Genomic DNA, 234,449 nt, shown 5'->3' on the forward strand with positions numbered 1-234,449 from the left:
AAAAGAAAAGGAGAAAGAGGGAGGGAAAGGAGGGAGAGTAGTAGGGAGGAAATAAAAGAAGGGAGGGGAAGGAAATAGAGGAGAAGGGAGAGAGTGAGGGAAGGGAAGGGAAGGGGAAGGCAAAAGGGGAAGACAGAGAGAGAGGAGAGGAGAGGAGAGGAGGAGAGAAGAAGAAGAAGAAGAAGAAGAAGAAGAAGAAGAAGAAGAAGAAGAAGAAGAAGAAGAAGAAGAGAAGAAGAAGAAGAAGAAGAGAAGAGAGAGAGAGAGAGAGAGAGAGAGAGAGAGAGAGAGAGAGAGAGAGAGTTTCTAAGCAGCCTCTTTGGTTTATAGTAAAACCTTTCCAAGGGAAGGCTTTGCTTGAGAGCCCTGAACAGCTAATATCTATTTGCTTTTCCTCCCCAACCAAGCTGTCAACACATCCAGAAGCCTCCAGCAGAGCCTCAGGCACCAACTCACCTCCCCTGGTGGAGAGAGAGAAGGAACAGTCTTGCCTATTTTGAGCTGAATTTTCTTTTCCTTTCTTGGGGGGAGGGGTGACCTAGAATTCATAGGCTCATAGATCCAAAACTGCAAGGGACCTCAGATGCCTTCTATTCCAACTTCCTCATTTTCCAGAGGAGGAAAACTGCCCCACAGAAGCAAGTGACTTGCCCAAGGCCACATATATACAGTGTCAGAGGGTAGGATTTGAACCCAGATCCTTTGATGCCCAAACTGGAAGATTATCCACTGTGCCATTTAGGGAGTAGCAGTTTGCAGATGAGGAGAAACCTCTGGCCTTGGAGTCAGGAGGACAAGTTCAGCTCTAGCGTCTGGCACTTATTAGCTTCATGACCCTGGACAAGTCATTTTCTGTCTCTGAGCCTCCGTTTCTTATATGGAAAATGGGGATAATGTTTGTACAGCAAGGGTTCTTAACTTTTTCTCCATCTTATATCCCTCTGGCAGTCTGGGAAAGCCTATGGATTCCTTCCAAAGAAAAATGTTTTTAAATGCATAAAATAAGAGAGGAGAGGAGAGAAGGGAGAAGAGAAAATGCGGAAAGAAAGAGGAAGAGAGAGGAGAGAAGACGCATTATCAGTATCTTCAAATGTCTGAAGGGCTGCCATGGAGAATAGGATTTAGCCCTGCTTAGCCCTAAAGGTAAAACTGGGACCAATGAGAGAAAGTTTCCAAGAGGAAGATTTCAGCTCAGTATAAGGAAGAGATGTCTAGCAGTCAACAACATCCACCCAACAGAACAGGCTTCCTTCTGAGGTGATGAGCTCCCAGTCCCTGATGGCATTCCAGACCAGGTTGAGTGACACACCCTTCCTCTTCCCCAATCAGGGAGGTCCACAAAGGATAGAAGGTAGGACTAGCTGTCTTCTGAGGTCTCCCCCAGCTCCAAGATTACATGGTTCCTAGACCAAAAATTCAGACTAGTACCAATTCAGGAGTTGAGGGAATCCATTTGCCACTAGCTAATAATGGTCGTGGTGATGATGATGATGATAATTTCATTTGTAAAGTGCTTTAAGGTTTGCAGATCACTTTACAAATATTTCATTTGATCCTCACAATAACCCCAAGAGGGAAGTGTTAATATCATCCCCAGTTTAGAGATAAGGAAACAGAGGCAGGCAGAGGTTAAGTGACATATCTGGAATCACACTGTTAATAAGTGCTTGAAGCAAGATCTGAATTCAGATGCCTGCCTTAGAAGTGTTACAATGGATAGAACATGGGGCTTACTGTTATGACCCTGGGCAAGTCACTTAATCTCAGTTTGCCTCAGTTTCCTCATCTGTAAAATGGAGATAATAGCACCTACCTCGAAGGGTCATTGTTGGGTTCAAATGAAATAATCGTTATAAAGTGCTTGGCACAGTGACTGGCACACAGTAGGTACCATATAAATTTTATTATTGTTGTTGTTATTATTATTATTATTATTATTATTATTATTATTATTATTATTATTCCTGATTCTAGGCCAGCACTCTGTCCCTGGTACCACCTAGCTTCCTCTAGTTAATGGCTGATACCTTTATAATGGTTCATACATTTCATCACATTTCGCCCTTAAAGGAACCTGGTGATGTAATTAATAGAGTTATTTCTATCATATAGATGATAATTATAATACCATCAATATATGGAAGGCCATTCAATCCAACTCCCTTCTTTTGAGAGGTAAGGAAAGAAGGGTTAGGTGACATATCTTTAGTCACACAGTGAGTGTCAGAGGTGAGATCCAAACACAAGTCTTCCTGAATACAAATCCAGCACTCTCTCTCTATCATGTTCCTATAATTCACAGGACTTAAAAGTGGAGAGAACCTTAGAGATCACTTAGTTCAGCCCCTCATTTGCTTGAAGAAGAGATACTTTCCAGGGCCAGGGAGAGGTCATAACATGCCTGTGAGAAACAAAGCCAGGATTTGGCCTCTGGTCCTTCTCCTCCAAACTCAGGGCTTTCATTATGCCAAAGGATTCTGAAATGGAAGTAGAATGTAAGCAGTAATAATAACAGCCCTGGGGGCTCCAACCTGTTGGGTTCTATATACAAGCCTCCTCCTTAACCCTCCATTCCCTGCTTATAAACCTTAAGAGATGCTTTAAAGAGCTTCTGTGAAGTATCATCGGATTGGACCTTCAGCTTGCTCCTCCCCAAGGCTCAGGGACACCACTAGGAAATCCTGAAAGCTGGTCTGCAAGACCTTCTTTCCTCTTTTGAACATCTCCCTACCCCAGGCATCTAGATCTCTTCTGTTGCCCTTCCTATGAGGTATCTGACTAATTCTCACTATGAGGTGAGTGACTTACTAGGAAAAAGGAGATGGGGTAAGCATTTAAAAAGAAGAATTAGGAGAAGGCAATGATTAATCCAAATAAATGATTACTTAATGGTGCATTTTTAAGACATGGTTTCATAGGATCCTAGAGGTTGAGTGGGAAAGGAGTTCAGGGGTCACGTGGTCCACCATGCCATTTTACGTATCAGGGATAGGCTGAGCGTGTTGACTGTTGGGATATCACTCTACCGAAGAGTAAACCATGGCTTGGCTCTCTGGGACTTCTCTATGCATGACACTCACTCTTCCAGGCTTCATAGTTGAGATTTTTTAAAACCTTAAAATAAGCTGAACCATAGTGGACATTGTCCAGCCTTTATTTCTCTTTATTTTTAAGTTACTTAATAAATTTTTCTTCCCCATAATTAAGGCAAGAGGTAACAGAGCCCTTGAGTGGGGGAGGAGCAAGATTTAAATGATCACTATGTGGCTGTGAACATGCATACCAGTTTTGACTGCGACCCCTACATTAATTTGAGCTTTGAAGTAGACAACAGGGAGACTTAGGCCAAAAATATCAGAATTATCCAGTGTCTTCTCTTCATCTCTCCCTCCCCACCTGGCCATTCCCCCTCAATCACTGGATAAAATGCACCAACTATTGAAATAGAATGAGTACATAGCATCACAATGCTCCCCACAACACTGGCACACTCCTGGACCCAGCCATGCCTAAGACCCAGGAAGTAACCATTTCTACTCTTCAATCCTGGAACACTCTGCATGGGTATTGCTTTTGTTTGCCAGCCCACAAAGCCTATGCTGTCCCATTCTGTGCCCCCAAACTACATATACCCACCTCCTCCTTCCTCACTTCTTCCTTAAGCCATGAGGAAGTTGCCCCAGAAAATGGATAGATGTCAAGTCTTACCAAGGCTTTATTTCAAGAAACTATGACTTTGCACAGTGACCTTGGTGTAGACAGCATTGTCCCTTGAAGAAATTAAAAGGTAATGCTGTGGAAATTCTCATCTATGGGGACTTTTAGCTTGACCCTGGATCCTCTTGCTGGTTTCAGAGGTAGAATGGAAAGAGCACTAGCTCTCAATTCAGAAGACCTGATTTCACATCTGACCTCTGATACTGCCTATGTGACCATGGTCAAGCCACTTAACTCATAAGCTTCAGTTTTCTTATCTGTAAAATAATGAATGTTGAACTAGACATTTTCTGAGATTTCTTCCATCTCTAGATGTATAATCCTTTGATCTAGCTAGGTTCAAATCCCAGTAAAAATGTATAAATGTATACATTTAGGAAATCACTTGACCTCAGTTTCTCCATCTGTAAAATGCAATGATTGGACTAGATTGTTTCTAAGTTCTCTTCTAGCTCTAATTCTATGATACTAAAATTCTTCATGACTGGAAGAACCATTCAAAGTCTGTTTCTAAGCCTGGCATTTTAAGAGTATCATATTCCACAATGTTCATAGCAATATTGGAGAAGACTGAGAAGGTTTAATCTATTCCTTGATGATGGGAAGTGAAGTGATGTCATAGGAGTCCAGGTGGGGTGGATCTCTTCTGTGGTCTGTCTTCTGACCCCAAGTCCCATCTAATCTGTCTGCAAGAAGTGACTTCTTGAAGACCACACTTGGTCAACTCCTAAATCCCTCTCTAGTTATCCTGATAACACAAAGGAAATTGCATGAAGGCCACTTAGATGCTACCACAATTCTAGAATAACTTAAAGATTAAATTCTTGGCTTCTTGTGAGAGCCATATTTCTTTATCCATCTGTTACTGTTCTGAATTTTACCTGCTCACAAATAACTACCCAAAAAGTCAAAGGAAAGAATGACAGCATCATTTAGGGGAGAAAGATATAGGGTCAGGGACAAATCCCTCACTTGGACCTTTCCAGTGACATAACTTTTCTTTGACATTCTGGAGAGATTGAATGATACAGTTTGCATCTGTTCAGAAAAGAAGAAATGTTCTGTTGTATTAGCTGAATTACTCATAGCTGGAAGGTTTTAAATGTTATCTAATCCAACTACCTCATTTTACAGATGAGGAAACTGAGACATGGGGAAATGAAACTTCATCTTTTTTTTTTCTATTAAGATGGACATCTACCATAATCAATGCCTAAGTAGGATAATTGTACTTTCTGATTTAAAGAGTGAATCTTAGATACTATCCCTCATGTTGTTAGGTTGCCTGGAAAAATTAGAGGGAAATATGAAAACCCATCTCTTAGATAGCCCTAGAAGTCCTTCCCCTTTAAGGCACAGGGTGTAAATACACCATTATTCTTATACCCATCTCCAGGACCATGAAAGGTGAACCATGAATAATTCTTTAGGCACCATCATTTCTCCTCATCCCCTAGAAGCAAAGACATGGGGCTTTATAGAAGCAAAGAGTCCCAGGTTGGAAAAGCACCTCTGAGCCATTACTCATACCCAAATAAGACGCCTTACTACCATGACTCGGCCAAATGGCCACCCAGTGTTATTTGAACACTTTCAGTGACAGAGATTCCACTGCCTCCTGAAGTGGGCCATTCCACTATTGGGCAGCTCAATAACATGGTAAGAATCTGCTATTAAGCCTAGATATGCCTCTCTGCAGCTTCCATACCCAGTCCTCAGGGGGCTAACAATCTACTGTAGCAGTTCACATAGAGGGCATCCCTTACATACAAGCAGCATTCCCCAAATGAAGTCTCATTGCAAAGGAAATGTGTGTGCATTTTTGGTGTAAATATAGGTGTTTGTCTGTCTATGCGTGTATACATATATGTGTGTACATATACATGCGTGTATATATATATACACACACACATACAAATCTAAATATGTGCATATTTTAAATAAACACTAAGCAACCGCTCTAATATATACATACATACATACATATATGTGTGTGTGTGTGTGTGTGTGTGTGTGTGTGTGTGTGTGTGTGTGTGTATGGGTGGGGGGTGGGCAGAGAGAGAGTTTATCAGTGAAGGGAGATCCTGATGAGAAACTAAGTATCGATGAAGATTGGCATTTTCTCTGTAACTTATAACCTTTTAGAGAAATGTCTGGGTACACTGAGAGGTCAATTGACTTGTCTAGGGCCACATAGCCAGTATGGGTCAGAAGCAGGCCTCGAACATGAATCCTCCTGACTCCAAGGTATGGACCGCAACCACTAAATAACATCACCTCTTGTACTTACATGCATACATATGTGTACATACATATATAATTCCTTTTCAGCAGGAGATAGAGCAAATATTTAGGAATGACCTATAGACAGAATAGTCTAATAGACTGCAAACCTGTGGAGAGTAACGTGTACAAGTACAGAAATTTAGGCTCCTATAGCTAGCCCTAGACCAGGCTTCCTGTCTTGTCTAGCCCTCCACCAGGAAACTGGAGCTGATGTAGGTGTCTTGCCACCATCTGCCTGGCTACTGTGTGCACACGTCCCTCAGCCCCCTCTTTCTTATCTGTGAACAGTCATCAAAGCAATGCTTCCATTGCTTCTGGAAAGGGCATGACAATTGACTTCCCTATGCCTCCACTCACCCCAGTGACTTCCTGGACCAAAACTCCCTTCTCTGGCCACCATTTCCCTGATTGTGTTGTCTCCTGATCTTTGAACATAAATGCCTTTGAGGCCAGAAAGTGTCTCACCTTTGAGTCTGTGGCCCCAGCCACTAGCATGGTGTTTGGTACATAAGGGGTACTACATAAATGCTTTTTAATTCATTCATTCAAGAAGCTTACATTCTATTGGGTAGAATATATCTTGTACATAAACAGAGTGTCTCCAAAATCAGTGCAGTTTTAAGCTATTACTCAAAACTTCATTAACACTTTTTGAAACCCTGTATGACTATACAATACACGCACATATGTATATGTGTGCATATGTGTATATGTGCATATATAAACATATATGTGTCTGTCTGTATAAAACCAAAATAAATACAAAGGTAATTGGAGGGCTTCAATTACAAAGAAATTAGAGTCACTGATGGCTGGGGAGATCAAGAAAATTCTCATGTAGAAAGAAGGTGGTGTTTGAGCTGAACCTTGAAGAAAATGAGGAGTTCTAAGCAGTGAAGATGAGGAGATTGAACAGCCTGTACAAGGTATGGATGGATGTAGGAGAGTCAGGGGCATGTGAGGAGTGGCAAGGGGGCCAGTTTGGCTGGGCCAGAGAGTGCATTGAGGGAAATCAGGTCTTGTTTGTATGTAGTTGTTTGTATGTTATCTTCTCCATTAGACTGTGAGCTCCTTGAGGGCAGGGACTGTCTTTTGTTCATACTCCTTGTACTTAGCACAGTGCCTGGCACATAGTAAGTGTTTAATAAATGTTCATTGATTAACTGACTGATATATATAAGGCTGGAAAGATAGGTTACAAGTAGATAGTACTAGGTTTTAAATGCCTAGCAAGATTTTTATTCTAGAGGTAATAAGGATCCACATTGGTGTTTATAAAATGGAGGGGGGGGTGACCTTATCAGGCCTACACTTAAGAGATTCAGCTGTGTGGAGGATAGACTGGAGAGGGAAGAAGGTGGAGGCAAGTAGACCAATTAGGAGGCTATTGCAGTATTCCAGTGAAAGGTGGTGAGGCCCTGAACTATGTTGGTGCCTATGAGTGGAGAGAAAGGGAGAGATGCAAAAGATGTGAAGGTAGAATGGACAGGATTTGGCAACTGCTTGGAAATATGAGGTGAGAGTAAGGAATCCAAAATGATGCATATAGTGAATGCGGGTGACTAGAAGAATGGCGATTCTCTCAACAGAAATAGGGAAATTCCAAAGAGAAGGGGATGTGGGAGGAAGATAATGAGTTCTATTTTGGGCCTGTTGAGTTTGAGATGCCTGGATGGCCAGTTAAAATGTCCAATAAGCAGTTGGTGATGTGGGACTAGAGCCCAGAGAGAGACTAGGAGGGTGTCGCCTGTATAAAGATGATTACTGAGCCCATGAGAGCTGATGATATCACCAAGTGAAAAGGGTGTAGAGAGAATAGGAGAGGGCCCAACACAGAGCATTGGGGAACATCTACAGGTAGGGGAAGAAATATAGATGATGGTCCAGCCAGAGATACTGAGGAGTGGTCAGGGAAATAGATAACTAAGAGAAGGTAGTGATGGTAACTCAGAGAGGAGAGAGGAGAGCATCCAGGAGGAAAAGGTGGTCCCTATGTGAAATCATCTCAATAGAAGAAAGATGGATGGATGGATGGATAGGGAGGGGAGAGGGAGAGAGAGAGAGAGCAATGGAAGGGTGGATAGATGGAGAAACAGACAGAGCTGGACATGACTGAATGACAACAACAAAAGAACTGTCATTTATATGATCTCATTTGATCCTCAAAACAGCTCTGTCAGGCAGGTGCTACAGGTATTACTATCTTGATTTTACAGGTCTGGAAACTGAGGCAGAATGACATAGAAGACTGTCCACAGAATCAAAAAAGATCTAGGTTAAAGGCTTGCTTCTGTGTATACTATATACTGGCTGAGTGTGACAATGGTCAAATCATTAAATGGTCAGCTTTCTGAAGAGCTTTAGGTTACTGACCTGTTGCTGATTTGTGTATCTGTATTTTCTACAGTTTTGAAATCAACACTGAGCATAAGCTAGGTTTCTTATATTTCAGACATGACAATAAAATGTGTCTTATATTTAGACTTTTGAGTCAGAAGACCTGCATCTGAATTCCAGTTGTGCTACTTAATGACTAGACAAGCTTCTTCCCCTCTCTGGGCCTCAACTTCCTCATCTATTTGACAAGCCAGGAAGAGAAGAGTTGAACTAACAATATTAGCTGTATGACCCTGGGCCATTCACTTAATCTCTTAGTGCTCTAAGACTACAAACCGCAGTAAAGGTGCCAACCTGCATTGGTTGAGGGAGTCTGCTCACCTAGGAGGTTCTTATACCAGTAGTTCTCAATCTTTTTGGCCTCAGGACCCCTTTACACTCTTACAAATTTTTGAGGCACCCCCCCCCATGAGCTTTTGTCTATGTGAGTTATCTCTATCAGTATATACTGCATTAGAAGTTTAAATGTCTTACTGAATTGTAAAAATAGTTTTAACCTCACATACATCCCTGAAAGGGTCTTGGGGACCTTTTGGGGACCAGGCTTTGAGAACTGCTGCCCTATAGTAAGGAAATCACAGGTCCTTTCTCTGCGTCCCACTCTGCTTGGTACATATAGACAAAGGTGAAATCGAGTCTGTTCCGGAGTTTACTATCTAGGCTATAGAATTATGTATTTAGAGCTAAAGGGACGTTTGAGGCCATCTGGTCCAATTCACTCATTTTACAGATGAGGAAATGAGGCTCAGAGCGGTTGAGTGACTTGCCCAAGGTCACACATCTAATTAGTGGCAGAGCTGGGATTTCACACCAATTTGTCATCTAACCACTTTCCACGACAGGATTTTCCAAGGCCAGGCACTGCTCCTGACAATTTAGGAAAAGGCGAGACAGTCACTCCCCAACCCCACCCCACGCCACACACATACACACCTCCGGATCCTCAACCCAGCTCGCTCCCACACAGGCAAGGGCCCGGTCCGCGCGCGGCCCACCCCTTAGCCAGCTCGTGAGCGTTCCAGACTGAGCTCAGCCCGCATAGCGCCCGCGTTCCCTATGCTGCGGAGTCCTGCTCCCGCCCCCACCGCTGCTGCTGCCACCTCCCCTCGGGCTTCCCCCGCCCGCAGCAGTCCGAAGGAGGACAGGCTCTGGGCTCGCCTTTACCCGCTGCGCTGCTCGCTCTGAGCACTCTCCTTGCCTCCCAGAGACCCCGGGGTGGGACCGGGCACTCACCGAAAGGCTCCTGGCTGCGAACTTGGAATCCAGACGGACAGAGAGCGGAGTGCCCTCCGCACTCCTGGATCCCTCTCCAGGAGTTCCCCCAGATCCCACCTGCCGTGCCCCTGCCCAGGAGCAGCTGTCTCCCCCTCCCCGACTCCCTCCCGAGAGTACCACCAGGCAGCTACGGAGTCACCCAGACGCAGCCAGAAGACAGCAGGCTACCAAGGAGAGAAAAGTTCTGGTTGAGTGGTGTAAGCCTCCCACATCTCCCCAGAAGGCTCGGGGGGAGGGGTGAAAAGAAAGGACCCCGCTCCATCTGCCACCTTGGACTTGGATTGGCACCGAGGGACACAGGGCACCGGTAGAGCAGGCTTTCGAGAATGGGCATGAGCCTGGGATGCCTATCTCCTAGGAGGGTCCGAGACTCAGGGCTGCCTCTTTGCTAGGTTAGTTTTCATAATCTGAGAATACTCTGGTGAGGTGCAGCTAGGCTGTGGGCTCTGGGGATGGAGAAGGAGCTTGGGAAATCTATCCTGCCCCAATCATGACGCTAATGTTTCCTACCTGTATGTACGACCCTAGCCAAGAAACTTCGCTGCTCTGGCTCTGGATTTCATCTATAAAAGGACCCTTCCTGCTTTGCTATGAGCATAATATCCCTTGGGAGAGTTTCCTCTTCTGTAAAATGAAAGGGTTGAACTAGAGGTCTCTGTAGCCGCTTCTAACTCTAGATCTAGGATTCTGTGATATGGAGATGATTTGGACTATTTTTTAACATCAGCATGGGCACTACCCCTCCTCTCCATTCCTGGCATTTGGGATTTGGGTTTTTTGAGTCATAAGACTGTCTGCTGTCCTGTTAGTCTACACTCCCTGCCTCCCTTTCTCACTGAGTTTTTTGAGTAGTTGTTTGCCTCTTCTTCTATGGTTTGTCCAATTTTAATTTCTCCCTTCCTTATTCAGAATTTCGGTCATGGGGAAATCTGAAAGCCAAATGGGTATTGTGGAGAAATCGACCAGATCCAGGAAGAAGCCCTGGAGTGTCTTAGAGCTGGGACTGTTAGTGCTACTGCTTCTCATGACCTGTTCGTTGGTCACACTGGTGATCCTCTACATGGAAGTCAAGGGTAAGTGATGAAGTGGGGGTTGGCCCTGATGTGTTCCCCCCATCCCAGGTCCATCAGAAAGACTTGGCTCTCCATGGCCCCTTAGAAGAGCTAACTTGGCAGTGGATGGACAGTCTACCCTGTTGACTTCCCCTGAAGTATTACATGCAGAGCTGGACTGGGGTGCTTTGCACACCAGGATGTTTTTCATGAGCCCCACTGTTTTATACACACCCTAAGGCATGGAGGGGGTATAGAGTCAGCACTGATGAATTGGGGTTTGGGGTGGTATCATCAGCTGCACCCACTGCAAAAGGCAGAGCTTCAACTATGGAGAGAGCAAAAGAGGCTTCCTTCTGTCATCCCACTCAGCCTTCAGAGGTAGGATAAGGAATGTAGCCCAGGGCAGCTAAGCCATCAGGTTGGGTTGGGGCTAGTCTGGAAGATTCTGGGAAACAAGCACATGAAGTAGGGGGAAGAGCAAAGAGCTTAATTGGGAACAGTATAGGTGGTAGCCAGGGAAGGCTGACTTGAGGGACCCAGCCAGCAAACACTCACAGCCACCCAGATGCTTGACTGAAAAGCCTGTGAAGCATGCCTGCTTTTTGCTTTGTCCATGACAATCCCAAGAACATTCTCCCTCTGATAAATAAAGAAGTCTCTTCTCACAGGGATTTCTTAGGGATTTCTCTTCCTGGGCTCCTGGCTCCAATTTTCCATCTATCTGAATGCTTCTGAATTTGTTAAGAAGCAGGAACTGTGAATACTAAACCTTATGTCTCAAAGGATCATAAGCCAGGACTGGTCCCTGCTTCCAGCTCTCTTTTGTCAATGTATGCTTTCCCTGGGGCTTGCCCCTCAGCATTCCCTGTTGACTTTCCCAGGCTTCCAGATATTCACTGGTAAAGAGCCATGGAATGAGCTCTGGATTTGAAGTCAAAAGACCCGGGCTCAAATCAGATATTCAACTAGCTGTGTGACTCTGGGCAAATCACTTAACCAGTCTGAGCCTCAGCCTTCTCTTGCATAAAATAGGGATCCTGATATCACCTACTACACAGGGTTTTAGTAAGGATTAGATGAGATGATCCATCTTAAAGAGTTAGTTATATATCATCTATTAGTAGTATGAATCTGGGCTCTGCCTCTCATGACCTGTGTGACCTTGGGCAAGTCACTGTAAGAAGAGCTTGTATTTAGTCAGCTCTTTTAGACCTGCAAAACACTTTACATATGGTTGATTCTCACAATGATCCCACTAGGTGGTTGCTATGATCTCCATCTTATAGAGGGGGAAACTGAGGCATGGAGAGGGAAACTGAGGCAGCTAGATGGTACAGTGGATAGAGCACTGAACCTGGAGTTAGGAAAGCCTAAGTTCAAATCCCACTTCTAATACTTCCTAGAATGCTGTGCTTGGAGTTGGGAAGACCTGAGTTCAAATCCTGCCTCAAAACTTCTAACTAAGTGACCCCAAGCAAATCAGTTTTCTTTGGCCCTCAGTTTCCCCATTTATAAAATGAGGGAATTGGATTCCATGACCTCTGAGGTTTTTTCTAGCTTTCACTGCTATGAATCTCCCAACTGTGGATTCTTAGCAGTCCCTGTTTTCCATCTGGACAGCAAAACCCCTGAATTATTACAAGGGCCCAGGATTACATGCCTGAGTATTTGACATTCATAACATCTTCTGAGCGGACATCCAGAACATTTCTTGTCTCTATGTCTGTTACCCTGGGAGATGTCAACTCAATGGCTTAACACTAAGGTGAGGTTTCAGCTTTGAAGACAGGTACATTAAAAAATAATTTGTCATAGTGGAAAAATAAAGCCTTGTTTTGGTAGATCTGGGAGGAAGAAATGACCAAACTGGGAGCTATCATGTACGGGGAGCCTGCTGTCTTGCTATCACTGTATTAAACACCTTCTCATCCAGCCCTCACAAAGTGCGGTGCAAATCTCTCTGATGAATATGTTTTTATTGGTACAGCTCTGGAGTGTCAGCTGGACCGAACCGATCTCTAACCTGTGCATGGCTGGAGCTGAACAGAGCAGGCGAGAGTCAGGAGGGTCAGGAATCAAACAAAAGTTTAATTTCAAAGTGAGGCACAAGAATTGGAAACATGGGCCTGGGCCCTGCTCCTAATAGGGGGACCTGCTCTGGTATGGCTAAACCTTAATACATGTCTTATACCAATGACTACACAGTGAGCCATAGCCCTGACAATGAGGAGTAATACCAACAATGAAATAAGTTTGATTCATGGCAGGGCTTCATGACTGGAGCATGGGTACTTGTCTGAGCTGGTGCTGGTCAAAGTAATACAATAATTATGTGATTTTGCCAAAGGATGAGTGCAAAGGATTGTTGTTATGCCAAGCTCAGGGCACAGCTTTCTTGCTGGGTCTTAGCTCTAGAAAACAGAGTGTTTCCTAATATCTTGATAGGATTTAGAAGGCTTGGGTTCCAATCTCACCTCTGATGCTTACTAAGTGGGTGAATCACTTTACCTCAGTTTCCTTATTTGTAAAATGAAGGAATTGGTCTACATGCCTCTGAGGTCCCTTCTTGCTCCAAATCTATGACAGTCTGATCTTTTTTCCGGCTTGAACTCATATCTCCTGACTGAATTATGCACTCCATGAAGGATCTTTTAAATAGCTTACTGTGTTTTATTTTCATTTTGGTATAGTTGTGAAAGAATGCTGGATTTCTCATCAGAGGACCAGAGTTCAAACCCCAGCTCTGACACTTCCTACTAGTTGGACAATGGACAAGTTTCTAGACCTCAGTTTCCTCATCTAGACAATGGAGCTAGACTATGGCCATGGCTTAAAGGGAGTAGGTGGCATGTGATGACTGCTTTCAAGTAGGTGAAATGACGTTATGTAAAAAGAGGTTCGATGAGGCTTGTCCACTTGGCCTCAGAGAACAGAACCAGGAGCAGAGTGAAGGAAGGTTCAGAGAGGCAGTCTTCTTCTCTGCTGGAGTCCCAGGCTGTACTCCACAAGAGTCTTGTAAGTGTTCATGTTATGTCTGCCCAGTTGCCCCCAACAAAGTGTAAGCTCCTTGAGGGCAAAGGTTATTTTTTTCATTTCATCTTTATATTCCTAGCAGCTAGTATAGTGCCACATAGTAGAGGCTTAATAAATGCTCATTGCATTGTATGATAATCATGAAGATCACACAACCTGAGAGCTGGAAAGGATAGCAGAGGCCATTCATTCCAAACCTTACCTAACCTAGAATCCATTCTACAATGTATCCGAGAAATGATCCTACAGCAAACAGTTCTGAAGGAATCTAGCAATAAATATTTCTTAAATTCCTACTGTGTGCCAGGCATGGGACAGCAAGGTAGTGAATAGAACACCAGGCCTGGAGTCAGGAAGATCCAAATTCAAATCCAGCCTCAGACACTTACTAGCTATGTGACCCTGGGCAAGTCACTTAACCCCTATTTGCCTCAGTTCCTCACCTGTAAAATGGGGACACAATGGAAAAGAAAATGGCCAATCACTCCAGCATCTTTGCCAAGAAAACCTCACAGACAAGTCCATGGGGTCAAAAAGAGTAGGACATAACTGAACAATAAATGTTCCAGGCAGTTCGAGAAGAGCTGGAGTGAGTGATATCATTAGTAACTCAACAGAGAAGGAGTTCTGATTCACTCCTGTATGGCACAATGGAACAGGTTATAAGTGTTGGAGTCAGAAGGCCTGGATTAGAATCCTAGCTCCACCATTTACTAGCTATGTGCCCTGAAGCAAATCATCTCCCTCCATCTCCCATCTTGTAAAATGAGGGCATTTGAGTAAATGGACTTAAAAGTGTCTTCTAGCTCTGAATCTTCAAATCCTTCCTTGCAGCAAGCATTTAGTGTAATAGGCAATTTAATTCAGTAAGCATTTATTTCTTAAGCACCTACTATATATGAGGCAAGAGACAGTATGGCATGGTGGATAGACAACCTGCCAGGAAACCAGGAAGCCCTGGTTTCATCTCCAGCCTTTGACACATCCTGGCTAATCATTTAACCCTTCAGTGCTCCGGTGGCTTTAGTGAAGGAAGTTTGCTCATCTGGGAGTTTTCTGTGCCAATGAAACCCCAAGTCCAGATGATACCCTTGCTCCAAGGTGTAGGCACCATTCTCAATACTAGAAATACAGACAAAAGCAAGAAGCTTACATTCTTCCAAGTTCACAAACCCAATCTGAAGTCTTCCTCAGTTTGCCCCACATCTCAGGAAGCACATGCCAGCTGGGTTGGTTTCTGACTCTGCCCAACTGGGGCTTAAATGGAGGGAAATGATGTCTCCATTTCAGAGTTATCAGAGAAAGGAGATAGGTAAGAATCTTTCTCTCTCAACATCTTTTGATAGGGTGGGAGATGCACATATAAGCTTCTGTGTCTCCAAAGGAGGCTTCTTGCTTTCCCTCCTGAGTGACGCATGAGATCCGCCCCACCCCTGGCTTGATAGAAATGCATCCTGCTGGGAAGGTACTATCTAAGCAGAAAGTGGAATGACAGGTAGCAAGCTCCTCGTCATTGGAGGTATCCTAGCAAGACTTGAATGCACCGCTTGTTTTTGACTTTGAGTAGGTAGGCCATGATCTGGGGTGGGGGGCCTGCAGCCGCAAGGCTACACATGGCCCTCTAGGTCCTCAGGTGCAGCCTTTTGACTGAGGACAAGTTTTACAGAACAATTTGGTCTATGAAGTTTGGATTCAGTCAAAGAGATGCACTTGAGGACCTAGAGGGCCACATGTGGTCTTAAGGACTCAGGTTCTTTACCCCTCTAGAAGTCTCTAGGGTCCCTTCCAGCTCTGAGGTTCTATAACCTCAGCAGACCCTTATTTAGGGACAGACAGCTCTGATCTATCTACCCATTAAGACATTTTAGTAGTAGAAGCCTCCAAATGGTAGTACTCTCTACTGCCATAAATATTTAGCAGCCAGAAGCTCAGCTCCTGAGCCAGCCAGACAAGAGGAGGAATAGGATATTTAAGGGAAACAAGTCAGATGCTCAAGCTGGGAATCCCTTTAGAATGTTGTGTGTTTATTATGGTCAGGCCTTGGAATAATTCATGGGTCAAGCATAAAGCTTCCTGAGGCATAGGATGTGTGCCACCACTGCTGTTGGGGGTTGCCAGCCTAGTGGTAAAGGAGTTGACATCCAGTTGGCAAGACTATCTTAGGTTAATCCTCTCATTTTCATTGCCAACCCAAAGAATGAGTAGGCATATCAGGAAGGGAATCTCTAAGCTCCCTTGCCTGCTGCTGAACAGTTTGCTTGGAACATTGTTGAAATAATTCCTGGCCAGGTAGGAGCTTGTCTAAATTCCCCAGAGGTTTGTTCCATCGTTGGAATTTTATTGTTCTGTGACTCAAACATTTCCACAGAGCAGAGACTGGATAAACGTTTTCCCCAACAAGGAGGAGTAGCTTACTGGACAAAGAACAAGCCATGGGGCCATGGAGATCAGGACAGACTTCTCATACAAGGTGATCCTTGAGCTGAGCCTGGGGTTCCAAGAGGGAGGGGTTCCAAGCTAGAGGTTCCAAAAGTGAGAAGTGAAAAAGGAGAGAATTCCTGGTAAGGGGGCACAGCTTTTGCAAAGACTTGGAGGTGGTAGATGGAATATCTTGTATAGAAAATAACAAGTAAAGCAGTTTGGTAGGAACATAATGTGCCTGAAGTGGAGTAATGTGCAATCATCCTGGCAAATTAGAATGGAAGCAGCTTAAAGGGGTTTGTGTTTTATTCTAAAAGCAATAGGGAGTTACTGAAGCTTCTTGAGCAAAGGAATGATATGGTCAAACCTGAGTTTTAAGCATATCCATTTGGCAGCTGTGTAGAAGACAGATTAGAAAGGAAAGAGGCTCCAGGCACAGAAACCAGTTAGGGGGTTCTTGCAGTAATCCAGGCCACAGGGGATCAGCCCCTGCTCTAGGCTGTTTGTGGTGGTAGTGGAGAGAAGGAGTGAGAACTATGAATTTATCAATAGAGTAACAAGCATTTATTAAACACCTACTGTATGCCTGGTGCTGTGCTAGGCACTGGGAAGGCAGAACCTCAAATGAAACCATTCCTGCCCTCTAGGAGTTTCCATTCCTTCAGTGGAGACAACATGTCCATAAATATATACTCATTTATCTTTGTGTTTGTGTGAATACTATAGAATCTTCATATCTATATGTATGTGTGCGTGTTTACATATGTGCATATACAGGTGCACATATACATATGTGTGCATATATGCATATGCACATGTGGTATCTCAAAAGTCTTAGAGGCATTTTCTGTTATTAAAGGCTTTTAAAAAGCACTAATATTTTTGGGATACTGTATATACACACATATGCATATGTGTATATGTGTATATATATGAATGCATATGTGTGTGCATATATACACATATATGCATGTACACATATACATCATGTGTATGACATGTTTGCACACCACGTGTGCATGCATATGTGGACATACATATGTATATATATATATATGTCTATACAAGTGTATGTATATACACATGGAGATCCAAGGGGTTGTGATGAATGGGAAAATACTCAGGCTCAGGAATCAACATATAGAGAGAGCACCAGGAAACTGCCATTTGCCAGTTTTTTCCTCAAACCCAGGTCTTTTCATGGTAGCTCTGAGTGTTCTGACCCTGACACCTCCAGCCTCCTCCATTCCCTCCTCCCCCAGGCCTTCAGGCTGTGGTTCTTGAGCTTTGCCCATTTTCCTGCCTCCAGGGAATACAAACAAACAAGGAAAACAACAACAACAAAAATTAACACAAGCCAGTAACATTTGACTGAGTCTTTATTTTTTTATCTGAGAAGAAACCCTGCTATTCATACCTTCCTTCCTGCTCCCATTAGACTGTGAGCTCCTGGAGGCCAGGGACTATCTTTTGCCCGGAGCTTAGAACAGTGCCTGACACATAGTAGGTATTTAATAACTGCTAGTTAACCAACTGTCTGCCCCACCCCACCACCCTACCCAAGCAGAATTGTATTACATAAGAATTCTTCAATTCTCTGCCTTTCCTCAGGTCTCCACTACTTTTTGTGTTCTTTTTCATTTTTGTCACATATTACACATTTGAAAATTTTACATTTGTTTCATAGCAATGCAATAATTTAAAAATACAAATGATATGCCCTTTAAATCTTGAGTATTTAATAAATTCATTCCTAATAATAATAATATTAATATCAGTCCTGCCCCATTCAGGCACTAAATAAGGGTCTTAAGAAGTATCTATTAATGGCTTGCCATCCAGTATGCTGGGTGCTGAGGAGACAGAAAGAAAAATGAAACAACCCCTGTCCTCCTTGAACTTAGATCCTCTAGGGTAAAACAAGAGGTACCACATGGGTGTCTATGTGTGTATGCACACACATAGAAACATACACTCATATGTATACACATATGCATATGTACATCTATATGCATGTATGTATGTATACCCATACACACAATGAATGTAAATAAATTATGTACAGTAAGTACAGATGGTCCCTGTGCTCTCTCTCCCAGAGAGTTATTCTCCGAGTTTTTGTTTGTTTGTTTGTTTGTTTTTGTTTTTTGCTTACTGATTAGTGAAGGTCCATGTCTTGTTTAGAGGAGTTCTCAGCCTCCTGGGGTAGAAAGGATTGGGAGCAGAGAACCCTTGCTTAAGAGTCTGGGGATTATGCAGAGATCCCTGTCAGTCCAACCCTGGAGAGCTCACTCCTCAGGATGCCTTTGGTAATTGGCCATCACAATTCCCCAAAGCCTTCAAACTCAGCTGCCAATGAGCTGAACTGGCTGAGAAAAGACTGCTGTCCCCCGAGAGCTGTCATGAAAACCAAAGGCAGGGGCAGGCCAGCAAGGATTTGCAGACCAGGGAAATCATGGTGAGAAATGAAATGTCTGTGAGCTAAGAAAGGGAGCCTTCCCCTGAAAGCTAATGGATCACAGCTATCCCTCCATGGGCTTGGTCTTCTGACGGATCTGACAGGTCATCCAGACCAACCTAAATGAGAACCCCTCATCTGCAATATCTCTAGCAAGTGGTCATCCAGCTTCTTGAAGACCCCAGAAGGGGGAAACCCATTCTCTCGAGGGAACCCATTCCACTTTGGGGAATGGGAAGAAAATCATCTGAAGGGATGGCAAGAGAACCGTATGAGCCTAGATCTAGAGATGGAAGAGTCCTTCAAGGTCATCTTGATCTACCCTCTCATTTTACAATGATTGGAACTGGAGCTTAATGGTGGTATTTCTGGGTCAAAGGATATGCTCAGTTCAGTGACAGTGAAAGACATATATCTCAAGTAATGTTTGATTTACAAAAGTTTTCTTTTAGTATGATGCAATGGAAAGATTGCTAAACTTGATCATGAAACCTGAGTCCAAATCTCAGCTTTGTCACTTACTTCGTGTAACCTTGGACAAGGTACTTTGCCTCTCTAGACCTCAGTTTCCCCACCTGTAAAATGAGGGGGTTAGACCAGATGGGCTTTAAGTTGTTTTTTTTCCAGCCCTAGGTGGTCATGATCCAATAATCCTAGTTACATAAAGCTTTCCAGAAAGTGTTTGAGAGAGGTCAGGGAAGGGTAGTGAGAAGGAAATAAGCATTTATTAAGCACCTACTATGTGCCAAGCTTTGTGTTACAGATTTTTACAAATATTATCTCATTTGATCTTCACAACAACCATGGGAGGTAGGTGCTGCTATTATCCCCATTTTATAGATGGGGATAACTGAGGCAGGCAGAGGTGAAGTGATTTGTCCAAGGTCTCACAATTAGGAAGTGTCTGAGATGGTATTTGAACTCAGATCTTGCTGACTCCAAGTAAGACACTATCCATTGCACAATCTAGCTGCCTTAGCCAAGTAGCGTAAGTGCAGTGGTTGGGGACCTAGGAACTTTATTCCACTGGCATGCTGTTCTTGGGCTCTGTTGGTTACCCACAGCTGGGGAAAGGCAGTTTGGGTAAATTGTGGTATTTGATCTCTTATCTAATGCCACTCTTATCCACACTGGAGCCAAATGGGACTACTCTCTGACCTCCAGATGTGGCATCATGCTTTCCCGCCTCTGCTCAGACCCTTCCCTAGCTCTGGAATGTCCTCCCTACCTCTACCTTCTCACCTCTTTGCTTTCAAGCCATCCATTAAAGACCAACCGAAACGGCATGTCCTCCAGGGACCCTTCCCTGATTCACCAGTTAGTAATAATTTTCATGCTAACACCTGATGTAGCATTTTTAAATCACTCATCATATACCTGTCTTGTAATAGCAAATATTCTAGTCATTTGTGCTAATGACTCATAGACAAAATAACACATATCAAGTGTTTTGCAAACCTAAAAGCTCTCCATAAATGCCACATGTTATCAATTAATTAAACAAGAATGTATTAAGACCTACTTGGTAGACCAGAAACTGTGCCAGATACTAAGAATATAGAGCCAGAAAAGAAACCACAGACCCAGCCCTAAAGATTATTTAATTCTATCAGGAGAGACAACATGCACAGGCTTATGCCCCAGACAAGTGCATTGTCAAGGGTTGCCCTGTTACATAAGCTTATGTAAAAATATCCAAAATAAATACAAAGTAATGTGTTGGGATGGGAGAGGTGTAAGCAGCTGTAGAGGCAATCAGGGAAGACATTATGTAGCTTATAAAGTCACATGTACTAAACCACTTTACTGCCACCTTGCAAGTCTAAAGGTTGTTTCTAGTTCTAAATGACGAAAATGTATATGAAACTGTTGTGAGGAAACCAGCCCTGCCCAGAACTTCGGGTAATTCTGAGTGGCCCACGGTGGTTGGGGGTAGCAAAGTTTTATGCCCAGAAAGACAAAATAATCTGAAATCCTTGATAGATGCCTCAATCTAAGGTAAAAAGACCCTACCCCCCCCAACCCCTTTGAATCTACCAATCATAAATAAACTAGACAAGGATGAATACAGTAGTCAAAAGAATCCTGGCTCAGATTCTTACAATCTAGCCAATACCTCAGTAATATTCAGATTCCTTACGAGTCTGGCCAATATGGTGGATGTTCTAATAAACCTTGTCTTTGGCTGAAAGAAGGCTTGGGTTGAATTAATTTGGACAAGACCCACATGTTGTGATTTTGGGGTCCCAGCACCCCTAAACCTCTAAAGCTCAATAGCAGGAGTTTGATGGGAAAACAAAAAAAAAGGATCTGAAATATGGGAGGAGAAACATGGCCCTTGTCAGGGAGCTGGAAAGTGGAAGAATGCCACACCAAGGTGGAAGAGAAGGGAAGACTCTTTCCTGAAGAGGAGAAAGAACTTGATGTTTTGAGGAGAAAGTAATGGTTTCTCAAACCTGCAAAGACTTACATGAACTGATGCAAGGTGAAGCAGACAGAACCAGGAGAATGTTGTACACAGTAACAGCAATATTGTACTATGAAGACCTGTGTATGACTTAGCTATTCTTAGCAATATAATGATACAAGACAATCCCAAAAGACCAATGATGAAGCATACTATCTGTCTCCAGAGAAAGAACTGATATTGATTGAACATAGACTGAAGCATGCTATTTTTCACTTTCTTTCTTTCATTCTTTTTCTTTTATTTGAGTTGTCTTCTACAAAATGACTAATATGGAAATATTTTACACAATTACACATCTATAACCTATATTATTGCTTACTGTCTCAGGAAGGGAAAAGGGGAAGGGAGGGAGGGAGGGATTGAATTTGGAACTCAAAACAAAAAAAAATGTTAAATTGTTTTAACATGTAATTGGGGGAAATAAATATATACACATATAAATATACATTTATACATGCATATATACAAAATTAGGTGATTAGGGAAAAAAAGTAAAAAAATAATTCTTCTCACTTTTTTTTTATGGAGTTCAACTAGAAACAGTCCTGGGACAGACAAATCAATATCTCGCAATTATTCTTTTATATTTTATGTTCTGTGGATTTGCACGGGTGAGTAAAATCACTGCTTTCTTTTAATCACTGGATAAAATCATTGAAATGTAAGCTTATCTTCTGCGGGTTCACTGGAAGTATATTCAGGGTAACTCCAAGAGCAGACAAGATGATAGGGATGATACTTATATAAAGGTCTTCTTGTTCCCACATGATTTTCATTTCTCCTTCTAGGTCTCTATATTTTCTGAGCTTTTCATTCCATGTAGATTGGAGGTTATGAGTATTGGGTATAGTGAAAACAGGAACTGTCTTTTACCTTTCTTTGTATCCCCAGCATTTAACACAGTGCCTGGAACATAATAGGTGCTTAATCAATGTTTATTGATTGATTGGTTGTTCTAAAAGTGTAATAGATCAATGTTACGTCTGGATGATGATGGACAACAGTTTTGACCATGATTATGCTCTGCTTAAAATACAGTTTATTTGTTGAATTCTCAAAGATGTTTTCAGGTTTATATTTGTAGTATGGGGGGTTGTCAACTGTTGACTTATGACAGTGAGCTTCTGGTGTATGGTTTTAGGTACCTGACTGGGTCTTTCTAGGTATCTGATAGATACAAAATTTCTCAATCTGCAGGGTTATATTACACAGTTATCACCATTTTACCTCACTGTCTTCATCTATGAATAAATCTAGGGTCCTGTAACCTTTCTGGGGTCAGTAATCTGATCCAAAGTGACTGTTATAAATCTTTCCATTTCTATAAAAATATCCTCTTGACTCAGCCATTTGTTTGATGTATCTTTAGGGACATATTTTTAATAGGTTCATGTGGCTGATTCCCTTTTGATTCCATACTTTTTTTATATCTTAGCCTTTTCATGTTTTTGGTCCAGCAATAAATGACTTTGGGTTAAATTCTCCAAATTTCTATTATTAGCTTTTACTATTGCTCAAGGAAGGTAGGTTTTTGTAGTTTTTTTTTTAATTTATTTTCCATATGCTCTGAGAATGTCTCTCAATCTTCATTCTCCTTTTTTGCTAAGCCAAAGATAATTTTTATAGCTGCCTTAAAATAATGGGTCATATAGTTTGCTAATATTGTGTAAGTTTTTGTTAGAATACTTTCCAAGTTTTTGGAGTCCACATTGCAAGTGCAAAATTATAAATTGAATGTTATCATGTAGGCATTAGTGACTTTAAATGTATCGTTCACATTGAGCTTCAATTACAGGATGTCAATAAGTCTTTTAACATATTTAGTCATAGCTTGCCCATTGATAGGTTTCATGTGTATGGCCTGAAGGTGACCAAAATATTTGTAAGTCTTGCCTTCTTTCGTTGTTTCAGTTGGACCTCTGGAGTCAAGCACAGAGCCTGTAGTCCCTATCTTTCCTTGGTGTGCATCAAGAATTTTACACTTACCCATTTTGATATCATTGGAGGACAAATGCTTTTTCAGGGGGAGCTGAATAGTTCTATTATATACCTAAAGTGATTAATAAAATGTTTTGGTTTGATTCCCACTTTAATTTGAAAGCCATTCTTAATTTTCTTTAGGAGAAATGATCATGGATTTAAGGTGAGGAAAAACCGTAATTGGCATAGAATTTTTCCTTGCAAAATGCCCCATTTTAATATAAATTTTCTTGTCATTATTGGGTTGGCAGAATGTTTTTAAATTTTATCTTATGGACATGTATCATTCTCAGTACACTTGGGTTTATTTTATGTATTTGCAGTGCCTGAATAAATCATGAGTCAGGGGCTTTGTGATTAAAAAAAAAAGACAATATAGATGTTACACTACTTTCAGGCAACTTGTTTAGTAATTTTCTGTTGTTGTTAATGAACCAATCATTAAAGTTTTATTAAGCACCTAGTATGTGCCAACCACCATGATAGGAGCTTAGAAGAGACAGCATGCAAGCAAATATGTAGAAAGCAAGCATTATACGGGTTAAATAGGAAATAATTAGGAGAAGGAAGGCACTAGAATTGAGAGGAGTTAGGGAAGACTTCCAGCAGAAGATGAGATCTTAGTTGGAATTTAAAGGAAGCCAGAGAGGTCACTAGTTGGAGTGGAGGAATAGCATACCAGGCACGGAAGACAACCAGAAAGACTCCCTGGAGCCAGGAGATGGAGTATCTTGTTTGTGGAATAGCCAGAGGCTAGTGTCAGTGCATCAAAGAGTACCTGTTCAGGACTAAGGTGTAAGAAAATTTGTCCTGTCTCATACCATGCAGTTCCCTGTAGTATCTGGGAAGCCAAAGTCCTTATTATTTTTAAGTCTGTTTTTCAATAGGGTAGCTCACCAGCCCTGAATTTAGAGGTCACCTGTGAAAACTGACCGGGAGGTGGGACAGCCCCAGAGAAAGCTGTCCATGGATAGTGGGATCTAAATTCTTCAAACCTGGAGATTAGCTAAGTCTTCTGTTTTTCCCTAGGGAAGCCAGTGCTGTTCTTTCCCATTTCATTCTATATCCCAAGAGAAGAGAAGACTCTTGTAAGAAGAGATTTCAAAGGTAGCCCTTTTCTTGCCTGTTATAAGCATAGTCCAAGTAAGCTTGCCTTACATTTACCAAGCAGTAGATGTCTGTGTGAGTATCGTGGCCATGAACACTAACTTCTCTTAACCACCATTAATGCTACCAGAGTTTACAAACCCCATAATACCCCTGGTTGCCATGGAAATTGACTAAGGAGCAGGATTTTAAAATAACCAAAAAAAAAAAGCTGGGTGGTGTCCTGTATATAATAATCTTAAGTTAGAGAGAGAAGTCAGATCCATCCTCTAAGGCCTTTATTGAATACCTTTCTTGCGTGTAAGCTTGAGCTAAGCTCTGTTGGGAAGACAGGAAGGATAGAAGAGACCTTGACTCCCTTTAAGGAGCTTAGGGAGTGATTGGGAAGACAAGATAAAGAATAAGAAGCAGCTCAAAAATGTGACCAATATCAAAAAATATTTATTGACCACCTACTGGGTGCAAGCCATGGTACTTCCCAGTGGAAAAGAGAAGATTAAGACATAGATCATGTTTTCTAATCCATTTGGGAGAGGCAGGACATGCATCCCTACAACAATACAAAGCAACCTATATTAAATGTCAGGTGAGGGAGGTACAAACAGTAAATGTTCTGAGAGCTCAGAAGAAGAAGAGGTCACTTTGGATGGAGTCCATCTCAGAAGGTTTCACTGGGGAGGAATGGCTTTGATAGTATAATTTAGGGGATACATTGATTTGGGCTTTGGGTGAGAAGAAAGGTCAACATTGCCAACTCCACTGATGCCACTTGACCCTTTTCCAGGCTTGCTCCTAAATTGACATGTCCAGCAACTAACAGGTATGATGGAGGTGGGAAAGTCCCTTGTCACTGACTTCATCTACCCCTTTCATTTTACTGAATGAAGCTAATTTGACCCAGATCTGGGTCCCCTTCAAATTATTCCAGGGGCTCCACTCAGCAAGATTTCAAAGTGCTCGAGTGAGAAGGTTCTTTACAACTCTCATGGAGGTCCTTAGTTACCATGTAAGTTCCCAACATGGGCACAAAACTGAAAAGGCAGCAGGTGAGACTGAAGTAGCTGCTAATCTTTATCATGTTCCTCACAAACAAACAAAATTGTACTGCCTGTGGACTGTTTAACCTTCACTATAAGAACTCTAAGACTTTAGAGCATAGAGTGACCAATGTGGGCCTCATGGAAAAGCTTTGGTGGGGGAGAGACCAAAACAATAACTAAGGCAAGGCAACAGGGGCTTTCACCTATGTTGCTGAAATTTAGAGGAGGCAGTGACAGTACTGTTGATCCTCAAACGGCATAGGAACAACTGAGATTTATGCCTTGTTGGCAAGAATAGGTAAGATAATAAACTACTAGAAGATACCTGCCTGGTCCCCTGGCCTCAGGGGCTATATGTACCCCGGGTGAGCTCCTCCCTTGGTGTGGGCACAGATATTATTCATTCTGGCTCTAGCTGGACCTTACAGGATGTGTAAGAAAAGAGGGGAGAGAAATCCCAAAAGGGGAAGGCACAGCCTAATAAAAGGCAAAATTCCAGGCTTCAGACAAGTAGAGAGGCAGGTGGAGTGGATCCTGGAGTTTGGGAACACACTCTGCTGAAGCCCCGTAAGCCCAGACTGTCCTGACTGGCTTCTGTTTCTCCTCTTAAACCTTTCCAAAGCAAAATCAGTTGGCATTGTCCCCTGGGCAGGACTGTTGGTCTCTATATGGAGTCCTCCCTGGGGTCTGGTGAACCATGATAGTGCCCAGGTTGCCACCCTCAATGCCCTTGGTGGCCTGGCACCATCAGCAAAGCAAAGGATAGGGGCTCTTAAGAGAAGGAATTTGTAGTTCTAAAGACCTGCGTTCAAATCCCAGCTCTGACACTTACTAGCTATGTGACCCTGGGCAAGTCACTTCACATCTCTGTGACTCTACTTCCTCATCTGTAAAAAGAGGAGATTGGACTAGATGACCTCAGAGGTTCCTTCCAGCTTGAAATCCATGATTCTTTCCTTACCCTCCTCCCCCTCAGGCTGCTCTTTGCTAACATCTTTGTCCCTCCCCAGGAGAACATCCTGTTTCCATATGTTTATTTTTTTTTTCCTATTTGCCTCTTACAGACCCCCGACTTGCTACCAGTTTTGGAGAAATTTGTGTCCACCCTGGCTGTGTAATAGCAGGTAAGTAAAATGTTCCCTCTGTCTCCCTAAAAAAGGTATTTAAACTGAGCCTGGCTCATGCCTGCAGAATCAGCCATACAGAACAAATCACTGTGAATTTCAATGGCGAGTGTACCTCCACCCCTCCAATGTAGCCACATTCTACTGGCCCCTGCTCTTAGAAGAGGTTTCAACCTAAGCATGCTTTACCATCCATTTCACTTAAGGATGAAACCAGAGCTTGACAGGAGGGTAATTGGCTGCTGCGCTGACAAAGTTCCTGGGCTGTGTGTCTGGTTGCCTTGGCCCTCACACAGACTCCTATAACTTGATCTCTCCAGACCCAGCTCAACGCTTTCCTCATCATCTCTAACCTGGAATACCACATCAACTTATTGATCGGCCTCCATATCTCAGGTCTCTACTCTCTCCAATCCGTCTTCCACATAGCTGCCAAAGCGCAGGTCTAAATATTTCATCCCTGTGTTCTAAAAACTCCATTGCCTCCAGGATCAAATGGGAACTCGTGTATTTGACATTTAGAGCCCTTCACCACCCGACCCCAACCTAACTTTCCAGCCTTGTTATATATGACTCCCCTTATGATGTAGCCAACCTGTCCTTTGGATGTTCCATATGTGCAGATGCTTCATATTCCCAATCATGCCTTTGCTAAAACTATCTCCCATGCCTCAGATGCTCTCCCTTCTCACCTCAGTTTCCTCTAAAATTCAATTTAAGCATCACTTTCTACATGAGATCTTCTCAGCTGCTGGTGCTGTCCCCCAAAATGAGTCAAGCCTACAAACATTACTAAGTGCCTAGTATATGCCAGGCACTATTGATTTTGTACGCTTTTATATATGCATGTGATTTTCCCCAGCACAATATAGGCTTTTTGGATGAATGTATGAATGACTGAATAAATGAATGAATGAGCAAATGAATTAAGGAAAACTCTCGCACACAACAGATACTTAATAAGTGTTTATTGATTGACTGGTTGATGGCAGAAAAAGTTTAGGAACTGACTGGCCCAGTATTTTGGTATCTAATAATGCTTAAGTAATCTTCCCTCTTTGGGAAGGTTCAAAGGATGGGGATAGGAGAAAACAAAACAAACAAAATAAAAAATTAAAAAAGAAACATAAAGGATATCTTTTAATAGTGGAAAGATGAATGACAAAACAGTCAAAGTCTGACCAGAAAAAAAATATATACACATACACACATAAACATATACACACACATATTATATATAATATAGACATGTATTTCTCTACATACGTATATATTCCACATTTGTAGGATTTTATAATAGATTGAGAGTTGAAATAGACCCTAGTGGCCATCTAGCCTCATCTTCTCAATTCACAAAAAAGGAAACTGAGGCTCTGAAAGTTCCACAGACTTGCCCAGGGTCACACAGTTAATAAGTATTAAAGACAGAGTTTGTCCCAACCTGACCCACTCCCGGTTCCAGGTGCAGTCGTCCAACCATAAAGCAATGCCCCACTCTACCACCTGTATTTCTCCTTTATATTATCTTATGAGAATCTTCCTGAATGGTTTTCCTCCCCAGCAGCCACTGGGATCAGGCCTGCTTCCTGACTAGGGCATTGCAAGGCCATTGTTCCAAGTGAAAATCCTCATTATTCTGGATGAGAGATGGAGACAGAGAAAGTGATACTCTGTTCTTGTCACTGCTTAAGTAAACACTCGTTAATCGACTCACTTACTGATTCATTGATTGGGGCTGGTGTTAGATGTGGACTGAGACAAAAACACTTCCTGAAATCTTTGATATAGGTTATTAAAAGTTTGTCTTCAAATCTAGCTCCCTCCACACTCAACTTAAGTGGGAAAATTATTGAACTTCCCTTAGCCTTGGTGCCCTCATCTGTAAAATGGGGAGAACATACTTTACAGAAGTGTTGTGAGACTCAAATAAGATAATGTGTGTAAAGCACTTTGTAAATCTTGGAAGCACGTTAGAAATGATAGCTACTATTAATAAGGATAAAAGTGTTTTCTACTTAACCTAGAAAGTTTGGTTGATTTCAATGTTTTCTTCCATGAATGTTCAATTAACCAAAAAAAAAAAAGGGGGGGGCCTCGTGGTACACACTGTGCCCAATCATTCACCCACCTCACACATTCCTTGTCCCTAGTCACTGCCCAGGACAAAAGGCGGGGGTGGGGAGGAATGCCCCTACCAAGGGCAAGTTCCTTTTGACCTGGTCATCTCTTGTGTTTGGATGCCAGTTATTGTTGTTGTTGTTGCTATTATTCATCCCTCATTCTCGAAGAGGACCATGACATCAGGGAGGTGATGCCATGACTTGCAAGTGAATTGGATTTAAGTGAGGGAGGGCTGTGCAAAGTCACCAGCTTCACTTTCTCCTCTGGAACCATCTGGGTCCAGTGGCAAGATATAGATCAGTTGGGGTAGGAGTCAAAACCCTTCTGGGACTCCGTCTTGGATTCCAGGATCCCCATCATCTCAAATATCTGACATTGTGGTGGCCAGCTTCTAGGATCATCCAGAACATGGACCCCACCAGCGAGCCTTGTAATGACTTTTACCAGTATGCCTGCGGGGGCTGGCTCAACCGCCATGTGATTCCTGAGAGCAGCTCCCGATACAGCATCTTCGATAAGCTGCGGGATGAACTGGAAATCATACTCAAAGGTGAGCAGCAGAAGGGGTTGTTCTGGTCAGGAGTCACAGTTTGGGCCAGTGGTGGGGAATCTGTGGCCTTCTAGATCCTTGGGTGCAGCCTATTGACTGAGTCCAAGTTTTACAGAGCAAATCCTTTTATTAAAGGGATTTGTTCTGAGAAGATTGGATTCAGTCAAAGAGCCTCACTTGAGGACCTAGAGGACCACATGTGGCCTTGAGGCTGCAGATTCCCCACCCCTAGTTTGGGTTCATGGTATTGGGTAGCCCCATGGCAAGCAGTGACTTTATGTTGGATAGTGTAGATAATTTCTCATAGGTCTAAAGTTGGAAGGGGTCTTGGGAGGCATCCAATTTTCTCATGTTACAGTTGAGGAGACAGAGGCCCAGACAGATGAAATTAATTACCCAAAGTCATGCAGCTAGTTAGTGGCACAGATGGGTTTTGGATCCGGGCCATCTGACTCCCAATGCAGCTCTCTTTTTCCACCATACTTTGTTAGCCCACACATAATAACTATGGTATGCTAGTGGTAACACTCCTTTTCCCATGCTACCATTTTCAGGCCACAGTAATTCAGCATAACAAAGGTACTTATGCCAAAGTTTTGGCAAGATGATGCAATCTGCAGGTATAAACTTGGTGTCAATTTATCAAGAAATCTCATACCCGCTGTATGAGAGGTATTCCCAGAATTCAGGTGGCCTCAGACTTTCAGATTCGTAGCTACAGACCTGGAAAGCCCCTCAGAAGCTGTCCAGTACAACTTTATAATTCAAGAAATAAAGAAACTAAGTCTTAAAGAAATTAAATGATTTATCTAATGTCCCACAGAGAGGAAGTGTCAGAGGCAGATCCTCTGTATTTAAATCCCACACTCTTTGCACTGAGTCTCATTAAGAAAAGCAATCTTAATTGGATTTGAGGTCAGTTGACCTGGGTTTGAATCTCAGTTCTGTTAGAGCTGTGTGACCATGGCCAGACCATTAATTTGCTCCCTGAGCCCCAGTTTCTTCATTTTTAAAATGGCGGTGTTGGATTCAATGATCTCTAAGTCTCTAATACTTTTAACTCATAAGATCTGATAAAAATAAAGATTGGGTTATAGCCACCTTCAGTTCCCCACAGCTGAGAGAAAGAAGATTTTAGAAGGCAAGCAGATGCCCCTTCCCATACCACAAGTGAATCTAGCTGTCACCCCACGCACTCTGCCCTCACAATGCCAGCAGACTAGACTGGTTTGCTGCTCAGGCAGGTTTCTAATGTGTCCATTAGCTGGGATCTGGACTCGGCTGGAAGGGTAGGTTTTATTTTTAGCTTATTGATACCTCTGTTCCTACAATATTTCTTTATTTCTTAATAGATCACTCCCCACTTCCCTACCCAAGAAGGCATTTCTTGTAATAAAAAAGGGAAAAAAAGAAAGAGACTCCAAAAGTTAGTTCAGCAAAACCAATAGATCAGTTGATTCTAACAGTATGTATACAACATTCTACACCTACAATCCCCAACTTGTGCAAAGAATGGAGGGAGGTGCATTTTCTGGATGAGGGGCTTTACCCTCTCCCAGCCTTTATCTCTCTTGCCTTCCTGAGGTCAAGGAATAACCCATTCCTGACTCTGCTCTCCACCACAGGCAGAAATGACCAGGGTTCTCTGTTGTCTCCTCCTAAGGCCCCCATCCAGCTGTGCTCTCCCCTCTGCCCCAGGTGTGCTGGAGACCCCTAGAGAGGGAGACCGGAATGCCATCCAGAAAGCAAAGATGCTCTATAGTTCCTGCATGAATGAAAGTAAGTGATGTCTGGCTTTACTGTGCTTTGGGTTTGGGATTACCCTAAGCTAAGCTATGTAGGGCTGGGGAAGAAACTGGGGGGGGGGCCTAGGTAAGAGGGACAGCCAACAACATCTGGACTGGCATGGCATCCAGAAGCCAACATTATGGTACAAGCTAGATCCAGGCTACCTCTTCTTACCCCATCAGCTCCCTATGGTTAGCTCTGCTAGTACCTGGGACTCTACAAGGCATTGGGGGTTGGGCACTGGAGGTTGAAGGTTGGGAAAAGCTAGAGTGAGAGGCTGTGACCCTGGACAGCAGCCCCCATTACTCTCACACACTACAGCAAGGGCACCAGACACAGCCACTGAGGAGCTAAGGCCAAATGTGACTATATCTAAGTGAGTCTGGAGACTTCACTTCAGGAGAAGCTTGGGATAAGGGGAAAGGAGACCAGACTGGGAGTACAGAGAGCCAGGTTTGAGCCTTAGCTATGCGATCATGCACTGGCTCCATTTTCTTCTATAATATGAGGTCAATTATACTGCCTATCTCTTGAAGTCATTGTGAGGATCAAATGAGCTTATGTAAAGTTCTTTATAAACCTCAATGCCCGTGGAAATGGCCCTAGCAAGGTTTATCTTTGGCAATTATGGAGTTAGCCAGATGAAAGTGGAACCCAGGAAAACAGTGAGTGTATGCAAGGCAGGAAGGGGCAGGAAGGGGGAAAGGGGAGAAGAGTTTAGGGCTGTCTCTCTTTCTGTGTCAGTGTCTTTGTATTGCTCTATGTCTACATTGTATTCATGTATGTTTCTGTGTGTCTACTCTGTGGTTTATGTTACATTTCTATGTGTCTGGGCTATGTGTCAGTGTGTCACTATGTTGTATGTTTATGTTTTACGTGTTTTACATGTGCCCTTGTTGTTTCAAACTCATTTTATCTATGCCAGAGGTGGGGAACCTGCAGCCTCTAGGCCACATATGGCCTTCTAGGTCCTTGGGTGCAGCCTTCTGACTGAGTCCAAGTTTTACAGAACAAATCCTTTTATTTAGGGGATTTGTTTTGTGAAGTTTGGATTCAGTCAAAGGGCCACACTTGAGGACCAGACTCCCCACCCCTGATCGGTGCCATACTGTGTGTTTCTCTTTGACTGTATTGTATGTTTCTGTGCTGGATGTCATGTGTTTCTATGATAGTATTGTGTGTTTCTATGTTGTGTTGTGTGGATTTCTAAAAGCTCAGTGGCTCCCTGTTACCTCTAGAGTCAAATAGAAAATCCTTTGTTTGACTTTTAAAGCTCCAAATAACCTGGCCCCTTCTGACTTTTCTAATCTTCTCTTCCATGGTCTCTACCCTCCAACTAGACTGGCTATACTGCCTGCCTCCTATTCCTTGACACCATCTCCCACCCATGTGCCTTTGCATTGACTGTCTCCCAAGCCTGGAATGCCCTCCCTCTTCGCCTTTGCCTCCTAGAATCCCTGGTTTCCTTCAAGACTCAGTTCAAAAACCTCTCTGTGCAAGGTGCCTTTCTGATGTCCCCAGAACTTGAGCCTTCCTCTCTAAGGCAACCTTCCATCCCCTCCATATGTACCTTATATATACTCGTCATTTCCATGTTGTCTCCCCCACTAGACTGTGAGCTCCTTGAGGGCAGGCACTATGGTTTTTCCCATCTTTGTACTCACAATACTTGATCCAGCGCCTGGCAAACAATTAATAAATGTTTGTAGATTGATTCATTGATTGTGTTTTTCTATGACTATTTTATGCCTGCTTCTGTGTTGGGTTGCATATATTTCTAGAACTATTGTGTGTTGGGGTATGTTTGTAGTCTTTTTATAGCATATCTATCTATAACTTATTTTGCACGGTATGTGTTATATGGAAATAAGTTATTATTTGTTAAGTACCTACTATATTCTAGGCACTGTATTAAGCCCTTTACAAATGTTATTTCATTTGATTCTGTGTGTCTCTATGCATCTGTGGCACGTCCACACCTGTTGGGTATTCCCGTTATTTGTGTTTCGCAACCTGTATGCCCTTCTTGGCATGTTCGTGTTTCTGTGCACGTGTTCATGGAGTGTGATTGTATGTGTGTGGTATGAACTTGAATCATTCGTGTTTCTGGATGAGTTCCCTTAGAGTTCCTGGGGCACTTGGATGTTATCTCCATTTCCCGTTTCAGATCTGATCGAATTACGGGACTCTCAGCCTCTGTTAAAGATCTTAGAAATTGTGGGAGATTGGCCAGTGGCTACTGACAACTGGAAGGAAGTCAGAGGTATGTGAACCCCTCATCTGCTCGCCCTCTCACCAGCAGCATCCTTCCCTGTGACATCCTCCCCAGCTGGCCTCCGGGACTGAGGAAGAACCCTGGCTAAGAATGGAGATTTGAAGGGAAAAAGGAATGATCCTGTTAGACCTGAAACAGTGACCAACATTGATCCTTCCTAAAGTAAAAGGAGAGCGTGTGGATCAGTGAAAGAGCATCACATTAGAATTAGAGGCTTTGGGTTCCAGTCCTCACTTCTCTCTAGTCCTCAATTTTGTCATCTATGAAATGGGAAGAATAATATTTGCACAACCTATTTCCCAGGGATTCCATAAGGATAAAATAAGATAATGTATGTAAAGTGATTTGTAAGAGCCAACAAGTGCTAGAAGTGTAGAAGAATATTCCCCAAAGAATAAGACAGCATCAGAATTTGTCTGTGGTCTGCCTCTCTCTGCACATCCTTATTCCTCCACAGCCAGAAAGCTACTCTCAGGACTTGGACTCAGATAAAGGCAGCCGAGATGAAGCTTCTCCCACTTCTATCCTCAGCTAGGGAGGGATAGTAGGGCTCCCAGGGAGTGTTGGTATAGCCTATTGTCCAGGACACACGTCCTGTCTCCATCAAAATGATGGAGATTTTCAAGGTCCCTTCAGCCCCTGACTGGTAAAGGGGAATGAACCCTAGTCGCTAAATCTGTATTCTAGTTCCCTCATTAGCTGGAGGCAAAAGGCCAAAACCAAACCAAACCACTTTTGTATGCATTCTTTCTCTGCTTTAGAGGGAAAGTGGGAGCATAAAGTGTGCTTAGAATAAGTAAAAGTGAAAAGCCTAAGAAGGAAAGGTGTTAAACATACAAGGTTATTGATAATCGGTAGGTCTTGAGTTCTTTTGATTCTTCCCATATAAAGGGCCCTAAATAGAGAATCAGAAACTCTAGTATCTAGTCCTGGTTCTTCCATCGTCAGATCTTGAGCAAGTTACTTTCTGTAGCTTGGGCAAGGTATTGACCCCCAGATCTTCCCTGGCTCACTCTGTCTCTCTGTCTCTCTCTCTCCCCGCCTCCTTCTGCCCTCCCCCCACTCCTCTCTTTTTCCTCTCCCTCTCTTTCTCCTCCTCTCCCTTTTCTCCTCTCCCTCTCCCTCTCTACCTGGGCTGATGCTGCTTGCTCACCCCTTCTACATGCATTTTGGCAAGTGAGAGTGCCCCCCAAGAGAGTTGGATTACAAGCTACTGCTATCTCAGAATCCTAGGGTGACTCATGGGTAACTTCTCACTGACACCATAGCTCATGAGCTGTGATGTGTTTCCCATTAATAAATTGGCTGATTAGTCTTCACCAAAACATTTACTAAAAGTGCAAAGCAAGTACATAATATATCTAAAACATTCCACCTGCAAACTTTCATTCCAGTCTCCCACTGATGTACACATTGGCTATGGAGAGAGAGTGAGCACACACCTAAAACCCCGAGTAATAAAGCAAAATATATGTGGAACACATGTTGCCAAGTCAACTCACAGCTCTAGAATTGCAAGCTTTGTTGTCTTCTTTCTATCTCAGGAACTGTCCGTAAAAGTTCTTTGATGAATATCACTTCAGTGCTGACCAGATGCTTTCACCGCTGAGTTAAGCTGAGCTGATCCATGCTGGGCTTGACTTTTTTTTAGCAATAACAATTCAGAGAAATATCTTCGATGGCCTCCTCTTCTCTTTCCTATTCCTCTCCATGACAAATCATAATAAAGGGTAGAATACATTCCCTTTACTCCTCAGCTGTCAGGTACAACCAAGAGCAGACTATATAAAGAGCAGAGTATAGTTTCTTTAGCCCTCGTTTTGTTTTTGTTTTTCTTTAGCAGCAAGTAGCAATAGAGAGAACCCCAGCCCTTCACTAACCAACTAGCTTACTCCATGAATCCCAATAGTCAGAAAGAGTTATGGCCTCTCTTTAACCCAGTTCTTTTTTTTCTTTTATTAATTTATTTTGATTTATCAATAATCACTTCCATAAGCTTTTGAGTTTTAAATTTTTCTCCCCCTCCCTCCCCACCTCCCTTCCCAAAATGGCATGCAATCTGATATAGGCTATACATTACATTCCTATTAAACATATTTTCACATTAGTGATGTTGTAAGGAAGAATTAGAACCAGTAGGAGGAACCACCAGAAAGAGGAAACAAAACACAACAGAAGAAAAAAAAATAGCAAAGAGTATGCTTTTATCTGCATTCCAACTCCATAGTTCTTTCTTTGGGTATGGATAGCATTTTCTGTCACTAGGCCTTTGGAGATGTCTTAGATGCTTGTATTGCTGAGAAGGGTAAAGTCTATCAATATTAGTCATCGCACAACGTGACAGTTACTTTGTACAATGTTCTCCTGGTTCTGCTCATTTCACTCTGCATCACTTCGTACAGGTCTTTCCAGGTTTTTCTGAAGTCTACCTGTTCATCATTTCTTATAGCACCATAGTATTCCATCACAACCATATACCACGACTTGTTCAACCATTCCCCAATTGATGGGCATCCCCTCAATTTCCAATTCTTTGCCACCACACAAAGAGCTGCTATAAATATTTTTGTACATGTGGGTCCTTCTCCCATTTGTATAATCTCTTTGGGGTATAGCCTTAGATGTGCTATTGCTGGGTCAAAGGTACGGACATTTTTATAGCCCTCTGGGCATAGTTTAATGCAGTTCTGAAATCTATTCTTTCCCTTCTTTCTAATTTTCTTTGTTCAATATCTGGGTCCTCCCCAAGAACAACCCCACCATAGCTATGATTCTAACTACACTCTTATCTTCTCTCTCTATTCAGGTAAATTTTATTTTCCCCATACTATTAGACTGGTCCTGGCATCCATATTTCCCCAGTTATTCACTGTATGTTCTCCATTTGTTCAATTCTTCATATGAAAATCACAGAAGAGGACTGTTCTTTCTGTTGGCTCCAATGTCCTACACCTTGTCATATGTCTATAAGCAACTACTGTTTCAGAATTTAACTGGTAACTGCTTCTCATAGAACCTTGATGCAGACCTATACCCCATAAAAATGAACTGTTGAAGCAGAGTTAATTCAACAGATTTTTTTTCTAGCACAAAGATATTCTTTTAGACAAGTGAAGTGTTAAGAATCATTACCCTTTTCTAAGCTTCAATTTACCAGTCTTTAAAATGAATTATCTCTAAGGCAGAGGCTCTTATACAGAGGTCCATGGATAGATTTCAGGGGGTCTGTGAAATTGAATGAGGAAAAAATGAAGTCTTTACTTGAATATAATTGGTTTCCTCTATGATTCTATGCATTTAAAAACACAATTCTGAGAAGGGTCCATAGTTCTTCGCTAGACTACAAAGCTGTCCAATATTGCGAAAAATGTTAAGCCTGTGCTCCCAGTTCTGACATTTTAAAGTCTAAAATCTCTTCCAGCTAGGAAATTCTCTGCCCTACGGTCCCTTCCAGCCCTGACATTCTAAATTCTAAAGGTCCTTTCAACTCTGATTTTTCTATGCTCTCAAGTCCCAGCCCTGACATTTTGTCCCCAGGTCTAATATCCTGTATCCTAAAGTCTCTCCCACCTCTGACATTCTCTGTTCTAAGTTCTCCCAGGTCTAACATTCTATGTTTTAAAGTTCTTCCCAATTCTGACATTCTCTGCTCTAAGCACTGTCCCAGCTCCAACATTCTTTAAGGTTCTTCCTAGGTCTAACATTCTAGGTTCTAAGGTCCCTCCCAGCTCTGACATCCTATGCTCTAAGGTCCTTCCCAGCTCTAACATTCTATGAATTCAAATTCCTAGAACCCTACTGGGTCATGGAAGAGAAGCTGTCAATGATGAACACCCAGTTCAACAAACGGCTCCTTATCGACATGTTTGTTTGGAATGACGACCGAGACTCCAGAAGCCACATCATCTATGTAAGTAATACACCTGGTCCCCCAGCTCAGGTAAGAGTGAAAGACACCTACCTAGCTGTGGGCAGTGGGGTACCCTACCACAGGAGCTGAACTCAACCTCTTGCCAATCAGTTTAGGGACCTGGCCTCCCAAAGAAATGCCCAACCTATGATCTGATGGAGATATTAGACAAGAGGGAGCCGATTGGAGGACACAGACCCGAATCTCTGATGGTCCATCTGAATGTGGGCTCAAAATACCAGCTATTGTTACCTGGGAAAGAATTATTCTTTTTCTGAGTCTGCTCTTGGGCATGGGGAAATGATCTTCTTGCAAGCAGCCATGTGCCAGATTCAGAGCTGGTAATGGCCCCTTTCCTTTAATTAGGAAATAGATGTGTTTTAGAGTTGAATCTTCTATTCCCTAATCTGTTTCTGATTTCCAACATGCATTACATAAGTTAGCCCTCAGAAGTATATAGTTTGAACTATATTTAAACTATAAAAAATTATGAGTCACAAGAAACCAAACATGTTTTTATTTACTAAAGTCCATCAAGGCAATTAGTAGTGGCAACAGAAACCTAAAGAGAAACTCATTTCACTGGTTTGCTAATAGTTTTCCCCTGCATGGGGGAAATGGATAGAGAATCTAGCATTTATATAGAACTTCAAGGTTTGCAAAGCACAGTATATCCATGTTATCTCATTCAGACTTGAAGTCAGAAGGACCTTAGTTCAAATCTAGCCTCAGACATTTACTAGCTTCATGACCCTGGGCAAGGAACTTAACCGCTATCTGCCTCAGTTTCTTCATCTGTAAAATGGAGTTAGCAATAACACCTACATCTCAGGGTTATTTTGAGGGCTAAATACATATATGGAGTTTTGCAAGCCTTAAAAGGACTTGTTATAATTTACTACTACTACTACTACTATTACTACTACTACTACTACTACTACTACTACTACTACTACTACTACTACTACTACTACTACTACTACACCATCCTGAACTCTTGACCAAAAGCAAGCCATCCCTTCATTGATTAGGTCATTGCTCAGAATAGATGTGCTAGAGAGGGTTGCCCCCTAATAACTTCATCTTGGGGTAGTAGAGGGGCTGAGCTCAGTATTCCTCTCCCCTCTGCCCTCTTACTCTGTGATCAGCTGTGGGGGTAGGGTGGGGTTGCAGTTTTGCTTCTCCCTGCCCTTTCCCCTTCACATCTCATTTTGTATTTGTTCTGCAGATTGACCAGCCATCACTGGGCATGCCTTCCAAAGACTATTACTTCAACAGTGGCAACTACCAGAGGGTCAGTGCATCCTTTCATGGAGGGATCCCTGGGTGGGATGCATGTAGATGTTAAGAGGGTGGTCCTCCCCCTACACACACACACACACACACACACACACACACACACCTCCCCTCCCAGCTGCCAGTGCTCCACACAAAGAAGCCCTCAGTCCAATTGTGGAATAGGGACCTTCTGCATCCAACCCTTTCTCCTCCTTCAAACCTGTCCCAGCCTCCCAAGGCAATTCCTGTCATGTGACCCATTCCTCTCCTTGCTCATCTGTGGAAATATGAGAATAACTAGGAGACTACCCTATTCATAAGAAGAATGCCCTTTAAAAAAGGAGATCAGTGCATTAGTGGATTTGAATACCGTGATATAAAGTGAACTTTCAGTCCCTGGCTGAGGATTGCTGTTCAAAGGGTTTCCTTACCAGCTGAAAAGTGGGACTAGGTGACCTCTCTGAGTTTTATTTCTTCCTCTACTGAAAACAAAAACTTTGGAGTAGATGGTATCTAAAGGTCTTTCATGATAAGGTAGTAAGATATAATGGAAAGCCCCTGAATTTAAAGTCAGAGGACCTGGGTTTGAATCTTTTCCACTTACCAGTGGTGTGACCTAGACAAGTCATTTTACTTTCTCTGGATCTCATTTTCCTCATCTATAAAATGAGAGAATAGGAACCAGAGGATTTCAAAAGTCCCTTCTAGCTCGTCAAAGACACCCCCCCTCTCCTAACTGTCATTTTCTGAATACTTGGGGCAGGGTGGAATTCAAAGAGTCCTGGAGTCAGTCAGACCCTGACTTCTAATCCTGGCTATGCTCCTTAAAAGCACTGTGCCTTTGGCCCAGTCCCCTCCCTTCTCTGACACTCAGCTTCTTCCTCTGTAAAATGAGCAGGTTGGGAAACATGATATCTTAAGGTCTTCCAGCTTTAAATCCTGGGATCTCCTTAAGTGGTCTTTCAGGGTCTCTATGCTTCCTCAGGCTGGTAGACTTTTGTGCCCCTGGGGTGAGGTGCAAGAAAACAGACCTGGACATTAGGAGGGACTGGGCGTTTCTGTCTGAGTGTCTCTGCCCCTCTACTCCTGTCTCTCTCCTGACCTGTGTTTGTCTCCCCTCTGCCCCAGGTCAGGGAGGAATATCTCCAGTTCATGATCAGCATAGCTAAGATGATTCGGGCAGATCTGAACTTCACCAAAGATGATGAGTTTGTGGAGAATGAAATGTTGCTGGTGATGAAATTTGAAACTGAAATTGCCAATGTGAGTAATAATATAAAGGCCTGGGAGAGCAAACAGCTTTTGCTAAGTATCCTCTGTGGGTTAGACACTGTTGTAGCCCACAGGGAGATGAAAATACAAACTCGTGTCTAGTGGAGGAGATGGCAGACAAACATCTATGTGCACACAAGCTATAGATAGGTTAAATTGGGGGTAGCCTCAGAGGGAATTAAGCAGATCGGGAAAAGTCTTGGTAGGAGGCAGGACTTCAGCTGAGACTTGAAGGAGGCCAAGGAAGCCAGGAGGTAGAGATGAGGAGGAAGAATGTTCTAGGCATGGGAGACAGCCAGGAGAAATGTTTGGGTGGGATCTGGCTTTGGTAGTAGAGAAAACAGAGTTCATGAGAGATGGTTGAAAAATATTATAGGATCACAGATCTGGGTTGGAAGTCAGGATTTGTTATCGACTACTAGTATGACCTTGGGCAGGTCACTTCTTTGGACCTCATTTTATTCATCTGTAAAATAAGGGGATTGGGCTAGATGACATCTAAGGTCCCTTCCAGTTCTACTTGGATTCTTGATCAAGAGCTAGAAGGAGCTCAGTGGTCATCTGGTCTAACCCCTTCATTTCACAGATGAGAAAACTGGTGTTGCCTACCCAAGGTCACTTATGCAGTGTCAGAGGTGAAATTTGAATCCAGAACCTCTTACTCCAGAGTCAGTGTTCTCCCCACTATTATTAGTACACTTTTTCCCCAGGACTGTCATTTGGCATTTGTTAGTGGCCAGAGTTTAATCAACCAATAAGCATTTATCAATCACCTTCTCTGTGCCAGGTCCTATGCCTGACTTAAATTTCCCCAAGGATCATGGGATTACTTGGGGGGAGCAAAGAGAAGCCATGGAGATTTTGACCTGTGCTTCTTGGGTATGTAGATCTGGACAGTTTTAGGGGTTGCTCCCACGAGTGGTGACTCATCTTTCTATCTTCCCTCTAGGCCACTTTAGCTCAAGAGGAAAGGCATGATATCACTCTCCTCTATCACAGAATGAACATATCACAGCTCCAGAGTACCTTTTCATTCAAGGTAATTTTACAGCTTTCTCAGTTTCTCATCTGTCTGTCTATCTGAGGCTTTGTCTGACTGGAGATGGTGTTTGCCAGACTTACACCAATAACAAAACACAACAAAACAAAAACAAAAAACCACCACCTTCAGGTGGAGGACAGAAGGCTCATTGTATATAATTCCATCAATTCATCATGTATTTATTGAGCACCCACTGTGTCCTTTTGGCTCGTTCTTTTCCCTATCTCTCTTCAGTCTGGCTTTTGACCTTATCATTCAATTGAAACTGCTTTCTCTAAAGTTACTGATGATCTCTTAATTGCCAAATCCAAGGGCCTTTTCTCAATCCTCATCCTTCTTGACCTCTCTGGAGCCTTTGAGATCATTGATCACCCTCTTTCCCTTGATATTCTCTTTTCTTTTTGTTTTCATGGCACCCCTGGTTCTGTTACCAGTCTGACCTCTCTTCAGTCTCCTTTGCTGAAATCTTGACCCATGAACTGTAGACATCCCCCAGGGCTCTATCCTGGACCCTCTTCTCTTCTCCCTCTATACTATTTCACTTGGTGATCTCATGAGCTCCCATGAATTCAACCATCATCTCTGTGAAGATGATTCTAAGATTTATAAGTCTAGCCCTCACTTCATTCCTGACCTCCAGTCTCACATCTCCAAATGCTTACTGAACATTTCAACCTGGATATCTGTCTCTTTGTCTGATCATGGATGGAGCAGACTGGACCAGGGTCAGACAGAAGGTAGAAAGACAGAGCAGCTGAAAGGCCTGTCTCATAGAAATCTTTAACTCAGCAAGTCCAAAACTGAACTCACTATCTCTCCTCTCTTCCTGTGAAGGATACTACCATTTTCTCACTCACCCAGGCTCCTCACTCTCACCCCACTCTCATCTCATCAGGCTCTTCCAGGTCTCTTGATTCTACTTCTTCAATATCTCTCCAATACCTCTCCTCCTTGGATGCTGCCACTACCTTGGTGCAGACCCTCATCACCTCACAACCGGACTAAGTGCGATAGCTGCTGGTGGGTTTGCCTGCCACAAGTCTCTCTCCAGATCTTCTCTACTCAATAAATTCCAGGAACTACCTATTGCCTACAGGATCAAATATAAAATCCTTTATTTGACCTTCACCACCTAGCCCCTTCCTACATTTTTGGTCTTCTCTGATGCTTGCCTTCTGGCACAAGATACCATCTCCCAACTCCATGCCTTTTGAGGCTATCCCCATTCCTGGAATTCTCTCCCTCCTTGTCCTGTTCTCCTAACTTCCCTGGTTTCCTTCAAATCTAAGCTAAAGCCCTGCCCCCACCTCTGTAAGAAACCATTCCCAGTTCTCCTTAATCTTAGCCTCTTCCCTCTGAGATTGCCCCTCAATGTAGCTGGTATCTTTCTTGTTCATATATAGTTGTTCCCATGATGTCTCCCCCACTGGACTGTAAGCATCTTGAAGGCAAGGGCTATTTTTGCTTTGCTTTTGTATCCCGAGTACTTAAGCCAGTGCCTGGAACACAGTAGGTACTTAAAAAATTATTTTTGAGTTAACATATGAAGCACTCTGTCAAATGCTAGGGATACTGAGATGGACCATTCAGAGTTCCTGCCCTCCTGGAGATTGCATTCTACTGGAATGTAACATTAGCATCTGTTATTACACATTCATACCCAATAGATTGGGTATGAGGGCAGAGAGTGGTCCAGTTTTGTCTTTGTATTCCCAGTACCTAACACAGAACCTGGCACATAGCAGGTACTTCATTCACTGATTGCAGCATAGAGCTGGAATGGGATTTTCATTTTGCAGAGGAAGAAAGTCAGATCCATAGAAGGGAAGGAACTTGTTCAAGGTCAACAATTCAGCAACATTCATTAAGTGTCTTCTGTATAGGACACCATGATGTAACCCTCATCACCCACCATCTGGACGATTATATCAGTCTTCTCCGTGGACTCCCAAGTTCCAGTCTCTTGCTCCCTCTTCCACTCAGCTTCCAAAGTGACTTTCCTAAAATGCAGGTCTGAACATGCCATGCCCATACTGTATCAGCTCCTGTGGTTAACCATTACCTTTAGGACCAAATATAAAGTCCCTGTTTGGCATTTAAAGCCCTTTACTACTTGGTCCCTTCCTATCTCTCCAGCCTTCTTATGCTTTACTCCCTACTATGCTTACTATCTTTCACCTTCACTAGCATAATTGCTATTCTTCCCATCAAATACTCAATTTCCCACCTCTAAGCCTTTGAACTAGAATATTCTCCTTCCTCATATCTGACTCCCAGCTTCCCTAGCCTCCTTCAGAAGGTGGCTTAATGAAACAGACTGCTAGGCCTGGAATCAGGAACACCTTATTAGTGGTGAGGGCTGGGGCAGGTCACTTAACCACTATGTGCCTCAGTTTCCTCAGGGTTGTTGTGAAGATAAAATAAGGTGATATCTGTAAAGCTTAAAATGTCATATAAAATACTTGTTATTGTTATTCAAGATTGCCCTCAAATCTTGCCTTCTACAAGAGGGCTTTCCCAATCCCCTTTACCCCCCAGTCCCTTCTCTCTGAGGTGATCTTCCATTTTTACTACTTAGTTGTTGTTGTTCAGTTGTTTCAGTCATATCTGACTCTTCATGACGCCATTTGGGGTTTTCCTGGCAAAGCTACCAGAGTGGTTTGCCATTTCCTTCTCCAGCTAATTTTAAGGTAACTGAGGCAAACAGGGTGAAGTGACTTGCCCAGGGACACGTAGCTAGTTAGTGTCTGAGTCCAGGTTTGAACTCAGGAAGATAAGTCTTCCTGACTCCACGCTCACTGCACCACCTACCTGCTTCACTACTTGATAGGTTGTATGTAATTAGTTATTTCCATCATGTTTCCTCTGTTGTTCATCCTTTGCTCCCAAAGAAGACCAATAACATCAGGAGGGTGATGGCTTGATGTGCAAGTGAATTGGATTTAAGTGAGGCAGGGCTGTGCAAAGTCACCAACCTCACTCTCTCCTCCAGAGCCCTCTGGGTCCACTGGTCAGATATAGATCAGGATGGCTGGAGGTGGCCTTAGATGCCTTTTTAAGATGTCTTTAACAGGTCTCAGTTGGACTGAGGCAATATGCATTCAGTGATTAAGGCTAGGTAAGGAAGGAGGCAGAGAATGGCCTCTAGTAAAAAAAAAAAAATCTGTCTGGGAAGGGAAGACCCTCAAGGTTTTTGGCCAACAGAAACAATTGCTGTTTACATTCACTCTGAGCCAATCAAGGCCCAAACAATGACCAAGTGAGACTTGGCTGGACCTATTGTTGGCCAATCCAGGAGAGTTTAATCAATTAATCAATGAAGATTAATTCACCCTCTAATCAGGTGTCTGTGGCAGAGAAAGTTTACATTTTTGCTCTGGATTATGGAGTAGCTTGGCACCTGCAATGTCTTTCAATCTTTGGGCTTGTCAAAGGAGATATTTGTAAAAGTGCTTAGCACAGTGCCTGGCATATAACAGGTAATTAATAAATGCTTATTCTCATCCCTTCCCTTGTCTTATCTCCCAGCCCCCAGTTTCTTTCCTTTCAAGAGTGCTGTTACCAGTGGGATGCTATGGAGCCCTCATGTGGAGGCCTCCTGTGAAGCAATGTCTATCACCCTTCTCCCCGATGATCTGTGACAGTGGGGTTATATATCATCTCCTTCAGGCTCCCAGCTTTAGCAGTCACTGAGAAGTCTGCAGCACCTGAAAGTTAGCAAGGTGATAGGGCTCCACATTTGAGAAGACCTGGGTTCAAATCCCACCTCAGAAATTTCCTGTGTGATCCTGGGCAAGTCACGACCTTTGTGTGCCTCAGTTTCCTCATCTATAAAATGAAGGAATTGGAATTAATGGACTGTAAGGCCCCTTTGAGCTATAGATCTATGTTTCTCAATAAAATATCTCATTTTCTTCTAAAGAGAGTGCGACATAACGTGTGTTCAGAGAGATAGATAGAATGCCAGGTGGGGAATGAGGGAGAAAAAGAAGAAAGCCACACACTGTGAATCAGAAACATCCTCAGGGAGGGAATGTTACCTGAGCTGAGCCTAATAGGAAGAAGAGAGGATTTTGAAAGGCAGAGATGGTTAGACAGCTCCCCACATGGTGGTACATTCCAGCCAGAGGGCATGGCCTGGACAGTTCTTCATGAGGAAAGGACAGATGTGACTGGACCTGTGCATTAGTCCTCTAATTCCAATGTTCTTTCCATTACATCGTACCAGGTCAGTCCGCCTTTCTCACAGAACTTCAATTGGACTGTCTTTATATAAATTGTCATGTCCTCAGTCAACATTAACATCCTGGAGAATGAGGAGGTGGTGGTGTATGGCGTTCCTTACCTCCAGAATCTTCAAGAAATCATCAGCAAGTATCCAGCCAGGTGAGCCTGGCACCCTCAGCAACGTAACTGTGATGGCTTTGAACTTTTGTCTTAATCAGACTTAGCCTCCCTTGGTATTTTCCCCCTCCTTCTGTGGTATCCTCTCCACCCTACTTTTCAAGCATCCAGTGCCCCAGATTTCCAACACCAACATTTCCATCAAAACCTGCTCCCAGGAAAAGATCCAATGTGTTCATTCACACTGAAGTGTAAATGACTGATAAGGCTTAATGTACTATCCCTCCCAGAAAGTAGTTGCATTTCTACCTATGAAAAAGCCTGATTTCTTTTAGTGAAATTTCAGGTGGGAAAAGAGACCTGGGGGAAGGAAAAGAATCTCTTCTTAAGATGTCTAAACCACATCCCCCTTCTCAATTGCCTATTCCTCTCTTGTGTAAGGCTTATCATCCCCAATTAGAAAGTCTTTTTATCGGGCAGTGAGGAACCAGAAGACCTTGTCTCCAACCCCATTTCTAACCCTTCCAACTTCCAGCCTCATTCCTGATCCCTCCCTGGGCACTAATGTGGGACTCTGTTCATCTGTTCCCAGAACCATCCAAAACTACCTGGTGTGGCGCCTGGTGCAAGATCAAATTAGTAACCTGAGTAATCGATTCAAGGAAGCTCGAGTTAGCTATCGCAAGGTGAGTCACCAATGTGCCTGGGGAATGGAACAAAGGACTCTCGAGTCTGCTAGATTGCCATTGCCACACCACCTTCCTCTTGGGGAACGACCCTATCTTTTTTCTCTTATACATTTAATTACATCAGGGTGAGGAACTCCTGGTGTGGAAGCACCCCCCCCCACCTTGGCACATATTGGCAGTTTTTCTGTAACTAATAATCTCAAAAAATTTCCTAATTCTTCTAAGGTCGTATAGCTAGTGTATGTCAGAAGAAGGACTGGAACCCCTGTCTTCTTAACTCCAAGGCCAGTCCATTCTCCATTATCCCTCACTAACATCCAGAATAGTCTAGTACATTTGAAAGAGAGCTAGACTTAGAACCACAGGATCTGAGTTAAAACTCTGGCTCTGGCATTCCTGTGTGATCTTAGGCAGATCACTTCCCATTCTCAGCCTCATGTCTAAAATGTGATGATCTCAAAATTGATCCTCCTCACCTTGTGAAAATACCCATCCCCAGAGAGGGGAAAGGACCAGGGACTCACTCTTTCCAAGATTGTACAGGGAGTGAGAGTGGGCCAGTTTTGAACCTGAGCCTCAATTGTAATATCTGGACCAAATATGCGATCTCGTCCTAGCTCGAGGTATTAAATTGGAGGGGGAGGGTGCAGCAGAGATGTCTCCTGGACTCTGTGCCTCTTCCCTCATGGAGGGACTTGGATAAATTTCCTAAACAGGCTCCTTTCCCAAAGTTTCTACTGATGTGTTAGAGAAAATGGATTTGTTTGCCCCCATATGTGTGAACATAAGTATGGGCTGTGTCCAAATATAAAGACTGCGTAGCTTTAACCTTGTATAGTTCATCATTGAGTCCCACCCCTCTCAAGTTGTCTTCTCCCCTCCCACCCTGCTCCATCAAATATAGGTCAACAGGCCACACATCTAGCTACTCCTCCAATCCCTTTGTGATGATTAAAAAGGTTAGAGAGGCACAGTTTCTGGGTAATTTAATCCTTTTATTAATAAGGCCAGAATGTTTATTAATAAAAGAATGGTCATTTGGCTATCTCTCTTAGACGAAAGACCCTTAATGGTGGTAGACTCACAGTTCACATGTCCTTCAAATAGTAGGTATTCCTGAGGGGTGTCAGTCAACTCTGGTTAACACAATGGGAAGTGGACTATATTAAAATGAGGGTCTTGGGGTATGTGACTTGATCAAAGAGACATCAATTTCCATATCATCTTTCTTCATAAAAGGGAGAATCAGGGCTTCCCCAAACCTGTCTGAGAAAACACAGTGAGCAGGATGAGACCCATTAGCCCAAACTTAGACTTTCTAGAATAATCTGTCTGACTAGATCTTGGCCTGGGGAAATCTCTCTTAAAGATTTACCCACTGGTTAGTTTCTGAATGAGGAAGTAGGAAAGGGGAAAAACCTTTGTCCTGATTCAATAATTAATTATTAGATACAAGAGAGAAATATTCATTTCTCCCACTTGCAAAACCTATCATAGGAAAGAGGGATTAGCTGTATTATCTTTGTTGGGTTCCAGAGTGGTATCAAGAAGGAGGCTTGGTGTCCAGAAAAATGTCCTGACAATGAGAGTTGTCCCAAAGTAAAACAGATGACTTCAGGACGTAGTAGTTCCCTCCTCCCTTGAGATTTTCAAGTAGAAGCTAGAGGACCACACACTGAGGAGATTGTAGAGGACAGGTAGGTAGCACAGTGGATAGAGAATTGGGCCTGAAATCAGAAAGACCTGAGTTCAAAGCCAGCCTCAGATACTAGCTGTGGAACCCTGGGCAAGTCACTAAACCTATTAATTTGTTTCCTCATCTGTTAAATGGGGATAATACTAGTTACCTACTTCTTAGGGTTGTTTTAAGGATCAGATGAGATGATAATTATAAAGCAATTAGCACAGAGCCAGGCACAAAGCACTACATAAATGTTAGCTATTATTATTTTGGAATGGATTTTCATTCAGATATAGGTTGGATTCTGTCCCTTCTGGAGGTCCTTTCCAACTCTAGGGTTCTATGATTCGAGGCCATTTAGTGACAGCTAGGACTCAGCTTGAGACTTTTGTTGTTCAGTCGTTTTCAGTTATATTCAGCTCTTCATGATCCTGTTTGGGGTTTTGTTGGCAAAGATGCTGGAATGGTTTGCCATTTCCTTCTCCACTCACTTTACAGATGGGGAAACTGAGGCAAATAGAGTTAAGTGACTTGCCCTGGGTCACACTGCTAGGAAGTGTCTGAGGCCGGGTTAGACCTCATGACAATGAGTCTTCCTGATGTCAAGGCCAGTGCTCTATCCACTGCAAGTACTCAAAGAGAGGAAGGATTATCATTAGGTGGGCATGTCATGACTAGAGCTCCTATTTGGATATGGGGTTGGACTAGATAGCTGATGAATCCCCTTCCACCTCTGAGATTCTATGTTATCTAGAATTACAGGGCCATCCATTGACCTAGAACTGGAAGGAGACTCTGAGACCATCTAGTCCTCATTTTACATAGGAGACTCCAGATAAGTGAAATTACTCTCCTGAGATCACCATATGGACCAGACTACTTCTTACCTGCGTAACCTTGAACAAATAATCACTTACCCTCTTTAACCAATCTGTAAGTTGAGAGGACAACTAGACGGCCTTTGAGGTGGCTTCTAACTCTAAAGCCTCTGACCTCTGACATCTCTTCCAACTACGAGATTCTGTGATTCGTTGTGGTTTGTTTCCCCAAGTAGGCCATGTGACCTTTGGGAATAGAAATGATGTTCATTTTCTCATTTGGTCCTAGGACCATATGTAGAGCAGGTGAATGAGTAAAGGAGTGAATGAGGGAAAGTATAAATAGACGCATATATGAATGAATGAGTGACTATGTAAATGAATATATGATTTGGGTGGATAAGGGAGGGCAGGAGGGAGCAAACACTGTATGTATCTCTCTCCCCAGGCTCTGTACGGGACTTCACTAGAGGATGTACAGTGGCGGGAATGTGTGCGCTATGTCAACAGCAACATGGAGAGTGCAGTGGGTGCCCTCTACGTGAAACAATCATTTGCTGGTGAGAGTAAGAGGATGGTAGGTAAAGCACTGCTCCTGGTCTTCCTGTGCCACTCCTGAACTCCATCCATTCCAGCATCATGGTCCAGCTGCCTCAGACTCATTACCTTCCACACCATAGAAACCTGAGGACCAGAGAACTCTACTGGGAAGAGGGAGCCGTGTCATTCCAAACCCTGAGAGTCCAGCTCTGACTCTTCTCCACAGTGGGTTGTGTATTCTTCATCTCTTAATCTTGTTCCAATGCCTTCTTCTAAGAGGTCAAGCCAGCCTGTCCCGTTAAACATAATGCAATGTTTATTCATTGTTGATGAATAAGTTCGTAGCAAAAAAAAAAAAAAGAGTGAAAACTTACTACTGGGTGGTCTTTGTCACAATCCTATTGTCCTTATTTCACAGATGAGGGAAACTGAAGTAAAGTGATGTGCTTTGAGTAAGTGACAGGACCCAACTGCCAAACCATGTTGTCTCCTAGAGAAGGCTCCTTCTTCTTCTCCAGCCCTAAATCAAGGAGCCCAGAGTGAATTAGAGTGGGGTCAAGTGCACAGCTTATCCAGGGAGTGATTTTAGCTGTTTTTTGGGGAGATACAGGCCAAGGGTATTCCCTGCATTTGCCAAACTAGCTTGTGCTGGTCCCAGGGTCCCAGGATTCGGAGCTGGAAGGGACTTGAGCAATGATCTCTCTGATTTTCTTTTCTTTCTTTTCTGGAGGCAATCAGTGTTAAGTGACTTGCCCAAGGTCACACAACTAGGAAGTGTCTGAGGTTGGGTTTGAACTCAGGTCCTCCTGACTCAAGGACCAGTGTTATATCCAGCGTGCCACCTAGCTGCCCCTCAACCCATTGATTTTCTAGAAGCAGAGAGTGAGGCCCGAAAAGGAGAAATAACTAGCTGGGTGATAGAGTGGATAGAGCACTGAGTATGGAATCTGAAAGAGCTGAGTTCAAACCCAGCCTCAGACATTTACTAGTGATTAGATTATCCTGGACATATATGTATGCCTCAGTGTCCTCATCTGTAAAATGGGGATAATAATAGTACCTACCTCTCAGGGTTATTGTGAGGATCAAATGAGACAGTATTTGGAAAGCATTTAGCGACTAACACATTGTTCAATTGTTCAGTCATGGACGACTCTTTGTGACCCCACTTGGGGTTTTCTTGACAAAGATTCTGAAGTAGTTTGCTATTTCTCCAGCTCATTTGACAGATGAGGAACTGAGGCAAACAGCATTGAGTGACTTGTCTAGGGTCACACAGCTAGTAAGTGTCTGAGTCCAGATTTGAACTGAGGTCTTCCTGACTCCAGATCCAACATTTTATCTACCGCCCCACCTAGCTGCTCCTGCCTAGCACATAATAAGAGCTTAATAATCCCCCATCCCTCACCTAGGGTAGTAAGGAGCTAGAATTCCAACTCTATTGATGCCAAATTCAAGGTTCTTTTTATACGATCACCTGTAATGTGAGGTATAGCAAGATTCTCTCCATACCAGCATGAGCTTTGCTTAGGCAGTAGATTCCAGCATGGTCAGAGCCCTGCTCTCTGGCTGACCTCATGGCTTCCAGCAGAACACCCACCTGTCTCCCCCTCAAAAAGTACAGAAAGTATAACTTGCCCTGGGCAAGTGTTCTCAGCTCTGGGGCAAAGTGACCTTAAAAGAAAAGGTGTTTAAGTGAACAGAGATGAAGCCCCTTCAAATGCTGAGATTCTGCAAACACATTCTAGGCATGAGGGGTGGAGGGTAAGGGCTCAGCTCTGGGTCAGGTGGGAATTTTACTTAACCTTTTCTTTTCAGGTCAGTGATCTCATCCAAAAAGTACGTGAGGTGTTTATTGAGACCCTTAGTGAGTTACAGTGGATGGATGAACTGTCCAAGAAGAAGGCTCAGGAGAAGGTCAGTGAGAGCTTTGTGTGTTGATGCATTTGGGGCCCTTGTTACCTGGAGTAGGAGTCACAAATTTATCCCACACTTTGGAAATTTGGAAAGTGCACCTTTTTTGTGTACAGTCCCTGTTTTAGCCAAACTTAGACTTTTCTACTCAAAGTGGGAGATTATAAACCCTGACATTTCCATTTTCCTCACATTGATGGTAAAATTGTTATCTTAGGTAATTATCACATTGGGAGATTTTTAACCCATTTTATAGAATTGATAATTCTGCCTGCCAGATAATAGTGGGTACTTGGAGCCAGAAATATCTGGATTCAAATCTAAAAATTGCTAGCACTGGTTTATCAAAGCCAGCAAGGGAGTGTGATCTACATCAGCAAAGCAAAATGAGTCCCTCCAGTCTTCTGAAACACAAACCCTTTCCGTATTCACATATATAGAAAATGAAATAATGGTTCAGGAAATGGAAAAGACTTGCAGGAATCTGAGCCCAGGTCCTGTTTGCCCAAGTTCAGTGTTCTTTCAACTCTGTGCCCCTCTACCTTCTTTCTCTCTTGCAGGCCACAGCCATCAGAGAGCAGATCGGCTACCCAGACTACATTTTAGAAGAGCAAAATGACAAACTTGATGACGAATATTACCAGGTGAGGCCATTAGCCCCAACAGTTACTCATTGATTTCATTTTCTACAATAATGCTAGTCAGGATGGCAAAGAACTGGAAACAATGTGATTGCCCATTATGAAAGACTGATTGAATAGTCTGGTGGAGGGAGGGATATGATGGAATACCACCCTTGTCCTAGAAGGGGTCTCCATATTTGGCCCAAGGATCACCCAGAACTGAAGGTTCAAAATAATCAATCCATTTAATAAAAACATGATCAAATATTCCCTAGGTAAAAGCAATTCCCAAAGGGGTACAAAAAAAAAAAAGGAATTCTTAAGAAGATAAGAGCTCCAGGCTTGAGTTAACTCCTCAGATCCAACCAGGATCCTTGGACTCATGACAATGGTGTAGACAAAAATTATCAATATGAGAGATTCAGAGAAGCCAAGGAAGAGTGATCTGAACTGACGGGGACTGGAGTCCACAGAATCAGACCTAAAATAATTACAGGAATGGAAATGAACATCACACTTAAGGGAGATGGAATTCCGGATAGCTGAGTACCAATCTTAGCACCAGAAGACAGAGAATAGAGAACGGAACATTGCTCTCACATCTCAGCAGAGACGTTGAGGGAAAATGGGAACAAGCCTAAAAAGGGGTGGCATGCTACAAACACTAGCAGGCGAGGTCACTCAGTGGGTTGTTTTCACTTAATTTTCCGTTGTCATAAGGGAGACTTCAAAACTGTGGAAGAAGGTGGCTTAGCAATACCAGATCTCAAACTGTATTATAAAAAGGCAGTAATTATCAAAACAGTCTACTACTGGCTAGGAAACAGAGTGGTGAATCAGTGAAGTAGACTAGGTACAAGTTACATTATAGTAAATGCGCATAGTAATCTACTATGTGATAAAACCAAAGGTCCAAGCCTTTGGAACAAAAACTCATTATTTGACAAAAACTGCTGGGAAAAGTGGAAAACAATATGGCAGAAACTAGGTATAGACCAACATCTCACACCATATACCAAGATAAGGTCAAAATAGGTACATGATTTACACATAAAGTGTGATAGCATAAGTAAATTAAGAGAACATGGAATAGTTTATCTTTCAGATTTGTGGATAATTAAGGACCAAACAAGATATAGAGAGCATTATAAAATGTAAAATAGATAATTCTGATTATACAGAATTAAAAAGGTTTTGCATAAATAAAAACAATGCAACCAAAATTTTAAAGAAAGCAGAAAAGTGAGGGATTTTTTTTTGTAACAAGTATCTCTGATAAAGGCCTTATTTCTCAAATACATAGAGAGCTAAGTCAAATTTATAAATTTACAAGTCATTCCTTAACTGCTAAATGGTCAAAGGATATGAACAGGCAATTTTTAGACAAAGAAATCAAAGCTATCTCTAGTCATATAAAAAATGCTCTAAATCACTGATCAGAGAAATGCAAATTGAAACAATTCTGAGGTACCACCTCACACCTATCAGTGGCTAATATGACAAAAAGGAAAATGTTGGATGTCGGCGGGGATGTGGAAAAACTGGGACAGTAATGTGTTGTTGGAGTTGTAAACTGATCCAACCATTCTAGAGAACAATTTGAAACTATGCACAAAGGTCAGTAAAATTGAATACCTTTTGATCCAGCAATGCCATTGTTAGGTCTACATCCCAAAAACATTTAAATAAGGGGGGAAAGGACCTATTTGTACAAAAATGTTTATAGCAGTTCTTTTTGTGGTGGCTAAGAATTGAAAATCAAAGGGATGTCCATCAATTGGGGAATATTACTGTGTATAAGAAATGACAAGAAGGATGATTTCAGAAAAACCTGGAAATACTTACATGAACTGATGCATAGGGAAGTGAGCAGAACCAGGAGAACATTGTACACAGTAATAAAAATATTGTTCAATGAAGAATAGTGAGGGGGGGCGGAGCCAAGATGGCAAGTGAAAGCAGTGACTTGCTTGAGCTCTCCCCCAAACCCCTGCAAATACTCATAAAAAAATGGCTCTAAACAAATTCTGAAGCAGCAGAACTCACAAAAAGACAGAGTGAAACAAATTTCCAGCCCAAGACAACCTGGATGATTGATCAGAAAGGTGTATTGGGGAGGGCTGGGAGCTCAGCGCAGCACGGCGTGGGCGCACAGGCTGCAGCGAACCTGAAACAGGCCTCAGAGGATGGAATCGTGGGCAGCTGTGGAGGTTTCCAGACTCCTCAATCCACGAATGCCAAAGACAACTTAGAAGGTCAGTGGGAAAAGTCTGTTTCTGTCGGTGCTGAGACAGGAAGGTGGGGTTTCAGCTCCATTCCCCAAGAGCATGGCCCTGGGGGGGGGCAGCTGCTTCCCGAGCTTCCAGCCCACAGACTGAAGGGGAATCCAGTGGCTGATCAGAGAGGGACTGCAGGGATCTCTTTGCCAGTGCTGAGGCAGGAATCTCTTGCTTTGCCCTGTTTGGATCTGGGTCACAGTTCTGGGCGGCGTGCTGGGTGAGGAGGATGCTGGCGTGGTAGCTTGTAGTGGCTGTGGAGAGGAACCCTTCCTCACAGTTACAGGACAGAAAGGAATACTTGTGGTCACAGGCCAGGAAAGGAGTAAACACCTCACCCCTTATCATACCACCTTGGAAGAACTGAAAATTTACAGGTCCCTACAAGTATCTCTGAAAACAGCTGTACAAACCCCTGAAGCTTGGGACAGTACATTCTCCACATTGGAAGCAGACTCTTACCTTAACAAAGAGTTTAAAACTCAAGTAATTGGCTGGGATCATGAGCAAGCAGCGCAAAAGAGTCAGACCATAGAATCTTACTTTGGTGAAAAAGAAGATCAAAATATACAACCAGAAGAAGACAACAAAGTCAAAGCTCCTACATCCAAAGCCTCCAAGAAAAATATGAATCAGTCCCAGGCCTTGGAAGAGCTCAAAAGGGATTTTGAGAAGCAAGTAAGGGAAGTAGAGGAAAAACTGAGAGTGATGCAAGAAAATCACACAAAAAAGTCAACAGCCTGCTAAAGGAGACCCAAAAAAATACTGAAGAAAATAACACCTTAAAAAATAGCCTAACCCAAATGGCAAAAGAGGCCCAAAAAGCCAATGAGGAGAAGAATGCCCTAAAAAGAAAATTGGCCAAATGGAAAAGGAAGTCCAAAAGCTTACTGAAGAAAATACTTCCTTAAAAATTAGAATAGAGCAATTGGAAGATAGTGACTTTATGAGAAATCATGACACAGTAGAACAAATCCAAAAGAATGAAAAATTAGAAAACAATGTAAAATATCTCATTGGAAAAACAACTGACCTGGAAAATAGATCCAGGAGAGAGAATTTAAAAATTATTGAACTATCTGAAAGCCATGATCAAAAAAAGAGCCTAGACATCACCTTTCAAGAAATTATCAAGGGAAAAAAAAAGAATTGTGAATGACTTAGCCATTCTCAGAAATATAGTGATTCAAGACAGTCCCAAAGGATTAACAATGAAGCATACTGTCTGCCTCCAGAGAAAGATCTGATATTATTTAAATACAAACTGAAGCATGCTATTTCTCACTTTTTTTTTCTTTTGAGTCTTCTTGTACAAAATTGTTAATATGGTAATGTTTTAACTAATTGTGCATGTACAACCTATATTTGATTTACCATCTCAGGGAGAGGAAGGAGGGATGGAATTTGGAACTCAAAGCTTTAAATAAAAATGTTTTTTTTTAATTGAGGAAAAATCATAAAAAAATAAGGGAGACTCCAGTGCTAGGGACAGCCACTGGTAAAAACAGAAATATCCAAAAAATCTTTTATTTGTTTGTTTATTTATGTATCAATAAATTATTTCAGCAGGAAGGTGTAGGAACAGCTTTTTTCTTCATGCTCACTGATTTTCTAAAAAAAAAAAAAAGAACTTCATCCTCTGGATTATTAACATTTCCTTTCCTTAGCTAAACTTCAAAGAGGACATGTTCTTTGAGAATACATTGGAGAACCTTAAGTCCAATGCACAGAAAAGCCTGAAGAAACTGAGGGAGAAGGTGGACCAGGATGTGTGAGTATAGTGGCAGCTGAAAGAGAGATCCCTCTTAGGCAGACATGATTAACAATAAAAACAACAGCACATATTTCTACAGCACTTCAAGGTTTGCAAAATGCTTAATTTGATCCTCACAGCAACCCTGAGAGGTAGGTGCTGCTACTATCCCCATTTTACAAATGAGGAAACTGAAATTCAGAGATGTTAAGAGACTTGCCCAAGGTCACAAAACTAGTAAGTCTCTAGACAGTATTTGAACTTGGGTTTTCTTGACTCTATCCACCGCACCACCTAGCTGTCTAAGCACTCTGATTTGCCACCTTAAATCATCAAGCCTTTTATATTTTTTTTGGAGGCAATTGAGGTTAAGTGACTTGCCCAGGGTCACACAGCTAGTAAGTGTCAAGTGTTTTGTCTGAGGCCAGATTTGAACTCAGGTCCTCCTGACTTCAGGGCCGGTGCTCTATTCACTGTGCCACCTAGCTGCCCCTCATCAAGACTTTAAAAAAAAAATGTGCACACATAGATGAAAACCTTTCGCAAAAGCACTTTTTTCTTGCCTTTTTAAAAAGAATTGACCTTTTTCCTTGATGACTCAGGGTTATCATGATGAGAGGCAATGTGGAACAGTGGAAACAGCCATGGATTTATAGTCTGAGGACCTAGGTTCAGATCCTGGTTCTGCTGTTTTACCTGTGTGAGCTTCAGCAAATCACTTCTCTCGGATTTCAGTTTCCCCATCTGGCAAATGAGTAACTATAATGAAAGTCATGGCTTAGAGAAAGAGCACTATCCTGGAATACAAAAGATCTGGCTCCGATCCTCACTGGCTTTGTGACCTTGGAAAAGTCATATGACTTCTGAGCCTCAGTTTCCTCAGATGTAAAATGAGTGAGTTGGACTAAATAACTTCTATGACCCCTTCCATCTCTAGATCTTGTAAATCAAAGAAGGCTTCCTGGGTACCGGAGGCAGGCCTTAAAGGATATTTAAGTGGGTGGAGATGAAGTCCCTTCCAACATGGAGATTCTAAGGGTGCATTCCAAGGCATGGGAGGGGGAAACAGTGTCCAGCTAGAATGTACAGAGCCAGATGGGAGAAGACATGATAACAGTGTGGAATGGCAGTTTAGCTTTAATATGGAGCAGATTTAGAACTGAAAGCATCCTTGAAACCATCTTATCCAACCCCCATAAATAACAGCCATGGAAACTGAAGATCAGAGAAGGGTCATGGGTTAGTAAATAACAAAGCTGGCATATGAACCCTGGTTGTCCCACTCAAAGTCCCACATGCTTTCCACTGTACTTGGCAGACCCTTTCAGATACTTTTTTGTATTATCAGTATTGTCATGAAGTATGAATTTGAAGGCAGGGGACCTGTATTCAAATCATCCCAACTCTGCCACTGACTATCCATGTGACCTCAGATAAGTGACTTAAACTCTCTAGTCCTCAGTTTCTTCACTAGTAAAGTGAAAGGGCTGGAATAGATGGTACTTTCTAGCTCTAAATCTACGCTCCTGTGATAACCTCGAAGTACTTTATCTTGCAACATTCGTATCATTCATATTAAAATAAAATGACACAGCCCTTGTGGTCAGAGAAAGGATAAAGAAAAGCAGTCAGCCTGCCTGAGATGAGGCATTTCCCATGAACCTTCCAAAACAATAACTTTTGTCTTTGTTGTTCAGTTGTTTCAGTCACAGCTAACTCTCTGTGACCCCATTTGGGGCTCTCTTGGCAGAGATACTGGAACGGTTTGCCATTTCCTTCTCCAGTTCATTTCACAGATAAGGAAACTGAGGCAAAGTTAAGTGACTTGCCCACAGTCACCCAGCTAGTAAGTGTCCGAGGCTGGATTTGAACTCAGGAAGATGAGTTTTCTTAACCTCAGGCCTGGCGCTCTATGCACTATGGCGTCATCTAGCTGCCTGAAAACAATCATATTAATATCCCAAATAATAAAAGCTTGTATGTCTAGATCTCTTTTAGCCCCATACAGCAACCCTGAGAACTGGGTACTCTTGGTGTCATTACACCCATTTTATAGAAGAGGAAACTTGGAGGGGAGAGTTGAAGTGATTTGCCAAAGTGTGCACAGAACCCATCCCTGATGCTAGTCCAGACTGCCTTTACATGCAGCTCTTAGTCATCTGGAGCTCAGCCACAGGCACCTAATGTAATCTCTGGTCTCTGTCTTCTTTTTCAGCTGGATCATTGGGGCCGCCGTAGTCAATGCCTTTTACTCTCCAAATCGAAACCAGATTGGTAAGTGATGCAGTCCCTCCCTTCCTGGCCTCTGCTGAAATCCATCCCTCTCCTTCCCACCCCTCCTCATTTGGTGGCCACCCCCACCCCTCCTAGCCTGAGTGTGAGGAAGGGAGGAAGGCCTTAGGCACCTAGAGGAAGTGCCAGCAGGGTCACCAAAAGGCATTTAGTCCAATCTCTGTTTTATAGATGAGGACACTGAGGACCGTGAATCTTTGATTTAGGACTGGAAGGGACCTTAGAGGTATCTCTTTAATCTAGTCCTCTGCCCCCCTTTCCTCCCATCTTATAGCTCCTCCAGAATCCATAATCTGAGAGTTAAAAGAGACCCCAGCAGCCATCCAGTCCACCCCACACTCAAATGGAATCCCCACTATAACATTTCCAGCAAGCGATTGCCCAATCTTTGAAGACCTCCAAGAAGGGATCACCCAGGGGCAGCTAGGTGGTACAGTGGATACAGCACCAGCCCTGGAGTCAGGAGGACCTGAGTTCAAATCCAGCCTTGGACACATAACATTCATTAGCTGCCTGACTCTGGGAAGTCATTTAACTTCAATTGTGTCACAAAAAAAAAAAGAAAAGAAAAGAAGGAAGAAGAAGGGCTCATACATTCCCTCCCAAGGGAGTCCTTCTACTTTGGAGCAGCTCTGATAGAGTTTTTTTTTTCTGACATAAAACTTATGGGGAAACTGAGGCCCAAAAAAAGAAAATAATTTGCCTAAGGTCATACAGGGAGCCAGGTGCAGTCAGGATTTGAACCCAGATCCTCCCACTCCAAACCCAGAATTCTTTCTACTGCCTTTTTATGTAGGTTTAGCCCCCAAAGGGTCAACCTCAAATGAGGGTGAGAAGCTGATTTGGGAAATGAGAGAAAGATATGTATATGAAAATAGAAGTGAGGGGCTCCCCCAACAGATGCGAAAAAATTATTGAGAGTCTACTGGGCTTGGAAGGGTTCAAGGGACACCTGCTCAAAAAAAGTGGCCTTTACACTCCCCTAGATGACTGCTGAGGCCTCATTCGGATCTTTGAGGCATTGTGCAGTCCTCCATGGGAGGCTTGGTGACCAGATTCTCACCCCTGCAGCTTGGTGATAAATGACGTCACTTCAGCTGAGAGTCATGGTTATTGAACTGGAAGTCAAGAAGACCTGGGTTCATTTCTGCAGACACTTTTCTCTGAGCCTCAGTTTCCTCATCTATGAAATGGGGCTCATAACCTGTCCTTGTATCTGCTTTGTGCATAGCTGTTTTCATGTGGATCTCCCCCATTTGACTGTGCACTTCCTGACAGTAGTTTGTTTTTGCCTTTCTTTGCATCCCCAGTGCTTAACACAGTCCCTGGCACATAGCAGGTGCTTAAAAAATGCTCCTTGGCAGACTGACGGACAAAATCCATGAGCCTCTAACCCTGTGGTTTCATCCTAAGCTGTGTGCAATCCAAAAGGACAAGGCAATGTGCCCACAATGCCATATAATGGAAAGAGCCTTGGCTTTGGATTCAGAGGACCTGGATTCAAATCCAGCCTCTGACACTTACTAGCTATGTGACCTTAGGCGATTCACTTCCACTTTCTGGGCCTCAGCTTCCTATCTGCAAAATAAGAGGTTGGACTGAATGGCCTCTGAGGTCCCTTCCAGCTGTAGTCCTGTGAGCCTGTGAACCCTTGTTTCTTCTGCAGTGTTTCCTGCTGGGATCTTGCAGCCCCCCTTCTTCAGCAAGCAGCAGCTTCAGGCCTTGAACTTTGGGGGGATCGGGATGGTGATTGGCCATGAGATCACCCATGGGTTTGACGACAATGGTGAGTAGGATTCTCCTCCACTCCTCATTCCTCTCACACACACCTTGGGGCCAGTCCCTAGAGGTAGAGATTGATCATAATATTCAAAGCTTCAGTGCTGAGGACCTAGGCCAGGATAAGAAACAAAGGGAGACAGAGACGCAATACCATGGCATCTGGCCTCAAAGACCACTGAGCCTGGTTGAGGAGATAGGACACTGACGTGTGCAAAGCTCAGTGATGACGTGAGAGCTGGGTCCTGCTGCGTGGTGCCAAGAGGGGAAGGGCAGCATAGAAGGAAGCGTTTGGGCTTGGAATCAGGAGAAAATCTGGTTTGAGCCTTTACCACATGCTAGTCATGTGACATTGGGCAAGTCCCATAAAGCCTGAGCCATAGAGACCCTCAGAAGCCACTTCTGTCCAACCTGCATCTAAACAAAACTCCCCTCCATAACACGCCTGACAAGTGACCAACCGGACTCTGTTTAAAGACCCTCATAGAGGGGGACACCACTACCTCAGGAGGCCACCCATCCCATTTGGGACAGCAGCCCATCTGGGCTTGTTTTTCATCTGTAAAAGGAGGCGCTGAGACTAGACAATGTCCAAGGTCCCACCCACTCTATAGCCAAGATCCTAAAAGCAGAAAGCATGGATGTGTCCAGCCCCTGAAGGGGACTACTTAGAAGGTAAACATTTATTTGGAAATACAGGCTTGGGATTCACCGAGTACTTATTAATCAAGAGGAAGAAGGGTATGGTAGATAGAGAGAGACTTTGGAATCAGGAAAACCTGGGTTCAAATCATGTCTGCCACACATGGGCTGTGTGACCTTGGGCAGGTCCTTTATCTCTTCATGCCCTAAGGCAACCTTCAGTTGTAGAGTACTTTGGGAGCCACCATTTTCACCTCGTACCAATAAGTTGGTACATGTACCAATAAAATCACAAGTTCAGTCTCCCCACCAAAATTACCAGACACTGGGGATACAAAGTTGAAAATGAATCAATTCCTCACTCGGAGGAGCTTAAAATCAATCAGTAAACATTTATTAAGCACCTACTGTGTGCCAGGCACTGTACCAAGCACTGGGGATACAAATACAAAAAAAAAAAAGAAAATCAGTCTCTCCCCTCAAGGAACTTATAGTTTAATGGTGGATGCAACAAGAGGGGAGAGGAAGGGAGCAGGGAAAGGCGCCCTACACAGGGGCAGGGTGGCAAAGTCAGAGGTTTCCCAGAGTAATGCAGCCACATGAGAAACATGGAGGCATCCTGAGCTAAGCTCCCTCCTTCAATGGAGTTTCGGGGTTTATGGCTCCACCCTCCAATCAATGTGCTACAGAATGCAACATGAGAGATAATTAAATAGAAATTGTGAAGGAGAGAGAACACTGACAGCTGGGGATCAGAAATGTCGTAAGAGGTGACTCTGATCTGAGCCTTGAAAGAAGTTAGGGGTACTATCAGGTGGAGGTGAAAAGGGAATGCATTGCAGACATACAGTATAGCTTGAGCAAGGATATAGAGGTGGGAGGTGAAATGTCAATTTTAGGGAGCAACTAGTTAGCCAGTGTGGCTAGGGCAGCATGCTACTATAGAAGATGTGGCTATGAAGTCATAAGAGGGTTTTGGACCAAAGATTTCAAATTGGCAAGTGTCCCCAGGTGGGCTGGGTGATGGCTTTGGTAAGAGAACAGTCAGTGCTTACAAATGTTCATCATGGGTCCTGATGTACCATGCTATCAGAATCACTCATTGTATTTGCCAAGAAGAGTGAAACAAAATCAGTACCCATGCGCCTTCCTTCTCTGGAATGCTTGGTGCCCATGTTAAATCATCATTCAGTTGTGTCCGACTCTCAGTGACCCCATCTGAGGTTTTCTTGGCAAAGATACAAAAGCGGTTTGCCATTTCCTTCTACAGCTCATTTTACAGATGAGGAAACTGAAGCAAGCAGAGTTAAGTGTCTTGCCCAGGGTCACACAACTAGTAAGTGTCTGTAGCCAGATTTGAACTCAGGAAGATGAGTCTACCTGATTCCAAGCCCGGTGCTCTATGCACTATGGCACCCATATGCACTCTCAGATGATCCAGAGTCCCAATCTGTGCAGTGTTGTGACGTTGAGCAGCCATGGACAGAAACAGGGCAGGGTTTATGTTTTAGGGATGTATTGGCATCCCTGGTAATTCTAGAACCAGTGCTGTCCTCCCCTGGGTAGTCCCCTTCCCTCCTCTCCCCCAGGCAGGAACTTTGACAAAGATGGAAACATGTTGGACTGGTGGAGTAACTTCTCATCCCAGCACTTCAAGGAACAGACAAAGTGCATGGTGTACCAGTATAGCAACTACTCCTGGGACCTGGCCGGCGGTCAGCATGTAAGTGACATGAACCCAAGTTCAGCCACTACCTTGCTAGGCAGAGCATCAAATCCTCAGAGGAACCTAGGGAAATAAAAGACTGGGGGTCAAGGGGTTGGGATGGACAGGCCTGCTGCACCATTCATTTAATAAACCAACCAACAAGAATTTGTAAAGCACCTACTATGTGCCAGGCACTATATTAGTTCCCTGTCCTTAAGAAGTTACATCCCATGTGGAAATATGTTTAATGTGCTTTCCTTATTGGGGAGGGGGGAAGGAAGGGAAGGAGGCAGAAAAATTTGGAACTCAAAATTTTACAAAAATGAATGTTGAAAACTATCTTTACATGTAATTGGAAAAATAAAATCAAATTCTAAAACTATTTAAAAATAAAAATAAACAAAAGATAAAAAAATAAATAATTTTCCCAGCTCCCCCTCCCCCAATAAAAATAGTTTGAAACTCTTTAAAAAAAGAAGTTACATTCTAATGGGGGAGGGGAATGACAGCAAGTGTGGATACAAGTGTATACAAGATACATCAAAAGAGATACAAAGTAGCTCTAGAGAGGACTTGATTCCATGATGGCTGAATGCCAGGCCCTGCAGTAGAAAACCAGATAAAGTAGAAGATGCTTTGAGGAAAGAAAGAGCAGGGATGAGGTAAGGAATCAGGAAAGACTTTCTGTAGGAGAAGGCGACTGAGCTGAGCCTTTGAGGAAGCTCAGATTATGAAAGGGGGAGGGAAGAGCATTCCAGGCATGAGGCACTGCCAGGGTAAAGCAGGCAGATGTCAGGGAACAGTATAGAACGATGATGAAGGGGAGTAGTTTGAAATTTCTTCTTCCCACAGTCCTGCTTTCCCTTTCTCATACTCACAGGTGAGTGGGATTGGCACGCTAGGAGAAAACATCGCAGATAATGGAGGCATTCGGCAAGCTTATAAGGTAAGCTGGATTTCATTCCTTCTTTCAGCACCTATTGAGTGCCTATTGTATACAATACAGGGCCCTGTGCCAGGCTATATTGTGAAGTTATTTCCTGATTGTTTGAAGGACTGGAGGATAGACAGAAGGATCTTGGGATTTAGAACAGAAATGAATTGCAGAAATTATGTAGTCTAATCCCCTTATTTTACACATGGGGAAACTGAGGCAGAGAGGTGAAATGATTTGTCCGAGGATCTCAGCTAGCAAAGATTAGAGTCATAACTCAAATGAGGGTCCTCTGACTCTAAACCCAGTGCTCATTCCCCTGCAGGACAAGGCATTTATAAGATCATAGATCTAGAGTCAGAAAGGACCTTAGAAGCCTCATTTAACAGGTGAGTAAACTGAGGCCCACAGGAGCAGTAAGCAGCAAAGCCAGGATTTGAACCCAGACCCTCAGACTCCTAATCTGTTACTAATCCATGCTGCTTCCTCTGTTTACTTGGGTCTGCCCTTTAGCTGAAGAGACCTTCCATTTGCAAGGTTTTGTCTGTGGTGCCTCAAAACTTGGAAACCAAAACAAGGATGCCCATGGCTATCTCATGGAACAATGAATAAAACACAGGGACTGAAGTCGGAAAGATCTGAGTTCAAATCCAGACTCAGACAATTATTAGTTGTGTGAGACACTTAACCTCTATCAGCCTCAATTTCCCCATCTGTAAAATGGGCATAAGAATAACTCCTACCTCATAGGGTTGTTGCAACAGTCAAATGAAATACCAATTGTAAAGCATTTAGCGCACAGTGCCTGGCACATAGTAGGCACTATATAAATGGTAACTATTGTTATTATTATTATTATCATTATTGTTATTATCTATAAAATAGGGGTAAGAACAGCTCCTACCTCTCAGGGTAGTTGCAAGGATAAAGGAGACAAAAAGTATACAGGGCCCAGCACACAATTGGTGCTATATACAAATATTTCTATGGTGCTATATAACTATTGTGCCCATGCCAGCCTGGGTTGGCCCCACTACAGAAAAATATTTTGCCAGGACAGGCTCTCACACATTCTGGGTAACACAGGCCTTGTCTGTCTGTCTGTCCTGTCCTTAGGCTTACATAAAGTGGGTGGAACAAGAAGGCCAAGAACCCAAATTACCAGGACTGAATCTTACCCATGAACAGCTTTTCTTCATCAACTTTGCCCAGGTGGGATCTTCCAGCCTATTACCTGGATGGGGAGGGAGCTCCTCAGCCTCTCTGTCTTGCCCATCCTCACTTCCCTAGGTCAAAGGGACTGTTTTCTTCATTTCAGGCAACTTCCACATAGGCTGAGCCACAACTAGGGCAGGGTGGAGGGGGCTTCTCCCCAGGGGGATAAAATATAGAGGGGTCTGACTCCTATACAACATTCCTCCCACAGTATTGCACCAACAAAGCTTAGCACCTAATTAGCAATAAAAATGCTAAAAGAAGAAACAAGCAGATGGTGAACTTCCTTCCCAATACCCTGTACCCCTCCTTCCTTGGCCTTCTCCCCAACAGAGGCCTTATAGTGTGCCCCAAGGTCCCCATTGTCCTCTCAGCTGAATGTTCCTAAGTACCAAGATTGCTAGTTACCACTCTCTACATGGACCTTTACAGAATATCCTTCACCCAGGAAAGATATAATCCTCATCTGTTCAATCAGCGGGCATTAACTGGGCAGTACTGTGGGTCCAGGTCCTGCTGAAATGAAAACAATTCTTTGTATAAAGACTGAGAGATTGAGGGGTAGAAGGGATCTAGAGGTGTCTGATTTTTATAGATGTGTAGACTGAGGCCCAGAGAGAGAAAGTAGGTGACGGGTGGGATTTGAACTCAGGTCCTCTGACTGCTTTGCAACATTTGGCCAGCCATATTTGTAATAGGTATTTTAACTTCTCTGCCTACTAGCTCCTATAATCTTCATGATAGTTTTACCTCGAAGGCAGAGTAGTATTTAATTTATCCCTACTTGACAGATGAGGAAATTAAGGCCCATTGACTTTGCCTAAGGTCACTTGGCCACTGAGTCACAGCATCCCACAATTTAAGAACAGACCCCTGCCACCATCTAGTCTGACTGACATCATGCTTGAAAGGAATACCTACCATATAACATACCCAAGGAGTGATCACTCAGCCTCTGTTTAAAGACCTCCAAACAGGGTGTCCCACAACCTCTTGGGGCAGCCCCTTCCACTTAGGGATGGCCTTGGTTGTTAGGATGTCTTTCCTCTTGAAAACAGACAGCAGGCTCTGTCCCAAGTCTAATCTTCAGGCTAAAGAGGCCGGATTCGTTCAACCAGTTCTGACAAAACATGGAATTAAGTGGTTTCTGGCTCTTTTCAATGTTCAGTTTCAGAACGTCTCTCCACCCCCATCCCAGTCCCCAATCCCCATTCCCTATATACACAGTGGCTAAATTAGTGAGGTCTGATGATGGGAGGTTTGGAGAATGGCAAGGGGCTGGATTAGGGTTAGTTCTGTGAAAGCAAAGTCCATTCTGAACCATAGCTATCAATGGGGTATCTAGATGGGCCCACTGTATTCTGTCATTAGGGATGTATGAGCTGCTGCCCAGGGCTCTGTGATAATACACACTCTTTTCCCACAGGTTTGGTGTGGGTCCTACAGACCGGAATATGCCAGCCAGTCCATAAAGACAGACGTCCACAGTCCTCTGAAGTACAGGTAAGCAGAGCACTCTGAACCTACTGCTGAGGCCAAGGAAGCCAAATCTCTGAATGTCCCCAGATGCTGGGACTTTTAAAGTATACCCCATTCCAAAGAAACCCCACTTATAAACTGGCCCTTCCTCTTTCCTGAACCAGGCTGACTTTAAATGGGGTATACCTGGATGGATGCATATGGGGAGGCTGCTCCTGAAACCGCTCTCATGATTGGAACAGGGGAGTCAGAAGGAGGTGGGGAAGCAGGGAGTTAACTTACCAGCAGAGCTGGAACCAACAGAACTCTGGGCCAGGGTGCTGAATTTAAAGTTCTTTCAAATTTAAGGGGCATTTATTTTAGAGAGTAATAACAATACTTGCAGCCTCTCCAGCAACTTAAATCCAGTAGGGCTCAGCAATAGCCTAACAAGAATAATTAAAAGATGATGGAGCTGGCATGCCCTGGGTGGAGTTTGTGGTATGTACCCGAGTATAAACATTTCTAGCTATTATTCTACTTACCAGGGAGGCACCCACTCTTCCGGATTTTCTTTTTTAGGCAATTGGGGTTAAGTGACTTGCCCAGGGTCACACAGCTAGTAAGTGTCAAGTGTTTGGTCTGAGGCCGGATTTGAACTCAGGTCCTCCTGACTTCAGGGCCAGTGCTCTCTACCCACTGTGCCACCTAGCTGCCCCAGGAGGCACCCACTCTTCATCTGCCTCACCCTATATGCTGTTGGCATGCATGCAGAATGCCATAGGCTCCCTCAACTCATAGCTTTTTTCCTCCCCCATGAAGCTTTCTACCCTAGATCTAGGTGTAGCCTTAGTTCAATGAGGGAAGGAAGGAGAATTGTCTGAGTCTACATGAGTATATTTATTTCCCCCAGAGAAAACTTGCATGCCCTTGTCCTACTCTGTCACCAATATTCCCAAGGGACCCCCTTCACTATAGTCAGGCCCAAACTCTGGACCCGGGCTTCTTCACCTGGGGCCCACACACCCCCAAGGGGTCCAGGGATGAGTTTTAGGGGTCCATGACTTTGACTTTGGTGTTGCTAGTCAGTCATGTCTGACTCTTCAAGACCAGGGACCATAGCACGCCAGGCCCTTCTATTCTTCACTGTCTCTCAAAGTCTGTCCAGGTTCATGGTTGCTATTTCTATGAAAAAAAGAAGTAGTATCTTTATGTTCACTAACCTTTCATTTCTTTGTAATTCTCTGTATTTTTATGTATTTAAAAACATGATTCTGAGCAAGGCTCTCTAGGCTTCCCCAGATTATCAGAGGGGTCCATGCTACCCAAAAAGTGAAGAACACCTGCTCTAAACCTTGCCCCCCCATCAAACAGCCTGGCTGAGCCCAGCCCTCAGATCCAGTCAGGTGAGCTTTCCTCAGAGAGCAAACTAATTTACCTGCAATGGTGACCCTTCTAAGATGCCCCTTATACAAATCAGGAACTGAAGAGGGCGATTCAGCCTCCTCACAGAGCCAGCAGAAAACTGACAGGGCCAGGAAAGACCTTGAGATTTCCCTGATACGGCACCACCTAATTACACAGCCCTGTTTAGCATGTGGCCTGGGAGGGAGCTTAGAGTCTGTTAAAACAGTTCCCTTTTCATAGGGAAACAATGAGTCATCCAATGACCAGACACTGAGCTATTGGCAGAGCTGGCACAAGGACCCTTGATAATAATGATAATTGAGGTAGGAATTGGACCTGCAATTTCACTGGCATTGGGAACTCCTGGGAGAGGAAACTCCTTCTATTGATGCAGGTCAGCATCTACTCTGCATCTTTTTGTGTGTGTGTGTGTGACACAATTGGGGTTAAGTGATTTGTCCAGAGTCATGCAGCTAGTGAGTGTTATGTGTCTGAGGCTGGATTTGAACTCAGGTTCTCCCGACTCCAGAGCTGGCATTCTATCTACTGCGCCACCTAGCTGTGCCCTCCTCTACATCTTATCGTCTTACAATCTTGCCAAGAGCACTGAGAGGTTATAAAGTGAGTATGTGTCAGAAAAAGGACTCGACGCTAGTATTCCAGGCTTCTAGCTCTTTACCTACTGGGCTACACTGTCACCATTCTCTCTATTATAACAACAACTAACATTTTTATACACATATATAATATATTGTATTATGTATCATATCAAATTATATATTATGGCATATATAATATGATATGATATATGATAATATGTCATATTAGGGCAACTGGTCGGCAAAGTAGATAGAGTGCCAGGCCTGGAGTCAGGAGGACTTGAGTTCAAATCTGGATTGTGAAGTTAGACGAGTCACTTAACCCAGTCTGCCTCAGTTTCCTCATCTGTAAAATGAGCTGGAGAAGGAAATGCCAAAGCACTCCAGTATCTTTGCCAAGAAAAACCCTAATGGGGTCATGGAGAGTTGAATACAACAGAAATGACTGAACAACGACAAATAATAATAATAATTGATATGTAATATACACATATAATGCACATATATTATAAGCATGCATAATTATATAGTGTACATTATATATCACATAACATATAAAATAATAATATATAGCATATATTATATGTAAAATTATAATGATATGTAATTATAATATAGTGCTATATGTATACATTATATGAATACATTGTGTTCATATCGTGCATTATATATGTGTGCTATATATTCTATATTACAAATGTATAGTATCTGCACATACATTATGTCTCAGTTTCCTCATCAGCAGAATGAAGATAGCATCATCTACCTCACAAGGTTGTTGTGAGGAGCTAGCAAAAGAACATCTGTAAAATGCTAGCTCTTGATGTTATCTTGTCCTCACAGGAGCATTGTGAGGTAGGTGCTACTGCTCCTCCCATTTCACAGGCAGGAAAACTGAGGCTGGGGAGTGACTTGTCCAGGGCCACAGATGTGGTGTTTGAGGCAGGATTCAAACTCAGGTCTTCCTAACTACCAAGGGCAGAGCTCTGCCCATTCTGATACCTGGCTGCTGCTATCACCACAACCCAAGACTCCTCCTATCTCCCAATCCAGACTTGTTTCCTAAGTCACATTTCTAAGATGCTAGAGTTGTATGTGTCCCCCTTCGTGGTGGTTTACTGAGCTGACGATTTGCTGCTGTTGTTCAGTCATGTCTGACTCTCCATGACCCCATTTGGGCTTTTCTTGGCAGAGATGCTGGAATGGTTTGCCATTTCCTTCTCCAGTTCATTTTACAGATGAGGAAACTGAGGCAAACAGGGTGAAGTGACTTGCCCAGGGTCACACAGCTAGAAAGTGTCTGAAGTTGGATTGGAACTCGGGTCTTCCTGTCTCTAAGCCCAGCACTATATTCCTTGTACCACATAGCCGCCCACTGAGCTAGCAAACATCTGTAACTGTTTTTATGCCTCCTCTCACTTGTGTTCCTCAGGGTGATGGGGTCCTTGCAAAACTTTGAAGCCTTCTCAGAAGCCTTCCATTGCCACACCGGAACAGTAATGCACCCCGAGGAGAAATGCAGAGTGTGGTAGCCGGACCAAGCCCAAATCCTTGGCTTCAACCCCACAGTCGGTCCCAAGCAGTCTGGCTTTGAGGGCTGGGCCCCTCCTTCAGGCCTGTCATGCGCCCAGTGTTTTCTCTGCTTCTGCCCCAGCTATTGTCTCTGCCCAGAGGCAAATATAGAAATGGAGATGCCAGCGGTTCTCGGCCACTTGTCAGCCTGAGACTGGGCAGCTCTTTTGGGGGGGAAATGACTGTTTCAAATGACATCTTGACTGTTATTAAACCACCTGGTTCTTTAAGAAATACATGTATATTTGTCAGTCAGGACCCTCAATACATGAGTTCTGGAGTCTGAATGGAAGATGACCCAGTTGAGGTGTTTCATTAAATGTAATCCAACCACATCTTCTAGCTGCTACCGCGTTACCTCTTCCTGGCTAGCCCAAAGGGTTTGCTTTTTGGTGTAAAAATTTGTAATCCTGTGTCTACTTTCCCAAGCACCTGGTATGTGTTAAATGTCTGAGCATTTCAGAGTCAAGCAAAATAAACCTACTTGAAGCCCACTTTGCCTTGTATGGGGTTGTTATTTTTATCCTCTGGGTTTTAAAAGTTAGCTTTTATTAACATATCTGAACTGATATGAAGTAAAGTGAGCAGAACCAGGATAACATCATACACATTAGCAATATTGTACAATGAAGAACTAGGCATCACTTGGCTTGTCTTAGCAATGCAATGATTCAAGGCAATCGCGAAAGACTCATGATGAAACATGCTCTCTGCCTCCAGAGAGAACTGAATACAAACTGAAATGTGTTTTTCTTCATTCCTCCTTTCTTTGTTTCTTTCTCTGTCTATCTCTTTCTTCCTTTTCTTTCTTCCTTCCTTTCTTTCTTCCCTTCTTATCTTCCTTCCTTTCCTTCTTCCTTCCTTCCTTTCTCTCTCTCTTCCTTCCTTCCTCTCTCTCTTCCTTCCTTCCTTCCTTCCTTCCTTCCTTCCTTCCTTCCTTCCTTCCTTCCTTTCTTCCTTCCTTCCTTCCTTCCTTCCTTCCTTCCTTCCTTCCTTCCTTCCTTTCTCTTCCTACACAAAATAACTAATATGGAATGTTTTACACGATTGCACATGTATAACCTGTATCAGATTGCTTACCATCTCAGACAGGAGGGGAGGAGGGAGGGAGGGATGAAATTTGGAATCAAAACTTTAAAAAAAAATAATGAATGTTAAAAATTGTTTTTATATGAAATTAGAGAGAAAGGTAGCTCTTGTTAGACAGAATAACTAGCATTTATACAGCACTTTAAGGTTAACAGAGCACTTCATATCATTTGGTTTGATCCTTACAACAATCCATGACCCAGGTGCTATTATCATCCCCACTTTACAGATGAGGAATAGAGGTCAAGTGACTTGCCCAGGGTCACACAGCTAATCTATGTCGGAGGCAGGATTTGAACTCAGGTCTTCCTGACTCAAGGCCCAGCTCTCTATCCACTGCACCCAATAAGCCCATGAAAAGTGGTGGCCAAGACCCTTAGCAGACTAGTAAGTGGCTCAGACAGAATTTGAGTTGAGATCTTCCCAACTCTAAGTCCAATGCTCTCCACTGAGCCACCCCTGTATTCAAACCTCCTCCACCCTCTTCCTTTGATTCTAAATCAATCATTCTTTGCAGTGCTCCTTGCCGCCAGTCTCTTGGAGATGCCAGGGATTGAATCCAGGGCCTTCCATCTGCAAAACGCTTGATCTACCAGTGATTTACACTGGCTAGTTCAGGCTAGAGTTAGCTAGGTCAGGACTGGGACAAAGGTCCTAGATAAACTCTCAAACTCTACCTTTCTCCAACTATCTGGGATAGCAGACAATAAATAATCATATTTACAGACAGAATGGACTTCAGGGATAGGATAATCCAAGCCCTTTATTTTATGGAGGCAGAAATTGAGGCACAGAGAGGATTTTTACCCAAATCTTCCAGACTAGATAAGTTCTGTTGTCAGTACAACTCTGAGAAGTACCAGGGGCAGAATCCCCACCCCATACCTCCAGTCTCCTTGGGAGGAGGGAGGAATTCCTCGACTGAGCTCCAGAGTGGTGATCTCAGAGCTGAGTCACAAACCGTTTTTCACACCTTAGTGGGCCACAATCTCCACATGAGTTAATAGTGTGGTGTGGCAGCTGAGAAAGTAAATTCAATCTTGGCCTACCTTGAAAGGTATGGCTTCAAGGAATAAAGAGGTAACAGCCCTAATGTATTGTGCCCTGGTCAGACCACATCTCAGGTATTGTACTAATCCTGGGTTGTTACTGCTTAGCAAGGCAATTGATAAGCAAAGTGCCTGCCTTATACTGTTTATCTGTACAGTCTTGTCCAACTTTTCATGACTCCATCTACTAGAGCACTCCAGGCCCTTCTGTCCTCCCCTGTCACCTGAAGTCTGTCCAAGCCCATGTCCATTGCTTCCACGACACTATCTATCCACCTCATCTTCTGCCATCTTCTTTTGCCTTCAATCTTTCCCAACTTCAGTCTTTTCCAATGAGTCCCCATCTTCTCATTATGTGGCCAAAGTATTTAAGCTTCAGCTTCAGTATTTGTCCTTCCAATGAATGGTCAGAGTTGATTTCTCTAAGTATTGACTTATTTGATCTCCTTGCTGTGCAAGGGGCTCTCAAAAGTCTTCTCTGATCATATGAACTGATGTAAAATGAATCGAGCAGAACTGAGAGAACGCTGTATGCAGCAACAGCAATGCTGTGTAATGATTGTGGAGGAAGTTCTGATTTTTGTAATAACCAATATGACACGTGTGATGAATTTTCAGAACTGCCTTTTCCAGCTTGTGAGTCAGACTCACAGTCCGGCTTGGACTGATCAATTAAACTTGGACAAGGCTCACAGTCCCTGGCATCCTTCTGCCTGCTTACCTGAAATGAAGAGAATCAAAGGCTGTAGAACCTGTTCCCGTCACAGAACTCTGGTCCTGTCATCCACCAAGTAATGACCCCCAAGGACTCCAGCAATATTGCTCCCACAGGACTCCAGAATTGCTGTGTTGTCTTCTATTTCTGGGTTTGTTGTGGGAAACCACTCTGGCCCTGGGTGCAATTGTTTGTAATCCACCTTCCTCCTTCCCTTCCCGCTTGTGATTTAGATATATAATCTCTTTCTTCACTTCAGCAAGGTGGAATTCTGATCTGGAGAATTCCTGATTTGCAAATTTGTTCCTCATAATGAAACTACTCAATTAAAAACTACCTGATCACTGGCACTTTGTCTCTGGCCTGCTGTTTCATCATTTTCAGGTTAGAGACTGGTTCAGTAAAATCCTGTTAACCTGATCAACTGTGAATGATTCAACAATACAATGATCTAAGATAAATTCCAAAAGACTCATGATGATGAAATTGCTATCCACCTCCAGAGAAAGAACTGATGGATCTGAATTCAGATTCAAGCATATTACTTTCTTTTTTTAATTTATTTTGATTTATCAACAATCACTTCCCTAAGCTTTTGAGTTTTAAATTTTTTCTCCCTCTCCCTTCCCCCTTCCCTTCCCAACAGGGCTCACAATCTGATATAGGCTATACATATACATTTCTATTAAACATATTTTTACACTAGTGATGTTGTAAGGAAGAATTAGAACCAATAGAAGGAACCATCAAAAAGAGGAAACAAAACAAAACAGAAGAAAAAACATAACAACAGTGTGTGAAGCATATTATTTTTTACTTTTGGTATTTTTTTTGTATTTTTACCCACTTTGGGTCTGTATATTCTTTCACAGCCTGGCTAATATGGTCATGTGTTTCGCACAATTGAATGTGGGGAAAAAATACAAGATTTAGAGAAAAGTCTTCTCTAGCACCACGATTCAAAAGTGTCAATTTGGCAGTGTCCAGCTTTCCTTACAGTTCAACTCACACAGCCACTGGAAAAACCATAGCTTTGACTCTCTGCTTTTTATTTATTCTCTGGTTTCATTTCTAGAAGATGTTGTAGGTCTTCATAGAACTGATCAGCTTCGGCCTCTTCTGCATCAGTGGGTGGAGCATAGACATGTATTACTGTGATGCTAAACAGTTTGTCTTGGATTTGAGCCAGATGTCACTGGGTCATTTTTGAGATTATACCCATTGCTGCTTTTCTCACTCTCTTATTGACCATGAGGCTGCTCCATTTCTTCTAAGGGATTGCCCACATCGTCCATGTTGTGATCACCTGCATTGAATGCATCCATTCCCACCCACTTGAGCTCACTGACACCTTGTTTAGACTTTCCATCTCCTGTTTGACCACAGACAGCTTCTCTTGGTTCACAGATCTTACATTCTGGCTTCCTGTGCAATATTGATCTTTACAGCATCTTTACACATCTGCAGCTGAGCTTCCTTTTATTTTTCTTCCTGGTCTGGAGTATAGTAGGAGCTTAATCAGTGTTTGTTCAATGAATCAATGAACTAGAGGCTATTCAGAGGAAGATACCTGGTATGATGAAAGGCTTTGAGTTCTTACCATATAATAAGAATACCTAGCATTTTTAGAGTGCTTTAAAGTTTGTAAAACACATTACAAACATTAACTAGTTTGATCCTCACAAGATGACCCTTTGAGGTAGGTGCTATTATTATCTTTATTTTACTGATGAAGCAACTGAGAATGAGAGAGGTTAAGGGATTTGCCCAGAATCATACAGCTAGTGAGTGTCTGAGGAAGGATTTGAACCCAAGTCTTCTACCCCTGTTTTGCCTGCTGCCTCATTACTGAAAATGGAGGTAATGGGGGTGGAGGCGGGGGGAATTAGAAGATTTGAGTGCTGAGAAAATCACTTCCTCTTTCTCCATCTTAGATTCCTCATGTGTAAAATGGGCAGGAGAGTATAGGGGTCGGACTGGCTGGTCTTTAATGTCTTTTAGGGGGGAGGAAGGAGCTCTTAGATTACCCCCCCTCCCAAAGTTGGAGGTGACCTTAGAGCTAAGTGACTGAGTAGGCACAGACTTTCTTTCTACACCATCCCAGGGGAGATTGAAAACTTCTGGCGAGATTTGCCATATAGAGGAAACAGATGGGCAAGGTGGGAAGGAAGGAGAATGGTCTTTGAAATTTTCTCCCTTCCCGTTCAAATCAAACAAGCTTTCAGAGTGAACAACACCAGCACAGGATCTCACGTCAACCATACAAAACCACAGCAATTACAGGAAGAACTAGAAGAAAGCTCAGGACCCCTCTCTTCACTGGGAGTCTCTGGGCTTTGAGAAGCTGCTGGGTTAGTGCGGAAATGCAGGATCAAAAAACACAAGGCCCCGCCTCTGACTCTTACTTGGAGGCAACCTCTCCAAACCTCTTTTTTCTCATCTGCAAAATGGGGGCAGTCAAAAAGGCACTCCATATTCTGACTCCAGGAATGTTCCCTGACTGTCTTCTATGCCTGGAACACTCTCTCTCCTCAGCACCACCTCCTGGCTTCCTTCAAATCCCAGCTAAAATCTCACCTTCTACGGGAAACCTTTCCACATCCTCCTTGATTTTAGCACCTCCACTGATACTATAAGCAAACTAGAAGAGCAAGGAATAGTTTACCTGTCAGATCTGTGGAGAAGAGAAGAATTTATGACCAAATGAGATAGAGAACATTATGAAATGCAAAATGGACAATTTTGATTACATTAAATTGAGAAGGTTTTGCACAAATAAAGCCAATGCATCCAAGATTAAGGGGGAAGCAGAAAACTGGGAAAGAATTTTTACAACCAGTATCTCTGATAAAGGCCTCATTTCTAAAATATATAGAGAACCGAGTCAAATTTATAAGAATACAAGTCATTCCCCAATTGATAAATGATCAAAGGATATGAACAGGCAGTTCTCAGAGGAAGAAACTAAAGCTATCTATAGTCATATGAAAAAAATGTTCTAAATCACTATTAATTAGAGAAATGCAAATCAAAACAACTCTGAGGTACCACATCACACCTATCAGATTGGCTAACATGACAAAACAGGACGATAGATGTTGGAGAAGATGTGGGAAAATTGGAACATTGATGCATTGTTGGTGGAGTTGTGAACTGATCCAACCATTCTGGAGAGCAATTTGGAACTATACCCAAAGGGCTATAAAATTGCACATCCCTTTGACCCATCAATACCACTTCTAGATCTGAATCCCAAAGAGATCATAAAAATGAGAAAAGGACCCACATGTATAAAAATATTTATAGTAGCCCTTTCTGTGGTGGCAAAGAATTGGAAATCAAGGGAATGCTCATCAATTGAAGAATGGCTGAAGAAGTTGTGGTATATGAATGTAATGAAATACTATTGTGCTATAAGAAATGATAAGCAAACGGACTTCAGAAAAACCTGGAAAGATGTGTATGAAGTGATGCAGAGTGAAATGAGCAGAACCAGGAGAACATTGTACACAGTAAGAGCCACATTGTGTGATGACTGACTTTGATAGACTTGGCTCTTCACAGCAATGCAAGAATCTAAGACAACTCCAAAAGACTCACGATGGAAATTGCTATCCACATCCTGAGGAAGAACTTTGGAGTCCAAATGCAGATCGATGCATACTATTTGCTCTCCTTTTCTTTCGTTGTTTTGTTTTATTGCTTCATTCTTGTGGTTCCTCTCGTTAGTTCTAATTGTTCCTTACATCATGACTAATGGTCAAATGTACTTAATATGAACGTATAAGTACAGCCTACATCAGATTGTATGCTGTCTTGGGGCAGCAGAGAGGGGGAGAAAATTTAAAACTCAAAATCCTTTGGAAGTGAATGTTTAAAACTAAAAATAAATTAATTAATTATCAAAAAAAAAAGAATAGAAACATTGGGAGTCAATGGGATACCTAGGGTAAAATTCCTTTTCTGAAGCTGACTGCTCTACTTTGGGCAGCGTCGTTTACTTCTTTGAGTCTCTTTGGGCTTCCTTCTCTGTAAAAGGAGAGGGCTGAACTAAAGGGGCTTTGAGGATCCTTCCTAGTCCCAGTTTTTGAGATAACATCTCAAAAAAAGTATTTTCTAAATCTTAAGGGCAAGCAACCCAGGCTCCCCTTCCATTCTATCAGCCCAAGTGGCCAAGACCTTTAGCAAGCCATGGAGGAACACATAGAGGAGCTCCAACCACCTGGATGACCTACAGACCCCCAAACCATAGAGAACTGTGATTATGTTTCGGGAGGCTGGCAGGAGTGGTGGGCCAGTCAAACAGCAAACTCCGTGCCTCCTGCAGCTGTGCAGAGGTCCATGCAAGGAGTTATAGCTCAGCCCTTCACATATATTTTATAAAAATTTTGTTGTTGTTGAGGTAGTCAAGTGAAAAGGATGAATAGAGATACATCTCTTTATCAAGATTACGGAGGTATGTTTTGTTATTGGCTCTGGGAAACCAAGATGGGTGATTTCAATCACTAAGAATTCAGCTACTTTTTTTTAACGTTATTTTCATCTACATTATTGTAGTCATTGTGTATATTATCTGGGTGCCTTAGAGAAAGCAGACATGCTACCTTGTCCTTTGGTTATAATCTGATACTCCTAGGATACAAATGTGGCATTCCTTCCTGGATTTTGCCCAACTCTTACTTGAATTGGTAAGCCAGGTCCTGAGAGGGTGGCTGATTAATATTCCCCTTGAGTTTCTGGTGGTAAACCTGAGAGTCTCTGGGCTTTTTCTAGTACTGTTGCTCACAAGCCCCCACCAGCTTCCAATTTGTTATCATTCATAGATAATTAGCTTTTAGGATATTTATGAAGCAGGTAAGAAAAGAACAGCTGTTATGGGAATATTTCCCCCAAAACTGGGAGCAGGGGAGGCTATTTTTCCTATAATAGACACAAAGTCCCTGGAGAGAGGAGGATCTGTTCCCTACGTCAATGAGAATTCTAGATCTTTTGACCTTTTGCAGTTTATAAGGTCATCACCTGATCATTGAGGGGAGAGAGGAAATCGGCAGTATAGTGGTTGTAGAGATAACTCCTCCCTTCCCTTAAAGGCAATTCCTTCTCTAGAGCCCTGCTGCATCACCTGCTGTAATGCATTCTCTCCCCCAGAAGTAGGTTTGATTCTTTTGAGTGAGATAATATTTGTTAAGCATTTGGCACAGTTCCTGGCATATGCATACGTACATACATACACACATGTATGTGTGTATGTATATACACACGTCTGTGTGTTGTATATAATATATATATACATATATATATATATATATATATATATATATATATATATACACACACACACACACACACATACTTGTTTCATCCATTGAATTACAAGGCATTACCTGCCCAGCATCACCTACTGTTTTACAATGACCCAAAGCTCGTATGATCCTTTCAAACTGATTACACGTTTGGTTATACCTAGGTTACTTTTAAATGTTTGGTGCCTAGGACTTCTGTGACTACATTAATTAGGGGTCCCATATATCTATGGTACAAGAAACACTTAAAATCAGTCTTTTCTAGAATATAGGAAAGCAGCGTGATGTAATAGAAATCATATCGGATTTGCAGTCAGAGAAATGGGTTTGAATCCCCAGTGCACTATTTGATGCCTATGTGCCCTTGGGTAATAAGAGTAATCAGCGTAATTAGCATTTATATAGGGCTCACTATATGCCATCGACTAGGTCCTAGGCACTTTACAATTATTTTCTCATTAGATCTGCACAACACTAGAAGGTAGGTGCTGTGATTATCCCCATTTTACAGTGGAGGAAACTGAAGCAAACAGAGATTAAGTGACTTGCCCAAGGTTGCACAGTTAGTAAGTGTCTGAGGCTGGATTTGAACCCAGGTCTTCCTGACTACAGACCCTGTGCTCTGTGCACTGTGGTGCCACTTGGCTGCCCTGCAATGGGGAGGATACTATACTTATAATCAGAAGAGATGAGATCAAATCCCTTGGATTCAAATTTGAAATTTAACAATGCTTTTATTAACCACCTACTATAGCCACTGGGGATACAAAGGCAAAACAAATACATGGCTTACTATGTGCCAAGCACTGTGTTAATGTTAGGGAATATAAATAGAAAAATGAGCCAGTCCCTGCTCTCAGGGAGCATGACACATATGGGAAAGATCAGTTATGGGACAGATAGAAAAGTCTAGATTTTGTCAGAAAGTTCTAAAAACAAGGCAAAGATTGGCAGAGAAGTCCATGATGCACATTTGAATTCATTCAACTCTTCAAACAAACCAGGAACAGCAGTACTGCCTTTGTATAAAACTGTGGCATCTAATTAGGAATCTAATCCTATTCTCATTCTTTCTCATCATGAGAAAAAAGATGAGTTTTCAAGTAAAGTTCTTGAATAAAACAAAGTCAGTGATATCATGACAGTCAAGGCCCAGCTGCCCTTAAGGTTCAACAGTAGGTAAGGCCCAGTAGGTTGGGAATCATAGTGGAGCTGACGAGGCTTGGTGGTTCTGATCCATTGGCAGGTCAGATGGAAAGGTTCAAGGGAATGGATTGTAGTTGGTTACTGCCTGCTCATCCACATAAGCATCCACGCCATCATCAAGGCACCTGAGAATGGGATTTGGACTTTTGTACCAAAATTTAAAGTATAGGGATGATGGCCTCCTGGCCCTGGGTGAAGTGCACCCAGTGAAGTCTGGTATTTGTTGGGTAGTTGGCCAATCTAATAAAAAAAGAGGCATTAAAGGATCATGGATGGGAGGGATGGAGGGGGATAAGAAAACTGTTTATGTTCATCTGTCAAACTAATTGCTATAAATTCAGAGGAGACAAAAATCTAAGAAAGAAACCAGTAGGAAAACCCATGGCTTCAAATGGCTAGATGTAAATTCTCAAAGTCTGTGCTCTGAACGAAAGGAATGAGATTTCCTAATGAAAGTGGGCAAATACAACCCCGTGCCTATTGCTATATAGAGAGAGGATTAATGAGGCAATGTCTCAAGAAACGGGAGGAAAGGGGCAGCTAGGTGGTGCAGTGAATAGAACACTGGCCCTGAAGTCAGAAGGACCTGAGTTCAAATCTGGCTTCAGACCAAACACTTGACACTTACTAGCTGTGTGACCCTGGGAAAATCACTTAACCCCAATTGCAAAAAAAAAAAAGTTTATGGAAGTGATTGTTGATAATTCAAAATAAATTAATAAAAGAAAACAAATTTCTTGGGACAGCTAGGTGGTACAGTGGATACAGCTCTGGGCTTGAGGTCAGGAGGACCTGAGTTCAATTCTGGCCTCAGACCAAACACTTGACACTTACTAGCTGTGTAACCCTGGGCAAGTCACATAACCCTGACTGTCATATATATGTGTGTGTGTGTGTGTGTGTGTGTGTGTGTGTGTGTATAATTTCTTATAATTCTGTTTAGAGCTGTAAATAGGAATTCTAGCATTTGGGACAAATTTGTTTTTGATGTGTAAGGTATGAGTACATGGTTGAGGTAAGACTGGAAGCAAAAGTTGTGACAGCTAAGAAGGTTGAGAAACTGGGAGAGCAGGGAGTACAAATGGGGCAGAAAAACCTATAAACCAGATACTGAACTTTTGGGGGAGGGGCAGTGACCTGGATGTCCAGTGAAGATAGCCCCAAGTCTTTGGGTAGGATGGCCGGAATTTTAATGAAGGGGACTACAAAATTGAAAATTGACTTTAATTCTATTTTTAAAACTTAGTCCAGCTGGCATAGGTTAATACTCCCACACAGAGCATGAGTATAAACTCCTTACCCTTGTAAGGGTATATCTACATTCTAGAGAAACTTGACTAAGATCAAGCTTTTATCTAGTAACTATGTACAAAAGTCTCGCAGGTCTCAATTCTGCTATTTTTGTCTGGTAAATCCCCTGCTGGGTATTCAAGTTGATTCAATCAAAGATGTTGCAGACTGCTAATCCTATCACATAAAGATTACTCCCAAGGAAGAAGTAACATAACTGGAGGATATGACATAACTCTTAACCCACCTCCTCAATAAAATATCTACCAACTGAGATTGTCGTTCCTTTGCCAGGGGAGATCTAAATGCTGTATGTCAGGCCAATCAGGAGGAAAACACACCTGTGTTTAAATGAACCAGTCAGGGGCAGCTAGGTGTCACAGTAGACCAAGCTCTGGTCTTAGAGTCAGGAGGACCTGAGTTCAAATCCAGCCTCAGACACTTGACACTTACTAGCTGTGTGACCCTGGAGAAGTCACTTAACCCTGATTGCCTCACTAAGAAAAAAAAAAAAGATCCTGTCTGCTCTCACTCTGGGCCTTTGGTCATTGAGAAAGACCATTGATACAACTTATTTGTTATTGCTACCCTAACTAATAAACTGATCATGCTGAGATCCCTGGCTTTGCTGAACTGGCCAGGACCCCTTTTTTAAAAAAAACAACAACTATATGTGTGTCACTGTTAAGAAACCATTACTGTGCTCTGAGGAAAATCATTCTTCAGTTTGCCACAGTGTCATTTTACTTACCACTAGAGTTTCTATTCAGTGAAGGTGACAGAGGGAAGGGATGAAAGTGGTGGTGAGAAGCGTGCCAGCTCCTCTGCTTGTCCATGTGCGTGCTAGGGAATGTAGGATCCTTGAGGGCAGAAAATGTTCCATTATTTCCAGTCATAAACCTTCTAGTCCGCATGTCTCCATGTTTTGCCTTGAGATTTTAGAAGTCAACCAGCAAGCATTTATTAAGCACCTGTTGTGTACAAGGCATCTGCTAGATGCAAAAAAGACAAAATTGAGATAGTCCCTATCCTCAAGGAACTTACATTCAAATGAGGGAGACAACATGTATAGGAGGAACACCTTTATGTGGGGTGGTCTGATTCAGACCTGCATAGTGTGTCCACCCGTGTTCACTCCTAGTTGTCTTATTCACCCCAATCTGCCTTCACACTGATAGGTTCGGATTCCCAGAGAAGGTCCAACATTACATACAACTCAAATTCAGTGTCCAAACCACAGGTAGTGGGTATAGGAATATGTGCTCGCCACCCTGAACTCCCACCTCACTTGCCCCTGTAGCTTTTGAGCCCCCACTGGTGTGCTTCCCATATATATGAAAGAAGCTATTCACAATGCTGGCAGTGTTAACTCATGGCAAAAAGATCTGTCACCCAGCAGACAACTTCCTAGGGCTGTCTGTCATCACAAGGCTAGGCTTTGGGGAACTGGCCCATTCTGTTGCCTGCATTGTACTGGAAGTTTTCATCGTAACAGAATCCACCAGAACTAGTACTCTACCTACATCCCACCCAAGGAGCCCAAGGCCACCTAGGTGGCAAATTAAGGGAGTCAGGACTTTATGGAGCTTCTGTGACCTTTGCTATCTAGCCTGTCTTTTTCAACCGATTGTCCCATTCCCCACTCTCTCACTAATTTTGGGGCTCTCTCTGCTGGTCACTTCACTTCTGCTTACACATACACACTCATGTTTGGCCAAAACAAGTCCCTTGATCCAAACATGCCACTTTGCTATTGTTCTATATCTCTTCTCACTTTTGTGGCTGAACTCCTTGAGAAGGCTATCTATAATAAATATCTTCACTTCCTTCTTTCCTTTCTGAGGCAATTAGTGTTAAGTGACTTTCCCAAGGTCACATAGCTAGTAAGTGTCTAAGGTCACATTTGACTTCAGGTCCTCCTGACTCCAAGGCTGGTGCTCTATCCACTGCGCCACCCAGCTGCCCCCCTTCTAACTTTCTTCATAACTCTCTGGGCTTCTGACTTCATTCAACTGAAACTACTTTCTCTAAATTTACCAGTGATCTTTAAACTGCCAACTCTCATGGCTGTTTCTCAATCCTCATCTTTCTTGACTTCTCTGAAGACTTTGACATTGTCAATCACCCTCTTCTCTTTGGTAGTCTCTGTAGGTTTTGTGACACTCCTCTCCTAGTTCTCCTCCTTCCTATATGGCTACTCCTTCTTGATGTCCTTTGATGGATTTTGTCAGTTGAGAGTTCTTGTTCAATCATTTTTGCATTTCTGTCTGGCTCTTCATGATCCCATTTGGGGTGTTCTTGACAAAGATACTGGGGTGCTTTGCCATTTCCTTCTCCAGCTCATTTTACAGATGAAGTAACTGAGGCAAACAGAGTGAAGTGACTTGCCCAGGGTCACACAGATAGGAAGTATCTGAGGCAGATTTGAGCTCATCCTGTTTAAAATCAATGACTGCGAAATTTGACGGGCATTATTTCATTTATTTAAAATATTAACAGAACTAACTTTGGGACATAGCAGCATATACAAACAAGTTTCCACATCAAAGGAAATGGCACTACAACCTAAAAGCATGTTAGACAATGCTGTCAAAATAATTAATGCTAGAAAATCAAAATTTTCTAAGTTTCAATTGTTCACCACTTTATATAGAGATATGAGTAGTAAGCACATGATGCTTCTAACATACAGATATTAGGGGGCAGTATATTACTCATCTATTTGAATGGATCAAATAATTGTCTTCTTTTGGCAGGGACTCACCCAAGCTCTCCCAATTCCCCTCCAAACAACTCTAAAATAACACATATGTATGTATATATATATATATATATATATATATATATATGTGTGTGTGTGTGTGTGTGTGTGTGTGTGTGTGTGTGCATATACATATAAATACATACATATATGTGCATGTATGCATGTATATATCCATATCTAGCTATCTCTCTACCCTTATGCACATGCTCCCCTTGAGCTAAAGAAGCACATTTTTAAGTTTCTGATTATCACCAGCTTGTTCCCTCCTTTACAAATTCATTCTTATGTGCACATTTGTAGGTTACGGCCACATCCCGTGTACCTTCCAGAGAGCACTTTGTTTTCCCCTTCTACCCATTTGCATTGTTTTTATTTTCACTGTCAGTATCTTCAAAGACCTTGGTTAAAGACCAAAATGAGCGCTCGGGAGCAGAAAACCGTCAGGCTGAGATCCACAGAGATGGTAAAGAATTGATGGTAAGAATCTAGGTCTGGGGGCAGCTGAGCAGGGACTGCCTGCTCTCAGTCACCCTCTCCCTCTTCGCCCCCTATCCAAGGGAGAGGGGGAAGGGATGTGAGAAATAAAAGAGTCGAGTTTCCACATAAGTAGATAGACAGAAATGAGCACGGTTATAAAAGACAGCAAACAAAACCACTTTAAGGCCAATCGATCAGGAAATAGCAGGTGGGTGATTAAGAAATCACAAATGAGGGGCCCCAACCAGTTCTGCAAGCAAATTAGGTCTAACTTCTTTTTTGTTGTTGTTGTTTTCTTGTTTTCATTTTTGTTTTTGTTTTTAGGTGTAACTTCTCCAGACAAGAAGGGAGTAACAACAATTCTAGGTACAAAATGGAGTGGGGATCACATGTAAGTAAAATATAAGGACAGGGCACGTATGGAAGATGTAACCCAGAAGGATCAGGGCCAATCCTGATCCAGAAGGGAGGAGTTAGGCAATTACTAACTATAAAGCTTGCTCTGGCTTCTGTGCCAGCGCGCGCTCTCGTTGAGATCGGCCAACACGGGGAACATACTCTGCTTGATGGTAAGAATCCCGGTCTCTGTCCCCCTACCCCGATTCACCCCCACCCCCAAGGGAAAGGGAGGAGGAACTGCTATAGCCTCGGCTCCAGAAGTCAGGGAGGACTATTCAGAGGAAGATCCCGAGCCAGCTGGGAAGCCTCTCCACGTTTTCCTCCCTGATTCTCACTCTCTTTTCCCAGCTCCCTCCTCCTCCCCTCACCCAGTCTTTCTCTTCCATTCCCCTTTCCCTATTCCCTGACACCCGGTGCCCCCTCCCCTCATTCCGTCCTCCCCAGTCCCCTCCCACCCTCTCCCTGTTCCTAAACTGGACACAAAAGGAATCCAAAGTCCAGATTCTTTCCTCTTGAATTTAGTGATAGGCAGAGGGGGAGAAGACTAGAGGGGTGGTGGAGGAAATTAGAAGCCTGTCTAAGGAGAGTGAGATGCTGTGTGGTAGGGAGAGGACAGGACGGGATCTCTGAGGCGAGGGAGGCCAACAGGTTCCTACAGTTGTTGCTAAGTCATTTTTCAGTCGTGTCTGAGTCTCCGTGATCCCATGTGGAGTTTTCTTAGCAGAGATACTAGAGTGGTTTGCTATTTCCCTTTCCAGCTCATTTCACAGATGAGGAAACTGAGGCAAACAGAGTGAATTGACTTGCCAAGGGTCACATCTAGGAAGTGTCTGAGATTTGAACTCAGGTCTTCATGACTCCAGGTCTGGCACTCTATCCACTGAACCACTTGGCATTTTATCCGTGAGGGAACTGAGGCCAGGAAAAGCTAAGGTGTTTTAGGTGGAACACTTTTGATAAGCAGCGAAGCCAAATGAGGCAATAATTCCCCTTTAGAGCCCTCGGACAGGGTTTTTTCACTTCCCTTCATCTCTCCATGGCCTCTCAGATTCTGATCAGGCTTGGGGGAGACAGTCCGACAACATCACTTGGAGACGGGAAGAGTGGATGGAGTCAGGAAGACCTGAATTTGAATCCTGCCTCACCCATTTACTAGGTTAATCTTCCAACCTTGATTTCCCTTCCTTCACAGAATAGTAACACTCAAATGAAAAGTGTGTAAAGTTCTCTGGAAATCCTTAAAGTGCCACATTAAGTGCGAATTAATCGTGATTAACATTACGTCATATCTGCATCCATGCCCCTCTCTCCTACACCCTCCCTCTCTTCCCCCCAGCCTTCCCAGGTTGGTGCTTTTTAAAGTTACAGACTGGTTAGAATCTCTCTTAGAGATTAGATCACAAGATCACAGGTCTAGAGCTGGAAGGGATCTTTGAGGCCATCAAGTCCAATCTCATTTTATAGATGAGGAAACTGAGACCAAGAAGGGTTAAAGGACTTGTCCAGGGCAGCACAATGAGTAAGTGCCTGAAGCAGGATTCTAACTCAAATCTTCTGGCTCCCATTCCTGTGCTTTCTGCAGTATATCCTGCTGTCTCTCAACATCCTCATTTTACAGATGGGGAAAATGAGGCCCCAAGAGTGTAAGTGGCTAGCCTAAGGTCAGCTAGCCAGTGAGTGACAAGGTCAAGATTAGAACCCAGTTTTCCTGATGCCCTGGACCATGCTTTCTCCCTTGCCCTCATTACCCCCTTCTTTCCTTCCCAAGATGTTCACCATCATTACGACGCAGCTCATGTCCTTCAAGGAAGCAGTGCAGTGTGGGATGGGACAGTACAATGTAGATGGAGTGTGCTGTTACCCTTGCCATGCAGGTAAGTCAGAGAGTTTCTTTCTCCAGAACAGATCACTGTCTTACTCTGGTAAATGCCTGCCTGTCCTAGGCTCTCTTTCTTCCTTCATATATCCATTTGAATTATAGTACCACAGAATCTCAGAGTTTAGAGGAGTCATGGAGGGCATCTCAGAGCTAGAAGGACCATGGGGGGCATCTCAGAGGGATCATGGGGGGCATGTCAGAGCTCAGAGGGGCCATGGAGGACATCTCGCCCAATCTCTTTCCCAGCATAGGAATCTCTTCTTGAATACTCACTACCTTATTTTTTTTTTACAATATTCACTATCTTTTGTTTATGGTTAAAGAGGAAGTTAATTATAAATAAGGGGGACAAGAATACAAAGGAAGTCCATTCTTCTAAGTAAAATAAATCACGTTTACAGAAGGTGTATGGATACTACATAATATTAATTTTTGTTTTGTTCTTCTTATTGGATGTGATACCCAGTACAAAGATTCCAGAATCTGTACCTAGAATATAAACTACATAACAGTAGCTGGGCTTACTTCTACACCAATCTCTAGCCACCTTTAGGAAGAGGAGTAGTGCCCCCACTGTTGAACACTCATTGCCTCATACCCTACACATCCCAGTGATTCTGAAACCCTCTAATTCATCATCCAAACCCTATTCTCCATACTCTCCCCTCTGGTTCCTTATTCTCATCCCTTTAACCCCCCACCCCAAAAAAGCACCACTCTTCCCTTCCACTGTGCCCCTTGGCATGCCTATTCTATAAGGCAACAAACTTCTCTTCATCCTAAATATTTTCCTCACCAACTTCATTCATCTACTAGCTTTTACTGAAGCCCACTTCCCCTCTAATGACACAGCCTCACCAACTGCCCTTCCTCGTATTGCTGTATCTTCACTTATTTATGTTATGCAACATCAATTGGACTCTCACCTGAGCAAGGTCAGGGAGTTGGAATACATACTCCCAATTGCTACATTCAAGTTCTCTCCCTTCCTCCATCGCTCAATAATTTTTCCTCCTTTGAAGTTCATGCAATTTATTTCTATCACCCAATTACAATCCTGGAAGCTGTTGTCTACAGACCTCCAGGTAACTTCCTTTCCTTCCTCAGTGAGTTCAATACTTGTCTCAAAATGTTTCTCCCTTTCTCATCTCTTGCCCCCATACTAGTAGAATTCAGCATACATATTGACTTATCCTCATACACGCTTGCCACCCAGTTCCCCAAACTACTCATTTCTCATGAGCTACTCCTCCACAGAAATTCAGCCATACACAAAGATGGTCATACCTTTGATCTTGCCGTCACCCCAAAATGTACAACCTTCTAGTTCAAGAATTCTGAAATCCTCTTATCTGCCTATAACCTATTTTCCACTTTCTCTCCTTATCAAGCCCTACCCTTCATCTGTACTGTGATATCCAGCTCTCAGCCTCTCAATTGTCTCCCAGATCATCTCCCTAGAACTAGCCACTCTATTTTCTTTTTGCCATCTTGACCCCTTGGTAAAAACAATTCAACTCTACACTGTCCTCTACTCTTGAATCCCTAGCCCCTTTATTAGCTTTCTACTTGTGCTCTGCCAAGCTTAAGCCTTGGATCACTGCCATCATTCACTGCCTTCATTCCTACGCATGTGCTGCTGAGCAAAAATAGAGAAAATTATACAACTCTCCTGACTGTCTCCACTCCAGAATTATGTTAAACAACATTAATTGGAACCTGACTCATGGTAGGCAATCCTACTCTGCTGCCTTTATCAACTCATTATCTCACTCTGCACTGTGGCTTTTCTAAATCTCTTCATCCCTCCTCAAGCCTCCCATAGCTCCCTCTCCCCTCACCCTCTCAGCTGAGAACCTTGCTTCATCATTTATTGAAAAAATTGAGCTCATTCATCATAAGTTCCTTCTTCTCTTCCCTTCCTCATCTCATATCACTCATATACCTTCTGCTACTATCTCCTTCTCCAAAACTCTCACATGATGCCTTACTCCCTACCAAGGCTAACCCCTTTACCTATTCAAGTGATCCCATTCCTTTCTATCTCCACCAATATATTGTCCCTTCTGTTATCCTCACTCTATCTTTTTTTTAATCTTTCCCTTCTACTGACTCCTTCTATACTGCCTACCCATATCCTTTCCATTCTCAAAAAAACCCCATTTGATCTTTCCATCTCTGCTATCATATACACATACATATATACACACACTTATGTACACACACATATAATATACATACACATATGCTGTATTGATATATATATAATATATTCATAATACATATTTATAAATATATATGAAATAGATGATAGGTAGATAGATATAGATATCTATCTTTTTAGATATCTGTATCTATCTATCTATATATTTATATCTTCTAATTTTTGTAGCCACACTCCTTGAGAAGGTCATGTACAATAGAAGCCTTTACTATTTCTTCTCTTACTCTCTTCTCAAGCCATTATGATCTGGCCTAAATCCTAAATATTCCATTGAAATTGTTCTCTCCAAAGTTACTAATGATCTCTTAGTTGTAAAATCAAATGGTCTTTTCCCAGTCTCCATTCTCCTTGACTTCTCTACAGCCTTTAACATATTGATTACCCTGTCCTTCTGGATACTCTCTCTTCTCTAGGTTTTCTGGACATTACTCACTCCCGGTTCTCTTCCAACCTATCTGAACACTCCTCAGGCTCCTTTACTGGATCTTCATTTAAAATATGCCCTGAAGTGCAATAGGTATCCACCAAGGTTCTGTCCTGGGTCCTCTTCTCTCCTCCCTCTGTACTGTTTCACTTGGTGCTCGTATCAGCTCCCATGGATTCAATTACCATCTCTAATCTGGCAATCCTCAAATCTACAAATCCTACCCAAACATCTCTGCCTTGACCTAAATTTACTGCATGTCAGAGTGGGACAGGATCTTAGGAACCAGATTAACTCCTGGATCTCCCCTTCACTACCTATGTGACCTGGAGCCAGTCACTTAGTTTCCACATCTATAAAACAAGAGCATAGGACTAGGTGACTTCTAACTTTCTGTGTTCTGAAGTTGTCTTCCTATAAATGAATCTTATGTTCTGAAGTCCCTCCCATCTCTGATATTCAAGATTCTGAGGTCCTTCCCAACTCTGACATTTTGTATTCTAAGCTTTATCTCCCATCTCTAAATCCTATGTTTTTAGATCTCTCTTATCTCTGACATTCTATGTCCTTGAGCTCTTTTTAATTCTGACATTCTGCATTGTTGTTCTGAAGTCCCTTTCAGTTTGGACACACTGGGTTCTAATGCTCTGAGGGTTGGGATATGGATATGTACCATCCTAATTTTCATAGTAAGCCATAGTAAACCCCCTAAATTTCATAGATGGCCTTGGTAGTTTTCTGGGTCTGGGTTTGGGTGTGCATATGGTGGTGTCAAGATGGTACTGGGGGGAGAGTGGGGCTGCAGGGAGGTGTCCTGTGCCTTGTTCTTGATGCTGACTCTTTGATACTATTAGGTTATAAAGTTAATGGGACATGCAGTATAATGACAGGCACCACATGTGTGCCTTGTGATCCCGGGACCTACACAGCACACCAGAATGGCCTGAAGAAATGTTTCCAGTGTAAAGGTTGTGATTCCGGTAAGAAGTACTTCAGGGGCCTTGGGGTCACTTAGATCCTGGATCTTACCCAAAGCCTACTCTTTCCTGGACTCTGACCTAAGCCCTCTAGTTTCCCTGGAAAGGAGGATTAGGGTCCAGAGAAACTCATCAATCTTGGACCTATGCAGACAAGATGGTGTGGGGGAAATCGACAGCCTACAGAGCAGGAGCTGGACCAGATTAGGAAGAGAGGCTGTGAGAGTGCTGTTCTGGTAGGTGAGAGACCTGGGTTCTATTCCAGGCTTTTCCTTATGTGACCTTGGACAATCATGTCCATTCTTTGGACCTCAATTTGCCCATCTATAACATGAGGGGCTTGGACTAGTTCCTAAGGTTCTAGGGCATAGTATTTCCCACCAAGGAAACACAAGATAGTTTATTCACACTCTCTCACACAACCCTAGGGCATAGACTATCTAAGCTGGAAGAGATCTCAGAACTAAGTCCTTAAAATGCCTAGGATTCTGAAGGGGGCAATCAGCAAAGGTGGTCCTTAGGAACTTGGGAAAGAGGTTGAGTTAGTCCCTAGAGCCCTACCAGCTCCTTAAATATTGCTGTCTACACTTTCCTGATCCCTAGCCATTGGAGTAGGAGGATTGTCTCAAGATCTGTGTTTCCACCTGACTCCCAAAACCTCTTCCTTTAACCCCCAGATAGGCTTGTCCTCCCCAGCCATGCTCTGGTATTTCCAATTACCTCTCCATCTCTCTGCTCTCTTCTGGTAATTCCCCTGCCCTCAGTTGCCTGCCAGGTAGGAATTACGCTAAGCAATTAATTCATACTAGATTGTGGGTGACTGCTGATCTTGCCTTTTCCAAGGGTATTTAAAAAGTAGGTTCTTGTTCACTTAAAGGAATGAATTTCTAAAGATGAATTTTCACCACAGTGATGGAGGATGGTTTTCAAGAACAAAGGACATCCCCTCCCCATGATCCCACCCCACTTTACCCCTGAAGTTCAGGTGGGGCAGGGCTACATCAAGCTGGAGAAGGGGGTGTGTATCCCTGTTGGTGGGGGATGGCAGAGAGGGAAGGCAGGTGAATGCTGGGTGGTGGAGCTGGCCCTGCTACCCAGCTCATCTACTTTGGCCCTTCATATTCTGGAACTTGGACTTCCCAATTTAAATAGACTATTTTGTATAACTAGGAAATATGCTTAAACATGTCAGATCTCTTGACAGTGTAGAGTGCTGGGGATTCTCCTTGTTCTTGCTCCCCCATTTCCCCTTTTCTTCCCCTCCCTCAGGGACTGTGACCTGCTCCCCTCAGGGTCTCTCCCTTCTCTAGCCCCTGTAGAAGGGATCACAAGATAACAGATCCAGAGTTGAGAAGGACTATACAGGTCATCTTATCCATTTCCTTCATCATACTGAAGAAATTGACCCAAAAAGTAGTTGCCTATCCAAACTCATAAGGCACTAAATAAAACAGTGAGGATTTGAACTCAGGTCCCATGACTGCAAATTAAGAACTTGCTCACAGCTTTTCATCTTTTCCTCCTCCAGTCTCACACATATTCCTTTTTAGAGTTTGAAAAGGTTATCACTCCCAGTATTGACACCAGGTGATGGACCCGGAAGAGTCCTAGATGAGAAGTCAGAGACCTGGGTTGAAATCCAGCTCTGCCATCTGCCTGATGTTCTGCCAGCCAGTCAAGAAATATTCATTAAGCGCCTACTATGTGTCAAGCACTAAAGGCTAAGTGCTGGGGATACCAGGAAAGACCCTGGAGAAGCTCACATGGGGAAGACACCATGAAACAACTCTTACAAACATGACATAGGCAGGACAAAGTGGAGATAATCTCAGAAGGAAGGCACTAGCCTTAAGGGAAATCAGGAAAAAAAGGAAAACAGGAAAACCATTCTGGACTTGCATTTGTTTATCTTTAAAGTGAGAGGGTTAGCTGCAATAACAAAGCAGGTTCCTTTCAGCTCTAAATCTATTCTTTACCCGTTTGACTAGGAGACTCAGGCTTTGGTAGCCAAGTGGTACACTAGATAGAGTGTTGGGTCTGGAGTCAGGAAGACCCGAGTTCAAGTGTGACCTCAGATACTTCTAACTTTATGACCTGGGGTATCACTCGCTAACCCTCAGTCTGCCTCAGTTATCTCAACTGTAAAATGGGAACAATAACAGCATCTACCTTTCATGGTTGTTTTAGAGATCAAATAAGATCATACCTGTAAAGCACTTAGCACAGTGCCTGGCATCATTTAGTGATGCTTTTTCCCTTCCCCCTCTCCCATTCTTCTTGCTACCTCTCACTGACTCTGTGTGATCTTGAGAAAGTCCTTTTCCCAACCTGTTCCTTAGTACACATACAGTGGGTGCAGGTAACAACCCTTGCCCTCCTGGAGAGGTTGGTAGACTGGCCTGAGATTGTGATGAACACAGAGCTAAGACAAAACCTGGTGGTTTGGCATAGCCAGGCAATCACATAGGCTGTGAGAATACAACTCAGAAATTTGAGTCTGTAGTGCTGGAGTCAGCCTCCTGCTCACAGAAGGGTCAGTAGCTGGCCCCCACTTTCCTGAGCCCACATATCCTGTAGCTAACCACAGAAGCTCCGTTCCTGCTTCAGCCCTGTAATACAATTCATTTGCACCTTCATTCTTCCTGAACAGGTCCTCCTGACCCCCTTGTGTGGCCTCTCGGCCTCTGGAAATCCTTAGGGGTTCAGACTGTGCAGAGGAATTAGACTCCCCCTGGGGTCCTCAGCTAGCTGTGGGGTGGGCTGAGGCTGGGGGTAGAGATACCCAGGACTGTCCTCAGTCACAGCTGCATCTCACAGGAAGCCACCTTCCTCTGCAGGGGTTCCCCTCTTGCCTAGGGCAGGTCATCAGAGAATAGGAGGGGCAAAGCCTGCATTGGAGGTACCACTTTCTCTGCTCCCTCCCACCTGCTACTTCTGCTTCTGCTGGCTTTGTTAGACCAGGGATAACAGCTTCCCCAAATTTTGAGGATGGCCTTGGGGAACCATTCACTATTCCCTCTTCTAGCTTCAGAACTCAGCTCTGTGCAACTCAGAGACAGGCCTGGCTGGAGAGCGTCTCTCCCAAGCCCACCTCTCTACACCACACCTTACCTACCCTTAGTCCCCAGCATACACGCTCATCCCAGGATCCCTTGACTCTATTTCCCCAAGAAATTTGGATTCATAGGGTCATGGGATTGATAAACTGAGAGGGCACTTGGAAATTATCTTACCTCAGTCTTTTTCTGCTTCTGTGACTGGGGGCAAGTTACTTCCCTGGCCTTCAGGTCTTCAATTATAAAAGGAAGAGGTTGGACTCATTGGTACCCAAAGCTCTTTCTAGTTCTACATCCTAAGATCTAGGTCAACCACTTCCTTCTGCAGAGGAGATTAAGGCCAAGTCAGTAAGTCATCAAACATTTATTAAGTTTCTACTATATGCCAGTCACTAGGCTAAGTGCTGAGAAGGAAGGAAGGAAGCAGGAAGGAAGAGAAGAGAAAAGAAGAGAAGAGAAGAAGAAAAGGAAGGAAAGAAGAAAGAGGAGTGAAGAAATGATTATTTATTAAGGGCCTACTATGTGCCAGGCACTATGCTAAGTGCTGGGGCTACATAAAAAGGCAAAAGACGCCGCATCTTCCCTAAGAAAAAGTAACACTTGAGATTTTACAGGCAGAATGTTGTCTCCTTGAGGGCAGGAGCAGTTCTGTCTTTGTCCTTGTAGCCCATCCTCAGCATAATGCTTTGTACTTTGTCTCTTCTTTTTCTTTTTAGAAGCTGATGGTGGGGGCACCAGGCCTGTGCTTTTACTTGCCCAGGGAAGAATATTCCTTCCATAAGGTGCCCATTATCTACAACACATAGTCTTAGAGGGGCCTAGAGTGACCTGTCCAGCATCCCTCAGCAACAAAGGATCTGGGGCAGTATTTGAGCCCAAAGCTGGGTGGGCTACCTCAGGGTACTCCCTCCTTGGACCTTTCCCAGCAAATGCTTTTGTTCTTTCTTTCAGAATCTGGCTTCCGGACCAAATGGGAACGTTCATCTACATTGAACACGTTGTGTGGCTGCTCTCCAGGGTATTTCTGCACCAACATAAAAGATGATGACTGTGAGAGGTGTATGGCTCACAGAGTCTGCACCCCTGGCCAATACATTAAGTCTACAGGTTAGCCTGCTCCATCTCCATCATCCACGCAGGCACCCAGAAATACTGCTGCTTCAGGCTGCTACCCTGGAAACCTGAGAAATGCCTAGCCCTCCCTCAGCTCAGGCTGCCCCCCAGGATGTAGTTGTGGTACAGTGAGAAGATGGCTGGATCTGGTGTGAGAGGGCTTGGGTCCAAAACTCAGCTTTGCCCTCACTGTCTATGTGATCCTGAGGTTCCTTGACCTCTCTGGCCCTTGCTTTCCTCATCTGTAAAATGAGGGGGTTGGATGATATGACCTCTGAGGTCTCTTCCAGATGGAAATTTATGAGTTCATGATCACAAAGTCCAGTTTCAGGTCCCCTGTCTTCTCTACTTGGACCTCAGACAGCGTGGGGCAAATGTGGAATTAGGCAGAGCTAGCAAAAGTCAACCAAGCCTCTCCACTAGTGTCCTCCTCCAATGTGCTTTGGTGGCACAAATGTCTCCAATCAAAAGATTCAAATTTTTGTTTTGTCTTTTTAAATGAAATATTTTTTTAAATTGACAAGAATTTATTTTCTCTTCTTCTCACCTTTCCTCCCTTACCAGAAGAGAAAAACAAAAACAAAAACAAAAACCCTTATAGCAAATTTTATGTGTGGTCAAACAAAGCACATTCATGCATTGGCCATGCCCAAAGAGAATACATGTCTCCATGGGTGCCTTGAGTCCTTTACCTTTCCATGAGGAGGTGGGTGGCATGTTTAAACATGAGTCTTCTGGAAGTGTAGTTGGTTATTCCATTGGTCTGAGTTCTGGAGTCTTTCTAAGTTGTTTGATTTTACAATATTATTGTTACTATATAAATTGTTCCCCTGGTTCTGCTCACTTCACTCTACATCAGTTCATACAAGTTTTTTCATGTTTCACTGAAATCATCCATTTCATCATTTCTTATGGCACAATAGTATTCCCTTACATTCCTGTTCCATAAATTGTTCAGCCGTTCCCCAATTGGTGGACATAGTCTTAGCTTCTAATTTTTTGTCTACAGAGAAATGTAAGCTCTAAATATTTTGCCATATATAGGTCCTTTCCCTCTTTCTTTGATCTCTTTGCAGGCATAAGATCAGAATTGGCATCAGTGGGCAAAAGGGATGCACAGCATAATAACTTTTGGGGTATAGCTTCAAATTATTTTTCAGAATGTGTGGACCAAGTCATAGCTCCACCCACAGTACATCAGCCTGTTTTCCCACAGTCCCTCCAGCATTTGCCATTTTCTTGTTTGTCAGTCTCCTCATCTGATGGGTATGAGGTGGAACCTCAGAGCTACTTTAATTTACACTCCTGAAATTATTAGAGATTTAGAGCATTTAAAAAAAACATGGCTATTGATAGCTTTGAATTTTTTCCTTTGAAAACTCCTTACTCCTACTCTTTGACCATTTATCATTTGGAGAATGGCTCTTATTCTTATACATTTTAATCAGTTCTATAGACAGCTCGGAAATGAGACTTTTATCAGAGAAATTTGGTGCAAAGATTTCCCACCCCACCCCTCCCCAGCTACTTGCTTCGTTTCTAATTTTAGCTGTATTGGTTTTGTTTCTACAAGATCTCTTAAATTTTATATGATTAAAGCTGTCCATTTTGTCCTCTGTGATCACCCCTCTCCCGTGTTTAGTCAGAACCTCTTCCCCTGTCCACAGATATGATTGGCAATTTGTTCATTGCTTCTCTTCTTAGTTCACGATGTTCCCCGGGTTCTTGAAGGTGACCCCCAAAGAATTCCAATTCTGGCTAATATTGCTGCACTGGAGGCTTCTAAAATAAGACCAGGGCTCTGGTTTTCTGGAGGTCTGTTTCTGAGGACCTGCCTAGTTTAGTACAGAGGGACTCAGCCCCATATGGGCTTCAGGGGATGGATGTTTCAGATACAACTCTGAAAGGCAGTCTGCTAAAATAGAAGGGGATCCCAATCTGCACTTGTAAGGAGAGGAACCAAGCTGCCCAAAGTGAAGATCCTTTCAATATTGAAAGAGTAACCTAACTGGCCTTGGAGTCAGGAGTACGTGAGTTCAAATCCAGTCTCAGACACATGTCACTTACTAGCTGTGTGACCCTGGGCAAGTCACTTAACCCCGATTGCCTCACCAAAAAGCAAAAAAAAAAAAAAGAGTAACCTATGTGGTCAAGTAGGTCATGTACTTGACCTTTCTAGGCCACAGTTTTCTCTCCTGTAAAATGAAACAGTAAGAGTCAATGAACTCTAAGGTCCCGTCTACCTCTGAAGCCACCATCCTGTAAGTGGGCAAAATCATTTGTATGGTTTCAGATAACTAAAATAATCATAAGTAAACAAGCATTTTCATAGTACCTACAGCATGCCAGATACTGTGCTAAGTGTTTTACAAATATTACCTAGAAAGTAGGTGCTATCATTAGCCCCCTTTTATAGTAGGGGAAACAGGTAAACAGAGGTTAAGTGACTTTCCAGGACTATATAGCTGGTAAGTGTCTGAAGCTGGATTAAAGCTAAAATCTTCCTGCCTCCAGGCCCAGCACTCTGTCCTCACCACCGAGCTGCTATACCTCATTCTCAATCTCCAGCTTCTTTGTAGAAGTAGGGACTGTGGGTATGGAACATTACTCATAATGTTAAACTTTTTTGATATATTGATCAGTTTCCTGAACTGTTTTTTACTTTACTTTTTTAAGATTCTTCATTCTAAGAGTTGACTCTCTGGGTAAGATAAGGCCATGAGGGGTCAGTTGGAGTCAGCCTGAATTACTCTACAAAGACCTGGTTTTAAAATTTTCAGTATGAGCACTGGAATTTCAAAAGTGGGGAAACAGTATAGATCGGGCTTAATTTATTGCTTTGTTAATTGCTTAGTTGTACTTTGTGTTCCTTCCCTGCACAGACCCCAAAGAATTAGCCTTTAAACATTATCTAGTAAGGGGAAATAAACATTGGGTAATGTAGATGATGCAGAAACAATAGATAGATAGATAGATAGATAGATAGATAGATATAGATAGATAGATAGATAGATAGATTAGATATAGATATAGATATAGATATAGATATAGATATAGATAGATATAGACATATAGATTTTTTTTAAATTTCTTGCTACAGGCCTGGGGAGCATTTCATAGAGTTGTTCATAATAATCTTTGCTCTGACACAGAGCTTCCAGGGAAGGTACTAACCAATCTAGGGACACTGTCCTAGCCACCATGTTTTGCTCTAATCCTATTGCTATGCTCAGCACCAAATCTCCCATGTCTCCTCCTCTTTCAGGCACAGAGAGAAACAACAACATCTGTGAAGAGTGCCAGGCAGGGGCATTTTCCCCCAATGGGACCCTTACACAGTGTCTGCCGTGAACCAAGTAAGTATATCACACTCTCTGGGACTCGGTGGTTCATTCTTTTTGCTTGTTCATTTACAGTGTTTTAAACAAAAATTCTGACCTTAACAAACATTAAATGAAACAAGTATTTCCATATACAAAGCAAAACAGAAAAAAAAAGAAAGAAATGACCACAAGGGGTGGGAGTGGGGCGCACATAAATGTTTATCAACTGGATCTCTTAAAAATAAATATACCCAGACACATTTTTAAGTTTATTCTGAATCAGCAACATTTTCTTCATCATTTTCTTAAGTCTAGATACTCAATGAAATAACAAATCAAGCCCTCATTTGCAGTATTTGCCAATTTCAGAGGCATGAGTCTCACCCTGAAATGTAACAATTGGCTTATGGATTGAGCTGATTCCAGCACACCTCTGAATGTGCAGCAAACTACAGATCTCTATTCCATACAGCTTGCATTTCCTCTTAGGCATAAAACAAATTCAACATGCAGCTTTCAAAGCTGTTCTGCTTGTCTACTCTTCCTTCTGGTCTCCTTTCTGCTGAGTAGCTGTCACTGTTATGGCTTTTCCCTTAAAATGAACTAAAATCTGCCTTTCTATGTCTTCTCTCCATCACTCCAGGTTCTACCCTCTGGGGCCAAGCTGAGTGATTTTGCTTCTCTTCCACTTAACATCCTTCTAAATACTCAAGACAACCTTTGGGCCCCTTAAAGCCAAAACCCCTCAGTAGCTCCTCACATGCATGGTTTGGAGCCTTGGTTGCCCCAGTACCATGGAAAAGGCTTTGGAGTCAAGAGAATCTAGACTGAGACATCCTCCTATCCTTGGGCCAGTGAGATAATATTTAAAAGAGCTGGCCCATGGGAGATGCTATATAAATACTAGCAGCTGTTATCAGTCATTTGAACTCTCTGTGCCCGGTTTCCCTCATCTATATATGAGAGGCCCCCTGAAGTCCCTTCCAGCCCAGAATCTATGAGCCTATTGCGCCCTCTTGTGGAACCTCTTTCATTGGGGCAGCCAGTCAATATCATCTTCACACACTGTTCACATTATGGGAAGCTTCGCTAACGGAGAAGATGTTCACTCTTCAGGGTCATTGTATTTGGAGGACCCTGACGTTGTGAGTTACTTTAGATTTGTGAACTGTCTCAATGTCATTTTGCTCTCTCTTTTTGGCCCAGAGATATAAGCATCAAAATGTTCTAAGATTTGATGACCCTGTAGGTCCCTCTCCTTCCAAAAATCTTGTAGCTATTGAACTCATGGGAGATGTTGGGAGGGGAAAACAAAGAGAAAAATTATTCTTGATGATTTGCAGCAGCATCTGACTCTGACATAGAATTGGAGTTGGCCTCGCTTGCATCTATTGTCATAGGATTATGGCAATCACATGAATTATTATCTGATCCCATTTCCTTCCCAGGAAGGTATTAGGACCTGGGTTCAGATCCTGCTTTGGATGTTTGCTTCCTTTGTGACCACAGATAAATCACTTTTGTTCTTTAAACCTGTTTCATCATTGTAATAAGTAGAGGATTGGAATAGGTTGCTTCTGATGTCCATTTCAATAATAAATAGAGACATCTAGGTGGCATAGTAGATAGAGTGCCAGGTGTGGAGTCAAGAAGACTCATGTTCCTGAGTTCAAATCTGGCCTCAGATGTTTACTAGCTGGTGACCTCAGGCAAACCACTTAACCTTGTTGGCCTCAGTTTCTTCATCTGTAAAATGAGCTGGAGAAAGAAATGGAACACCACTCCAGTGTCTTTGCCAAGAAAACCTCAGATGGGGCCATGAAAAGTCAGCCATGATCAAAATGACTAAAGAACAATAATATTATTAAATTAATAATAAAATGAAAATAATAATTGAAATGGACAAGGAGAGGGGGGCATAATCAGGATAGAACTAAATCTATCTGCTCCATTAAATATTATTAGTTTAGGGAATATGATTAGGTTCAATCCAACTTCTGACCACTTTGTCCCTTTGAGGAGGAAGGGGAACCCCAGTAAAAATGATATTAATGTAGTGTTAGAGATTCCAAGTAGAGAGACAAAGAGAGAGAGAAAGGGAGAGAGAGAGAGGGAGGGGGGGAGGGAGAGAGAGAGAGAAACCTCTGCATGGAGCTAAGGCCCACCTGTGGTATGGGCTGTCATGTGGCTCAAAGGGAGGAAGACTAGAGATCTCTAGCCTTTTCTCCCATCTGCCCTTTTCCAAGGAAGATTTTAATTCCTGCAAGAGCAGGGGCAGGAAGTTGAACCAGAGGTCACCTTGTTCTTCTCAGAGAGATGGGGTATTCTTATAACTATCTGTTCCTTTAAATGTTATTAGTCTAGGCAGGATATGATCAAGTTCAATATAATTTCTGATTACTTTGTTTTTGGAGGAGGAAGGGGAAGCCTCAAGCTCTCTCTCCAAAGCTTGACCCTCTTCCCCACCTAATACCAATTCCACAATGAACACACCTCACAGAAAGCAAAGATACCCACTTATCGAAGTTGTAGCAAAAGGGAGACCAAAGGACATATATGTAGGAGAATATACACCAGGTAATACAGAGTGAAGGAGCTTTCCTATCGGGAGTGGATGACCTGGCTTGACCAAGACAGGGTTCTAGATCTCACCCAAAGGCAAACTCCTCCCAGTCTCTAGTGTAGCAAGCTGGGGGGGGGGAGGACATGATGGAGGCTGCTGGCTCATCTCAGGGGTTCCCAGAGTCTTTCCTTCAGCAACCTGAATTGGGGTTGACCTCTTACATGTTCCCTCTTGAAATTGGAAGCCAGAAGCAATTTGATGCTTGAAGAGTCCCCCCAAAAGACTTGAAACTGAGGAGTCCTGGACAGGATTGATCAAGGCTGGAATACTCCCACCAACTCTGTCCAGCCAACTCCTGCAGGACAGGGCATTCATCTCCACCATAAGGCAAGAGTCTTATACCAATGGGCATTGGGACAGGAGCTACAGTAACAGCAATAGCAATAGCTAACATTTACACAGCACTTTCTAGGTGCTGTCTCCTTTGAGCCTCAGAACAACACTGGGCAGTGTTATTATGAGCCTTATTTCATAGATGAGGAAACTGAGGCAAACAGGGGTTAAGTGCCTTGCTCAAGGTCACACAGCTAGGAAATGTCTAAACTAAGATGTGAATTCTCATGTTCCAGACTCTAGGTCCAGCACTCTGTCCACTGGTGTCCACTGGACCACCTAGCTATCTCTGGCTCTATGATCTTTTTGAGTTGATTTTTAAGCCTATTTATAACACATTGATTCCATTCAGCCTTATTTTCCATCTTACTGTTAGCTCAGGCGGTGGGGTATACAGGGCTTGCCTTGGAGTCAGGAAGCCTCAAGTTCTGTCTCCTAGACATGGTAAACTTTGTCTCACAGGCAGGTCACAGCCTCTCAGTGGCCTAGCCAGCAATCTAAGGCTCTCAATCCCTGACAATTCCTGCATCAGGGAAAGGCATTTCTACAACAGGGAATTCCCCACACTGATGAAATTGTAGTTCTGGGCCCCTCAGAAAAAGAGAGGGAGAGAGAGGAAAAAAAACCCAACAACTTTGTGTTATGGTTCTAATTTGTTTAAATCTTTTTGAACCCTGTCTCTGGGCACACTGGCTTTCCAGCCAGTCTAACGTGTGTGCCTTCCCTCTGGGCTTTGTGTTGTTTACAAGCTGGAAAGGTGTGCACTGCTGTCTTTACCTACTTCTCTCCCTCTAGTTAGGATACTCTGCCTCTCTTTCTGTAAGCCTCTTTGTCTGCTGAGTTGCGTGGCTGACTGCAACTGGGGGAGAGATTGGATCACTCAGTTTTGCTGGGCTGATGGGAATGAATTCATATTCAATGACACCTATCCTCATCTGTCTTCCTAGTTGTACTTCCCAGGGTTTATTTGAAGAAAAGCCAGGCACTGAAACCATGGACGCATTGTGCTCAATGCAGAGTAACCCTCCACTCGGATTTATTGGTACCAACAACATCATTGTCATCTCCTTCACCATTTGAATACTATTTGTTAGAAGGAAAAAGAACTGAGACAGAGGTAAACAGAGACATATAGAGGGTGGAGAGGTGAGGACTTTACTCTAGGACATTGACCAAAATTGGAGTCCTTTAGGGCTAGAGAAACAATAGCTCTCAGTACGTAAATCATACATTCATTCAGCGCAGCTAGGGAAATGCCAGCTGGGAGGCAGAGGAGTGCTTCCCCCTGTCTCCCTCCTTCCTCCTTCCTCCCCCCACCCTTCCCCACTTAACTGAGGGCAGGCTTGACCCAGGTTCAGTCTATGGTCCTTGCCCCCAGACACAGACATTCCCAGTTATATTTCTGCTGCTAATCACTAACCCTTAAATTCACACAAAGCCAATCTAAGTGAGATTTCTTATCACCACAACTTTGTGAAGTGAACATGGAAAACATTCCTTTCTCCAAAGGGAGGTAATGATTGTCAGCAGAGATAGATATATCATATATAAGTAGATAGATAGATAGATAGATAGATAGATAGATAGATAGATAGATAGATAGATAGATAGATAGATAGTTGCTTGGCTGGATAAAAAGTTGAATGGATGGACTGAAAGATTGAAAGATGCTGGATAAAATGCTAGATAGATGGAAGAGATAGATGGAAGAATTTGACTCAGAAATCTCACTATTAGGTCTGTTTCCCAAGGTGATCAGAGGAAAAGGAAAAGAACCTGTATGTCCTAAAATATTCATAGCAGATCTCCTTGTGGTGGCAAAGAAATGGAAAATGAGGGGATGTCAATCAACTGGGGAGTGGCTGAACAAATTGTGGTACATGATTGTGATGGCATACCACTGTGCTGTAAGAAAGGATAAGCTGATTGATTTTAGAAAAACATGGAAAGACTTACATGAATAATGAAAACTGAAGTGGCCAGAATGAGGGGAATATTGTATCTAGTAGCAATAAATACAAGTAAATATATACGAGTAAACAATTGTATTTATATATACATATATATACTTGTATATATATATATATACACAAAAATACAAGTAAACAATAAAAACAAGTAAAATAAGTGTAAATGACTTAGTCGTTCTGAGTATTATGAATACTCAAATCAACCATAAAGAACCTATGAAGGAAGATGCTATCTACCACCAGAGAAAGAAGTGATGAATTGTTGTGTGTGTGTGTGTGTGTGTGTGTGTGTGTGTGTGATATATATGTGAATCTGTGTCAAATGGTGGCCTTCTCTAGTACAGGGTAGGGAGGACAGAGGGAGACAGTTTAGAACTTAAAATGTAACAAAAATTAAATTAAATTTAAAAGATAGATGGAAGGAAGGATGGCTAGATAGATGACAGAGAAAATGATGGATAGAAGAATGCTTGAATGAAAACAGGGTGGGTAATGGAGGGAAAACAGAGTAGGTCTTGTGTGATCCTGATTGTAGCTCCAAGGTATTTAAGTTATTTTTTTTTCTTGCCACTTGTAATATTTTCTCCTCAACCTGGGAGCTTTGAAATTTGGCTATGATATTTCTGTAAGTTTTCATCCTGGGATTTCTTTTGGGTAATGAGCAGTGGATTTTTTCTATTTCTACTTTACCTTCTTATTCTAAAACTTTGGGGTAATTCTTTTTCTGATCATAACTTTCAGGTAGTCCAACAATTCTCACCTTGTCTCTCCTCAATCTGTTCTTTAGTTGTTGTTGCTTTTGTTGTTTTTAATGGGAATTGTCACTTTATTGGCAGAAAACAGCAATAGGATGAAATCTGGGGTTTGTGAGCGCCAGACTTGAATGCCCTGGATCAGGCATTTAAGGTGAGAGTTAACCCTAACCCTTTGCTCTACATGCCTGAGAGTCTCAGGAGATTGAGCAAAGAGTCACAGGGTCCTAGATTTCAAGCTGGAAGAACCATTAGGGGTCACGTAGTCCAATCTCTTCTTTTGTAGCACAAGAAACAGGTTCAGAGAGGGGCACTGGCTTTTGATTTAAAGGAAGAAGGTGCTCTTCTCTCCACTGCCCCACTCTGCCCCCGCCCCAGTTCATGGCCCTGCCTCTCCAATCCAAGGTTCTTCCGCCCAACCCAAGGCTCTGCATCCCTAGACCAAGGCTCTACACCCCAACCCAAGGCTCTGCACCCCCAGTCCAAAGCCCTGTCTTCCCCAGGCCAAGGCCCTGCTCCCCAGAGCAAGGACAGGTGGGAGGTCCTTGGCAACCTACATGTCATCTTCAATGACCAGGCAGTAAAAGTCAATGCCAGCCCCATAGGTATGATATCCCAGGTCAGAGACATCAAGCTCATTCCACTGGGTTTCCCCACCAGAAGCCTTAAGGCTTGGCAGCTCAGGGACTGGGCTCATGCATGGAAGGGGCAGGTCTTTAAAGATGGGTCCCCTGACACCCAGGTCTCCTTTGGGGTCAGAGTCAGGGTCTGGGTCTGGACCAGGCCAGCCCTCCAAGAAGCCACCAGGGAAGGTTAATGTGGGATCCTTGTCCTCCTGTAGCTGAGTCTGGGGGAGTCACTCACCAGGGCCCTGTAGTGCATCTTTTGCAGCAGGGCTAGATGCAATTACTTCCAAAAAGTGGAGGAAGTCATCATGGAGCCTGGCCTCCACAGCAGCAGGGTCACAACATGTCGGTGCTGCCGAAGCAGGCAGAGAACAGGGTGTAAGGGATCATGGGTCTCACTCTCAAATGTGATGAAGATCAGCATTCAGGACAATTTGAGGAGCCTCCACAGGCCTTCCCTGAATTTGTGTCTGCCCCAGGGAGGCATCTGAGAGAACCACAATAAGACATTGGCATCAGCTGAGGTTCATGATCAGCTTTACAGAGGGCTCTGAGTTGGGGAGGACATCTCTGTCATCCAGGAAAAGATCGCAGCCATGCCAATTCTCCAGCTGTGGTTTCAGGATGAAGTTCACAAACCTCCCATCTTCTGGAGAGCTGGTGTAAGAGATGTAGGCATCATAGAGCTTCCCATCTGAGAATGAGAGGGAAAGAGGAAGGGAGGGAGAGAAGGAGGAAGGAAGGAAGGGAAGGAAGGAAGGAAGGGAGGCAGACTACCTGTGGGACCCCAGGCAAGTCACTTCACCCCAATTGCTTCACCAAAAGAAAAAAAAAGAGGAAGGGAGGGAGGGAAGGAAGGAAGGGAAGAGGGAAGGGAGAAAGGGAGGAAGGAAGGGAGGGTTTCAATCTATCCTTTAGATCAGTTGTTTTCCTAATGGGATGTTTCTCATTCTGTACTATTTTTTCATTCTTTTGATTTTGTTTATTTCTTGGTGTCTTATATGCCATTAGCTTCACCTTTCCCAACTCTGGCTTTCAGTGGCTCATTTTCTTCTTTAAGTTTTTGGACTTCTTTTTCCAATTAGTTGACTTTCTTTTTTCATATTTTTTTTTAAATTTTCTTGGATTGCTCTCATTTTTCTCCTGTTTTTTCTCAATCTCTCTAATTTGGTCTTTGAAGTCTTTCTTAAGTTCTTCTAAGACGTCTTTTGGCTCTAGTCCTAGGGTGTAGGGAATGGTGCTTCATCTTACAAATTTAAATAGTTAACTAACGGTTTTTATTTTCACTTTCATTATCTTTGGAGACCTTAGTCAAAGCACAAAACAAGATAAATGTGCTTTCTAGAGCTGAGGACCACCAGACTGAAATCTGCAAAGATGATGAACAGAGGCTGCTTGCTGGTAAGAATCTGGGGGCAGCTAGACAGGGACTGTCAGCTCTCTGTCCCCCTACCCCAACCCACTCACCACCAAGGAGAGGGGGGAGAAACTGCTGTAGCTTTGATTCCAGAAGTCAGGGAGAAGGATTCAAAGGAAGATATCAAGTCATCTGGGGATCCTCTCCCCATTTTCCTCCCTAATTCCCACTCTAACTCTCTTCCAGCTCCCTCCTCCTCCCCTCACCCAGTCTTTCTCTTCCGTTCCCCTCTCCCTAATTCCCTGACACCTGGTGCCCCCTCCCCTCATTCCCCTCCCCAGTCCCCTCCCACCCTCTCCATGCCCCTAAACTGAGCACAAAAAGAATTCAAAGTCCATATTCTTTTCCTCTTGAATTTAGTGACAGGCAGAGGGGGAGAAGACTAGAGGGGTGGTGGAGGAAATAAGAAGCCTGTCTAAGGAGAGTGAGATGCTGTGTGGTAGGGAGAGGACAGGACGGGATCTCTGAGGTGAGGGAGGGCAACTTCCTACAGTTGTTGTTAAGTCATTTTTCAGTCGAGTCTGACTCTTCATGGCCCCATTTGGGGTTTTCTTAACAAAGAGACTGGAGTGCTTTCCCATTTCCTTTTCCAGCTCATCTTACAGATGAGTAAACTGAGGCAACCAGGGTTAAGTGACTTGCCCAGGGTCACACAGCTAGGAAGTATCTGAGACTGTCTTTGAACTCAGGTTTTTTTGACTCCAGGCCTGGCACTCTATTTACTATGCCACCTCTCCGCCTGCCTGACACACAGTAGGTGTTTAATAAATGCTTGCTGACTTTTCCTTAGCTCTCTGAGAATGAGCTTTCTTATCCCCAAAGTAAAGGGGTCAGATTAGAAATTAGGGGTTCTTACCTGTTTTTTAGGGGGGCAGGCATGGATTTCTTTGTCAGTTCTATAAGGACTATGACTCCTTGCCAAACTAAGTTTTTAAATGCATAAAATAAAAGAAAACCAACTTTTATTAACTGCCTAGTTTGTGCCAAGCACTGTGCCTTTAAGTACTTTATCTTAACTCATATTCATTGTGGCCCTTAGGCCCCTCCTTTCCCCACTCCCTTAGAGATAAACATGTGTTAGAAGTTTTAGGTGGAGCACATTTGATAAGCAGCCAGGCCAACTGAGGCAATAATTCCCCTGTAGAGCCCTCCAGTAGAGTCTTCTCCTCTCTTCACTTCTCCATTGTCTCTCTGGTTCTTATCAGGTTTGTGGGAGGCAATCCTACAACATCACTTGGAGAGGGAGAGAGTGGATGGAGTCAGGAAGACCTGAATTTGAATCCTGCCTCACACATTTACCAGGTTAACCTTCCAACCTTGGTTTCCCTACCTGTAGAATGGCTATAGTAACAGTACAGAGTACTATTGATGAAAAGTGTGAAAAGTTCTCTGGAAACCTTTGAAGTGCTAAATTAAGTGTGAATTAGTCATGGTTAAAATTACATAGCATTAGCATCCATGTCCCTCTCTCCTAATGCCCTCCCTCCCCTCCCCCCACCCTTCCCAGGTTGGTGCTTTTTAAAGTTACAGACTGGTTAGACTCTCTTAGAGATTAGATCACAGGATCCTAGGTCTAGAGCTGGAAGGGCTCTCTGAGGCCTTCAATCTCCTCATTTTACAATTCAGGAAACTGAGAGCAACAAAGGTTAAATGACTTATCCAGGGCAGCACAGTAAGGGCCTGAGGCAGGATTCTAACTCAAATCTTCTGGCTCCCATTCCTGTGCTTTCTCCAGTACATCCTGTTGTCTCTCCACCCCCTCATTTTACAGATAGGGAAACTGAGGCCCCAAGAGGGTAAGTGGCTAGCCCACAGTCCTCTAGCCAGTGAGTGACAAGGTCAAGATTAGAACCCAGTTTTCCTGACACCCTGGACTACACTCTCTCCCTCACCCTCATTACCTCCTTCTTTCCTTTCCCAAGATATTCAGCATCATTACAACTCAGCTCATGCCCTTCAAGGAGGCACTGGAGTGTATGATGGGAGAGTATAAGGTAAATGGGCAATGCTGCCCCACCTGCCATCCAGGTAAGTCAGAAAGTTTCCTTCTCTAGGACAAATCACTCTCTTTCTCTGGTAAATGACTGCCTCTTCCAGGTTCTCTTCCTTGCTTTATGTAACCATTCAAATTCCAGAATCATAGAATCTCAGAGCTCAGAGGGACAATGGAGGGCATCTCAGAGCTCAGAGGGACCATGGAGGGCATCTCAGAGCTCAGAGGGAAGGTGAAAGGCATCTCAGAGGTTAGAGGGAAGGTGAAAGGCATCTCAGAGCTCAGAGGGGCCATGGAGGGCATCTCAGAGCTCAGAGGGAACGTGGAGGGCATCTAGGAGCTTAGCAGAAAGATGGAGGGGCATCTAGCCTGATCTTTTCCCCAACATAAGAATCTCTTCTTGAATACTTTAGGAATGGGGTACTTACTACCTTATAAGGCAGCTGTTCTTATTGATGGAAAGGACAAATTTATTCAGTCAGTAGGCTTTCATTGAATGCCTCTTGCATGCAGAGTTTAGAGTTAGCTGTGGTCTAAGGCTATAAAGGGTTTAATGCAGGACTGTCTGGACCAGAAGGAGGACAGTTGGGTGGTCATTGAGGTAAGAGAGGAATAAGGGAGAAGTCCCCCAGGGCACATCTCTCATTTCCTCTGCCTTCTCCATGGAGTTCAGAGCCAGGTGGGACTTAGGACACTTATTCAGCAAATGCTGATGGTGGAGAGACTTGTTACCTTTGTCTAGATCCCTGATTCCATTCACCTCATCACAATTCCCTATTCCTGGCCCTTAGACCCTTTATGCCATTCCCTCATCTGTGCATTTGTCTGCATAATGAGGGGCCCCTTATGTCTGGAATGCCCTCCTTACCTCAGCCTTGTGGAACTCTTGAATGCCTTCAACAGACAGCTCAGATACCACCTCTCCAGAAGATCTTTTCTGATTCTCTCTCATTTTTTTAAATAGTATTTATTTATTTTTAACATTAATTTTTAAAAAGTTTTGAGTCCCCAATTCTCTCCCTCAGCCCTTCCCCCACCCATTGAGAAGGGACACAATATGATATCAATTATACGTGTGAAGTCACGCAAAAAAAGTTCCATATTAGTCATATTGCAAAAAAAAAGCAAGAAAAAGAAAATGAAAAAAATACATACTTCATTTTCCACTAAAAATTCATCTGATTTTCTTTTTCTCTGTCTCTTCTCCCTCCTTCTCTCTGCCTCCTCTTTCTGTCTCTCCTTGTCTCTGCCTCTGTATCCTCTCCTCTCCTCTTCCCCACCCCAAATCACTCTATGTATTTGGTGTGAATTTGTATTGATTTATGTCTGTGCATATTATATTCCTCTGGTAGAATGTAATCTCCTTGAGGGCAGAGACTGTTTCTGGTTTGGTTTGGTTTTGTTTTGTTTTTGTCTTTTTATTCCCAAAGCCAATCTGGCGCCTTGAAGATTTGTTGTTATTCACTCTTGTGAGACTCTTCATAATTCCATCTGGGGTTTTCATGGCAAAGATGTTGGTTGGAGCAGTTTGCCATTTTCTCCTCCATCTCATTTTAACCAGTAAAGAAACTGAGGAAAGCAGGATTAAGTGACTTGTCCAGGGTTACACAGCTGAAAAGCATCTCAGGCCATATTTTAATTCAGGTCTTCCAGACTCCAGGCCTGGCACTCTACCCACTGCACCACCTAGCTGCTCAGATTAAGCCTTGCAGATAGAGAATGCTTAAGAAGTTTTTTGTTTCATTGCCTGCTGAGTCCTTGGGAACATTATTCTGGATAACTCCATGTACGTAAACTCTAAAGCAAACAAACTTGGGTTCTGCATCTTGTACCTCCACCTTCACCCCACTAAAAACCCACCCTCCCCCACCTTGTGTTTTCCCTGGTCCCCCATGGCAGTGACCATCGAGGCCAGCTTAGATGGGGCCTAAGATTCCGGACCTGCCTTGGCCTAAATTTACTGCACTTCTGCATGGGATGAGATCTTAGGGACCGGCTTGACTGCTGGATCTCCTCCTCACTACCTGTGTGACCTGGGGCCAGTCACTTAGTTTCCACATCTGTAAAGCAAGAGCATAGGACTAGGTGACTTCTAACATCCTAACAGGATAAGGGAGGGAGCTATAGAGGAGAGGGAGACAGAATGGGTCAAAGGAGTGTACAAAAGGATATTAAGATTTAGGAGAATGGGAGGATAAAGGAGGGATTGCTAGAGTGGAGGTAGGTTAAGTAATAGGAGACTAAGAGAGCAGGTAGAAGTAAAGTAGAGAGGTTAGGAGAGATAGGAAAAATAAAGAGATGTGCACAGGCAGAAAAACAAAGATTAGGAGTAGAATCTCTTAGAGAAAGTATATGTTTATATATGTGTATATTTATATTCGTATTTATGTGTATATATGTATAGATTTATGTATATATCAATACCTATATATAAACATATCCATGCTCAATTACGGCCTTGAGGTGGCAGGTAAGGGAAAAAGGACAAAGTAAAAAGTATACAGCAGAGAAGAAAAGAAAACTTACGAGGATGCAAAGAAAAGATAGACAGCTTTCAATATAACACATAGCATTTAATATATAGGCTTTCTGGAAATGAAAACTTAGAGCTATATATTTTGAATCCTCTCCTATGTTCTTCTGTGCACATGACTTTTTTTGGTGCTTTTAATTTTAGAACCTGTGTTTTTTAAAAATTTTAGAACATATGTTCTTTATGGTGTTATTGGTTATTTTTTGTTGTTTTTTGTTATTATTGTTTATTATTGTCTTATTATTTAGAACATGGTATCTAAGATTGCCATCCCGACTCTGAATCTCATTTTTTTGAGGTCCCACCAAGCTTTGACATTCTATGCTCTCAGTTCCTTCCTAATTCTGATGCTATCTGTTCTAAGAGCCCTCTCGCCTCTAAAATTCTGTGTTCTAAGATTGTCCTTCCAATCTGAATCCTATGTACTGAAGTCCCTCCCAGCTTTGACATTCTACGTTCTAGAGTTGTTTTTAATGCTGACATCCTAAGTGCTTGTTCTGAGGTCCCTTTCACTTTTGACACACTGGATTCTAAGACTCTGAGGATTGGGATACAGATGTGTACCATCCTAATTTTCATACTAAACCACCCTAAGTTTCACAGGTGGCCTTAGTAGATTCCTGTGTCTGGGCTTGGGTGTGCATATGGTGGTGTCAGGGTAGCACGGAGGGGAGAGTGGGCCTGGAGGGGAGTGGTTTCTTCAGGGAAGTATCCTCTGCCTTGTTCTTGATGCTGACGCTTTAATACCATTAGGTTACAGAGTTCATGAGACATGCAGTCTAATGACAGGCACCACATGTGTGCCTTGCGATCCCGGGACCTACACAGCACACCGGAGTGGCCTGAAGGACTGTCTCCAGTGTAAAGTCTGTGACCCTGGTAAGGAGAGCTTCAGAGGCCTTGGGGTCAGCTAGGATCCTGGATCTAATCCAAAGCCTGCCTGCTCCAGTGTTCTGAACTGAGCCCTCTATAGTTCCCTGGAAAGAGGAGCTGGGTTCAGAGAAAGTCATCTGTCTTGGACCTACCCAGACAAGATGGGGTGAGGGGAAGTCAATAGCCTAGAGAGCAGGAGTTGGACCATATTAAGAAGAGAGGCAGTGAGAGTGCTGTGCTGATAGGTGGGAAACCTGGGTTCCATTTCAGGTTTTTCCTTGTGTGGCCTCGGACAATCATGTTCATTCTTTGGACCTCAATTTGCCTATCTATAACATGAGGGGCTTGCACTAGTTCCTAAGGTTCTAGGGCATGGTATTTCCCACCTAGGAAACACAAGATAGTTTATTCACACTCTCTCACACGACCCCAAAATACAGACGATCCAAGCTGGAAGAGACCTCAGAACACAGCCCTTAAAATGTCTAGGATTCCAAAGGGGGCTATCAGCAGAGATGACCTTAGGAACCTGTGAAAGAGGTTGATTTAATCTCTAGAGCCCTGCCAACACCTTAAATGTTCCCGTCTACATCCTTCTGACCCCTAGCCATTGGAGTAGGAGGATTGTCTCATGACCTGGTGCTTCCTCCTGGCTGCTCAAAACCTCTCCCTACAACCCCCAGGTAGGCTTGTCCTCCCCAGCCATGCTCTAGCATTTCTAATTACCTCCCCATCTCTCCACTCTCTTCTGATGATTCCCCTGCCCTCAGTTGCCTGCCAGGTAGGAATTATGCTAAGCAATTAATTCACACTAGATTGTGGATGACTGCTGATGTTGCCCTTTTCCAGGGTATTTAAAAAGTAGGTTCTTGTTCACTTACAGGCATGAATTTCTAAAGATGAATTTTCACCACAGTGATGGAGGATGGTTTTCAAGAACAAAGGACATCCCCTCCCCATGATCCCACCCCACTTTACCCCTGAAGTTCAGGTGGGGCAGGGCTACATCAAGCTGGAGAAGGGGGTGTGTATCCCTGTTGGTGGGGGGATGGCAGAGAGGGAAGGCAGGTGAATGCTGGGTGGTGGAGCTGGCCCTGCTGCCCAACTCATCTACTTTGGCCCTTAATATTCTGGAACTTTGACTTCTCTATTTTAATGGGCTGTTTTGTATAACTGGGAAATGTGCTTAATCATGTCAAATCTCTTGACAATGTAAAGTCCTGGGGACTCTCCTTGTTCTTGCTCCCCCATTTGCCTTTTTCTTCTCCCCCCAGGAACTATGACCTTCTCCCCTCAGGATCTTTCCCCTCCCTAGCCCTATGGAAGGGATCATAAGATAACAGATCCAGAGTTGGGAAGGACCATACAGGTTGTCTCCTTCAGTACCCTCATTTTACTGAAGAAACCAACCCCAGAGAAGTTGTGACATGTCCAAAGTCACAAGGCAGTGAATCGGAGAGTCAGGATTTGAACTCAGGTCCCATGACTGCAAGTTAAGTGCTTGTCATAGCTTTTCATCTTTCCCTCCTCCAGTCTCAGACACATCCCTTTTTAGAGTTTAAAATGGTTTTCTTCCTCATTATTGATACCAAGTAATGTACCCAGAAGAGTCCTAGATGAGAAGTCAGAGACTCTGGATTCAAATCCTAGCTCTGCCATTTACTATCTGTATGATGTTGAGCAAGTCAGTCAAGAAATATTCATTAAGCACCTATTATATGTCAAGCACTGAGCTAAGTCCTGGGGATACCAAGAAAGACCCTGAAGAAGCTCACAGTCTATTGGGGAGACACCATGAAACAGGTGTACAAACATGAGATAGGCAGGGCAAAGTGGAGATAATATCACAGGGAAGGCACTAGCCTTAAGGGAAATCAGGAAAAGGTAACTAACCTTTCTGGGCTTCCATTTGCTTATCTTTGAAATGATAGTAACAAATCAGGTTCCTCCCAGCTCTGAGTCAATTGTCTATCCATTTGGCTAGGAGACAGGCTCAGGTAGCCAAGTGGTACAGTGGGTTGAGTGTTGCAGTCAGGAAGACCTGGGTTCAAGTGTGATCTCAGACACTTCTAACTTTGTGACCTTGGTCATCACTTACCCTCAGTCTGCCTCAGTTACCTCAACTGTTAAATGGGGACAATAACAGCATTTAATTCTCAGGGTTGTTATAAAGATCAACTGAGATAATTGTAAAGCACTTAGCACAGTGCCTGGCACATGGTGGGTATGCACTAAATCAATACTTGTTCCCTTCCACCTTCTCCTTTCTTCTTGCCACCTCTCAGTGACTCTGCATGACCTTAAGAAAGTCCTTTGCCCAACCTGGTCCTCAGTGGCTGTATCTGTACGATGTACAATGTACAATGAGTGCCCCCCTGGAGGGGTTGTTAGATTGGCCTGAGATTGTGATGAACCCAGAGCTAAGGCAAAATCTGGCTGTTTGGCATATCCAGGCAAACACGTAGGCTGAAGTGGCCTAGAGTGAGCTGTCCAGGGTCCCTCACTGCCCAGGATCTAGGGCAACATCTGAGCCTAAAGCTGGGTGGGCTACCGCAGGGTGCTCCCTCCCTGGACCTTTCTCAACAGAGGCTAGGCAATCTTGGGTTGGGAGTGGGAGAGAAGGGATTCTTGTTTACAAGTGAGTCAAACTAGAAGGCTCTGAGATTTGCTGCTGCCCTGCAGGACCTTCTAGTCTAGGTGAGGATGAAAGATGCATTCAGCACTCATGGTGCCATCTCTTACCCTCCATATCCAATCTATATTCAAGGCTTGTAGAATTCACCTTTTGCGGCATCCCCTGATTGTCTCCCTTCTCTTCTCTGACACTGCATCCTCCCTGCTGCAGATCCTCTTCACCTCACACTTGGGTTATTTCAATAGATGCTCTGTCCTCACCTCCACCTCATGGCTTCCCTGGCTTCCTTCAAATCCTAGCTAAAAGTCCACCTCCTACAGGAAGCCAACCCCCTTCCCCCTTAGGTCTAGAATCTTCCCTCTCTTGATCATCTCCAGTTTATCCTGTATAGATCTTGTTTGTACATACATGTTTGCATGCTGTCATCCCCATAGACTGTGACCTCCTTGGGAACAGGGACTGGCTTTTGCCTTTCTTTGTAATATATGCCCAGAAGATAATAGGTCCTGAATAAATATTGACTGACTGACTTAATATCTCCTTCTTCTCTTTGTTCTTTCTTTCAGCATTTGGCTTGGTGACCAGAAGGGAATGTTCACCTATATCCAACACAGTGTGTGGCTGCTCTCCAGGGTATTTCTGCACCAACATGAAAGATGATGACTGTGAGATGTGTGTGGCTCACCGAGTCTGCACTCCTGGCCAATACGTGAAATCTAGAGGTTAGCCTGCCCCATCTCCATCCACCCAGGCAGCCAGAAGTATTCCTGCTCCAGGCTGCTGCTCTGGAAACCTGAGAAATGCCCAGCCCTCCCTCAGCTCAGGATGCCTCCCTAGAGTCAGGTGTGATACAGTGGGAAGATGGTTGTATCTGGTGTGAGAGGGCTTGGGTCCAAAACTCAGCTTTAGCCCTCACTGTCGCTGTGATCCTGAGGTTATACAACCTTTCTGGCCCTCAGTTTCCTCATCTGTAAAATGAAAAGGTTAGACAATATGACCTCTGAGGTCTCTTCCTGATGGAAATTTATGAGTCCATGACCATGAAGTGTGGTTTCAGGTCCCCTGTCTTATCTACATGGACCTCAGACAGCCTGGGGCAAATGTGGAATTAGGCAGAGCTGAAAAAAGTCAACCAAGGCCTCCCCAGTGGTGTCATCTTCCAATGTGCTTTGGTGGCACAAATGATTCTGAATCTTTATTTGTTTTCCTTTTAAATGAAATACTTTTTTAATTGACAAAAACCTGTCTTCTCTCCTTCTCACCTTTCCTCCCTAACTGGATAAGAAAAAGAAAAAGAAAAACCTTCATAGCAAATTTATGTGTAGTCAAACAAAGCACATTCATGCATTGACCATTTCCAAACAGAGTATATGTTTCCATTGGTGCCTTGAGTCCTTTACTTTTCCATGAGGAAATGGGTAGCATGTTTAAACATGAGTCCTCTGGAATTATAACTGGTCATTCCATTAATCTGAGTTCTGAAGTCTTTTCTAAGTTGTTTGGCTTTACAATGTTATTGTTACTGTATAATCCATTCCCCCTGGCTCTGCTCATTTCACTCTACATCAGTTCATACAAGTTTTCCCATGTTTCACTGAAATCATCCATTTCATCATTTCTTATGGCAAAATATTATTTCCTTACATTCATGCTCCATAATTTGCTCACGCAGTAGTGGTGTCAGTGGGCCAAATGCACACTTTTTTTATTTTATTAATTAATTTTGATTTATCTAGAATCACTTCCATAAGCTTTTGAGTTTAAAATTCCCCCCCTTCCTCCCCACGACCCTCCCCAAGACAGTGCACAATCTGATATAGGTTATACATTTACATTCCTATTAAACATATTTTCACATTACTGGTGTTGTAAGTAAAAATTAAAACCAATAAGAGGAACCATCAGAAAGAGGAAACAAAACTCAACAGATGAGAAAAAAATAGCAATTCAACTTTGATAGTTCTTTCTTCGGATGTGGATAGCATTTTCCATCACAAGGCCTCTGGAGATGTCTTAGATCCTTGTATTGCTGGGAAAGGTTAAGTTTATCAATATTAGTCATCAGACAACATGGCTGTTATTGTGTACAACGTTCTCTTGGTTCTGCTCATTTCACTCAGCATCAGGTCTTTCCAGGTTTTTCTGAAGTCTGCCTGTTCATCATTTGTTATAGTACAATAATATTCCATTACATTCATATACCACAACTTGCTCAGCCATTCCCCAATTGATGGGCAGGGGGGATGCACATCTTAACAACTATTGAGGTGTAGTTCCAAAGAACTTTTCAGAATGTCTAGACCAAGTCACAGCTCCACCAACAGTATATCAATATGCCTGTTTTCCCATAGTCCCTCCAGCCTTTGCCATTTTCCCTTTTTGTTAGTCTTCTCAATCTGATGGATATGAAGTGGAACCATGGAGTTACTTTAATTTGTATTTCTCTAATTATTAGAGATTTAGAACACTTAAAAATAAGGATGTGGATAACTTGGATTTCTTCCTTTGAAAACTGCTTATTCCTGTCCTTTGACGATTTATCATTTGGAGAATGGCTCTTATTCTTATACATTTGAATCAATTCTGTATATATTTCGGAAACAAGACTTTTATCAGTGAAACTTGCTGCAAAGATTTCCAACCCCATCCTCTTTCCCAGTTACCTGTTTCCCTTCTGATTTTAGGTATGTTAGTTTTGTTTGTGCAAACTCTTTTAAATTTTATATAACTGAAATTGTCCATTTTATCCTCTGTGATCATCTCTCTCTCTCTTATTTTGTCATAAACTCTTCCCATATTTGTAGATCTGATAGGTAACTTCTTCATTGCTCCTTTTCCTAGTTTATGATGTGCCCCTGGGTTCTTAAAGGTGATCCCCAAAGAGTTCAAGTTCTGGCAAATGCTGCTGTGTTGGAGGCTTCTAAAATAGGACCAGGGGTCTGGTTTTCTGGAGGTCTGTTTCTGAGGACTTGCCTAGTTAAGTACAGACGGACTCAGCTCCTATAGGCCTCAGGGGATGGATGTTTCAGATATAACTGTGAAAGGCCATCTGCTAAAATTGAGGGGGAAAGAGAGGAGATTCTGGGAAGATGGCAGTGTAGGTCAGAAAATTCCAAGTTCTCTAGATTTCCCCCCACAAACAAGACAAAATATCACCTCAGGGTGAATGTGGAGCAGTAAAAATATACAAGAGTTAGAGCAGAACAGTGGTCCTCTTGGGACAACTGAGAGAAGATCCAAAGAAAATTCCCAGGAGATTTGGTTCCTGTGAAGTATAACCACCTCCAATCTAGTTCCACTGAAACAGCAAGCAGTGTGTCCTGGGGCTAGCTGGATTGGGAGGCAGCCTGGGCCCCAACCACTGAAATTTTCACTTCCTAGACAGTGTGGGGAGTCAAGCATCCAAGCAGGGGAAGATGGAGGAAATTTCTGCAGATAAGGGACAGCAGGCCCACCTGCGCTGCTGGGGCCCTGGGGGAAAAGGAACCAGCACATGCTGGATGAATGCAAAAGCAGTGGGGCAGGGGCATTGCTGGCTGTAGACACTTATAGACAGGCAAAGTTCTTGGTCTGGTTCCAGGCCAGAGGGGAGAACTGAAGGAGGTCTTGAGGCCAGAGATACCATCCTTCATGCCTCATGACCAGAGGTGATTGTAATAATAAGCTTCTATAAATTATAAATAAATAAATAAAGGAGAAAGACCCCAACTATAGAAAGTCACTATGGGAATAGAGAAGACCAGGGTTCATCTTCAGAGGAGGATACTGAAGCAAAAACAAAAAAGGCCTTCCTACCCAAAAGAATAACATCAAATGGTTACCTGCCAAAAAAGAATTTGTAGAAGAACTTCATAAACGCTTTAAAAATCAAATGAAAGAGATTGAGGAAAAAAAATTTTAATAAGAACAATTCAAGAAAAACAAGATTATGAAAAGGAAGTCAACCAATAGGAAAAGGAGATCCAGAATCTTTTTTTTATTAATTTATTCTGATTTATCAGCAATCACTTCCATACGCTTTTGAGTTAAAATTTTTTCTCCCCCTTCCTCCCCCCCCCAAACCTCCCCAAGACAGTGCACAATCTCATATAGGCTTTACATTTACATTCCTATTAAACATATTTTCACATTAGTGGTATTGTAAGTAAAAATTAAAACCAATAAGAGGAACCATCAGAAACATGAAACAAAACTCAACAGAAGGTAAAAATAAGTGAGAGCGATTCGACTTCCATAGTTCTTTCTTTGGGTGTGGACAGCATTTTCCATCCCGAGGCCTCTAGAGATGTCTTAGATCCTTGTAATGCATAGAAGGGTTCAGTTTAACAATATTAGTCATCACATAACGTGGCTGTTATTATGTACAAAGTCCTCTTGGTTCTGCTCACTTCACTCAGCATCAGGCCATATAAGTCTTTCCAGGTTTTTCTGAAGTCAGCCTGTTCATCATTTCTTATAGCACGATAGTATTCCATTACATTCATATACCACAACTTGCTCAGCCATTCCCCAATTGATGGGCATTCTCTCAATTTCCAATTCTTTGCCACCACAAAAAGAGCTGCTAGGAATATTTTTGTACATGTGGGTCCTTTTCCCATTTGTTTGATCTCTTTGGGACATAGGCCTAGAAGTGCTATTGCTGGGTCAAAGGGTATGCACATTTTTGTAGCCCTTTGGGCATAGTTCCAAATTGTTCTCCAAAATGGTTGGATCATTTCACAACTCCACCAACAATGTATTAGTGTTCCAATTTTCCCACATCTTCTCCAACATTTATCATTTTCCTGTTTTGTCATGTTGGCCAATCTGATAGGTGTGATGGTACCTCAGAGTTGTTTTGATTTGCATTTCTCTAATCAATGATTTAGAGCATTTTTTCATATGACTATAGATGGCTTTAATTTCTTCATCTGAGAACTGTCTGTTCATATCCTTTGACCATTTATCAATTGGGGAATGGCTTGTGTTCTTATAAATTTGTCTTAATTCTCTATATATTTTAGAAATGAGGCCTTTATCAGAGAGACTGGTTGTAAAAATTCTTTCCCAATTTTCTACCTTCCTTCTAATCTTAGTTGCATTGGCTTTGTTTGTGCAAAAACTTTTCAATTTAATGTAATCAAAATTATCCATTTTGCTTTTCATAATGTTCTCTATCTCCTGTTTGGTCATGAATTCTTCTGTTCTCCATAGATCTGATAGGTAAACTATTCCTTGTTCTCCCAGTTTACTTATGGTATCAGCCTTTATATCTAAGTCATGAACCCATTTTGACTTTATTTTGGTATATGGTGTGAGATTTGGGTCTATGCCTAGTTTCTGCCATACTCTTTTCCAGTTTTCCCAGCAGTTTTTTTCAAAGAGTGGGTTCTTATCCCAGAAGCTGGGGTCTTTGGGTTTATCAAATAATAGATTACTATAGTCATTGACTACTGTGTCTTGCATATTTAACCTATTCCACTGATCCACCTCCCTATTTCTTAGCCAGTACCAAGCAGTTTTGATGATTGCTGCTTTATAATACAATTTAAGATCTGGAATTGCTAGGCCACCTTCCCCTGCATTTCTTTTCATTAGTTCCTTTGATATTCTGGACCTTTTGTTTTTCCAAATGAATCTTGTTATTATTTTTTCTAACTCTATAAAATAATTTTTTGGTAGTTTGATTGGTATGGCACTGAATAAGTAAATTAGCTTAGGTAGGATTGTCATTTTTATTATATTAGCTCGGCCTACCCATGAGCAACTGATGTTTTTCCAATTATTTAGATCTGATTTTATTTGTGTGAAAAGTGTTTTGTAATTGTGTTCATAGAGTTCCTGGGTTTGTTTCAGGAGGTAGACTCCTAAATATTTTATAATGTCTACAGTAAGTTTAAATGGGATTTCTCTTTCTATCTCTTGCTGTTGGGCTTTGTTGGTAATATATAGAAATGCTGATGATTTATGTGGGTTTATTTTATAGCCTGCAACTTTGCTAAAGTTGTTTATTATTTCAAGTAGTTTTTTACTTGATTCTCTAGGATTCTCTAAGTATATCATCATGTCATCTGCAAAGAGTGATAGCTTTGTTTCTTCTTTGCCTATTCTAATGCCTTCAATTTCTTTTTCTTCTCTTATTGCTAAAGCTAAGTTTCCAGTACAATATTGAATAACAGTGGTGATAATGGACATCCTTGTTTCACCCCGATCTTATTGGAAATGCTTCTAGCCTGTCCCCATTACATATAATGCTTGCTGAAGGTTTTAGATATTGCTATTTATTATTTTAAGGAAGACTCCATTTATACCTATGCTTTCTAGTGTTTTTAATAGGAATGGGTGTTGTATTTTATCAAAAGCTTTTTCTGCATCTATTGAGATGATCATGTGGTTTCTGTTGGTTTTGTGTTGATATGCTCAATGATGCTGATAGTTTTCCTAATATTGAACCAACCCTGCATTCCTGGTATAAATCCTACCTGGTCATAGTGTATTATTCTTGTGATAAGTTGCTGCAATCTATTTGCTAGTATTTTGTTTAAAATTTTTGCATCTATATTCATTAGAGAAATTGGTCTATAATTTTCTTTCTCTATTTTGACTCTTCCTGGTTTAGGTATCAACACCATATTTGTATCATAAAAAGAATTTGGTAAGACTCCTTCTTCACCTATTTTCCCAAATAGTCTATATAGTATTGGAATTAATTGTTCTTTAAATGTTTGATAGAATTCGCATGTAAATCCATCTGGCCCTGGAGATTTTTTCCTAGGGAGTTCATCAATGGCTTGTTCAATTTCTTTTTCTGAGATGGGGTTATTTAAGTATTTTACTTCCTCTTCAGTTAATCTGGGCAATTTATATTTTTGTAAATATGTATCCATTTCACTAAGATTGTCAAATTTGTTGGCATATAGTTGGGCAAAATAATTCCTAATTATTGTTTTAATTTCCTCTTCCTTGGTGGTAGCTTCCCTTTTCATTCTTGATACTAGTAATTTGGTTTTCTTCTTTCTTTTTTTTAATTAAATTAACCAAAGGTTTATCTATTTTATTGGTTTTTTCATAAAACCAGCTCTTAGTTTTATTTATTAGTTCAATAGTTTTCTTAATTTCAATTTTATTAATTTTTCCTTTTCAATATTTCTAATTTGGTGTTTAGTTGAGGATTTTTAATTTGTTCTTTTTCTAGTTTTTTTAGTTGTATGCCCAATTCATTAATCTCCTCTTTTTCTATTTTATTTATGTAAGCATTTAGAGATATAAAACTTCCCCTAAGAACTGCTTTCGCTGCATCCCATAGGTTTTGGTATGTTGTCTCATTATTGTCATTCTCTTGAATGAAATTATTGATTGTTTCTATGATTTGTTGTTTGACCCAATCATTTTTTAGGATTAGATTATTTAGTTTCCAATTATTTTTTAGTCTATCTTTCCATGGCCCTTTATTACATATAATTTTTATTGCATCATGATCTGAAAAGGATGCATTTAATATTTCTGCCTTTCTGCATTGGATTGTGAGGTTTTTATGCCCTAGTACACAATTTTTGTGTATGTGCCATGTACTGCCGAGAAAAAAGTATATTCCTTTCTATCCCCATTCAGTTTTCTCCAGAGGTCTATCATACCTAACTTTTCTAATGTTCTATTCACCTCCTTAACTTCTTTCTTGTTTGTTTTGTGGTTAGACTTATCTAGTGACAAGAGGGGGAGGTTCAGGTCCCCCACTAGTATAGTTTTGCTGTCTATTTCTTCCTGTAACTCCCTGAACTTCTCCTGTAAGAATTTGGATGCTATACCATTTGGTGCATATATGTTTAGTAATGATATTACTTCATTGTCTATGGTGCCTTTTAGCAGGATGTAGTTTCCTTCCTTATCTCTTTTGATTAGATCTATTTTTGCTTTTGCTTTGTCTGAGATCAGGATTGCTACCCCTGCTTTTTTTACTTCAGCTGATGCATAATATATTCTGCTCCAGCCTTTTACCTTTACCCTGTATGTGTCACTCTTTTTCAAATGTGTTTCCTGTAAACAACATATTGTAGGATTATGGTTTTTAATCCATTCTGCAATCCATTTCCGTTTTATGGGAGAGTTCATCCCATTCACATTCACAGTTATGATTACTATCTGTGTCTTTTTCTCCATCCTTTTCCCCCATTTATGCTTTTCTTTCTCCTTTTTCCTTTCCCCCTTCACTAGTGTTTTGCTTTTGACCACCGCCTCCTTCAGTCCCTCCTCCCCTTTTATTATCCCTTTCCCTTTTCTTCCCTTTACTCTTACTGTCTTCTCCCTTCTTCCCCCTCCCTTTTCTTTCCCCCCTCCCTTTTCTTTCCCCTTTTCCCTCCTACTGCCTATAGGGCAAGTTAGATTTCTATACCTAACTGATTATGTTATGCCCTTCTTGAGCCAAATCTGATGAGAGTAAGGTTCAAACAATGCTCCCCCACTTCTTTCCTTCTGCTGAAATAGGATTTTTTTTTCTTTTCCTGTAATGTAATTTACCCTTGTCTGCCTCCTCCTTGTCTTTCTTCCTTTCCTTTTTGTTCTACTACTTTTCTAAGATCAGATTGAACCCACTTGATTAGATTTTTTTTATCATTACATCAAAGTCAACTAATATCCACCCTCTTTATGTATACTCCTTTAACAAGGTGTAATAACAATACAGTTCTCAAGGGTTGCAAGTCTCATATTCCCTTGTAGGGGTTTAAACAGCCCCCCCCTTATTAACAACATATTGTATCCTTCTGTCCCATTTACCTTTTTAAGTCCTTCTTGAGTCCTGTACTTGAAGATCAAATTTTTTGTTGAGCTCTGGTCTTTTTATCAGGAAAGTTTGGAAGTCTCCTATTTCGTTGAATATCCACCTCCTCCCTTGAAAAATGATGCTCATTTTTGCTGGGTAATTGATCCTTGGCTGCATTCCAAGCTCCTTTGCCTTATGGAATATCATGTTCCACCCTGGTCTTTTAATGTAGAAGCTGCAAGGTCCTGTGTAATCCTGACTGTGGTTCCATGATATTTAAATTGTTTCTTTCTGGCTGCTTGCAGCACCTTCTCTTTCATCTGGTAATTTTGGAATTTTGCTATTATATTCTTGGCTTGTCAATTTGGGATCTCTTTCAGGTGGTGATCGGTGGATTCTTTCTATGGTTATTTTCCCTTCTGGTTCTAGGACTTCGGGCAGTTTTCCTTTATGATTTCCTGAAAGATACTGTCCAGGCTCTTTTTTTCATCATGATTTTCAGGTAGTCCAATAATTTTTAAATTGTCTCTCCTGAGTCGATTTTCCAGGTGGTTGTTTTACTGATGAGGTATTTTACATTTTCATCTATTTTTTCATTTTTTTGTTTCTGTTTGACTGATTCTTGCTCTCTCATAGAGACATTAGTTTCCATTTGTCCAATTCTAGTTTTTAACAGATTGTTTTCTTCTGTTAGTTTTTGTACTTCCTTCTTCAACTGGCCAATTGTGTTTTTTAGGGACTTGTTTTCTTCAGTGTACTCTTCTGTTAGTTTTTGTACTTCCTTCTTCAACTGGCCAATTGTGTTTTTTAGGGACTTGTTTTCTTCAGTGTACTCTTCTGTTAGTTTTTGTCCTTCCTTCTTCAATTGGCCAATTGTGTTTTTTAGGGACTTGTTTTCTTCAGTGTATTTTTTTTCCAATTGGCCAATTGTATTTTTGAAGGACTCTTTTACCTCTCTCATTTGACTATTAAAATCCTTCTTGAGCTCTTCTAAGAAGGCTTTTTGGGCTTCAGACCAGTTCATATTCCCTTTTGTTGTTGCAGATGTGGGTTTGTTGACAATGTTGTCCTCTTCAGAATTTCTGTCTTGATCTTCACTCTTCTCATAATATGAATCTATGGTACGTTTCTTTTTACTCATGGTGTTTCTTTATTCCCTGGCCTTTAAAGAGATTGAGCTCTCCTGCTGGGGAACAGAGGGTACTGACCCAAGCTTCTTGTGTTGGGAGCCTAGGTCTTGGTCACTGGCTTTTGCTGGGGCCTCTTATGCTGGAATTGGAGGCTGTAGGTTTCTGGCAGCTTACCTTGTGTTGGGCTGGAATCAGCAAGGCTGGAACTTTCAGGCAATTCTAGGTTGCCTGCTTTTCCTTTCCTTTAGCTTTCTTCAGCTCCTTTTAGATGGTGCTGCAGGTGTTTATCTGCCTGGGGCCCCCTGCAGTGTTGTCTCCCTCCTTTCTGCTAATGCACTGGGAGATTCCTTCAAGGTAGAGTGCTGAGGCTCCTGGTGGTTTTCAGAGCTGGTTTCCACTGGTTCCCTCTGCCCTCACTGAGGCACACAGAGGTCCAGGTGTTGGTGTTTGCCTGTTCTACCACCTCGGCTTCAGGATTTCTTCACAATTGGAGGCTGCAGGGCCTACAGCTCACCTGGTGTTGGGTTGGAATCAGCAAGGCCAGGGCTTTAGGAAGCCTTTAGGTTGTTTTCTTCACCTCCTTTCAGATGAATGCCACAGGGTACTTATCTTCCTGGGGCCCCTTGTAGTTCTGCCTCCCTTATTTTTGGTGAGGCACTGGGAGACCCGTTTGCTGGGCTGCTGAACTTCTGCTGCCCGTCTTTCTTCTAGTTCAGGTGTTCCAGGGTTTTTTTCTGGGGTGATATTTTCTGGGTTTTCAGAGATTGATAGGGGAGAGTGAGAACAACTACCTTTTCACTCCGCCATCTTGGCTCCCAGAAGCAGAAGTCCAAGATCCAGAATCTTAAGGAAGAAAATGACTCCTTAAAAATTAGAGTTGGGCAAGGGGAAATTAGCAGACGTATAAGAGACCAAGATAGTAATTGGGTAGTTCAAAAGAAAGAATGGAGTAGACCTGAGTATGATGTGATTCTAAAAAGTAAAACCATTTGGGAAAGGTAAAAAGAGTAATTGTCTTATACAAATGAGGTGCTACAGGAAGAACTGACACAGAGGTTTAGATGGGGGAGGAGGGCTGGTAGTTCTGGAACCCTACTCTCATCAGGAATGGGTTTAAAAGGTAACAATACATACATATCTAGAAGGGTATAAAATTTTTCTGATTCAGAAAGGAATAAAGGGATAAGGGGATATGGAAGGGGAGAAGATAAGAGGGGGGTTTTTAAAAGGAACCCTACTCACATCAGATCTGGGTTAAAGAGAGAGCAATTTATACACTTAGAAGGGAATAAAAGTCTTCTAAACTTATAAATAAATAAGAGAGTGAGGGAGTAGGAAAAGGGAAGGTTATAGAAGGGTGTCTAGATTAATTGGCATGGGATAAAGAAGGAATAACATGTTTGAAAGGCTATAAAAGTCTTCTAAATTCAGATAGAAACAAGAAGGTAAGGGGAAAGGTGGGAGAAGGAAGGATAAAGGAGGGCTATTTGCCAGGGGATTAGGTTAATTAATGAGAGGGCAAGGTATTAGATTACAGAAGTCAGGAGGGATAGTAAATAAGAGATACACACAAATATAAAATAAAGATCAAAGAATTTATTAGGAAAAAAAAGCAAGGCGTAGTAATCATGATCTCAAAGTTAAAGCTAAAATAGATTTAATCAAAAGAAAACAATAGGAAATTATAATATATCTAAGCCATATTAATCAATATTGTTTTAGACTATTTAAAATAACTAGACAGTATAAGGTTGGAATATTGTTGTGGTATAGGAAATGATGAGTTGGTGGACTTGGAAAAATATGGAAAGAGTTGGACTTATGAAGGAATATGTTATGCACCCTCAGAGAAACAGAGGATTAACAAGTATAGTACACCTTACATAAATGCACATGAATGTATGTGTCTGTATATGAGTATGGTTATCGACATCTAAGTATATGTATGGGTAAGTGTATGTATGTAAACACACACATATATATGTATGTATAAATACATATGTGTATATATGTGTGCATATATATGTATGTGTGTATATACATAGACATATGTGTGTGTGCTTAATTGTAGCCTTCTCAGCAAAGGGGGGAGAGGAAGGGGAAGGAAATAAAGTAAAAATGCACAGCACAGAACAAAAGAAAATTTATAAGGAAGAAAAGAAAAGATGGATAGCACCCAACACAATGTGTACTATTTATTACATAGGCTTTCTTGAAATGGAAATTGATTGTTGTGTAATTTGAATCCTCTCTTACGTTCTGCTGTGCACATGACAATGCTTTTTTTTTTCTTTTCTCATTTTGTATCTAAGTTTATAATATGTTTCTTTTTCTTATTGTGCATTTAAGTTTTAGTACTTAAGTTTAAAATAAATGAATAAAACCATAAAATAAAATAGAAAGGGATCATAACCTGCATGCACTCACGGAGAGAGGACCTAACGGCCCAAAATGAAGATCTTTCAAATATTCAAGAAGTAACCTGTGGGGCCAACTAAGCAGTTTCCTCTCCTGTAAAATGTAGCAGTAGAACTCAGTGATCTCTAAGGTCCCTTCTACCTCCAAAGCCATGATCCTATAAGCAGGCAAAATCATTCGTGTGGTTTCAGATAACCTAAATGGTAATAAGTAAACACGCATTTACATAGCACCTACTATGTGCCAGGCACTGTGCTAAGTGCTTTGCAAATGTTATTTCATTTGATTCTTACAACAGCCCTAGGAAATAGGTGCTATCATTATCCCCTATTTAGTTGCGCAGAGAAGTTCATCAGTATCATATACCAATTCCATGATGGCATGCTTTCCTGGGTTCTGCGTAATAGACGATGCTCTTGTGCTTTCCCAGTCACCAGCAGAGTGAAGCGGGGCTGTGTGCTTGCTCCCACGCTTTTTAGCATGATGTGTTCAACAGCGTTGTCAAAGAACTTCAGCTAGGATGAAAATAGCATCAATATCACACACTGATGGTAAATTATTTAACTTGAAAAGACTATAAGCCAAGACTAAGGTGGAGGGAGAGTTGGTATGTGACTTTTTGTTTACAGATGATTGTGCACTTAATGTGGGCTCTGAAGCTGAGATGCACCAAAATATGGATCAATTCTCTGCTGCTAGTGCTAATTTTGATCTAACAATTAACACCAAGAAGGCACAGGTTTTCCACCAGCCAGCACCACACCATCCAAATGTAGAACAGCAAATAGAGAAATATTGAATGCTGTAGATAAGTTCACTTATGTTGGCAGTATACTCTCCAGGGATATGAACATAGATGGTGAGGTTGATGCAAATATTGCCAGAGCTAGCTCAGTGTTTGGGAGGCTCTGAAGGAGAATGTGAGAGAGAAGAGGTATTAGACTGACTACCAAACTGAACACCTAAACAGTCATTGTGCTGACCTCAATGTTGTATGCCTGTGAAGCCTGGACAGTATACCAGCGCCATGCCAGGAAACTGAATCACTTCCATTTGAATTGTCTTAGGAGGATTCTGAAAATTACCTTGCAGGATAAGATACCAGACACTGAGGTCTTTTCTCAAATTAAACTGCCAAGCACTGAAACTCTACTGCAGACAGCCCAACTCTCCAGTAATAGGCTGGCCATGTTGTTCAAATTCCAAATATACCTTTACCTAAAATACTGTTTTACATAGAACTCACACAAGGCAAGTGCTCATATGGAGGTTAGAAGAAGCAATACAAGGACATTCTCAGGGTCTCTCTGAAGGACTTTGGAATTGATTGTATGATATAGCAAAGGACTTCCCAGCACAGCATGCCCACGTCAAAAGCACTGAGCTCCATGAATGAAGCAGAATTTTAGTAGCTCAAAAGAAAGGTGAGATGAACAAATTTAGTGACATCTCCACTATGGTTGTCCACATGGACTGTTGTAGAGCCTTCTGAGTTCCTGTTGGTCTGATCAGCCACACTGTACCTTGACCCCAACAGAGTGGTGTCATTTTGGTCTTCTTCAAGAACAAAAGACAACAGGGCAGCTAGGTGATGCAGTAGATAGAGCACCAGCCCTGAAGTCAGGAGGTCCTGAGTTCAAATCTGGCCTCAGGACAAACACTTGACACTTACTAGCTGTGTGGTCCTGGGCAAGTCACTTAACCCAAATTGCCTAAAAGAAAAAGAAAATTAAAAATTTAAGAACAAAGGACAACAGCAAACCAACCATACTTCATCCTGAATCTCCAGTTTCTTTGTAGAAGTGGGGGGCTAGGGGTATGGAACACTACACATGTTTCACTTTTTTTCATAGGTTGATTAGCTTCCTGAACTGTTTTCTCTTTTTTAAAAGATTCTCAGTTGTAAGAGATGGCTCTCTGGGTGAGATAAGGCCATAAGGGGTACACTAGAGCCAGCCTGAACTGCTCCCCCAAGAGCGGATTGTTAAATTTTCAATGTGAGCATTGGCACTTCAGAAATGGGGAAACAGTATAAATCAGGGCTTAATTTATTGTTTTGTTAATTGCTTAGATTTAAGAAAATGATGGGGGAAATGTTAGTTTTCCATCCGTTAAATATAAAAATCATAAAAACATGCCCTGTATTCCTCTTTTCTCCCCCAGAGAGCTGGTTGTTAAATATTTACTAGTAAGGGAAAAGAAACATTGGGTAATGTAGGTGATATAAAAACAGAGTATATATTCTTAAATAAATTTCTTGCCACAGGTCTGGGGAGTATTTCATAGAGTTGTTCGTAACACTCTTTCCTCTGACACAGAGCTTCCAGGGAAGGGACCAACCAATCCAGGGACACTGTCCTAGCTGCCATGTTTTGTTCCAATTCTGTGCTATTCTTGGCACCAAATCTCCCATATTTCCTCCTCTTTCAGGCACAGAGAGAAACAACACCATCTGTGAAGAGTGCCAGGCAGGGACATTTTCCCCCAATGGGACTCTTGACCAGTGTCTGCCATGGACCAAGTAGGTATATAATGCTCTCTGGGACTTAGTGGTTCGCTCTTTTTGCTTGTTCATTTATAGTGTTTTAAACAAAAATTCTGACCTTAACAAACACCAAGCAAAGCAAGTGTTTCCACACACAAAGCAGAACAAAAAAAAAAAAAGAACAAGAACAAGAAGAAATATCCACAGGGTATTCAGATAAATGTTTCACAACTGGATCTCTGAAACATAAATATACACAAGACACACTTTTCAGTTTATTCATCATCAACAACATTTTCTTTGTCATTTTCTTAAGTCTAGACACTCAACAAAAAAACAAATCAAGCCTTCATTTATAATATTTGCCAGTATCTGAGGCATGAGTCTCACCCTGAAATTTAACAATGGGCTTATGGATCGAGCCAATTCCAGTACGCCTCTGAATGTACAGCAGACTATACAGCTTGCATTTCCTCTTAGACATAAAAGAAATTCAACATCTAGCTTTCAAAGCTGTTCTCCTTGTCTACACTTCCTTCTGGTCTTCCTTCTGTTGGACAGCTCCCATTATTATGATTTTGCCCTTAAACTGAACTAAAATCTGCCTTTCTGTGTCTTCTCTCCATCACTCCAGTTTCTACCCTCTGGGGCCAAGCAGAGTGAGTTTACTTCTGTTCCACTCAACATCTCTTTAAATACTTGAGACAACCTTTGGGCCTCTCCAAGCCATCCTTCAATAGCTCCTCACAGTCATGGTTTGGAGCCCTGGTTGCCCCAGTACCATGGAAAGGGCTTTGGAGTCAAGAGAATCTGGGTTAAGATACCATGGGGGCTACCCACCTGTCCTTGGGCCAGTGAGATAATATTTTTAAAAGCGTTGGAGATGCTACATAAATGCTAGCTACTATTATCAATAATTTGAACTCTCTGTGGCAGGTTTTCCTCATCTATAAATGAAGTCCCTTCCAGCACAGAAGCTATGAGCCTATTGCGCCCTCTTGTGGAAGCTCTCCAGATAACTGAGGAACTTCCCAAAATTGGGTCTTGAACTCAACTCTTCAGATGTGGGCTGACCAGGACAGTGTCCATGGGACAAGTACTGCAGTAGCTCTTTTATTCTAAACTTACCAATGTAGTCTAAGGCTAAGCTACTATGGCTGATTTTCTAATTGTGCTGCTGATTTACTTCTCCAAACCTCATCATTATAATTAGAGGATTGGATTAGGTTGCTTCTGATGTGCATTTTAACAACAATAACAATAATAATAAGCAGCTGGGTGGCACAGTAGATAGGAGTGCCAGGCTTGGAATCAGGAAGACTCATCTTCCTGAGTACAAATCTGGCCTGAGACATTTACTAGCTGTGTGCCCCTGGGAAAATCACTTCACCCTGTTTGCCTCAGTTTCCTCATCTGCAAAATGAGCTGGAGAAAGAAATGGCAAACTACTCCAGGATCTCTGTCAAGAAAACCCCAAATGGGGGCCATGAAGAGTCAGACACGAGTGAAACGCTAAACAGCAATATTAATAAATTAATAATACAATAACAATTGAAATGGACATGGGAGGAGCAGGGCGTAACCAGGATAGAACTAATTCTATCTGCTCCCTTAAATATTATTCGTTTAGGAAATGTGATTAGTTTCAATCCAACTTCTAACCATTTCCTCATTTGGGGGAAGAAGGGGAACCCTAGTAATAATGATATTAATGTAGTGTTAGAGATCCCAAGGGGAGAGAGAGAGGGAGAGAAAGAGAGAGACTGACTGAGAAACCTCTACATGAAGGTAAAGCCCACTTGTGATGTGGGCTGTCATGTGGCTCAAAAGAAGGCTAGGCTCCTCTAGCCTTTTCTCCCATCTGCCTTTTCCAAGGAAGATTTTAATCCCTGCCAGAGCAGGAGCAAGAAGTTAGGGTCGGAGGCTACTTTGTTCTTCTCAGAGAGATGGGGTACCAGGCTAAAATTATAACTATCTCTTCCTTTAAATATTGTTAGTCTGAGATATGACCAGATTTAATATGATTTATGATTGCTTTGTCTGTTTTGGAGGAGGAAGGGAAACCCCAAGTCTCTCTCCAAAGCTTGACCCCCTTCCCACCTAATACCACATCTACAATGAACACAGAAAGCAAAGATACATACTTATCTAAATTGTAGCAAAAGGGAGACCAGAGAAGATAAACACAGGAGAATATATACCAGACAATAAACAGCGATGGAGGACCAAACAAGTGGTGCAATCGATACAGCACTGGCCCTGGACTCAGGAGGACCTGAGTTCAAATCCAGCCTCAGACACTTGACACTTACTAACTGTGTGACCCTGGGCAAGTCACTTAATTAACCCCATTGCCTAGCCAAAATTAAATAAATAAATAAATAAAGAGTTAAGGAGCTTTACTACTGGGAGCAGATAACTCAACTTGACCAAGAGAGAGTTCTAGATCTCACCCAAAGGCAAACTCGCTGAAATCTCAAGGGCAGCAAGCTGGGGGTGAGGACGTGATGGAGGCTGCTGGCTCCTCTCATGGGTTCCCAGAGTCTTTCCTTCAGCAACCTGAATTGGGATTGGCCTCTTCCATCTTCTCTCTTGAAGTTGGAAGCCAGAAGCAATTTGATGCTTGAAGAGCTCCCTCAAAATACTTGAAGTTGAGGAGTCCTGGAAAGGATTGATCAAGGTTGGAGTCCTCCCACCAACTCTGCCCAGCCAGCTCCTGCAGGGCAGGGCACTCATCTTCACCAATGAGGAGAGCATCTCATACCAATCGACATCGAGACAGGACCTAAAATTACAACAACAATAATAGCTAACTTTTACATAGCACTTTCTAGGTATTATCTTATTTGATCCTCAAAACAACACTAGGAAGTATGTGCTATTATTAGCCTCATTTTACAGATGAGGAAACTGAGGCAAACTAAGATTAAGTGACTTGTTCAAGGTCACACAGCTAGGAAATGTCTAAACTATGATCTGAACTCCCATGTTCCAGACTCTAGGTCCAGCACTCTGTCCACAGGTGCCCGCTGGACACTTAGCTATCTCTGGCTCTATGATCTTTTTTAGTTGATTTTTAAAAGCCTAATTGTAAGACATTGATTCCATTCAGTCTTATTATTTTCCATGTTACTGTTAGCTCAGGCAGTGGAGGATACAGGGCTTGCCTTAGAGTCCAAAATCCTCAAGTTCTGTCTCCTAGACATAGTAAGCTTTGTCTAAAAGGCAGGTCACATGGTCAAAGGATATGAACAGACAGTTCTCAGATGAAGAAATTAAAGCCATCTCTAGTCATATGAAAAAATGCTCTAAATTATTATTGATTAGAGAAATGCAAATCAAAACAACTCAAAGGTACCACATCACACCTATCAGATTGGCCGACATGACAAAACAGGAAAATGATAAATGTTGGAGAAGATGTGGGAAAATTGGAACACTAATACATTGTTGGTGGAGTTGTGAACTGATCCAACCATTTTGGAGAGCAATTTGGAACTATGCCCACAGGGCCAGAAAAATGTGCATACCCATTGACCCACCAATAGCACTTCTAGGGCTATATCCCAAAGAGATCATACAAATGGGAAAAGGACTCACATGTACAAAAATATTCATAGCAGCCCTTTTTGTGGTGGCAAAGAATTGGAAATTGAGAGGATGCCCATCAATTGGGGAATGGCTGAGTTGTGGTATATGAATGTAATGGAATGCTATTGTGCTATAAGAAATGACGGACAGGCTGACTTCAGGAAAACCTGGAAAGACATGGATGAACTGATGCTGAGTGAAGTGAACAGAACCAAGAGAACATTGTACAAAATAACAGCCATGTTGTGTGATGACTAATACTGATCAACTTAACTCTTCCCAGAAATACAAGACATCTCCAGAGGCCTCGTGATGGAAAATGCTATCCACATCCAAAGAAAGAACTATGGAAGTTGAATTACTAGGTTTTTTTTCCTCTTCTGTTGAGCTTTGTTTCCTCTTTCTGATGGTTCCTCCTATTGGTTTTAATTTCTACTTACAACATCATGAATGTAAAAATATGTTTAATGGGAATGTAAATGTATAGCCTATATCAGATTGTGCACCATCTTGGGGAGGGTGGTGGGGAGGAAGGGGGAGAAAAATTTTAAACTCAAAAGTATATGGAAATGATTATTGATAAATCAAAATTTAAAAAAAAAAAGAATGTAAGCTCCATGTGGACAGGGACCATTTTTTTGTCTTTCTTTTCCTCTCCAGCACCTGGCACATAGTAATGGATTAATTACTTGATATTGTTGTTGATGAAGATAAATGATAACAATGATGTTGATGATAATGTTAGTAATGACAAGACAGGCCTTTACCTTTACAGGAAGTTTTCGGTCAATAAAGGAGATTTTCCATTTCCAAATAGATAGATAGATAAACAGAGAGAGAGAGAGAGAGAGAGAGGAGAGAGAGAGAGAGAGAGAGAGAGAGAGAGAGAGATAAATGGCAGGTCATAGCCTCTCAGTGCCCTAACCAACAATCTAAGGCTCTCAGTTCCTGACAATTCCTGCATCAGGGGAAGGCATTTCTCCATCAAGGAATTCCCCCCACTGATGAAATTGCATTTCTGGGCCCCTCAAAAACAAGGAAAAAAAACCAACAACATCATCTGGTGGTTCTAATTTGTCTAAATCTTTTTGGACCCTGCCTCTGGGCATGCTGGCTTTCCAGCCAATCCCACATGTGTGCCCTCCCTCCTGACTTTGTGTGCTGTCTACAAACTAGAGAGATGTGCACTGCTGTCTACCTACTTCTCTCCCTGTAGTTGGGATATTCTGCCTCTCCTTCTGTAAGCTTCTCTGGCTACTGCGTTGCCTGGCTGACTGTAAGTGGGGGAGGATGTGGATCACTCAGTTTTGCTGGACTGATGGGAGTAAATTCATGTTTGATGACATGTGTCTTCATCTGTCTTCCTAGTTGTACTACCCAGGGTTCATTTGAAGAAAAGCCAGGCACCAACACCACAGATGCATTGTGCTCACCAAAGAGTAATCTTCAACTCACACTTATTGGTATTCTCTTCATCATCATCATCGCTGTCATTGCCTTCATCGCCTTCATCATTTTGGTGGTGACGTTAGTTAGAAAAACAACTGAGAAACAGGTAAGCAGAGACATAAAGAGGGTGGAACAGTAGGGATTTTGCCCCAGGACATTGGATTTAGAGGGCTCTGACCAAAATCGGAGTCCTTCAGGGCTTTAGAACCAACATTATCCAGAACTTGGGCAAGCATGCCATCATAAAATTGACATACAATGCTGATGAACTTCTCCAGGCAACCAACTTTTGACATAATTTTCCATAAGCCTTCACAACTGACAGTATCAGAGGCCTTGGTCAGATCTACAAATGTTGTGTACAGACCTCTGTTCTGCTCCTGGTATTTCCCCTAGAGCAAACACCATATCGACCACTCCTTGGCTTTTTCTGAAGCCACACTGGCTCTCATGTAGATGACCATCTTCCAAGTGAAGGATCAGTCTATCAAGGAGGACTCTGGCAAGAATCTTGCCAGCAATGACTAAGAGAGACCCCCTTGTGATTGTCACAGAACAATCTATTTCCTTTACATTCGTAGAGATGGACCATGGAGGCATCCTTGAACTCCTGGGAGATAACCTCCTCTTGCCATATAACCTGGAAAATTTCAGTCAGCTTTTGTATGAGCAATGGACCCCCCCCCACCTTGTAAATCTCAGCTGGAATAGAATCAGCACCAGATGCTTTGCCATAGGAAAGGAGCCTAATGGCATTCAGAACCTCTTCTTCAGTTGGAACTTCAGCTGGGGAGATTGACTTCTACCTGAGGTTGGTCAATGGCTTCAGCATTGATTGATGATGGTCTGTTGAGGCCATTGTGGAAGTGTTCAGCCCATCTCTCCAGGATCATGTCTTTATCACTACTCAATGTGGCTCCACCAGCACTGAGTAGTTGAGATGCACCATAGGTCTTTGGTCCATAAATTGTCTTCATGGCATCATAAAAACACTTTGGATTGTTACTATCAGCATAAAACTGAATTTCATCTGCCTTCTTACTGAGCCAAGAATCGCACATCTCTCTAAGCTCTCCTTGTACTTTACTTTTGATTGAAATAAATGCTGCCTTCTTAGAGATGGATGCACTACCCTGCTGGTAAATCCTGTGGAGTTCTTGTTTTTTATATTTAGCAGCCCTTGTGCATTCCCAGTCACCAATGGAGTGAAACAAGTCTGTGTGCTTGCTCCCATGCTTTTTATTTGTTTTTTGTTTGTTTGTTCGTTTTTTGCTTTTAGGCAACTGGGGTTAAGTGACTTGCCCAGGGTCACACAGCTAGTAAGTGTCAAGTGTTTGGTCTGAGGCCGGATTTGAACTCAAGTCCTCCTGACTTCAGGGCCAGTGCTCTATCCACTGCACCACCTAGCTGCCCCAACTCCCATGCTTTTTAGCATGATGTTTTCAGCCATGTTGTCAAGTGCTTTCAATGAGGAAGAACATGGCAACAAGGTCAGCTACCGTGCTGATGGTAAATTCTTCAACCTGAAAAGGCTACCAGCCAAGACCAAAATGGAAGGAGTGCATGATTTCCTGTTTACAGATGATTGTGCACTCAATGTGGCCCCTGAATCTGAGATGCAACAAAGTATGGATCAATTCTCTGCTGCTTGTGCTAATTCTGACCTAACAATAAACACCAAGAAAACACACGTTCTCCTTCAGCCAGCACCACACCATCCATATGTGGAACCATTGGTTATAGCAAACGGAGAAGTTTTGAATGCTGTGGATAAATTCACTTACCTTGGTAGTATTTCCAGGGATGTACACATTGATAATGAGGTTGATGCATGCATTTTCAGAGCTAGCTCAGTGTTCGGGAGGCTCCTAAAGAAAGTGTGGGAGAGAAGAGGTTTTAGAATGACTACCAAACTGAAGGCCTACAGAGCCAGTGTGCTGACTTCAATGTCGTATGCCTATGAAACCTGTAGTCTACCAATGCCATACCAGAAAACTGAATCACTTCCATTTGAATTGTCTTAGGAAGATTCTGAAGATCACCTGGCAGGATAAGATATCAGACACTGAGGTCCTTTCTTGAACTAAACTGCCAAGCATTCAAACTCTGCTTCAGAAAGCCCAACTCCAATGGGCTGGCCACGTTGTTGTTAGAATGCAAAACATACACTTGACAAAAAGATTATTTTATGGAGAACTCACACAGGGCAAGTATTTACATGGTGGTCAGAAGAAACGATACAAAGACACTCTCAAGCTCTCTCTTAAGAACTTTGGAATTGATTGTGTGACATGGGAGACACCGTCACAGGACCACTCAGCATGGCAAGCCCACATCAGAGAAGGTGCTGTGCTCTATAAGCAAAGCAGAATTGTAACAGCTCAAAGGAAACACAGAATGAGCAAATTTAGAGAATCCACCCCAAAAGTTCACATTGATTATTTGTGCCCAACCTGTAGTAGAGCATGCCAAACTTGTTTTGGTCTGATCATTCATAGTCAGACACACCATCCCTTGATCCCAACATTTTGGTCCTTTTCCAGAACAAAGACAACAACCAAGAAATAGCAGATCTCAGTACCTAAATCATACATTCATTCAGTGAATCTAGGGAAATGCCAGCTGGAAAGAGAAGGAGTGCTTCCCCCTGTTCCCCTCCTTCCTCCTTTCTCCTCCCCACCCTTCCCCATTTAACTGAGGGTACACTTGACCCAGGTTCAGTCTGTGGTACTTGCCCCCAGGCATAGACATTCCTAGTTATATTTCTGCTGCTAATCACTAACCCTTAAATTCACACAAAGCCAGTCTAAATGAGATTTCTTATCATCTCAACTTTGTGAAGCGAACTTGGAAAATAGTCTTTTCTCCAAAGGGAGGTAATGATTGTCAGTAGAGATAGATATATAATAGATAAGTAGATAAATAGATAAGTAGATAAATAGATAGATAGATAGATAGATAGATAGATAGATAGATAGATGGATAGAAAGATGGATGGATGGATTGAAAGATGCTATATAGAAAGGCTAGATAGATGGAAGAATGTGACCCAGAAATATCATTATTAGGTTTGTTTCCCAAGGTGATCAGGGAAAAAGGAAAAGAACCTACCTGTTCTAAAATATCCATAGCAGATCTTTTCGTGGTGGCAAAAAATTGGAAATTGGTGGAATGCCCATGAACTGGGGAATGGCTGAACAAGTTGTGGTACATGATTGTGATGAAATACTACTATACTGTAAGAAATGATGAGCTGACTTTGACCTTCCCTCACAGCAGGTTAGCATTGAAGGTGGTATTGAAAAGCCTGCATGTGCATTCAATTCTTTGGTTTTTCTCCTTCCCTCTTCCCCTTCTCCCCCTTTACTCCCTGCCCTCCTTTGCTCACTCAACCTCTTTCATTCAGTGTCTGTAACTTGAAGCTAATTTGTACTACTGGATATCTGACTGGAGCCACAGATACAGAATCTGTATTGTTCTTACTGAAACACAGCATGGAATTAACATTAAACTTAAATAAAACAAACCTAAATTAAAAATGCCAAAAAAAAAAAAGATAAGAAATGATGAGCTGGTTGACTTTAGAAAAACCTGGAAAGACTTGCATGAAATAATGAAAAGCGCAGTGAGCAGAACAAGGAGAATGTTATATGCAGTAATGGAAACATTGTTTTAAAAATAACTGTGAATGACCTAGTTGTTCTGAGTACTATAAATACTCAAATCTACTATAAAGGACCTAGGAAGGAAGACACTATGTCCCTCTAGAGAAAGAAGTGATGAACAGAAGTACACATAGGATGGTTTTACATATATTTATAAATCTGTGTCAAATGGTGGCCTTCTCTAGTATAGGATGGGGAAGACAGAGGGAGACAGTTTGGAACTTAAAATGTAACAAAAGGAATAAATAAAGCTAAATAAAAAGATAGATGGAAGGAAGAATAGAGAGATGACAGAGAAAATGATGAATGCAAGGATGATTGAATGAAAGGAGGAATGGGTGAATGGATAGATAGCTAATGGAAGGATAGATGATAGATGGAAATATAAATGGATAAACAGATAGATGGATAGATGAATATACAGGTTATAAATAAAGCATTTATTAAGCACTTACTATATGCCAGGAACTGTGCAGTCAAAAATGTTCTACACATGTCAACTCAAGTAGCATTTATTAAGCACCTACTGTGTGCCAAGCACTGTGCTAATGACATATAAACACCCAATGCAAGTCAATTCAGCTACTGGATTTATCTCAGGAGCCATTTATCAATCACCTACTATGTGCAGAGCAATACGTTCAGGAGCCAAGGTGAATGCGGTATTTGGTTCAATTCAATAAACATTCATTAAGATCCTCCTCTGTACAGATACCATACAACAGTAAAACAGTTGCCATTTTCAAAGCACCTACTGGCTGGTGGGGATGGTGGAATTCACCACGGACATAGAGAAGTAGACTGTAAGTGCCAGATACTTACAAGATCCTGTTTTGGCAGGAGGGAGGAAGAACACATCAGAATGAGAGTTCCTCAAAGGTAAGGGCTCTCTCCCTTCTGTCTTTGTCTCTTGAGTACCTAGCATGGTTCCTGGTATAGAGTAGGTGCTTAATAAATGTTTTTACATTGATTGACTGCAAAGTCACATAGGTAGTGTTAGAGGCATTATATGAACCCAAGTCTTTTTGACTCTGAGCCCAGGGCTCTATCTACTGCACCTTATATCAATGTTTCTGTAATTCTATTTACCTATTCATTGTATGTCTGAAAAATGTATCTATCCCTCATTTTCTTTGCATTTCAGCTTATGATGTAAAAGGAAGAGTGAGTAGCTTTTGCCAGATTTATGGATTGATCAGTTGCGTTGACTGACCCGACATCTTTCTGCTAATGTTGCTGCCTGGGGGTCCCCAGTTCTAGCTGAGAACATCCCTTTCATCCACCTTCGATCTATGACAACAAACCCTGAATGTTTCAATTTGGCCAGTGATTTCTAAATCTATCTTTCCATTAAATAAGTGACATTTTTTGTAAAAAACACAAGGATTCCAGACACCCCATTTTAGGAAGGATGTTGATAAGAGAGGAAGGTGGCCCGGATGGTGAAAAGCCTCATATTCCTTCCATGTGAGACCTGAATGAAAGATCTGGGCGTGTTTAGTCTGGAGCAGGGAGGGAGCAAAGGGGACACATGATAGGTGACTTCCAGTTGTTCCTTAGAAGATTTTCTTGTTCTGTTTGGCCCCAGAGGGTAGACCCAGAAGCAGTGGGTGGGAGTCACAAAGAGGGTCATCTATGGTCAGGCTGAAAGGCAGGACAAGCTTCCTAAGCATTCGAGCTGTTGTCAAGTAGAAGCTGTTGTCTTAAGAGGCAGCCGGTTCTTCTTCCTGGATGTCTTCAAATGGAGGCGGGAGAATCGAGTTCTGAGGAGCTGAGGGAGAGGATTCTTGCTCAGGTTTGGGTGGGGTCACTGCCTCTAAGGCCCCTTCCTACCCCGTGATAGGGAAAAGCCATGAGAAGTCCTGGAAGTGAGGGGTTATATGTAAAGTCGTTTGATCTTAGATAAATCACTTTCCTTTTTTTCTGAGTTTCAGATTTCTCCTGTGATATGTAAGGGCTGGATCAGTGATAATAGTTAAACAAAGAGAGAGAGAGAAATAGGTCTGAAAAATTTGGAACAGCTTCAAATTGACTACTTTTTCTTCTCCATCTATACTTTACTGTGTTTCAGGCTGAAGCATCCCACCCTTGAAAAATCTGTGACTTCCTTGAGGCCAATGGGTCAGTCACCAACTTGCCTGTGCAGGAAACCACTTAACAAGAAGAATCGGCTCCACTACGGGAAATAACATCCCAGAGTCAAGACAGTGGGGAACTTGACAATGCTTTTGGGAGCTTTGTCTTGGAAACACCAAGGCCAAGTCATACTCTCTGTCACTGAGACAAAGCTTATATCCCCAGCAATAGTATCCATTACCTGCTTGCACCTTCTCTTAGCTTTGCAGCCAAAAGCATTCCAGATGGCAAGTGATATCTAAGGCAGGCCAAAAGTTTCACCAGCAACTTCCAGTTCTGACGTCCTGTCCCAGAGCAGAGCATGGCAGACAGGGCAATGAAGCCTGACTTCTGAGAGGTTAGATGAGCTGTGAGTATGGGCCTGAAATGAACAGAGTCTGCTTTCCAAGGACCAGCATGAAGAAGGTGGCTGGCCACCTGGTGCTTTACAGAAGGTTTATTTCATATTTACTTTGCATATATTTATTTATTTATTAGACTTGTTCAGTTGTTCAATCATATCTGACTCTTTGTGATCCTATAGGGATTTCCTGGCAAAGATACCGGAGTGGTTTGCCATTTTCTTCTCCAGTTCATTTTACAGATGAGGAAACTGAGGCAAAAAGGGTTAAGTGACTTACCCAGGGTCACCCAGCTAGTAAGTGTCTCAGGCCAGATTTTTTTTTTAATTAATTTATTTATTTTTCGTTTTCAACAACCATTTCCAAAAGCTTTTGAGTTTTAAATTGTCTCCCCCTCCCACCCCACCTCCCTCCCCAAGATGGTGTGAAATCTGATATAAGCTCTATACGTACATTCCTATTAAACATATTTTCACATTAGTCATGTTGTAAAGAAGAATTGGAACCCATAAGAGGAACCACCAGAAAGAAGAAATGAAACAAAAAAAAGAACAAATAGTATGCTTCGATCTGCATTCAACCTCCATGGCTCTTTCTTTGGACGTGGATAGCATTTTCCATCATGAGACTTTTGGAGATGTCTTAGATCCTTGCATTGCTGAGAAGGGCTATGTCTATCAACGTTAGTCATCACGCAACATGGCTGTTACTGTGTAGAATGTTCTCCTGCTTCTGGCCCTCTTCCACCTGTCTTTACAATAAACATCGTGTAATATGCATAACTCCTGACTGGACCAGAGTTGTTCATAGGCACCAGCAAGGCAAGTCAGGTTTTGACAAATTGGTATCTGAAGTGGGAAGACCTCCCTCCTGTCAACTCCAGACTTTATATGGGTTTGCTGGTACCCCAAAGGCTCACCAAAATACTTCATAAAATATCTAAATTTTGATTGAAATGAAAGAAATTAATTATTCCTTTTTCACAATTTTGGTTTCCAATATTTTTTTTGTTTGTTTCTTAGTTTTCAATTAATTTTGTATCTTTCTTTCATCTCAGCCACCTCCAACATGGCCATTGTTGGAAACAGAGAAGAAAAAGAGATTTGTGTTCTTTTTAAAACTTTTTTTGGAAAGTTCACTTTTTTTTTTTTTTGGTGAGGCAGTTGGGGTTAAGTGACTTGCCCAGAGTCACACAGCTAGTGAGTGTTATGTGTCTGAGTACAGATTTGAACTCAGGTCCTCCTGACTCTAGGGCCGGTGCTCTATCCACTGTGCCACCTAGCTGATCATTTTTCTTTTCTTCTTCTTCTTCTTCTTCTTTTTTTTTTTTTTACTGTCTGTTTCTTTTGGCTGATCACACCAAAAGGCATAGGTAAAACACCTGTTGGCCATGGGGTAGCACAAAGCATGGATAACATAGTACAGACAAAACAGACATGGATCCTTTGAGGAGCAGCACATATGTTCCACAGTAATTTTTTAAGGGCAGAGTAATAAAAATTAATACTTTGGCTAAAACAATTCCCCTGAATACTCAGGTACTTTCAAATCAGATTTAGCCTGTGGGTATTCCCCACTTAAAAATTCCTTTTTCTTCCCCACTAATGTGGCAATATCCTCTAATAAAGGCTTTATCTAGGGGGAAAACAATTTCTTTCTCATGTTACTAATGAGGTCCCACCTTTTGTAACAGGTCATATTGACTTTTGTTTTAAGGCTGCCTTTCCAAGCCTCTGTAGGGGAAGTCCTTACTGGGCCTATCCCAGCCTTCTAACTCCCTTATACTTCCCATTGCAAACACCTGTTGACTGGGGGGGTTGATAATTAGGAATTTGTCCTAATTAGGAATTTATTTTGTTATAATACTTTGGGGATTTATTTATTATACTTAAAGACATTTTATATCCACATAATTTTGATAAATTCCAATTTTAAAGATTTATTTTTATTTTAGGGTTGAACAAGAGAGAAATATTTGTCAGTTTCCAACCAATTTACTTCATAAAAGTTTGCGATTACCTTTTTAACATCACAATACATTTTAAGCTATTTTTTACTAAAGAGAAATACTTTTGTGTGATTTTAGAAGGTCTGATAAATTTTATTTGTAAGCTAATTTATTGCAATAATTTGATGATATTGATAACAATTGTATCCAATCCTACTGTGATTAGTGAGACTTCGTTGTTTGAGGAGAACACTTATTTTGGGACCCTGAATATTCTTTTTTGAGTTTCATTCTTGGGTTTATTGTGTCCTTGCATTACTGATCTTAGATGGGTGCTTTAAGAAAAACGTCAGCAGTCAGAAGCTCAATGGGGGTGACATCTGAGATCTGAAGCTAGGAAATATCTATCCCTGGGAATAAGGTAGGGAGGTGACCTTGGGAAGGCTAAGGTTGGATTCTTCTTAATTCATTTTCCCATGCAAAGAATCTGTCCACATGGGTCCATATGCTGGGCCACTCATAGTAGTGTAGGCCTTGAGGACTAGTTTTGATGCTGTTAAAAACATGTCCCTGCTTATCACTCTTGGAGCACATTTCTGATATCAGAGTAGGCAAAGAGTAGACATTTGTCATTGCAATATTGGATCTATTGGGTTATTAGATTAATACTAAGGCATCTGAATTACTATAAAAAGCTGAAAGTGGGAAAGATCTTACTATTTTGACCTGAATTTTTTAATCATTCCATGGCCTAAGCAAGAGTTAAATTAGTACTTCAGTAAGATTCAGTTCCTGAAGGATCTCATTTTTTCAGACTGATATGAGTATAATAAGATAAAGGTAGAGGAGCCTGTGAAACAAAGATGTAAATCTATTTAAGTTGTGAGGTTAAAGTCTGGAACCTCTTTTGGTTTTAAGGAATGGGATTTCAGTACAGTCAGTTATGTTAGTGGAGAGTAGTAACTTATGAGCTATCTTAGAGAAAATCTGATTTTACTTATGTTTATTATTGAATCTGGGATTAGAATCTGTGCGTAGAGCATGCATTTTAAGTTAAGAGTCATTTAAAGATGTTCCCATTGTGATTTAACAATGTCTTGGGGTGGGGCAAGGGGAGAGATGGGGAGAAAATTTAGTACTCAAAATCTTAGGTAAGTGAATGTTGAAAATTAAAAATAAACAAATAAATTAATTTTTAAAAAAAAGTTCCATTGTTTAAAGGGATTCTTAGATTCAGTTGTCTATGTTTATGTCCATTTGAACATGGCTAATAAATGAACATGTTTTACTATAGATAGATTTTCATATAAGCTATTCTCTGTATGCAATTTGGGATTATTATATTTACATGTCCCATTCCAAGTCTTCTGTGGTTTGTTACTAAGCATCTTAAAGTAAAATCATTTGTGTAATGTTGAACTTAGGGATGAAAGAGCATCTATTTAGCAATGATTACTAACTATATCAAGATAAGTTGTGGGGTTTTTTTTATGATGAATCTCTTACTATTATCAATGTGAGATTATAGTCAATACTTGTTACCTAGGATATGTGATCCTTGAGAGCTGGGAGATGCTGGCTTCCAGGCACAAAGACTCAACTCAATCAGAGACGTCATTTGATAACCCAATTTTAATTAATAGCATTCATGGGTCATGGATGGCTCACAGGCAGATCTTGGCTCTACCCCTGCCTCCTGTGAATCGGCTCTTCGGTCTGAGCCCCTCCTGAGAAGAAACTCAGGGGGAGGTGACAGCGTACAGGAGTCTGGCAGGGGGATTGTTTCAGGGTCTGGTGCCCGTCACCTCGTGCACGTGTCTTCAGTGCACTGAAAGGGAAAAAGAGATGGACAATTGGATGCTGGAAGAGTAGGCTTGTATTAGGAAATCTGTACTCCACTCTGAAACGCATAAAGGACAAGACAAGTATAACCTATCATGGAGGGGCACTGTCCTGGGCATGAGGGGGAGATACAAACACACCGCCCTCAAGAAGTTTATATTCTAATGAGGGAGGCCATGTGTACAAATGTATAAACTTACGCTAAGTAAATAAAAGGTTACTGTTTGGGGAGATGGAAGGCTCCTCAACTAGGGAGGGGGAAAAACAAGCATTTATTAAGCACCTACTATATGCCAGGAACTGCATTAAGCACTTTACAAATATTATCTCATGTGATCCTCCTAACAACCCCGGGAGGAAGGTGCTGCTATTATTTCCATTTTACAGTAAGGGAAACTGAGATAGCAGAGGTTATATGACTTGTGCAGGGTCACGCAGATAAAGAATGAATAAGGCTGGATTTGAACTCAGGTCTTCCTGAGGCACCAAGATGCCTAGAAAATCATGAAACATTTCTCATATAACACATATAAAATAATAACAGCATCAAGAGTTAGAATGTCGTTAACAGATAAAATGCTAGCCTTGGAACGAGGAAGATCTGGGTTCCAGTCTCACCTCCGACTCATACAGACTGTGGGAGCCTGGGTAATGTTCTAGGTAACTCTCTAAGACAGGAGTTTTTAACCTTTCTTGTGTCCTGGGCACCTTTGGCAGCCTGGTGATGCTTGGGGATGCTTCTCAGAATCAGTATTTTAAATGATTAAAATAAATATAAAGCATCATGTTGTCATTCTGTCATTTTTTTATTGGTGTCCAACTCTTTGTGATCCTATTTGGGGTTTTCTTGGCAAAGATACTGGAGATACAAAGATACTTCTCCAGCTCATTTTACAGATGAGGAAACTGAGGCAAACAGGGTGAAGTGACTTGCCTACGGTCACACAGCGAGTAAATGTCTGAGGTCAGATTTGAACTCAGGTCCCCCTGACTCCAGGCCTAGTGCTCTATCCACTGCACCAACTATTATGAAGATAAAATGAAAATGTAAGCTCCCTGGGGGCAAGGAGGTTTTCTCTTTTGCTTCTGTACCCCCAGCGCCTAGTACAATGCTTTTTCCTTATTGACTATCTCCAATCTTCCCATCTATATTTTGTTTGCGTGTTGTCTTTTCCATCAGCTCCTTGAGAACAGGGACTTTTCTTCACCTTTCTTTGCACTGCGAGGACTTAGCACAGCTCCTGGCACACAGTAGGCACTTAGTAAATGCCTGCTGACCGACTCTCTGACATAGCAGGAATTTAATTAATCCACGTTGATTGTGTGTCAAGTGATTAGCAAATGTTAAAATGTGCTCCGGAAAGACGAGCTACGATTATTATTCTGAGGTTGGAGAAAGAGGTCCCAGAGGCCAGGGTTCCCAAGGCCCTCATCTTCCCAGACCATACTCACAAGGCTTAAACTCTCTGCTTCCCATTTTCCTCTGGAGGTCTCTGAACACCAACAAAGCACTTACACAGCGCCTGGCACATAGTAGCTGTTACAGAACTGCTGCAGCACAGGGGTCCGTTCCCCACAGTCCCAAAACGCTGGAGAAGGAGGGCAGCCCCCCAGCAGGGTGGTGGTCCTGGGGGTGCCCAAATGAGCTCCACCCTTCCCCAGCTCTGACGGCAGCTCACCTGAGGTTTCTCGCTGGAGCGCGCGTCTGCAGAGATGCCCAACGTCTGGAGGATGGTTTCCAGGGGAACGTAATCCCCGGGTGAGCTCTGGATGAAATGCAGCAGCACCTTGTCACCGCCTGTGGGAAAGCAGATCGGGAACACTCAGGACTCCCTGAGACAGGATGGGAGCTTCGGTTGGAGCCCATTCTCCATCCTCCTAGCACAGGGGAGCAATGCCGTCCCTCTTCATAGGAGCGTCTGACTCAGAGGACTGGGCTCCAGGCCCCTCTCAGGGAATTTCAGCAATCTCCTACTGTAACCCAAAAGCAAAAAGAGCCCTGTTTGAGTGGGCAGGAAATAAGCCGTTTATACAGCCAGGCACTGGGCCAAGAGCTTTGTTGTTGCTCAGATACCTGCACAGAGAGTTTAAACCACCTAAGCATGGGGTGGGGGGAGGGAGGATTTGAATCCAGAGTTTCCTGACTCCAAGTCATACAGATTGTCCTCATATAAGCTGCAATCCTGCTATTACTCATTGACAGTTAGTGTTCAACAGACTACCGCACAGGTACACAAAATAACTGTGTTTTATAACTGAACAAAAACATCGGGACAAAATATTATTACTGGTGTTATCATCATTTTTATCAGGGTGCCAGACTGGAGTTAGGAGGACCTGAGTTTGAAACCTGCCTTGTATACTTACTGGCTGTGTGACAAATCACTGACCCTCTGTTTACTCATCTGTAAAGTGGGGATAACAATGGCACCTATCTACCCAATAGAGTTGCTGTAAGGGTCAAATGAGATGGTGTACACAAAACACCTTGCCAATCTTAGACTGCTATAACAATGGTAGTAATTGTTGTTGTAGTGTTTTAGGGTTTGCAAAGCATTTTACATATATTATCTGAGTTGATCATCATAAGAAGTCTATAAGGTCAGTCCTCTAGGCATTACTTTTTCATATTTTATAGATAATGAAACCAACACAAAAGTTAAGTGACTTGCCCAAGGTCACACAGCTGGTAAATGTCAGAGGCAGGAGTTGAACCCAGGTTTCCTGACTCCAAAGCCAGCCTTCCATTCACTAGGCCAATATGCTAGAGAAGATGAGCTGACTCTTTTGGGGAATATTCTGGGCCCTAACTTGCTTCAAGGAAGAGCACATGACTGGGTCTAACCCTGCCCAGCCTGCCTGATTGGAAGATGAGGCCAGCAGCCATGCAGCCCGCTTCCCAAATCACTGACCTTTGCTGACAATTAACATCCCTCCACTTTGCAGCAGGTCACCAGACAAGTTCCCGTGGATGCCAATGGCCTTTGCCTGTGTCGGGGAAGCAAAACCCAGGTCACTGGAATAACACCAATCCCGGGGAAACAAGGGATAAAGCTGAGTCCCAGACAACCTCATTCACTGACCTTGGCAGCAACATCTCGGACTGGCTTCCCTATAGCAGCAGGGATAATGCTCAGGCTGTTGTACCTGCAAGGCGCAGAGAAAGAGGAAGAAGGAGAGAAAGAGAGGGGAAAGGGGAGAGGGATAGAGGAAGAGGGAGAAAGGGTGACAGGAAGAGAGAAAAGGAGAGGGAGAAGAGAAGAAATAAAAAGGAAGAGGGATAGAGGAAGTGAGAGAAAGGAAGAGAGAAATCAAAAAAGAGAGGGAGAAGGGAAGAGGAAGGAGAGAGGGAGAAGAAAGAAAAGAGATAAGGAAAGGATGAAGAGGGAGAGAGAGGAGGAAAGGGAAAGGGAAAAAGGAAGGAGAGGAAGAAAGGAAGAGGGAAAAAAGGAGAGGGAAGGAGGAAGGAGATAGAGAAGGAGAAGGGACATGGAGATGGAGAATGGGAGAGAAAGAGGGAGAGGGAGAATGGGGGAGAGAGGGGAGAAGGAAGAGGAAGAAGGGGAGGAGAAGAAGAGGGAAAAGGGAAAAGAAGGAGAGAGGGAGAGGGAGAAGAAAAGACATAAGGAAGGGAGGAAGAGGGAGAGAGGGGAGGAAAGGGAAAAGGAGAAAGGAAGAAGGAGAGGAAGAAAGGAAGAAGGAAAAGAGGAGAGGGAAGGATGAAGGAGAAAGGAAAGAGAGAGAGAAGGAGAAAGGAGAGGAAGAATGGAAGAGAAAGAAGGAGAGGGAGAAAGGAAGAGGGAAATCAAAAAGGAGAGGAAGAAGGGAAGAGGGAAAAGAGAAGAGGAAGGAGAGAAGGAAGGAGAAGAAAAGAGATAAAGGAAGAGAGGGAGAGAGAAGGAAAGAGAAAGGGAGAAAGGAGGGAGAGGAAGAAAGGAAGAGGGAAAAGAGAGGGAAGGAGGAAGGAGAAAGGAAGGAGAGAGAGGAGAAGGAAAGGGAGAGGGAAAATGGAAGAGAAAGAGGGAGAGGGAAAATGGGGGAGGGAGGGGAGAGGAAGATGGGGAAGAAGAATGGAAGGAGAAGGAAAGGGGAGAAGGGAAGAGAAAGAAGGAGAGGGAGAAAGGAAGAAGGAGAAGGGGAGAAAGAAGGGAAGAAGGAGAAGGGAAAGGCAGAGGGAAAAGGGAAGAAACACTATTAAGTGCTTTATAAATATCATTTCATTTGATCTTCAGGACAACTCTCCAGGAAGGGCTATCATTATCCCCACTTCACATACGGGGTAAGTGAAGCAATCAGAGACAGTCAATGACTTGCCCAGGGTCACCCAGTGTCTGAGGTCATATTCGAATTCAAGACTTCCTGACTTCCCAGGGCTCTGTACACAGTACCATCAGCTGCCTCTGAAAGAATAATTAACTGCTAGTATTGAAGGTCCATAGAGCATTTTACACTGACTATCCTTAAAAGGAAGCAGACTGTATAAGGCTTTGAACACCAGGCTCTCAGTAGTTTTTACTTTATTCTTGAGGCAACAGGGAGACATTCCATAATTTTGAGAAAGGGTGCAGCAGGGTGGGGTGATGAGGTCAAATACGCATTTTAGGATTAGCAGGGGAGGGATAGGTGGATTGGAGAGGGAGGAGCCTGGAAGCACCAGACAGCAGGCCAGCAGGTGGTTGCAAATACCAGATCAAGGGAAGACCGAGTAGGGGATGGAATGTGGAGTAGGGAGGAATCCTGCCTGTGCCCTGCCCCCACTCCCCAAACCCCACATCTCTCTGCCTCCTCCCAATCTGTCCCCATCGCAGTCACCAGCAGGGCTCGGATTTCACACCCACCTCTTAAATCCCAGTTCCTTGTAACTCTGCTTACTTTCATCGAGATAAAGCTCTGAAAAAGAGGTGGGAAGAGGAGAGATTCAGAGAAACTTGGGAAGATTCCTATGAATGATACAATGAAGCTAGGTAGTAAATAAGAGAGTGAATGATGACCACAACCGCTGTAGACGAAAACCACTAACCAAAGGAAACCAAAGAGCGAGTCACTGACAAACCAATTAATGACTAACAGTCCCAGGAAACAGACAATAAAACACACCTGCCTCCTGATGGCTGAGATTTAGAGGACAAAAGGGGGCATAGCAGCTAAAGTCTGGGCTCAGAGTCAGGAAGAATTCCATTTGAATCTTGCCTTAGATACTAGCTGTGTGACCCCGGGCAAGTCAACAAATCTGCCAGCCTCAGTTTTCTCATCATAAAATGGGCATAATAATATTATCTACTTTTCAGGGTTATTGAGGATCAGCAGACAACATGTAGATAATTATGAGGTAATATATGTAAGGTACTTTTTAATTTAATTTTTTAATGTTTTAAAAAATCTTCAAGTAGCAAGCATTTTAAAAAAATTGATTGGTCCCTCTTACTATACCCCCCCACCTATTAGGCAAATTAAAAAACCAAATTCCCCAATACATATCTTCATAGTCCAGTAAAAACAATTCCTACACTAACCATGTCTGAAAATGTATGTCTCTTTCTGCATTTTAAGTTTATCATCTCTCTGTAAGGAAATGAGTGGTGTTTTTTAAATCTTCATTCTTATATTATGTTTATTATTATTTTATTTATATTATTGCTTTATATTATTATTATTATCTTCATTCATAAACTCCTGGTTTATCACTGTGTTGATTAGAGTTCTAAAGTCTTTTAAAGTTGTTTTTCTTTATAATGTTGTTATCAGTATAAACATTTTTCTCCTAGATCTGCTCAATCTCTCTTCATAAAAGTCTTCCCAACTTCCTCTGAAATTGTCTATTTCAGCATTTCTTTTGGCACAATAATATCCCATTAACCTGTAAAGGCTTACATGAACTGATGCAAAGTGAAATGAGCAGAACCAGGAGAACACTGTATATAGCAACAGCAACATTGTATGATGATCAACTGGGAATGACTTAGCTACTCTCACCAGTACAATGATCCAAGACATTTCCAAATGATTCATGATGAAAAATGCCATCCACCTCCAGAGAAAGAACTGATGGAGTCTGAACACAGATCAAAGCATACTTTTTTAAACTTATTTTCTTATTTTCATTTTTCTGGTCTGTATTTTCTTTCACAATATGGAAATGTTTTAACATGGTTGCACATGTATAACCTATCAAACAGCTTACCGTCCCAAGAGGGGGAGAGGGAGGGAAGGCAGGAGAGAATTTGGAACTCAAAATTTTAAAAAAATGAATGTTAAAAACTATTTTTACATGTGATGGGGAAAAATAAAATATTATTCTAAATAAAAACTATTTCCCATTTAATTCACATATCATAATTTGTTTACCAGTTCCCCAATGGGAAGACACCTTTTTAGTTTCCAATTTTTTGCTACCATGAAAATATTTTCATACTATAGATATTTTTTTACACGTAGATTCTTTTCCTCTTGCTTTAATTTCTTGAGGGTATAGGCCTGGGAGTGGTATTGCCGAGTCAAAGGATATGCACCATTTAGTGATCCGGAGACAAGGTTCCAAACTGCTTTCCAGAATGGCCAGATCACTTCATAGCTTCACCAACAATGTATGAGTGTCCCTGTTCACCCACAGCCACTCTAAAATTTGTCATTTTTCTCTGTTCATCTTGGCCTATCTGAAGAGTGTGAGGTAGAACCTCAAAGTTGCTTTAATGAGTATGTAAAGCATTTTGCAAACCTTAAAACACTTACAGAAATATTAGCTATTATAAGTAGACCTTTTCAAACACAGTGACAATGTTTCCAAATTTTAAACCCTTATATAAACGTGATTGTTATTATCATTATTATTGGCGATGGTGTTATTTACCCCAGATCTAGATATTAGGTGGGCAGGTCTAGTACTAAGATTCTTTCCCAGATGAGAGAGGTTAGACCAGCACTCCAATCACTAGCCACCTACCTACCTCTCTGAAAGGACTGTGCCCCAGTCCGGCGGTGGGGGTGGGGAAGAGTGGAAATGAGGCCCAAAGTGGGGAAATGACTTGTCCAAGGTCCCACAACTAATAAATGGCCAAGCTAAGATTAGGGGCGGCGGGGCCTGGTTTGGAATCCCAGGCTTTCACCATTGGAGGCTGCCTGTCCCTACTCACCTCCTTTAAAGTAGCTCCCCTCCTGAAATTCCTGCAGGCCCAGGGTCTCCGGGGCGATGCCCACCAGGCGCACCTCGTGCTGATCCAGGAGGTCCTTGATGCTGCTGAGATCCTGGGCAATCCAGCGACACACCATGCAGCCGAAGCGCCGCAGACCCAGGACCACGCAGGTGCGCTCCTGCCACAGGCTCCTCAGCTCCACGACCTGCACCCGCCCCACCAAAGACGGCCAAAGCCAGTGAGGGTCCACCCACTCCAGGGCAAGGGCAAGCCTCCTGAGCCCCAGCAGAGCGGCAGGTGCCGGTGAGGGGGAGGGGCAACAGGCTGTCCCTTTGGAAGAGGCCCACCCCCTGAAGGTGTGCTATGGGCACCTTCCTCCTCCCAGGTGTGCATGGAATAACCCATCTCCCGCCCCAGGAATGCAACTGAGATCCCTAGAGGCATGCTACCTCCTCTCTGAGAAGTGCAAAGAGTACCTCACCCTGCCCCCGGCATGCAATTGGGACCCCACCTTTGGAGACTTCCTCTGTAAAATGTGCAATGAGTGCCCCATCTCACCCCTAGAGATGTGTTACAGGTGCTGCACCCAGGACCACCTCTCCCTAGGGGTGGAATGAGGACCCTACCCCCAGGGACAGGGTGCAACATGGACTTTTCAGCTAGGACCCCCCCACACACACACAATGAGGCTTGCAACTGGGACCCCGCCTCTGAGATGTATTATAAGTACCCCACCTCTAAGCATGCAAGAGGGGCCCAACTCTCTAGGAGACGTGCAACAGCGAACCCACCCCTAGAGGGGCGTGAAACAGGGACCCCTTCCCATCTACTCCAGAGGCCCCCACCCCAGACGTAGGAGCGGCTTATCTCCTCCCCTCCGTTTTCCTTACCTCCCCTGTGGCTACGCTCTTGAGGACACAAGCGCCCACCCGGGCTAGGTCCAGGGAGCTCATCGCAGGCCTCAGGAGTGTCCCCACAAGCTCCGTGCACTGCCCCAGCACCGGAAAGCTGCGGACGGGTGAGGGAGAGGGAGTCAGCCCGACCTACCAGGACCAGAGGCTGCACTGCTGACACAGACCTGGACTTCGCCAACCACCTGATATGCATATGCACGAGACGTCAGCTGTTCACCCTGCCGGAGGCAGGGCTGCTTGCGTCTTCTTTACGTGAGAGAGGAGGGTGGTTCTAGGAGAGGAAGCGAAATCCTAGCTAGAAGATCCAGTGCAAAGATCCTGCAGTGGGGAAAGGGGGCGGGACCAAGGCTGAAAGTGACATGGTGAAATTAGAATCATAACAGGCAACGAGAAACACCTATTATGTCCCAAGTCCTAAGCTCCGCATGACCAAATCAACAACACAAAAGACTGTCCAGGTCCTTAAGAAGTTCACAATCTAATGGGGGAGACAACGAGGCAGATCATATGCACCATCAATACGCAGGCAGAATAAACTGTAAGGGAAGGCGCTAGAATGAGGAGGACTCTGGGAAGGCTTCCTGCGGCGGAAGTTGGGAGGAGGCAGAGATGAGAACGCGGAGCATTCGGGGCCTGCAGATAGCCTGGTAAATGTCCGAGCCCGGAAATGAGAAACAGCCGGAGGCCAGGGTGCCTGGATCACCGAGCACCTGCAAGGGAGGGCTTCAAAGTGCGAGAAGTTTGGAAAGTTAGGCGGAGATCAGCTCGAGAAAGGCTTTAAAAATCAATCAGAGACTCTCTATTTGATCAATCACCAGCCTTGGCTCTGCAGGAGAATAGAAACTTTTGTCTCTCCGGGTGTGAGACACTGCATAGATCATCAGACTAGGTTAACATGGTTACTTTTGCTGAACTAAATTGTTTTCTCTGGTAATCTTTATTACGTTAAATTCAGTGTTACTCTATTAAAAATCTGTAGGTCACCATGTCCAGAGGATTGCCATCCACGGAATGGCTCACTGGTAGGGAACCCATATCATCATTTTTTTTTACATCATCTTCATTTCCAATGTGAAAATGGTGAGGTAAAAATTAAAATGTCAATTTTTAAAAAAATTTAACTCAGGTAAAAATAAATGAAGGGGTCAAGCAGGTGATCTCAAAAGTCCCCTCTAGCGCTAAAATTCAATAATCCTATCATTAAAGGAAAGAATGGGAGGGGAAGCAAACAAGGAAAGAAGGAAGAAGGGAAGAATGGAAGGAAGAAAAAAAGAAAGGAAGGCGAGGAAGGAAGAAGGGAGAAAAAGAAAGAAAAAAGAGAAAGGAAGGAAAGAAGGTGAATGGAAGGAAAGAAAAAGAGAAAGGAAGGAGGGAGAAAAAGAAAGGAAGGAAGGAATAATGGAAGGAAGGAAAAAAGAAAGGAAGGAAGGAAGGAAGGAAGGAAGGGAGGGAGGGAGGGAGGGAGGGAAGAAGAAAAAGGGAGGGAGGAAGGCAGGCTTTTTCACTTCTCAAAGAGCCCTGAGGGCCGCCCTTCCCCAGAGGAGCTTCTGTGTTGTTGCTGTGTACTTATCTCTAAGAGAGTCTGTCTTCTCTTTCCCTTGTCCTTCCTTGACCTAATGTTTCCACAAGCATAAGAAGAAATACAAGGGTTAGCCAGGATTTCATGTTTCAAATTCTTAGCCTCTAACTTGATGAAAGAGGCTCTATGGGGTCATGGGAAAGGGGAGAGGGAGGGTGTGAAATAAAATTGACTCAAGTGAACTCTGAATTCTATTCTCTTCTGGCATTTTATCTTTTCTAGCGTCTCATTTGCTGTATTCTTTTATATTTGTTTTCCTTGCAAGCTATTGTCCTGAGAGCCCTCTTCTTAAACTCAGCAGGCTTATGCTGTAATACTGAGTTTCCAGGACCAAAGAATTCATCACCCTGTGACTAGCCCTCTTGAGATGAGTCTCTCCATATTTAGCCAATCTGGTCCTCAGAGGACAAATGCCCAATCCATCCCCAGGCAGGCCCACATTCAAAGAATCAACAGCTCTGTGTTCCATTAACTTCCCTCAGGAACTGGGGGTCACCTCCAGCATCAGTGAAACATCAGGTAACAGCTTCTACTTCTCTGTGGACTTAAGTTCTCATTCATTATACAGCAGGTGAGAAGAGGATCAGCCCCTCCCCATCAATGGACTATCACCCCAGGATCATCCAGGGTCCTCCTTGCTTCACTGACTCAGGTTCACAATTTCAAGGTCATAGTCACTCAACTGTAATAATAACCAAGCTGACAACCTAGGAAGGATAACAGTACCTACATCTGAACTGACCTTTGATTCTCAGATCTACTTATCCTGTCCCAAGCTCTCTGCCAACCTCCAATCTCATATCTCCAACTGCCTTAAAGACATCTTGAACTGGATGTCCAATGGATATCTTAAACTCAACTCCAAACCACACATTATCTTCCCGGCTAAACCCCTTTCCCCTCTAACTACTATTGCAGAGAGCAATACCACCCTCCCAAGTCCTCAGGCTCAAAATCTAGGTGTCATCCTCAACTCCTCCCTGTTTCTCACCCCTCCCAAAACCAACCCGTTGCCAAGATCGGCACTGTTGGGATACCAGGTCCACGTGCACTGACCAGACATGGTCTAGGCTGCAGCTGTCCATGAGAAGGAGTGAACCCCAGCGAGAGTGACATCAAAGGGGCAGGGAACTTGCTGACTGTGGGCTCATACAGAAGAGTGGAGTTTCTGGTTCTGATTCCAGGGCAGAGGAGAGAACTGAAGCTTTCAGCCCTCCCTTCACCCCCTCGTCCCCTCCCCAACTCCGAGGGACAACAGGAAGTAAAAGTATTTGAGGGTCAGGGTGGCTGGGACCCCTGGCCATGGGCTTGGGGATAGAAAGGAGTGCCTAAGGTTAGGACCCAAACAGGCCTGGGGCACCATTCCCCACATCCTGGAACTAGAGACAATTACAAAAATAAGCAGCTAAAAATAAAATAAAACAAAATAAAAATGAACAAGCGAAGGAGAAAGAACTCAACCATAGACAACTAAGGTGTAGATAGAGAGGATCTGGATTCATATTCAGAGGAACATACGGAAGTAAAAAAAAAAAAGCCACTCCTAATTCAACAAGCAACATGAAATGGTCACAAGCCCCAAAAGAGTACTTGAAGAACTTCAGAAAGATTTCAAAAAAACAAATAAGAGAGATGGAGGAAAAAATGGGGGGTAAATAAGAGCAATCCAAGAAAATCAAGAAAATTATGAAAAAGAGTGTCAGTCAGTTGGAAAAAAAGGTCTAAAAACTTAAGGAAGACAATAACTCCTTGAAAACTAGAATTGGATAAAAGGGAAGCTAATGACATTATAAGACACCAAGAAATTAAAAAAAAAAATCAAAAGGATGAAAAAAATAGAAGAGAATATGAAACATCTCATTAGGAAAACAATTAATCTAAAGAACAGATTGAGGACAGACAATGGAAGAATTGTTGGACTACCTGAAAGTTATGATCAGAAAAAGAATCTGGACACAAAATTACAAGAAACTATTAAGAAAAATTGCCCTGAAGTTTTAGAATGAGAAGGTAAAGTATAAATAGGAAAAATCCACTGATCATAACCTGAAAGAGATCCCAGGATGAAAACTTACAGAAATATCATAACCAAGTTTCAAAGCTCTCAGGTTGAGGGGAAAATATTACAAGTGACAAGAAAAAAAAACCAATTTAAATATCTTTGGAGCTACAATCAGGATCACACAAGACCTAGCAGCTTCTACACTAAAAGCCTATATGCCTTAGCACACTATATTTTGAAGAGCAAATGAGCTGGGATTGCAACCAAAAATAACTTACCCAGAGAATTTGAGTATAATCCTGAATGAGGGGGGAAAAAAGAGAACATTTAAAAAACTGAAAAACTTTCAGGTATTTGTGACAAAAAGACCAGAACTCAATGGAAAATTTGGCATATAAGATCCAGGAGGAATATAAGGCAAACATTAAAGAGCAATTAGAAGGGCCTCAATGAGTTCAAATTGTTTACTTCTTGTATGTGGAAGTGTTATCAGTATTCTTAAGATTATCATCGTTACTTGGGTAGTTTGGAAGAAAGATTGGGACTGGGGTGGGTATGATGAGGGGATTCTAAAAAACTAAAGTGGGTGGGAAAAAGTAAGAAGGAGCGATTATCTCATATAAATGAGATGTGAAAGGAAGAACTGCTACAGAGGAAGCAGATGGGGGTGGAGGACTGGTAGTTCTGGAACCTTACTCTCATCAGATCTGGGTTAAAGAGGGAACAACACATAAATCTAGCAAGGCATAAAAGTCTTCTAAGTTTATAAAGAAATAAGAGGGCGCCTCAGACCAGACACTTGACACTTACTAGCTATATGACCCTAACCAAGTCACTTAACCCCCATTGCCTCATGAAAGAAAGAAAGAAAGAAAGAAAGAAAGAAAGAAAGAAAGAAAGAAAGAAAGAAAGAAAGAAAGAAAGAAAGAAAGAAAGAAAGAAAGAAGGAAAGAAAGAAGAAAGAAAAAAGAAATAAGAGGGCAAGGGGACAGGATAAGGGAGGGACTCTTAGAGGGGTGAGTAGAATAAGGCAGGTAAGGGGAGAGGTAAGCTAGATGTGATTGAAATCTAGAGAGAATTGCATAGGAATAGAAAAGAATATACCTTTTTCTCAGTGGTACATGGCACCTTTACAAAAGCTGATCATATATTAGAGCATAAAATTTTATAATTAAAAACAAAAAGTATTGAATGCATCCTTTCCAGATCACAAGGAAATAAAAAATTATATTTAATAAGGGACTAGGGAAACACAGAATAAAAACTAACTGGAGACTAAACAACCTAATCTTAAAGAATGAGTGAGTTAGAGAAAAAATTTTAAAAATCAATAATTTTATTAAAAAGAATGGCAATAATGAGATAATATTTCAAAGCCTAGAGGACATAGCAAAGCAGTAATCAGAGGAAAATTTTTATCTCTAAATGTTTATATCAATAAAATAGAGAAAGAGCAGACCAGTGAATTGGGTACACAATTTAAAAAAAACTAGAGAAAGAACAAATTAAAAATCCCCAATTAAACACCAAATTGGACATCCTAAAAATTAAAGGGAAAGTTAATAAAATTGAGAGCAAGAAAATCATTGAATTAATAAAGCTAGCAGTTGGTATTATAAAAAAAAGAGATAAAGCATTGGTTAATATGATTTTTCTTTTTTCTTTTAAATGATATTTTTTTCATGTAAAGATAATTTTAACATTCATTTTTTATATAAAATTTTGAGTTCCAAATTTTCTCCCACTCCTCCTCCCTCCCTAAGGTGGTAAGCAATTGATATAGGTTATATGTGTGCAATCATATAAAACATACTTTCATATTAGTCATGCTGTGAAACAAGAAACAAAACAAAGAGAAAAAAAATACACAAGAAAAAATAAAGTAAAAATAGTATGCTTTGATTTGCACTCAGATTCCACCAAACCTTTCTCTGGATGTGGATGGCAGTTTCCATCACGAGTCTTTTAGAATTGTCTTAGATTGTTGTATTGCTGCATAGAGCTAAGTCAATCATAGTTGATTGTGGCACAGTGGATAGAACTCCAGCTTTGGAGTCAGGAGGACCTGAGTTCATATCTGACCTCAGATACTTAACACTTATTAGCTGGGTGACCCTGGGCAAGTCATTTAACTCTGATTGCTTCAGAAAAAAAAATCATAGCTGATCATTGCACAGTGTTGCTCTTACTGTGTACAATGTTATCCTGGTTCTGTTCACTTCACTTTGCATCAGTGCATGTTAAGTCTTTCCAGGTTTTTTCTGAAATCTTCCTGCTCATTATTTCTTACAGCACAATAGCATTCTATTACATTCATATACCACAGCTTGTATAGGAGTTCCCCAATTCATGGGCATCATCTCAATTTCTAAATCTTAGCTGCTATAAATATGTTTGTACTTGTGGGTCCTTTTCCCTTTTTTATGATCTCTTTGGGATACAGACCTAGTAGTGGTGTGGCTGGGTCAAAGGGTATGCACATTTTGGTTGCCCTTTGGGCATAGTTCTAAATTATTTTCCAGAATGATTGGCTCAGTTCACATTAGTTCAGTACACTAGCATTCCAATTTTCCCACTTTTTTTTTATTTTAGGCAATTGGAGTTGAATCACACTGCGCCACCTAGCTGCCTCTTCTTCTTTTCCTTTTTTTCTTTTAGCTTTGAAAAATTTATCGAGAATCCACCAACTCCAAGTTGGTTTGTAAGCATTATTCAGTTTTTTATTTCATGACACAGTCTTTTTTTGGTGGTCCCATGAAAGTTTTCTTCTCCTCCACAGTCTGGAACCAACCATGGCCAGATTTGGGGGTGGTGTCGATAAAGTTCAGGTCAATCTTCTCTAGGATGCAATGTTTTGTCTCTATCAGCAGAGACTTTTGCAGGGTGAGGACACACTTCTTGGCCCCAACAACACAGTCTTTCAGCATGAGAAAGTCATTGGTCACTTCACCATAGCAGACAGAGCCTCCCAGAGTGCTGATGGTCTTGTTGGACAGGTCATAATCAGTGGACATGCTGTTTCTGATCAGCTTGCCATTCTGTATCTGGTAGCCCTGGCCAATCTTGTAGATCTTTTTGTTGGTATTGGTGTGATGGTGGTAGCCCTTCTGACCAGCTCAAGCCACAGAGAAGGCTGCCAAGCTCTAATACCCACCACCTTATGCAGGCCTCAGTGGGTTTTTCAGGACAGTGTCTTTGCGTGCCAGCGGCTGGTGACACCTTTGTAACCTTTGCCCTTGGTCACTCCAATGACATTCGATCATCTCATCCTGCCCAAACAAGGTGGACACAGGCACCTGCTTCTCCAGTTTCTCTCAGGCCCAGCCCAGTTCCTTAGCCACACTGCTACCATTCACCTGGATCTCCATCAGGTGAGACTTCTACTGCTTCAGAGGGAGCAGGCACATCTGGGTGTGGACAATGACATGGATCACCTGGGCAGTACCTCTTCATGCTGTTGAAGTCTTTCTCCAGCTGCTTCTTGCCACTTCTTGCAATTCTTGGTAAAGGCCTTCTTCTTGGACTTATGCCAGCTCTTATAGAATTGACTCTGATGTGCTCAGCAAAGATGGTTGTGAAGCTCCATAGGCCTTATAGGGTTAGCACATAGCACACAGTGCCAACAATGACCATAGGAGGTGTCTCCATGATAGTAATAGGCTCAACTACTTCCTTCTTGTTGACCTTTGAGCCAGGCCTGTCCCACTCTCAAACAATGTGGTCATGCCTTCCTTATATCCCAGGAAGGCTGTCAGGTGGATGGGCTTAGTGGGATCATCTTTGGGAAACCTGTTCAGCATTCCCCCACTGAATGCTGCTTCTCTTTCAAGGCAGGAAGCCCAGAGACCCATGCCTGAGAGCAGAGAACTATCTGTGTGACATGCTGCTACTGTTGTACCTACAGCTACTGCTAAGGCAAGTTGGGAAAGATCCCACATCTTCTTCAACATTCATCAATTTCCTTGTCTGTCATAGCCAGTCTGATAGGTGCCCTTTATTTTGTCTTTCTGTGTATTTCTCATTTCTATAATGTTTCCTGAAAGCAACATATTGTTGAATTCAGATTTTTAATCTGCTATCTATTCCATTTTATGGGTAAATTCATCCCATTCACATTCTAAGCTACAATTATTTTGTATTTTGTTGTGTGTTTTCCTCTTTCCTCTAGTAACTTTGCAAAAAAAAAAATGAGGTCACAAAGAGTAGAACATGAATGAACAATTAAACAATAATAACAAAAATTAAATACATCCATAATAAATATAAAATGAATTTATATTAACCACCAGGTGGCCAGCCACCTTCTTCATGCTGATCCTTAGAAAACAGACTGTTCATACCAAGCCTACACTCACAGCTCATCTATCCTCTCAGAACTCAGGCTCTGTTGCCTCACCTGCCCACGCTCCGCTCTGGGACGAGACATCAGAATTGGATGCCACTGGTGAAACCTTTGGCCTGCCTTAGATATCCTTTGCCATCTGGAATGCTTTTGGCTACAAAACTAGGAGGAGGTTCAAGAAGGCCACCACTGCCGAAGACGAGCTTCGTCCCAGTGACAGACAGAGACTATGACTTGGCCTTGGCAGTTCACTGAACTCCCGAGATCATCATCCCGACGGCCCTAACTCTTGGACATTATTCTGCTCACTACATCTGATTCTTCCTGTTGCTGAGTCTCCTGCACAGGTAAGTTGATGATTGACCCATCAGCCTCGAGGAGGTCACAGATCTTTTCAGGGTCTGACGCTTCAGCCTGCAACATAGGAAAGTATAGATGGAGAAGCAAAAAGAAGCCAGTTTGAGACAGTCCCAATTTTTTCAGGCCAATTTCTCTGTGTGTGTGTGTGTGTGTGTGTGTGTGTGTGTGTGTGTGTGTGTGTGTGTGTGTTTAAATAGAGTTATCCCTTCCACATCCCAGCTTTCTCCATTGTGCTTTGATTTGTTGCAGGTTGGCATAAGAAATTAAATGGGAATTTTTGAGGAGTTTTGCAGAAGCCACAGGCTACATGGAAGGTCAGCAAACAACACAGAAGATGTTTAGAAACTCAGAAATGCATAAAATATGTGTATCATATTACATGATATCAACATATTTTATCATTGAAATTCAGACATCCTTAATGGTACAAAGGGAGGGCCAAAAAATTTTACACAGATTTTCCAGATCACTGGGACTCCACCCCCCTAAATGCCATGATGTGGAAGGGACAACTGCAATCACTGATCCAGCCCTTACATATCACAGAAGAATTCTGAAACTCAGAAAAAGAGAGAGATCTGTCTAAGATCAAACAACAGCCTTACATTCAAGCCCTCACTTTCAGGAGTTCTCATGGCTTTTCCCTATCATGGGGTCATAGATGTAGAGCAGGAAGGCAATGACCCCACCCAAACCTGAGCAAGAATCCTCTCAGCTCCTCAGAAGTCGATTCTCCTGCCTCCATTTGAAGACACCCAGGAAGAAGAACCAGCTCCCTCTTAAGACAACAGCTTCTACTTGACAACAGCTTGAATGCTTAGGAAACCTGTCCTGACTTTCAGCCTGACCATAGATGACCCTCTTGTGACTCCCACCCATTGCTGCTGGGACTACCTTCTGGGGCCGAACAGAACAAGAAAATCTTCTGAGGAACACCTGAAGTCACCTATCACATGTCCCCTTTGCTCCCTCCCTGCTCCTGACTAAACACGCCCAGATCTTTCATTCAGTTCTCATATGGAAGGAATTTGAGGCCTTTCACCATCCGTGCCACCTTCTTCTCTTATCAACGTCCTTCCTAAAATGAAGTGTCTGGAATCCTTGCATTTTTTATGGAAGGGTGTCTCCTATTTAATGGAAAGATAGATTTAGAAATCACTGGTCACGCTGTTACCTGCAGCCCATGGAAAACATAGAGGAAAATGTTTTAACATTTTTCACGGGCTGCCCGAAATCTTCTGGCGGTCTGCAAGTAAGATAGGCCCGTCATAGACCAAAGGCATATGGAAGTGATGTTCTCAGCTAGAAGAGCAGGGGACCCCCAGGCAGCAACATGAGCAGAAAGATGTCAGGTCAGTCAACCCAACTGATTAATCCATAGATTTGGCAAAAGCTACTCACCCTTCCTTTTATGTCATAAGCTGAAATGTAAAGAAGATGAGTGTCAGGAGGTAGGATAGATACATTTGTCAGACATATAACGAAAGGTTAAATAGAATTACAGAAACATCTATATGGAGTGCAGTGAATAGAGCCCTGGGCTCAGAGTCAAAAAGACCTGGGTTCATATATGCCTTTGACACTACCTATGTGACTTTGGGTAATCAGTCAGTCAACATGCACTTATTAAGTGCCTACTATATGCCAGGCACAGTGCAAGGTTCTAGGGATACAAGTACAAAGAATCAAGCAATCTCTCCTGTCAAGGATCTTATATTTGAACAGAAAACACAAGGAGTCTCTTTTCCTTAGCTGCTACCCATGCCTGGAATGCCACCCCCCTCCCCTCTGCCTTCAGGTAAGAAGGCTCACATTCCACCTTCTGCAGGAGGTCTTTCCTGGTCCCCCTTAATGCAAATGCCTTCCCCCTCCCGAGAGAGCCTCTCATTTACCCCTAAATACCTTGTATATATGCGGCGGTCTGCCTGTCATACGCTTCTTTAGGATGGGAGCTCTTTGAGGGCAGGGACTGACACAGGGACTTGTATGTCTAAATTTGGCACATACCCTGGCATATTTTGTTGCTGTTTAGTCATTTTAAGTTGCATCTCACTCTTTGTGACTCTCTTTGAGGTTTTCTTGACAAAGATACTCAAGTGGTTTGCCATTTCCTTTTCCAGTTTATCTTAGAGATGAGGAAACTGAGGCAAACAAGGTTAAGTGACATGCCCAAGGTCACACAGCTAGCAAATATCTGAGGCTGGATTTGAACTCAGATCTTCCTGAGTCCAGGTCTGGTGCTCACTCCGCTGCTTCACCTAGCTGTCACTTAGTGGCTCTAGACTTCATGTTCCTTCTCTGTAAAATAAATAGAGCTAACTGAAAGGCCTCTCAACCATTTCCAGCCTAAATCTTTGAGCCTACAGCCACACTGTGATCCTATGAAGCTTAGAAAGAGAAATGACCTGTCTGAGGTCCCACAGCCACTGACCCTCTGGAGAATATGCTCACTTCTAGCATTTTCCAACACTTGTACCTCTCACACCACGCTGAGCAGTGCTCTGATGCCCAGGCCAGGAAGACCCTTAGTTTAGTCACCAGTCTTCTCCTGAGCCTTGTTCTATGGATCTGGCCATTGTAATTCTGCTCCATTCCATCCCTGCTCACCATATTCCTAAATACTCATGCCCAACTCCCAGGGTTCTGTTCCATCTAGACTCAGCCTGGGAAGAGGGCCTGCATGTTCTATAACTTATTTGTGTAACTGACATCTGAAAGTCTCACTTCAGTCAGGGACACATGCCCGTTTCTAAATCTGAGGTCACCACAGTATTGACTTTGATATCTACAAGGAACTTTTCCAGTTTGTGTGGGCTCCATGAGGGAAAGACTGCATCAGTCAATGTAAAAATATTTATTAAGCACCTACTCAATACCAGGAACCATGCTAAGTGCTCAAGAGACCAAGACAAAAGGGAAAGAGCCCTTACTTTTGAGGAACTCTCATTCTGATCTGTTCTCCTTCCTCCCTCCTGCCAAAACAGGATCTTGTAGGTATCTGGTATATACAATCTGCTTCTCTACATCCATGGTGAATTCCACCACCCTCACTAGCCAGCAGGCTCTTTGAAAATGGCAACTGTTTTACTGTTGTACAGTGTCTATACAGAGGAAGAGTTAATAAATGTGTATGAAATTGAATTAAACTCTGCATTCACTTTCCCTCCTGAGCACAATGCTCTGCATATAATAGGTGACTGATAAATGGTTCCTGAGATAAATTCAGTAGCTGAATTTTTGACTTGCTTTGGTTGTTTATATGTGACTAGAACAGTGCCTGGCACATAGTAGGTGCTTAATAAATGCTACTTGAGTTGACATGTGTAGCACATATTTCAGTGCACAGTTCCTGGCATATAGTAAGTGCTTAATAAATGCTTTATCTATTTATAATCTATCTATCTATCCACTATCTGTCTATCCATCTATATTTCCATCTATCATCTATCCTTCCATTATCCATCTAGCTATGTATCTATCCATTCACTCATCTCTCATTTCACTTAATCATCCTTCCAACCATCATTTTCTCTGTCATCTCTCTATCCATCCTTCCTTCCATCTATCTTTTTAATTTAATTTAATTTATTTCTTTTGTTACCTTATAAGTTCCAAACTCTCTCCCTCTGTCTTCCACACCCTGCCCTAGAGAAGGCGACCATCTGACACAGATTTATAAATATATGTAAAACCATCCTATGCATACTTCTGTTCATCAGAGGGACATAGAATCTTCCTTCCTAGATTCCTTATAGTTGATTGGAGTGTTTATAATACTCAGAATAACCAGATTCTTCACAGTTATTCTTCAAACAATACTACTGTTACAGTATATGACATTCTCCTGGTTCTGCTCACTTTTCATTATTTCATGCGAGTCCTTCTATGTTTTGCTAAAGTCAACCAGCTCATCCTTTCTTACAGCACAGTGGTATGCCATCACGATCATATACCACAACTTGTTCAGCCATTCCCCAGTTGATGGACATCCCCTCATTTTCCAGTTCTTTGCCACCACAAAGAGATCTGCTATGAATATTTTAGGACATATAGATTCTTTTCCTTTTCCACTGATCACATTGGGAAACAGACCTAATAGTGAGATTTCTGGGTCAAATTCTTCCATCTGTCTAGCATCCTATCCAGCATCTTTCAATCTTTCAGTCCATCCATCCATCTTTTTATCCAGCCAAGCATCTATCTATCGTATCTATGTATGTATCTATCTATCTATCTACTTACTATTATGTGTCTATCTCTGCTGACAATCATTACGTCCCTTTGGAGAAAGGAATGTTTTCCAAGTTCAATTCACAAAGTTGTGGTGATAAGAAATCTCACTTAGATTGGCTTTGTGTGAATTTAACAGGTTAGTGATTAGCAGCAGAAATATAACTGGGAATGTCTGTGTCTGGGGGCAAGGACCATAGACTGAACCTCGGTCAAGCCTGCCCTCAGTTAAGTGGGGAAGGGTGGGGAGGAGGAAGGAGGAAGGAGGGAGACAGGGGGAAGCACTCCTCTGCCTCCCAGCTGGTATTTCCCTAGATTCACTGAAAGAATGTATGATTTATGTACTGAGAGATGTTGTTCCTACAGTCCTAAAGTACTCTAATTTTGGTCAATGTCTTCGGGCAAAGTCACCACCTCTTCACCCTCTTTTGTCCCTGCTTACCTCTTTCTCGGTTCTTTTTCCTTCTAACAAATATCATGATGATGGAGATGACAGTGATGACAAAGGTGACGATGATGATGATGATGATGATGATGATGGGGGTACCAATAAATCCGAGTGGAGGGTTACCCTGCATTGAGCACAATGTGTCCATGGTGTCAGTGCCTGGCTTTTCTTCAAATAAACCCTGGGCAGTACAACTAGGAAGACAGATGAGGACACGTGTCATTGAACATGAACTTATTCCCATCAGCCCAGCAAAACTGAGAGATCCAAATCCTCCTCCAGCTGCAGTCAGCCATGCAACTCAGCAGACAAAGAAGCTTACAGAAAGAGAGGCAGAGTATCCCAACTCAGGGAGAGTGGTAGGTAAAGACAGAAGCACACATCTCTGTAGTTTGTAGACAACACACCAAGCCAGGAGGGAGGGCACATGTGGGATTGACTGGAAAGCCAGCATGCCCAAAGGCAGGGTCCAAAAAGACTTAAACAAATTAGAACCAGAAGACAAGATTGTTGGGTTTTTGCTCTCTTTTTTTTTTGAGGGGCCCACAACTACAATTTCAGCAGTGGGGGGAATTCCCTGGTGGAGAAATGCCTTCCCCTGATGCAGGAATTGTCAGGAATTGAGAGACTTAGATTGCTGGCTAGGGCACTGAGATGCTGTGACCTGCCCATGAGACAAAGCTTACTATGTGTAGGAGACAGAACTCGAGGCTTCCTGACTCCAAGGCTAGCCCTGTATCCCCCACTGCCTGAGCTAACAGTAATGTGGAAAATAATAAGACTGAATGGAATCAATGTCTTATAAATAGGCTTAAAAATCAACTCAAAAAGATCATAAAGCCAGAGATAGCTAGGGGGTCCAGTGGACACCAGTGGGCAAAGTGCTAGCCTGGAACCTCTAGCCTGGAACATGGGAGTTCAGATCTTAGTTTAGACATTTCCTAGCTGTGTGACCTTGAGCAAGGCACTTAACCCCTGTTTGCCTCAGTTTCCTCATCTGTAAAATGAGGCTCATAATAGCACCCACTGCCCAGTGTTGTTCTGAGGCTCAAACAAGACAGCACCTAGAAAGTTTTATGTAAATGTTAGCTATTTCTGTTGCTGTTACTGTAGCTCCTGTCCCAATGTCCATTGGTATGAGGCTCTTGCCTTATGGTGGAGATGAATGCCCTGCCCTGCAGGAACTGGCTGGGCAGAGTTGGTGGGAAGACTCCAGCCTTGATCAATCCTGTCCAGGACTCCTCAGTTTCAAGTCTTTTGGGGGGACTCTTCAAGCATCAAATTGCTTCTGGCTTCCAATTTCAAGAGGGAACATGTAAGAGGTCAACCCCAATTCAGGTTGCTGAAGGCAAGACTCTGGGAACCATGAGAGGAGCCAGCAGCCTCCATCATGTCCTCCCCCCCAACCTTGCTATACCAGAGACTTGGAGTGTTTGCCTTTGGGTGAGATCTAGAACCCTCTCTTGGTCGAGCTGGGTTATCCACTCCTCCACAGAAAAGTTCCTTCACTCTGTATTATCTAGTGTATATTCTCCCATGCTTATCTTCTCTGGTCTCCCTTTGCTACAATTTAGATAAGTGGGTATCTTTGCTTTCTGTGAGGCGTATTCATTGTGGAATTGATATTAGGTGGGAAGGGAGTCAAGCTTTGGAGAGAGAGCTTAGGGTTTCACTTCCTTTTTCCCAAAGTGATCGGAAATTAGATTGAACCTGGTCATATCCCCTAGCTAGACAAATAATATTTAAAGGAACAGATAGTTATAATTCTAGCCTGATACACCAACTCTCTGAGAAGAACAAAGTAGCCTCTGGCCCAAATTCCTGCTCTTGCTCTGACAGGAACTAAAATCTTCCTTAAAAAATGGTAGGTGGAAAAAAAAAATTGGGGGCAGCTAGGTGGCACAGTGGCTAGAGTACCGGCCCTGGATTCAGGAGGGCCTGAGTTTAAATCTGGCCTTAGACACATAACACTACTAGCTGTGTGACCCTGGGCAAGTCACTTAACCCCATTGCCTAGCACAAAAAAAAAGGGGCAGGTGGGAGAAAGGCTAGAGATGTCTAGTCTTCCTCCTTTTTAGCCACATAACAGCCCATACTATGGGTGGGCCTTAGCTCCATGTAGAGGTTTCTCTCTCTCTTTCTGTCTCCCCACTTGGGGTCTCTAAAACTACATTAATTTAGTTACTACTGGGGTTCTCCTTCCTGCTGAAAAAATGTCAAAGTGATCAGAAGTTAGTTTGAATATAATGATATTCCCTAAACTAATAACATTTAAGGGAGCAGAAAGATATAATTCTAATCTAGTATTTCTTCTCTCAATGTCTCTTTCAATAGTAATTATTATTTTTATTTAATTATTAATTTATTAATTTGTGTGTGTGTGTGTGCTTAGCCATTTCAGTTATGTCCAACTCTTTGTGACCCCATTTAGGCTTTTCTTGGTGATTATACTGAAGTGGTTTGTATGTCCTTCCCTAGTGCATTTTACAGATGAGGAAGCTGAGGCAAACAGGATGAAGTGACTTGCCCAGGACCAAACAGCTCGTAAATGTCTGAGGCCAGATTTGAACTCAGAAAGATGAGTCTTCCTGACTCCACACCCAGCACTCTATCTACTGTGTCACCCAGCTGCCCATTTATTATTACTATTACTATTATTATTAAAAGGGACATCAGAAGTTAGCCATTGCAATCCTCTAATTTTAAAAATAAGGAAACTGAGGTCCAGAGAATCAAAGTGATTTATCCATGGTTACAAAGGAAGCAAACAACCGAGGCAGGATCTGAACCTTATTCCTTTGGCTCCAGAGTGAGTGCCTTTTCCATTCTACCATGCCACCATCCTAGGAAGGGGATGGGACTAGGTAACAATCCAGGAAAAGGTCCTAGAGTGTGAGCACCCTGAACATTCCCTGTGAGTCAGCAGTGCAATTGGAAAACCAGCCATAGCAGTTTAGCCTTAGACTACATTGGCGAGTTTAGAATAAAGTAACTGCTGTAATATCTGTCCCATGCACACTGTCCTGGCCAGCACACATCTGAAGAATTGTGTCCAGGGTCTCATTTTGGGAAGTTCCTGTTAGCTGGAGAGCTTCCACAAGGGGGAGCTATAGGCTCATAGATTCTGGGCTGGAGGGGCATTCAGGAGATCCCTCATTTATAAATGAGTAAAACCAGGCACAGAGAGTTCAAATTAGTAATAATAGCAGCTAACATTTATGTAGCATCTCCCACGGGCCAGCGCTTTTAAAATATTATCTCACTGGCCCAAGGACAGGATAGCCCCCATGACAATCTCTCGACTCCAAAGCTCTTTCTATGGTACTGGGGCAACTAGGGCTCCAAACCATGCTTGTGAGGAGCTATTGAAGGATGGCTTTGAGGGCCTCAAAAGTTGTCTCAAGTATTTAAAGAGATGTTAAGTAGAAGAGAAGTAAACTCACTCAGCTTGGCCCCAGAGGATAGAACCTGGAGTGATGGAGAGAAGACACAGAAAGGCAGATTTTAGTTCCGTTTAAGGGAAAAACCTTAAGAATGGTAGCTATCCAACAGAAGGAAGACCAGAAGGAAGTACAGACAAGTAGAACAGCTTTGAAAGCTACGTGTGGAATTTCTTTGACGCCTAAGAGGAAATGCAAGCTGGCTGTACATTCAGAGGTGTGCTGGAATCAGCTCAATCCATAAGTCAATTGTTACATTTCCAGGATGAGCACTCATGCCTCTGAAATTCACAAATGTCACCAATAAGGGCTTGATTTGTTACTTTGTTGAATGTCTAGACTTAAGAAAATTACAAAAAAAAAATGTTGCTGATGCAGAATAAACTAAAAATGGTGTCTCGTGTATATTTATTTTTCAGAGATCTAGTTGTTAAACACTTAGCTGCACCTCACTCCCACCCCTTTTGGTCACTTCTTTCTTTTATCTTTTTTTGTTGTTCTGCTTTGTATGTGGAAACACTTTTTTTATTTGGAGTTTGTTAAAGTCATAATTTTTGTTTAAATCACTGTAAATGAACAAGCAAAAAGAATGAACCACCGACTCCCAGAGAGTGTGATATACTTACTTGGTCCATGGCAGACACTGGCCAAGGGTCCCATTGGGGGAAAATGTCCCTGCCTGGCACTTTTCACAGATGGTGTTGTTTCTCTCCGTGCCTGAAAGAGGAGACATGGGAGATTTGGTGCCGAGTGTAGCAACAGGATTAGAGCAAAACATGATGGTTAGAACAGTGTCCTTGGATTGTTTAGTCCTTTCCCTGGAAGTTCTTTGTCAGAGCAGAGTATTGCAAACAACTCTGTGAAACACTCCCCAGGTCTGTGGCAAGAAATGTATTTTTTGATATGTTTCATTTTTTGCATCACCTACATTACCCAACATTTCCTTCCCCTTACTAGTAAATGTTTAAAAATCAACTCTCTGGGAGAGAAAAAAAAAGGAACACAGGGTATGTTTTTGTGGGTTTTTTTCTGTTTGATGGACATTATTAACATGTTCTCCATCACTTTCTTAAATCTAAGCAATTAACAAAGCAATGAATTAAGCCCATGATTTATACTATTTTCCCATTTCTGAAATGCCAATTCTCACATTGAAAATGTAACAACCAGCTCTTGGGAGAGCAGTTCAGGCTGACTCCAGCATATGTCTTATGACCTTATCTTACCTGGACAGTCATCTCTTATAATGTAGAATCTTTTCTTTTTTAAAAAAAAAAAGGAGAAAACAGTTCAGCAAACTAATCAACCTATCAAAAAAAGGGAAATGTTATGTGTAATGTTGCATACCCACAGCCTCCCACTTCTGCAAAGAAACTAGAGGTTCAGGATGAAGTATGGTTGGTTTGTTGTTGAAGACCAAAATGACACCACTCTGTCGGGGTCAAGGTACGGTGTGGCTGATTGTGGCTGATCAGACCAACAGGAGCTTGGAAGGCTGTACCACAATCCGTATGAAAAACTGGAGTGGAGATGTCACTAAATTCATTCATCTCACCTTTCTTTTGAGCTACTAAAATTCTACTTCATTTGTGGAGCTCAGTGCTTTTGATGCAGGCACTCCATACTGGGAGGTTCTTTGCCAGAGTCTCTCATATCATGAAATCAATTCCAAATACTCTTCAGAGAGACCCTTGAGAGTATCCTTGTATTGCTTCTTCTGACCTTCAAGTGAGCACTTGCCTTGTGTGAGTTCTCTGTAAAATAGTCTTTTAAGCAACCTTATGTTTGACATTTGAACAGCCCGCCAATTGGAGATCTGGGTTCTCTACAATAGAGTTTGAATGCTTGACAGTTTAGCTTGAGAAAGGACCTCGGTGTCTGACATTTATCCTGCCAGGTGATCTTCAAAATCTTAAGATAATTCAAATGGAAGAGATTCAGTTTCCTGGCATGGTGCTGGTATACTGTCCAGGTTCACAGGCACACAACAATGAGGCCAGCTCAACGGCTCTGTTGACCTTCAATTTGGTAGTCAGTCTAATACCTCTTTTCTCCCACACTTCCCTTCAGAGCTTCCCAGACACTGAGCTAGTTCTGGCAATGCATGTGTCAACCTCATTATCAGTGTGTACATCCCTGGAAAGTATACTGCCAAGGTAAGTGAACTTATCCACAGCATTCAAAATTTCTCCATTTCCTGTAACTGATGGTTCCACTTATGGATGGTGTGGTGCTGGCTGGTGGAGCACCTGTGTCTTCTTCATGTTAATTGTCAGGCCAAAATTAGCACAAGCAGCAGAGAATTGATCCATACTTTGTTGCATCTCAGCTTCAGAGCCTGCAGTGAGTGCACAATCATCAGTAAACAAAAAGTCATGCACCAACTGTCTCTCCACTTTAGTCTGGGCTTGTAGTCTTTTCAAGTTAAATAATTTACTATCACTGCAGTAGCTGATGTGGATGCCATTTTCATTCTTGTTGAAGTTTTCCGACAACATGGCTCAAAACATCATGCTAAAAAGAATGGGAGCAAGCACACGGCCCTTCTTCACTCCATTGGTGACTGGGAAAGCATAAGAACTTTGTCTATTATAAAGAACCCAGGCAAGTATGCCATGATGGACTACATACAATACTGATGAACTTTTCCAGGCAATCCAAAAGCACTTAGCACACTGTCTGACACATAGCAGGTGCTATACTTTTCATTACTTTAATCATGTGAAATAATATTAATCATACCTCCAACTCAGTAGTATTTGCCAGAATTTGAACTATTTGGGGATCTCTTTTTTTTTTCACTTTTGTTCATTTTACTAATTTATTTTGATTTATCAACAATCACTTCCATATGCTTTTGAGTTTAAAATTTTTCTCCCCTTTCCTACCCACCACCCTCCCCAAGACGGCGTACAATCTAATATAGGGTATTAAACATATTTTCACATTAGCGAAGTTGTAAGTAAAAATTAAAACCATCAGAAAGAGGAAACAAAACTCAACAGGAGAGAAAAAAAAAAGATAGTGATTCAACTTCCATAGCTCTTTCTTTAGAGGTAGATAGCATTTTCCATCCCGAAGACTCTGGAGATGTCTTAGATCCTTGTATTGCTGGGAAGGGTTAAGTTTATCAGTATTAGTTATCACACAATGTGGCTGTTATTGTGTACAACATACTCTTGGTTCTGCTCACCACTCAGCATCAGACCATACAAGTCTTTCCAGGTTTTTCTGAAGTCAGCCTTATAGCACAATAGTATTCCATTACATTCATATACCACAACTTGCTCAGCCATTCCCCAATTCATGGGCATCCTCTCAATTTCCAATTCTTTAGCACCACAAAAAGAGCTGCTATGAATATTTTTGTGCATATGGGTCCTTCTCCCATTTGTATGATGTCTATGCAACATAGCCCTAGAAGTGCTGCTGCTGGGTCAAAGGGTATGCACATTTTTATAGACCATTGGGCATAGCTCCAAATTGTTCTCCAAAATGGTTGGATCATTTCACAACTCCACCAACAATGCATTAGTGTTCCAATTTTCCCACATATTCTCCAACATTTATCATTTTCCTGTTTTGTCATGTTGGCCAATCTGATAGGTATCATGTGGTACCTCAGGATAGTTTTATTTGCATTCTCTAATCAGTAATGATTTAGAGTATTTTTTCATATGACTAGAGATGGCTTTAATTTCTTCATCTGAGAACTGTCTGTTCATATCCTTTGACCATTTATCAATTGGGGAATGGCTTGTATTCTTATAAATTTGTCTTAATTCTCTATATATTTTAGAAATGAGCCCTTATCAGACAGACTGGTTATAAAAATTCTTTCCCAATATTCTACCTTCCTTCTAATCTTAGTTGCATTGGCTTTGTTTGTGCAAACACTTTTCAATTTAATGTAATCAAAATGATCCATTTTGCTTTTCATAATGTTCTCTATCTCCTGTTTGGTCATGAATTCTTCTGTTCTCTATAGATCTGATAGGTAAACTATTCCTGCTTCTCCCAGTATATCTAGTAGAGAGAGGGGGAGGTTGAGGTCCCCCCACTAGTATAGTTTTGCTGTCTATTTCTTCCTGTAACTCCCTGAACTTCTCTTCTAAGAATTTGGATGCTATACCATTTGGTGCATATATGTTTAGTAATGATATTACTTCATTGTCCATGGTGTCTTTAGCAGGATGCAGTTTCCTTCCTTATCTCTTTTGATTAGATCTATTTTTGCTTTTACTTTGTCTGAGATCAGGATTGCTACCCTTGCTTTTTTTACTTCACCTGACACATAGAACATTCTTCTTGAGACTTTTACCGTTACCCTGTATGTGTCACTCTTTTTCAAATGTGTTTCCTGTAAACAACATATTGTAGGATTATGGTTTTGAATCTGAGATCAGACTAATTCACTTACTTGGATCCATTTAACCCACTTGATTAGATTTTTTTGTGTGATCATCACATCAAAGTCAACTAATGTGCACCCTCTTTATATATACTCCTTTAACATGGTGTAATAACAATACAGCTCTCAAGAGCTGCAAGTGTCATCTTCCCTTGTAGGGATGTAAACAGTCTGCCCTTACTAACAATATATTGTATCTTTCTGTCCCGTTTATCTTTTTGTATCTTTCTTGAATCTTGTGCTTGAAAATCAAATTTTTTGTTGAGCTCTGGTCTTTTTATCAGGAAGGTTTGGAACTCCCCTATTTCATTGACTATCCATCTCCTCTCTTGAAAAATTATGCTCATTTTTGCTAGGTAGTTGATCCTTGGCTGTAATCCAAGTCCCTTTGCCTTACAGAATATCATGTTCCACACCCTGTGGTCTTTTAACGTAGAAGCTGCAAGGTCCTGTGTGATCCTAACTGTGGTTCCATGATATTTAAATTGTTTCTTTCTGGCTGTTTTCGGCATCTTCTCTTTCATCTGGTAATTTTCAAATTTTGCTATTATATTCCTTGGTGTTTTCAATTTAGGATCTCTTTCAGGTGGTGAGCAATATATTCTTTCTATGGTTATTTTACCTTCTGGGTCTGGGACTTCAGGGTAGTTTTCCTTTATGATTTCCTGAAGGATACTGTCCAGGTTCTTTTTTTCATCATTATTTTCAGGTAGTCCAATAATTTTTAAATTGTCTCTCCTGATGATTTTCCAGGTTGGTTGTTTTACCAATGAGGTATTTTACATTTTCATCTATTTTTTCATTTTTTTGTTTCTGTTTGACTGATTCTTGCTCTCTCATAGAGTCATTAGTTTCCATTTGTCCAATTCTAGTTTTTAACAGATTGTTTTCTTCTGTTAGTTTTTGTACTTCCTTCTTCATTGGCCAATTGTATTTTAAGGATGTTTTCTTCAGTGTACTTTTTTCCATTGCCAATTGTGTTTTTTAGGGACTCTTCTACATCTCTCGATTGACTTTTAAAATCCATCTTGAGGTGTTCTAAGAAGGCTTTTTGGACTTCAGACCAGTTCATATTCCCTTTTGATGTTGCAGATGTGGGTTTGTTGACAATGTTGTCCTCTTCAGAATTTCTGTCTTGATCTTCACTCTTCTCATAATATGAATCTATGGTATGTTTCTTTTTACTCATGCTTTCTTTATTCCCTGGCCTTTAAAGAGACTGAGCTCTCCTGATGGGGAACAGAGGGCACTGACCCAAGCTTCTTGTGTTGGTAGCCTAGGTCTTGGTCACTGGCTTTATGTGCTGGGGCCTCTTATGTTGGCAACTGGAGGCTGTAGGGTTCCAGCAGCTTACCTCATGTTGGGTTGAAATCAGCAAGGCTAGAATTTTCAGGCAATTCTAGGTTGCCTGCTTTTCCTTTCCTTTAGCTTTCTTCAGCTCTGTTTATCTGCCTGGGGCCCCTTGGAGTGCTGCCTCTTTCATTTCTGCTAATGCACTTGGAGATTCCTTTGTGGTAGAGCACCAAGGTACCTGGTGGTTTTCTGAGCTGGTTTCCACCAGCTCCCCCACCCTCACTGAGGCACTTGGGGGTCCAGTGTTATTGTTTGCCTGCTCTACCAGCTGGGCTTCAGGATCTCCTCCTGGTTGACAGTTGGAGGCTGTAGGGTTCTGACAGCTTACCTGGTGTTGGGTTGGAATCAGCAAGGCTGGGACTTTAGGAAGACTCTAGGTTGCTTTCTTTGGCTCCTTTCAGATGAATGCTTCAGGGTGCTTATCCACCTGGGGCCCTTTGTGGTGCTGCTTCCCTTATTTTTGCTGAGGCACTGGAAGACCTGTTTGCTGGGCTTCTTCACTGCTGTTCCCCATCTTTCTTCTAGTTCAGCAGTTCCAGGGGTTTTTTTGGGGGGTGATATTTTATGGATTTTCAAAAGTTGATATGGGAGGGTGAGAGAGACTACCTTTTTATTCCGCCATCTTGGCTCCCAGAAGCAGAAATCCTTGGAGATTACTTTTTTTTTGGGGGGGGCTAGGAAATGGGGTTAAGTGACTTGCCCAGGATCACACAGCTAGTAAATGTTATGTGTCTGAGGCAGGATTTGAACTCAGGTCCTCCTGAATCCAGAGCTGGTGCTGTATCTACTGCCCCAGGGATCATTCTCAAGAATTCAGGGACACATCATAAACCAAGAGGAGGAGCAATGGAGAAATTATCAATTATATCTGTGGACAGGGGAAGAGTTTCTGACCAAACAAGGGAGAAGGATGATGACAGAAGATAAAATGGACAATTACAATTACATAAAATTTAAAAGATTTTACACAAACAAATCCAATACAGTTAAAATTAGCAGGGAAGCAGATAACTGGGGAAGGGAGTGGGTGGGGGGGGAGAAATCTTTGCTGCAAGTTTCTCTGATAAAAGTCTCATTTCCAAGATATGCACAGAACTGATTCAAATACATAAGAATAAGAGCCATTCTCTAAATGATAAATGGTCAAAGGATAGGAATAAGCAGTTTTCAAAGGAAGAAATCCAAGCTATAAATGGCCATTTTTTAAAAATGCTCTAAATCTCTAATTAGAGAAATACAAATTAAAGCAAATTCAAAGTTCTCCCCCATACCCATCAGATTGAGAAGGCTGACAAAAAAAGGAAAATGTCAAATATGTACTGTTGGTGAAGCTGTGGACAATGCAGACAAAGTCTAGAAAAGTAATTTGGAGCTACATCTCAAAAGCTATTAAGTTTTGCATCTTTTTTGACCCACTGACACCACTACAAGCTGAACAAATTATGCTACATGAATGTAAGGGAATACTATTGCACCATAAGAAATGATGAAATGGATAATTTCAGTGAAACACGGGAAAACTTGTATGAACTAATGTAGAATGAAATAAGCAGAACCAGGGGAGCAGCTTATACAGTAATAATAACATTGTTAAGACAAACAAATTAGAAAGACTCCAAAAGATGGATCAATGGAATAATGAACTACAGTTCCAGAGGACTCATGTTTAAACATGCCACCCCACCTCCTGATGAAGAAGTGAAGGACTCAAGGTGCTGATAGAGACGTATATTCTCTTTGGACATGGCCAATGCATGAATGTGGTTTTTTTTGACCACACATAAAATTTGCTATAAAGGTTTCTGTTATCCTTTTTCTTTTCCACTTGGGGAGGAAAGGTGAGAATGAGAGAAGACAGGTTTTTGCCAATTAAAAATATTTCATTTAAAAAGACAAAACAAAGAGTTGGTCACTTCATGCCACCAAAGCAAATTGGAGGACACTAGTGGAGAGGCTTTGGTTGACTTCCTAGCTCTGCCTAATTCCTCATTTGCCCCAGGCTGTCTGAGGTCCATGTAGATAAGACAGGGGAACTGCAACCACACTTCATGATCACAGACTCATAAATTTCCATCAGGAAGAGACCTCAGAGGTCATATCATCCAACCTTCTCATTTTACAGATAAGGAAACTGAGGTCCAGAGAGGTGAAGTAACCTCAGAATCACATGGACAGTAAGAGTAAAGTTAAGTTTGGGACCCAACCCCTCTGGGACCCAGATACAGCCATCTTCCCACTGCCTCTAGGGAGGCATCCTGGGCTGCGGGAGGGCTGGGCATTTCTCAGGTTTCCAGGGCAGCAGCCTGGAGCAGGAATACTTCTGGGCACCTGGGTGGATGGAGATGGGGCAGGCTAACCTCTAGACTTCACGTATTGTCCAGGAGTGCAGACTCGGTGAGCCACACACATCTCACAGTCATCATCTTTCATGTTGGTGCAGAAATATCCTGGAGAGCAGCCACACACTGTGTTGGATATAGGTGAACATTCCCTTCTGGTCACCAAGCCAAATGCTGAAAGAAAGAACGAAGAGAAGAAGGAGATATTAGGTCAGTCAGTCAATCAACATTTATTCAGGACCTACTATCTTCTGAGCACATGTCACAAAGAAAGGCAAAAGCCAGTCCCTGTTGCCAAGGAGCTTACAGTCTAATGGGGATGAAAGCATGCAAACACATATGTACAAATGAGATCCACACAGGATAAACTGGAGATGATCAAGAGAGGAAAGACTCTAGACTTAAGGGGGAAGGGGATGGGCTTCCTGTAGGAGGTGGGCTTTTAGCTAGAATTTGAAGGAAGCCAGGGAAGCCATGAGATGGAGGTGAGGATAGAGAATCTATTGAAATAACCCAAGTGTGAGGTGAAGAGGATCTGCAGCAGGGAGGATGCAGTGTCAGAGGAGAGAAGGAAGATAATCAGGAGACGCCGCAAAAGGTGAATTAGACAAGCCTTGAACGTAGATTGGATGTGAAGGGTAAGAGATAGCAAGGAGGCCAGGATGACTTGGGAGCGGAAATCCATGGCCTCTGATGACAGCCCATTCCACAGGACCATGAGTGCTGACTCCATCTTTCATCCTCACCTAGACTAGAAGGTCCTGAAGGGCAGCAGCAAAATCTCAGAGGCCTTCTAGTTTGACTTACTTGTAAACAAGAATCCCTTGTATCCCACTCCCAACCCAAGGTCGCCTAGCCTCTGCTGGGAAAGGTCCAGGGAGGGAGCACTTTGAGGTGGCCAACTCAGCTTTGGGCTCAGCAGCAAAGGATGCTAGACAAGTCACTCTAGGCCTCTCTTACACTATGAGCTGCAGATAAGGCACCCACATGCCTTGATAGAAGTAATATTCTTCCCTGGGCAAGTGAAATCACAGGCCTGGAGCCCCCCACCATCACTCTCTAAAAAGAAAAAGAAGAAAGAAAGCACAAAGCCCTGTACTGAGGATGGGTTACAAAGACAAAGACAGAACCACTCCTGCCCTCAAGGAGAAAACATTCCACCTGTGCAACTTCATATATATATCACTTTTCCTTAGTGAAGACATAATGTCTTTTGCCTTTCTGCGTATCCCCAGCCTGGCACATAGTAGGCCCATAATAAATAATTGTTCCCTCCCTCCACTTTCTCCTCCCCTTCCTTCCTTTTCTCCTTCCTTCCTTCTCAGCACTTAATCTAGTGCCTGGCATACAGTAGATAGCTAATAAATGCTCATTGACTGAGTGACTTGGCCTTAATTTCCTCTGCAGAAGGAAGCCATTGACTTAGATCTTAAGACATGAGACAAAGAGCTTTGGGCACAAATAAGTCCAAACCCTTCCTGTTCTAGCTGAGGACACTGATGCCCAAGGAAGTAACTTGCCCCCAGTCACAGAAGCAGAAAAAGACCAGGTGAGATGAGCTCCAAGTGCCCTCTCAGTTTATCAATCCCATGATCCTATGAGTCTGACCTTCTTGGGGAAGTGGAGTCAAGGGATCCTGGGCTGAGTGTGTGTGCTGGGGACTAAGGGTAGGAAAGGCGTGGTATGGAGAGGTGGGCTTGGGAGAGACGCTCCCCAACCAGGCCTGTCTCTGAGTTGCATAGAGTTTAAGTTCTGAACCTAGAAGCAGCAACAGTGAATGGTTCCCCAAGGCCATCCTCAAGATTTGGGGAGGCTGTTGTGCCTGGTTTAACAAAGCCAGCAGAAGCAGAAGTGGCAGGTGGGAAGGAGCAGAGAAAGTGTTCCTGGTACCTCCACTGTCATGATAAGGCACATTAATGCAGGCTTTGCCCCTCCTATTCCCTTATGATCTGCCCTAGCCGAGAGGGGAACCCCTGCAGAGACAGGTGGCTTCCTGTGAGACGCAGCTGAGACTGAAGACAGTCCTGGGTACTTCCACCCCCCGCCCCAGCTCACCTCCCAACTAACTGAGGACCTCATGGGGAGTCTGATTTCCTCTCCAAAGTCACAAAGTTAGAAGTATCTGAGGTCACACTTGAATTCAGGTCTTCCTGACTCCAAACCCAACACTACCCACTGTACCATTGGGCTACCAGAGCTTGAGTCTCCCAGTGAAATGCATAGAGAACAGATTTAGAGCTGGAAGGAACCTGATTTATTACTGCATCTAAGCCTCTCATTTTAAAGATAAACAAATGGAAGCCCAGAAAGGTTAGTTACCTTTTCCTGATTTCCCTTAAGGCTAGTGCCTTTCTTCTGAGATTATGACCACTTTACCCTGCTTATCTCATGTTTGTACAGAGTTGTTTCATGGTGTCTCCCCCATTAGATTGTGAGTTTCTCAAGACTCTTTCTTGGTATCCCCAGGACTTAGCCAAGTGCTTGACACATAGTAGGTGCTTAATGAATATTTCTTGATTGGCTTGCCCAACATCATACAGATAGTAAATGGCAGAGCTGGGATTTGAACCCAGATCTCTGACTTCACATCTAGGACTCTTCCTGGTCCATTACCTGATGTCAATATTGGGGATGATAACCTTTTCAAACTCTAAAAAGAGATGTGCCTGAGACTAAAGGAGGGAAAGAAGAAAAGCTGTGAGCAAATTCTTAATTTGCATTCCTGACTCTACTATTCACTGCCTTGTAACTTTGGACATGTCACAACTTCTCTGGAGTCAGTTTCTTCAGTAAAATGAGGGTCCTGGATGAGATGACCTGTATGGTCCTTCCCAACTCTGGATCTGTCATCTTGTGATCCCTTCCATAGGGCTAGGGAGGGGAGAGACCCTGAAGGGAGCAGATCAGAGTCCCTGAGGGGAGAAGAAAAGGGGAAATGGGGGAGCAAGAACAAGGAGAGTCCCCAGGACTTTACATTGTCAAGAGATTTGACATGGTTAAGCAGATTTCCCAGTTATGCAAAACTGCCTATTGAAATAGAGAAGTCAAAGTTCCAGAATATTAAGGGCCAAAGTAGATGAGTTGGGCAGCAGGGCCAGCTCCACCACCCAGCATTCACCTGCCTTCCCTCTCTGCCATCCCCCCACCAACAGGGATACACACCCCCTTCTCCAGCTTGATGCAGCCCTGACCCACCTGAGCTTCAGGGGTAAAGTGGGGTGGGATCATGGGGAGGGGATGTCTTTTGTTCTTGAAAACTGTCCTCCATCACTGTGGTGACAATTCATCTTTAGCAACTCATGCCTTTAGCTACTGAGACAAAATCAGGACAAGGCAATCTTGTTCCTACACCAGAGACTAGTGAAAGTTCTATCGCTGAGCATACACCATTCAGTTCCACTAATTCAAGCAAGCACAGTTCACCTAGTGGAACTGTTGCTGCCAGGGGGACTCCTTTCAATTACAATCCAAGTCCTAGGAAAAGCAGTGCAGATAGCAGTTCAGCCCGCCCATCACAGATCCCCACACCAGTAAATAACAGCACCAAAAAAATGAGATTCAAAAACTGAAAACACAGAATCCAGGGGAGCTCAAAGCCCAAAGTGCCATTCTGGATCTTACCTGGTAACTTCTGTTTTAAAGAACTAAAATGGTAAAACAAAGAAAATTGTGTATTATCTACAACCACTATGTAGAAATTTTGTTTCAAGTGAAACTTTAAAAAAAAAGAATTTTTTTTGTAAATAGATTGATTCTTGCTAGAGGGTCTTTGTTCTGGAAGCCATATTTAATAGTATACTTTGTCTTCACTGGTCATATTTTGGAGGGACACTTGATAGTCAGAGAAAAATTGGTAAAGCAAGTATATTTGTACAGTATGTTTTACACGTATTTAAGTAGCATCCCATACCATGATTATTGCTTGTCTTAAAATAATGGATACTACAGATGGAGGGTACAATATATTGCTATGTATCAATCATTTCTAGATTATAAAATGACTAAAGTTACATCAGGGAAAAATTGGTATTATTTATGCAAAAGAAAAAACTCAGTTTAGTATACTCAAGAGTCCATCTAATCCAAAAATTAATCATGTGGCTGTGAAATTCACAATAATATGGTTCCAAATGAACAAATTTTCCCAGCTTGCTCTTCTGCATGAATGAAACTGATGGTTCAATTTCTGAAGTAATGATTAACAGTTCTGTGGTGACATGATGTGCATAGATAGCTATGCTGTAAAAATTTACACTAGTTTGTGCTCTTAAAAAAAGGAAATCTGTGTAACAATAAAACCTTGAATAAAAAAAAAAGAAATTCATGCTTTTAAGTGAACAAGAACCTACTTTTTAAATACCCTGGGAAAGGGCAACATCAACAATCATCCACAATCTTGTGTGAATTAATTGCTTAGCATAATTCCTCCCTGGCAGGCAGCTGAAGGCAGGGGAATCGTGAGAAGAGAGCGGAGAGGTGGAAAGGTAATTAGAAATACTAGAGCACGGCTGGGGAGGACAAGCCTACCTGGGGGTTACAGGGAGAGGTTTTGAGCAGCCAGGAGGAAACACCAGGTCATGAGACAACCCTCCTACTCCAATGATTAGAGGTCAGGAAGGTGTAGACTGGTACATTTAAGGTGTTTCTAGGGCTCTAGGGACAAACTCAACCTCTTTCAGAAGTTCCCAAGGACCAGCTCTGCTGATAGCCTTCTCCAGAATCCTAGACATTTTAAGGACTCTGTTCTGAGGTCCCTTCTAGTTTGGATAGTCTTGTGTTCTAGGGTTGTGTGAATAAACTATCCTATGTTTCCTAGGTGGGAAATAACATGCCCTAGAAACTAAGGAACTAATCCAAGTGCCTTATGTTATAGATAGGCAAACTGAGGTCCATAGAATGGACATGGTTGTCCAAGGTCACACAAGGAAAGGCCTGGAATGGAACCCAGGTCCCCGGCCTACCAGCACAGCACTCTCACTGCCTCTCTTCCTAACCTGGTCCAGCTCCAACTCTCTGCGTTGTCGACTTCCCCCTGCCCTATCTGGTCTGGGTAGGTCCGAGACTGATGACTTTCTCTGGACCCAGCTCCTACTTTCCAGGGAAACTAGAAGACTCAGGTCAGAACTCAGGAGAGGATGGATTTTGGGTAAGATCCAGGATCCTAGCTGACCCCAAGGCCTCTGAAGCACTCCTTACCAGGGTCACAGACTTTACACTGGAGACAGTCCTTCAGGCCACTCTGGTGTGCTGTGTAGGTCCCGGGATCGCAAGGCACACATGTGGTGCCTGTCATTAGACTGCATGTCTCATGAACCCTGTAACCTAATGGTATTAAAGAGTCAGCATCAAGAACAAAGCACAGGATGCCTCCCTGCAGAAGACACTTCACTCCAGCCCCACTCTCCCCCCAGTGCTACCCTGATACTACCACATGCACACCCTAGCCCAAAGCCAGGAAGCTACCAAGGCCACCCATGAAATTTAGGATGGTGTGCTATGAAAATTAGGATAGTACACATTCATACCCCAATCGATAGGACCTTAGAACCCAGAATGTCAAAACTGAAAGGGACTTCAGAACAGGCACTTAGAACATCAAAATGAAAAAGAACTCTAGAAGAGACTTCAGACTTCTATAACATAGGATTCAGAGGTGGAAGGGCAATCTTAGAATACAGAGTGTTAGAAGTAGGAAGGCCCTTAGAACAGAAATAGGAAGTATCTCAGAACATAGACTGTCAAAGCAAGGATGAGCCTTAATGTCAGAGCTGGGACAGTCCTTAGAACCTAGAATGTCAGAGATAGGAAGGATCTCAGAACATAGGATTCAGAGATAGGACAACTTCAGAACACGGAAAGTTAGAAGTCACCTAGTCTTATACCCCTGTTTTATAGATGTGGAAACTAAGTGACTGGCCCAAGGTCACACAGGCAATGAGAGGGAGCTCTAGGAGCCAGGCTGGTCCCTAAGATCCCATCCCACTCCGATGTGCAGTAAATTTAGGCCAAGAGACGTCCGGAATCTTAGGCCCCATCTAGGCTGTCCTCGATGGTCACTGCCATGGGGGAACAAGGAAAACACAAAGTAGGGCAGGATGGTTCTTAAGAGGGTGATGGTGGAGGTACAAGATGCAGAATCAAAGTTTGTATGCTTTACAGTTTATTCAGAATAACATGCCTAAGGCCTCAGCAGGCAATGAAATGCAACAGAAACTTATTAAGCTCTCTCTATCTGCAAGGCTCGATCTGATCAGCTAGGTGGCACAGTGGACAGAGCACCAGGCCTGAAATCAGGAGGATCTGAGTTCAAACCTGACCTCGGGCACTTATTAGCTGTGTGACCTTGGCCAAGTCACTTAACCCTGTTCGCCTCAGTCTGTTAAAATGAAAGAAAATGGCAAATCTCTTTAGTATTTTTGCCATGAAAACCTCAGATGAGATTATAAAGATCAAACACTGATTACAACAAATCTTCAAGGCACAAGTTTGGTCTTCTGGATAAAAAGAAAAAAAAACAGTCTCTGCCTTCAAGGAGATTACATTCTAGCATAGGAATGTAATATGCACAGAGCTAAATCAATACGGGGGCAGCTAGGTGGCCCAGTGGATAGAGCACCGGCCCTGGATTCAGGAGGACCTGAGTTCAAATCCAGCCTCAGACACGTAACACTTACTAGCTGTGTGACTCTGGGGCAAGTCATTTAACCCCATAGCCTAGCCAAAAAAAAAAAGAAAAGAAAAGAAAATGAAAATGAAGATAAATAAATACAAATTCATACCAAATACATAGAGTGATTTGGGGTAGGAGAGAGGAGAGGAAAGGAGATAAGAGATGGACAAGGAGAGACAGAAAGAGGAGACAGAGAGAGAGAAGGAGGGAGAAGAGACAGAGAAAGAGAAAATGAGATGAATTCTTAGTGCAAAATGTAGTATATTTTTTTCATTTTCTTCTTCTAGCTTTTTTTTGCAACATGACTAATACAGAAATATCTTTTGTGTGACTTCACGTGTATAACTGATATATTGCGTCTCTTAATGAGTGGAGGAAGGGCTGAGGAAGGGAGATAATTTGGAACTCAAAATTTTTTTAAATGTAAAAAAATATATAAATACTATTTTTAAAAAATGAGAGAGAATCAGAAAAGATCTTCTGGAGAGGTGATATCTGAGATGTCTGTTGAAGGCAATCAGGAGTTCCACAAGGCTGAGGTAAGGAGGGCATTCCAGACATAAGGGGCCCCTCATTATGTGGACAATGCACAGATGAGGGAATGGCATGAAGGGTCCAAGGGCCAGGAACAGGAAATTGTGATGAGGTGAATGGAATCAGGGATCTAGACAAAGGTAACGAGTCTCTCCAGCATCAGCATTTGCTGAATAAGTGTCTTAGGTCCCACCTGTCTCAACTCCATGGAGAAGGCAGAGGAAATGAGAGATGTGCCCTGGGGGACTTCTTCCTTATCCCTCTCTTACCTCAATGACCACCCAACTGTCCTCCTTCCAGCCCAGACAGTCCTGCATTAAACCCTTTATAGCCTTAGACCACAACTAACTCTAAACTCTGCGTGCAAGAAGCATTCCATGAAAGCCTGCTGGCTGAATAAATTTGTCCTGTCCATTAATAAGAACAACTGCCTTATAAGGTAGTAAGGATCCCTTTCCTAAAGTATTCAAGAAGAGATTCTTAAGTTGGGGAAAAGATCAGGCTAGATGCCCCTCCATCTTTCTGCTAAGCTCTGAGACAAACTTCACGGTCCCTCTGAGCTCCTAGATGCCTTCTATGGCCCCTCTAACCTCTGAGATGCCCTCCATGGTCCTTCTAAGCTCCAATAAGCCTCTCAGCATCTAACCTGAGATGCCTTTCACCTTCCCTCTGAGCTCTGAGATGCCCTCCATGGCCCATCTGAGCTCTGAGATGCCTTTCACCTTCCCTCTAACCTCTGAGATGCCTTTAACCTTCCCTTTGAGCTCCTAGATGCCCTCTATGGCCCCCTAAGCTGCTAGATGCCTTCCATGGCCCCTCTAACCTCTGAGATGCCCTCCATGGTCCTTCTAAGCTCCAATAAGCCTTTCAGCATCTAACTTCTGAGATGCCTTTCACCTTCTCTCTTAGCTCCATGGCCCCTCTGAGCTCTGAGATGCCCCTCCATGGTCCCTCTGAGCAATCCTAGATGCCCTCCATGGCCCATCTGAGCTCTGAGATGCCCTCCATGGCCCATCTGGGCTCTGAGATGCCTTTCACCTTCCCTCTAACCTCTGAGAAGCCTTTCACCTTCCCTCTGAGCTCTGAGATGCCCTCCATGGCCCATCTAAGCTCTGAGATTCAATGATTCTGAAATTCGAATGGCTACATAAAGAAAGGAAGAGAACCTGGAAGAGGCAGTCATTTACCAGAGAAAGAGAGTGATTTGTCCTAGAGAAGGAAACTTTCTGACTTACCTGGATGGCAGGTGGGGCAGCATTGCCCATCTACTTTATACTCTCCCACCATACACTCCAGTGCCTCCTTGAAGGGCATGAGCTGAGTTGTAATGATGCTGAATATCTTGGGAAAGGAAAGAAGGAGGTAATGAGGGTGAGGGAAAGAGTGTAGTCCAGGGTGTCAGGAAAACTGGGCTAATCTTGACCTTGTCACTCACTGGCTAGAGGACTGTGGGCTAGCCACTTACCCTCTTGGGGCCTCAGTTTCCCCATCTGTAAAATGAGGGGGTGGAGAGACAGCAGGATGTACTGGAGAAAGCACAGGAATGGGAGCCAGAAGATTTGAGTTAGAATCCTGCCTCAGGCCCTTACTGTGCTGCCCTGGATAAGTCATTTAACCTTTGTTGCTCTCAGTTTCCTGAATTGTAAAATGAGGAGATTGAAGGCCTCAGAGAGCCCTTCCAGCTCTAGACCTAGGATCCTGTGATCTAATCTCTAAGAGAGTCTAACCAGTCTGTAACTTTAAAAAGCACCAACCTGGGAAGGCTGGGGGGGAAAGAGGGAGTGTAGGAGAGAGGGGCATGGACGCAGATATGATGTAGTTTTAATCATGACTAATTCACACTTAATGTAGCACATCAACAGTTTCCAGAGAACTTTGCATGCTTCATTTGAATGTTACAACTCTGTGAAGGAGGTGCTATTACTATACCCATTTTATAGGTAGGAAAAGCAAGGCTGGAAGGTTAACCTAGTAAATGTGTGAGGCAGGATACAAATTGAGGTCTTCCTGACTCCATCCACTCTGCCCCTCTCCAAATGATGTTGTAGGACTGTCTCCTACAAGCCTGATCAGAACTTAACAGACAATGGAGAGGTGAAGGGAGGTGTAAGCCCTGCCAGAGGGCTGTAAAGGGGAATTATTCCTCATTTGAACAGGCTGCTTGTCAAACTTGCTCCACCTAAAACTTCTAAGGGGTCTTTATCTCTAACGGAGTGGGGAAAGGAGGGGCCTAAGGGACACAATGAATACAAGTTAAGATAAAGTGCTTAAAGTCACAGTGCTTGGCACAAACTAGGCAGTTAATCAATGCTTGCTTTCTTCTTTCTTTTATTTTATGCATTTAAAAACTTGATTTGCAAGGAGTCATAGACCTCATGGAGCTGCCAAAGGAGTCCATGCCTGCCCCCCCCAAAAAAAAACAACCAGGAACAGCCTCTAATTTCTAATCTGACCCCTTTACTTTGGGAATAAGAAAGCTTATTCTCAGAGAGGTGAGGAAAAGTCAACAAGCATTTATTAAGCACCTACTATGTGTCAGGGGGACAGCTAGGTGGCATGGTACATAGAGCACCAGGCCTGGAGTCAAGAAAACCTGAGTTCAAAGACAGTCTCAGACACTTTGTAGCTGTGTGACCCTGGGCAAGTCACTTAACCCTGGTACCTCAGTTTCCTCATCTGTAAAATGGGCTGGAGAAAGAAATGGCAAACCACTCCAGTCTCTGTGCCAAGAAAGCCCAAATGGGGTCAGAGACAGTTGGACATGACTGAAAATGACTGAACAACAGCAAAAATGTGCCAGGCATTGAGATAAGACTTGGGGACAAAAAGAAAGGCAAAGACAGTCTCTGCTCTCAAAGGGCTCACACTCTAAGTTGGGGGGAGGGGCGGTAAGGTGACATGCCCAAGGTCCTGCAGAGAAGTAAAGTTTCATCTGGGGCCTCTGCCTGCCAAACTACTGCTCTTTCTGCTGCCCTGATTTCCTTTCTGAGAAACTTGGTGCTGTCCAACAAGGCACCAGAAGCACCACCTGGCTGCCTCTTGGTTCCATCTAGTTGACAAGTAGAGGGCGGTGTGGAGGGGCAGGTGAGTGGACCAAGCCCAGCAGAGGCAGGTCAAAGAGGCTGGAGCCTGAATCACATTCCCTTTTCCTTCACAATCAAAGGAGCAGACCCCAAAGGAACTTTCCTCACGGGATGGTAGCCTACAGGGATGTAGCTACATCATACCTCTAGAATGACAGGAAACCTCTGACATCACCTAGTGCACCTCTCTTATTTTACAGATGAGGACACTGAGACCCAGAGAGGTGAAGTAACTGGTCCACTGTCACACAGTGGGTAAAGGCTAAAAGAATCTGAACCCAGGGCTCTGCGTACTGTGCTACCTTCATGAGACCAGAGCTCAGCAGAGCCGGGGGCTGGCTTCTTGGTACCACTCTAAAAAGGAAAAAGTGTCCATCTCCTAATTAGCCTCTAAACACACCTTACAAAAGCAAAGGGGGAGAAAACTACATTTCTCAGTTTATATATTTTTTAAGTAAACAATTGTCTCCAGCATACATACACATATCTGGCTTTATTATTGAATTTTTCATTGACCTTTCTGTTAGAAGAGTACACATTTTTCTGATATAACTCATGGGCCTTCAAAATTGGACTGGGCTCAGGCCCACAGTGTGGCCTAATCCAAATGGGTGAGATGAAGAATAGGAGGTGATCAAAGGGCCAGGGGCTAGAACCCAGCTTGTGAAGTGGAGAACATAGAGACTGGGGGCTGTCCTTGTGACCCAAGGATCTGTTTAATCCAATATCTAATTTTCATATGTTCAAATACAGAATAAATATTATTGACCTCATTTGTTTTACCTCACCTTCATTTCCCATTATATATTCTTCTCTCTCCCTCTGTCTCTCTTCTCTCTTTCTTTTTTTTTTAAATAATTTTTTTAATTTTTTGCTAGGCAATGGGGCTAAGTGACTTACACAGGGTCACACAGCTAGTAAGTGTTATGTGTCTAAGGTCGGATTTGAACTCAGGTCCTCCTGACTTCAAGGCCGGTGCTCTATCCACTGTGCCACCTAGCTGCCCCTCTCGTCTCTCTTCCTGTATATACATATACATATACATATACACACACATGGGGCACTGCATCCGAAGACTTGAACCACAGTCTTCCTGACTTTGAGCCTGGCTCTCTCCCCAGCACACTGCTTCTTTGGAGGACATTGGGCACTGGACAAACAGGCATCCTGGCAGTGGGAGCCTGGACAAATCTCCCAAGCTCTCAGTGCCCTTGGCAGCTCTCTGGAAGGTTCTAGATTGTAGAGAAAGTGCCGACCTACATCAGTGGAGGGATTTCCCTCTTCTGGGAGAGAGCCGTGTATCGATGAACTTTCAAGCCCAGCACGTCTGCCTATGTCCAGTTTTTAATTTATTTTCACTTTCATATTTATCCCTCTCTATTTCTGTACCTAATGACCCAGACTTAGAACAAAGTGTAAAAAGGAAAGAAGGTGAGAAGGGGGAGGGAGAAATAATGCAGAAGGGAGAAGATGGCTAGGAGGTTGTAAGAGACAACTGCCCTTTGGAGTTACATTGTCTCTCTTCGGCTTTTACTTGGGTGAGTGACCTCAAAGAATTTCTTTAGCTTTTCTAGGCCTTGGTTTTCTAATCTGTAAAATGCTAAATGGTTCAGTGGATAGATTGCCAGGCCTGGAGTCAGGAAGACCTGAGTTCAAATCCAGCCTCAGACACTTACTAGCTATGTGACCCTGGGCAAGTCACTTAACCCTGTTTGCCCCAGTTTCCTCACCTGTAAAATGAGCTGCAGAAGGAAATGGGAAACCACTCCAACACTTTTGCCAAGAAAACCTCAAATGGGGCCACGAAGAGTCAGACACGACTGAAAAATGACTTAGCAACAACTGCAGGAAGTTGTTGGCCTCCCTCTCCTCAGAGATCCCGTCCTGTTCTCTCCCTACCACACAGCGTCTCACTCTCCTTCGACAGGCTTCTAATTTCCTCCACCATCCTTCTAGTCTTCTTCCCCTCCGCCCGTCAGTAAATTCAAGAGGGAGGAATCTGGATTTTGGATTCCTTTTGTGTCCAGTTGAGGGGCAGGGAGAGGGTGGGAAGGGACTGAGGAGGAAGGAATGAGGGGAGGAGGCACCGGGTGTCAGGGAATAGGGAGAGGGGAATGGAAGAGAAAGACTGGGTGAGGGGAAGAGGAGGAGGAGGGAGCTCGGAAATAGGGAGGAAAACGGTGAGAGCCTTCCCAGCTAGCTCGGGATCTTCCTCTGAATCCTCCTCCCTGACTTCTGGAGTCGTGACTACAGCAGTCCGTCCCCCTTCTCCTTTAGGGGGGCTCGGAGGAGGGAGACAGAGGGCAGGCAGTCCCTGTCCAGATGCCCCCAGACCCGGATTCTTACCGTCAAGCGGAGTCTGTTCACCACCATCTCTGCGGTTGTCAGCCTTTAGCTAAGGTCTTTGGTACTGAAAGTGAAAATAAAAACTATGCAAACTTTGGAGTCGGGCCGTGTTCTCACAAATGAACAGCCCTTCTCAGCTCCCAGAGCTGAGCCACAAACTGACAGATGTGTACATAACACGAATGAATTTGTAAAGGAGGAAACAGGCTGGGGATAGTCAGAAACTTTAAAATATGCTCAACTTCTTTAGCCCAATCGGGGGATGTGCAGAAGGGCAGCGAGGTGGTGCGGTGGTTAGACTTCCAGGCCTGCAGTCAGGAAGACTCGAGTTCAAATCCAGCCTCAGACACTCACTAGCTGTGCCACCCTGGGCAAGTCACTTCAGCCCATCTGTAAAATGAGCTGAAGAAGGATATGATGAACCACTCCAGTATCTGTGCCAAGAAAAACCCAAATGAGGATATGAAGAGTCAGACGGGAGTGAACAATAACAACAATGAGGATGTGTACAAAGCCCAGAAGAGTACTGGGAGATCCGGCATGGGGCCTGGGGTGAGGAGGAGGAGGGGGAGGGGGAGGAGAAGGGAAGGGGGAGGGTCTAACCTGATGGAAACTCTGAGGACGGTAACTCTGATTCTTCATCAGTGACTTTTCTTGGTTTCCGCTCTGAAGAACATCGTACTCCTTGGAGGCAGCGGCTGCCTTTCATATAGAGATAGAAATAGATAGATATGGATATATACATACATACACACATATACATTTATGTGTGTCTATACCTATAGACAAACATGCATATACCTTATCTCCCCATATCTCAAGCAAGCAATCAAAAGCTATAACTAAATAATTAGCCAGCTGCAATGATATCCATGGGCCCATACATAAAACACAACTGAACTCTAAGCACCAGCCTATACAACAATTAACAAACTTCGCCATGGCTTGAATATAACACCAAACATGACCAGATGAATGTGATAGCAAATAAAAAACATCCTCAGCACTTAGCCATTCACATGTATAGCAACAAACACATGTAATCACATGCAGGACACTTTCCACATGAGAACATCTCAAGACACGTAGCACTACACTTTCAGGTTCACCCACAACATCATCACTTCACCTAGTGATTGATCTAAGCCACCTGGTTCTCCTGCCATTGACTGATCTCTTTGCTCCTGTACCAGTCCTATCAGCTGGTGTGGGCTGGCCCTCAGAATCATTCTACACCTGTGTCTACATCTGGGCTGGCAGCCATTCCAGGTCAGCTGTCAGTCTATTCAGACTCTGTGGTTGCATCTATATAAGCTATGAGTTTCTGTAGCAGTTTGGGGCATGAAAGGAGCTTACTCCAGGTTTGATTCTCCTGCCCTATGTTATACACAGTTTCCTTCACTGGCTCCATCACGGTCAGTGTCCATATCTGGGTCAGAAAGTCTTGTACAGCTGGTGGTCTCTTTCTCTCAAGCTTTTCCCTGGTGAGTGTTTATCAGCTCTCTCCACCTGCTCATTGGAAAGTCCAACTAATTCTCCTATGGGCATGAGGTGGTTGTGATAAATAGTCCTTATGGGGCCCCCTCCATTCTCTGATGCTCTTTTGTAAACTGGCATGCTGCCCAGTCTCTTAATAACTTTGTATGAGTTGGCTGGTCCACCATCGAAGTCTCTGTACCATGAAAGCAGACTTTTCTTTGTCTCCTTCAGCTATAGGAATCTGATAGTGCCTGGTACATGGTAGGTGTTTAATAAATGCTCATTGATCGATTATTTGATAGTATTCACAAGGAAAATCCAAAATTAAAATCACTGGCTGCCTAGCAGACAATCCAGGGTGTCTTGTACCTGTGCCATGGTATCCTGGTCCACATTAATCTTTTGTTCAAAGTTCAGTAACCAACACATATCCATATCTTTCCATTTGTCTTGGACACTACCACTACAAGTGATTCATAAGGGCTGCTGTATTCTGCAGTGATACCATTGAGCAGAGTTTCTCAGAGATGGTCTCTGATAGCTTCCTTTCAAGACAAACTATGACAGCCTTCACCATACATGGGGCCTTGCACCACGTGGGGTTCCATACAAACTGGGGACTCTGTCCTTTGGAATAGAATTTCTCATCACTTACTTTGCTAGGGATTGTGGGGTGTTGGGAGCTAGGTCTCTAAATCTGGGACAAGGTTCCTTTTGTCCTGTACTTCTTCTGTATCTTATTTTCTCAAGGTCAGCAAATTGGGCTGTGAATGAGATCACTTGACTACACTTTTAGGCCCAAATTGCAGGCTTTTATTGAAGGGCCAATAGAAGCTCACCCTTCAATTCTTTTTTTTTAAATTTTTTATTAATTTGTTTTAATTTATCAACAATCACTTCCATAAGCTTTTGCATTTTAAATTTTTCTCCCCCTCCCTCTCCACCTCCCTCCTCCAGATGGCATGCAATCTGGTGTAGGCTCTACATATACATTCCTATTATACATATTTTCATATTAGTGATGTTATAAAGAAGAATTAAAACCAATAGGAGGAACCACCAGAAAGAGGAAACAAATCTCAACACAAGGAAAAAACAATAGCAAATAGTATGCTTTGATCTGCATTCTAACTCCATAATTCTTTCTTTGGATGTGGACTGCCCTTCAGTTCTGTAAGGCTCCATTGATATGAGTTTCATGGGTTCAAAAGTCCTTCTTTCTTTGCTGGGAGATACTTTTCTATTCTCCAGCCTTTGACACATCTATATTCTCATCCATCTCTTCAGACCAACAAACCAATGGACACATTTTTTGTTTTGCTTTTTAGTGAGGCAATCAGGGTTAAGTGACCTACCCAGGGTCACACAGCCAGTAAGTGTCCACCTAGCTGCCCCCCCCTTTTTTAAGAGATTTTTTTTTCTTTTGTCTTTTTTTGGGGGGAGGTGATTGGGGTTAAGTGACTTGCCCAGGGTCACGCATCTAGTAAGTGTATCCACTGCACCCCCTAGCTGCCCCCAATGGACACATTTTTCATTAAGTGTGGACTAGAGGGCTGCAGGCACTGCTCCTGGTGCTGGGGTGCAGCGACAATAGCCCCACAGGGGCTATATGATAATTTCATTTTTTTCTTTTCTTGTTGTTTTGTCAGTTGGTTGTGTCTGACTCTTTGCAAGCCCATTTGGGCTTTTCTTGGCAGAGATATTTGAACAGTTTGCCATTTCCTTCTCCGGCTCATTTTACAGGTACAGAAACTGAGGCAAACAGGGTGAAGTGACTTGCCCAGAGCCACCCAGCTAGGAAGTGTCTGAGGCTGGATTTGAACTCAAGTCCTCCTGAACAGCTGGAGCAGGCACTCTATGCGCTGTGCCACCTCACTGCTACTGGCAAGTCCTAGTCTTCTAAGATAAATGCCCTTTCCGTCAGGGCAAGCTGGCACTGGATACTAGGGACCTCATCACCTCCCATTGAAAAACAATCCATCCCTCATCTCGATATCATATTTCCTTTATACATTTGGCATATTCCATTTTTTTCTCTGCCAGTTTTTATCACTGCTCTGGATTATAAACTCCAAGAAGGCAGGAAGCCCGTCTTAGTTACCAGTGGCTAGCTAGCCCTCGGGTCAGGGGCTAGTACAACATAGAGGACTCAGCCTCCCTTTGGGATATTTCTCACTTCTCTGGCTCAGAAACACACCCAGAAAGTCTGAGAAAGTCTACCTGACACCATCCACTAGTGCATCCACACTAATTCCCCACAGTTCACAAAATGGAAGAAGGGAAGGCTTAATTTCAGACTTATTTGAACAAGCATTTAAGCACCGACTACGTGGGAGAAAAATGAAATAATCACTGCTTTCAAGGAGCCTACATTTTACCTAATAATACACAAAATGTGCACTCAAGAAATGCAAAACCTTGGGAAGCAAATGGATTTACTCTTTCAGTATCCAATGAATTAAGTGAAAATTCTCTTCCAGAAAAAGCACCTTTACCTCCAAATAAGCCTCTTTGCAGCATTTCAGTCACCCCAAATCAAGGCATTTCAGAATTTGCAAGAGAGCTCAGTGACCATCTAGCCCAACTCATACTGGAAAAAAAAAATAAATCACCTACATGACATACTCCATACGTGGTCCTGGCTTCCAGTCTTTGCTGGAAGACCTCCAAAGAGGGGCATCCCATCTCTTCTCAAGGCAGCCCCTTCTGTTTCGGGACAGCTCCCACTGTTAGAAAGCTTTCCTTGCCATCGAGCCTACATCTGCCCCTTTGCAATGTCCACTCTTTACTCCTGGTCAAATAACAATTCTCACCCCTGCTTTGAGTGCCTGAGGAGATTTCTCACATCCCCACTGAATTTTCTCTTCTCTAGCCTAAACATTTCCTGTTCCTTCCACTCATTCTTATAGGCACGGGCTCCATGCCCTTCGCCACTCTGCTTGACCAGGATACTCTCCAGTTTCTCCATGTCCTACCTACACCATGGTGCCCAGAACTGAACCCAATCATGCAGATGTGTTTTGACCAGAGCAGAGCAGCATCACTTTCTTATTCCTAGAAGTTATGGCTTTAGTAATAAAGCCCATGATCTTTAAAAGTAACACCAATACCTTTGAAATGTAAAATTTGATGTCTAATTTATCATTTCCAAGTTACCTAAAAACAACTTTCCTGGATCTTCAAAGAGAGCATCTCACTGGCACACTCACTGGGTCATTCCATCAATTATTTCTCAAAACTCCAAATTCTTGTGGGGTGAGAAATGAGTATCTAAGAAGGCATTTAGGTCAGATGTGAGCAAATATGATTTACTCTGAGCCTTATTTCATGACTTAAAGGTAGTTTCATGTACATTCAGGTCAGCCATTAATGCTTGAAGCCAAAGTTTTATTATTATGAAGTGTTAATTCACAGAAGGGAAGACTTGAGATCTAAAATGAGGCACCAAGGGGCTGTGGCATGGGAGAATGGAAGCAAAGGAAGAGGGGTTCATTGCAAAGGTTACTATTGGGCACTCTTCACTAAAGTAGGAAGGATGCAATGCAGTCTCAGTAAACAGAGAGGAGGGTGGTCCCTGGGTCTTGGTAGGATATTCTTATTTCATAGATCATAGACTTGAAGCACCAGAGGCTACTGAATCCAATCTTCTCACTTTACACATGAGGAAACTGAGGCAGAGGGAAAGTAAGTGATTCACCCAAGGTCACATAGGTCATAAGCCCAGGAGTAGGATTTACACCCAGTTTCTATGACTTTAGAGCCAGTGTTCTTTCCTATTGTATGAGATAGGTCACAACAAAAGGAGAATGGAGGGTGAGTAATGGTCCATTAACAGGATTTGGTGTATTCAAGTTCCATCAAGGGAGCTCCATCATGGGCTACTGCCCATGCTTTTTGCTGGAAATTTCTTGGACATCATCTTGTTCAGCCAAAATTTGGGATGTTAGAGGGAGATGGGGCAGCTAGGGGGTGCCATAGTACATAGAGTGCCGGGCCTGGAGTCAGGAAGACTCATCTTCCAGAGTTCAAATCCAGCCTCAGACACTTCCTAGATGTGTGACGCTGGGCAAATCACTTCGCCCTGTTTGCCTCAGTTTCCTCATTTGTAAAATGAGCTAGAGAAGGAAATGGCAAGCCCCTCCAGTCTCTCTGCCAAGAAAACCCCAAATGGGGTCACTCACAAAAAGTCAGACAGGGCTGAAAAATGACAAAACAACAAAAGAAGAGGATAGGGCTGACAGAGTCACAGAACTTCAGAGTGAGAAAGGCCCACAGAAGCCACCTAGTCCAGCCCATCCTCCAAGAGAATCCCCACTTCAACATACCTATTGTTAGAAAAATCTGGAACAAAAATCTACTACAGTGAGTGAGTGAAGGGAAGCCCTTATTATGCTTCTTTTGCGAGAAGCTGGCACAACGCACTTTAGTAGCACGTGGGCACTGGTTCAGTGGTAGAATCAACTTTAAAACCATTAGTAAGCTCCATACTGCACCCGTCAGGGCTCCTATTGGTTTAGTTCATCTGAGTTACATCCATCTCATGTTCCTCCATGTTCTGTTAACTCCATTCGCTTCATGGTTCCATGTTCAAAAATGGTGGCTATCTCCACCCTTGGGGTGTGTCAGCTCATATTCAATAAGCTTATTAAGCAAGCCTTTCCCTGTCCTTGAACCCATCAGGTTGCAACCGCTTTAGCTTCTAGGGCTCTTTCTTAAAGAACCAGTTGTTTACAGAAAACTTTGGAGCACTTTCTGATTGGTTGAAGGACTATTTCTTATCCTGCTGTGGAAGCCAAACCCCCTAAAATCTTTCTTACACCTATCAAGTGCACCAACCCCCTCCTTTTACAGGTTGGGAAACTGAGGCCAAAGCAGGGTAAATGACTGCCCAAGCTCACACAGCTTCCCCAGTGAGGGGAAACCCAATCCCTCCCAGAGCAGCTCCTTCCACTTTAGAGAGCTCCTCTGCATCATTAGATAGTTGTTTGTTTTTTTTCCCTGACATCTGGCCCAATCTGCCACTTCTAACTATCATTCTCCCTTCTGTTCTCTGTAAAGGCCAAAACTTATCTAATGCCTTTGCCACCTAATAGACAGCCTTTTTCTTTTCCATACTAAACCTCCCCAGTTCCTTCCACCTGCCCATCTAGGGCATCATGACCTGGAGGCCCCTTCCCATTCTGGCTGCTCTCTTCTGATCACCTCTTAGCTTATCAATGTCCTTCCCGAACTGTGAGGCCCAGGACTGAACACAGTTATCCAAAGGTCTTTTGGTCCCACAGCAAGTAAAGGGACCTTGTGCAGCCAGAGTCAAGCCTTTGTGTCCTTTCTCATGGGGACCTGAGGCCAGGAGGGATGTAAGGAGGGTTGCCCTCAGCCGCCCACCTGCCCCAAGTGACCATTTGTTTCTCTTCTTCCCAGGAGGAACAGCCTCAGTGAGAATGGTCGACTTGCCTCTTCGCGGACTGGACTCTTCAGAGTGACTTCAGATGCTTCTTTACAAACCCTTTTTCTCAGCAAATTTGTCTAAGATGTTGAGGGCAAAGAGAATCTGCACTTGAATTTTTCTTCATGTTAAAAGGGGGAAATTTAGCTCTCAGTGTAGGCTGTGACAAATCTTTGACCAACCGTTTCCACATTGTCCTCTGGGCTTACACAAGGAAATGTGATCCTCAAAATATTGGTTCTGGGCAAGTTCCACTGTCCCTATGCTTACATTGGGCTCTGGTTAGTTTACTTTTGGGGTGTGTCCACCTTGGATTAGGAGATTTGTTTTAACCAATTCAGAGGCAGAAACAATGCCAAAATATGAGGGTAGAGTTTTTAAATTGAGCTTCTCAGTCATGGAATGGGGCTAGGCTTAGACTTGGAAAATACATAAGGTTTCTATCAGAAGGCCCAGAGAAGCACAGCCTGTCAGACAAGTAGGACTTTTCCCATGACTGAGTGGCTTGTGATGCACAAGGATAGCGTGCTATGCGGCCTTTTTATTTCCTGGCCAGCAGCCAATCCAAGTGTATGACCAAAGCCAAGTGGCTAACGGGTCCTTAGCTTCTTCCAGCATTGACCTGTATCTAGCTGAGGGCCTGTGGGTGGGGGTGGGGAGTCCAGGAGTGGCTTTGGCCTTGGCCCCTTTCTTGGTAGATAGCACTTGCTTCAGCAGAAATGGAATTCTGGTCAGAGGTGAGAGGCTTTGCTGGGAGGACTCTTGGGGCAATGCAGTCTGATTCTGCTGTTTAGGTCCATGGTCCCCATTTCTTTTTCTTTTGTGGTCATACAAACATTTTGGTAATCTGATTTAATGAGTGATCATTTACATGGATATTAAAATGGAGAATCAAAATTAATTGCGAAATTATTGTGTCTTTGTTCATGGCAACTTTTGTACATCCCAAGACCATATGGATTTCTCAGACTTCCAGGTCACTCACATTTCCACACAACTCTGGGCACCATCTCCATACTGTGATTGTTCAGTTGTTTTTCAATCATGTCCAACTCTTGGTGACCCCATTTGGAGTTTTCTTGGCAAAGATACTGGGATGATTTGCCATTTCCTTGTCCAGCTCATTTTACAGATGAGGAAACTGAGACAAAGAGGGTTAAGTGACTTATCCAGGGTCACACAGTTAGTAAGTGTCTGAGGCACATTTGAACTCAGGTCTTCCTGACTCTAGGGCTGGCTCTCTACCCACTGTGCCACTTCACTGCCCATATTATTATCTTCATATTACTCAAGTAATACTTCCCAGCAGTAAACAGGGAACAAGAGATCTGGGATCTCATCAAACCCTACCTCTAATACTCACTGAGAATGTGAACCAGGGCAGGTCACTTGCCAGCATCCTTGCTCTCTGTCACTCATTGGAGTGTTGTGAAGATCAACAATAATGTTTATGAAAATGCTTTGTAGACTCCAGAGGGATATCAGGATGGGAGACTCTCACTTCTGTTATTGCTCCAGAGTTCCAGAGCCCGCCTTCCTCTCAGTCACTGACTCCTTCCTCATCAACATCCCTGAGTCCATGCTGCACTGGCCCAGCTTCAGGAAGAAAAGAAAAAAAGCCCTGAATTAGATTCTAGCCAGGGATTCCCCATGTCCGCACTGGACATGCGCCTCTCGCCTGGACTCCTGCCAGGTGGTTTGAACACGTGGGCAGAGACGCACACTACACCCAGGAGGGCAGATTGCTGATGTGGCTCTTAGCGCAGCCCAGGTTTCTGAGCTCCATCCCCCTCCTGGCATCCCCACCAGTGTCAGGGTCAGAGCTGAAGACTGGGAGTTGGAAGGATTCCCAAAAAGCCCAGAATTGGCATTAGGGTCTGTGTGCTGGATGCTTTGTGTGAGGCTAGACAACAAATAGCAATGCAGCTGCCCAGACTCATGGTTAACTGAACTCTGAACTCAATGTCTATTGCTTTTCCCCCTATTGTCTTATTGACTAACGGGATAGTTGGGGGGGGAAGGGAAGAGGGAAGAAGGATTTGATCACAAGGGACCTTCCTCAATCTTTCTTTTGTAACTGGAAGTCACAAGGGCCTCTGGTCACAAGACAAGTGCAGACCTCCTTTCCTCCATAGGACCTGACCCAGATGTTTTCACTTCTCTTATTAGATGAACAGGCTAGCCTGAGTCACTAATGAGGGCAGGTTAGACCCCTAGAAGCAGGAGCTCACATGCTAGCCCAGGTGCTGGGCTAACCACACAATCAGCGGTGAGGCATGGGGTAGTGTGAAGGAGCCACAGCTCATGAGACATCTCCTCCAGGAAGCCTTTCCTGATACCCTGAGTATCAGTGCTGGGTCTCTTACTCAAGTGGTCCTACGTATGCTTATCTAATTAAAAGTGGGATCCCCTAGTAGGATGCAAGCTCCATGAGGGCAGGAACTGCTTTTTTATTTTCTCTTTATATTCCTAGCCTATCAAGTAGACACTTAATAAATGATTATCAGATCCAAATAGAGCTAATAAATGAATAGTTGAGGAAATGAATCAATGCATTTTAAAAGGTCAGAGAGCTAGGTTGGTTGTTATCCTTCATTCTCCAAGAGGACATGAAAGAAGAGTGGGAAAGGAATGATGGGAAGATGTTCACGCCCAAAGGCCTGTGGGATATCACTTTACCTCAGAAAAGGGCTTGCCTTGGTCTTCTGTTATTTCTGGATATGCTCAACCTGATCCATCCTCCTCAGGCTTCTAGAGAATCTACACAGGACACCTTCTGTTTTGCTTCCCTGACTCTTATCAGGAAACTCCTACACTGTCTTCAAGCCAGTGAGTAAGGAGGAAATTAATGAGCATGTCAAGTGTGTGTCTGGGTATATATATATATATACCCAACTTTCTTGGTCAGTCCTGATCAATTCCTCTGACAATCAAGTGAGGAAAAAGAAAAGGAGGATTTTATTGTTGGCAACTCAAGCTGTTTGTGGGAGAAAAAGAGAAACTGGAAATTTAAGCTAACCATCCCCATCTCACAAGATAGCTGATGTCTGGCTGCCTGGGGAAGCAGAACAAGGGGAAACCCAGAGAGGGGAATCCCCTCTAATCTCTTCCAGCCCATCATCACACATACCTCACTGGCTGAGGATCACCATGAGGGGCAGTCCCATTTTCAAGGGTCCTATCACCTCCCATTATAAGCAAGGTCTTCGTATCTCTGAAAAAGGCATACCTGAGAGGATAGGAAAGGGCACCTCTCAAACACGCACTTGTAACAATATTCTTTGGCCTACTGGGTGTCTATGACCACAGTTCAAAGCACAAGACCTTCCCTGGGGACATGTATAATCTCCTAGAAGAGGTCACTCAGATACCTGTATTCTCCCATCATGCAGCTCTGCCCTCCAAAGGTCTCTCTCATCTGATCTACCTCCTATCCAATCCACCAGCTGCAGAATAAGAGAGAAATCTACCATCAGCTAGAGTCCATGCCTGCTCCTACCCTTACCTCCTGCCTGTTTAGCAGGCTAGAGTGGTAAAGAGGTTGGTGCCCTCCTTGGTGCTACTGGTGACAACTGCTGCCCATCTTCTTCCCCCTTCCCCCACCCAGATCAACTCACTGGGAAGAGTTATAACTTTCCTCTGGTGTTTCTGGGAAGACCCTTTAGCCAAATCAGTCAAGAAGGGACTGATAAATGTCAAGAACCTCTGACGAATGTCCTTGAATGGGATTGAATTGGTGTACCAATGCAATTCAACAAATATTTCTTGAGTTCTCTGCTGTATCCAGGGCACTGTGCTGGGTGTTGGGATGAGACATAGACAAAGATAAACTGGTACCCATCCTCGAGGAACCTCATTCCATGGGAGGGATGCAACCTGATCCTGATTAAGTCCATTCAAAATAATACAAGGTCATTTCAAGAGGAAGGGAAGACCAACACTTGGATCAGAGAAGGACGCTGAAGCCGGAAAGGGAGCCAGGAGTTCTAAGAGGCAGAGGTGAGGAGGGAAGGCATTCCATACCCCTGTGCCAAGGCATGGAATCAGAGGATGGAATGCCATGAACAGGGAATGAAAAGTTGGCCAGTTTGGCTGAAATGGAAGTAAATAAAGAGGAGTAATGGAAAGTAGTAATGACCTTTAAGTGCCAGGCTAAGGAGTTTTCGATTTCATCTTAGAAGCAATAAGAGCCTCCAGATTGGAGCCACCAAAGCTTTTGAAGTAGAGGAGTGATGCAGTCAGAGGGGTGTTTTAGGAACGCCAATTTGTCAGCTAGATAACGGATAGGGTTAAAAAGCAGAGAGGCTGAAAGCAAAGTGGTCAGAATCAGTCCAGCTCAAATGGAACTCAGGGGAAGCTAGTAAATAGGAAATGAATTTTGAAAGTCATGAGACGGGAATACTATTTTCCACTACAGTTTAAGACACATGAGGCAGGGACACTCATAAGACATTCTCAGAGGGAGTTCAGTTGGGCTCTGGCCACTGCCTCAAATCTAGGATCCTTGCTTAGATCCCATCCTCAGATGTCCTTAATGCTGACCAGACGAGATGGAACCAAAGACCTTGGGTTGGGGTGTCCTAGATCCAAATGAATTTTCTCTCAGAAGCTGAGAACACCCAACCCAATGGGCCACAGTGATCTGTGGACATGTTGTACGCAGCTAGGTGGTGCATTAGATGGAGCACAGAAAGATCTGAATTCAGATCTGCCCTCTGATACTTGCTGTGCGCCCCAGGTAGGGCAGCTAGGTGGCACACTGCACCAGGATTGCAGTCAGGAAAACTCATCTTGAGTTTGAATCTGGCCTCAGATACTTACTAGCTGTGTGACCCTAGGCAAGTCACTTAACCTTCTTTGCATCAGTTTCCTCATCTGTAAAACGAATTAGAGAAGGAAATGGCAATTTGTTCTAGTATCTTTGCCAAGAAAATCCCAAAAGGGGTTATGAAGAATCTGGCATGACTGAAACAGCTCAACAACAACATGAGAGCTTATATTTATCCCCATTAAATATCATATTATTCCATTCACCCCATCCTGCCCATCATCCAGTGCCTTGGCTATTCATCCCAGCTTTGTGTGATTTGCAAAGTTGAAAAGCATACCATATATGCTTCTATCCAAGTCATTGATAAAAATGTTAAATAGCACAGATCCTTAGGCACTCCAACTCCTCCCAAACTGGCATGGAACCATTAATGGCTATTCTTTGAGTCTAGCCATTTAAGCAATTCTTAATGTACCTAACTACATGTAGGCCACATCTCCCCATAGGAGACTTTGTCCAATGCTTTTCTAAAATCAAGGTAATCTATGCATATAGCATCCCCTGACCACTGGTAAAACAGTCCCAGAAAAGGAAATTAGGTTAGTCTGTGTCTAGGGTTAGGACTCAATCTGCGGCCATGGTCAGTAGGACTCATTCTGGGGCAGGATTGAACAAAACTGTGGGAAAAATCCATGGCTATAGGTTAGTAGCCAGGATCAGGGCTCCATTTTAAACAATGGCTAGAGTTATTTTATCCATGTATATGACTGCTTGAACTTTGAAAGTCAGTGGTCCACACTGGCCTGGTAATGGGCTAACTAGTCATGGATGGTTCACGGAAATATTAAATGAAAAGAGAGAGACAGAGAGAACAGGAATTCAAAAGCTTCTTGGGGAAGGCAAACATTGCCTTGTGGGGAAGTAAATTAGAGTTGTGGGCAGCATCCTCTGACCTCCTGAATTGTTCAGTTTCGCTTCTTCCTGCAGCTTTTGCAGACACAGCATTCAGGAGGGTACAGTGAGGGAATGGGGGAGTAGGAGGAGAGAATAAGTTCAACACTCCTAGAAAAATCAGACAACTTTAGGGGGTAGTGTAAACCTTTATTCATTCATTTGGGGATGAGGAATTTAGGTGAGCTACAGACATTCAGGAAAGGGAGAAATTGGTGAGGGCAGTGATGTTAGAGCGATGAAGACTCAATTAAACAAGTGAAACAAAACATTTAGTAAGCAATTGTTCACGATACATTTCACTAGACATGGAAATTACTGGAGGAGGGGGCATAAAACTATCTTCAATCATATCAGTGGTCCTCCACGAGACTGCCTTGGCTGCGGAACCACCACCACCACTGCCCACCTCGTTCCAGGACACTCTGGAGTGCCTGATTACCTCCAAGTCCTCTGTGTGGCTGAGGAAAATGAGCGGGCCAATGACATCTCATATATTCTCTCTGACATCAGAAGGAGGTGGGTAAGAGCAGGAGGGAGTTAAATGCCATGCTCCTTCCCTGAATGCCTCTTTTCCTCCCATCCCCAAATTCCGTGGGACCAAGTATACAACAGAGGCATCCTCACCCTCAGCAACAGTTAGCACTTACATGCAATTTAAGATTTGAAGGACTTTACAAATATTATCTCATTTCATCCTCACAACAACCCGGGGGGGGGGTGCTATTATTATGCTTTTTATAAGCGAGCAAACCAAAAAAAAATTAGGTAACTTGCCTAAGTTGATACAACCAGTGAGTGTGTGAAGCAGCATTTGAATTTGGGTCTTATTGACTCCAAATCCTAAACTAGACCCCTCTGTCCCTACCTCTGAAACCTCAAAAATAGTGAATCAGGATTTGAAAACAATTTTTTCATCCTCCATTGCTTCAGGTAGTCTGGATTTGAACTCAGAAAGACCAGTCTTCCTGACTCCAAGTCCAATTGGCTACTCACTGCACCACCTAGCAGCCTCACAATTTGATTCATGGAGTTAGACAAATTTGATTTGTTTTTCAACTACTGTATTGAAAGGCACATAAGACAATAATAATAGGTCATAAGTCAATTAACATTTTCATGTTAATCAAACTAATTACTTTTAGAATAGGGACTAAACTTCTGAGTTTATTAGAATAGAAATGAAGGTGAGGAAATAGCATTTATATAGCACCTACTATGTGTCAAGCACTGTACTAAGCACTTTACAAATAGTATCTCATTTGATCCTCACAACAACTCTGGGAAGAAGGTGTTATTATTATTGAGGAAACTGAGGCAAATAGCAGTTAAGTAGCTTGTCCAGGGTCATACAGCTAGGAAGTATCTGAGGTCTCTTTGAATTCAGGTCTTCCCTACTCTAGGCCCAGTGTTCTGTGAACTCTGACACCACCTAACTCCAAGGTGAGGAAATTCCCTCTATCAATGCAAACCTATCTCTCCTCTGCAGCTGTAGACTTCAGAGAGTTACCTTCACTTAGGGCTTTGACTTGCCCAGGTTCATGCAGCCCACATCTTCTTGGTTCCAAGAGCAGCTCTTTATTTACTGTGTCACACTGCCTCTCCTAACTTTTGCTGCCTTTTAGATGGTTTCTTTGATGACATTATTTCAGTTCATACTTCATTCAGAATTGTGTGTTGGTACTATTACATTTTGTTTGCATATGTGGTTTTATACAATTATGTTCCAACCAGAAAGGATGAGGAGCACTCCTCCAAACCCTCTCTGCTATCTCCCCCTCTGTATTTGTGCTGAGCCTGGAAAGACCATCTTCTTCATCTCAACCTCATCAAAAGCCTTCTTTTCCCTCCAGGTTCAACATAGGTGCTGTTCCCTGACATTCCACACTGGAAGTCTCTCCCACCAAAACTTTTGTGGAGCTCTTTGTATCTCACCCTCGCTTTCATCAAAACCAACCCCAGCATTACAGTTGTTTGTGTACATGCTCCAACTTGTAAACTCCATCAGGGCAGGGATCATATCTTTAACTTTATGTTTTCATTGCTTAATCAATAAGCTTGTACTGAGCCTGCTGCTTGTCAGGTCCTGTGCTAGGCATAGGAGATAGGATCATACAAAAAGGAGTTAACCCTTGTCCTCAAGAAGCAGCGATTTGAAGCAAACCCAACAAGTGAAGTGAAGGGCTCAGAAAAGGTTTCTTAATGGAGGTGGCCACTCGAGCTGAGGCTTTATGGAAGGAAGGAATAGTGTGAGATTCAAATGAGATAAAGGACACAGAACACTTTTTAATCCTTAAAGCACTACATAAATGCCAGCTAGTAGTAGTAGTAGCAGCAGCAGCAGCAGCAGCAGCAGTAGTAGTGCTGGTAGTGCTGGTGGTGCTGGTGATGCTGGCGATGGTGGTAGTGGTGGTAGTAGTAGCAGTAGTAGCAGTAGTAGTGGTAGTAATAGTCACTGTCATCGTCATAGTAGTAATAACAGCAGCAGCAATATTAATAGGAGCAGTAGCAGTAAGAGGAGAAGGAGGAAGAAGAAAAAGAAGAGGAGAAGGAGCAACAGCAGCCATAGCAGCCTGCAGTTTCCAGGCCTCCTACTTACTGATGATGGCTTCATTCGCTGTGCTTTCCACTGCTCTCCTGCTAAGCTCAAGCACTGTTCATAGAGCAATACACGGTAGGTGCTGGTAAATGTTTAACAACCCAGCTCTCTGGGAGGGAAGGAATATGACTACACAGTCTTAAGTTTAACTTGCATTATTAATATTTTCTTAAGTCTAGACAATCAGCAAAGTCATAAACCAAGACCTATTATGTAACTCTAAGGTATCAGTGGTCACCCTGAAAATTTAACAGTCTTAGCTCTTGTTAGCCACATAGAGCTATCTGCAACACATCTCTGCTTGAAGGCAGAAGAAAGGAGGAATAGCATTCCAGGTACACAGGGCAGCCTGTATGTACAAAGACACATTGTCCCTCCTTTCCCAAGAAAGCCAATGACATCATGGGGTGATGTCTTGACTCACAGAAAAGTTGTGTGGAGGACAGCAAGTGTGACTGAAGCATTTACTAGCTGAGGAAAAAGTCAGGTCTAACTAATCAGCCTAGAAAGACAGGCTAGAATCAAACCATGAGAAACTTTAAATGCCAAACAGAGGAATGTCCTTGGAGAGCCACAAAAGCTTTTAGGTTTAGCAATTAATTTAGCAGCTGCATGGATGGGAGGGGAAAGAATTGGCTTCAGGGAGACCAATAATCCTGCTAAGTGGTGATAAGGGATAGATGCTATCCCCTGGGGAGAGAGAATCCTTGATCTATTCTAATTGAATAGATTGAATACGTCTACCTTAAATTTTGGTAAACTCTCAACTCCAAGGAAACCCAAGACAGCGTGGTATCATGGGAAGAAAGCTGGGTTTAGACCTACAATTCCCTAGGCATGGAATTGTAATTCTCTTGGTAACCTGGGCTACAACAGTCATTCAAATGTAGACAGCCATTTCAGCTCAGTATCATTCAGTGTTTTAAGTTACAGTACTTCTTATAAAAAGGTGAATGTTGTGTTATTTATTCTAAATTTTCATCATTAAATACACCTCATATGGACCTGTGAATTTTCTGATACATTTTAATCAAATTATATAGACAGCCCCCTTCCCAAATGGCCATGCCTCCCACTCCACACACACACACACACACACACACACACACACAACCCAGGGATCTCTCTGGAGCCTTGACCCTGGCCTCTCAGTAACAATGATCAAATCAAAAGTCCCTGCCCTCAAGAAACTTACACTCTACCCAAAGAAACAGCACAGATGGATTTTAAAGGAATTGTAAACCTACACAGACAGGAAATACAGATGAAGACAAATGAGGAAGCTGAGGGAAAGCACGTAACCTAAAGTTGTAAGGGAAATCCAGGGGGGAAGTGGAAGTAGAACCTAGTTCTGTCCTTCCTCAGAAGCTTGGGTCTCTCTGTCCCTGGGTGTCTCTTCCAGGGCACCTTGGACAGCAGCCCTCTGAGCCTCATCCTTGGTAGTAACCTAGGCATGTTGGAATCCTTCCCTAGCTTGGTCCAAAGGCAGTTATTAGGGAATCTCCAGCACAAATTTCTCTTTTTAACTCAAAGGGGAATTTTCATGAGGGCTGCTCCTTTCAGGAAAACGCCTGAGTCTGGGCTGTCAGTAAGAGAGGGGGAGGTGAAATATGCAGCTGGAAAGGTGACAGCAGAGAACCTGACATAGTGAACTGCTTTGCTAGGGAGTGGTTTCCCAAAGCTCTCCCCAGGCCCACCCCCACCTCCTGTTTACTTTGGAGGGAATTGAAACTATCCCTGCTGGGGTGTTAAGTTGGAATTGCTGGCCTCAAACCAGCAATGCTTACTTGGCCTCTCCCCTTATATGGCTGGCTTCCTCTGACTTAGGGCCTGTGGAAGTCAGGGTAGGGGAGGAGCAAAGTAAGGAAGTCCAGCAGGGTGCCTGTGCCTAAGATCGCTTCTGTTCAAGAGAGCATAGCTTAAGTTAATTGGTGAATAGTGGGAGAAGAAAGCCTTCAAGGATCATAAGATCACAGACATAGGGATAGAACACAGACATACTTTAACCCCTCAATTTGCAGATTAGGAAACCAAGATCCAGGCAATTAAAATGATCTCTCCAGGGTCACAATGGTAGTAGCCCCAGAGGTGGGATTTGAATCCAGAACCTTTGACTCCAGAGCCATTACTTTTTCTACTATATGGTACTATGCCCTGGGGAAAGAGAAGCCTTGATCTATTCTAGTTGAATAGATTGAATATGTCCACCTTAAATTCTGGCAAACTCAAGTCCAAGGACAGCATGGTATCATGGGAAGGAGTCTGGGTTTAGACCCAAACAAACTGAGTTTGAATCCCAGCTCTGCCACTGACTACCTGTATCATCTCCTGGTTTTTAATTTACTCATCTGTAAAATGAACTTGAGATCTATAATCTTATGGCATCAACAAACTTTTATCAGGCTGAAAAGCCCTGGGGAAGGGGGAGGGGTGCATTGCAGTTTCTGCCTTCAATAGTCCTTGAATAGATCCTACTGTTTTGACACCCAGTTAGGAGTTGCCCTTAGCCCCCTCTCTCCACCTTCACCTCCATGAACCAACATTTCTTCCATCCTATGTTCTAGCAGCAGCCCATCAGATCCCCTGGCTCCAAGTTCAGGGATCTCTCCAGCAAATCATGGAGGACTTCCCAAAAGCACAAAATCACAGAATACAGCATCCCATCCAATTTGTACCTTACTAAAGGTCCTCTCTATGTACAAATAGGCTTCCAGATTCAAGTCAAGTCAAGAAGCATTTATTAAGCAGTTCCTACATGCCAGTCACTGTGCTCAGTTCTACGAATACAAATACAAGCAGAAAGATAGTCACTGCCTTCAGGGAGCTTCCATTCTGTTGGAGGAAGACAACTTCTCAAAGGGAGTTGCAAGTTGGGAGAGGTGTGGAGAAAGTGTCTGGGTGAGAACGTGGTAGGGAAAATCTGGGGAGTCAGGAGTGGAGCCTGGAGAGGAAGAAGACATGCCTGGCTCGGGCATTTTCCTTAAAGTAGATGTTCTGGGGGGAACTAGCCAATCAGAGGAAGGGGCCCCAGGGACAGAGAGTACTTCCAGTGTGAGAAGACCAAGGGTGGAGATTTTACTTGAAGACCTTTAGTGAAAGAGAAACCACTGCATCCCAAGGCAGCTCATTCTGCTTATAGACATCTCCAATTATTAGAAAGTTTTATTTTTTATTACACTGTTATTGAGCTTAAATCTTCTCCTCTGCAACTTGCCCCTTTTATTGAGTTCCATAAACTTGGACCAAGCAAGACAAAAACTGCTTCCTATTGCACATAATGGATTCAAATACAGGAAGAGAGCTCTCGTGTCCCACTCCCTCTGCCACCCCAACTGCCAGCCATCCATTCCTCTCCTGGATTTGGGCACCATGCTGCTTTGCTGATAATCCTCCCATCCTACACACACACACACACACACACACATGCACATATACACGCGCACACACACATACACACATATATACATGCACATGCACACACACATATACACACATGCACATGCACACACATATATACACATATGCATACACACACACACACACACACACACACACACACACACACACATACACACACCCCAATTGCCTCACCAAAAAGACAATACAATTCTGTTGACTGATCGACTGATCTGTACTCAGTTTTGTTCCCACCTGGTTTTAATTGTTTCTGCTAGGTCTTTATATTCTAGGTCTATATATTTTTATTAAAAAGCTTTATATTTTGAAAGCTTTTCATCCTATTGAGGGAAATGATTATTAATAACAAATGATTTGGGGAGACCCAAAATTTCCCCCTTTTTCTGAAGTCCTGATTTTTACAAGTGTAGTCTCTTGAAAGACATTGCTGATAATGAGATTGTACTAGCTTTCTTGTTCAAGATCCTGCCCAGGTGGAGTAGCCATTGTGGGCTTGGGTGGGGCATAAATTATTTAAATAGATTGGGTAAGGCTGGGGGTGTGACAAAAATGTCATTCTCTGCCCCTCTTTAAACACCTACTCTTCAAGGGCATATAAACTGTAAAACCTCTGCCATGATTGTCATTGGTCTAATAGAGATGGTCAAATGACTATCCTTTAATTTTAAAATGTGCTGGCCTGTGAGTTGGGGCAGCTCCACTGACCAGCAGCGAAGTCTGTGAAAGGGTTCTTGAAAGGTTTCTTGACCGAAGACTTTGAGGCAAATATGAAAGAGATGGGACTCCAAGCATGATGGAAAACTGAGTCAACTTTATTAGAGCACAGCAGGCAGTTTTATATCTTTGACTCATGGGAATATAACCCAATGTAAAAGCAAACAAAGCTTGCATAACCATCCTTCTTCCTGGGCAGTGGACCCGAGAGGGCTTACTCAGCCACCAGGATCACAGTCCTACTCACCTGTGGTCCTCTACACTGGCCTTATTACTAAAATGATCAAATTGCCCAGAAATTATGTCTCAAATCTTTTTAATCACCATACTATGCTGTTTGGAAATTAATGACTATCTGTTACAGTGACATCTATCCAAATGCTGTTTTGTTCTTTTTATGGATTAAGTTATAGCTGGGTCATTGCAGGGAACCATTCATTCTATAATGATACATTTGTAGATGCTAAATATTTGCAACCTATTGTGATACATGACACGGTTTCATCTCTTTGCTGCATAATCTGCATGGATCAGTCCTTCCATCTTGATTCTTCTAATCTGATGTTGCTTCTGACCCTGACCTTTGTGTAACTGAAAATTTATAACTCCCACTTCAGCTGCTCTGAAATTTGTTTACAGCCATTTTTTACAGGTGTTTGGAGGGGTTTGGGGGAGAGCTCAAACATGTCACTGCTTTTACTCCACCGTCTCGGCTTCCTTAACTCCCACTTCAGTTACCACCCATTTCCTATTTCAGTGTAGTTATTTTGTTTTTCATTGGTTTGCTCTCTACCTAGAATGCTAATATAGCACCTTCAGTGCTCTCTTGGAAGAAAATATTCATCGTCTATAGGAGCAAGGCTTCGAGTCATTCACAGGCTCCTTTGTTTCTTAAATCTCAACCATCTTTTCTAATATATTTTTCACCAGCTTCCCCTGTGCCCAACATCTCAATAAAGTCACTGTAGAAATCAAAATGCATGTTACCTTAGCTTAAAGAATCCTAAGAGGGTTTTCATAAAATTTCTTGACATCTTCATCTTATTTAATAGATGTTTGGGCAGAAGCTGTGATTGCTTTCTGGTCTTCTTGGGGAGGCAATGCAGTGTAATGGAAAGCGAACTGTATCTGGGGTCAGAGGACCTGGGTTCAAATACTGCTTCTAATACTAGCTCTGTCATCTTGGACAAGCCTCTGAACCTGTGTTTCTTCATCTGAAAAATTAGAGAATTGGACTACATTTCTTCTGAAGGTCCTCTCAGTTGTCAGGCTATGATCTTAGTATTTGGGGCAAGTCATTTCACATCCTGGGGTCTCAGTTTCTACATTTGTCAAATAAAGGAGTTGGACTAGATAACTGGTGTCAAACTCAGACAGAAATGAAGCCACTGCACTGTATATAAGGATCCCAATAGCAGCTTATTGACTTGGAAAACCACAGATTTACATTATCTAGGTTCTATTGTAGTTTTTCTACTGCAGAAGGAAATGGCAAACCACTCCACTATCTTTTCCAGGAAAACCCCATGGACAGTATGGTCCATGGGGTCACAAAGAATCAGGCATAACTAACAACAACATTGGGTTTTTTATTTATTTGTTAAATATTTCCCAATTACATTTTAATCTATTTCAGGCTGCACTTGAGAGTGTTGTGAGTGGCATGTTTGACATCTCTGAAATAGATGTTCTGTGAGGTCCCTGCTAGTTCTAGATTCATCACTCTCAAAATTTTTACTCTCCAAACTCCATTCAATAATATCAAAAAATGTCTTGTAAACCTTCTGGAAAGTTTATTGTACTAGTAACAATATTCTTTTAAATTTATTAAGTGCTTGTAATAACTACAATAATAACTTTTGCCCCTAAAAAGCTTCAAATTAGAATTTACATTATATAATTATAATTATAAAATATAAAAAATGTATTCTACCTATAATTATGAAAACATAAATATAAAATTCGAAATATGAAGTAATTGTATGTATTTTATGTGGGGCATTCTCTAAGTTTGTTTGTGAGGCAATCTAGTTAGGTGACTTGCCAAGGGTCACACAGCTATTATGTGTCAAGTGCCTGAGGTTGGATTTGAATTCAGATCCTCTTGATTCCAGGGCTGGTGCTCTATCTACTCAGCCACCTAGTTGCCCTAACATTCTTTAAGGACTAAATGAAATAAAGTAGCAAAAATTTATATGCTTACTATTATTTGAAAAAATTCATGATAATTTTATGAATTTTGTTGGCTATAAATAACATTTTAATGAAATTAATTACATCTTGGAAATGTTTAACATGATATAATAATCATAAAGTTCATTTCAATGTTGTACTTGTTGTTTGAATAAAAGCTTGTAATATTTGGCTCAATATCAGACAATCTAATTCTGCATCGTTTATTTCTATATTTTGATTTAAAATAAGAATAAAATAAAAAGCTCAACAAAATATGTGATAGAAAATGGTAGGAAAAATTTGCAAGCTTTCTTGCTAAGAGAATGAAATTATTTTTAATTTTTTTACCCCAACATTTATAAGGCTGACATTTTTGAATGATGTCTTTAATCCAAAATCTTTTGACATGTCAGTTAAAATTTTTTTCATCCTTCACTAATTCATCAGAAGATATGTAAAGAACTTGTCAAATTGGTTGCAAATACAATGTAATTTATTGGAAAATCAGGAACATATTCCTTGAGAACCTCTTAAAATATTTCTTTTTTTTTCATTCTAAAAATTTAATTACAGCCATGTAATTTTTTACTCTTGCATTTTCTCAATAGTTTCTTCCTTATATTTGCCTTTTTCCTTTCCTACTTGGCGAGATTTGGCTTTTCGCTCAAGGATCTTTTTGCGATCTTTGTCCAGTTTTAGCCTTGTGATAACTACCTTGCTGGGATGAATGACCACATGGACAGTTGTACCATTAGCTTTCTTCCGCTGCACACGCTCAACATAGATCACATATTTCTTTCTGTAAACCTGAACTACCTTGCCAATTTGCTGTCCTTTGTAGTGTCCTCGAACAACCTGGACTTCGTCATCTTTTCGAATGGGCATGGAGCGGACATTGTACTTCTGTCTCAACTCCTTAGAAAAAGGAGAAGACATAATTTTCCTCCGTATGTGGGAAGGGGCATTGAAATGCCTCTTGTGGTTCTTGCTTCGGTCAGAGGTCACAAAGGGATTGAACTTCATTTTGACCTCAGAGCCAACCATGGAAGAGAAGAGAAATATTTCATATCATCACTGATATCTTCCTTGACAATCTGATCTGAAGACAGCTCATTTTTTAATTTAATATTTTATCTTTTCCAAATTACACTTAAAACAATTTTGACATTCATTTTTTAAAACTTTAAGTTCCAAATTATTTCATTCCCTTCTTTCCCTTCCCCCTCATTGAGAAGGCAAGCAGTTTGATATAGGTTATACATGTGTAGACATGCAAAATGTGTTTCCATATTAGTGATGTTGTGAAAGCAAGCACAAACTCAAAAAAATAAAAATAAAAAATAAAAAAATCCATCAGAAATAAAGTTTTAAAAGTGTGCTTCAATCTGCATTCAGACGCCATCAGTTCTTTCTCTGGAGGTGAATAGCATTTTTCATCACAAGTCCTTCAGAATTGTCTTTGATCATTTGTATTGCTGAAAACAGGTAAGTCACAACTCACAGTTGATTATTGTACAATATTACTGTCACTGTGTACAATGTTCTCATTCTTCTGCTCACCTCACTTTGCATCAGTTCCTATAAGTCTTTCTAGGTTTACCTGAGAGCATCCTGCTCATCATATCTTTTGGCATAAAAGTATTCCATCACAGTCATATGCCACAACTTGTTCAGCCATTCCCTAATTGATGGGCATCCTCTCAATTTCCATTTCTTTGCTGTCACTAAAAGAGCTGCTATAAACATTTTTGTACAAATACATCCTTTTCCTTTTTCTTTGATCTCTTTGGGATACAAACCTAGTAGTGGTATTACTGAGCCAAAGGGTACGTACAGTTTAATAGCCTTTTGGGCATAGCTCCAAATTGTTCTCCAGAATGGAAAAATTAGGTCACAACTCCACCAACAATGCATTAGTGTCTCAGTTTTCCCACATGCCCTCCAACATCTGTCATTTTCCTTTTTTGTTATGTTAGCCAATTTGATGTATGTAGAGTGGTACCTTAGAGTTGTTTTAATTTGCATTTCTCTAATCAATAATGATTTAGAGCATTTTTTCATATGATTACAGATAGCTTTGATTCCTTTGTCTAAAAACTGCCTATTCACATCCTTTGATCATTTATCAATTGGGGAATAATTTGTATTCTTATAAATTTGACTCATTTCTCTACATATTTGAGAAATGAGGCTTTTATCAGAGCAACTTGTTATAAAAATTTTTTCACGGCTATGACTACTGTGTATTTCCCTCTGTCCTATTTTCCCCCTATTTATCCTACTCTCTCTCCTTTGACCTTGTGCATCCTCAAAACTATTTTGCTTCAGACTACTGCCTCCCCCAACCCACCCTCCCTTCTATCAGCCCCACTCTTCTTATTTCCTTCTCCTTCTACTTTTCTGTAGGCTAAGATAGATTTCTATACCCAACTGACAGTGTCTGTTATTCCCTGTTTGAGCCAATTCCCGTGAGAGTAAAGTTCAAGCATTCCCTCTTACTTCCCCCATATTTCCCTCCACTGTAAAAGCTCTTTCATGACTCTTTTATATGAGATAATTTACCCCATTCTACCACTTCCTTCTCCCTTCTCCCAGTGCATTATTCTTTTTCACTTCTTAATTTTATTTTTTGGATATCATCCTGTTGTATTCAGCTCACACTCATGCCCTCTGTCTATGTATACTCCTTCTGTCTGCCCTAATAATGATCAAGTTCTTAGGAGTTATAAATATCATCTTCCCATGTAGGAATATAAAAAGTTTGACTTTATTGATCTCTTACGATTTCTCTTTTCTGTTTACCTTTTTGTGCTTCTCTTGAGTCTTGTATTTGAAAGTCAATTTTTCTTTTCAGCTCTGGTCTTTTCATCAGGAATACTTGAAAGTCCTCCATTTCATTGACTATCCATTTTTCTCCTGAAGGATTATACTCAGTTTTGCTAGGTAGGTGATTCTTGGTTGTCATCCTAGCTCCTTTGCCCTCCAGGATATCATATTCCAAGCCCTATGATTCTTTAATGCAGAAGCTGCTAAATCTTGTGTTATCCTGACTGTAGCTTTACAATATTTAAATTGTTTCTTTCTGGCTAATTGAGATGTTTTCTCCTTGAGGTGGGAGATCTGGAATTTGGCTATAATACCTCTCAATTTTCATTTTGGAATCTCTTTCAGGAGGTGATCAGTCAATTATTTCCATTTCTATATTATCCTCTGAATCTAAGATATCAGGGAAGATTTTCTTGATAATGATGTCTAGGCTCTTTTTTCAATCATGGTTTTCAAGGAGTCCAATAATTCTTAAATTATCTCTCCTGGACCTATTTTTCTAAGTCAGCTGTTTTGCCAATGAGATATTTCACATTTTATGTTATGCTTTCATTCTTTTAATTTGTTTTACTGTTTCTTGATGTCTCATAAAGTCATTAGCTTCCATTTGTCCAATTCTAATTTTTAAGGAATTATTTTCTCCAGTGAAATTTTGTACCTTCTTTTCCTTTTGGCCAACTCCACTTTTTAAGGAGTTCCTTTCTTCACTAAAGTTTTGCACATCTTTTTCCATGTGGCCAACTCTGCTCTTTTAGGACTTCTTCTTTTCAGTGGATTTTTGTGCTTCTTTTACCATGTGACCAATTCTGTTTTTTGAAGGTGTTTTTTTCTTCAGTATTTTTTGCGCCTTCTTTACCAAGCTGTTGGCTCTTTTTTCATGATTTTCTTGCATCACTCATTTCTTTTCCCAATTTTTCCTCTACCTCTCTTATTTGATTTTTAAAATCTTTTTTGAGCTCTTCCAGGAATTTTGTTTGGGTCCAAGACCAATTCACATTTTTCTTTGAGGCTTTGGATGTAGCAGTTGTGACTTCATTGTCTTCTGAGTTTGTATTTTACTCTTCCCTGTCACCATAGTAACTGTGTATGGTCAGATTCTTTTGCTGTTACTTTTTTCTCATTTTTCCAGCCTATTTCTTCACTTTTAACTTTATGTTAGAGTTGAGCACTGCTCCAGGGATAGAAGTGGCATTGTCCCAAGCTTTAGGATTCTTTGTGCAGCTGTTTTAAGAACTAGTTCTTAAAATGTTAAGTTCTTCCAAGACGATATAATTTAAGGAGAGGTGTGATTACTACTCATCTGGCCTGTGCTGTGGTCTGTGAGTGACCACAAGCACACTTTTCTGCCCTAGAACTGTGACCAGGGTCTTTGCTCCTTTGCAGCTGAAAGTTCTGGTGCGCTAGTGCTCCTCCTCACCCTGTAACTGTGACCCAGATCCACATCTGGGAAATGCAACAAATTCCTGCCCCCAGTACTAGCAAAGGGATCCCTGAAATTTCCTTCTGGCCAGTTGTCTGACTCCCTTACCATCTGTGGGCTGAGAGCTTCAGAAGCTGCTGCTGCAAATTTAGTTGCCCCCAAGGCCTGCTTCTGTCTTCCAGGCCATTGCCTATGCTAGACTGTGCTCAACTCTCATCTTGGTGTGACAGACCTTTCCTGCTGACCTTCTAAGTTGTCTTGGGCTGGGAAATTATTTCATCCTGTCCATTTGTTGCTTCTGCCACTTCAGAATTAATTTTGAGATGTTATTTTAGAGTTGTTTGGAGGGGAAATTGGGAAAACTCAGATAAGTCCTTGCCTTTTCTCTTCCATCTTGGCTCTGCCTACTAACAGTTCATTTTCTAATAAGAAATTATTTAGTGTCACAAATTATTCATTACTGTTCTCAATTGTGTGATAACTATTTTTTTTATTTTTCTGAATCATACTTTTTTTTCTTAGTTTTTCTGAATCGTACTTTTTAACTTTGTCTTAATATTGAATATATTGGTATTTGTGTCCTTTAATTATGTGTTGAATTTGTTCACTTTTTTTAGATGTCTGTTAAGTATAACAATCTTTGTAGCCAAGTTATTAGCATTTGTATGCTTGTTCATGGGAAAAGGATGTTGAGTAAAGAAGACAATTATTTGTTCCATTCAAATAGATAAATAATATCCTGCCACCTAACATCTGTAACTTAGAAATGTCACATGCTTGCTACACATCTCTCTATATAAAATGGTGAACAATCAACACTTAGAAAATGTTAATTTTTTTGCATTGATTATGTTGACAGCATCAAGAACATGCTTTTAGGTTGTTGTGCCATTCTCTTTGATGTGGAAACTTGTTTGTGTATGCTGCTATGTCCAAAAAGTAGTCATATGATATAATGCCCCCAAATCTCCTAGTCATTGATTTTACTCCATCTGTGTAAATCCCATCACAAGAGGACCATTTACTTTTGTTTTCCTTAGTCATATTAAAAATATTTTCCCCAGTTGTGTGTCCTCTCAATTGATGACAAAATAGCATATACTCTTCCACTTTATCATCCATGCTGATATCTTACAAATACAATTAACATTTCTAGCTTACAAACATCACCTATGTAATCTAAATGCAAAATGTAAGTGCCATGTTTTTTCTTAACTCTTTCTACAATAACCAATTCAACATCATTGGATGTATCATCTATCTAAGGAGACTGTATTACTAGAAATAGGTATCATTTCTAACTTCTTAGTGGAGACATTTCCAAATATACACTTGACAATTGCTTTGGCACATGGCAAATTTAACTTTATAATATAGAATGAGCTTCCCCATCTTTTGCAATTTGGAGACTTACTAAATATGAAGTTTCAATTTCTTTTGTACTTTCTTATTTATTTGCAGAAATAAATGAATCAATATTGTGTTTTCAAATCTTGTTCTTTCCACTTAAAAACAACCAATATGCTTATCAATATAATTTTCATGTTTTGATTGTAGGTGTCCAGACAAAAGAGAAGGTTTCAAACTTCTATCTGGAAGAATTTCTATTGTGGTCATGAGTATTCACTGTCTCCAAATAATGAAAAACCAAATTTAATGTATTCTTCAATACATTTCTTCATCTTTTTCATGTCTATCACAATTAAGACACCTTGAAACAAGAGAGAATAATTTCAGTTGAATGATGAAGCCCAGAGATTTATAAAGAAAGTTAGAAGAGGGGCAGCTAACTGGCACAGTGGATACAGCACCAGCCCTGGAGTCAGGAGGACCTGAGATCAAATTTCACCTTAGACACTTATTAGCTGTGTGACCTTGGGCAAGTCACTTAACTTTAATTGCTTCTTAAAAAAAAGGAAGGAAGAGGAGATATTTATTATAGATAGCCTTCTCAAGGAGTTTAGCCCACAAAAGTAAAAGGGATAAAAAACAATAGCAAGGAGGCATATCTAGATCAAGGGACCTTTTTTTGAGCATGGGGGAAGCATGAGTGTACCTGTGTTTGTAAGCAGAAATGAAGTGACCAGCAGACAGAGAGAGCCCAAAAATTAGTGAGAGAGTGGGGAATGGGACAATTGGCTGAAGAAGACAGGCTGGATAGCAAAGGTCACAGAAGCCCCATAAAGTCCTGACTCCTTAATTTGCCACCTAGGTGGCCTTGGGTTCCTCGGGTGGGATGTGGGTAGAGTACTAGTTCTGGTGGATTCCATCATAATGGAAGCTTCTAGTACAACTCAGGCAACAGAATGGGCCAGTGCCCCATAGCCTTGTGATGACAAATAGACCTAGGAGGTTGCCTGCTGGGTGATGGCTCTTTTCTCCATGAGGAACTGTCAAACAAAGAAAAATTTTACTTACCCTGAGTTCTATGTGGCTCCTTTCTTCATCTTCAGTCACAATAGCAGAGTACTGGATAAAGGGGACAGAGGATAAAAAGAATGTTTTCAACCTTCCGTAAACATGGGATTCTGATTTTACAAATGAGGAAACTGAGAGTCAGAGAAGGGAAATGCCTTGAACATGTTGGAAGACAGTGTGTCACAGTGGAAAGATCACTGGACTTGGAGTTAGGACAGCTCATGCTGTGAAATCTTTTCTGCCAAGTGGAAATACAGAGATGGCTCAGAGATGGCTACGGTAGTGGGCTTGAGGTCAGGAAAACAAAAAACTTGAGTCAGTTTGTCATCAATGGGCATGAATCTGAATTCACAAACAGGATGTGATGGTAGGAAAGAGCAGAAGGCAGGCCTCCAGTGTAGGAGGAAGCATCACTATGATGTGGTCAGGCAGACATGTGCAAGAGAGTCAGACCTGGTTTACATCCTGTGCCATAGACAAGCTCCCCTGCAGACATGTGCTCAGGAAGGTGCCAATTTTACACAAACTGCTCCTCCTAGCTGAGTAGCCTCATCATCATCTCCGCCAATCTGTGTCCCCCATTGTCTATAAAACATAGCATGAAATTGTCTCTTCCGGGAAGCCCTCCCTAATCAGACCTACTCAACTGATCATTCAATTACATATTTTTTGGTCAGGAAGGAACACTGGAGATCAAAAAAACTCAGGATCACAGACCAAGGACTAGAAGGGACATTGGAGATATCTAGTCTAATGCCCCCATTTAACAGATGAGGAAATGGAGCCCCCAGGAGGTTGTTGTGACAAATTGTAAGTGGCAAGGTCAGAATTTGAACCCAAGTCCACTAACTCCTAACCACTTTGTTTCATCATCTAGTACAACCCTTCCCCCTTTCTCATTTTACAAATGGATAATTCAGTTCAATTCAATTCAATAAACATGTATTAAGTGCAATTTCCCCTCTATACAAAGCACTGTAAGGAAATGAGTCTCTCAAGGAGAAAGGAAGTGACTTGGCCAATATCACACAATGAGTTAGCAATAGGACCAAGATCACCTGATTCCCATAACCCATCAAGGCTTTCCCCCCTACTCCTACAAGATTACTTCACTGTGTTAATGGATTTGCATAATATAAGAGTTATGCATGCTAATCAGATTATAGGGTAATTAAAAGTTAATTAACTTTAATGTATTCAAACCAAATGATAGCATTAGCTAAAATTCCATTTGTATTCAACTCTGGGATTACCCAAATTCCCAGCAGAAGCCAGGTTTCTAAATACCCATCCCAGAATCCCTTCCATTGCACCACACTGTTTCTCATGTGTCATAGAATCAATGCTGGAGTGAGGATGGAATGGCCTAGGCTTTGTCCCAGGTACATTCAGGGCAGGAAGGAGTATTGACTCTCAACCAGTGAAGCATCACTCAACCAGTCTCCAAAATGCCACCTTTCTGGGTCTTCTTCTCCATCATGACCTTTTTCTGGTACCCACATCCCCATGTTAGGGAAGGAAGACTGCCCTAATATTCAGGACCTGTACTACACATGATTCCTGGGATTAACAAGGGAGCTCTTTGGTCAAGACAAAGCTGTATCCACTCCTAAATTTCACCTCTACTCCCATCCAGGGTAATCTCAGCTCTAGCCCTCCCAGCGCCTAATGTCCTGGGCTCTCCCTTTACACAGTGCCTTTGGAAACCCTCTGTTAACCCCCTTTCCTTCCTCCTACTTCTCTTCCTTCCCCAGTCCTCAGTCCTCACATAAACCTAGATTTTTCCTGAATACACCACATGTCTTGGCATCCTCTATAACACTGGTCACTCCTTTCACTGTTGCTGTCACTGAGTGACCACAGATTGGAAGAGGCCAATTTCTTGATTTTCATGAAAGGAAAAAGAACAGAATCTGAGACAAAACCCTAGGAAAATTTAAGAATAGAATATTGAAAATATAATAATGATTTTGTTGTTTTCCCTAGTATCTGACTCTTCGTGACCTCATTTGGGGTTTTCTTGGCAGTATAAAGATGAAAATTATCCAACTTACAGTAAGAGACTGAGGCAAGCTCTGAGCCAATGACACTTTATTAAAGGGTCCATAGTCCCTTCTAATGACGTGGACCTCAGATCTTCCTCATGATCAGAGATGTCTCCTCCTTCCAGGGCCCTATTTTTATAGGGTTAGATATCTGAACATTCAAGAACAGCCGTACCAAATACAGAATGATTCCATTGGTTGACACATGGCATATAAGCAAAAATGGTCTGTCAGCAAGGCCATGGTTTATCCTTCATTCTCAAAGAGGACCACAACATCAGGAAGATGATGCTATGGCTTGCAGGTGAATTGGATTACAATGAGGGAGGGCTGTGCAAAGTCACCAGCCTCACTTTCTCCTCCAGAGTCATCTGGGTCCAGTGGCCAGATATAGATCAGGACAACTGGAGATGGTGCAGGATGCAGTGAGAGACCTTGACCTTTTGGCACAGTGGATAGAGCAGTAGGCTTGGAATCAGGAAGACTCATCTTCATGAGTTTAAATCAAGCCTCAGATGCTTAGTATACTCAGTCGCTCAGTCACTTGGGCTAGAGAAGGAGATGGCAAACAGAAAGACACTCAGTAACTTGGGCTGGAGAAGGCAATGGCAAATCACTCCAATTTCTCTGCCAAGAAAATCCCAAATGGGGTCACAGAGTCAGCAGGGTCACAAATTGGGTGCAACATAGTGCATCTCCACTGACTAGGTGGTTATAAGATGGTCATAAGATGGACCACTGCTCATATTGGATAAAAGAGACTGGCCTGTAAGTACAAAAATAGTTGGGAGACTTTCTGTGTAGTTGAGTCAGCTCTGTCATACTAGACTTGGTCACCAAGACAAGGAAAAGCAAGGGTGGAGGGCCTCTGGCTAGCTTCCTATGATTCTGCAAGTGATTTTACCATCTGGAGCACACAGCTAGGGCCCAAATATACAGAATTTACCATCACTATCCCTCATATGGAATTGATTAATACTGAGGAGAGTTTGAGGTGGAGTCCTCAAGGAATCAACTTTCTCAACAGGTACTGTAACAGTTTGCCATTTCCTTCTCCAGCTCATTTTAAGGATGAGGAAACTGAAGCAAACAGGGTTAAATGACTTTCCCAGGGTCACACAGCTAATGAGACCAGATTTGAACTCAGAAAGAGGAGTCTTCCTGACTCCAGGCAAAGCATTCTATCCACTGCACTACCTAGCTACCCTATAATAATAGGAGTAGCTCATATCTGTAGAGGGCTTTAATGTTTGCAAAGCATTATACATACATTTTCTCATTTGATTCTCACAACAACTTTATTCCATATTTAATTGACATTTATTTCAGGGTTGTAAGTAATATAAGTGATATTATCATCCACATTTGAAAGATGGAGTATTTGATGTGAGCAGAGTTTAAGTGACAAACCCAGAGACTCACAGCTAATACGTACATGAGGCACTCAGGTCTTCCTGACTCCAAGCCCAATGCTCTTATCCATTGTACTGTCTAGATGCCTGATGATATCTCACCTCTGGAAAAAGGAATGACCACAATAAGCCAACTTGGTTTAATAAATAATAATAATAATAATTAGCATTTAATTCCAGACTAATTTTGTTTCCTTTTTATAAAGGTTAACAAACTGGAAGAAAAATTATATAGGTCAAAATTTACTTGGTTTTAACCAAGCATTTGGCCAAGTATCTCATTTTATGGAAAAGATGGGTCAGGGAGCCATTGGTTTCCTTCAAGATAGAGTTTATATAATACCTCGTACAGGAGATGGCCCCTCAGCTACAAGTGCCTCCCTGTCAAAGGTTACCTTGTGTCTTCATTGTGTTCTGTAAAGTATTACCCCTTTTGTATGTGGCATTTGACTGGGAAAAGAGGACAGAAAAAGAACATTTGTGCTTGAAAAACTGTTAAAAATCTTTGTGTAAAGAAACACATTTTTCTATATGACCTATATTAAAGTGGCTACCATTTTAGGAAGAGGGGAGGGAAGGGAGAAAGGGAGGAAGAAAAATCTGGAACTCAAAATCTTGTAAAAATGAATGCTTAAAAACTGTCTTGACATACAATTAGGAAAAAATAAAATATTATTAAAAATTCAAAAATGACTTTAAAAAGTAATATTTTTAAGCCAAATGTGACAGTATACACAGAAAAACCAAATAGACAAGTGAGAGGACCTGTTTGAAGACAGAGAAATGACATCCTGTAGGGCATCGCTGTCCCTCAGCTATTCAGATCTTGAGAGTTTAAACTCACAAAGTGACAAATAAAATAACAATTTGGAGACTATGGCATGATTGAATGAGGATGTTTGTTTTCATAACCAACAGAAAGGTGGACTTTATAAAGAAAAGCTGTCAGCCTAATTTGAGTCACTTAGGGTGTTGAATAATCTAGCATAGAGGAGTCAAGATGGCAGCAGGAACTGAGCAAGAAAAAGCTAGCAGGCACAATCACCTGAGAGGAAAGCTTCAGATGGTGTTGGGAGTTGCTGATTGGCTGAAGAAAGACTGAAGATTCATGGTAAACAGCTGGATTCTGCTCTTTCCTTTAGTGCCACATACAGTCTGAGAGACTACTTCTCCCAGTCTGAGAGGGAAAAGCGGAGAGGAAAGATAGGCTCTCCATCTGCTTCCCTGTTAGAAGAAGGTGACTGGACACATGACTGGGGAGATGACCCTTCACTCCCAATCGCTTTATCATTTTTAGGGTAATTAAAAGGAGTCTACATAAACAAAGAGAATGGGCATAAATGGATTGTGTTGGGATGGTCTTGGGGTGGGGAGGGGAGGAGGGGAAGAAGGGGGAAGGAAGAGGAAGAACTGGGGAAATTACCTCACATGAAAGAGAAGCACAATTCTCAGTGATACAATGATCCAAGACAATTCTGAAGGACTTATGATGAAAATGCTATCCACCTCCAGAGAAAGAACTGATGGAGTCTGAATGCAGATCAAAGTGTGCTTTTTTAAAAAAAAATTTCTTTGTTTTCCTTGGTTTGTTTGCAGTTAGATTTGTTTCAGTTTTTTTATCTGTGTTTTCTTTCACAACATGGTTGATACAGAAATATATTTTGCATGACTCTATGTGTACATTTATGCCAAAGGGCTTGCCTTCTTGAAGCACAGGAAGGGGAGGAAGGAAAAGAGAATTTGGAAGGCAAATTTAAAAAAAAAACAGATGTTAAAAATTGCTATTACATGCAATTGGAAAAATATTAAATTTTAAACATTTTAAAAGAATCATATCTAAAAGTAAAAAAAGAGACAGACAGAAGCACAGAGAAGAGTTTTTACAGTGGAGGGAGAAAAGGGGGGGCATGTGGCACTTGAACCTCCCTCTCATTTGAAATGCTTCAAAGAGGGAAGACTGTATATACACACTCAGGGGGGCTGTGTTGCAATTGGAATTAAAGTAAACTGAGGCACAAAGTTTTGAACATGTTCAATTTTTTGTTGTTGTTGAGACTAGCAACATATCCTTTATTATTTAGGTTATATGACTGATAAAAGGCAAGTCGAGAAGGATCCTCGAAGTGTCAGGTCAGAATTAGAAAGAAATAAAATATGTACAGTTTTAAAGGGACTTTAATCGAAGTCCATCAGAGAGATAAGTAGGTAGAAGGAAGGCAAGAAAGTTTAAGCATGTAGGGGTGAAAGAAGTATGGGTAGAAAGAAAAGCATAATCTATTTGCATGAACAGTGTGAACAGAGAGTTTGAGAGTATAAGGTTTGGAAACTTTTGGAGAATTGTTGGGGGAAAAAAATTCTCTCTCTGTCTCTTTCTCTCTCTGTCTCTCTGTCTCTCTGTCTCTCTCTCTCTCTCTCACTCTCTCTCTCTCTCTCTCTCTCTCTCTCTGTCACCCTCTCTCTCTCTCTCTCTCTCTCTCTCTCTCTCTCTCTTTCTCCCCATTCTAACTCTGGCCAAGTTTTGAATGGGGAGGGAAAGACAAGAAAGAAAAGGGGAAAATTTTCCCCTCAGATCAAAAAGAGAGGTAGCATTTAATCTTTTCTGCTTTATATAAAAGAGAAAAGTTTTTGTGTACCAGAACACAACCAAGAGGTAATTTAATTAATCCTGGTAATATTTTAAATGAAATGTGATGTTCTTAACTTAATGCTTAAGTCAGAATTTATTACACTGTTTGACACTAAGGTAAATTGGGAAAATGTATGGATCTGAAATTAGTTTACTGGGTGACATTGAGCAAGTTATCTCAGTTTATCTCACATGATTGGAAGGTGCATAACACAATGCCTGGCAGAGGGCAGACACTAAAAAATGTGAACAACTATTATTATTAGTTTCTTAATTAGATATGACCAGTATACAATGCCAATGGTGAAGAGATGCCCAATTTTCTATGTAAGGAAATTTGGAAATGCATTCAACAGAATTGGAGTCACGTCATTGGTAATGTGTTTTTTTTCAAGTTTTAAACATCTAGTATTGTTTCAAATTGGAAAACTTTTGTATCAGTTACGTCAAGCAGCTTTTCATAATTTGGATGTTATTAAAGTATGAACTGAAAGAAACTAAAGGACAGTTGAAAGCCTGTGTAAAACCAGTTATATTACTTTGTCAGCCCTGCTAACCTCGTCTTATAATGTTTTATAACTGCCATTTAGAAAAACAGGTATTTCCACCTTTACCTGTAATTAAAGAAGGGGTTATAGCTAAAACAATATGACTGTCACTTATGAAAGTCATAAGATTGTTAACCAAGTTATTTGAAGTTACTGTTTTAATGTTAAAACCCAGAATTGTTCATTGATTGCCTTGTGTGAAAAGGTGGGGATTGGATAAAAGCCTTATTCAGATTGGTTCTGCCCACTCAAAATAGTCCTTCTTGGGATATGGGGATCAACAGGCAGAGGGGCACCAGAATCAACCCTTCCCTTTAGTACAAGGCAATTCCTTTTATTTTGTAAACTTTCCAAGGTCTCTGAAAACTATCCGTATGAGCAAAGATACCCTAAGAAAAGAATTTCCTTGGGTTATGGAGTTTCTAGACAATGAACTTGGCTTGCTGAGAAGTTGCAAGTTTATGTACAAAAGATAGAAATGATTTCTAGTGATTGGCTTTCACACCAGGACGAGTTTAAATTTGAGGAGAAAAGATGTTAAGTGAAACCTCTTATGTATGTGAGTCCTGGTAAATCTCTCTTGCTTACTGCAACTTCATGAGAGTAAAATTAACTGTATTTGGCTTTAAGCTGCGATCAGCAAAACTTGCTGTTTGAGGTAAAAGGCTCTTGGGACTATAGCTAATTTTGTTTTGAGTTTGAATTTGGGTATAGTTGTCTGCATTAAATCAGTATCTGAAAGAAATGCCACAGGCTACTCAGAGGGAATGTGATCCTGTATTGCCAGCAGGTAGAGGTCTGCATCTGGGAAAAAGCCATGAGGACAAGCTTAGCCTCAATCTAGGATGGGATCCTCCTGGCTCAGTTTCCCTATTGTGTTTCTTGACTACTCCTGATTCTGGCTATGATATGGAATTGATACTGCATGATTGGAGAACTGTGACTCTTATCTGAATTCAAACAGAGCTAAGGATGTTCATATTCAGCATGTCACATGTCCCTGCCTTTTCCTTTTATAGTAGATTTCTCTGATCAGAGCAAGTGGTAAGTAAAAGGTATGAGCACAATGTTAAGTATGTGAGATCTTGCTTTTTTTTTAATCTGAATTTGTAGTCATCTCATGACCTAAGTTAGAGTAAAATTAGTGCTTGGATTCATCATATGTAAAAGACTCAATTTCTCAAGCATAATTAGAGGAGGGTAAACAAGTTTGTGGAACAAGATTGCGTATCTATTCAGTTGTGAGGTTAAAGTTAGGAACCTCTTTTGTTTAAGGCACTTTTTGCAAGAAACTCCCTCCCAAATGTAACCACCTCAGAGGGTGGGGGTGAACCAAAAGTCACCAAGGTATTTAGGTGTGTATTGAAGCTTGTTAGTAATTCCTTGAAGGATATGTACAATCTTTGGAAAGTTATCTGTTTTCTCTCAGACCCCTCTCTTGAGTTTTCCAGTCCACAAGTTCCAGCCTGGCAACTGGCTGCTGATCAGAACGTGGAGACAGGAGAAGCTTACCCCAACCTGGGAGGGACCATTTCAGATCTTGCTTACCACTGATACAGCTGTTCGAACCAAGGAGCAAGGTTGGACCCACCATGCTCAGGTAAAAGGACCAGTCAAGACTCCAACCGAGTGGGAAGTTGCCTCATAAGACACTGAGAACTTGAAAGTGAAGCTGATGAATGAAATGAATGAAAATGAATGAAAAAGTTGTATATACTCTTCTATATTTGCTTGTAGCCATACCTGTTCTTATTTTCTTCTTTAGTAGCTCTTTTTGTCTACTCCCCCATTGATTCAATTGCTTCTCTTGCAAGGTGGCTAACAATTCTCTCCCTGGGACTAGCCTGTATTCTACTAGCCCCACACTTGCCTCCCCCTTCCCTCTTCCAGGAAGGGAACCAATTTGAGAATCTGGTTGAGGAAATTGCTAGGCAGTTTAATGTGACTAATTGTTGGATCTGTGGAGGGCCACAACAGCTTGAGAAGTGGACATGGGTCCCTATTCCTTTAAGACCCCAGTGGCTTCTCAGTCTCCTGGCTGATGTCCATAATGGGACTGGGCTCTGGGGACCAGAGGAGAAACATAATTGGTCATTGGCAGAAATGCGATGGGGACTTTTTTGCCTGAACCAAACTCGGGCTGCCATATCAACTAGCTGGCCCAGGTTGGAAATGGGGGAGAGAGAATGTGAATGGACTTACTCCCAAACTGTAACAGTCAAGGTTCTAAATTGTTCTTGCTATTTGCCTTTGTTTAATGCAACCCATGTTAAGTGTAAAAAGGGGTGGCAGGCCTGTAACTTTGCCGATGAGATCTGAGGCACTGGAAAGTGAAAAAACAAAAGCTGTGAATTTAGATTAGGAACCCTAAACACCAGACAAGAATAGTATGCCTGTGATTTGGAAGGCAGGGGTCTGAATGAATATACCGTAGTAGATTGCATGAGGCCCAACAGCATGAAAAAGAGTCCTACCCAAGTCTATGTGACCAGCACATGGAACTGACATAACCAAACTAAGGGCAGGGAGTGTTTTTGGAGCTATTGGGAGCAATTCTGACCAGACTGGCATTGACCAAAAGTGCCTTTGGGAAAACAGCACTTGTCTTTGCAACTGTACTTGGATTGGGGATGGGTGGTGTGGGGCCAGTCCATTACGGGGGAGTGACTAGTATTATTGCCCCTGGGAACCACTTGGAAAAGTCATCCCAAGAATATTCACAGGGAAAACAAGTTAAAGACATAAGAGGCCAACTATCTCATTCTGGACAGGCCACACTAAAAGGCCATTAGTGGATCTGTGGGAATATAGCATACACCCATCTTCCACCAAATTGGATAGGAAACTGCTACATAGTTCTTGTCTGCCCCAAGTTCTTCTTCTTCCTGCCTGGGAGACTGGGCGGGGATCTGGGAATTCGATTATATGATGATTTGTCCAGACAGAATTGGAGTTTAGACACCTCATTAACTAGTACCAGAGATGCCATTGACTGGGGTGACACTTGGCCCCCAAGAGAATAATCTGGGCATATTGTCCAGCTACTTGGGCACAGGATGGAAGTTGGGGCCATAGGACTCTCACCTACATTCTTAATAGATTAATTAGATACAGGCAGGAGTGGAAATTATCACCAACCAAACAGCCCAAGCCATAGACTTCCTGGCCGACCAGGCCACCCCAACTCGGGAAGCTGTATTTCAGCATAGATTAGTCTTAGATTACTTATTGGCTGAAGAAGGAGGGGTCTGTGGGCAACTAAATTTGTCAAGCTGCTCCATGAAAATTGATGATAACGGGAAGATAGTAAAAGATATTACTAGTAACATCAGGAAACTGGCACATGTCCCAGTTCAGATCTGGACTTCCCCATTCAACACATCCTGGTTGTCTTAGTTTGGAGGGTCATGGTGGAAACAAGCCTTCTGGTTTTTCTTAATCGCCATTTGTGGAATGATTTTACTCCCCGTCTATCTCCCTTGCATGATGCAGCTTATTATGTGGGTGGTCCAAGATTCCTGGTCTATAATGATTAGAGTAGAAGGGAAAGGTGAAGTGAGATCAATGGTTTTAAATTCCCATGGATGGGTACCCATTGTCCAAGATGACTGACAGGAACCTGATGGAGGGAGTGAGGAACAGTTAGTAGAAGAGGTTATTCAGGAATGGTGTGAGGAGACTACAAAGAAGTAGAAAACAAGAGGGGGGATTGTGAGGGATGAAATCCCTCGAACAGTGAAGTCTCCTCAGGGGTTTAATATAAACTATTAAATCTTGTTGTGTATTTTGGAATAGCATATGCCCTACACCAACCTCCAAAAGAGAACATTGTGCAAACTTTGCAAATGTTGAAACTGCTTACCCTCTCAAGGCTAACATTCGCAAAAACAGCTAATCTTGCAAAACCACCTTGAAACCACCCAGATCCTATTTTTGAGCAGAGAGCAAACAGCTACTAAAAGACTTCCAACCTTTTCTTGTCTCTGGGTAAACTTGTGTAACCGCCTTTGTTCTTTGTTGCTGGGCAAGATTTCCATGAATAGATTGTGCACCCTGAAGCTCAGCCAATGTGATAAGGGAACAGGGGGTTAGGGAGGGGGAGGAACTCGCATTAGGGTATAAGAAGACTTGCTTTCTGTAACCAATTTGCCCTCCCTGGTCGGCACTTCTAGTAATGAGGGGTGTGCCCTTTCTCATGAGAAAACAATAAAACTCTTTTCTTCTTTTCAATAAGTCAGCCTCTGAATATTTTATTTGAGTAGTAGTCTCTGTCCCACACAATGTTGTCTCCCTCATTTGAATGTAAGTTCCTTGAGAATAGGGATTACTTCAATTTTGTCTTTTTACCACCAGCATCTAGCATGCTATTTGGTATACAACAGGTGCTTAATAAATGCTTGCTGGTTGACCTTTTAAATCTCAAGGCAAAAGATAGAGACGTGTGGGCTAGACAGTTTATGACTGGGCAGAATGGAACATTTTCTGCCCTCAAGGATCTTACATTCCCTGGCACACACAGGGACAAGTGGAGGACCTGGCACACTTCTCACCACCACTTTCATCCCTTCCCTCTGTCATCCTCACTAAATAGAAATTCCTTTGTCAAGTAAAATGACACTGAGGCAAACTGAGGAATGGTTTTCTTCAGGGCATGATAGCAGTTTATAAACAATAACACATATAGCTGTGGGGAAAAAAATGGGCCCCTGGCCAGCTCAGCAAAGCCAGGGATCTGAGCATGATGAATGTATTAGTTAGGCTAGCAATAACAAATAAGTTGTGTCAATGGTCTCTCTCAATGACCAAAGACCCAGAGTGAGAGCAGACAGGTTCTTAAACCCAGGTGTGTTTTCCTTCTGATTGGCCTGACAGTGCAACATTTGGAGCTTCCCTGGCAAAGGTCAAACAATCTCAATTGGCAGACATTTTAATGAGAAGGTGGGTTAAGAGTTACTTCAGCTTCTCCCTGTTACTTCCTCCTTGGGAGATGGGAGCAATCTTCAGGTGATAGGATTTGTCTGCAGGTGTGGGAGTGGTCTGCAAGAGCTTTGATTGAATCAACTTGAATACCTGAATGGAGTTACAAACTAAAATAACAGTATTGAGATTCAAATGACCTGAGGCTACCTCAGCAAAGGGGAGAGGTGGTTACTTGATAAAAGCTTGACCTTTAGGCAAGTTTCTCCAGAATGTAGGTGGAGTATGAAGTTAAATTGATATGAAGCTTGTACTCACACTGTGTGTGAGAATATTAACCTATGCCAGCTTGACTAAGTCTTAAAAATAGAACTAAAATCAATTTTCAGTTTAACTCTCTCCTCCATTAAAGTTCAGGCCATCTTACTGTTAAAAATGATTTCTCTTGGTAATCTATTTCTTGGAGACTCAAAGCTCCTCCCTGCCAGCCTTCTGCTGGTTCTTCAGAGGGACATCTCTGATAATGAGTGCAAGAAATAAAAAGGTTAAGTTTCCACATAGGTAGATAGATAGAAATCAGAAAACCACTTATAAGAAATCACAAACAGGGACCCCAGCTGAATCGGTTGGAAACGCCCAGTGTTAACTCCAGATCAGCAGTGTTTTCTACCATGCAAATATTTGTTCTACTCACATAATGTATATCAAGGGGTGGGGATTAAGTGTAAGATCGTAACCCAAAAGGATTAGGACCAATGATGATCCAGAAGGGAGGAATTAGGCAGTTACTAACTATAAAGCTTGCTCTGGCTTCTGTGCCAGCGTGCACTCTCCCCTTCAAAGGAGGTGTGCCCACTTCTTGAGAGAATTGAAAAGATGCTTCAACCTCTTTAATAAAAAGTCTTTGAGACACCAGTCTTTGGAACTGATTCTGGGGTCATCTTTATAAGGTGAGATTGCATTGAATTTTCTAATCTTGGTCAAACTCCAACCCAGATCTGAATTGATTTTATGTTCTCAGGTTTGGGTGGAGATAGACTTCCAAGATTGGGGGTGGCATTTCCTTTGATGGAGGGTGATATTGGCCCCTGTGGACTGAGTGATCTAAGGAACCCATCCAACTGCTAGTATGTCAACCAATCAGTGTTGATTGGCACCCTCTTGGAAACACTCATCAAAGGACGTATAATGCCATACCCCAAAATCCCAAACTGAGCCAATTCTGAACTCTGAATTTTCACACAGTGTGAGTATAAACTTCTTACCCAGCTTAACTTCACCATTCCACCTACATTCTGGAGAAACTTGCCTAAAGGTCAAGCTTTTGTCTTGTAACAATCTCTACCCTTTGCTGAGGTAGTCTGCATCCATTTGAATCTCAATTCTGTTGTTTTAGTTTGTAACTCTACCCAGGTATTCAAATTGATTTAATCAAAGCTGTTGCAGACTACCCCCCAAGTCTGCAGACTAATCCTATCACCCTCCACTTGGGGGGGCAGTTTTGGACTGAACTCCCATGCAATACATGTCAAGCCCCTTTGAGAAATTAAACTGTGGACACATGTATCCAATTTCATTTGTCTCTTAGAGTGGACTCTGTTCAAACTGGGATTTGTGGGGTTCATGGGGTTCAGGGTTCACACTACTCAGACTTGGTTCTACCTTCTATGGACATCTAGGTCACTGTCCCTCCCCAAAAAGTTTAGTACCTGGTGTATAGGTTTATTCTGCCCCATTTATATACCCTGCTCTCCCAGTTTCTCAACCTTCTTAGCTGTCATGTTTGCTTCCAGTCTACCTCATCCATGTAGTCATACCTGAAAGTTGGTTAAAGAGGCAACAAGCTAGATGATAAGTAAATTCATATTGTTTATTCCCTTAAGTTAGCGACATGTACACTGAATCAAGCAGTTTTAAGAGGACATTTAAACACTGATTCAAGATGTCTGTGTTACTCAGATTTATGGTCTCTATATGTTTAACTATAGCATGAGAAAGGAATTTTCTCAATTGAATAGGTTGTAAATACAATAAGATAGGAGAATGTCAAAGTGTCAATGGAAATTATAGATACAGGATATATGTGTTCCTTTTACCATTAACATAACATAGCATAGCATATGATCATAAAATACCAAGATAAGAAAAGTCCCATTATTCAAGGTAGTATACAGGTTCAGGCACCTTGGTGTCATAAACAGAAGAATGCTGGTCAGCTTCATCTGGTCCTGTAGTTGTTGGTATAGGAAGGGGCATTTTGAGTTCACAGAGAACAAATAAAAGAATGTCTATTATGTTGAAGTGCTTCTTCAGGTTGATTAGTTCAGGCTTTTGGTCCTTATTGGGGTTCACATCTTAAAATGATCATCACTCTATGTTGAGATATAGAGGTATAGGGGTGCTGGGACTCCAAAACATCGAAGCAAGAGACTCAGGTCCTGCCTGAAAGAATTTGACCCAAGCCTTCTTTCAGCCAGAAACAAGGTTTATTAAAGATCCCCCATATTGGCCAGACTCTTAAGGAACCTGAACGTTTGTGAAATATTGGCTAGGTTCTTAAGGAATCTGAGCCCCTTAAGGGACACAAGATGGACTTTATATACAGAAAGACTGTGGGAGGGACCTAGAAGTGGCCAAGTAGTCTGAGGAGACTATGAGGTAGTGGATCACCAGGGACCTGGACCATGGACAAGAGAGGATGGAGCCTAGATAGGATTAAGGGTGGGAAGTGGAGGTGCGGGGGACAGCATAGGTACATAAGACAATGGTGGTCTAGGAAGTGAGAATTGGGAGACTGGATGCAGGAACAAGCCAGTTGACAGGATTATACCTTTTGGGCATAGGTGATAAGGAAAGGCCAGTTCAGAGACTTCATTGATCAAGTAAAAGAATTCAAGGATAGTCCAAGTGATTTCTAGGGCCTGTATTGGGACAAAGGTCTTGGCTTGGGCCAGTACCTCATCACCTGGAAGCTAGAATTCCTATTTATAGATCTAAATAGAATCATAGGATATCAGAACTGAAAGGAAACATAGCTGTCATCCAGTACTGATTTTACAGGTGAAGAAAATAACTCCCTAGAAGGGGAAGCAACTCATCCATTCATATTATCTAACTTCAACAGGCTCCCTCACTGCTACACAGCAATCCTTGTATTGGTTTCAGGTTAAGTCTTCCATAACAGATGATCCAAACCTTCTCTCTTCAAGCTTCTAATACCATCCTGCAAATTTCTCATTTACTGAAAAGGTTTACTGAACTCCCTCCTCTTTCCTACTCCTCTAATCAAGTCTTCTCTCTGTCTTCATTTGTCTTCACCTTTCCCCTAGTCTCAGAGAATGAGTTGACTCTCCCCTTTGTTAAAGTAACCCCTTCTCCTTAATTCGATTCCCTCCCATTTCTTGAGATATTGGAGATACTGCCTCATTAATCCTCTCTCTCTCTCTCTCTCTCTCTCTCTCTCTCTCTCTCTCTCTCTCTCTCTCTCTCTCTTTCCCCCTCCTCCTCCTCCTCCTCCTCCTCTGTCTCTCTCTCTCTCTGTTTCCCTTTCTCTCTTACTCCCTCCCTCCTCCTATCCCCTTCCCCACTCCTCTTCAATATTTCTCTACCCTCCTTCATTGTCTACAAACATACTCAGATGTCCCCAATCCTTGAAAGATCTTCCCATCATCCAGCCACTTGCTGACTCCTCAAGCTATTCTCCCATCTTTGTCCTGCCATTCACTACCCAACTCCCTCAAAGAGTTCTCTCTACTCACTCTCTCCATTTCCTCACCACCTACTCTGTCCTCAACCCCTTGCCATTTGATTTCCCAATCGATGACTTTACAGAAGCTCTCACAGGTTCAAGGTGGGAGAGCCATGGTTAAATGCCAATTGGTCTAGATTTCATAGAGATTTCATAGACTGAAGCTAAATGTGAGTCAACAGTGTGATTTTTCAATAGAAGAAAAAATGAATGTAGGGGTTCTCAACCTGGTATATATGTACACCAGGAGGTATAAAAAGTATGTCAAGGGGTTGATTACAGAAAATTTGGTAAATAACTATATTATCCTATTGAAATGTTTTTAAAATAGTAGGGTTAGGGAAAACAACTCATGATTGTGATGCAGTTTAGGGATTCAGGGGTCCTGGGACCCCAAAATCACAATGCACAGGTCCTGCCTGGTGGGGTATTTATGAACCCCCTTGTAATAATCAATTAGAGACTTTTCTTAAGAAAGGCAAAAAGGAGTTTTATTGCTTTCTCATGAGAAAGGACACGCCCCCTGTCACTTAAGATGGCAGCCAGTAAGGGAGTGTGTGGGAGTATAGCTCAGAGCAGGTTTATATAGTTCCTAATCACAATCCCAATCCCCGCCCACCCACTGGCTTTTCTTCCCATTGGCTGGGCTTCGGAGCTCACAGTCTAAGCGCAACACTTCTCCCCAGCACCAAGGATAAAAAGAGTGGGAAACAGAGAATGGTTTGCTTCAACAACTAGGGAGGGGGGCCTGAGGAGGGATAGAATCTGGGGGAACAGGATGTGGCTCTGTCATCTGATCTACTGTGACACTGCTTTCTCAGAGAGGCAGCTTCTGAGAAATGTAGGGAGGGGTCAGCTCTTATCCTACACTGAAGGGGCTTCACTATTTCAGCATTCCGTTCACTGCCCTAAAGAATTCAACACAAGCCTACTTTCAGCCAAAGACAAGGTTTATTAGAACATCCATCATATAGACTCTCAAGGAGTCTGAACATTAGTAAGCATTAGCTAGATTTTAAGAATCTGAGCAGTGGCTAGATTATAAGAATCCCAGCTGCTTAATGGAGACAAGATGGACCTTATATACAGAAAGACTGTGGGAGGGATCTAGGAGTGGCCAAGTAGTTTGGGATGACTGGAGGAGGGGCCTAAGGAAGATCTGAATGGGAGTGGCCAGTAAACTGGGGTGAACAGAACTCCTGGGACCTGGAGCCTAGCTAGGATTAAGTGTGGGAAATGGCCAGGGGCCATAGGGAGGGGAGATTGGGTGTAGCCATAATGAAAGGCCAGTTGATAGAATTACAGCCTCAGGCTAACACCAGAGATTTGGCCATGTGGGAAAGTCCAGGCTTTTTCCTTTCTGGGGCCCAGATCCCAACCTCATCAATTGGAGACAAAACAGGGAGGAGGTTAGAACAGAGTGGGTGAGGGAGGAATTATTATGTTGCATGTGAAAAATGTGAAAGAAACAGTTGAAAAAATAATTCCTACTGACCTAAGCCAAATGAATGAGAAATGGATAGGAAACACTTTACATAGCAAGCTAGAAAAAAATAACAACCCTTAGAAAGAAGAACTAATTGGTCTCCAAAATAGCTAGAAACTCTGCGCTGATTTCCAATCAATGAAGTTACAGACTTTTTGATGGACCCTTGAAAAAGCCCATCTCATTCTTATTGAATATGTTCACCTTATCTCTTTCCTTCTGGATTCTCAGTCCCCTTCTCAATCAAGTCAAAAGCTGTCAACCAACTGGAAACTAAACATAATGTGTGAAGCTCTTTAAAAATTCTGCTGAGAATAAAATTGCTAGTTGATGAGGAATTGAATCAAGGGTCTCATTAAATGACCTGGCTGTGTTCTAGAAATCTAATTATGTATGGAATTAAATTGTCTGTGTGAAAACAATTTATTTTATTTCTTACATGCATATACTTGATAAACTCTAGAATTTATTTCCCTTTTCTTTTTATAGAGGGTACATGAAGCTTTATGGAGAGGTAAGAGGTGTGAGGATTGCATGAGATCACTGACTTTTTTTTATTCAAGAACTTTACTTGAAAAAATCATCTTTTTTCCCATGATGAGAGAGCATGAGAAGAATAGGATTAGATTCCTAATACAGAGATGCCACAGTTTTATACAAAGGCAGCACTGTTGTTCCTGGTTTGTTTGGAGAGTTGAATGAATTCAAATGTACATCATGGACTTCTCTGCCAATCTTTGTCTTGTTTTTAGAACTCTTCCTGACACAACCAAGACTTTTCCATCTGTCCCACAACTGATCTTTCCTATATGTGTCATGATCTTTGAGAGCAGAGACTGTCTCATTTTTCTGTTTATAATCCCTGAAATTAGCACAATGTGTGGCACATAGTAAACCATGTATTCGTTTTGTCTTTTGTCATCCCCAATGCCTATGATAGGTGGTTAATAAAAGTGTTGTTAAATTTGGATCCAAGGGATTTGAACCTTGTAATTGAATGGATGAAACAAGCATGCATGTATATATATATACATATATGTATGTATATGCCAGGCACTGTGCTGAACGCTTTACAAATATTATCTCACTCAAAAGAATCAAACCTACTTCTGGAGGAAAGCATGCATTGCAGCAGGTGATGGTACAAGAATCAGGGCTGTGGAGAAGGAATTGCCTTTAAGGAAAGGGAGGAGTGATTTTTTTTCCTCTACAACCAATGTACCTCCTATTTCCTCTCTCCCCTCAACAATCAAGTGATAATCTCATAAACTTTGAAAGGTCAAAAGATCTAGAATTCTCATTGGCATAGGGAGCAGATCCTCCTCTCCCCAGGGACTCTGTGTCTACTATAGAAAGAATAGCCTCCCCTGCTCCCAGTTTGAAGGCAAATATTCCCATAACAACTGTTCTTTTCTTACCTGCTTCATAAATACCCCAAAAGCTAATTGCCTATGAATGACAACAAATGGGAAGCTGGTGGGGGCTTGTGAGCAACAGTACTAGAAAAAGCCCAGACACTCTCAGGTTTACCCCTAGAAACCCAAGGGGGATATTAATCAGTCTCCCTCTGAGGACCTGGCTTACCAATTCAAGTAAGAGTTGGGTAAAATCCAGAAAGAGATGCCACATTTGTATCCTAGGAGTATCAGACTATAATCAAAGAACAAGGTAGTATGTCTGCTTTCTCTGAGGCACCCAGATAATATACACAATGCCTACAATAATGTAAATGAAAATCACATTTAAAAAAGGTAGCTGAATTCTTAGTGATTAAAATGACCCACCTGGGTTTCCCAGAGCCAATAATGAAACACACCTCTGTAATCTTGGTAAAGAGATATACTCATTGTTTCCACTTAACTACCTTAACAAACTTTTTAATAAAATAAGTGTAAAGAGCTCAGCTATAACTCCTTGCATGGACCTCTGCACAGCTCAAGGAGGCACAAAGTTTGCTGTTTGACTGGCCAACCACTCCTACTTTATGCTTGGGAAAGCCCCATAAGCCAACCCCCCCATGTAATCACAGTTCCCTATCATTTGGGGGTCTCTAGATCGTTCAGGTGGTTGGAGCTCCTCTGGGTGTTCCCCCACAGCCTTCTAAGGGTCTTGGCTACTTGGGGTGATGGGATGGAAGGAGAGTCCATGTTGTTTACCCTTAAGATTTAGAAAAGGCTTTTCTTCAGAGACCTGTGAGATGTTATCTCAAAAACTGAGACTAAGAAGGACCCTCAAAAGCCCTTTAGTTCAGCCCTCTCCTTTTACAGATAATGAAGCCCAAAGGGACCCAAAGAAGTAAAAGAAGTTGCCCAAAGTTGAGCAGTCAGCTTCAGAAAAGGGATTTGACCCTAGATACCTTGAATCACAAGATTTCCATTCTTTCCACCCATTTCAGAACCTACTAGTGCCACACAACATGTTAACACTTGGGATAAAAAGAAAGGTAAAAGACAATCCCTTGTCTCAAGGAACTCACAATCTGATGGGGGAGACAACATGAAAACCACTATGGACAAACCAGCTACAGACCTGATAAACTGGACATAATAGACAGAGGGAAGGTGCTAGAATTAAGGAGGATAAGGAAAGGTTTCCTGTGGAAGGTGGGATTTTAGCTGGAACTTGAAGGAAGCCAGGAG

The 234,449-nt window shown here is 42.4% G+C and overlaps 4 protein-coding genes, 1 long non-coding RNA gene and 4 pseudogenes across 17 annotated transcripts; 3 read left to right on the forward strand and 6 right to left on the reverse strand.

Annotated features, from left to right (window-relative positions):
- The first annotated feature begins 9,427 nt into the window (after nt 1-9,427).
- Nucleotides 9,428-69,331, forward strand: MMEL1 (membrane metalloendopeptidase like 1). The gene is given in 23 exon segments (XM_078146697.1): nt 9,428-10,067; nt 10,585-10,748; nt 26,304-26,363; nt 28,873-29,034; nt 30,733-30,813; nt 32,990-33,085; nt 36,889-37,007; nt 38,236-38,301; nt 39,414-39,548; nt 40,507-40,596; nt 44,828-44,985; nt 45,536-45,629; nt 48,580-48,708; nt 50,490-50,588; nt 51,146-51,229; nt 55,152-55,255; nt 57,453-57,511; nt 59,196-59,315; nt 61,540-61,673; nt 62,539-62,604; nt 63,709-63,804; nt 65,234-65,310; nt 68,704-69,331. Coding segments are annotated over 22 exon segments (2,283 nt in total). The 5' UTR covers nt 9,428-10,067; nt 10,585-10,594; the 3' UTR covers nt 68,804-69,331.
- Nucleotides 69,332-83,237: 13,906 nt separating this feature from the next.
- Nucleotides 83,238-100,167, forward strand: LOC110197758 (tumor necrosis factor receptor superfamily member 14-like; annotated as a pseudogene). Its single transcript, XR_013482565.1, has 6 exons — nt 83,238-83,305; nt 84,904-85,009; nt 88,517-88,642; nt 92,647-92,802; nt 96,074-96,164; nt 100,035-100,167. The product of XR_013482565.1 is annotated as a tumor necrosis factor receptor superfamily member 14-like (transcript).
- LOC110200380 (tumor necrosis factor receptor superfamily member 14-like) lies at nt 100,115-138,623 on the forward strand. 9 transcript variants are annotated; one of them, XR_013482564.1, is made up of 10 exons: nt 100,115-100,204; nt 101,894-103,836; nt 105,058-105,154; nt 105,775-105,880; nt 109,132-109,257; nt 112,453-112,608; nt 126,605-126,695; nt 131,619-131,805; nt 136,076-136,243; nt 136,509-138,623. XR_013482564.1 is itself a non-coding variant. In XM_078145752.1 (9 exons), exons 2-9 carry the CDS (start codon nt 103,768-103,770, stop codon nt 136,518-136,520), a joined length of 786 nt encoding a protein of 261 aa, XP_078001878.1. In that variant the 5' UTR covers nt 100,115-100,204; nt 101,894-103,767; the 3' UTR covers nt 136,521-138,623. The 9 variants fall into 9 exon arrangements, 4 of the variants coding, with proteins under 4 accessions (XP_078001878.1, XP_078001877.1, XP_078001879.1 ...); XR_013482561.1 differs by lacking the exon at nt 105,058-105,154 and having other exon boundaries at nt 101,894-103,106; nt 103,740-103,836; XR_013482560.1 differs by lacking the exon at nt 105,058-105,154 and having other exon boundaries at nt 101,894-101,963; nt 102,915-103,836.
- Nucleotides 102,363-103,681, reverse strand: LOC110197763 (single Ig IL-1-related receptor pseudogene; annotated as a pseudogene).
- A 2,780-nt stretch (nt 138,624-141,403) lies between the features above and the next one.
- PRXL2B (peroxiredoxin like 2B) lies at nt 141,404-153,081 on the reverse strand. Its single transcript, XM_020975722.2, has 7 exons — nt 149,652-153,081; nt 148,762-148,966; nt 146,470-146,521; nt 144,715-144,778; nt 144,544-144,619; nt 143,311-143,429; nt 141,404-141,617 (listed from the first exon to the last, which is right to left on the reverse strand). The coding sequence occupies exons 1-7, from the start codon at nt 149,712-149,714 to the stop codon at nt 141,591-141,593; spliced, it is 606 nt and encodes a 201-aa protein (XP_020831381.1). The 5' UTR covers nt 149,715-153,081; the 3' UTR covers nt 141,404-141,590.
- A 1,493-nt stretch (nt 153,082-154,574) lies between these two features.
- On the reverse strand, nt 154,575-157,210 carry LOC110198085 (large ribosomal subunit protein uL3 pseudogene; annotated as a pseudogene).
- On the reverse strand, nt 154,575-187,295 carry LOC110200414 (tumor necrosis factor receptor superfamily member 14-like). 4 transcript variants are annotated; one of them, XM_020975737.2, is made up of 9 exons: nt 187,055-187,286; nt 186,813-186,876; nt 182,619-182,724; nt 179,376-179,501; nt 174,198-174,353; nt 166,703-166,793; nt 162,631-162,830; nt 159,360-159,379; nt 154,575-158,012 (listed from the first exon to the last, which is right to left on the reverse strand). In XM_020975737.2, exons 2-9 carry the CDS (start codon nt 186,837-186,839, stop codon nt 157,881-157,883), a joined length of 858 nt encoding a protein of 285 aa, XP_020831396.1. In that variant the 5' UTR covers nt 186,840-186,876; nt 187,055-187,286; the 3' UTR covers nt 154,575-157,880. The 4 variants fall into 4 exon arrangements, with proteins under 4 accessions (XP_020831396.1, XP_078001875.1, XP_020831405.1 ...); XM_078145749.1 differs by having other exon boundaries at nt 186,813-187,286; XM_020975746.2 differs by lacking the exon at nt 179,376-179,501 and having other exon boundaries at nt 186,813-187,295.
- Nucleotides 187,296-208,902: 21,607 nt separating this feature from the next.
- LOC110198086 (large ribosomal subunit protein uL24 pseudogene) lies at nt 208,903-209,431 on the reverse strand (annotated as a pseudogene).
- Nucleotides 209,432-214,041: 4,610 nt separating this feature from the next.
- On the reverse strand, nt 214,042-215,317 carry LOC144454509 (uncharacterized). The gene is made up of 2 exons (XR_013482949.1): nt 215,029-215,317; nt 214,042-214,321 (listed from the first exon to the last, which is right to left on the reverse strand). It is a non-coding gene; the product is annotated as an uncharacterized LOC144454509 (long non-coding RNA).
- Nucleotides 215,318-234,449: the final 19,132 nt, after the last annotated feature.

Source organism: Phascolarctos cinereus, unplaced genomic scaffold, assembly GCF_003287225.1.
Source record: "Phascolarctos cinereus isolate Bilbo 61053 unplaced genomic scaffold, phaCin_HiC Scaffold_726;HRSCAF=1367, whole genome shotgun sequence".
Lineage (NCBI taxonomy): Eukaryota > Metazoa > Chordata > Mammalia > Diprotodontia > Phascolarctidae > Phascolarctos > Phascolarctos cinereus.

Excerpts from the sequence above, each read along its gene's own strand:
- LOC110200380 (XM_078145751.1), top strand. The coding sequence starts at position 103,768 with ATGTGCTTTCTAGAGCTGAGGACCACCAGACTGAAATCTGCAAAGATG. Across the intron at positions 109,258-112,452 it reads GTGTAAAGTCTGTGACCCTG|CATTTGGCTTGGTGACCAGA; the intron begins GTAAGGAGAGCT and ends TCTTTCTTTCAG. Across the intron at positions 131,806-136,204 it reads GAAAAACAACTGAGAAACAG|GAGGGAGGAAGAACACATCA; the intron begins GTAAGCAGAGAC and ends CTGTTTTGGCAG.
- PRXL2B (XM_020975722.2), bottom strand. The coding sequence starts at position 149,714 with ATGAGCTCCCTGGACCTAGCCCGGGTGGGCGCTTGTGTCCTCAAGAGC. Across the intron at positions 148,967-149,651 it reads AGAGCGTAGCCACAGGGGAG|GTCGTGGAGCTGAGGAGCCT; the intron begins GTAAGGAAAACG and ends GGGCGGGTGCAG. Across the intron at positions 146,522-148,761 it reads GGGGAGCTACTTTAAAGGAG|AGCTTTATCTCGATGAAAGT; the intron begins GTGAGTAGGGAC and ends CCTCTTTTTCAG.
- LOC110200414 (XM_020975737.2), bottom strand. The coding sequence starts at position 186,839 with ATGGTGGTGAACAGACTCCGCTTGACG. Across the intron at positions 166,794-174,197 it reads ACAATACGTGAAGTCTAGAG|GCACGGAGAGAAACAACACC; the intron begins GTTAGCCTGCCC and ends CTCCTCTTTCAG. Across the intron at positions 158,013-159,359 it reads CTTATGACATAAAAGGAAGG|GCTGAAGCGTCAGACCCTGA; the intron begins GTGAGTAGCTTT and ends CCTATGTTGCAG.